We start from the raw sequence: 268,192 nt of genomic DNA, 5'->3' as shown, positions 1-268,192 counted from the left end.
ACTTTTCATATCCTTTTTTTTTTTCAAGTGAGAGGAAGGGAAATAGAGACACAAACTGCTGCTTGCACCCTGATGGGGATCCACCGGGCAACCCCAGTCTTGAGCCGATGCTCCTATCAACTGAGCTATTTTTAGCACCTGAAGCTGATGCCCTCTGACCCACTGAGCTATGGTGCCTGGAACCAATGCCCAAATCAAACGAATCACTGGCTGCCGGAGAAAAAGAGGGAGGGGGAGAGAAGCAGATGGTCACTTCTGCGTGCCCTAACTGGGAATGGAGCCCAGGAGGTCCATATGCCTGGTTGACGCTCTATCCACTGAGCCAACTGGCCAGGGCCCTTTTCATATTCTGTTGCCTGGTAATCTCCTGTTCCTTCTTCAAGCTCAGTTGATGTGTCACCTCCTCCAGAAAGCCATCCCTCACTGCCCTAGGCCAGGTTAAGTACCCATTCTGTGCTTCCTAGGCCCTGTCCTTACCACTAGCTATCAAAGCACTCAAGAATCTGACACGAGAGCTGGGCAATCTGGGTTTGAATCTTGGATGGTAAGCCCTCTTACCATCAGGAAGCCTTGGTGGTGATTTGCTTAACTTCTCTGTGCCTCTATTTTTCCTTCTGTAAAATGGGTATAACAACAGTACCTGTCTCACAGGTTGTTATGAGAATGAAATGAACAGTTAAATTCTTAGAGGAAATTCTTGCCACGTAGTAAGTTCTCAATGAATGATAATTAGTGCTGTAATGCTTATTACACTATTGTCACTTATTTTGTGGTGACAGAGACAGAGAGACAGAGAGAGGGACAGAAAGAGGGACAGATAGGGACAGACAGACAGGAAGGGAGAGAGATGAGAAGCATCAATTCTTCGTTGCGGCACCTTCGTTGTTCACTGATTGCTTTCTCATATGTGCCCTGACTGGGGGGCTACAGGAGACTGAGTGACCTTGGGCTCAAACCAGATGAGCCCACGCTCAAGCCTCCACAGTGGTTGGCAAACTCCTTAGTCAACCAAATATCAACAGTACAATGATTGAAATTTTTTTTGAGAGCCACATTTTTAAAACATAAACTATAGCCTGACCAGGCGGTGGCGCAGTGGATTGAGCGTTGGACTGGGATGCAGAGGACCCAGGTTCGAGACCCCGAAGTCACCAGCATGAGCATGGGCTCATCTGGTTTGCGCAAAAGGCTACCAGCTTGAACCCAAGGTCACTGTGTCCAACAAGGGGTTACTCGGTCTGCTGAAGGCCCGCGGTCAAGGCACACATGAGAAAGCAATCAATGAACAACTAAGGTGTTGCAACATGCAATGAAAAACTAATGATTGATGCTTCTCATCTCTCTCTGTTCCTGTCTGTCTGTCCCTGTCTATCCCTCGCTCTGACTCACTCTCTGTCTCTGTAATAAAATAAATAAATAAATTAATTAAAAATAAAGACTTAAAACATAAACTATAGAGGTAGGTACATTTCTTATCGAGGTAGCGCCCGCACGTGGTATTTTGTGGAAAAGCCACACTCAAGGGGCCAAAGAGCCGCCTGTGGCTCACGAGCCGCAGTTTGCCGACCAGGGAGAGGGGTTTCGAACCTGGGTCCTCCGCATCCCAATCTGACGCTCTAGCTGCTGTGCCACCGCCTGGTCAGGCTGTTGTCACTTCATTTTTATGTTATTCCGATTTCTCTGAAACCTCTGCAGGGACAAGAAGGTTGGAGTGACACAAATTTAGAAGTCACAGAAAACCTGTGGCACTTCGGAAGGGAACTTTGAGGGGCGGGAAGGAGCCAGGCTGGGGGGGAACAAGAGGAAAGGCTCTCCGGGAAGCGTCTGACAGACGTACGGCTGGAGAGAGGAGAAAGCAAACGGCCGGTGTGGATGATAGTGGGCAGAAGAGAGGAAAGGCAACGGGTTGGTAATCCTAAGAAATAATCAGTGCATTCTCATCAATGATCAGATAAAAGACAACTTAAACAACAACGGAAAAATACTTTTCATTCATCAGGTTGGTAAAGTCTTTCAGTGTGAGAGATAGTACAGGGGTCCTAGGGTTATGACCAGAGTCGGATTAAGGTTGGTTGAGGCCCCGGACGCAGAAGAAAATATTGGGCCCCTTACATTAGAAAAAAGTGGCCTGACCAGGCGGTGGCGCAGTGGATAGAGCGTCAGACTGGGGTGCGGAAGACCCAGGTTCGAGACCCCGAGGTCGCCAGCTTGAGCGTGGGCTCATCTGGTTTGAGCAAAAGCTCACCGGCTTGGACCCAAGGTCACTGGCTCAAGCAAGGGGTTCCTCGGTCTGCTGAAGGCCCACGGTCAAAGCACATATGAGAAAGCAATCAATGAACAACTAAGGCAATGGTCCTCAACCTTTCTAATGCCGTGACCCCGCAATACAGTTCCTCATGTTGCGGTGACCCCAAACCAAAAAATAACTTTGGTGGCTACTTCATAACTGTAATTTTGCTACAGTTATGATTCGGAATGTAGATACCTGATATGCATTATGTATTTTCCAATGGCTTTAGGCGACCCCGCTGGGGTCGCGACCCACAGGTTGAGAACCACTGAACTAAGGTGTCGCAATGCGCAACGAAAAACTAATGATTGATGCTACTCATCTCTCTGTTCCTGCCTGTCTGTCCCTGTCTATTGTCTATCCCTCACTCTGACTCTCTCTCTGTCTCTGTAAAAAGAAAAAAGTGTAAAGTTGGGGTTTTGCGGGAACCTTCAGAAATCAGGGCTCAGGGCCCGCGCGCCGGTGCATCCGCCGTTAAATCCGCCTCTGGTTACGACAGTCTCGACAGAACAACTTTTCGAGTTTACGATGCTCACTCCCATAAAAACTTAAGAAAGTCGAGACGTGAGTGTCCTGGCTGATGCCGGTAGTGTCATACTCACAGACCACGTGGGCGAACTAGTTTGGTGGCGCGTGGGCGGGCGTTCAGGCGGAAGAATACGCAGGAACGCGCGCAGGAGCGAGGGCGTCGCCGCCCCACTGCGCTACGTGCGCCATTTTGGACTGTTAAAAGCGCAAGTGTGCCTTTGGTGTGGCTTCGTTTGGAGACTCTTTGGGCCTTATCATGGCTCCTACACAAAAGTCGGTGTCTTCAGACGGTCATGCTTCGAAGAAGAGGAAGGCCATCGCGATGGATGTCACAGAGCTACAGGCGTCACACGGAGAGGAGCTGTCTGCTGAGGACCTCGTCCAGTCAGAGAAGCAGCTGACTGAAGAGGCAGAGATGGAAACCCCAGAACCCAAGAGATTGACTACCAAGGGTTTGGCAGACGGTTTTCCTAAAATAGAGGATGGGTTGGCAACTCATCAGGCTGAGGACCCCAGCGATGACAGACTCAGTAAGGTCCACAGAGCTGTGATGGATTCCTCGCGACGCTATCGGCAGATTTTGGAAGAGAAGTCCTCAACCTTCCAGACTAGCCTGGAACAATTCTTTAAGAAGGCAGAGAGGCCTGCAGCAGATCCTGTGCCCTCTACATCAGCTGCTCCTCGAAATGAAACACCTGTCGTGCAGGTAGAATCATCCCCAGCCTCTCCTGCATGCTCCTCAGGCAACCTTGATTCTCCCGACCCGGCAATTCCAGCACCTTCTGCAGCTTCTCCTGCCTCTCCAGCTTCCTGCTCCCAGTGGGTCCCTCTCTCCCACCTTCCAGGGTGCAAGCCGACCACAGGAACGAAGGTAAGGAATTTATTTTACACTCATTTCTTTCTGTTACTACAGTGCAGCGTACAGGACGGTACATTTACGTCCTTTTCCTTCTTCCGGGGCTTAGTTGTGTTGCAGGGGTCGGCAAGCTCGTTAGTCAACAGAGCCAGATATCAACAGCACAGCGACTAAAATTTCTTTTGGGAGCCAAATATTTTAAACTTAAACTCTATAGTACAGTGGTCCCCAACCCCCCGGGCCACGGACCAGTACTGGTCCGTGGGCCATTTGGTACCGGTCCGCAGAGAAAGAATAAATAACATGAAACGTTGTCAGAATAACAAATTTAAATACAGCCTGAATAATGAGGACCTGCTCGTTCCTCGTTTAACTTAGCCCAGTACATATCGTAAGTTCGACAATTATATTCAAAAATACCAGTTTTTACGCCGGTCACATAATTTTATTTTGTGCATTTATCCGTCCCACCCTAAAGGCCGATCCGTGAAAATATTTTCTGACATTAAACTGGTCCGTGGCCCAAAAAAGGTTGGGGACCACTGCTCTGGTACATTCCTTATGGAGGCGGCGCCCGCACGTGGTACTTTGTGGCAGCGCCGCGCTCAAGGGGCCGGAGAGCCGCGTGTGGCTCGCGAGCCGCCGTTTGCCGACCGCTGTACCTGGAGTATGATGTTACAACTGTGTTAGGATAGGGCAGGAACTTAGGCTAGGGGGTGTTTTGACTTACACCAAAATTCAAGCTACATCGCTGTTGCAGGAAAGGGACTATGTCGTAACCTGAGGACCCCTGTATTGAGCACGGGGTGTGGTCCAGGGGAATGTGACCTCACACCCGCTAGAGAGAGTGAGTTGGTACCACTGCTTCGGAAGGCAGTCTGCCAGGGTCAGTTAAAATGTAGAACGTATCCCTCCCCTACGCCCCAGAAGTGATCCTCCACATGCCGTGGGTGCACAAGAATGTCCACTGAAGCCCAGTTGTTAATGGCGTCCACCTGAACAAGGTCAACGCCCTGGCTGAGTGAGCCAGGTGCATAGAACATAACCAGGAATCCTGTCCAACAGTTAAAAAGAATGAAATAGAGCTGTAGGATTGTCAAAATTGGAAAGAGTGTCAAGACAGAGCCTTGAGTTGGGGGGAGGATTAGTTTATAGCATGATGCTGACAGTGAGATGCCTAGAGGCGGATTCAGTTCGGTTGAGGCCCTGGGCACAGAAGAAAATATTGGGCCTCTTAAAAAAAAAGAGAGAGAAAAAGTAAAAATGTATGTTAACCATATTTTAAAATAAATAAAGTGTTATGTACTATTAGTGTTAAAATTGCATAGAGGAAACCAAACTTGGTGTCATTAGGAAAAAGGGTAAAGTTGGGGGTTTTGCGGGGCCCTTCAGAAGTCGGGGCCCACGGCACTCGCCCAGTGTGCCCGCCGTTAAATCTGCCTCTGGTGATGCCTTTTAGTGAAACAGAAACGCAAAGAAACTAGGCACACAGAGAGCTGTTACGGATGCCCACCATCGCATACCTGTGTGTGTGTGTGTGTGTGTGTGTCTCAGAAGAAATCTGTGAGTTAGGCACAGTGGTAACTATGGCCTCCAACTAGGACAAAAGGGACCAGGATCGGGGATGGTGGTCAGATGGGACCCTACTCGTAATGCTTTAAATGTTTACATGGAGAAGGCAGTCGTGTATTCAATTACTTGTGTCAATGAAAAGCAACAAAAACCACGGCTGGATTGCTGGGGTGGGTTTGTGAGCCAGAAGGCTATCAGAGACCCTGTTGCCTGTTGAGATGGGGCAAGCCCCATGCCGCTGACGGGCGCTCTCACTGCCGCCCTCCTACCTTCTGGCACACGGCCAGGGCGGCCAGGGCGTTAGAGCGCTTGTCTCCATCCGCTCAGGGCGCTTGTCTCCATCCGCTCAGGCGCTTGTCTTCATCCGCTCAGGGTGCTTGTCTCCGTCCTTTTAGGGCGCTTGTCTCCATCCGCTTAGGGCGCTTGTCTCCATCCTCTTAGGGCGGTTGTCTCCATCTTCTCAGGGCGCTTGTCTCCATCCGCTCATCCTTTTCGGGCACTTGTCTCCATCCTCTCAGGGCGCTTGTCTCCATCCTCTCAGGGTGCTTGTCTCCATCCTCTTAGGGCGCTTGTCTCCAGCCTCTCAGGGCGCTTGTCTCCATCCTCTTAGGGCACTTGTCTCCATCCGCTCATCCTTTTAGAGCGCTTGTCTCCATCCTCTTAGGACGCTTGTCTCCATCTTCTCAGGGCGCTTGTCTCCATCCGCTCATCCTTTTAGGGCTCTTGTCTCCATCCGCTCAGGGCGCTTGTCTCCATCCTCTCAGGGCGCTTGTCTCCATCCTCTCAGGGCGCTTGTCTCCATCCGCTCAAGGCGCTTGTCTCCATCCTCTCAGGGCGCTTGTCTCCATCCTCTCAGGGCGCTTGTCTCCATCCGCTTAGGGCGCTTGTCTCCATCCTCTCAGGGCGCTTGTCTCCATCCGCTTAGGGCGCTTGTCTCCATCCTCTCAGGGCGCTTGTCTCCAGCCTCTCAGGGCGCTTGTCTCCATCCGCTCAAGGCGCTTGTCTCCATCCGCTCAGGGCGCTTGTCTTCATCCTCTCAGGGCGCTTGTCTCCATCCGCTTAGGGCGCTTGTCTCCATCCTCTCAGGGCGCTTGTCTCCAGCCTCTCAGGGCGCTTGTCTCCATCCGCTCAAGGCGCTTGTCTCCATCCGCTCAAGGCGCTTGTCTCCATCCGCTCATCCTTTTAGGGCGCTTGTCTCCATCTGCTCAGGGCGCTTGTCTTCATCCGCTCAGGCGCTTGTCTTCATCGCCACCCACTTAAAGCGCTTGTCTCCATCTGCTGGGCAGACAGACGGTGCCTGCCATCAGTGGACCCACGGGACTGCGTGTTGCTCAGTGAAGCCATCCGCATCCTCTCGCCCAATGAGGGAGCACTTGGGTATGTTCTTTTTCTCTTATAACACCTTCACTTAATGTACAGAATTCATATTTATATTTCTAAAATCTTCCTATTCACGTTCAGCACTCTGGCATTTTGAGCCGGCCTAGGCTAGGCGTGAAAGGAAAAACGAACAAAACCCAACCTGACTTTTGAGGTGGCTGAGAGGGAATGGTGGGCTTCCCTGAGGCCTCATCGCTGACCACCGCTTGTCAGTGCTTTTGCTTAAACGCCATTTACTTGCTTTCTACTTTCTTTAATTAAGGGTGTAATTGCATGACCAGCAGTGGATAGACCATGGGCCTGGGATGCAGAGGACCCAGGTTTGAAACCCAAAGTTGCCTGCTTGATCGCAGGCTTATCCGGCTTGTGCGTGGGATCATAGGCATGACCCCATGGTTGCTGGCTTGAGCCCAAAGGTTACTGGCTTGAAGCCCAAGGTCGCTGGCTTGAGCGATGGGTCACTTGGTCTGCTGTAGCCCCCTGGTCAAGGCACATATGAGAAAGCAATCAGTGAACAAAGGTGCCACAACAAAGAATTGATGCTTCTCATCTCCTTCCTGTCTGTCTGTCCCTGTCTGTTACTCTCATTAAAAAAAAAAGTGTAGCCTGACCTGTGGTGGCGCAGTGTATAGGGCGTCGACCTGGAAATGCTGAGGTCGCTGGTTCGAAGCCCTGAGCTTGCCTGGTCAAGGCACATATGGGAGATGATGCTTCCAGCTCCTCCTCCCCTTCTCTCTCTCTGTCTCTCCCTCTCCTCTCTAGAATGAAAAAAAAAAAAAAAGTGTAATTTACATGCAGTAAAATGTACATATTTGAAGTGGGCAGGTCAGTGAATCTTTACATATGTGCACACCCGGCAACACTTCCAAGACTTTAACACTTAAAATGTGTGCAGCCTCCAAGAAGCCTCCTTCACCATTGCAAGGAATTGTTACTGCTGTTATTGGCATGCACAGATCTCATGACCCGTGAAAAAAAGAGTCCCCTCTGGCCGGGCTCCCTGGGAACAGTTCTGGAGGTTTCTGAACCTCATTCTGAACCTTCTGAACCTCATTCTGAAACCAGTCCTTTGTGAGCTGTCTCCAGGGGACAGAGGATTCTCATTTTAAGCTGCACCAACCGTCAAGGTGACAAGAGAGTTTTGGGACCCAGAGTCAAGACACATCGTATATCTCAAGGTTCTGGCGCTGGTTCATTTACATAATATGTGTGCTTCAATGGTTACAATGAGTACACGGTAAAGACAAATTCAAACAGCGTGAAAGAGACTAGAGCAATCAGTGCATTTCTCTCCCACCTGGACACCCTAGACAGCCACCATCTGTGCAAGGGCAGCAGCCGTGGACGGAGCTTTGTGCACACGGCCTTGCGGCAACGCCCGAGCACCAACACGCACCTGTGTAATGAGATGGTAAATATTGCTGCATCCTCCCCGCACAGCACAATCGCTGGCTCATACAGATTAAACACACTGTTGACATGCTACTTTTTTCACTTGATACGTCCTATCAGTTAGTTGTTACCTTTTTAAACGAGCTCTTAAGATGCTCATTGGGAAAGAGAACAATAATAGTGAGCATTTCTGTGGTACTTACCATGTTTTGGGCGCTATTCTAAACACTTCACGTATGTCACTTAACACATATTTTTTATCTTCTTCGTGTCTCATCAAATGGCATGAATTCCTTTAAGTGATATTACTTGGTCAAAGGAAACATTGTCTCACGTTGGTCAGTGTTTTCCAGTGAGACTGTTGCACGCCACATGAGTGCACCTGTGATTCTCTGGCCCTAAGGTTCCCGCTCACTCCAGGTGCCACCATCTCTCTGAGGCAGGAAGTGTGTGACTCCCCCACGCCCTGTGTCTGCCGCCCAGGCATGGCCCCCTTGAGACTGTGCTGTCGAACTTTCCCCTGAGAGTCCCAGAAGTTAGACAAAAAGGAAGTGCATCCAAAAATGACACTTCTTAGAACTGCTCGAAAGCCCTGATTTTCATGATTGCAATCTACAGATAACGGCTCGGACGTGCCGAATTTCCGACACTGCTCATGTGGCCGCCCGTCCCCCCAACTTGTCCTGACGTCTTAGAGATGCTCAGCTGACGCCGTGACGTTAGCAAAGCCCGCTGGACAGAGTTTCCGACTGTTTGTTGGAAGAACTAGTTTCCTTTCCCATTAAACAAACATGTTTTTCCTTGAAACTTCCTGTTATGAAAACTTCAAAAGTCAGAGGTTAGAAGTAAGGTAACACAAACAGCCGCGGGCCCTCCACAAAGGGTCAGCAGCCGTCCACGTAGATCTCCGCGCCCACCTTCTGCCAAGGCGCTTGGGACTCCTCACTCCGACACGCACAGCACACGTCTCCTAAGAAGATGTGTGTTCTCTCACCTCACATCTAAGAAAATCCATAATAATTGAAAAGCCTCATCTAATGTCCAGTCTATACTTAAATTCCCCCAGTTGTCCTAAGAATTCTTTTTACATCTACGGCTTCTGAATCAGAATCCAGTTGAGGGTTGCAGGTTATATTTGATATTATTATGTCTCTTTCCTCATTTTTCCCTTTCAAACAGCCCCCTCATTTTTTGCTCTCTTCTTTTATCTTCTTTTCCCTTCTTTTGTTTGACTGGATTCTTCCTCTGTCTTATAGAATAGCCCACCTGCCTCTCTGACTGACTGTCTCTGCCACCCCACCCACCCCGGATGGTTTATAACATGTTCCTCTATCTCAGGGGTCCCCAAACTTTTTACATAGGGGGCCAATTCTCTGTCCCTCAGACCGTTGGAGGGCCGGAGTATAAAAAAAACTATGAACAAATCCCTATGCACACTGCACATATCTTATTTTTAAGTAAAAAAACAAAACGGGAACAAATACAATATTTAAAATAAAGAACAAGGAAATTTAAATCAACAAACTGACCAGTATTTCAATGGGAACTATGCTCCTCTCACTGACCACCAATGAAACAGGTGCCCCTTCCAGAAGTGCGGTGGGGGCTGGATAAATGGCCTCGGGGCCGCAGTTTGGGGACCCCTGCTCTATCCTCTGTGACTCCCCAGAAACTGAACATTAGGTCTATACACTCATCTGAATTCAGGTTGCACATTTTTTGGTTGGGAGACCTCCCAGGTGGTGGTGGGGTTTGTGTACTTTGTTAGGTCCTCTGAGAGGAATCACGCCCAAGGCCAAATGGGGGGGGACAAAGAACAAGGCTTATCGTTACATCTGGATGCAGATGGACTGAGGCTGAACTTGGCGTCAGCATTGGGTGCTGCTCAGAGAGCCACATGCTTTCACTGGGGCAAATGTGGGCAAGCCCTGGCGGCTTCCAGATGGAGATAAGGCAGATGTTCGTCAGAGGAGGCCATGTCCCTTGATTGTGGTCAGGATGAGATCTCTACCTGGAAGGGCTTATCTGGTTTCCCAGGGCACTCTGTCCTTGGTGACTTTGTCTACGTGCAGGGACTCAGCTGCTGGTCATTTTCCCATGGCTGGGGGGGTGGGAGGGGGGAGGCATGGAGAGAAAAAGCTCAGCCCTTTCATTTCAGACTCGTTCTTTGATGTTGATCAAGGAAGGCAAAGGGACAAAGGTTGCTGTTCTTGTAGTTCTTCTATGGTTACTTCCTGCTGAGCGGGGGCAAGGGAAGGATTTTGCCTGAAAGAAAAGAAAAGGGTAGCCCTGGCCGGTTGGCTCAGTGGTAGAGTGTCGGCCTGGCGTGCAGAAGTCCCGGGTTCGATTCCCGGCCAGGGCACACAGGAGAGGCGCCCATCTGCTTCTCCACCCCCCCTCCTTCCTCTCTGTCTCTCTCTTCCCCTCTCGCAGCCGAGGCTCCATTGGAGCAAAGATGGCCTGGGCGCTGGGGATGGCTCCTTGGCCTCTGCCCCAGGCGCTAGAGTGGCTCTGGTCACAACAGAGCAACGGCCCAGAGGGGCAGAGCATCGCCCCTTGGTGGACAGAGCATCGCCCCCTGGTGGGCGTGCCGGGTGGATCCCAGTCGGGCGCATGTGGGAGTCTGTCTGTCTCTCCCCATTTCCAGCTTCAGAAAAGAAAAGAAAAGAAAAGAAAAGGGCAGAAGCCATTAAACTTCCTGTGGGGAAAGGGGTTGGTAGTGGGGAAGCTGTGGGAGAAGCATCTCTCCTATAGACTTGTTGGTAACGACTTGTACTTGGTGGTGAAGGAAGGTTCGGAGGAGCCGGAGGAGGCATGGGCTGAGGAGGAGGAGAAGGAGTCGGAGCATCAAGGGAGCTACAGAGGGTCCGGGCTGCTTCCGAACTGTTGGAGAGGAGCAGCCATAGAAGGAAGCCAGCCAGGAGGTTCCCAAGGCCTCTCTGTTACAGAAGTGGGAGTCAAGTCTGAGAGAAACTGAGCAATTTGCTCCTAGTTTAGGATATGCTAGACCCGATATTGTCTCCCACAACATCTGACCTTTAAAGCCAGTAGCCGCGGCCACCATCACAGCCGCCTGGCCCATGCAGGTTCGCATTTGATTCGGGCAGATGGTAATGAAACAACAGAGCCAAGAACTGGCGGGCCATTAGCTTTAATCCTAGCTTGCACCCAGCGGGCAAGAAATACACACAGTGGGAAAACATTTCCCTTTCCATTCAGGGCTCCCAAAGCCACTGATTTGTCTGAGTTTCCTAGAATCAAAGGTTTCTAGCTCACCAGCCTTATTCACCTCTGTTCCCCATCTCCTTCTCTCTGCACAAACTGGCTTCTCCTTCAGCACTCCGCCATCTTGGCTGCTTCTCCTCTCCTCCACGTGGCCTTTCTCTGCTCTGCTCTCTAATGCTAATCTCAGGAACCGAGAGAAAGCAAGCTCCCAGTCTGCCCCATTTTATAGTGTAGAAATCCAAACCTTTAATCCAATATACAAACAAGGAAGTCTCTGATACAAAGTCACTTATCTGAGGCATAATGGGATTCCTCATGAGAGTGCACCACCCCACATTATGCAATAGTCAAGGGTGTGGGGAAAAGCTTAATCTTAAAACTAAGCCTTAGGCTATAACAACCTTGCCTGCTTACAGCCTGTCCCCCACACCCAATGGAAACTATAAGCGAGCAAACATATATCATATTTGAAAACTTATTTGACCAACAACCTCTGTTCCCCATCTTCTCTCTCTGCACAAACTCTGCACAAACTGGCTTCTCCTTCAGCACTCTACCATCTTGGCTGCTTCTCCTCTCCTCCACGTGGCTTTTCTCTGCTCTGCTCTCTAATGCTAATCTCAGGAACCAAGAGAGAGCAAGTTCCCGGTCTGCTCCATTTTATAGTGTAGAAATCCAAACCTTTAATCTAATATACAAACAAGGAAGTCTCTGATACAAAGTCACTTATCTGAGGCATAATGGGATTCCTCATGAGAGTGCACCACCCGCTATCATGCAATAGTCAAGGGTGTGGGGAAAAGCTTAGTCTTAAAACTAAGCATGCTTGACCAGGCAGTGGCGCAGTGGATAGAGCATCGGACTGGGATGCGGAGGACTCAGGTTTGAGACCCCGAGGTCGCCAGCTTGAGCGCAGGCTCATCTGGTTTGAGCAAAAAGCTCACCAGCTTGGACCCAAGGTTGCTGGCTTGAGCAAGGGGTTTCTTGGTCTGCTGGAGGCCCGTGGTCAAGGCACATATGAGAAAACAATCAATGAACAACTAATGTGTCGCAACGCACAATGAAAAACTAATGATTGATGCTTCTCATCTCTCCGTTCCTGTCTGTCTGTCTCTGACTCTCTGTCTCTGTAAAAAAACAAAACAAAAACAAAACAACTAAGCCTTAGGCTATAACAACCCTGCCTGCTCACAGCCTGTCCCCACACCCAATGCAAACTATTTATATAAGCGAGCAAACATATATATCCATTTACAAACTTATTTAACCAACTTTCCACCCCTTTTGCTCACTTCACAATCTAAAGCACAGGTATTCCTGCACAAGGAAATTAGGCACATTACACAAATTACAACAACATGACTGTAAGGCCAGGAGCCGCCATCGTGGCCATTCACATGCAGGTTCCCATTGGATTCGGGCAGACGATAAAGAAATGGCGGAGTCAGAGGATGGGGGGCCATCCTATTTATTGGTGTCTCACCAAGACAGGCAAACCACAAAAGAAGACAAGGGAAAAGCAGAAAACCAGCTCTTCCCATGAAGGGCAAGGGATCAGGGAAGCCCCTGCAATTGTGATAGCAGGAACTGTGTGTCCAAGCTCCTGGTCTGTCCCACTTTATAGTGTAGAAAACCAAAATCTCTTAATCCAATATACAAACAAGGAAGTCTCTGATACAAAGTCACTTATCCAAGGCATAATTGGATTCCTCATGAGAGTGCACCACCCAGATCATACAATCAGTCAAGGGTGTGGGGAAAAGCTTAGTCCCAAAACCAAACCTTAGGCTACAACGACCTGGCCTGCTTAAAGCCTGTCCCCCACACCCAATATAAGTCACAAGCGAGCAAACATATATATCATATTTACAAACTTATTTGACCAACAATGACAAATCATACAATTTCAACAGTTACAAGATACATTTCACCAGTCTCTGAGCACTTTGTCAAAAGTGCAAAATGCCCTCTGACTTCTTTCCAGCCATGGTAAGAGCTTCCGGGACAGAGGAAGGGCCTCTAGCAAAGCCGCCCCCACCCCCATCAGGGTATTTCACATTGTCCAAAATCCATAAGTCCACCCAACAAAGGAGCTAGTGCTCATTTCAGTCATAGTCCAGGAATCAGTCCATGTACACGGGGCCTCAGCTACCCCCCCCCTCCATCCCTGCCGTCCTGGCAGGTCTTACGCTGTCCCAAAGAGGAGCATGTGGCAATGGCAGTCAGCATTTCCATCTCTGCTCCGGAGAGCATGATGGCATGCACCCCTATGTCCCCAAATCACAGACCTACCAGGGACATAGCAGGTACTCCTTGCTGCTGGGCCTCACCTTCTGGAGACTGCGGATTGCAACTCCAGCCCGATTCTCCTCATCCTCCAAAGAGGAACTGAAAACAACAGCTCCTGCTGCCGGCCTTGCAGCCCTGGACCCGGCCTCAACCCTGGCCTCCTGCCGCTGCTGGCTCTCCACAATGTCCAGGGAAATCGGCAACTCACGAACTGGTGATTTCTTCTCCAGAGGCTGCTCCATTTCCAAGTGAATCTCGCAAACCTGGTCTGGCTCCTTCTCCGGCGCTTCCTCCAGCTCCAGGGTCGGCATCTCTTTCTCCCACGTTTGCTCCAGCTCCTTCCACTGCTCGGTTTGCAGGTCCCGGGCAGCCTCTTCCACAGAGCTCTCAGTTTCCTCATGCATGGCTGTAAAAGTCAGCCAGCCTACGGTCCCCAAAAGGACAACTATGGTGTAAAGCCAGTAGTCACGGCCACTATCATAGCAGCCTGGCCCTTGCAGGTTTGCACTGGATTCGGACAGACAATAATGAAACAACAGAGCCAAAAACTGGTGGGCCATCGGCTTTAATCCTAGCTTGCACCCAGCGGGCAAGTAAAAACACACACTGGGCTCCAAAATCCACTCATTCAGTGCTCACAAAGCTACTGATTTATCCGAGTTTTCTAGAATCAAAGGTTTCTAGCTCACTGGACTTATTCACCTCTGTTCCCCATCTTCTCTCTGCACAAACTCTGCACAAACTGGCTTCTCACTCAGCACTCCACCATCTTGGCTGCTTCTCCTTTCCTCCACGTGGCCTTTCCCTGCTCTGCTCTCTAATGCTAATCTCAGGAACTGAGAGAGAGAGCAAGCTCCCAGTCTGCCCCACTTTATAGTGTAGAAACCAAAACCTTTAATCCAATAGACCAACAAGGAAGTCTCTGATACAAAGACACTTATCTGAGGCATGATGGGATTCCTCATGAGAGTGCACCACCCCACATCAAAAAGGGTGGGAAAGGCTTAGTCCTAAAACCAAGCCCCAGGCTACAAGGATCCTGCCTGCCCACAACCTGCCCCCAACACACATTAATATAATCACGCCCATCCCAAGCAATCACCTGGGCCACGGGCTTCCATGTGGGCAGCGCCATCTTTAACAAAGTGAGCATAATATATTTTATCTGCCCAACACATGGGGGACCATAACAGCACCCAGTCCTCTACTCCAGTGGTCCCCAACCTTTTTTGGGCCACGGACTGGTTTAATGTCAGAAAATATTTTCACAGACCGGCCTTTAGGGTGGGACGGATAAATGTATCACGTGACCGAGACAAGCATCAAGAGTGAGTCTTAGACGGATGTAACAGAGGGAATCTGGTCATTTTTTAAAAATAAAATATTGTTCAGACTTAAATATAAATAAAACAGAAATAATATGTTATTTATTCTTTCTCTGCGGACCAGTACCAAATGGCCCACGGACCACTGCTCTACTCCACCGCTTAAAAGTGGTGGTGGCTCCACACCGAATTCCGAATCCTGCCACAGACTACACCAAATGTAAAGCCAGTAGCCGCTGCCACCATCACAGCCGCCTGGCCCATGCAGGTTCACATTTGATTCGGACAGACGGTAATGAAACAACAGAGCCAAGAACTGGTGGGCCATCATCTTTCTTTCTTTTTTTTTTTTTTACAGAGACAGAGAGAGAGTCAGAGAGAGGGATAGACAGGGACAGACAGACAGGAACGGAGAGAGATGAGAAGCATCAATCATCAGTTTTTCATTGCGACACCTTAGTTGTTCATTGATTGCTTTCTCATATGTGCCTTGACTGTGGGCCGTCAACAGACCGAGTAACCCCTTGCTCAAGCCAGCGACCTTGAGTCCAAGCTGGTGAGCTTTGCTCAAACCAGATGAGCCCGTGCTCAAGCTGGCGACCTTGAGGTCTCGAACCTGGGTCCTCCGCATCCCAGTTCGACGCTCTATCCACTGCACTGCCGCCTGGTCAGGCTGGGCCATCATCTTTATCCTAGCTTGCACCCGGCAGGCAAGAAATACACACAGTGGGAAAACACTTCCCTTTCCATTCAGGGCTCCCAAAGCCACTGACTTATCCGATTTTCCTAGAATCAAAGGTTTCCAGCTCACCAGACTTACTCACCTCTGTTCCCCATCTACTTCTCTCTGCACAAACTGGCTTCTCCTTCAGCACTCCACCATCTTGGCTGCTTCTCCTCTCCTCCACGTGGCCTTTCTCTGCTCTGCTCTCTAATGCTAATCTCAGGAACCGAGAGATTCCTGAGATTAGCATCTCCTGGTCTGCCCCACTTTATAGTGTAGAAATCCAAACCTTTAATCCAATATACAAACAAGGAAGGCTCTGATACAAAGTCACTTATCTGAGGCATAATGGGATTTCTCATGAGAGTGCACCACCCCCTATCATGCAACAGTCAAGGGTGTGGGGAAAAGCTTAGTCTTAAAACTAAGGATTAGGACAGGGGTAGTCAACCTTTTTATACGTACTGCCCACTTTTATATCTCTGTTAGTAGTAAAATTTTCTAACCGCCCACCAGTTCCACAGTAATGGTGATTTATAAAGTAGGGAAGTAACTTTACTTTATAAAATTTATAAAGCAGAGTTACAGCAAGTTAAAGCATATAATAATAATTACTTACCAAGTACTTTATGTCAGATTTTCACTAAGTTTGGCAGAATAAATCTTTATAAAACAACTTACTATAGTTAAATCTATCTTTTTATTTATACTTTGGTTGCTCTGCTACCGCCCACCACAAAAGCTGGAACGCCCACTAGTGGGTGGTAGGGACCAGGTTGACTACCACTGCCTTAGGCTATAACGACCCTGCCTGCTTACAGCCTGTCCCCCACACACAATGCAAACTATAAGCGAGCAAACATATACATGTGTCCGTAAAGTCATGGTGCACTTTTGACCAGTCACAGGAAAGCAACAAAAGACGATAGAAATGTGAAATCTGCACCAAGTAAAAGGAAAACCCTCCCAGTTTCTGTAGGATGATGTGGCAGCATGTGCGCATGCGCAGGTGATGATGTAACACCGTGTATACAGCGGAGCAGCCCACGGCCATGCCAGTCGAGATGTGGACGGTACAGAGGAAAGTTCAGTGTGTTCTGTGGCTCGCTAAATTCGAATTCGTGACCAAAGTGCAACGTGAATATCAGCATGTTTATAACGAAGCGCCACCACATAGGAATAACATTACTCGGTGGGATAAGCAGTTGAAGGAAACCGGCAGTTTGGTGGAGAAACCCCGTTCTGGTAGGCCATCAGTCAGTGACGAGTCTGTAGAGGCTCTACGGGATAGCTACCTAAGGAGCCCTAAAAAATCTATGCGTGAGCCCACATCAAACTGCACTGAATAGGTATGAAACTGGGAGAGTTTTCCTTTTATTTGGTGCAGATTTCACATTTCTATCGTCTTTTGTTGCTTTCCTGTGACTGGTCAAAAGTGCACCATGACTTTACGGACACATTATATATCATATTTACAAACTTATTTGACAAACACGATCCCAGAGCCAACCTCTTCTTAATGGCTGCTGGAACTGCTAGGAGACTGCTTTCTCATATGTGCCTTGAGCAAAGGGGGCTCCCGCTAAGTCAGTGACCCCTTGCTCAAGCCAGCGACCTTGGGCTTCAAGCCAATGACCTTTGGGCTCAAGCCAGCAACCATGTGGTCCTGTCTGTGATCCCATGCTCAAGCTGGATGAGCTCGTGCTCAAACCGGTGACCTCAGGGTTTCCAACCTCGGTCCTCAGTGTCCCAGCCACCATTCTATGTACTGTGCCACTGCCTGGTCAGGCAATAACACATTTCTTTTATCGTGTTGAATAATATTTCATTGTCTGGATGTACATTTTATCCATTCACCTACTGAAGGACATCTTGTTTACTCCCAAGTTTTGGCAGTCACGAACAAAGCAGCTGTACACGTTCATATGCAGATATTTGTGTAGCTAGGGACCTCTGACTCATCGGGGTGAATACCAAGGGGCACGATTGCTGGATCGTGTGGTAAGAGTATGTTTGGCTTTACGATTCCCTCTTCTAGAGTCCCAGTCCTCACCAACACTTCCATCTGGTCTTCTAATTCATTGAACATTTACAGGAAGGAAGGGAGTAAGGGAGGAAGGGGAAGGGGAAGGGGAAGGGGAAGGGGAAGGGGAAGGGGAGGAGGAAAGGAGAGGAGAGGAGAGGAGAGGTTAGGTTAGTGAGGAATACCATACAGTCATTTTTATTCCAGTGAAATCAGGTTACACTGAGCATCAAAGAACAACCCACATGGTGCAAAAAGAAAGATTACAAAAGGCCAACCTAAGTGGGGTGAGAAAGAGAGGGAAGCTCTGCTCTCTCGCCCCGATGAAGACTTTGAGACCCCAGGTATGTATCTGAGTCACATGTCCAGGTGAGGGAAGGAAGGTGGGTTGGGAGTGGCAGAGAAGGGGCTCTTCTTTCAAGGGCTCTAGACAATACCAGGAGACCCAGGACCTTTGCAGTGGCTAGGGGGAGGGGAAGTGTGTGACTTCAGACCAGGCATTCAGCCACCTGGGTCTCAGTTTCTTCTTCGTCAAAATCAGGGAGAGTGGATGTTGTCATCCAACAAGCCGTCCCAAACCTGTGCTCTGAGCATCTACAGACCCAGCGTGAGTGGTGCTTAACTGCCGGGAACCCTGACCTTCCAGGGTGGTTTTCACTGAGGCTGTAACTGCCGCACCTGGGCCAGTCGCGGCCCAGACCCAGGGCAAGGTCACCTGGTGGGCCCCTTCCCACCACTCTTTCCCCTGGGGAGGGACTAGGGTTTCACACAGAGCAGCCAAGACTTATAAATAGCAGCTGGCAACTCACAGGCCAGCCCTCCCAGGCTCCGAAAAGGAAGTGAGAAAAAGGTGGGCACTCTTGTTCTTTCTGCAGAAAAGAACCGTTTCTGCAATTACCTCACCAGGGTCTCCCCTGGGCCCAGCACCAACCTGGCCCACCACTCACCGCTCAGGCCACTAGCTCCTCTCTGTGCGGAGGGCCGGGCGGGCAGAGGGAGACCCAGGCATGCAGAGAGTGTGCCAGGAGTGTGCCAAGGCCGGACCTGGCTCCTCTCTCTCACGCTGCTCTCTGAACGACTCTTTGTTCGATAGGGGTCTCTCCGACAAAGCTGTAGGGACATCGCGGTGCCCAGGGGGCCCGAGAGGGGGGCGTCCTCCCAGGTGACACTCCAGCAGGGGCTGACTCAGGGTGAAGCCTTTGGTGTGAGGTGCATTCACCTGTGAATCAAGAGAGGCACCCGACCTTCTGAGGCCAAGCTCTGCTGGGGGCTCAGTGCAGCATCCGAGAATAACCTGACCCAGCCAGGCCCCCCGCGGGCCGATGACCCAGCCAGGCCCCCCGCGGGCCGATGACCCAGCCAGGCCCCCCGCGGGCCGAGCTTGCGCACGGTGGCCGCCACGCCTGTTTGAAGCAGCGTCCAATGGGAAAGATACATGTGTTGTTTTTTCCCTGACCCTGCTCATACCTTCCTAAAGAGTTTATTTTGCTCCTTTTGTGAGTGAGGGGAGAGTGGGAGGAGGTGAGGGCACAGCATCTGTGCGCAGAGGACCTGTTGGTCACTGTGAGAAAGCCAGGTGTTCCTGAGTGAGATGGAAGCCATGGGGCACCTTGAGGACCTTGACCGCTCCGTCTCTGAAGACCCTGGCCATGGAGATCTCAAGGATCCATTTCCTCCAGGACACATTTGTTCCTTTTCAGGGCTGAGTAATATTCCACCATCCGAGATTTCAGTTCGTCTGTGGAAGGACATCTCTGTTGTTTCCAATGTGGGGCAGTCACCACTAAGGTTGCTCTAAACCTCAGTGTGCTCGTTTGTGGGGACGTCGTCTTTCATTTCTCTTGTGTAGACGTGTGGGCGTGGGATTGCCGACCGGTAGTGTAGGGGGGTTGGTTTAAAATTTCGGGAACCTGTCACAGAATTTTTCAAAATGGTCGTCGTGCCGTCTCTGTTCCAACCAGCAGGAGATGAGCGGTCCAGGGGCGCCACACCCTCAACACCGCGTGGAAGGGTCGGTCTTTTCAATGGTCGCCTTTCTGACAGGTGTGCAGCGGCCTCTCACTGTGGTTTTAATTTTCATTTCCCCGATGACTGATAACGTTGAGCTCCCTCTCAGGTGCAAGTTAGTCACGCATTCTTCTCCCTGGATGAGGTGCAAATTCAAGTCTTGGGCCCGTTTTGGAAAATTAGTTTGTTGTCTTCTTATTGGGTCTTGAGAGTTCTTTACATATTCTGATCACAAGTGTTTTTATCAGATATATAATTTGAAAATATTTTCTCCCAATCTGTGGTTTGTCTTTTCATTCTCTCTTTCTCTCTTTTTTTTTAAAGATTTTATTTATTGATTTTACAGGGTGAGGAGCGAGAGGGAAGGATGGGGAGTGAGAAGTCTCAGCTCATAGTTAATTCACTTTAGTTGTTCATCGGTTGTTTGTCATAAGTGCCCTGACTGGGTAAGCCCAGGGTTTGGAACCGGCGACCTCAGCGTTCCAGGTCGACGCTTTATCCACTTACTTCGCCCCCACAAGGCGTCTTTTCATTCTCTTAACCGTGTTGACTAAAGAGCAGAATGAAGTCAGTTTACCAATTTTTTTACTTTAATGGTTTCGGTTTTTGCTGTTGTATCTAAGAAATCTTTACCCCACCGAGGTTTTCTCAAATATTTTTTCCTGGAAGTATTATATGTTTAGGTTTTACTTGAACTCCATAAGCCCTTTTGGGTTAAGTTTTGTTTTTTTTTGGGGGGGGGTAAGGTTTTGTTTTTTTTTTGTATCTTTTTTTCTGAAGCTGGAAACGGGGAGAGACAGTCAGATAGACTCCCGCATGCGCCAGACCGGGATCCACCCGGCACGCCCACCAGGGGCGATGCTCTGCCCCTCCAGGGCGTCGCTCTGCCGCGACCAGAGCCACTCTAGTGCCTGGGGCAGAGGCCAAGGAGCCATCCCCAGCGCCCGGGCCATCCTTGCTCCAATGGAGCCTTGGCTGCGGGAGGGGAAGAGAGAGACAGAGAGGAAGGAGGGGGTGGGGGTGGAGAAGCAAATGGGCATCTCTCCTATGTGCCCTGGCCGGGGATCGAACCCGGGTCCCCCGCACGCCAGGCCAACGCTCTACCGCTGAGCCAACCAGCCAGGGCGGGGGGGGGGTAAGTTTTATATGTAGCATATTAACTCTATTTTGTATTAATTTCTGTAGATGGACCCAAGTTCACTTTTTTTTTGGCATATGGATTTCAAATTGTTCTAGTACTTGTTGAAAGGCTACCCTTTCTTTACGAAATTGCCTTTGCACCTTCCTTGAAGGGCACGTGTCCAGATATTCTATTTCTAGATTCTCTATTCTGTTCCGTTTAGCTGTCTGTCTCTACACACTGTTGATCACGGTAGCTTTAGCTTTAAACCAACCCGGTTAGCTCTCTACCTTTGTTCTGTGTCGGAGCTGTTTGGGGCATTCTAGGTTCTCTGGAGAATTTTTGACTCAGACACTCAGTGCTTAAACAGTGCCTGACACATCACAGGCAAGAGATATTTGTTTAATAAATTGGTAACCCTATTTGTTTACTCATCACCGCCTTCCTGGCACCTGGCACTGGAATAGTACCTGTGTGAGGTGTAATGCAGGAAGTATTTGGTCACGAATCTTTCACAGAATGTAATCTTCCCGTGGGAAGGCCTAGAAACCCGCAGGAAATTCTGTCAAACAACAGGCTCACTTTTCGGCTCCAGAGCCTGCACTTCCGTCCCCCAGACGAGTAGTGGCTTCAGAGGTCGTACACGTACGTCTCTCTCCTCCTCTCAGCCAGGTTTTGTGTCTGCCAGGGGTGTTCTAGCCCACGGCCGTCCAGCTCCCCAGTGGACGTGAGGCGAGGTGTGGGGACCCCTTGGTGGCACCGTGTGGTGGTCGGGCGTAGTGGGTGGTAGTTCCTGGCGTCCAGTGGCTTGTGGCCAAAGATGCTGACAAACGCGTCCACAAGGTACAGGACAGCCCACGACAGAGGGTTCTCCGGCCCCGAATGCCAATCGTGCTGATGTTGAGAAGTCCTGCTCAGCAGTGGTCGCTGACCTAGACAGATGCTGCTCCATGTCCGGCTGTCCTCACCTACGGCCCTGCACAGGTTGGCCTTCCAAACAGCGCAAACGCTCCAGGGGACGGCTGTGAACCTTCGTAGCACAGCTGCCGCAAAGCACACTGGACTCACAAGGAGCACACTGGAGCCACCGCCATTCTGAGAACTTTGCATACAGAAGCATCTCGGTTTTGAAAACTGAAATTACAGAAGAACCCAAAGAGGAAAGAGAGAGAACTTCACTGTTTGGGCTCAAATTAGCAACCGAAGTATTCTTGGCTCCTGGTCGGAAAGGTGGGTGCTAATCTGAGAGGAGCCCATCTGCCGTGGGGGTGGGGTTTGTTTCGACCTTTGCCCCTTCCCGCTGCTGTCACAAGGGGGGCAGAGGTTTGGGAGGCCAGGTGACTAACTGCGAAGGCAGAGAACAAGATTCACATGCAGACAAAATAGTTTTGTTTTGTTTTTTTTTGTATTTTTCTGAAGCTGGAAATGGGGAGAGACAGACAGACTCCTGCATGCGCCCGACCGGGATCCACCCGGCAAGCCCACCAGGGGGCGACGCTCTGCCCCTCCGGGGCGTCGCTCTGCCACGACCAGAGCCACTCTAGCGCCTGGGGCAGAGGCCAAGGAGCCATCCTCAGCGCCCGGGCCATCTTTGCTCCAATGGAGCCTCGGCTGCGGGAGGGGAAGAGAGAGACAGAGAGGAAGGAGAGGGGGAGGGGTGGAGAAGCAGATGGGCGCTTCTCCTGTGTGCCCTGGCCGGGAATCGAACCCGGGACTTCCACACGCCAGGCCGACGCTCTACCACTGAGCCAACCGGCCAGGGCCCAGACAAAATAGTGTTTAATAGAATGAAAAGATCTGCCGGTCGCTAACTCAGAATAAGACGGGTGATGAGCTGACTCTGACAGGGGTCCAGTGTGACCCAGACCAAAGCGCTGGTCAGAGCGTGGGGAGGAGAGGCGCGAGGCCAGGCCCCATGTGCGGAGCCCCTGTCTGGCTCCACGTGGCCCCGGCTCTGGAAGGGGAGCCCCCTGGTGGAACAGGTGTAGGTGTGGGGCACCTGAGCGACTAGACTTGCACCTTCCCCTGTGGTGGCTACTCGTCTGTTAACTTTAAATGAAGTGAACTGGATAATCCAGTGTCTGAGTCCCAGGAGGCACATTTTGAGTGCTCAGTAGCCATGGCGACTAATGGCTGCCACACTGGACAGCGCAGGCAAGGACCACGTTCTGTCACCACGGGGAGTTCTGTTGGAAGGCTTCGATCTGCGTCTCATCTCGAGCGCGCTAGCCTGCCGTGGACCAGAGGGGCCCCAGGGGTGCAGGGAGGCAGCGCTCTCTTCACCCCTCCTGGTGGATCAGCCTCTCTGTCCAGTCGACGGCTCCTCTCATCGCCCGCCCGGGGCCAGAGCTCCCCTTCCTTCTGCAAAACCCCATAACCCCTCACACAAACTCCTTCCTGACTTACTGTTTTGAAAGGCATGAGTATTACTCAGAATAGAAGCACACGGTGCTCTGCTGGCGCCGTGCCCCCACGCCCTCTGCCCCCTCGGCCTCTTCGAGCACGTGGCCACCTCTCCGCCCCGCTCGAGGCTGCTTGAGCACGTGGGCCACCTCTCGGCCCCGCCCAAGGCTGCTTGAGCACGTGGCCACCTCTCGGCCCCGCTCGAGGCTGCTTGAGCACGTGGCCACCTCTCGGCCCCGCCCCAGGCTGCTTGAGCACGTGGGCCACCTCTCCGCCCCGCTCGAGGCTGCTTGAGCACGTGGGCCACCTCTCGGCCCCGCCCAGGCTGCTTGAGCACGTGGCCACCTCTCGGCCCCGCCCAGGCTGCTTGAGCACGTGGTCACCTCTCGGCCCCGCCCAGGCTGCTTGAGCACGTGGCCACCTCTCGGCCCCGCCCAGGCTGCTTGAGCTCTTCGGCCACCTCTCGGCCCCGCCCAGGCTGCTTGAGCACGTGGGCCACCTCTCGGCCCCGCCCAGGCTGCTTGAGCACGTGGCCACCTCTCGGCCCCGCCCAGGCTGCTTGAGCACGTGGCCACCTCTCCGCCCCGCCCCAGGCTGCTTGAGCACGTGGCCACCTCTCGGCCCTGCCCGAGGCTACTTGAGCACGTGGGCCACCTCTCGGCCCCGCCCAGGCTGCTTGAGCACGTGGGCCACCTCTCGGCCCCGCCCAGGCTGCTTGAGCACGTGGGCCACCTCTCGGCCCCGCCCAGGCTGCTTGAGCTCTTCGGCCACCTCTCGGCCCCGCCCAGGCTGCTTGAGCACGTGGCCACCTCTCCGCCCCGCCCCAGGCTGCTTGAGCACGTGGCCACCTCTCGGCCCCGCCCAGGCTGCTTGAGCTCTTCGGCCACCTCTCGGCCCCGCCCCAGGCTGCTTGCGTTCCTGGAATGCGTCAGGCAGGTCTTGCTTCATGGCCTTTCCAGGTGCTCAGAATGCTCTTGTTTCCTTTCTCCGGGTCCTGCTCAGATTCCCTGTTATCAGGAAGACCCTCCCTGACGTCCTGTCCAGTGTAGCGCGCGTACGCGCACGCGCGCGCGTTCTCTCTCTCTCTCTCTCTCTCTCTCTCTCTCACACACACACACACACACACACACACACACACACACACGGCCTCCTACAGCTTAGTACCAAGTTCTGAGCCGTGGTGCCCCTCTGTGGCTGGCTCCCTGTGGTGCACAGAGGGTGGATTTTCAGCAAGTCCTCCTGGCACACCCGTCACCGTGCAGCTAGACATGCCTTCTTCAATTAGCTCTGGGCTGGTGGGCGATGCTCTCCCTTGGGTGCTCACCCTGAGTGTGGCAGCTGCCCCTACTCTGCTGTTCCAACATTCTTTTCTTTAAATGTTTTTTTATTTTATGTTTTCATAACATTTTTTTATTATTATTAAGTGAGAGGCGGGGAGGCAGAGAGACAGACTCCAGCATGCACCCTGACCGGGATCCACCCAGCAAGTCCCCTACAAGGCGTTGCTCTGCCCCATATGGGGTCACTGAGACGAGGCCATGGAGCCATCCTCAGGGCCCAGGGCCAACTTTCTTTTTTTTTTTAAAAGATTTTATTTATTCATTATAGAGAGGGGAGAGAGAGAGAGAGAGAGAGAGAGAGAAGGGGGGAGGAGCAGAAAGCATCAACTCCCATATGTGCCTTGACCAGGCAAGCCCAGGGTTTCAAACCGGCGACCTCAGCATTTCTAGGTCGACGCTTTATCCACTGCGCCACCACAGGTCCAACTTTCTTAAACCATTTGAACCATGGCTGCAGAAAGGAAAGAGAGAGATAGAAAGGGGAGGGGGAAGGATGGAGAAGCACATGGTCACTTCTCCTATGTGCACTGACCGAGAATCGAACCTGAGACTTCCACATGCTGGGCCAATGCTCTACCACTGAGCCAACCAGCCAGGGCCTATTTTAATTTAATTTAATTTAATTTATTTATTTTTTTTACCGAAATAGAGAGTGAGTCAGAGAGGGATAGACAGGGACAGACAGACAAGAGCGGAGAGATGAGAAGCATCAATCATTAGTTTTTCATTGCACGTTGCAACATCTTAGTTGTTCATTGATTGCTTTCTCATATATACCTTGACCACGGGCCTTCAGCAGACCGAGTAACCCCTTGCTGGAGCCGTGACCTTGGGTTCAAGCTGGTGGGATTTTGCTCAAACCAGATGAGCCCGCACTCAAGCTAGCGACCTCGGGGGTCTCGAACCTGGGTCCTCTGCATCCCAGTCCGATGCTCTATCCACTGCGCCACCGCCTGGTCAGGCCAGGGCCTATTTTAAATGTTGTTAAGACAGCTTTATTGAATCATAGTTCATATATCACGATTCACCCATTAAAGTGTACATTCACTGTTTTTTAGCATATGACAGATATGCATGCCTCCATCCCGATAGTCAGCTTTAGAACATGTTCATCTTCTTTTTTTCTTTTTCTAATCACAGTTGACATTCAATATTATACTAGTTTCAGGTGTACAGAGTCGTGGTTCAACATTTGTATCCCTTATAATGTGATCTCCCACCAAGCCTAGTACCCGTCTGACACCACACAATTATCACAGCGTCCTTGACTACATGCTGTGCTTCACATCCTGTGACTCTCTTTATCACGGGCAATGTGTACTCTTCATTCCTTTCCCCTTTTTCACCCATCCCCCCAACATCCCTCCTGTTTGGCAACCATCAGTTTGTTCTCTGTATCTATGCGTTTGCTTCTGCTCTGTTTGGTCATTCACTTTGTTTTTTAGATTACATGAAGTAAAACCACGCGGTATCTGTCTCTCTGTCTGAATACTTTGTTTTTTAGATTGCACATGAAGTGAAACCACGCGGTATCTGTCTCTGTCTGACTTACTTCACTGAGCACAACACCCTCTAGGTCTGTCTGTGTTGTCACAATTGGCAAGATTTCATTTTTCTTTTTTTTTCCTTTTCTTTATCACACTGGCTGGAATTCCTAGTACAGTCGTTTTGTTTGTTTGCTTGTTTGTTTTGTGGCAGAGACAGGGAGAGTCAGAGAGAGGGACAGTTAGGGACAGACAGGAAGGGAAAGAGATGAGAAACATCAATTCTTCGTTGTGGTTCCTTAGTTGTTCATTGATTGATTTCTCATATGTGCCTTGACTGGGGGGGCTACAGCAGACCGAGTGACCCCTTGCTCAAGCCAGTGACCTTGGGTCCAAGCTGGTGAACTTTGCTCAAACCAGATGAGCCTGCGCTCAAGCTGGCGACCTCGGGGTCTCGAACATGGGTCCTCCATATCCCAGTCCGATGCTCTATCCACTGCGCCACCGCCTGGTTGGGCAAGATTTTATTTTTCTTTACGGCTGAGTAGTATTCCATTATACCTATGTATGTACCAGCAACCAGCACTCTTTACGCATTCATCTATCAGTGGACACTTCCACATACTGGCTATTGTAAATTTTCCTGCAATGAACATAGGGCAGCCTATGCCTTTTCAAATCAGTGTTTCGAGTATCTTCCCTCCGAATGCCGTCCATCTGTCCCCTGTGACTCTGCCCCTGTTTCTATTTCGTGCCTCAGCTTCTTGTGTTCATCAGATTCCACCAAGCGAGATCATACGGCACTTGTCTTTCTCTGCCTGGCTTATTTCACGTAGCAGAACACTCTCCGGGTCCATGCAAAACGGTACGATTCCGATGACATCAGAGTAATGGCGGCTTGAGAGATACCCTAGATCTCTCCCCTTGACATTTCAACAAACCGAGCAGCTATAATGCAGCGAAAGCAGCCCCCGCTGGGCCTGCGGGCTTATCTGAAAAGATCCGTGCGTGGAAGCGAGTAAAGGCGGGAAGGGTTGAGGAGAGGGAGCAGAAGATAAGACACACCGATGGTTGAGTCACAGGGAAGAGAGAAACCCAGACCGTCTGGCTTTTCATCTGCCAGAGCTCCGGGGAGGGAGAAACCCACCGTGCCTGGTCTCCTGCCGGGAGAGGGGAGAGATTGAGGGGCAGGAGGGGAGACACCAGACCAGGGCGGTGGCAGAACAAGGGCCACAGCCAGTGTCCCCACGGTCGGCCAGCAGCCTGCACTGGCACAGAGACAGAGAAACAAAGTGTGCCCCCCAGCCTCCCTGATCCTGCCTCCTTCCCCTCATGGGGTACAGAGTGGCAGAGAAATGCCCCACACCGAGTTCTACAGGGCCCCTCTTTCCCCCGAAGGACAGAGACCCTCTGTGTCTGGGCCCCTGGCCTGCTGCGATGTAAGGAGGTCACGGAGGCCTGAGATCACCATTGCTAGAGCTGTCACGCCCTCACAGCACACCTGCCCATCACGGCACCTGCAGCCCTGTGACAGCCACATCTCAGAGGAGGTCAGGCCAGGAATTCCACAGAGCAAAGCTTGTAACCAGCGCCACCTACTGGGGAAAATGCAGAAAAGCCACTCTGAACTGGAATTTTTTTCTTTTTCTCTCTCTTTTTTTGTTCCCTGCCCAAAACATCCCCCTTCTTTACAAGCACGGCTGCTGTTGGAGTTTATACGTCCTGTTTCAGGCTGAGCCCTGACTTGGGGACATGCCCTCTTCTGCCACCTCAGGTGGGGCACAGGCTGGGCCTCCCGCGGGAGGTGATGCCTCAGTTGGGCGCCAAGAGTCAGGTGCAGGGGAGAAAAAGCTACACAACCAGTGTGCCCAGTGCATCATCAATGTGATGGCGGCCCTATCCCATATCCTGCTGGGGTTCAGAGGACAGGAGGTGGGCCCAGGGGCACCAGGGAAAGCTGCCTGGAGGAGGCAGCGTTTGAGCTGGGCCTCTGTGCTGGGCTTGATAATGAGTTTCCAAAATTCATGTCCTCCCAGATCTGTGAATGTGGCCTCACTTGGAAATGGGGGGTCTCTGTAGATGTGGTCAAGTTAACGTGAGGTCATTCTGGATTCGGGCAGGTCCCGATTCAAGGACTGATGTCCTTACAGAAAAAGGCGACTTTGGGCGCATCTACACAAGGGAGGCAGGCCACGTGAAGACAGAGGCAGACCGGCCCTGGCCGGTTGGCTCAGTGGTAGAGCGTCGGCCTGGCATGCAGAGGTCCCGGGTTCGATTCCCGGCCAGGGCACACAGGAGAAGCGCCCATCTGCTTCTCCACCCCTCCCCCTCTCCTTCCTCTCTGTCTCTCTCTTCCCCTCCCGCAGCCAAGGCTCCACTGGAGCAAAGATGGCCCGGGCGCTGGGGATGGCTCCTTGGCCTCTGCCCCAGGCGCTAGAGTGGCTCTGGTCGCAATAGAGCGACGCCCCGGAGGGGCAGAGCATCGCCCCCTGGTGGGCAGAGCGTCGCCCCCTGGTGGGCGTTCCGGGTGGATCCCGGTCGGGCGCATGCGGGGGAGTCTGTCTGACTGTCTCTCCCCGTTTCCAGCTTCAGAAAAATACAAAAAAAAAAAAGGCAGAGGCAGACCAGAGTGGTGGTGTCCGTGCTGAAGAGCAGCGAGGAATTCTGTCCACCAGCAGAAGTGGGGCCGAGGCAGGAAAGGGTCCTTCCTTCCAGCTCTTTGATTTCAGAGTCCGGCCTCCAAAGCTGTGAGACAATAAAATTCTTGTTGTTGAAGTCCCCAGGTTGTGCTGCTTTGTCACAGTGGCTCTGCGCCCCGAGGGAAACCTTGTCACGGAAACATCTCCACCCCATCTCCAGGGTCGGTGGGCCGCTTTCTTGGGGGGATGCCCTCACTGCCCAGCGAGGGTCCCACTTCCAACAGAGCGCCGGCTCTCCCCACTGTGACCAGCAGAGGGCGCCCAAGGCCTACGTTTCACCCATCTCTCCACCCTAGTGCTTGGGGTCTGAGGATGGGCGACCCGTGGCTTCCAGGGAAGGGGGCGGGAGGGAGCCCAGGAGGCGTCGCTGAGAGGTCTGCCCCTGTAAGCCAGACATCTCTGCCTCCCCAGGGAGGCTGTGTTGCCCTCCCCTTTGCAATGGGGTGAAAGAGTTCATGTTATAGGATGGAGGTCACTGGGAGGACATTTCCCAAGGATGCAGGGCTCTGGCCGGGGAAAGGGGTCGTTGCTTCCTGATCCAGGCACAGGAGGACAATGGACCCCCCAACTTACAAATCCCCGCTGTGCAGTCAGGACTACCCGGCGGCCAGAGTTCCTTGCTGGCTCAGCTGAGGGGCGTCCCTCGCCTAAAGGGATGATGCTCACCAGCCCCTCGTGTTGATCGTCTTGGAAGGTGGGAGGGGCTTTCAAAAATAATCGTTTCCGGCCCCAGACAGCAACAGTACAGATGGTATTGGTCGGTTCCTGGGTACTAGGCACCCTAGGGAGGCTGCAGGGGTCACATGCTCTAAACAGCAGGGGTCTGGAGGGTTGTGTTTAAGAACAGGCGCCCTGCAGCCCGGCTCTCTGGATCCAGCTCCTGACTTGGGGAGGAGGGACGGTCTCAGAGTCAGACTCTGGGACAAGGATTCAAGGGCAAGTGCTTGATTTGGGAGGTTCTGTCAGGCGAGCAGACAAGTGGGGCGGGAAAGGGAAGGAACTGGAAAGGGTGTGTTACCTTACGACTGGGCCCCCGTAGGCCAAGTCCTGCTACAAAGCCTGGGAGAGAGCGCGCAGCCTGTCCCAGAACGCCCCCCCCCCCCGAGTCAGGTGGCACTGGGGTGCTCCTGCCATCCCCACGCCCACGTGGGCCGAGCACTTCCACAGCAGCAACTCCCAGACCTGTGGCGGTTTGAGGTCACCTGCTCTTACAACTGAAGAAAGCCCCAAGGTCAGTCACAGGCGTCCCTGGGCTTTGGCATGAAGCAGTAGATTCCGGGGGGTGTCCCAGGGGGACAGGGCAGCGGCAGTGTCCACCTAGTAGCTGTCCGACCTCAGGCAGTGACCCCTCCTCTCTGTGCTGCGTCCTCACCTGCTAAGGAGCCTCCCTGATGCAGTGAAGGCGGAGGGCTCAGTCCAGCGTGCAGGAATCCAAGGCGGCCAGGGGGCAGTCCTGTTAAGTCTCATTCTGCAGAGGAAGAAGGCGAGGTCCCGCGCAAGCCTCAGGTGCTGGTACCACCACGCAGCAGGAAGGACAGAGACGGGGTCGCACCTGCAGTCCCACTCACAGGACTCCCGGTCCGGTGCTCCCCTGGGGGTGGAGCAAGGCGGGCCCTGGCCTCCCAGAGCACCTCCCTCTCTCCCTCTTGTACCGAGCAGGCGTCTTCCCAGCAGGGACTATAGCACTGACCCCCTCCTTGGCAGGGCCTCCTGGGTCCCCCTGGAAGCCCTTTGATCACCACCTCCTAGAGCCGCAGGCCTGGCAGTGTTTTGCAGGAAGAGGCCTCCAGGGTCCCCCCCGGCCAAGCCTAGTGAACACCCCTCCCACCCCATCCACCCACCCAAGCCGCATCTGAGAGTCCGGGGTGCAGACCCCTCGGGCCCTGTCCCCACCTGTGCCAGGGCCAGGCCTGGTTGCTCACTGCCCTCTGTCTGGTGGGTGCTCCCAGAACACACGGAAGCAGGTCAGCGCACAGCCTGGCCTGGCCCCCTGCAGGGCAGGACGCTCGCTCCTCTGTCTGGTGGGTGCTCCCCGAACACACGGAAGCGGATCAGCGCACAGCCTGGCCCCCTGCAGGGCAGGACGCTCGCTCCTCTGTCTGGTGGGTGCTCCCAGAACACACGGAAGCGGATCAGCGCACAGCCTGGCCTGGCCCCCTGCAGGGCAGGACGCTCGCTCCTCTGTCTGGTGGGTGCTCCCCGAACACACGGAAGTGGATCAGCGCACAGCCTGGCCTGGCCCCCTGCAGGGCAGGACGCTCGCTCCTCTGTCTGGTGGGTGCTCCCAGAACACACGGAAGCGGGTCAGCGCACAGCCTGGCCTGGCCCCCTGCAGGGCAGGACGCTCGCTCACACAGTTGCTCACTCGTTCATTTCTTTGCTCAGCCGTCTTCCTCTGCCCGAGCCTGGAGCTAGGCGCCGGGGTCTGGCCTCTGGCTGTGCCCTTTTCCACGCCTGCTGCCCGCGTGCAGCGCAGGTGCATTGGCCACACAGCCAGCAGGGTCAGGGGACAGCAGAGCATCTTGTTTGGGGTGGGATGATGTGAGAAAACTCCCGTCATTAGCGCTCAAGAAATGCCACCTAACAGTGCTGTCCTCTGTGTGCATGCCGGGAGGCCAGAGCCCTCTGCCACGGGTTTGTCAGCCCGGAGGGCCGTGTGGCCCTGGGAGGCAGGGGGAGCTAAACTCTGAGGGAACCAGACTGAGGGTGAGGAGGCTGTGATGGAGGCAGCTGTGAGCCTGACCCCAGGCCAGGCAGGAAGGGCCTTCCGGACGGTCCTGTCAGCCACCCGGACAGTCGTTATCAACCCCGTGGAGTGTTTACTAGGTGCCAGAGACTACTTCTGTCTTTTTTTTTTAATTTATTTTTAATTTATATTTATTTATTTATTTATTTATTTTTGTATTTTTCTGAAGCTGGAAACGGGGAGAGACAGTCAGACAGACTCCCGCATGCGCCCGACCAGGATCCACCCGGCACGATGCTCTGCCCCTCCGGGGGGTCGCTCTGCCGAGACCAGAGCCACTCTAGTGCCTGAGGCAGAGGCCAAGGAGCCATCCCCAGCGCCCGGGCCATCTTTGCTCCAATGGAACCTTGGCTGCGGGAGGGGAAGAGAGAGACAGAGAGGAAGGAAGGGGGAGGGGTGGAGAAGCGGATGGGCGCTTCTCCTGTGTGCCCTGGCCGGGAATCGAACCCGGGTCCCCCGCACACCAGGCCGACGCTCTACCGCTGAGCCAACCGGCCAGGGCCTTTAATTTATTTTTTACAGAGACAGAGAGTGAGTCAGAGACAGGGATCGACAGAGACAGACAGACAGGAACAGAGAGAGATAAGAAGCATCAATCATTAGTTTTTCATTGCGTGTGGCGACACCTTAGTTGCATTGATTGCTTTCTCATATGTGCCTTGACCGCGGGCCTTCAGCAGACCGAATGACCCCTTGCTCGAGCCAGTGACCTTGGGTCCAAGCTGGTGAGCTTTTTCTTCAAACCAAATGAGCCCGCGCTCAAGCTGGCGACCTCGGGGTCTCGAACCTGGGTCTACCGCATCCCAGTCTGACGCTCTATCCACTGCGCCACCGGCTGGTCTGGTGTCTTTCTTTTTTTTAAATCAACTCACTTTTATTTTATTTTTAAAATTTTTATTGATTGATTTTAGACAGAGAAAAAGGGAGGGAGGGAGAGAGAGAGAAAGAGAGAGAGAGAACATCGATCTGCTCTTGTATGTGACCTGACCAGGGATCACACCAGCAACCTCTGTGCTTCGGGACGATGCCCTATTTATAGGGCCCAGGTGCCATGTGAGCGACTCCCTGAATCCTCCCAAGCCCTCTATGAGACCTCTTCTCATTTCAAAGGTAAGGAAATGGATGCCCGGAGAGGTTCATTAACTTGCCAAGGTCACACAGCCAGGAAGTGGTCACATCTGGGTGTGTGCGAGCTCTGAGCTCTGTGTGCCCGTGCACCAGCCCTGGAACCCTCCGCTCCGCGGCAACGGGACCCATCAGCTCTCCACGTCCTCTCCCACTGGCACCTTCTCAAGTTGCAGCCTTTGTCAGCCGGTGCCTCATCTCCAAGGAGAAGCTGGTCCCAGTCGCTCCGTGCTGGAGCCAAACCGCAGACCTCTCCCGCCCATCTTCCCCTGGACACTGCCCTCCCCTGCGGTCCTCATCCCCAGCCTTCCTGTGAGCTCGCTCTTCAAGAGACTCCGTGTTTACAGGCCGAGCCACTTCGATGACATCTGAGATTGCCTGTTTTCTGTCAACCGGACAGAGGACACTGAGCCTGGGGCTCAGCCTGGGAGATGGTGACGCCCAGGAGCAGCCGGGGCTCAGCCTGGGAGATGGTGACGCCCAGGAGCAGCCTGGGGCTCAGCCTGGGAGATGGTGACGCCCAGGAGCAGCCGGGGCAGGCGGCCTCCCACCTACAGGGCCAGAGTTCGGACTCTGTACAGGGGACGTTCAGCAGATGCCCATCAGTGTGTGGAATAAGCAGGAGTGAGCTGTGACAGAAAGCTGGGGTGTCGGGTGCCTTCGGGTCTGGGTTGGAATCCCGGCTCTGACACTTTCCCCACCTGACCTTTCAGGGTCTTGTGGGAGGAAGCTGGGTACAGAACGCAGTGGATGCCGTTGCTGCTCAGCCCGCCCCTGCCCGCGTCCCTTTACGCCTGCGGCCAGTGGTGTCACTCCTGCGCCCTCCCCCAGACAAGGCTCGGGCGCGTGGAGCAGAGTGGAGCCCCGAGTACCTGCAGGTGACCTCTCCCCACCTCCGCCCGCCCCATAACCCCCCACTCACGACTGACAAGCAGTCTGCAAGGCCAGCTTCCCGCCCAGCTTTCCTGGGGGTGGCATGAACCTCCCTGAGCTCCCTGCCACGTCAGGCGGAGGCTGGGCTTCTCTGGGATCAACCACCTGCCCCTAAGCACTGGTCTCCGGGCCAAACATCCAGACTCAGCCTCAGATCCTGCATAAAGTCTCCCCCCTCCCCGCTCCCAAGGAGCCCTCCGGACATTGCCATGCGATACAACCTGTTCTTATCTCCGAGAGCGCCTGCGGGCAACAGGTTCTAATGTTCAGCTGCTGTTCTTAAGGAAGGGACTGTGCTTCCTTCCCAAGGGTACGCCACAGGCTGCGCGTCTAATGCAGGAGGAGACCCAGGAACAGCAGCAGAGCCCCCGTTTCAAGCCTTTCGTTTCAGAAATCAAGCTTGCTTTTGGCAACTGCTGGCATTAGGGAGTTCCTTGTTCCTCAATATCCCAAGTAAGGTCGAAGGGAACTGGGATTGGATTTGCCCGACAGCCTGCTCATTGCTTGTCCAATACCCACTCTCCCCTTCTTCCGAGGTAACCGGGGGGAGCAATTAGAAGTGTACGTCGCCCACTTCCCTCACAGATAAGGGTGGCTAATGAGATCTGAGCAGAAGGTATTGGGCAGGACTTCCAGAAAAACTCCAAAAAAAAACCCCCAAAAAAGTGGCCATGTTGTGACCTTGAGGACAGAGGCAAACTAAATACAGCAGACCAGAAAGAGGCGTTGTGGGTTCCTGGTGGTGCTCTAGGGCCACCATGCCTGTTCCGAGCCCCTGAGACTTTGGCTTGCAAGACCAAACCTCTCCTGTAGCTAAGCCACTGTTTTCTGGGTCCCTGCTGCTTGCAGCTGGATATAATTCCTAACCAATATAGATGTCGCCACAGGTCTACCGTTTTGGTCCTAAGAGACACAACAGGATTTCGTCTTCTGGTTCCTCCCTCAACAGGGCTACCTGGTCCCGCTCCCCAAGACGTGACTACAGAAGCAGGTGACCCTTTTACACCACTGAGAAAGCCACACCCGCTCTGGGAACCAAGCCCGCTTAAGACCGTCGGAAAGTTCCACCCTCTGGAATTGGGCCACGGTGGTGACAGGGAACACCGGATACCCACAGAATAAGGAGAAACGAGAGTGGGACACTGTGCCCATTCTCTCCCTCTGTGGATCCTACAATTACCATCTAATTACAATGACAATGAATCAAAGAGCCAAAGCAGCTCTGTTCAGAGTAACAGGAGGGCCTGCAAACAGCCGAATGTGTGCCATGGGAGCAAAGTGGGTGCAGAAACGGGTGTGTTCACCCCAGCGGAATGCTCTGCAGCCACGTGCATGAACCACGCGCTGCTCCCATAGACGCACAGACGACTCTTGCGGGCATAATGTCCAACGGAAGCCAGGCACGGAGGATGTTCTACAGTTGGACTTCATTTTAAACAAAGTTCAAAACCAGGCAAAACTGGGTGGGAGTCAGGATGACGTGGTGCCCTTGGTAGAGCCAGCAGGGGGCCCGTCTGCTGTGGGCTTCTGGGAACACTCTGTTCTTCCCTGGACTGCAGTGACACAAATGTATTCACTTCTTCTGGGAACGCTCTGTTCTTCCCTGGACTGCAGTGACACAAATGTATTCACTTCTGGGAACGCTCTGTTCTTCCCTGGACTGCAGTGACACAAATGTATTCACTTCTTCTGGGAATGCTCTGTTCTTCCCTGGACTGCAGTGACACAAATGTATTCACTTCTTCTGGGAATGCTCTGTTCTTCCCTGGACTGCAGTGACACAAATGTATTCACTTCTTCTGGGAATGCTCTGTTCTTCCCTGGACTGCAGTGACACAACTGTATTCACTTCTGGGAATGCTCTGTTCTTCCCGGGACTGCAGCGACACAAATGTATTCACTTCTTCTGGGAATGCTCTGTTCTTCCCTGGACTGCAGTGACACAAATGTATTCACTTTTCGAGACCTGTCAAGCTGTCTGGTTAGGGTCTGTGCACCTTTCTGTGTGAGTTGGGCTGAAGGAAAATCAGGGGTGGTGACAGAGCACAAAGTCCTCAGCAGGGCTCAGCACGCTCTCTTTCTCTCACGTACACACACACTCTAAGGATTATATTTCAGTCCATCTGACTCCAAAGCTGTCACTCAAAAAGTATTTGGGGTATGGGTGAGAGGGGGGACACAAGTGCTTCACAACCATTTTTCTTTTTTTATTATTTTTTTATTTTTCTGAAGTTAGAAACGGGGAGGCAGTCAGACAGACTCCTGCATGCACCCGACCGGTATCCACCCGGCATGCCCACCAGGGAGTGATGCTCTGCCCATCTGGGGTGTCGCTCTGTTGCGACCAGAGCCACTCTAGCGCCTGAGGCAGAGGCCACAGAGCCATCCTCAGCGCCCGGGCCAACTTTGCTCCAGTGGAGCCTTGGCTGCAGGAGGGGAAGAGAGAGACAGAGAGGAAGGAGAGGGGGGAGGGGTGGAGAAGCAGATGGGTGCTTCTCCTATGTGCCTTGGCTGGGAATCGAACCCAGGACTCCTGCACGCCAGGCTGAAGCTCTACCACTGAGCCAACCGGCCAGGGCCAAACATTTTCTTGTAGAAAAATATTTCAAACGTTTCCGAGACTCCCTCTAACATCCCCAAGTCTTGATCCTCTCCCCAAGACAGACAGACAGACAGACAGCTGTCCATACAGTAAGTACCTTCGGAGGAATTAGAAAAGGGCTCCTTCTCTGAGCAGGCTCAGCCCCTGGCACCTGTCAGGGAGAACGCAGCACAGGCTGGACAGACATCACCTTCTCCCTCAGTCGGGAAGCTTTGTGCAGGACACAATCTGATCTGCTTGTGCAGGTCCTGCCTCTGCACCCGGCACCAGCAGTAACAACCTTTGTCATTTGGGCATGTACCCTTGTATACCTTTTCCTAAATAGTTTCCTACCACTCTATTAACCCTTGTACGCTGATCTTGGATGCTGGGCTGAGGGTGTGCCGGGGTCAGTGTACAAAGGCCTCATTTCTGCCAGAAGGGATCATCCCGTCATCCAGTTGATTCTGGAATAATCTAGAATGATCTGTGGCTTGCCTCCATGTCTGCTCCTTCCTCTGTCACCTTTCTCAGACCAAAGTCTCCTATGTCTTTTCTTGTGGCCCAAGCCACATATTGCTCCTTGCTGGCCTATCATGGCCCCTTACTGAGTCTCATTCAACACCTCCCCTGCCGACCAAGCTTGTCACCTGCCAACTCAGTCCTCACAGATCAGAAGTTCCGAGGAGTACACCATACAAGCTCCTACAACAGACTCACAAACAGGCCATTGGGAAGCCGTTCCTGCCTTCTGACCAGCAGCAGGGCAGATAAGGGGCATGCACAGTCTTGAAACTGTCTCTGCAGATGGAGTTGCTGTAGGAAAAAAAGGTCACTGTCAACAGACTCCATCACCCCAGCTGGCTTCCTGGCGAGGGAGCTGAGAGGGCTCGCTTGGCCCTGGGCCCAGGTTCCGGGACCCAGCCATGGAAGCACCCTGGTTCTTCCTGGCTCCCAGGACCAAGACTCTCAGGGAGCCCACGGGGGAGGCAGGCAGCAGGGCGGCCGGGGGCTCAGCTAGTCCACGGGGCTCTCCGGAGCAAAACCTGCACTAGCGGAGGCTGTCAGCTGACTGTGCCTGTCGTGGCAGCCCCTCTCTGGAGGGTGATCCGGGCAGCGCCCCTCCATGGCCCTGATGGCAAGATGGAACACAGCTGACATCCTGCGGGGAGTACGGGGCAGAGGACACACCGCACAGCAGTGGCCTTCCCCATTCTCCGTCTCATATGGAGATCCAGTGACAACATCTTTTTTTTTTTTTTTTAAATTTATTTACTTTTTTAGATTTTATTCATTTTTATTAGAGAGAGGGGGGAGAGAGAGAGAGAGAGATAGAGAGAACAGGGAGAGGAGCAGGAAGCATCAACTCCCATATGTGCCTTGACCAGGCAAGCCCAGGGGTTTTTTTTTGAACCCGCGACCTCAGCATTCCAGGTCGACGCTTTATCCACTGCGCCACCACAGGTCAGGCAGTGACAACGTCTTAAAGGAAGAAAGCACACCTCTTCTTCCCTCTTTCCCGCCCCCGGCTGCTGAGGATACAGACACGGTGGGGGTGGGAAGTGAGCCACGTGGGGTGGGGCGAGAGAAACACCCAGGACGGCCAGAGAGGAGCCTGGGTCCCTGCCTGCGTCTGCACGGAGTGGAGCGGAGTCACCACTCCCTGCCGGGCCCGCCTCTAGACTGGAGTCGCCACGCCCTCCCTGCCGGGCCCGCCTCCAGACTGGAGTGGCCACGCCCTCCCTGCCCGGCCACGCCCTCCCTGCCCGGCCTGCCCTCAGACTGGAGTCACCACGCCCTCCCCGCCGGGCCCGCCTCCAGCCTGGAGTCGCCACGCCCTCCCTGCCCGGCCACGCCCTCCCTGCCGGGCCCGCCTCCAGACTGGAGTCGCCACGCCCTCCCTGCCCGGCCCGCCTCCAGACTGGAGTCACCACGCCCTCCCTGCCCGGCCCGCCTCCAGACTCGAGTCGCCACGCCCTCCCTGCCGGGCCGCCTCCAGACTGGAGGCAGGAGAAATGGGTTTCCAACTGCTTAAGCCACCGTTGTTAAACCGGCTAACCCCGTACCTTAAATACAGGCATCTCATTCCTTTTCCATAACAGGACTCTATCCAACAAATAGTGGCTGGAATATGACCAGCCCACAGCACGGAAGCTTGGCATGGGTCTGGGGGTGGGGACCAAGAGAGGAACTCTTTTTGGGCACATAATAACTAGTAAAATAGATATAACTTAAAATTTACCACTTTAATCATTTTAAGTGCACAGTCTAGTGACACTGAGTGCATCCACATTGCTGTGCTTGCTGTCACCGCCACCATCTCCAGAACTTTTTTTTTAATCTTCCCAAGTTGCAATTCTACCCGTTCAACACGAATTCCCCATTTCCCATCCCCTCCAACTCCTGTCAACCACAATTCTATTTTTTCTGTATGACTCGGACTACTCTGGGTACCTCCTACAAGTGGGATCATACAGTATTTGTCCTGCTCTGTTTTGCTGATGTCATTTGGCATAACATCTTTAAGGTTTAACCATGTTGTATTGTGTGTCAGAATCTCCTTCCTTTTTAAGAATAAGTGATGTTCCATTGTATGTATGTGCTACATTTTGTCTACCCATTCATCCATCTGTAACACTGGCATTGTTTCTATCTTCTGGTGATTGTGAGTAATGCTGTTAGGAATACAGGAGTACAAATACCCATTCGAGTCCCTGCTTTCAATCCATATATATATATATACGGAATAATTGAAATGTGTTAACTCTACGCATGACTCTTTAACTAGTTTTTACCTTAGTGTCTTGGCATGAGAGTGATGAGACCTCAGCTAAAAGGGACAACAGTGGCAAAGAAGCACCGTGGCCATTCGGCCTGTGAGGAGGTGGTCAGGGAAGTCCATCCTCGCATCCACCGATGGGGGCAGGCTTTCCCCACCGCTGCTCCACCGCACATCCACATCTGCTCTCCATGTGAGCCCCAGCTGCCCTCTGCCTCAGCCTAGCTCCCCCAGGTGACAGGACAGGGCTGGGTCCTCTTCCCCCGGTGTGTCATCCAGCCTGACCTCTCAGTGCACCCAGCTGACCTCATCTGGTGCCCACCAGTGAAGTGACACCTGCCATTGCTGAGCGTGATCCCTTCTACTCCTGTCTTTATATTTTTCTGAAGTGAGAAGTGGGGAGGCAGAGAGACAGACTCCTGCATGCGCCCGACCAGGATCCATCCGGCATGCCCACCAGGGGACAATGCTCTGCCCATCTGGGGCGTCGCTCTGTTGCAACTGGAGCCATTCTAGCACCTGAGGTGAAGGCCATGGAGCCATCCTCAGCGCCCAGGCCAACTTTGCTCCAATGGAGCCTTGGCTGCAGGAGGGGAAGAGAGAGACAGAGAGGAAAGAGGGGGGAGGGGTGGAGAAGCAGATGGGTGCTTCTCCTGTGTGCCCTGGCTGGGAATCAAACCCGGGACATCCACACGCTGGGCCAATGCTCTACCACTGAGCCATCCGGCCAGGGTGATCCCCTCTACTTTTTATGAGACATCTGTGGGTTGTCACAGGTAAATGACCACAAATGACTTACTTCACCTACTGACTTTAGAATATAAACACACTGGGGGGGGGGGCAGATTTTTTCTAGACGAGTCATAACCTTCCTTCTATTTTCAAAAGGACTCCCCCATCCGACAGAGCCCCCACCTCGTGCTTCCCCCTCATGGCTGTTCCCCTGGTTTCCGTCCACAGAACCCCCCACTTGTGCTTATTCAGCATTTTCAGATAGTATTTATCCTTCAAAGATGTGTGCCCCTGAACTTGCCTGGATCCTTCTCAGGTCGGGGGGACCCCCTGGCCTGGCTATAGCACGAACCCAGCATTTCTGAGAGCACCCGTCTTGCACCAGAAGCTCATGCTTGCCTGTGGAAATGCAGATTCCTGGGCCGCCCCAGACCTCCTGCCTCAGAGACTCTGGAGGCGGGGCCAGCAATCTGCATTCCTGGTGGAAATAGTTCAGGCCCAGCGCTGAACATTCTGGGGGGCCGGAATGAGCTGGCACTCGGGGGTCAGCAGCAGTGGGCTCTAACAGGCCCAGATCTTCCTTTCTCTCCGTTTTAAAATTGAGGCATAATTTACAGCAGAGTGCACGCTTACACCTGCAGCTCTCTGCCTGTGTGCTGCTGTGGCTACTGCACCCCAGATGAGACGACAGACCATTTCCATCACCCCGAGAGGCTCCCTGGAGTCTCCCCACCCCAGTTCCCCACCCCCTGGGACACTACCCTGATTCCAACACCATTGGTGAGTTTTGTCTGTTTTTGGACTTCATGTAAATGGAATCGTTCAGTTTGTATTCTTTTTCTGTCTGGATTCCCTTGTCCCACTCTGTAAGAGTCATCTAAGTTGTTGCACGTGGCAGGACGTGGTCCTTTCGTCTGCTGTGTACTGTCCCATGTGTATGAGCATGTCACCCTCTGTCAAGTCTGTTGTTGGAGAACATTTGCTTCTGGTTTTTGTAGAATGAGATAACACTCTTTGGGGGGGGGACGTAAGCAGTTGTTTCTCTGGGGGTACCTACCCTTTCCGGTGCTTTCTGACCCATCTGCGCTCAGAAGCCTACTAAGGATGAGGCATTCTCTCTGTCCAGCTCCGGGCCCTGTCACCAATCCTTCCTGTCACCAACGGGGCTGGTGCCTCCCAGCTGAGGGGGCTGTTCTTCTGTCTCAGCCAGGAGTCGGTCAGTCCTGCCTGCTGGGGTCAAGCCAGGCCAGTGCTCTGTGTCCTGGTCTGAGGCATGTGGTTTGACTGGGCTGGGTACCGAGGCTGATGGCACGCTGTAGGCGTCATCTCTGAGGAGCTGTGGGACTCAGCGTGGGGACCCTGCTCTGTATGTAGCAGCAATGATGTCAGAAATGCCGTTTCCCCAGACGGTGTGGGGGTGCAGCATCCTCCCAGCATGGTTTTCAAACACAGGTAAAGGTTTCTAAAACGTCAGGTCGCTGGCTGATTTTCAAGAGGGAGTGGCAGCTGTTTGTGTGGAGCAGTGGGTAGAGTTGCCTACGTGTGGGCGGACAGAGAGGTTACCGTGAAAGTCAGGTGACAGGGGACAGAGGTTGGGCTGGAGAGGCACCTGCACGTTCCAGGCTGCTCTCTGGAGGATGTGAACGACTCTAGCCAGGAGGTCGGGGTGGGAGTGACCGCCTCAAGTTGCCCAGACCCCTCATAGACCAGAGCGATCTCCAGAAATCCAGGAGTGAGGAGCTGGTTGAGGAAATGGGCTGGGCAGCACCAGGCCCCTCCCCTCTGGAGTCACAGGAAGGGAATGGGAACAGGACAGGGGTTGAGCCTGAGAGGACCCAGGTTTGCTCTCTCCCTGGGGGTAAAGTCCCTGCCGCCTGCACAGAAGGAGAGAGGAGAAACTCTGGGAGAGGAGGAAGGAATTGGGTGAGCCCTTACGTAGCCTGGGACGCTGGGAGTCATCTCTTACAGGAAGTTGTGAAATCTTCCTTGGGGCTAATTTGGGTTTTGATTTGAAGCCAACCAGGCCTCTCTTTCATGGCTCTGAGAGTGTTTCTAAGTGGTAGACATTCCTTCCAAGACTTCGCTCAGGGAACGCTGAACTCTGGCTCTTCCCCCAACTCCTGTGGCGGAGGCTGCTCCGTTAGCCAAACGCCAAGCTTTCAGATCTGGGGAGGAAACAGTTGGCAGCAAATAGGACAGAGTGGTGATTTCCTTCGTGTACAAATAAGGGCACCATCTTTCCCCCCAGTTTATAGTGCATGGTTCTGAGCACTGGGTTAGCTCTGTAACCCTCAACCACACTTCCACAGGACGGGGAGGCACCCTGGGGGCGAGGGGCCCAGCCAGGTGGCACAGCCAGCGAGCAGGAGCAGCAGAACCAGAATGTGACCCAGGCGGGTGGCAGGGAGCCCAGACCGGCTCAGCTGAGTGGTTTTCCTGAGCTGCCGCTGTTCCTCACGGGAATACTATGTGTCCGTCTTCACAGCCACTACAAATTGATAAGAAAAACGCAGCAACAGACCAGGCAAAATGGACAGAGGGATGCGGTGCTCAAAGGACCAGGTCAACCAAACATGGTTCTGGCCGTCATCAGAGAAAACAACTGGGTCCAGGGCAGGATGTCTTTGGAGTGGCAAGTGTTTTAATGATTTGTAAAAATGCCAAGCTTGCCAGGAGCTGGGGGGCGTGCCCACTGGTCCAACCTTTTTGGAATGCTGGAATGCTGCTCAGCAGGACCTATGAAATGCCTTTAAAAGCCAGCAGTCCTCCCTGCAGGTCTCCCTTCTCAGACCTTCTTCCTTAAGGGACTGGTCAGAGGAGCAGCAGAGAGGGACACAGAGAGCTGTTTATCACAGTGGGGGAAAAGCAGAAAAATAGACGCATTCCAAAAAACGGGATCAACTAGAGAAATTATGGCCATAGTACTAGGGGGTCATGAAAAGTGATACTTTTTGAGGGAATTTTTGTAACACAGAATAATGTTTGTGTTACAATGTTACACAGGAAAAGGGCAGGATACAAAATGAGCTGGGTAGGGAGGCTGACTCGCAGAGAACTAAGTGACCAGGTCCTAGGCAGGAGGAGAGCCCTGCTTCCCCACACGTGAACTCGCCGTGTGGGCAAGTATGACTTTAAAATGTTCTATTCTGAAACGATTTCAAACCTACGGAAAATGTATATGAATTTAAAAAAGGAACTTCTGTATAGACTTTACTGAGAGTCACTCATTGGTAACATTTTATCACACTTACTTTTTTCTTTCACCCTTTGTGATAATACATTACATAGTACGCATTACATTATATAGTACACATAATTTGTTCTATGTAATAATGTTATATGTCATGATATATATGTACATAAAGTTTCTCTGAGTCATTTGTGAGTAGACTGCAGACCTCAGGCCCTTCATTCAGTGTGACTTACTATGATCCTAAGATCAAGAGCATCCTTTTAACCACAATATGATGCTGAAATTCAGGAATTTATTATAAATCTGTCTAGTACACAGTTCCTATTCAAATTTTGCTACATGTCCCAATAGCATTCTTTTCTTTTTTTTTAAGGTGAGAGGAGGGGAGATAGAGAGGCAGACTCTCACATGTGTCTGACAGGGATTCACCCAGCAACCCCATCTAGGGCCGATGCTTGAGTACTGAGCTATTAGTGCCTGAGGCTGATGCGCTCCAACAGAGCTATCCTCAGTGCCTGGGGCCACACTTGAACCAACTGAGCCACCACTGGCTGCAGGAGGGAGAGAGGGCGTGAAGGGTGGGGGGAGAAGCAGGCAGTCACTTCTCCTGTGTGTCCTGACCAGGGATCGAACCTGGGACATCCATATACCGGGCTGATGCTCTATCCACTGGGCCACTGACCAGGACCCCAATGTCATCCTTTATAGCACTTTCCCCCCAACCTACCATCCACACCAGGCTCATACTTTATCTTTGGTTATCACATGCCTTACATTTTCTTTAATCCTAGAGGCGTTTCTCAGCTTTTGTTTTTCGTGGTCTTGATTTTTCACAAGTATAGACAGTTGCTCTGTGTTATAAGGCCCCTACTTTGTGTTTGTCTGATGTTTTCTTGTGATTAGATTCACACTGTGCATCTTGGGGGTACCGCAGAAGTGATGTGGAGATCCCGCCCTGTGCGTCACACCAGGAGTCACGCAAGGTCGGCCTGTCTCATCGTTGCTGACTTTAAGTTGGGTCACTTGGTAAGGTGGTGTTCACCAGTTTATCTAGTGTAAAGACAGGTGTTCCCTTTGTAAATAGTAAAGAGTTTCTGAGCGATATTTCTGTGTGAATATTCTGCTCCCCACCAAGTTCCTATTTGTAATTTAACATCCATCAAATCCCTGAATCAGCTATTCATTCATACGATGGTTGCAAGTACGTATTACTTTTACAATTTATTTATTTATTTATTTTTACAGAGCCAGAGTGAGAGACAGAGAGAGGGATAGACAGACAGGTATGAAGAGAGATGAGAAGCATCAATCATCAGTTTTTCGTTGCAGCACTTTTTTTTAGTTGCTCATTGATTGCTTTCTCACATGTGCCTTGACGGTGGGGCTACAGCAGACCAAGTCACCCCTTGCTCAAGCCAGCGACCTTAGGTCCAAGCTGGTGAGCTTTGCTCAAGCCAGATGAGCCCACGCTCAAGCTGGTGACCTCAGGGTCCTGAACCTGGGTCCTCCGCATCCCAGTCCTACGCTCTATCCACTGAGCCACCGCCTGGTCAGACTACTTTTACAATTTAAAATGAAACTTACTTTTACAAAATTAGTGATTTAAAAATTTTTTTTAGAAAGGGAGGGGATAGATGCAACAAGATTGAAAAGAATGTTGACAGCCGCCGAGCGTGGGTGATGGAGCGTTCTGATGTAATTATCCTCTTCTCTCCACTTTCGTGCGTTTGAACTTTTCCATAACAAAAATTTATAGTTTCATGATAATAATATTCGTGCTGAAGCGTTCTAAGAGAGCATTCTGTTATTTTCAATTTAAATTGAAATGCATCAAAAATAAGATGAATGGAAGGTTACATCGGGCCTGGGGAGTGGGTGGCGCCGCGGGAGAGGCGCGGAAACATTCCTCAGAACCTCCCGGGCGCATGCGCAGACCTTCTTCACGCGCGTCTTCCAACAGCCCTGAACGTTTGCAGTTTGTCATCATCAAACGTTGGAGGGAAAGTGGCTATTTCTAAGTGGGCAACTTTATCTCTCTATTGTACCCTTCTGTGCTTTCATACTTCTATTCGATGCTCAGGAGTCTGGTGGTTCTAACAGGCAGCTTGCCCGGCTCGGTCCTGCAGCGAGACGTGGACAGGCTGTCTTGTTCAGGGGGCAGCACGGGGTTGGCGCGTTCAGGACTTGCCTCCACTGGTAGACACACCGAGGGGGCCTCAGGAGCCAAGCACAGGCTCCCCTTTGAAGAGCAAGGTGTCCTTCCTTGTTTTGTTTTTTTTTTTAAATTTTTTAAATTATTATTTATTCATTTTACAGAGCCGAGAGAGAGAGAGGGAGAGAGGGAGGAGGAGGAGGAGCAGGAAGCATCAACACCCACATGTGCCTTGACCAGGCAAGCCCAGGGTTTCGAACCAGCAACCTTGGCGTTCCAGGTCAGCACTTGATCCACTGCGCCACCACAGGCCAGGCACGAGGTGTCCTTCCTTGCCCCTCAGTTCCTTCGCTGACACTCAACCTGCAGGGAAGCGCTCTCCACAGAGCAGAGGTCTGGGGTACTGTCTGCACCCTGGTGCCTCCAACATGCCTTCCTGAGAACAGGTGTGCCTCTTCTGTTCTCAGTAAGAGCGGGACCGGTGGGAGGAGAGGGGCCACAGGCTCCGTGGATGTGGCAGAGGGAGGGAGGTGTGCTGCCTCCCCACTCGAGCCCGCCCATCCTGTCCAGACCCTGAAGCCAGACTCAGGTCGCTCCCTCTTCCTGTCTTATCAAGGAAGGCTTGAGTCTGACAGACAGGTTCAAGTCCCAGCCTCACCACTTCCTGTGACCCTGAACAAGCATATTCTCCTCTCTGAGCCTTATTTTTTGTCCGGAAAATGGGGCCGTCCTGAGAACACAAGACGGAAATCCACACCAATGGCGTGCCCGCACCTTCTGCAAAGGGTTCGGCAAATGGTCACTGTCCTTCGTCCCTCAGGAGCCTCATATGTGCCGGTCACTCTTCTGGACAGAGAGACAGCGGAACAACATGTAGTCCTTGCTCATTTGCAGCTGAGCATCTAGCTGACAAAATTATTGTCAATGTGGTCCAGAGCCCCTTAGGTCCGGGATCAAACACAGGACCGGGGACGGAGGAGAGCAGTGAACGAAGTGGGAAGAACGAGCGGCATCTATTTAGATCTTATGTGGGTTCTGGAGCCGTCTGGTTGTAAGTGGCAGCACAGGTGAGCTCAGCTGCCTTGTCACAAGGATGCCCAGGACAGGAGGAGCCCAGACTCCTCCTGGGAACCACAGGGCAGGTCCTCCCAGAGACAGGAGGGTCAAGTTCAGGGCAATCCCATCTACTTGTCCCCTTGGGAGCTGACATCCCTTTAGGGCTCCTGCCAAAACACACCTACATTTTTCTTGATTTTTTTTTTTCTAGCATTTTCCTTGGCCCTTGGCTTCCTCTAAGTTAGCCTGTTTCTCCTGCCCCTCAGTGTTGAGACTGAAACTCAAGCTGCTTCGGCCCCTGGAGAAAGGGCCGGCAAGAAATCACTCATCCAATGTGGAGGGTCCTCTTGAGCTGAGCTCCCAGGTCGAGGCACCCCCAAGGATGCTGGTGCCTCTGGCCGGTCTGTTGGGGAGCCCCACCCCTGGCCCAGGTCAAGGCACCCCCAAGGATGCTGGTGCCTCTGGCCGGTCTGTTGGGGAGCCCCACCCCTGGCCCAGGTCAAGGCACCCCCAAGGATGCTGGTGCCTCTGGCCGGTCTGTTGGGGAGCCCCACCCCTGGCCTGGGTGTGTGCTGTGTACACCACTTTGCACAAGGACGATATTTGCCAGAGTGTATCAGGGTCACCATCTCTCTGCAGTCTGTCTTTTCTCTGACGTTCACCTGGCAGGAGTGGGGTTGGAAGGGCCTGGGCGTCTGAGGCTGCCCTCGGGGAGTGAGCTGGGGCAGGGTTTTCTGGGGCCGAGGAGGCTTTGCTCACATTCCCAGCACTTCCTTGTGTAGCTCAGTTTTTTTCCAGGCCTCTCAGTGTGGGATTGGCTTCCAGGAGCCCGCCTCCCTCTGTGGGCTGACTCAGCCACCTGGCAGTCTGGACCCTGGGGTTCAGGGCCAGGGGAGGAGCCCTGCGGTTCAGGGCGGCACATGGGGTTGCGGAGGAGAAGCAGGATTGGAATGCAGGGAGTCTGGCTAGTGAACTATGCAAATGTTCCTCTCTAGTAAATTATGCAAATGTTCCTCTAACCTTGTCTCAAGATCCCCGGGGAAGGCAGCGGACCACAGCTTCCTTGCCCTGGTGGCAAAGCCCTTCCCACCCCTGCCAGCATGGTGCATCCCAAGGTTCTGCCTCCCTTGAGGGTCCATTTCTTACCTTAGGGTTTGCCCCGAGAGGGGGAGAGTGGGGTGTGTTCATGAGGGGAAGACGGCCGAGTAGGGAGTCTTTGGAAAAGTAAATCTTCCCCTGTTTTGCCTGCTTTGAAAATGTAGAGCATCCTGGCCCGCATCTTGCTACTTCCAGTGTAACAGCGGACGCGAACTTGTCAGTGGAGCCGGATGTCAAAACAAAATCTTCAAAACCATTTGCTACTTCCCAGCTGGGACCAGGGACAAGGGGTTGGGCTCTGGGAGCCTCCGTTCCCCAGCGTGTAAAATGGGAATCATCAAAATCCCGACCTCCTCAGCGCTGCTGTCGTGGGGATTCGATGGGGTAACGCTCGCTCGTAGGGTGCTTCACCTGGGGTCTGAGCACAGGCGCTGCTCCACACACAGTACCTGTTTCTGTTAATATTATGTTTTCTAGTATTTTTGTTACTGTTGTTCACAGCGCTGCCCTGAGGAGACGTCTAGGACGTCAGGAGCGCTCGTGCGTGTGGGAAGGCCGGGGAGAGAGGAGGGGTTTGGGTCACGCTTCTCAGAAGCAGCCCGACTGATGTGGCAGTGATGTTTAAGGAAGTGGTGAAGAGAATGACGGAAGCTGGCAGAGAAGAGAAGGCAGGCAAGGCTTGGAGCCCAGCAGCGACCTACCCTACCACGGGGAGGTCCCCCAAACCCTTCCCCTGTGATGGGTTGAGCCACATTCCCAAGTTTCCCAGCAGGAGCTAAAATGCCGGACTTTCAAGCTCCTCCACTTGTCAGTCACGTGTTACTTGTCACCAACCCAAGGGGAGGTGACAACTTCAGCTCTCTGCAAGGAGGGACAATAGCTGCAGTCATTTGAGGACAGCCCCTCCAGAAGGATCTCGGGGCAGGACAGCTGGAAGCCGACGCAGAGCAGGCCAGGCCAGGGCTGCGTGGAAGCCCGGTCAGAGCAGGGGTCGGGCTGTCAGGAGTGCTGGTGCACACAGAACTCTCCGGACCTGAACCTTGCCCTTTTCTCCTAATCATTTATCTGGGTGATCGTTCCACACTGGAACGTGAAAAGCTGCCTCATTCTTTTTCAGCGGCTTCCGTCGTGTTCGAGTGGATATATTTATTATTATGGAACTTATCATCTTCTATTGATGGGTATTAAAGTTGTTTCCAATCTTTAGGTATTAAAAGAATACTTTGTAGCAAGTTATCCCGTACTGGTGTCATTTGTACAGATGTGAATGTCCTTGCAGCACAGGTTCCTAAGAATCAGGGTTTAAGTTGGAAAGGCATGTGAGTTTTAAACATGTTTTAAAAATTTATTTATTCATTTTAGAGATGAGGGAGGGAGAGAGAGAGAGAGAGAGAGAGAGGAGGGAGGATCAGGAAGCATCAACTCCCATATATGCCTTGACCAGACAAGTGCAGGGTTTTGAACCGGCGACCTCAGTGTTCCCAGGTCAACACTTTATCCACTGCACCACCAGAGGTCAGGCCTTTTAAACATTTTTTTTTTTTTTCAGAGAAAGAGGGATAGACAGGGACAGACAGACAGGAACGGAGAGAGATGAGAAGCATCAATTATTAGTTTTTTATTGCGCGTTGCAACACCTTAGTTGTTCATTGATTGCTTTTTCATATGTGCCTTGACTGCGGGCCTTCAGCAGACCGAGTAACCCCTTGCTGGAGCCAGCAACCTTGGGTTCAAGCTGGTGGGCTTTTTGCTCAAACCAGATGAGCCTGCGCTCAATCTGGCAACCTTGGGATCTCGAACCTGGGTCCTCTGCATCCCAGTCCAATGCTCTATCCACTGCGCCACTGCCTGGTCAGGCTTAAACATTTTTGATAGCAGCTGCCCCACAACACTATCGTGTTATTGAAGCTTTAGGATCATTGCCAATCTGGTAGACAGAAAATGGTATTGGACTATATAGTTTCAATTTGCATTTCTATTTTGAGTATAAGACTAAACATCTTTTCGTAAGTTTAAAAGTCATTTGACCCTGGCTGGTTGGCACAGTGGTAGAGCGTTGGCCCAGTGTATGGATATTCTGGGTTCAATTCCCGGTCAGGGCACACAGGAAAAGCGACCATCTGTTTCTCCCCTGTCCCTTCTCTCTCTCTCTCTCTCTCTTATCCACAGCCATGGCTCAATTGATTTGAGCATGTCTTCCCTGGGTGCTGAGGATGGCTCTGTGAGCATCTGCCTCAGGTGCTAAAAATAGCTCCATTGCTAGCATCAGTCCCAGATGGAATTTGCTGAGTGGATCCCAGTCCGGGCACATGCAGGTGTCTGTCTCTCTATCTCCCCTCCTCTCACTTAAAAAAAAAAAAGTCATTTATATTTCCTTTCTGAGACTATCTGTTGGTATCCTTGCTCATTTTCCTATTACAATTTTCTTTCTCTTACTGACTTATAGGGCTTTACATATTAAGAAAATTTGAGTCTGGAGCAAAAGGTCTCAAGGATGAAAGCAGAGGAAGTACAGTCCTTCATCCCAAAGGCTGCCTTTGGGTTTGTTCACCTAAATCTCATGACCTGACCAGTCCTTTCCAACACCCGGTTCTTCACTTACCGTTCAGCTTCCGCGAGCTGATCTGTGTCCTCCCAAGGCAATCCCGGCTTGTTGCGTTTTGACTTAACACCCCAGAGTGGGTTACAGTGGTGTCGGGAAGCTTGATGGGCAGGCCTTCCTTCTCCAGGTCAGGGTTCCAAGGGAAAGAGTCCGAACTGGGGTCTTCTCCCTTTTCCAGCAGGGGCTCTGCTTTCTTCACAGGATCTCCCCCTTCTGGGTCCAAGATGACTTGTGGCTCTGCCGAGCACGTGCAGCCTTCTCTGCCCTGTCCTCGCCTGTGACCCAGGGCTCCCACACTTCATGTGGAAGGTGAGGGCACTGCCTGGCCCGAGGGCTTTGTGCTTCTAGCTCCGGGAATGTAGATAGTGCTTCTCCCTTGGTATCATGTCCTTGAACCTCAGAGGTCAGAGCCAGTAGAGCCCTCGGGGAACGTGGGGAAGAAGTCACCACCGTGACAGAGGAGAAACGGGGCAGAGGAGGTGCTCGCTGGGTTGTGCACCTCGTTAGGGACTTCTGTGAATGATTGCTGTTGAATGTTCACTCATTCAGCAGATATTCCTGAGTGGCTGGGTCCCGTGGTTGGGTGGCAGACAGAGGCCACCCAACCAGTGAACAGTAAGACACAACCGAAACCCAGACACGACAAACTGCTGTTCAGGGACAAGGAGGCCGCAGGGAGAGGGTCCCAGGGTAAAGGAGTGTCAGCCAGGGGTCAGCTCTGGGTCTTTCTGGGTGACATCCACGTAAGCTACCTGCACTCAGGTCCTTGTTCCCGACCAAGACCAGGTACGAAGAAAAACGACGGGGCCAAGCGTACACTAGGGAACAAAACCAGAAAGGCCTCGACGCTGGAACGGGTTACTGGGGCTCAGGGGGCTGTCGGAAGCCGGGCGGGCCGGAACGGGGCACAGGGTGAAGTCAGGCAGGATGAGGCTAAACGCTGGGGGGGACCCAAGACACACAGGCTCAGGCCATTGCAGCCCACGTTGACGAGAGACACAGGCTTTTAGTATGAGCATCCTTGGGAATAACGGGTGTCCCTCAAAAGTTTTACACGTTCCTGTGGAGGTGGTGGGGGGAGCGAGAAGAGGTGTGACGTCCTGTGAAAACCACTGTTCTTGAGACGGCCTCAGAGAGGCCCTTAACGGTTGCAGCAGAAGTTAGCGTCAAACTACCATAGGCTCAAGGCTCCATTGGAGCAAAGATGGCCCAGGCGCTGGGGTTGGCTCCTTGGCCTCTGCCTCAGGCGCTAGAGTGGCTCTGGTCGCGGCAGAGCGACGCCCCGGAGGGGCAGAGCATCACCCCCTGGTGGGCAGAGCATCGCCCCTGGTGGGCGTGCCGGGTGGATCCTGGTCGGGCGCATGCGGGAGTCTGTCTGACTGTCTCTCCCCGTTTCCAGCTTCGGAAAAGGAAAAAAAAAAACAAACTACCATAGGCTCCCACCCTGGAAGGGGCTTTCCAGCGACACTCTGAGCCCCAGGGGAACCGCAGAATTAACCCCATCAACCCCACACTTGGAGCAGCCCACAGCCAATGCCTGATGGGAGGGGGCGGGGTCAGCCGGCTGGTGATGGGACTGGGCTGACTCTTGGGGGGCGTTTTGCCCAGGACGGAGCTCCAGGTGCCCCTAATTAGCAGGTCATCTTGTTCCTTCACTTTCATCTCGCTCTGCCCGCACTCTGGGTCTTTCTGGGTGACATCCACGTAAGCCACCTGCACTCAGGTCCTTGTCTCAGTCTGGCGGACTCTCATGGGGGCGGAGCTCTTCCAAAGACCCATGTGCTCCCCCACTTCCACCCGCAGCCACACAAAGCTGGGACCCCATTCTTCCCTCTCAGCTCACTGCTGCACCCCCCCCCCCCCCAACCCAGGTGGTGGCTGCCTGTGGGAGGCACCTGGAGGGTGTTGCTGGGATGTGGTTCCCACAGAAAACGGCCAGGACACCTGAGGGGGCGTCTCTGAGATCAGAGGGAGGCTCAGCCAGACCTCCTGGGCCCAGAACTCTCAGGCTCGTCGCCAGGTCACCTGGCCTCAGGTGTCAGGATGAGCTGCTCTGCAGGGTTGAGTGCTGTCCACAGCAATCCTGAAAAACCAGCCAGGGGAACTTGTCTGGTGGGGTGCAAGGCCCCTGGGACCCCACCCACCGACTCGGTCAGGCGGCAGCATCCTACTCCCAGATACACCCCCCCCACACACAGGGCCCTCTCCAGGTCTTCCCTGGTGCCACACCCTGGGACAGCTTTACTAAAAAGCGGGGGTGGCCTGACCTGTGGTGGCGCAGTAGATAAAGCGTTGACCTGGAAATGCTGAGGTCGCTGGTTCGAAACCCTGGGCTTGCCTGGTCAAGGCACATATGGGAGTTGATGCTTCCAGCTCCTCCCCTCTTCTTTCTCTCTGTCTCTCCTCTCCCTCCCTCCCTCTCTCCCTCTCTCTCTCTCTCTCTCTCTCTCTAAAATGAATAAATTAAAAAAAAAAAAAAAAAAAAGCGGGGGTACGCTTCAGAATTTGTTCGTCAACACTGTAACGCTTCCGGGGTGCTGGACGCCAGGCTAGGGCCAGGGATCCATCAGTGGGCAGTGGGAGCTGCCAGAACCCCCAGCCTAGGAGGGGAGCCAGTCAGGCAGCAGGTGCTCAAGTCATCGGACGAGCGGGAGGCTCTGAGGGCCAAGGACGGAGGCGCCTGTTGAGGGAGCAGGCAGGGAAAGGGGCTCGGAGAGGCTGGCCTGCAAAGGTTCGTTTGGTCAGGGAGACACCAGGGGACAGAGGTGAGGCAGGAGAGGGAGTCAGGACCAGGCCACGGGCCGGGAAGCCTTGCGGGCCAACCCTTACGTAGTGCCAGGTGCGCTGAGAAGCCACCGTGGGAGGTTGAGCAGGAATATGACCAGAACTGAATCCGTTTTTTAATCGACTCCTGAGCTGTGGGTACTCGGGAGCCAGGGTGTCTGCGACCCTTCTCACCCGTGCGACTCGGCGAGGGACACGGGCATGTGTGGGGCCTTCACGCAGCTCTCCACGGGTGACCTTGCTTACTGCCCGCCTCTGCCCTCTGCCCGCTGTGCGCGAGGAAACTGAGACTCAGAGGAGGAAAGGGAGTCGTCTCGTTTCCCCCAGTGGCACCTGGTCTACGGCCCTACTGCCCTGAACGCGCCCGATCTCGTCTGATCTCGGAAGCTAAGCAGGGTCGGGCCTGGTTAGTACTTGGGTGGGAGACCCCAGTGGCACCTGGACGCGTCCAGCTGGTGCCACAGCCGCTCTGCTCCTGCCGGCCACACACCTCGGGGCGTCTGGGGCGTCCACACACCTCGGGGCGGCCGGGGCACCTGTCATCTCAGGGACGGCACTCTGGTCTGTCGGGAGGAAATACTGGGAGAGAAGAAGAGGGGAGGCGGGGGAGGGGGAGCTTTCACCTGCACCTGCACGGAGGTCCTGTGTTTCTGCCACACGTGAGGGTGTAACTGGTGCGGCGGATACACGGGGCCCACGGCCCTGCCTCCCCCCTGGACTCGCAGCTCTGGGTCCGTTGGGCAGTCATTACCCCGGCAAGGAAACAAGAACACGTATGAATGGCAAACCAGCAACCGGGCCGAGAAATGAGGTCCAGGGTGCCGGCCTCTGCTTAGCATCTCTTTGCGGCCTGGCTCCACCCGTGCGGCCAGCATGATCTGACCTCAGATCTGACAGTGACGCGCTGGCCTTGCCTCCTCCTGCTCCTCGCATATCTCATTCCACGTGTCACTCCTCTGGCCTCCAGTCTCCTAACCTGGGACAAGATGCTCCTTCCAGGCCCTCCTGGGAAGTCTGGGCAAGCAGGGGCTACAGCCCAGCCTGCTGGCTCCTCACCCAGCACTCTGCCAACTGCATCTGGTGCCCCTACGAAGCCCCGTCACCACCAGTCTCTGCTGCTGAGACAGCCTTCCCAGGGCTGGGACCCTGAGGGGACCCTGAGTGGTCTGGTGCACGCTCTTTCCTCGGGAGAGGTTGAGGACAAGGGTCAGTTACACTAACAAAACAGTCATTGGCCCTGGCCGGTTGGCTCAGTGGTAGAGCGTCGGCCTGGTGTGCAGAAGTCCCGGGTTAGATTTCCGGCCAGGGCACACAGGAGAAGCACCCATCTGCTTCTCCACCCCTCCCCCTCTCGTTCCTCTCTGTCTCTCTCTTCCCCTCCCGCAGCAAGGCTCCATTGGAGCAAAGATGGCCCGGGCACTGGGGATGGCTCCTTGGCCTCTGCCCCAGGCGCTAGAGTGGCTCTGGTCGCAACAGAGCGACGCCCCGGAGGGGCAGAGCGTCGCCCCCTGGTGGGCAGAGCGTCGCCCCTGGTGGGCGTGCCGGGTGGATCCCGGTCTGGTGCATGTGGGAGTCTGTCTGACTGTCTCTCCCCATTTCCAGCTTCAGAAAAATACAAAAAAAAAAAAAAAAGAAAGAAAGAAAAGAAAAGAACAGTCATGTGCTCAGGCAAGTGCTTGTCCCCTCTGGGCCTCAGTTTCCCCTTTAGTGAGGAGGTAGAGAAAGATCCCTTCTGGCTCCGAGATCTGGTGCTTTCTGGGGGCAAAGACAATTCCCAGAATCCCCAGGAGTCCTGATGTTGCCGACGCCCTTTACCCAGCAGTCCTGAGAAGGCCAAGCTGACAAGACTGTGGGTGGCCAGATGACAGCATTCTTGGGACGCCAGTGGAATGGGGAGGGCCCATCAGCTCAGTGGCATGTGGCTCAGGGCAACAGGGGTGAGAACGTTTGGGCCACGGGCAGCCAAGGGCCTGGCATCTCAGCGACGCCGTGAGCGTCAAAGCATCGCAAGAACGCCACACAGTCTTATCTCGCAAGGTTTCAGGGGAAGGATGCCAGTCCCTTGGGAGGGAGACTGGGTGTGCCCTCCCTCCCAACCCCATCCTAACCTCCTCTGAAGCTCCTTCCGCAGAAACACCACCGCACCTTCTCTCTGAAGGACGTGACCTACTGACATCCTCTCTGGGCGGACTTCTTTGCATGTTTCTTTTTCTAATCACGTTTTTATACCATACCAGTGTTCTTCCACCGTATTTGCTTTCATTCAGTGCTCGTCTCATGGAAGGGCCCGTGTCGTAAAAGAAGTCAAAAGTCATTTTGAAGAATTAGAACCCGCCCTGGCTGGTTGGCTCAGCGGTAGAGCGTCGGCCTAGCGTGCGGAGGACCCGGGTTCGATTCCGGCCAGGGCACACAGGAGAAGCGCCCATTTGCTTCTCCACCCCTCCGCCGCGCTTTCCTCTCTGTCTCTCTCTTCCCCTCCCGCAGCCAAGGCTCCATTGGAGCAAGGATGGCCCGGGCGCTGGGGATGGCTCTGTGGCCTCTGCCTCAGGCGCTAGAGTGGCTCTGGTCGCAACATGGCGACGCCCAGGATGGGCAGAGCATCGCCCCCTGGTGGGCAGAGCATCGCCCCTGGTGGGCGTGCCGGGTGGATCCCGGTCGGGCGCATGCGGGAGTCTGTCTGACTGTCTCTCCCTGTTTCCAGCTTCAGAAAAATGAAAAAAAAAAAAAAAAAAAAGAATTAGAACCCTTCGGCCAGGTTGTCTAAAGTCAAGTTGTTTTCCGGCTCCGCCTTTTTTTTTCTTTTGGTATTTTTCTGGAGTGAGAAGCAGGGAGGCAGTCAGACAGACTCCTGCATGCACCCAACCAGGATCCACCCAGCATGCCCACCAGAGGTGATGCTCTGCCCATCTGGGGCGTTGCTGTGTTGCAACTGGAGCCATTCTAGCGCCTGAGGTGGAGGCCATGGAGCCGTCCTCAGTGCCGGGCCAACTTCGCTCCAGTGGAGCCTTGGCTGTGGGAGGGGAAGAGAGAGACAGAGAGAAAGGAGAGGAGGAAGGGTGGAGAAGCAGATGGGCGCTTCTCCTGTGTGCCCTGGCCGGGAATTGAACCCAGGACTTCCACATGCTGGGCCGACGCTCTACCGCTGAGCCAACTGGCCAGGGCCTGGCTCTGCCTCTTCGTCTGCATCTTTCTCATCGCCTGGCACTGCTTCAGGGCACCCACCTCCAGCGAATCGTCCGTGAATTCCTCTGGTGTGGTGTCTCTTAGCTCTTGAATTTTCTCCAAGATCCATTATCTTGAAGCCTTCCAACCCGTTCCCTCGTGCCTCACCCGACCATCGCCCTCATGATTTCCTCCGTTGGTTCAGCTGCGAATCCTATGACATCATACACAACATGTGGGCACAGCATTCTCCAGTGGGAGTCTATGGTTCAGGCCCTGATGGCTTGTACAGCCTTTTCTGTGACAACAACAGCATCTTCAGTGATGTGATCCTTCTAGACTTTCATGATGGTCTCTCTCCTGGGGTTCCCTTTCAATCCTAATCCTATCCATAGAGTCCCATGGGGGATGAGCCTTAACGGTCTCACCTTATGACCCCCTGATCTAGAGGCTGAATTAGAGACACTGTGTGTTTTGGGGCTAGAAGACCACCTTGACCTGTGGTGTTGAAATCATGGGGTTCTGGGTGGCCAGGGGCATTGCCCAATGTCAAAAGAACTTCGAAAGGCAGTCTCTTACTGGCAAGGAAGTCCCTCACTCCGGGGACAGAGCACTGATGAAAGCAATCCAGAAAAAGGGTCCTCGTGGTCCAGGCCTCCTTGTTTCTTCCTTCGAGGCTCAGGGGTTGACAGCTTTATAGATACGGGCAGTCGTGATCATAAGCCCAACCGCTAAACAGGAGGTTTAGCTTATCCCTTCCTGCCTTAAGTCCAGGTGCGTGCTTCTCTGCCTTACTAATAAATGTCCAATGTGGCTTCCCCCTACCCCCCCCCCCCCAAAGAGGGCACTTTCATTAAACATCTGTTCAGGCAGATACTGTTCCTCCTTAATGATTTTCTTAATGGCGTCTGGGAACTCGTCTGCTGACTCTTGGTCAGCAAAGGTTGTTTCTCTGACTAGCCTGACGTTTTTAAAGCCAAGCCCACCTCTTTCTAGAATGATCAAACCACTCTTTGCTGGCATCAAATTCTCCAGCTCTAGACTCCTTTCCTTCCTTTTGCTTTGAGTTGTCATATAATGACTTCACTTCTTCTCAAATCATATTAATCTATAGGTATGCCTTTATATATATATACACACACACACACACACACACACACACACACACACACATCAATCCTGTAGGCAGATTTAAAAGCTACATTTTCTTCATTTTTATTTATTTATTCACTTCAGAGAAGAGAGAGAGAAAGAGACAGAAAGAGAGAAGAGGGGGAGGAGCAGGAAGCATCAACTCCTGTATGTGCTTTGACCAGGCAAGCCCAGGGTTTCGAACCGGAAACCCCAGCGTTGGAGGTCGACGCTTTATCCACTGCGCCACCCCAGGTCAGGCAAAAGCTGCATTTTCCTTTTTTTCTTTTCTTTTTTTTTTTTTTTGTATTTTTCTGAAGCTGGAAACGGGGAGAGACAGTCAGACAGACTCCCGCATGCGCCCGACCGGGATCCACCCCGCACGCCCACCAGGGGCGATGCTCTGCCCCTCCTGGGCGTCGCTCTGCCGCGACCAGAGCCACTCCAGCGCCTGGGGCAGAGGCCAAGGAGCCATCCCCAGCGCCTGGGCCATCTTTGCTCCAATGGAGCCTTGGCTGCGGGAGGGGAAGAGAGAGACAGAGAGGAAGGGGGGGGGGGGTGGAGAAGCAGATGGGCGCTTCTCCTATGTGCCCTGGCCGGGAATCGAACCCGGGTCCCCCGCACGCCAGGCCGACGCTCTACCGCTGAGCCAACCGGCCAGGACCAAAAGCTGCATTTTCAAAACGAAATTAAAAGGTACTTTGCAAAAAGTGCAAATTCTTAAAAAATTTTTTATGCCAGCTCTTTGGAGCTGCTGCAACGGCTTCATGAATTTTCTTTTCTTTCTCTTTTCTTCATTTTTTGTTGTTGTTGTTGTTGTTGCAATGGTCCTTCGGCGGTAGTCACTCGCCTTGAAGTGGTGGGCAGGCAGCCAGTGCTGCAGACCTCAACCTGTGGGACCGATCGAGCCGTTGGACTCTCTCTTCAGGGTTAGGACTTTTCCTCCGCTTCTCGGAAGCACTTCCGGCATCACGGGCGGCACTTCCGGCGGGTCCCTCCGCGTCACGCAGGTTCCTGGTATGGCGGAAAATACAAAAGAATCGGGAGAGATGGCTTTTCCCTGTGATGCACAATTCACTGGAGGGGTGACCTGCTCCCGTGGAGATGACCAGGGTGACGTGGTGCGTTAAGCAGATTATCTCAACACAAGCTCCTGGCAACAGCAACAGGAGGAAACTATTAGAGTAGAATAAACAGCGTGTGCTACGGTTGATCTTATGCGGTTATGACTTAATGCTGCATCTTGACGTTTGTTGACATGTCTTGCCCGTGGATGGTTCCGGGTACCGTCTGTGTGTCTGTCTGTGTCAATTTTGATAAATTTTAACTTTTTTTTTAAAGAGTAGATTTGTGATTGTTTTATGGCGGTAAATAATAAAATAGACAAGTATCTAGATACATTTTATATCTTCATGACACACCTAATTTCTTTTCTTAAAATGTTCTAGTATTTCTGGGCTACACAGTTCATCAGAGTTTTTTGTTTGTTTTTTCAAATGATTGCAAATCTCCAGAAAATTTCCCCCCAATATATTTATTGGAAGAATCCGCATCTAAGTAGACCCATGCAGTTCAGACCTGTGTGGCTAAGCGGTCACTGTACCTCTCAGTAAAGACGTGCGTCCGTTTCAGTCGGGCTGCCGTGACAAAGCGCCACAGACTGGGAACTCGCACGATCTTGGAGATTGGAGGTCCAGGATCAAGGTGTCAGCAGGGCCGGTTCCTTCCCCGGGCTGTGAAGGAAGGGTCTGCTCCAGGCCTCTCTCCTTGTCTCTTCACAGCATCTTCCCTCTGTGCATATCTTTCTCCGTGTCCAAATTTCCCCCTTTTACAAGGACACCAGTCGTGTTGCGATAGGCCCACCCTCCTGACCTCAGGAGGACTTGATCACCTCTGTCAAGACCCACCACCCAGTAAGGAGACAGTATTGTCTTTCTGGTTGCTGTAGTTCGCAATGTCGAGTTTGGGCAGCATGCATGGCTGCTGGACTCCAGAAGGGCAGCATCTCTCTGCCCTGTGATGGGGCTCTGCCACCTGCACCCCAGATGCCTGATCCAACCCTGCCCTGGGTCCTGTGGTCCCAGCACCCAACTCCAGAGCAGCCTACCCCCACCCTGCAAAGGCCATAAAACCCCAGAGCCCATGGGAACAAGGTGCAGGCAGGCAGTGTGAGGAGGAGGAGGAAAATCAAAACCCAGCCACAGGGAGGCCTTTCACCCTTGGTGCTTGTTAGCTGTCCAGAAGCAGGGTCCAGAGTCCCGTGTGGTCAGAGCTGGGTGTGTGGGTTGCTCAGGGCAAGGAGGGGCAGCAGGACATCCGAAGGGTATTCTGGATGACCCCTGCCCTGGGGTTTACCTGACTCCATCTACTAGGCTGATGGAGTGATTGGGTCTCTTCTCCCTCGGGCTAGGAGCAGCGTATGGTCTTACTGAAAGCTAGACTTCCTTCCCTAGGAACGGTGGCAATCTGAGGGACTCAGGACCGGAGAAGGCAGCCAGATCCATCCTGGCTGAGGCCACAGCAAGGCTCCCTGATCTCTGAGAACCTTCCCGAAAGAGCGCAGACTTCATGGCTAGCTGTCCTGGAGCCGTGATTCTCAACCGGAGCGCTGCAGTGCCTGACTGTTTAGTCAGGGGCACTGACCTCTTTTCCCTTAGACTGTCAAATAAAACAAATGGCCACAGCCAACACAACAACAGTCATCTGGTGTGAATGGACCAAAGTTATAATACCTTTTTTTTTTTTTTTGGAAGGTAGGCAAAAAATAGATGATAATGTTTTGGTGTGCCGCAGAATTTTAGGAATTAGTTTATGTGTGCCATGAGATAAGAAAGGTGGAAATTCGCTGTCCTGGAGGGCAGACAGAACCACGCCCCTCGTCCTCGCACCCTGGGGCTCCCCAGCACGCGGCCGACGGCCAGCTCTCTCAGGCGGTGTTGGGAAAACAGCTGTGTCAGGCTTGCTCGCTTGCACTTAGCACGATGAGTGTGTGAGCACATGGCAGGGCCACGCGTGCGTACCCTCTGGGAGGCTACGGGTGGTTCGACTCAGGGCCATGGCAGAGGGCCTGCCCGCCACCACGGGGCCGTTTCGCTGTTCCTTCGCCTGCTGCCGTGAGAAGCGGTCTTCCTCCGCCTCTGTGAGATTCTCTGAAATAGGAACGGCCCACGGCTTTCCGGCACTGACGGTAGACATGTGCCGGAACAGGAGACATGTAGCAGTTCCTCTACCGTCTGCCCAAATCCAAAGTGTACCCGCCTGGCCTTGGCCACTGGCATTGCAGGTGGGTTTCCTTAAAAGCAGACTCTGAGACAAGGATTTGGAGAGAAGTCGTTTTGCGGGAGATAGTCCCAGGAAACATGAGTAGGACAGTGAGATAGTAGATTGGGAGGGAGGGAAGGAGGCCAATGTCTTGAGCATTAGTGAGGCTGGGAAACAGGGTGCCAGCTCAGCCCTCCCAGGGGCCCCGAAGAGATGGCACGCATGCCTCAGCTCCACTGAGGCAAGGACTCCCCAACTCAGGTCCCTCATCGGAACGCACGCCCAGCACTTCCATCTGCCCCCATAGTGGTGACAGGCACCGATGGCCACTGGCTGGGCCAGGACCTCTAGAACAGCCAGAAAAGCAGGTGTGGGTTCCAGCCGAAGTATTTATCATCTGGGCGACGTGGGGCAAGTCACAGTGTGTCTACGCTGAACAAGCGAAGAAACCAGAATGTTGACTCGCGAGAGAAAGGGCTGGGTCTGCCTTGTCCCTGCTCTATCTGCAGAGCCCCGCCCAGTCCAGAGTCTGGCACATGGAGAACTCAGTCAATATTTGTGGAATGCCTCATGGCTTGTGGTGTAAAATTTTCATTATTGATAATAGCTACCAATGATTGAAGACTTCCTCTGGGCCGGGCACTGTGCTAAGTGCTTTAGATCCCATGTGGTCCCGGGAGAGCCCCTTAGTTACAGTGGTGGGAATGTCCCCTTCCTGAGAGATGATGGCCCTGCCAGGCAGCGGAGGGGCCAAGCCACGGCTGCTCAGCATGGAAGTAGCAGCAAGGTTTAAGCCAAGCTCCTGGGTTGCTTTTCTCAGACTTACTTATTCATTCACACAAACCAACAAACGAAAAACACCCCCACCCCCTCAAGAAAAGACCAACGACATATAAGATCCATACTGTGAAGTACATAAATCTGAAGGGTACAGTTGGATGAACATGAGCGAGACCCAGAACATGTCCAGCAGCCTAGCAGGCTGCCCCGGCCCCGTCCCATGCAACGCCCTCCCCCACCCGAGGCAGCCGCTCCTCTGACTTCCAGCACCCTAGATTCATTCGTCTCTTGAAATTCTTGTTCATGGACTCTCAGAGCAGGTGTCTGGCTTTCGTGTCTGGCTTCTCTCACTGGACATTATGTCTCTGAGCTTCATGCACGTGGCTGCATTGATCAGTGGTTTATTTTCCGATGTTGAGTGGAAATGCATGCAAATAGACTATGGCGTGAAGAGATCACATTCCTGTTTCCAGTTCGGGACTCCTAGGAACATTTCTGTATGTCCGTCTCGGTGGACGTAAAGGCACCCGTTTCTGTTGGGTTGATGCTCAGCGAGGAAGAGACTCAGTCGTGGGGTGCACGTCTGTTCAGTGTTAGCAGGTTCTACCGAACCGTTTTCCAAAGTGCGTGCAGGACTCAGAGCCGGCACCTTGAGCCATCATGGGCCACTGGGTCACGTGGGTCAATTGAGACTTCTGTGAGCGATTTCTGGACCAGGCCCCGTGGAAGAGTAGGTGACTTCAATGTGGTCTCTGAGGTGCAAGGAACATAGTCAAGATGAGGATGATACTCTAATAATCACCGTGCAGATTAGGCACAAAGGGCCAAAGGCAGTCTTCACTTGTACACAGTACTTTTTACAGTTTTCATTCAGGACTTTGTGTGACTCTCACAACAAACAGCTCAGTGGGACATGGTGGAGGGGGCAGTATCATGGCCCCCTCCCTTTACAGATGCAGGAGACTGAGACCTAGGAAGCAGAGGTGATTTACCCAAGGTCATGAGCAAGAATGGAACAGAGTGGGCCTTATCATGTGGTCCCAGAGAGATGTCTGGCGTCCCCCATGAGTCTGAGAGCTGTTTGATAGACATGTTTCAAGAGGAAGGAAGGTCTGAGGGAATGCTTGGTCTGAGTCCTAGCGTCCCTGCTCACTAGCTCCGTGAACTTGGGCGATTCACCCAGGCCTCAGACTCTCCGTCTGCGAAGTAGGGGCGATGATCACACTTCCTCTTTGGAGGCTGTTGTGAGGGTTGAGTTAGCGCCTAAAATTGTCATGGCATTGGGTAAGTGCTGCAGGTGTTATTTTTATAGCATGTATTATTATTATTATTATTATTATCTCTCTCATTTTAAAAGCCATGTGTCTATGTGTTTGAAAGGTGATCGTTGTGGGGATGCCGGTCCTTATTTCTGGAGTTGTTCAGATCATGGCGGGGAGGTGAAGGCCAGTTTTCCTTCAACACCTCTCCCAGTCACCCTGGGCAGACATGCTCTGGGTGGAGTTGGTCGGGAAAGAATCTTGGCAGATCACTAACAATGAGCCGCATTCTTCAGATAGGTGGCCCACGTCCACGCAGCTGATGAAAGGCCGGGGCGTGGCCATGCGTACCCAGGAGGAAAGGTCTGCTTGCCCCATGGCCAGTGGAGCCACCAACTACCCAGGATTCAGTCCATCAGTGGGGCCGGGCTGAGGCCACGACGGACATGACTTTTCCATGGCAACTTTCATTCACTGTGTGCACTGGGCTTCCGGGACCACCACGGCACACCGTGGGCGAGGGTTCTCAAGCAGCAGTCAGACCTGAGGACCCGAGGTGGGTGGACGTGTGCAGGTGGAGCCGGGCAGGAAGCAGAGGCCTCAGAGGAGTGGAGAGCTGCCGAGGAAAGGCAGGGTGCCCGCAGCCTCTGCCTGCTGCATCCCCACCAGGTCTCTCGAGTCCAGTTCCACCACTCACTGCCTCTGCAACCTGGGGCGAGTGACCTCACCTCTCCCAGCCAGGGCCCAGTATCCGAGAGGCGTCACCTTCCTCTCTGTGACACAGTGTCATTCTCACTAGGTCTCCCTCCTTTCACCCTGGCCTCCCCACCACCACGAATCCATTCTCCATATTCTCCATATATATATATATATTTTTTTAAAGTCCAGCAGATTATGGGAGCAACACCGACTGTGTGGACAGTGGGATTTTTTATTTATTTATTCATTTTTAGAGAGGAGAGAGAGAGGGAGAGAGAGACAGAGAGGGAGAAGGGGGGAGGAGCTGGAAGCATCAACCCCCATATGTGCCTTGACCAGGCAAGCCCAGGGTTTCGAACCAGCAACCTCAGCATTTCCAGGTCGACGCTTTATCCCCTGCACCACCACGGGTCAGGCCATTCTCCATTTATTTTAAAAACCTTGGCGCCTCCTGCTTAAACCCCTTCTGGGTGGTTGTCCTTAAAATAAAGCAGAAACTCTCACTGGGGCCCCAGAGGCCCCACTGACCTCCCTGACCCCATCTTGTTCTCCTTTCCCCTCACTCTTTCTCTCTGTCCCTTGAACACTCCGTGTCCATTCCTTCTCACAGACCGCACCTCTCGTTCCCGCCTGGCACGTCATCGTGTCACTGGCTCCCTTTATCAGGACAGAACAGTACAGGTGTCACCAGCCTCGGCCGTCCAACAGCCCAGTCCTTCCATTCACTCTCCAGACCAGTGCTGTCCAGTAGGACTTTCTATGATAGTTGAAATCTTTCTCCTATGTTGCTGGACAAGGACAAGGTGGCCCCCAGGAGCCAAGCCAGGGCAGGCTGGCAGTTCCAAGGTGTGTGGGCACCAGAAGTGGACTGCAGGCTCTCCAAGCCCAGACCCTGCAGCCAGCACACTCCTACCCTTCTCACCCTGTGGTCAAGGAAATCATCTTGGCAGGGGAGCTGGGACCCTCTGTTCTTCCTATGAGGACTTGCAGGAATCAGGCACAGGGAATCAAGAAGCTGGAGCTAATTGTGAGAGACTTGGACCCTGTCCTCCCAACCCCAAAGATCCAACACTCACAGCTTACACATATGTACATTCAGCCAGACACACACACAGCTACACACTGACATATACTCACACAGAAGCATGGACACAACTAAAATACTCATTTGTACCACAGGCGTGCAAGCAAACACAATCCAACAGACAGACTCATCTGTTCAACTCACACATACATTCTTAGTCCCAGGCCCATGGATAAACATGCCAGTGTGCATGCAGACACATAGCATGGTCACGCCTATACATACTCTCGAAGACAGCAGATGCATAATGGACATGCACAGACATAGACCCCCAAAGAAATGCTATATCTATAACACACAGACACACAGACACACACACAATGTCAGCCCCCTGCAGCGCTCTGGTGAACCAGAGGATCAGAACCCAGGCATCCAGGCTCTAAGCAAACCCCATCTGCCAGCCTGGAGCATGCAGCACTGCCAGCCAGAAGAGCAACACCCTCTCCCTGTCCTGGCCTGCAGACTATCCTTCAAGCCTGATAGATAGTGGAGCCAGGGTGGGTGGAGTCCAGCTGATGAACCTGATCCCTGATTGGTCTGTCCTCATGCAAATGAGGACTCCAAATCCTTGCTATTTGATTGATCCAAAAGGCATTTTTCTGATTGGTTAGAATGGAGCTGCTCTGATTGGCCAGTGAAGATATTGATGGGGGGGGGGGGGAATATAGCTGTGCAACTCCAACTCCAATTGGTTGAAATAGGATTCCAGACTTCTTTATAAGCGCTGGCTCAGACAGCAGAAACACAACGCAGTGAGGCAGTTCAGTGCAGATACAAGTAGTTCTGTGTTGGCTTCTCCTTAAAGTGTAATTTGCACGAGATGCCCTTGAGTAGAAATGGCTGCAAGCCCCACCCATTTTAAAAAATTTAAGCCCCATTAGCCACCTAGAGCCTTTCTTAGTAGGACTCTTCTTTCTCAGGGTCCACTATATATATATATATTAAATATATATATATTTAATAATACTATTTTTTTAGTGACTTTAGATTTCGAGCAAAGAGCACAAAGAGTAACAGTATACGCCTCATCCAGCTTCCATGAATGTTACCGTCTTACATAACCATGGTACTTGTGCCAAAACTAAAAAAATTAACCTTAGTGAAATACTATTAGCCAAACTACAGACTGTATTAGGATTTTGCCAGTTCTTCCTCCACAAGTGTTCTCTTGTTCCAGGACTGTATCCGGGATCCCATGTGCATTCAGTCTAACTTGTTTTCTTCAGCCCCTCTGGCCCGTGACAGTTCCTTAGTCTTGCCTTGTGTTTCATGACCTTGACAGTTTTGAAGAGCATTGTTCAGGTATTTCGTAGACTGCCTCTCAGTTTGAGTTTGTCTGATGTGTTTCTCACAATGAAATGGGGGGTTACAGTTTAGAGCGAAGGCCACAGAGGTGAGGTGCCCTTCTCACTGCATTAGATCAAGGGGTGCCTGATGTCCACGTGCTTCATCACTGCTGGTGTTATGGTCAAGGGGCACAGGCAGGGTTTCCCCACCCCCGGCCCTCCACCTTTCACTCCACAGTCTTTGGACACCAAGCATGAAGTCCACGCCACACTGAAGAAGAGGGAGACCAGGCTCCACCTCCCAGAGGGGAAGTATCTACGTGTGTCGGTACAACCCGATTTTACATGATAGAACAACATTTCATTTCATGAATCTGCCTTCATTTATTTGGCCGGTACCCTCATGTCATACATTTCTGTTGCTTTGGCTTTTCCTTTTATAAACAAAAAAACTGCAAAGAATCTCAATTTCAGATTCAAAAAATATTTTTTCATGCAACTTCTCTGTAACAGGCACTGTGCACTCTGGGGAACAGTGTCTGCGTACCTCTCACTTTGTTTTCTTAAAACAAATTCACAGGTTGGGACTGCTGGGTCAAAGATAAGCACATTTTTCAGGCTTCTGATAAGCATCACTAAACAAACATCCAGGAAAGTTGTGCCAATCTAACCTCTGGATTGACAATTTTTCTTTGTCAACTTTATTATTATTTTTCTGCAAGAGAGACAGAGAGAGAAGGAGAGAGATGAGAAGTATCAATTCATAGTTGTGTCACTTTAGTTGTTCGTTGATTGCTTCTCATATGTGCCTTGACGTGGGAGGGGGGCTACAGCTGAGCCAGTGACCTTGGGCTCAAGCCAGTGACCTTGGGCTTCAAGCCAGTAACCTTTGGGCTCAAGCCAGCAACCATGGGGTCATGTTGATGATCCCATGCTCAAGCTGGTGACCTGCACTCAAGCTGGTAAGTCTGTGCTCAAGCTGGATGAGCCTGTGCTCAAGTTGGTAACTTTTGGGGTTTGGAACCTGGGACCTCAGTGTCCCAGGTTAATGCTCTACCCACTGCACCACCACCAGTCAGGCTCAACTTCGTTTTTCTTATTACAAAAATAATTCAAGCTTTTATAAAATGATGGGAAATTACTTATTGAACATTTGATAATATTAAGGAATTATTGTCATTTATTTAGGTGGGATAATGGTATTGTCACTACTTTAAAAAAATAATCCTTATCTTTTAGAGACATGCACTCAAGTATTTATGAAAGAAATAATGTGAGTCCGAGATCTGAAATGATGGGAGTTGGGGGTATGCCTGAAACAAGACTTGTCATAAGTTGATGATTATTAAAGTTGGGTAATAGGAACACCAGCATTCATTATACAACCCTCTATATATTAGTAAATAAAACAAAGGTCTGCTAAAATTTTAAACACGCTATAAATCTATAGCTTAGGTGAGAGTCCCCATTCTTTTATCTCCCAGGTTTAATTACAACAGTTGTATGTGCCTCCAGTTCTTCTCTATTTAAAAACTACGGCCCTGGCCAGTTGGCTCAGTGGTAGAGCGTCGGCCCAATGTGTGGAAGTTTCAGGTTCGATTCCTGGCCAGGGCACACAGGAGAAGCGCCCATCTGCTTCTCCACCCTTTCCCCTCTCCTTTCTCTCTGTCTCTCTCTTCCCCTCCTGCAGCCAAGGCTCCACTGGAGCAAAGTTGGCCTGGGTGCTGAGGATGGCTCCATGGCCTCCGCCTCAGGCACTAGAGGGCTCTGGTTGCAACAGAGCAACGGCCCAAATGGGCAGAGCATCACCCCCTGGTGGGCATGCCGGGTGGATCCCGGTCAGGCACTTGCGGGAGTCTATCTGACTGCCTTCCTGCTTCTAACTTCAGAAAAATACAAAAAAAAAAAACCCACCCTATGTATAGTGTGTGTGTGTGTGTGTGTGTGTGTGTGTTTGTATACACATGCTTAAAACAGGAATGAGCTACCACTGTACACACTGTTTTCTCACTAGTTTTTAAACCTCACCACATTTTGCAGATGGTTGGCCACTTCAACACTCTCATTCTTTAATAGCTTTGTGGCACTCCTCTTTATCAAAAAACCATAACTTATTTATCTGGTCCTCTAGTGGTGGACAGCTGGCACATCTCCAATGTTTTACTCTTAAGAACAGGGATGCAGTGAACATCCTTGTACGTAATATACTTCTGTGTACCTGGGTGCACAATTCTCAGAGTGGAATCACTGGTCCAAAGGGTGTGCTCATTTAAAATTTTAATACAGTGGCTAAATTGCCCTCCTGGTTGGACCTTCCATGCCTAATGCGTGGCATTCTCTTGTGGGATAAATCTTAGGACTGTGGTCATGCGGTGCCTGCAGTAGAAAGGCATCACGGAGTCAGAGCTGGAAGCTGCCTCTGAGATCTGGATGCTGCTTTCCGTTTCCAGGACAGCCACCTTAGCCCCAGGGAGGTGCCGGGCCCAGGCTCCCCATACTCCCAGCAGGGCCGGCAGCATCCTTGGCCGGAAGTTGTGCAGAGCAGGGGTAACAAACATGCTGCTCATGTGTGAATGCAGGCTTACCATTTACTGGTTGTATACCCTTGAATAAGGCACTTGGCCTCTCTGTGCCTTAGTTTCCCTATTTGTAAACTGAGAGTCATAACTAATCCCGGATGGCAATCAGGGAGGGGGTAGGTATATTAATTAAGCATATATTAATGAAAACACAGACCATTTTAATAAAAGTATATGTTCCTTTGAGGTGACTTTGAGGAGACTGACAAAATATGGGGAGAGGGTCCTAAGGACCCCTATCAGGTACCACTTGGCACTGCCAGGGGTGACTTCAAATGGTGTTGGTTGGGTTTAGTGAGATTATATGTGTCGGATACCCACAGCCGGTACAGAGCCCAGCACACTGTCAGTGCACTAGGGCCATGGAATTCCCCAAGAGTGGACACAACGGCTGACAGGGGCTCTAGACCAGGGGTCTCAAACTCGTGGCCCGCGGGCTGCGAGTTTGAGACCCCTGGTCTAGACTATGACCGGGGGGTTTACCTTTCTGAGAGACTGGTCAGAAAAGGAAGGCCCAAGCAACAGAAAAAGAGGGCACCCAAAAGGAATGGCCAAAACTGGATCACTACCTGTTATTATAAATAAAACTTTATTAGACCAGAGCCACACTCATTCATTTATGTCCTGTCTCTGAATGTTTCCAGGTGACAGCGGCAGAGTTGAGTAGTTGCAACAGAGACCATAACGGCCTGCAAAACCGAAAATATTTACTATATGGTTCTTTACAGAAGAAATCTGCCAAGCCCAAATAGGGATTATAGGCATAATAATAAGTAGCTTTTGAGCACTTACTATGTTTCAGATACCATTATAAAAATGTCAGGTATATATTAACCTGTTTAGTCCTCATAATACCTCTATAAAGCAGACATCAAAACTGGCCCCAGTGAACCACATCTGCTGGGAGTTGCACCTGTGTAGTTTCCTCTTCCTTCCGTTGGGGACAGCCCTCTGCTGACTAAAGAGAGCGGAAATGACACGGCACTCACGCCAGGCTTAGCCCCTAAGTCAACTGGTAGCGTCTGCCTCCCCCTCCTGAAACACTCTGGGGAGCCCTGAGGTGCCACTTAAGAGTCTCAGGTAGAGACCACAAGGAAAGGAGAGGCTCTGAAACTGTAAGAAGAAGGGGTCAGTTCAGCCTGGTCACTGTCTGATTGTATTCACCTTAGAAAACCCGCAGCAAGACCAGCAGGACTGCTCAGCTGAGCCCAGTCAACTCACAGAACCATGGGAGGCTATAAACCAGCGATGAGGCACCTCCTTTTAATAGGAGTGGGGTGGTTTTGTGCAACAACAGCAACCTGGGATGTGACCTCTCCTGAGACTATCCCAGGTCTGCCTGACCTCAAAACCTGCGCTGAACTGCCTGCCTGCACTGTGTTCCTGTCAGCTGAGCCAATCCTTATAAACTCGCTCCTGGAATAGTATTTCAACCAATAGGACTGAGTTTTTCCCTGTCCAATTGGAGTTGCACTGCTATAATAGTCTCATTAGCATCTTCACCAACCAATCAGAGCGGCTCCATTCTGACCAATCAGGACAATGCTTTTCGGACCAAGCTGTGAGGATTTGGAGTCCTTATTTGCATGAAGAAAGATCAATCAGGGACCAGGGATGGGGATTTTTTGCTCTGTAAGTCAGCACCCCTCTGGCTCAGGGAGTGCAGTTGCAGTTCCTAGTTACGACTGTTTTTCTGGTCTCTCCCCCTTGTCTCACCCTGGCAGGTACACAGCCTTGTTGTCCCACTACTGGGCTGTACCACAGCTGTGCTATTCCACAGCCAAGCTGTATTACACTTGAGCTATTTGCACTAAATAAAGTCTCTCTCCCTTCACCAAATCCCAAACTGGAGACTCCTGTTGGCATTGAATTGGCAACTATGATCGGTTGATAACCAAACGACCCAGCAATCCTCCTCTTGGGTTTTCCCAACAGATATAGATACTTATGTCCACCAAAAGGTATGCAGAAGGATGGTATAAGATCTTTATTCATAATGGCCCAAACTGGAAACATACCAAATGGCCAACCGTGGGAGCATGGGTAGATGAATTGTAGTGTAGTACTTCCACACAATGGATTACCAGGCAGCACCAGTACACACAACACATGGATCTTGAGTGAGAAAAGCCAGACACAGAGAGAGCAGAGTCTTCTTCTATAAAGTTCAAGGATAGACCAGACTAATCTGTGGTGATACGGATCACCAAGTGGCTAGCTTTGTGGGTGTGTGTGCCTATGTCTGTGTGTAGGGGTGTTCCATAGCTTCATGTGAGAGTGGGTACTTGTGTGTGTGCATGTGTGTAATTCTGCTCCCTCACAGGATGGAGGACACTTCCCAGGGCAGCTGTCAGATGCACAGAGCAGAATTTACCTGCATTTGGGGCCCACTTGAGAGGCTTTTGCATATTTGCTTCTTTGTTTATCATTTCTTTGAGATGGACATGATACATTGAGAAGTATACAATAAAGTGAGCACATCTTCAGTGTACAGCGCAGCGGATGCTTACATGTTTACACTGTTTGCCCTTGTGCATAGTGCTATTCTGGCCCCTGGAAATAGAACCCGAGACTATAAAACGGGACCCCTGTTTGCGTAGGATTTATAATCTGGGGTGCTTGATATGACAATAAAAGACAGAACAGGCCCTGGCCAGTTGGCTCAGTGGTAGAGCGTCGGCCTGGCGTGCAGGAGTCCCGGGTTCGATTCCCGGCCAGGGCACACAGGAGAAGCGCCCATCTGCTTCTCCACCCCTCCCCCTCTCCTTCTTCTCTGTCTCTCTCTTCCCCTCCCGCAGCCAAGGCTCCATCGGAGCAAGGTTGGCCTGGAAGCTGAGGATGGCTCTGTGGCCTCTGCCTCAGGGGCTGGAGTGGCTCTGGTTGCAACAGAGCAACACCCTGGATGGGCAGAGGATCGCCCCCTGGTGGGCAAGCCGGGTGGATCCCGGTCAGGCGCATGTGGGAGTCTGTCTGACTGCCTCCCTGTTTCTGGCTTCGGAAAAATACAAAAAAACAAACAAACAAACAAAAAAACCAAAACCAAAAAACCCCCCAAAAAACAAAAAACCAGAACAGTAAGTTTTCACTCATTCACTTGTCATGTGCTTTTTGAAAACCTACCTTGAGCCTGGCCCTGAACTGGGCACTAGAACTGCAGCAGGAACTTGGGCCCAGTCCCACCGTCATGGAGCTCATAGTTTAGTCAAGTTTGGAAAGTAGAACAGTGAAAAGTTAACTATTTCCAAAATTCATTCTCTTCTTCTTCCACTGACCTTTTCCTTAGTTCAGGTCCCTACTTTCTCTACCATCTGGGCTATTGTTGTAGTTTCCTGGTCGATTGAGTTTCCAGTGTTCTGCTTCTGATTTATTTTCCAGACCAATAGCCCTCGTTTTTATCTGAAACATTCAGTTAATGGTTCTCCATTGCCCGGGGAACTTTGGTGTAAGCTTCTGCAGGCTTCAATACTCACTTAGAGGGTCTCTATTCTGATTAGAGTCAAGTTCTTTAAATACCCTGAGCCTCATCTGTGTTTTCTTTTTTCTTTCATTTTCTAAGTGAGAGAGAGACAGAGACAGGAAGGGAGAGAGATGAGAAGCATCAACTCATAGTTGGAGCACTTCAATTCTTCATTGATTGCTTTGCATATGTGCCTTGACTGGGGTCTCAAGCTGAGCCAGTGACTCCTTGCTAAAGCCAGCAACCTTGGGTTTAAGCCAGCAACCTTTGGGCCTCAAGCCAGCAACCTTTGGGCCTCAAGCCAGCAACCTTGGGTTTAAGCCAGCGACCATGGAGTCATGTCTAGGATCCCAAGCTCAAGCTGGTGAGTCTGTGCTCAAGCCAGATGAGCCTGTGCTCAAGCTGGTGACATCGAGGTTTCGAACCTGGGACCTCTGCGTCCCAGGTCAACACTAGCCACTGCACCACAACCGGATAGGCTCATGTGTGTTTTCTGTAAAATGGAGATATCAGTTATATAACGACAACAATACCTATCTCCCTGAAGAGGCTGAGCTCTAATCTGTCATAATAGGTATTCATCTACATATGCTAAACCTCCATTGCACCACCTATTTAATCCTCCCAGTAATTCTCATTGTTTGTGACTACCATCTCTATGCACTACCCAGTAATATTAAGGTGCTTGTATTCATGGACACACCATTGCTTTTAAGCCCCGAGCCTCTACCCTGAGCTCCTTCTGTCTGGAATGCCTTCCCTCTACCTCCTCCTGGCTGACCTGGCTGGGTCATACTCTGCTCAAGACTCTGCCCAGGCACTGCTTCCTCCAAGGAGCTGTCCCTGAAGTTGCATATGCAGCTGAGTGCCCTTATCTGTATCTCCACAACACCCCAGATTGAATTTGTCTGTCTGCCTCCTATTTCTCTACTTGCTCAAGTGTGAGCTCCTTCCAGGCAGGCTTGAAGCAATTGCTTCTGTGCTCCCCTAGCTGTGACCCCTTCTGCTCAGGGCAGGCGCTGGATGTGTCCACTGACTTGAGCAGAACATGGCAAGCATTTTCTTTTTATCTTTTTAAATTTTTATTTATTTATTTATTTTTATTTTATTTTATTTTATTTTTTTACAGGGACAGAGAGAGAGTCAGAGGGATAGATAGGGACAGACAGACAGGAACGGAGAGAGATGAGAAGCATCAATCATTAGTTTTTCGTTGCGACGCTGTAGTTGTTCATTGATTGCTTTCTCATAGGTGCCATGACCGCGGGCCTTCAGCAGACTGAGTAACCCCTCGCTCGAGCCAGTGACCTTGGGTCCAAGCTAGCGAGCTTTTTTGCTCAAGCCAGATGAGCCCATGCTCAAGCTGGCTATCCTGGAGTCTCGAACCTAGGTCCTTCCGCATCCCAGTCCGACGCTCTATCTACTGCACCACCACCAAGCATTTTCTTAAGGGAAGTGGCCATTGAGTGGGTCTTGAAGCATGGGTAAGACTTCTAAAAATTATTTTAAAACAAGTTGTACATTCACAGAATCCCAAATCCAAAGGGAACAAAAGGACTTACAGTGAAAATTAAAAGTAGGTCACCTCTCAACTACCCAGCTGCCCTCCCCAGAGGCCACCATTGGTGTCAGTTTCGGGGTATTCTATACAAGCAAGAATTGTCTGTCTTCCCTGCTACAAACACAAACACACGCACATTTTGCAAACATTTAAATAATTTGCTATATTATTACAGTAAATACCCTTTGTCCAGATTCCCCAATTAACATTTTGCCACATTGTGCTCAATATTTTACAAGCATTCTATCATAGGATGCTCACCACCCATGCCAATTTTGTAGATGAGGTCACTGAGGCAGCAGGCAGGTGAAGGGGACTTACCCAAGACCACAGAGGTAGTGAGGGGCAGAGCTGTGCTTTCTCCCTCAGGCCGCCCAGGACTTTGATCCACCTTCCTCTAGTTCCCTTTGAGGAATTTAGTTCCCATTTTCTTACTAAATTGAAATCTACCTCCCTGGGATATTCACCAGATGATCAGTGGAAAAGTACAGAACTCTGAAAGCATTTGCTACTTTTCTTAGAACCTTCCCATTCCCTAAGCAACAGCTGCTGTCCCTGCCACTAACACATGCTTCAATGTCACCTCCTCTAATGAGGGCTGAGTTAGCTCACTCCCCCTGTTTAAAGACTCCCGTGGTTGACTCCTGGCTGCCAGCAGGATGACATTTATATGCCTGAGCTTGAGATCCAAGGCCCTGGGTAATCTGGCCCTCCTGAATCCTGTTAGCCTCATCCGTGCTGCTCCTTCCTCCTTAACCTCTCACCAGCTTCTGCTTAAATTTTCCCACCTCCTCGAAGCGCCCCGATTTTCCCCAAAGAGTGCGTTTCCCCCTCTCTGGACTCCCGAATCTTCTGCCTGTGCCTCCTTTACAGTCTTCTCCAGGTGGTCTTTTGGCCAGGAGACTGTGCGTGTTAATCCGGGCGTCTGAGCCTTCATTTCCTCAAACACATAGTGGGAGTAAGAATTCCTAGTTCAGCCCTGGCCGGTTGGCTCAGCGGTAGAGCGTCGGCCTAGCGTGCGGAGGACCCGGGTTCGATTCCCGGCCAGGGCACACAGGAGAAGCGCCCATTTGCTTCTCCACCCCTCTGCCGCGCTTTCCTCTCTGTCTCTCTCTTCCCCTCCCGCAGCCAAGGCTCCATTGGAGCAAAGATGGCCCGGGCGCTGGGGATGGCTCCTTGGCCTCTGCCTCAGGCGCTAGAGTGGCTCTGGTCGCAACATGGCGACGCCCAGGATGGGCAGAGCATCGCCCCCTGGTGGGCAGAGCATCGCCCCTGGTGGGCGTGCCGGGTGGATCCCGGTCGGGCGCATGCGGGAGTCTGTCTGACTGTCTCTCCCTGTTTCCAGCTTCAGAAATGAAAAAAAAAAAAAAAAAGAATTCCTAGTTCAGTGTATGACATGGAGTAATCTCCCATAATAGTACTGACAGATCTGAAGGCTGATATCTTCTTAGTCATCCCTTGATACCCTACCTGCCATTTCTTTTCTTTTTTTTTTAAAAGATGTTTTTTTTATTGATTGATTTTAGAGAGCAGAGGGGTGGTGGGGAGGAGCGAGAAGCATAGCAACTCATAGCAGTTGCGTCTGGTATGTGCCTTGACCGGGCAAGCCCGGGGTTTTGAACCGGGACCTCCGCATTCCAGGTCCACGCTCCATCCACTGCGCCACCCCAGGGCAGGCCCGACCTTCTTGTTTCTTAACTTCTCTGCGCCTCTGTGTCCTCTTGTGTCAAATGGGGATGATACCCGAGAGGCTGTGAAACTTGGACGCGTATCAAAGGCTTGGAATGCTGACTGATTTCTACGATGGACGGGGGGGGAGTATAAGGGGGGGGCTGGCACACAGTATGTGTCCAACTAGTGCTCTCCGGGCTGCGCTCGGGCGTCCCCAGGGGCACAAGAAAGGCGACGCTGGAAGCGAGAGATGGGTGGCAAGCCCCCTCGGAGGTCGGCCCCGCCCCTTCACCGTTTTGCCCCGCCCCCTCACTGCCTGGCCCCGCCCCAGGCCCCGCAGCTGTCAGGACCCGGCGGCCTCGGCACCAGTCCACCAAGCCTGAAAGTCCCATCCCGGCTCTCACAAGTTACCTTACGCCCGGCGGCCCTTTGTCCCCGCCCCCGGCTGCCATTGGCTGAGGGGTTTCTTTGTTAGCCGGAGCTCGCCGCTGCCATTGGTCCGCAGGGCCGCCGATCACGTTGGGGCGCGGCCCCGCCCCCCGCGCGCGGCCCCTCCGGCTTCCTCCTCCCCCGCGCCGCCCACCCGCCCGCGCCGCCCGGAGTGCGCGAGGCGCTCCGCTCCCATTTGCTGCGGCCGCGGGGCGCCGGGGGGCAGCGGCGGCGGGACCCACCGGTGAGGGACCCGCAGCGACCCGGTTCCGGAGAGGCAGGCCGAGCGCGGGGCGACAGCGGGCCCAGCCAGGCCGCGTCCATGGGCCCGGGCTGTAGGCGCGGGCGGCGGGGACCGCGCGCTGTGTGAGGCCCCGGCGCCGAGTGCGCGACCCGCCGTGCGGGGAAGGGCCCGGCCCGCGTCCCGGTTCCCGCGAGGCCACGCCGACCGCCGGGGGCGCGCTCCGGCCTGTGTCCGCGTCCGCGTCCGCGGCTCGGCTGAGAGGGAGGCGGCCGGCGGCAGGGGCATGCGGCGGCGCCCGCGCTGAGCTGAGCCTCCGCGCCCCGACCTCCGCGCCCCGCGCCCCGACCTCCGCGCCTCCTGCCCGCCGTGCATGGTGCCGCCCCGCCCGCCTCTGCCTCCGCCGCCGTCCGCCGTCCGCCCGGGCCTGCGGGCCTCGCCGCCGCCGCCTCACCGCCGGGCCGACCATGTCGGCGGCCAAGGAGAACCCGTGCAGGAAATTCCAGGCCAACATCTTCAACAAGAGCAAGTGTCAGAACTGCTTCAAGCCCCGCGAGTCGCATCTGCTCAACGACGAGGACTTGACGCAGGTGAGCGGGCGGGGGGTCCGGGCCCGGGTCTGCGGGGGGACGGGGGCCGGCGCGGCGGGGCGCTGCGGGGCGCCGGCGGGGGTGGGGTGCAGCCGAACGCTCCCGGGGAAAACGGTAAAAGAGCAGAAAATAAACGTGCGTGAGTCCCGGGGGCGGGGGTAGGGTGGGGGCGGCGAGGATGGAGTTGGTGGGAGGGCGAGAAGCGTGTGGATCGACTGGGGACAAAGGGAAAATCCTCAAGTATGCCGAAAAATAACATCCTTTCCCCGTTCCCATGGCCCTGCTGTGTGATTCATGCTTTTTTGGGTGACTCAAAAATGCCTGGTTTTCTTAGCGGGAACAAAGCGCTGGAGAATGTCTTGCTGCTTCCCAGGACCCCCTCGGAGTCTGGTCTCAGGACCGGACTTGACTTGTCCACCACCCAGAGTGGCCACGGGAGTCGGACTGGCTGCGCGACTGTAGGGTGCCCTCTGGTCAGACCCAGCCTGCCCTCTCCCTCTGTCGTTGTCACTGTCACTGATTGGAGAGAGGCGAGGGGTCCTGAAGTCTGGGGAGAGGAGGGGCTTGCTTTCGGACTTAAACCGGAGGGTCTTCGGGCGATGGTAGGGCACTCTGGCCCAGCTCTCCGGTCGCTTGGCAAGGAACAAGGAGCCCCGGGGCCTGGGTAAAGTTGGTACACTTCTGTTTATCTGTCGTCACGGGAGGGCTTCGGGGTCGGCCAGTGGCTCCCAAACCTGCGTCGCGGAGTCACAGCTTTTAAAAATACAGAGTCCTAGGGCCCCATCCCTGGAGTGATCTAGGAGGTGAGGGAATTTGTATTGGTAACAGCTTCCCAAGAAGTTGGGTTGTTGTCCCCACTGGCCTTTGGGAACCTTACACTCGTTCTCTGAGCTCCCAGTGTTCTTTTGGGACATTCAGATTTCTTGGATTTCCTGACCCAGTCTTGTCTACGTCCCCTTGGGGTGTGTCTGTGGCTCCTGGGGCCCTCTCCGTCAGTCTTCAGAGCGTTCTGTCCTAGCCCTGAAGGAGACCAAGGGCGCTCCTCGCACATTCCAGCCCAGGGGGACCTAGTTTAGCTACTGGTTTTTCGGGAGAGCCCCCTCCCCCCAGAAGGAAGACATTATTTTGAAGTGCACCCAGCGAGCTGTTTCTAAGGTGACTTAAGTGCTCACAGGGTTTGAATTGTTTACGTGGCTGACCAGAGCTGAGAGTTGGGTGGCAAGGAAGGAGTTATGGCCTGGGACATCGTGCCTTTGTCTGAAGTCAGGTTCCTACCAGTGGGCAAAAGAGTCCTTTCCTCTAAAACCAGAAGCTTAAGCAAAACACTGAAGGCTGCAACGTCATAAGATTGTTAGAACAGAAGGGACAGGTCAGCTTGGGAAGGGGAGAACTGGTTCCTGGAGAGGTGTTCTGGCGCATGGGCTTGTCTTACATCTTATGGGGGAGAGTCCCTCCTTCTGACCAGATGCTTTTTTCTGGGAGACAGTTTGTGTGGTGACGAGAGCCCTGGACCAATAGTCAGGAGGCCTTGGTTCTGGTCCTGGCTGTCATTTTTAGCTGCGTGACCTTGAACAAGTCCCTGTAGCTCCTCCCTGTCGTTCATTTCTTTTTCTGTAAATTGGGAATAGCAATCTCTGGGTTATCTCACTCACCAGGCTATTCTGAAGAGCAATGACTGATCTCTTACTAGACTTTTTGTCTTACAATTTAAAACAAGCAAAACCCTCCTACAGGATAAATAGTTAACTTGGATCTGTGAAGTTCCTGAGCTTGGCAGGGGTTGTTCGGAGACAGTTTCTGGTTCTTCTAGGCGGCTGTCAAATTGGCAGTTGTAAATTGCAAATGTAAATTGAGTACTTATACCTTAGATGAACTAAAATGGAATCTGCATATTTGAGTTGAATCTCTTAAAAAAATTTAAAAATCTGTTGATTATTAATTTGATTTGAAGTAGTGGGGCCACAAGTTTAAAGTACTTTCCTCTTTCACTGTATTGACAGTGGAATTGTGGGTTTTAAAAACAGGCCTGAGTTTTCCAGGGCACAACTGGAATGGTAGTTTCTGAAAAAATAAGTGGGGTTATTTGTGCTGGGAGAGATTAGGTCAGCCTTCTACCTCCTGGGATCTTTCAGGAAGAAGCTCCTCTCGCAAAGAGGAGGGAGACTCAGGGCTGTTGGCAACGGCCTTAGCTGTCCCCTCCTCCCCCCCAGCTCCTTCCTCTCATCCTCCTGGCTCCTTTAGAAAACTTCAGCCAATTGGTTCCCATCAGTCTCCCCCAGGCCCCTGCTTCCTGCTCCCTTCTCCACCCTGAGCTTAATTTAGACCGTCAATGCTGGAAGATAGATCAGCGATCACCGAAGTCACCCCTTTGTGGTAAGGACACTGCGACCAGTGAGGCAGCGTGACTGGCTTTTGCCCTGGATGTCATTGTCCCAGGGGCAGACGTTTCTCTGAACCTTCTGATTTGAGCTTATTTCCACAGCTGTGGGTTTTGTTTGTTTTTCCCCAGAGAGGTACAGAAACCTCTTCCAGGGACTGCATTGTAGCTTCAGACATGGAAGAGACTTAAGGTCAGCTAAACTGCTTTTAACCATGAGAAGATCGAACTTCAGAGAAGGGAGCAGCTGGCCCAGTGCAGGGCCACAGTCAGGACTCTACCCAGTGTTCTTTCCCTGCTCATACTGAGTGTCTACATGGTCGTCCCATCAACACGTGGCATGGAGAATTGTGTCAAGGATGATTACGTTCCAGAAGGTGTCTGGGAGGGCAGGCTCTGGGTGTCACACCAGGGGCCTTGCGATCGCTGCCTCGGAGCAGAGGAGTCTCTCACTCTTTCCTCACCGCTGGGATCCACAGGGATCCTGGATACGTGATAAGCAACAGTCCTTTGTCATTTTTCACGGCACCCTCCAGTCCTAGCCTCTGTTCACAGGATGGCGTTGATCCTTCCGTTTTCTCTTACTCATTTCTCTGCATACATATAGACTCAAATACACAGCGCAAACATTTTTTTAACCTAATCTGTGTGTACATATTTGCAATATGTCTTCTTTTGCAAGAGACGGAAAGATAGAGGGCAAGGGAGAAAGATGAGAAGCATCAACTCGGAGTTCTGTCACCTCACATGTTCATTGATTGCTTCTCATACGTGCCTTAATTGGGGGGCTCCAGCTGAGCCAGTGACCCCTTGCTCAAGCCTGCGACCTTGGGCTTCAAACCAGCAACCTTTGGGCTTAAACCAGCTATCATAGGATCTTGTCTGTGATCCCAGCCTCAAGCTGGTGAGCTTGGGGTTTTGAACCTGAGTCCTCAGCATCCGGGTTGATGTCCTACCCACTGCGCCACCATCTGGTCAGGTAGCATATTTTTTTCTGGTTAGTAACGTCTTACAATTGTTTTCATAGTATTAAATATAAATATCCCAAAATCATTTTTTATAGTGTACCATCAGGTATATGTTACAGTTTTACTGTATTGATGGACAGCAAGGTTACTTCTGGGTTTTGTTATAAACGGTGACTGCTTCAGCAAACAGCTTTCTAAATACTTTTTAGGTGTATGTGTGCCTGCATGAAAGCAAGTATTTCTCTGGGACAAATCCTTAAAAAAGAATGACTGGGTTGACAAGTGCATGACACTTTTTTATAAATGTCACCAAACTGCCTTTTTCAGTGGCTGGTCATACCATTGTCAGGACTGGATATTATCAAATGATTTAGTTCTTTAATATTTCCCCTAATTAACCAGTGAAGTTAGGTCTTTTTTTATAGTGTTGATTGAATATGTTTTCTTTCCTTTGTGCATTGCCAGTGTGTATTGTTTATCTGTTCGTGTGTTTTAAATTGCTTTAGTTTCTTGCCATACTCGCCCCAACCCTCATTGATTTGTAGGAACTTTCTGGATATACTCTAGTAGGTCAGGTGCCACAGACTTTTTCTGTATGAGGACAGTGGTAAATATTTCAGTCTTGTAGGTCATACAATCTTTGTGCAGCTTTGTTATTCTAGTGCAAAGAATTCTAGACCACACATAAACTCATGGGAAATGACTGTTCCAGTAGGACTTTGTTTACAGAGCCAGGCGGTTGGCAGGATTTGGCCTGTGAGCCATAGTTTGTAGACCTCTGCTCTGGATATTAATCTGACACCTGTCATATATTGCAGGTATTTTCTCTCCAGCTGTCATTTAAAAAAAAAAAATTTAGGTATGGTCATTTTTTTCTTTATCATATGATAACTTTACATATGAATGCAGTTAAATTTCCATGTTTCCCTTTATAGTTTGTAGTTTTAGATTCATGCTTCTGAAGGTCCTCTTTCTGAGAGTATGAAACAAATGCTTTCTATGCATGTGCTCATAACAGCGCTGCTCACAGGAGCCAAAGCATAGCAGCAACACAAGTGTCCGTCAGTGGGCAATAGATAAAAAGTTGTGGTATATCCATACATTGGAATATTATTCAGTTATAAAAAGGAATGTACTGAGACATGCATGCTATAGCACGATTGAACCTCAAAAACATGATGTAAAGTGAAAGAATCAGGCACAGGGTCCCCTACTCTATGGTTTTGTTTATATGAAATATTCAGAATAGGTAAATCCATCGAAACAGAAAGCAGATTTGTGGTTTTCAGGGTTCTGGGGGAGGGTGGGGTGAGGAGTGCCTGCTAATGAGATCAGGGTTCTATTTTGGGGGTGATGAGGTGTTCTAGAACTAGATTGAGAGGCTGGTTGCATAATATTGTGAATGTCCTAAATGCCACTGAATTGTTCACTTTAAAATAGTTGGTTTTATGCTACGTGAATTTTACCTCAATAAATAAAATGCACAAAAATCATAAGTACATATGTGCATGTGCACACACACCACACACGCTCGCACACATGTGCACACATGCGCTCACACACACGTGCACACGCGCTCGCATACACGTGCACACACGCACAAGCACACACGTGCACACACGCGCTCGCACACACGTGCATACACGCACAAGCACACAAAACTAAACCTGCCCTCTGCTCCTTGTGTCATTTGGAGTGATTATCTGCTTGTTTCCAGAGCCTATATCAGGGATTAATAATTTCTTTTTTCTTTTTGACACAGAGAGAGACAGACAGGGACAACCAGACAGGAGGGGAGAGAGATGAGAAGCATCAATTCCTCGCTGCAGCTCCCTAATTGTTCAGTGATTGCTGTCTCATATGTGCCTTGACCAGGGGGCTCCAGCAGAGCGAGTGACCCCTTGCTCAAGCCAGCGACCATGGGGTCATGTCCATGATCCCACCAAGGCATCTTTGCTCAAGCTGGTGAGCCCATGCTCAAGCCGGCAACTTTGGTGCTCCAAAGCCGGGTCCTCGTGTCCCAGTCTGACACTGTCCACTGCGTCACTGCCTGCCTGGTCAGGCAGGATTGACCTTTTTTTTTTAAAAGGACCTGATAGTAAGTAAATACTATGTTGGGCTTTATAGGCATTGAGGAGTTGACGTAGGTGCATATATAATTCTTTAGAAATATAGAAGCCGTTCTTGGTTTCAGGCCTTTCCCTGCGTTAAGAAAGTTAGTGGCTGGATTTGACCTACCAGGCTTAGTTTGCCAATCCCTGGGTTAGACCAGCCAGATGTTACTAAAATTTTTCTAGTTGCCAATATTAAAAAACTAAAAACAAATAGGTGAAGTTAATTTTAATTATATCTTACTTAACATATCCAAAATATCATCATCTCAGCGTGTATAAAAGTTAATGTGTGATTTTACCTTTATGGCACCTCTCAGTCCAGACCAGCCACTTTGCATAGGCCCCTGGCCACAGGTGGCTGAGGCTGCAGTGTGAGAAGACAGCAGCAGCCTGGCCTCCAGCTGGGCCCTGGAGCCCCGGGAAGTGCAGCGTGGGAAGGCTGTGCTTGAGGGTCTTCTCCTCCCTGGGGATGTTCTGCAGATGCTGGTTCTCTTGTTATTCCTGTTTGTGTCCTCACCTCCTTCGTGTGTGTCTTCCTGCCTTCCTGCCAACTTTTCTGAATGTCACATTTCCTTTGGTGATTCTTTTCAGTGTAGTTGAGAGCTCTGGGCCTCTGGTCCCCACACTCCCTGTCCAGGGGCAGTAGGGAGGAGGCTGCTGGCCTGTCCTGTGGAGAGCGACAGCGGGGGGAGCAGGCTGGTGTGCCCCTCCAGGCTCGTTGCTGGACGTGGTGACTGCATTCTGACACAGCCCTTTGTCTTTGCTGAGTGTTTTGCTGCCGTATCCTAGCTGCTTTTTTCCCTGCGTTCTAGCCTGCTACTTGACCTTTGTCTCCAAATTCTTTTTCCCTTGCTACACAGAAGGACTACAATGGGAGACCTGTGTTCTATTCTTGGCACAAACTGTGCGGGGTGACCCAGGAAGGTCACTTACATTCTCTGCGCCTCGGTTTCCCGCCCATAATGCGGGTGCCCATGTTTTGTGTACAGGGATTGGTGTGCTAATGGAACGAGGAGCGGGTGCTGGCCAGGCCTGTGGAGGTCACCGAACCCCTTTGTGGTCATTAATATCCCAGGGAGAGTTCTGAGCACCACTCCCGTGGGGAAGAGCCTTCATTTGGGCTGTGTCCTGATTACTAGGACCCTGATGTTGATTAGCTGAAATAAAGAAATTTCACTTGGAATATTTATCTTTAAATTGTTCCCAAACTGCTGTTTAGCCTGAAGAGAAGAGAGAGCACTGCAGCCAGGGACAGGGACCCGGAAGTGCCTTCTCCTGTAGAGAAGAGAGAGCACTGCAGCCAGGGACAGGGATGGGGAAGTGCCTTCTCCTGTAGAGAAGAGAGAGCACTGCAGCCAGGGACAGGGACCTGGAAGTGCCTTCTCCTGTAGAGAAGAGAGAGCACTGCAGCCAGGGACAGGGACCCGGAAGTGCCTTCTCCTGTAGAGAAGAGAGAGCACTGCAGCCAGGGACAGGGACCGGGAAGTGCCTTCTCCTGTAGAGAAGAGAGAGCACTGCAGCCAGGGACAGGGACCGGGAAGTGCCTTCTCCTGTAGAGAAGAGAGAGCACTGCAGCCAGGGACAGGGACCCGGAAGTGCCTTCTCCTGTAGAGAAGAGAGAGCACTGCAGCCAGGGACAGGGACCGGGAAGTGCCTTCTCCTGTAGAGAAGAGAGAGCACTGCAGCCAGGGACAGGGACCGGGAAGTGCCTTCTCCTGTAGAGAAGAGAGAGCACTGCAGCCAGGGACAGGGACCCGGAAGTGCCTTCTCCTGTAGAGAAGAGAGAGCACTGCAGCCAGGGACAGGGACCCGGAAGTGCCTTCTCCTGTAGAGAAGAGAGAGCACTGCAGCCAGGGACAGGGACCGGGAAGTGCCTTCTCCTGTAGAGAAGAGAGAGCACTGCAGCCAGGGACAGGGATGGGGAAGTGCCTTCTCCTGTAGAGAAGAGAGAGCACTGCAGCCAGGGACAGGGACCCGGAAGTGCCTTCTCCTGTAGAGAAGAGAGAGCACTGCAGCCAGGGACAGGGATGGGGAAGTGCCTTCTCCTGTAGAGAAGAGAGCACTGCAGCCAGGGACAGGGACCCGGAAGTGCCTTCTCCTGTAGAGAAGAGAGAGCACTGCAGCCAGGGACAGGGACCGGGAAGTGCCTTCTCCTGTAGAGAAGAGAGAGCACTGCAGCCAGGGACAGGGACCCGGAAGTGCCTTCTCCTGTAGAGAAGAGAGAGCACTGCAGCCAGGGACAGGGACCGGGAAGTGCCTTCTCCTGTAGAGAAGAGAGAGCACTGCAGCCAGGGACAGGGATGGGGAAATGCCTTCTCCTGTAGAGAAGAGAGAGCACTGCAGCCAGGGACAGGGATGGGGAAGTGCCTTCTCCTGTAGAGAAGAGAGCACTGCAGCCAGGGACAGGGACCCGGAAGTGCCTTCTCCTGTATAGAAGAGAGAGCACTGCAGCCAGGGACAGGGACGGGGAAGTGCCTTCTCCTGTAGAGAAGAGAGAGCACTGCAGCCAGGGACAGGGACCCGGAAGTGCCTTCTCCTGTAGAGAAGAGAGAGCACTGCAGCCAGGGACAGGGACCGGGAAGTGCCTTCTCCTGTAGAGAAGAGAGAGCACTGCAGCCAGGGACAGGGACCGGGAAGTGCCTTCTCCTGTAGAGAAGAGAGAGCACTGCAGCCAGGGACAGGGACCCGGAAGTGCCTTCTCCTGTAGAGAAGAGAGAGCACTGCAGCCAGGGACAGGGACCCGGAAGTGCCTTCTCCTGTAGAGAAGAGAGCACTGCAGCCAGGGACAGGGACCGGGAAGTGCCTTCTCCTGTAGAGAAGAGAGCACTGCAGCCAGGGACAGGGACCCGGAAGTGCCTTCTCCTGTAGAGAAGAGAGAGCACTGCAGCCAGGGACAGGGACGGGGAAGTGCCTTCTCCTGTAGAGAAGAGAGAGCACTGCAGACAGGGACGGGGAAGTGCCTTCTCCTGTAGAGAAGAGAGAGCACTGCAGCCAGGGACAGGGACCGGGAAGTGCCTTCTCCTGTAGAGAAGAGAGAGCACTGCAGCCAGGGACAGGGACCCGGAAGTGCCTTATCCTGTAGAGAAGAGAGCACTGCAGCCAGGGACAGGGACCCGGAAGTGCCTTCTCCTGTAGAGAAGAGAGAGCACTGCAGCCAGGGACAGGGACCCGGAAGTGCCTTCTCCTGTAGAGAAGAGAGAGCACTGCAGCCAGGGACAGGGACCCGGAAGTGCCTTCTCCTGTAGAGAAGAGAGAGCACTGCAGCCAGGGACAGGGACCGGGAAGTGCCTTCTCCTATAGAGAAGAGAGAGCACTGCAGCCAGGGACAGGGACGGGGAAGTGCCTTCTCCTGTATAGAAGAGAGAGCACTGCAGCCAGGGACAGGGACCGGGAAGTGCCTTCTCCTGTAGAGAAGAGAGAGCACTGCAGCCAGGGACAGGGACCCGGAAGTGCCTTCTCCTGTAGAGAAGAGAGAGCACTGCAGCCAGGGACAGGGACCGGGAAGTGCCTTCTCCTGTAGAGAAGAGAGAGCACTGCAGCCAGGGACCAGGACCGGGACCGGGACCGGGAAGTGCCTTCTCCTGTAGAGAAGAGAGAGCACTGCAGCCAGGGACAGGGACCGGGAAGTGCCTTCTCCTGTAGAGAAGAGAGAGCACTGCAGCCAGGGACAGGGATGGGGAGGTGCCTTCTCCTGTAGAGAAGAGAGAGCACTGCAGCCAGGGACAGGGACCCGGAAGTGCCTTCTCCTGTAGAGAAGAGAGAGCACTGCAGCCAGGGACAGGGACCCGGAAGTGCCTTCTCCTGTAGAGAAGAGAGAGCACTGCAGCCAGGGACAGGGACCCGGAAGTGCCTTCTCCTGTAGAGAAGAGAGAGCACTGCAGCCAGGGACAGGGACCCGGAAGTGCCTTCTCCTGTAGAGAAGAGAGAGCACTGCAGCCAGGGACAGGGACCTGGAAGTGCCTTCTCCTGTAGAGAAGAGAGAGCACTGCAGCCAGGGACAGGGACGGGGAAGTGCCTTCTCCTGTAGAGAAGAGAGCACTGCAGCCAGGGACAGGGACCGGGAAGTGCCTTCTCCTGTAGAGAAGAGAGCACTGCAGCCAGGGACAGGGATGGGGAAGTGCCTTCTCCTGTAGAGAAGAGAGAGCACTGCAGCCAGGGACAGGGACCCGGAAGTGCCTTATCCTGTAGAGAAGAAAGCACTGCAGCCAGGGACAGGGACCCGGAAGTGCCTTCTCCTGTAGAGAAGAGAGAGCACTGCAGCCAGGGACAGGGACCCGGAAGTGCCTTCTCCTGTAGAGAAGAGAGAGCACTGCAGCCAGGGACAGGGACCCGGAAGTGCCTTCTCCTGTAGAGAAGAGAGAGCACTGCAGCCAGGGACAGGGACCGGGAAGTGCCTTCTCCTATAGAGAAGAGAGAGCACTGCAGCCAGGGACAGGGACGGGGAAGTGCCTTCTCCTGTAGAGAAGAGAGAGCACTGCAGCCAGGGACAGGGACCGGGAAGTGCCTTCTCCTGTAGAGAAGAGAGAGCACTGCAGCCAGGGACAGGGACCGGGAAGTGCCTTCTCCTGTAGAGAAGAGAGAGCACTGCAGCCAGGGACAGGGACCGGGAAGTGCCTTCTCCTGTAGAGAAGAGAGAGCACTGCAGCCAGGGACCAGGACCGGGACCGGGACCGGGAAGTGCCTTCTCCTGTAGAGAAGAGAGAGCACTGCAGCCAGGGACAGGGACCCGGAAGTGCCTTCTCCTGTAGAGAAGAGAGAGCACTGCAGCCAGGGACAGGGACCGGGAAGTGCCTTCTCCTGTAGAGAAGAGAGAGCACTGCAGCCAGGGACAGAGACCCGGAAGTGCCTTCTCCTGTAGAGAAGAGAGAGCACTGCAGCCAGGGACAGGGACCCGGAAGTGCCTTCTCCTGTAGAGAAGAGAGAGCACTGCAGCCAGGGACAGGGACCCGGAAGTGCCTTCTCCTGTAGAGAAGAGAGAGCACTGCAGCCAGGGACAGGGACCCGGAAGTGCCTTCTCCTGTAGAGAAGAGAGAGCACTGCAGCCAGGGACAGGGACCCGGAAGTGCCTTCTCCTGTAGAGAAGAGAGAGCACTGCAGCCAGGGACAGGGACCCGGAAGTGCCTTCTCCTGTAGAGAAGAGAGAGCACTGCAGCCAGGGACAGGGACCGGGAAGTGCCTTCTCCTGTAGAGAAGAGAGAGCACTGCAGCCAGGGACAGGGACCCGGAAGTGCCTTCTCCTGTAGAGAAGAGAGAGCACTGCAGCCAGGGACAGGGACCCGGAAGTGCCTTCTCCTGTAGAGAAGAGAGCACTGCAGCCAGGGACAGGGACCGGGAAGTGCCTTCTCCTGTAGAGAAGAGAGCACTGCAGCCAGGGACAGGGACCCGGAAGTGCCTTCTCCTGTAGAGAAGAGAGAGCACTGCAGCCAGGGACAGGGACCGGGAAGTGCCTTCTCCTGTAGAGAAGAGAGAGCACTGCAGCCAGGGACAGGGACCGGGAAGTGCCTTCTCCTGTAGAGAAGAGAGAGCACTGCAGCCAGGGACAGAGACCCGGAAGTGCCTTCTCCTGTAGAGAAGAGAGAGCACTGCAGCCAGGGACAGGGATGGGGAAGTGCCTTCTCCTGTAGAGAAGAGAGAGCACTGCAGCCAGGGACAGGGACCGGGAAGTGCCTTCTCCTGTAGAGAAGAGAGAGCACTGCAGCCAGGGACAGGGACCCGGAAGTGCCTTCTCCTGTAGAGAAGAGAGAGCACTGCAGCCAGGGACAGGGACCGGGAAGTGCCTTCTCCTGTAGAGAAGAGAGAGCACTGCAGCCAGGGACAGGGACCGGGAAGTGCCTTCTCCTATAGAGAAGAGAGAGCACTGCAGCCAGGGACAGGGATGGGGAAGTGCCTTCTCCTGTAGAGAAGAGAGAGCACTGCAGCCAGGGACAGGGACCCGGAAGTGCCTTCTCCTGTAGAGAAGAGAAAGCACTGCAGCCAGGGACAGGGACCCGGAAGTGCCTTCTCCTGTGACACCCCAGTGCTCTGTGGGAGGTGGTGGGCGGGCAGGGAGAGGTGTGAAGAGCCCTCGTGCTAATTTGGAAGCATTCAACCTGAGAAACAAGCTTTCATTTATTTTCGGAAACTCACTCTCTAAGCCTCATTTTCCCATCTGAAATGACATGGTTGGACCAGGTCAGTGGTTTTCAAACTTTCATTAACTCTTGGAGCCTTTTACTCAAAGGAATTGCATATGGAAATGCCATGTATGAGACAAAAAAGGGGACACAGTTCTGGGCTCCATGGGGGAGGTACCTGGAGCTTGGCTCTTTGGCCACCTCTGTGTCTCATCCTGGGGTCTCTTGTCACTTCTCTTGATTTGTGGTTCTTCAGTTTTTAGCAGTTGAGGTTTCTCTGAAGTCATCGAAGGTGGTCTCACAGCAGCCCGAGTGCTCCTGTCGTGTTAGCACTTCCTTTGGGAGTGAGGGCAGGTGGGTGGCTCGCTGGCATGCCGTCTCTGTAGACTGGACTGGAATCTTCCAGACCACTCACTGGTTCTTTTTCAGTCAGGGTCATCCTAGTTCACTTGAAAGCACAGGCTGGCTTTTGCCTGGAGCTTGTAACCCTCTGGGTCCTTTCTCCCCTCGAGCTCAGTTTGGTGTTTGCCGCTGCCCTGGATGGTGGCCTGCCCAAGTCTTTGGGGCAGCTTGCAGTGAGAATGAACCTCTGGGCCTGTCGAGTCCTCCTGAGCCTCCACTGCACTGAATCCAGTGTATGTACCATGATCTCATTCTGCCTTCCCTTCTGGGGAGGGGAGCAGGGCTGGTGGCAGCATGGCCACCAAAGAGGTTGGGTGGCCTGCTCAGGGTCACCGAGCTGCCTAGCAGTGGACTGTGTGTGGTATGTCCGTGTTTGTGTGGCCAGGAGTTTGTCGTTCCTCTCCTCGGAAAGGCCGCTTTGATCTGTAAACTTGTACCGTTTCTGTAGAAGGCTGAGATATTGCAAAATAAATTGAAGCTATTTAATGGGCCTAATTCCTAGCCTTCAGAGCTGGGACCTGCAGGTGCTGGGTGATCTTGCTCCATTAAGCAAGTGAGGGATTGCCCGCAGCCATCGAATGGAGCCGCTGAGGCTTAGAGAGATTCAGTGACCTGCCTGGGTCACAGGAAGGCCAGTGTGGGTTTTTCCAAAGTCCTGTTTGGCCTCCCTGTCTGATAACCTTTGCTGTCAAGAACAGGGCCTTCCCCTGACGTGGGTCCTGTAGTTGCCGGCTGTGTGTGGAGGGTATGGTGGGGAGTCTGGCACAGTTCAGGGCACTTTGCAGGTTCTTGTACAGGTTCTGAATCTCGGCCTCGGGACAGCCCATGTTTCCCAAACAGGCTGCTGGCCTGTGGCAGTGACCACACCTTCAGTGTAGCTCAGAATAGGAAGTACTGTTTTTCTTCCTGAAACAGGAATTCAGAATCAGGAAATAGTTGTGTCCTTGATCTCTGTAGGTCCTAAAACACAGGTTTTAACAGACCACAGTAAGGCACCTTCAGACCTGGTCTCTTACCTTCTAAGAGTCTTGGCCCATAGCTAAAGGGGTTGGGGGACAGTGGCTGCTTGGAGTCCCCTTTGATCCCGAGAAAGAGCCTTTCTCCTCCGCTGGTGAGCGCCTTGGTTGCTGGGGGCCTCCGTTCAGTGGGGTTGGGGTGTTGTCTTCTGTCTGGGCACTTACTCTGACCTAGAAATGTGACACAGTGCCACTTTTCATTTACTGTTCTCAAGTAAGGGACGGGAATTGTGTGTGTGGTTGGGGTGGGGGCTTTCAGTTCAGATTTGGGTTAACATCCTGGCTCCATTTTAATGCTGATTGAGCAAGTTCCTCAGAGTTTAGGTGTCTTTGTCTGTCCTCTGAAGACGAGGGGCTGTAAACTCGTCTTTTGGTGCCGGTGAGGATGGTGGAAGGTGCAAGAGATGGCAAATTCCGAATGGTAAATGCTTGGGTGGATAGTGGTGCTCAGTGTGAAGGGGTTTGCTCTGCAAGCACTGCCTCAGAGAGGGGCCTGCTTCTTTGGGACAGTGATTTTGTGGGACAGCTGACCCTCATTCTGTTCCTGTAGCCCCCACTCCCACAGGAGAAGAGCAGAGCTGCCTCTGCTGCTGCGTCGCCCTGGCAACTTCCTCATGTCGGCCCCCGGGGGTCGGAAGGGCCTTAGTCATTTTGCTTGTTTGGGTTTGATTTTTTCAGCCATGTTTAAGTATAAGGATGAATTGGTTTTAAGAATTTTTAGTGGGCAGGAAATGAAAAAGACAGGTACCATTGGGCTAGGATTGAACATTAGAGGGCGTGTGCTGCTCTCGGGTACAGTGGCCAGTGGCCAGCGGCCAGCACAGCGGCCACCCTTGACCCTCTGCCAAGCCCAGAGAAGCACACAGCGCGGTGCAGGTTCTGTGAATAGTGGTGGCAGATCCCAGCTTCAGAAGTCACTCTGATTGGAAGTGTCTGAGTTGCTACCAGCAAGGTGGGGGATTAAGAGAAGCCTCTTATTCCACTGGTTCCCTGGGAGCAGTTGTGTGGGGTCACAGTCCTCATGCCCTGTGGGCCTGGGTAAATGCCAAACTTGGGTAGAGCAGCCAGGTCCAGTCCCAGATCCCTGGGCAGGTGGGCAGGAAGTCTGGCCCAGGTATATCTTGGCCTTTGGTCACCAGCCTGGATTCAGTTAGCAGGTGTGTCCCTCCGTCTTCCTTCGTGGCCCTGCCAGCTTTTACAGAGGGTGGGCAGCCTCTGCCAAGGAGACCCCTCTATAGGGTCTTAAGTAGAACCGGCTCCTGAGAAAGCCTGTGAGCGAGCTCTTCTAACAGGCAGGTGCCATCTCAGCAGACTCAGTCCCCGCATCTCCTCCCTCCCCTCCCGGAAACACTGAGAGTTTGGGAGTCCTCTTCTCTGGGGAGCTGGGCCGACCAGCACGGCCACGCAGTCTTTATGTGCACAGGTCTTCCTGTGCTTAAATCAGAGCGGCAGTTGAAGTGCTCTGGGAGTCTTTACTGCAATGGTGGTGGCATTCATAGCCAACAGTAATTGCTGTGTGCCAGGCCACTGTTGACTCATTTATATTCACAGCAGCCTCATGAAGTAGAGAAGTCAGAAAACTGAGTGGGAAAAGAGGTCATTGTAACGCGCCCAAAGGCAGTACAGTCAATGGTAGAGCTGGGAGACGAACCCAGTCTGACTCCGGGCCTCCTCCTTCCACTGTTGCCCACGCTGACCTGAGTGGGGTCAGCGGGTGCTCCTGGATACCAGGTCTCTGGCTGTGTCAGGGGGCAGAGGCCGTCCTGCTGGGTTGGTGTATGTTGGGAAGGGTGTGGTTGGAGGTTGAGGCTTGTGCTGAATTTACTTAGATTTCTTGTCTCTTTATTTCCTACCTCTATTTTAATGGAAGAATTGCATTTTCAGGGACATGGTGTGACTCTTATGCAAAGCTGTTGCCCAGAAATTTGTCCCCGTGGATTCTCTAGCATCACTCCCTTTTGCTACAAATGGCTTCACGTTTCCAAAATCCCACGTCCGTGGGCTCTTTGTCAAGACCAAATGGGGAAGAGGTTTTTTAAAATGTCACTCTCCCCCTCTTTCTTTAGCTGCTGCAGTCCAGGGAGGAGGAGCCCTGATCACGGGCTGGGCTTGCAGGGCCTGTGTGGGCAGAGGCGTGAGGGGCAGCCGAGTTGGAGAGTGAGAGAGGAGAAAGAGGAGCGGACCCTCAGCCGTGTGCCTTTGCCCTCCCTGCTCCTGGAGTCTAGTGACCTCGGAGCGGACCCTCAGCCGTGTGCCTTTGCCTCCCTGCTTCTGGGGTCTAGTGACCTCGGTGTGTGTTGGGAGGGATGTTGAGGTGAAATTCATATAACATAAATTTAACTGTTTTAAAGAACATGATTTAATTGTGTTCAGCACATTCCAAATTTTGTGCAAATACCACTACTCTGTAGTTTGAAGCATTTCATCACCCCAGACACCACCAGTCGCTATTAAGCAGTGACTCTTTACTCCCCGTTCCTGGTCTTCAGCTTTCTGTCTCCATGGATTTACTTACTATGGAAATTCCATCAAAATGGAATCGTAGAGTATGTGACCTTTCATCTGGCTTTTTGCATGGCATGTTTTCAGGATTCATCCGTGTGGTAAGCATGAGTCAGTACTTTGTTGCTTTTTTATGGCTGCATAACATTCCGCTATAAGGATAGAGAGCAGGTTTTGTCTGTCTATTCATCCGTTACACATTTGGGCTGTTTCTACCTCTTGGCTGATGTCAGTAGTGGTGTAATGAATGTGTTTTTGTTTGAACCTACTGTTGATTGTTCTGGGTAGAGGCGAGGTAGACTTGCTGGGCCCAGTGGCAATCCTGTTATGCTGTGTTTTGAATCGGAGCCTCCAGCCAGATGTCAGCACTGCAGACTGTTGGGAGGGGAGCAGTGGAGAAGGTGCAGGAGGGTGGTGGGTGGGACCTGAGTCAGGCTGCCCAAGCTCAGTGCTTCTCATTCGGAGGAGTCCAGGAAGGGGAGCAGGGCCCAGGAGAGCCCTCAGGGTTGCCAGCAGGGTTTCTGGCTTGGAGGTGGTGGCAGCTGTGCCTGTGCACCGGGTGGCTGAGCCACTTCGGGCGTCTTTCCTTCCTTCTCCTTTTGTCTAACTTGAAGATCAGCTGAGCTGTCAAGAGGGAGCTAAGTTGGGGCTTTAGTATTGTTGCAAGGGGGGCTGAGGGCATGGGACTTGAAGGCCATACAGTGTTGGGAGACTCGGTGCACTCCAGACTGGTGAGGTGCATGGGAGCTGCTGGTGACAGGGCCATGGTGTCTGACATTGCGCCCCAAAGGAAATTGCAGTCAAACAGAAGGAGAAGCCCTTACCCTGCCTGCTCACCACTCTGTGACCAGCTCTCAGACAGCATTTCTTCAGCTGCAGAGCATGGAGCCCCTTGAAACAAAATGTGGAGCTCACACATGTGAAGGCAGGGAGTATGAAAGGTACCACTAGGAGACCCCTTACTGCACCTCACTGCAGCCCCCTGCCTCACTCCACACTGGAGCTCACACGTGTGAAGGCAGGGAGTATGAATGGTACCACCAGGAGATCACCTCACTGCAGCCCCCGCCTCACTCCACACTGGAGCTCACACGTGTGAAGGCAGGGAGTATGAATGGCACCACCAGGAGACCCCTCACTGCAGCCCCTGCCTCACTCCACACTGGAGCTCACACGTGTGAAGGCAGGGAGTGTGAATGGCACCACCAGGAGACCCCTCACTGCACCTCACTGCAGCCCCCTGCCTCACTCCACACTGGAGCTCACACGTGTGAAGGCAGGGTGTATGAATGGCACCACCAGGAGACCACCTCACTGCAGCCCCTGCCTCACTCCACACTGGAGCTCACACGTGTGAAGGCAGGGAGTATGAATGGCACCACCAGGAGACCCCTCACTGCAGCCTCACTCCACACTGGAGCTCACACGTGTGAAGGCAGGGTGTATGAATGGTACCACCAGGAGATCACCTCACTGCAGCCCCTGCCTCACTCCACACTGGAGCTCACACGTGTGAAGGCAGGGAGTATGGATGGCACCACCAGGAGACCCCTCACTGCAGCCTCACTCCACACTGGAGCTCACACGTGTGAAGGCAGGGAGTATGAATGGCACCACCAGGAGACCCCTCACTGCAGCCCCTGTCTCACTCCACACTGGAGCTCACACGTGTGAAGGCTGGGAGTATGAATGGCACCACCAGGAGACCCCCCACTGCAGCCCCCGCCTCACTCCACACTGGAGCTCACACGTGTGAAGGCAGGGAGTATGGATGGCACCACAAGGAGACCCCTCACTGCAGCCCCTGCCTCACTCCACACTGGAGCTCACACGTGTGAAGGCAGGGAGTATGGATGGCACCACCAGGAGACCCCCCACTGCAGCCCCCTCACTCCACACTGGAGCTCACACGTGTGAAGGCAGGGAGTATGGATGGTACCACCAGGAGATCACCTCACTGCAGCCTCACTCCACACTGGAGCTCACACGTGTGAAGGCAGGGAGTATGAATGGTACCACCAGGAGATCACCTCACTGCAGCCCCCGCCTCACTCCACACTGGAGCTCACACGTGTGAAGGCAGGGAGTATGAATGGCACCACCAGGAGACCCCTCACTGCAGCCTCACTCCACACTGGAGCTCACACGTGTGAAGGCAGGGAGTATGAATGGCACCACCGGGAGACCCCTCACTGCAGCCCCTGCCTCACTCCACACTGGAGCTCACACGTGTGAAGGCAGGGAGTATGAATGGCACCACCAGGAGACCCCTCACTGCACCTCACTGCAGCCCCTGCCTCACTCCACACTGGAGCTCACACGTGTGAAGGCAGGGAGTATGAATGGCACCACCAGGAGACCCCTCACTGCAGCCTCACTCCACACTGGAGCTCACACGTGTGAAGGCAGGGTGTATGAATGGTACCACCAGGAGATCACCTCACTGCAGCCCCTGCCTCACTCCACACTGGAGCTCACACGTGTGAAGGCAGGGAGTACGAATGGCACCACCAGGAGACCCCTCACTGCAGCCCCTGTCTCACTCCACACTGGAGCTCACACGTGTGAAGGCTGGGAGTATGAATGGCACCACCAGGAGACCCCTCACTGCAGCCCCTGCCTCACTCCATACTGGAGCTCACACGTGTGAAGGCAGGGAGTATGGATGGCACCACCAGGAGACCCCCCACTGCAGCCCCCTCACTCCACACTGGAGCTCACACGTGTGAAGGCAGGGAGTATGGATGGTACCACCAGGAGATCACCTCACTGCAGCCTCACTCCACACTGGAGCTCACACGTGTGAAGGCAGGGAGTATGGATGGCACCACCAGGAGAGTCCTCACTGCAGCCCCTGCCTCACTCCACACTGGAGCTCACACGTGTGAAGGCAGGAGACCCCTCACTGCAGCCCCCGCCTCACTCCACACTGGAGCTCACTGCAGCCCCCACCTCACTCCACACTCTGCAGTGGTCTTTGAAGCCCAGCCTCTGGCCATCTTTGCTGCTTGAAAAACGATGATTTACTGTAACCCTCGCATTATAGTTTTGAGTATAATGAAATATTTTATATATACACAAGAACATTAAGTAACATAGATGCACAACACATGTATAGTATTCCTATAACAGTGATTTTCAACCTTTTTTTTCATAGCTCACATAAACTAATTACTAAGGAAAAAGAGGGGCACTGACCTCTTCTCCCTTAGTAACTCGTTTATGTGTGCCATGAGATGGAAATAGCTGTGTTTAGTCAGGGGCACTGATCTCTCCCCCCCTAGTCATTAGTCTGTGTGTGCCATGAGAAGGAGAAAGGTTGAGAATCGCTGCTGTAGAACACCTGAGGTATCTGATGTTTGAGCCTTAGGGCTGGCATCCAGGAGAGGGACCCCACACAGGTGTGCCCTGCAGAGGGTTCAGCCCCTCTCTCGCCCTCCTCTGCAGGGCACAGGTTTGCCTGGACAGGAAGGTGTCCCTGCTCGGCTGTGTGGAGGACTCTGTTCATGTCTAGGTGGACCGCACTACAGCTGCTGGGGCACGTCTCGTGGGAGTGTGGCCTTCTCCAGCAGCGCTGTCGAGGAGAGAGGGCTCTGGTGGAGACCTGGAGACAACCTGAAGGCTCATCTGTGTGGTTTGACAGAGAGCCAGAGAGGTGCAGTCAGGTTGGGGGACACTGCTAATACATCAGCAAGAAACGGGGGTCGTGGGGGCAGGACAGGTCAGTTATGACCTGAGGAGGTGCTGCTTGGGGTTGGAGCAGTTGCCGGTCACTGGGTCTCAGACTTTTTGTTCTTGGGACCCATTGATGCTCTTGATTGAGGCCTTCAAAACGCTTTTGTTTATGTGGGTTATTGTATCCATGGTATTTACTGTATTAGAAATAAAGCTGAGAAACTAAAAAGTATTTCTTAGTTCATTTAAAAATAAACCTGCTGCATGTTCACATACATAACAGTTGTATTCTGAAACATAACTTTTCCAAAACAAAAAAATTTTGCTGAGAAGAGTCAGACTATTTTACCTCTTTTGCAAATCTCTTTTAACATCTGTCGTAATGAAAGGCAGCTGGATTCTCATATCATCTGTATTCGATCTGTTGCATTATCAAGTCCTGTAGTCTCTGGAATGAGAGTGAACAAGGCAAATGATGACTTAGTACTTTTATAAAAATAGATTTGGCTCATGGACCCCCCAAAAGTTCTCTGGGACTCGGGCCATTTGCATGAAAGGCCCGAATGCCTTGCTGGAAGCAGCAGTGAGTATGCCTTGCCTGTCACCGTCGGGTTGATGCAGGGGCAGAGTCTGGGCTGACACCCGTGGCAGTCCTCAGAGTGAGGTGCCAGACTGAGGGTAGCAAGGGGCCACCCATAGACAGTTCTTGATTTCTCTAGCAGTCCATATGGGATTGGCTTGCCTTTTCTTCCTGCAGCCAAGGGCCGTCTGAGGAGTGAAGAAATGCTTAGTCAGGTACACAGCATGTGGGGGGACTGCATGTGAAAACAAAGGGTAGCTCTTATTCTGACCGTTAGAGGAGTCTGAGACTCGGAAAAGGAAGTCACGTTGCTTTTATGTTTCACCACTGTGTTCTGTAGCCTCCAGAGGGAGGAGTCAGAGATGACGGGAGTGTTCTAGGATGGAGACGGGAGTGTTCCAGGATGGAGACGGGAGTGTTCCAGGATGGAGACGGGAGTGTTCTAGGATGGAGACGGGGGTGTTCTAGGATGGAGACGGGAGTGTTCCAGGATGGAGACGGGAGTGTTCCAGGATGGAGACGGGAGTGTTCCAGGATGGAGACGGGAGTGTTCCAGGATGGAGACGGGAGTGTTCTAGGATGGAGACGGGAGTGTTCTAGGATGGAGCTGCAGAGCCTGCTGGGTCGCCCGTGGGGGTGTGAGGGGCAGCTGAGGGTGAGCGGCTGGGTCAGGCTGTTAGCCTCCTGGCTCTGCCCGCCCGTGGGGGTGTGAGGGGCAGCTGAGGGTGAGCGGCTGGGTCAGGCTGTTAGCCTCCTGGCTCTGCCGCTGACGGACTTTGTGGCCAGAAGGCAAGATGACCCGGGTCTTTTCACCTGTTCACTGAGTGCTGCTTGGTAACTCTTAACCCTCACGCCAGTTCCTGACCTGGTATTTGGATGAATGAGTAAGAGGCATGGAGGTGGCCAGGTGGGAAGCCTCCTTCCCTGGAGATACAGGGTTGGGACCAGGGTTGGAAGTCAGGGTGGAGAGGGAATCTGGGCGTGATGGGTGAGTCCTGCTCCCTCCAGACATGTAGACAGGAAGGGGATTCAGGGAATCTTAGAGAGACATTGGGATTTTTCATTTTGGGAAGCAGCACACAACAGTATTGAAATTAGGCCAATTAATAACCCTACACTGGCCTCTAATGTTCAAATAAAAGGAAGAGTTGCACGACTCTCGCTTTAAATCAAAAGCTGGAAATGATTAGCTATTGAAGAAGGCATGTCGAAAGCCAAGATAGGCTGCAAGCTAGGCCTCTGTGCCAACAGTTAGCCAAGCTGTGAATGCAGAGGAGAAGGTTTGTTTTGTATTTTTTAAGTGAAAGGAGGGGAGACAGTGAGGCAGACTCCCACATGCACCCCAACTGGGATCCACCCAGCAGCCCTCGTCTGGGGCCGATGCTTGAATCAACCGAGCTATCCTCAGCGTCTGGGCCAATGCTCGAACCAGACTAGCCACTGGGTGTGGGACAGATAGAGGGAGAGAAGGGGGAGAGGGAGGGAAAAGAAGCAGATGGTAACTTCTCTTTTGTGCCCTGACTGGAAATTGAATGCGGGATGTCCATATGCCGGGCCAACACTATCCACTGAGCCAGCCAGCCAGCCTGCCCCAGGAAAAGCCCGTGAACTAAATGAGAAGTGCTACCCCAGTGAACACACAAATGAAAAGAGCGAAATAGCCTGATGTGGAGAAAGTTTTAGCGTCTGGAGAAGACCGAACCAGCCCCAGCATTCCCTTAAGTCAGGGGTTCCCAAACTTTTTACACAGGGGGCCAGTTCACTGTCCCTCAGACCATTGGAGGGCCGGACTATAAAAAAAACTATGAACAAATCCCAATGCACATTGCACATATCTTATTTTAAAGTAAAAAAAAAACAAAACGGGAACAAATATAACATTTAAAATAAAGAACAAGTAAATTTAAATCAACAAACTGACCAGTATTTCAATGGGAACTATGCTCCTCTCACTGACCACCAATGAAAGAGGTGCCCCTTCCGGAAGTGCAGTGGGGGTCGGATAAGTGGCCTCAGGGGGCCGCATGTGGCCCACGGGCCGTAGTTTGGGGACCCCTGCCTTAAGTCAAAGCCTACTCCAGAGAAAGGCCCTGACTCTCCTCAGCTCTCTGAAGGCCGAGCGGAGAGGAAGCCACAGGAGTCACGCTGGAAGCTGGCAGAGGTTGGTCCATGAGGTGGAAGGAAGGAAGCCGTCTCCGTAACATGAAAAGCGCAGGTGGAGCAGCAGGTGCTTGTGCAGAAGCTGCAGCAGGTCACCCCGAAGACCTAGCTGAGAGAACTAATGAGGGGGCTGCAGTAAGCAACAGATCTTCAGTGTAGACAAAGTAGCCTTATTTTGAAAGAAGATGCCACCTAGGGCTTTCATAGCCAGAGAGGAGAAGTCAGTGCCAGGCTCCAAAGAACAGGCTGTTAGGGGCTAATGCAGCCGGTGACTTTAAGTTGAAGCCAGTGCTCATTTACTATTCCCAAAATCCTAGGGCCCTTAAGAATTATGGTAAATCTACTCTGCTTGTAAATGGAACAGCAAAGCCTGGATGAAAGCACATCTTTTTACAACACGGTGTGCTGAATCTTAAGTACATTGTTGAGACCTACTGATCAGAAATAAAATTCCTGTCAATTTATTACTGCTCATTGACAGTGCGCCTGGTCAACAGGAGCTCTGATGGAGATGTACAAGCAGACTAGTGTTGTTTTCATGTCAAGGAGTAATTTTAACTTTCAAGTCTTGTAAGAAACACATTTCGTAAGGCCGTAACTGCCACAGGTAATGATTCCTCTGATGGATCTGGGTAAAGTGAATTGAAAACCTCTGGAAATAATTCACCATTCTAGATGCCATTAAGAACATTTCATGAGTCATGAGAAGAGGTCAAAATGTCAACATTAACAGGAGTTTGGAGGAGATGGGTCCCAGCCCTCATGGATGACGCGGAGGGGTTCCAGACTTGGGTGGGGGCAGTGACTGCACGTGTGGTGGGAACAGCAAGGGAACGGGTTAGTGACTGAATGTGAATGGCTGCCATCTCATGACAAAACTGTAACGGATTTATTTAAAGGAGTGTGTCTTATGGATGAGCAAAGAAAGTGGTTTACTGAGGTGGAATCTACTTGTGGTGAAGATGCTATGAAGATTGTTGAAATGATAAAGGATACAGAATATTATGTAAACTTGATAAAATAGTGGCAGGTTTGAGAGGATTGAGTTCAGTTGTGAGAGAAGTTCTGCTGTGGGTAAATGCTATCAGATAGCATCTAATGCTTTGGAGAAATTGTTCATGAAAGGAAGAGTCGTGCCTGACCAGGTGGTGGCGCAGTGGATAGAGCGTCGGACTGGGATGCGGAAGGACCCAGGTTCGAGACCCCGAGGTCACCAGCTTGAGCGTGGGCTCATCTGGCTTGAGCAAAAGGCTCACCAGCTTGGACCCAAGGTCGCTGGCTCCAGCAAGGGGTTACTCGGTCTGCTGAAGGCCCGCGGTCAAGGCACATATGAGAAAGCAATCAATGAACAACTAAGAAGTCGCAACGCGCAACGAAAAACTAATGATTGATGCTTCTCATCTCTCTCTCCGTTCCTGTCTGTCTGTCCCTGTCTATCTCTGCCTATGTAAAAAAATAAAATAAAATACTGTAATATTAAAAAAAAAAAAAAAAAAAAAAAAAGGAAGAGTCGTCAATGCAGCCGACTTCATTCTCATGGTCTTTTAAGAAATTGCCACAGCCAATGATCACTTTAAAAGAATAATACCCCCTGCTGGGAAGGTTCCAGTAAAACTGTTAGATGGGACAAGGGTCTCAAGGTCTCTGCGGTTCTTACTAAATGCTATTCATGCTAAATGCTAAAATGTAGAACAGTACTTTGCAGATGCAGCTGTTACTTGATGAACTTGACCAGAACCCAACCTGAGCAAAGGAGAAATCAACAAGCAATTGACCAAACGGTATATATAAGCAATAAATAGGTCTCCCTTCCTAGGGACAAAGCTTTGGATGGGACTGTCCTGTCTCCTTTACCTGTTTGAGTGTGGGTTTGATGGCTTGAGTGTGGGATCACCAACATGACCCCATGGTTGCTGTCTTGAGTCCAAGGTCGCTGGCTTGAGTAAGGGGTCACTGGCTCAGCTGGAGCCCCCCGGTCAAGACACATACAAGAAGCAATCAATGAACAACTAAAGGGCCACAACTATGAGTTGATGCTTCTCATCTCTCTCCTTTCCTGTCTCTGTCTAATAATAATAATTTAATAGCTTTGTAACTAAGAGATGGATAGTCTTCCAGTGATATCCAACATTGTGATGACCGTACTTAATGTTTGGACACGGGAGCGACATCAGAAGATAAGTCTGTCAGCTTTACTTTTTCATAATGAGTTGAAATCTTCCATGAATGGGTTATTGATCCAGAGGGTACCTTAATGGGGATCCTAATTTTCAGGGCAATCATGGTCAAAGTTTTGAACTAACACGCTTAAATGTTGACTTACTATATTAAATATGAATTACTGGTTGACATCTTCAGCAATCAAAAAGTCTTGGAAAAGTGGAGCCTCACCAGGAGGTGGCGCAGTGGATAGAGCGTTGGACTGGGATGCGGAAGGACCCAGGTTCGAGTCCCGGAGGTCACCAGCTTGAGCTTGGGCTCATCTGGCTTGAGCAAAAAGGTCACCAGCTTGGACCCAAGGTCACTGGCTCGAGCAAGGTGTTACTCGGTCTGCTGAAGGCCCGTGGTCAAGGCGCATATGAGAAAGCAATCAATGAACAACTAAGGTGTCGCAACGAAAAACTGATGATTGATGCTTCTCATCTCTCTCTGTTCCTGTCTGTCTGTCCCTGTCTATCCCTCTCTGACTCTCTTTGTCTCTGTAAAAAAAAAAAAAAAAACAAAGGCTGGGAAAAGTGGAAACATTTCTACATTTTCTTCCTGTATGTGACTTTCCCAAAGAACAAGTTTCTTTTTGAATGCATCTGTCTTATTTTTGAATGCATCCGTCTTATTTCTTAATGCAGAAATGTTTGTTAAACCTCTGAAGAGAAAGATTTAGTTCATTGAAGAGGCTAAATATATCCTCCATATATGCAGCTTCACCATCTATTCTTCATCCAACAAAAGCTCTACTAACGCAGAGCTTTGCTCTTGCAGAAACTGTTTCACTTCTTCTCTCAGCTCAGAAAGGCGTGAAGGAACCCATCCTCTTGGGAGCCACCTCACCTCCATGTAGAGAAGGAGATGCTGGTGTTGTGAATCCTTGCTTTCAATAGTGTCGTGAACAGTCTGGCGTTCAAATCTCAACGACGAATGTCATTAACGATCTTCACGGTGTCATTCGGCACTGTGTTCAATGCAGGGGAAAGTTTGTTTACAACCAAATGTTACCAGTGAGTCATACAGTGCGTGGACAGCATTTCTGGATGTGCAGGGCCCTTTATTTTTGCCACCATCCCTGAGTGATGTCCAGTTAAGCTTACAGCACCGTCCGTATACACTCTGATGCACTTTTTCAAGTCTGAGCCCTTCGCTTGAAAGTACTCATTAAGAGCATTAAATATCTCTGAACTAGTGGTCTGACCAGGTAGATAAGACAACAGAGTAGACCTGACCGGTGGTGGCACAGTGGATAGAGTATTGACCTGGGGTGCTGAGGTCCCAGGTTCAAAACCCCGAGGTCACCGGCTTGAGCATGGGCTCACCAGCCTGAGCGCAGGGTCACGGGATCATGTCCATGATCCCATGGTCACTGGCTTTAACCCAAAGGTCACTGGCTTCAGTCCAAAGGTTGCTGGCTGAGGAAGGGGTCACTGGCTTGGCTGGAGTCCACTGCTCAAGGCACACATGAGAAAGCAATCAGTAAACAACTATGGTGCCATAACTATGCGTTGATGCTTCTCATCTGTCTCCCTTCCTGTCTGTCTGTCCCTGTCTGACCCTCTCTCTTGCTTAAAAACAAACAAAAAAACACAGAGTAGTTCTTCCCTAAAGTCTTTATTGTCAATATACCTCATGAAGCAAAGTAGAATAGCATGGTTACTAACGTCACTTGATTGATCAAATTGAACAGCAAAACATTTTGATTTCTTTATCCCCTCTACAATTTGTTCTTCAATATTGCTGGCCATATCAACAATTCTTTTTTTTTCTTTTTCTAAAGATTTTATTTATTGTTTTACAAGGAGAGTAGGGTGGGGGACGAGAAGCAGTTGCTTCACTTGTCATATGTGCCTCAACCGAGCAAGCCCAGAATTTTGAATCAGCAACCTTGGTGTTCCAGGTTGGTGCTCTATCCACTGCGCCTCCGCAGACCAGGTCATACCAACAAATCTTCTTTGAACGCTGTTATCTGAAAATGGTATAGCCTCAAGTTTTTCTTTCTTTTTTTTTTACAGAGAGAGAGAGTCAGAGAGAGGGATAGACAGGAACGGAGAGATGAGAAGCATCAATCATTAGTTTTTTGTTGTGCATTGCAACACCTTAGTTGTTCATTGATTGCTTTCTCATATGTGCCATGACCACGGGCCTTCAGCAGATGGAGTAACCCCTTGCTCGAGCCAGTGACCTTGGGTCCAAGCTGATGGGCTTTTTGCTCAAACCAGATGAGCCCAAGCTCAAGCTGGTGACCTCGGGGTCTTGAACTTGGGTCCTCTGCATCCCAGTCCAATGCTCTATCTACTGCGCCACCGCCTGGTCAGGCTAGCCTCAAGTTTTTATGTGGTTTGAGGACCCCAAATTTCCCAAGTGACATCTAAGATGCAAGGCTTTACTAATTCATCACCAATAGGGAATGTTGTTTTTTTTTCTTTTCTTTTGGATACTCAAAGGACAGCTAAATAAGTTGTTCAAAGCAGTGATTTACTTATCATTTTCTTCATTTAAATTTTCTGACTTTTCATTTGGTTATGTAATTAAAAAAAAAAAAAGTCCAGTGGTTTCTCAGTAAGATTGCTATGCTTTGAATGCAAATGAGGACTAAGTTTGGAAGGTTTTATTGAATCATTTGACAGAATTTCAGAACATTCTACACACAAGGGCTGTGGAGATAATTCACCACCAGGTCCCACGGTGTAACCAGGTTTTAAGTGCTCCTTATTAACAGTTTCCTTTTCTTCCTTTGGTTTCTATTGCACCTTCTAAATGATCAGCACATTTCTTTTCCCCTGTTTCTTTTAAACTTGAAGCACTAGTAGGTGGATTTCTTTCTGTTACATCACTACATTTCTTTTGACTCTTGTTTTCATTTCTGAAGAAAGAAAATGTTTTGTTTTTCTTCCTCTCCATTTTGTAGGGTTTAAACTTTACAGCAAAATAATTCTGAAAACATACAGTGATTTATTTGCAAACAATATGGATGTGTTCTGAACAGGCAAGTACTTGCACAAGCGTGAAAATTATGCACTGCTGCCGTGATGAGGGGGCTGGCAATGGAAACGTGCAGCAGATAAAGTTTTATCGTATCGCACACGATGGTGCGTCGTGGTCCAGTCTGAGTGCCACATGTATGATGCATTGAATACTACATAAGTTTGTCCAAATTGTATTTGTGCGAGTGTGAAAAAAACCCCTTCAGAGAGTGGGGTGGGAGTTAGAGCCTCACACAGCCTAGCTGGTCGGAAATGGGAACACAGTGAATAGTTTTATCTCACTGCACATGACAGTGCAGCACAGCACAAGCTGCTGCTTGCGTTCTGAACTCCACATGGACGATGCACTGACTGCTACTAAGTCTGTCCCGGTGCTTCCTGTCTGCTGCACACGATTTGTAAGTGCTCTGCACAGTGCTAAAGGTTGTTCAGACGAGGCTACAAGTTCCAGAGAGATCTGAGACAACCTCAGTAGTATTTTTTTTAAAGAACAATCTTTCTTTTTTTTTTAAAAATATTTTTTTATTTTTTATTTTATTTATTCATTTTAGAGAGGAGAGAGAGAGGGAGAGAGAAAGACAGAGAGAGAAGAGAGAGAGAGAGGAGAGAGAGACAGAGAGAGAAGGTGGGGAGGAGCTGGAAGCATCAACTCCCATATGTGCCTTGACCCGGCAAGCCCAGGGTTTCTAACCGGCAACCTCAGCATTTCCAGGTCGACGCTTTATCCACTGCGCCACCACAGGTCAGACCTCAACAGTATTTTCATTGGTGATGCGGGCTGATAAATGGCAATCACCCTGAGCATAAGCAAATTTGACTAGGATCGTTTGGTCTATAATCTGCATGCAACCTCAGGGTGGTTAACTTTCTCGTGGACTGGCATGAAATTTCTGGTGGATTGGCACAGGTCTGTGGATCAGTGATTGAAAAACACTGATCTAAATGTCCCAGAAAAGACAGGTGACCTTGAAATCTCTTGTGATTTACAAGCTTACAAAGATGGCCAGATGCTGCTATACAGGCATTGTTTCTGCTTTTGCAATCGAAAATACTAAACAGCCTGCTTGCTGTGAGTGTGGAAACATTCCATAGAAACTCTTCTGGAAAAAAAGAAAGGGATGAGGAACCAACCTCAAAACACCATGAAGATGTATTAGCTGTGGTTTATACACGTTCTGCCCATAGACCTTTCAGTGAACCCTCTACCAAAGGGCCGCTTACTCCTGCTTAGTGCTAGTTGCGCCTCAGTGCTGACCCGTATCTCCCAGGGACCTGGAGGCCCCATGTGTGGAAGTCAGGGTGGTCTGGGTTCACCCAGGTCTGGGCTGAGAAGGCCTTACCAACATCACTTGGACAGCAGTTAGGGTGCAACTCAGTTCCCAGTTGTGTGGTGGTGACTGTTACTTGTGTCCATTGAGTCATTCAAGTGTTCTTCTGTTCAGTCACTGGAGCCCTGCTGGGTACTGGGCACTTCACTGGGTGAAGGTGAGAGCCGGCTGGTTGTGAGCTGAGGTGGTGTGAGAGGGGGACCCCAGGGGCTTGGGGTGGGAGGGAGAGCAGGGGGTTGCCAGCAGGGTGGGATGAGGAGCCCGCCATACAGAAAACTGCTTGTTCAGAGCTCCGAGGCCTGGAACAGAATGTTCTGTTCCCTGGGGGGTGTAGGTGTACAGGACCCTTCAGAGAAGAGGAGGCAGGAGTGTCCTGGATTGGTGGTGGCAGCAGCCACAGCAAGCTTCCAGTGAAAGTCGGCTTTGGGTCAGTTACTGTATTTGAAGAGGGCGCGGGGTTCTGAGGGGCCTTCATACGCGACAGTGAGTTCCACGTAGTAGATAGTCTGTGGAGGCGAGCTTTGGATGGTGAGGGGCACCAGGAGGTAGAGGGACTTCAGGATGATTGGATGTTATCAGGGGAATGGGGAGGGGGGGACCCTTTTGCATTGATAGTTTGGGGGAGGGTGGGACCCTTTTGCATTGATAGTTTGGGGTCTCTTCTTTTTAGTACTGGATTGTGTGATGTGTCTGATTGCCTGTCTCATCCGGTCAGAACTCCATCACTGACTTTCCCCTCCCTGCTCTTGAGCCACAGGCAGGCCACATGGAGCTAGCTGAGGGCCGAGTGTGTGGTGGTCTAGATGCCTTGGGGCTGGATGTGATTGGGTGACTGGGTCCAGAGGCCGGCATGTTTCTGGAAAGCATCAGGGTGGCAGTTTGACAATGCTGCAGAAGCAGACCAGGACACCTGCTCCCTCCTCTGCCTGCGGCCTGCCCATTTGGTCTGAGTTGAGACGGTTAGGGCTCTCCTTGATGCAACCCAGATCTGCCCGAGGAAGGCTGGCAAGGCGGCGAGGAGGCAAGAACCTCTCTGTGGTCAGGGAGGCAGGCCCGAGAGGGTATGTGCGTGTGCTTGCCTGTTGCCTCCGGAAGCTGCTGGAGAGGCCAGGGGAGGTTATCAGTGCCGCTGTGGGTTGTGGCAGGTAAGTCGTGCCTGGGGAAGACCCCGTGGACTTCGGGGTGGCTCTCAGGGTGTGGCAGGCCTCTGTTCCAGTGTTACCACTGTGAGGGTGGAGGGAGTACTTGGGAAGTAACAAGTCTGATGTTATTTTAGGATCATTGTAGCTTCCCGTGCAGTTGTAAGGAATACTACATAGAGATCCTGGGTTCTTCACTCACCTTCCCCAGGTCTTGTAACATTGCAGCAGTGTCACAGCCAGGGTGTTGCCATCCATGCAGACCAGGTACAGACACTTCCGTCACCCCGGGAGCCCCCACAGCTGTATCCCCTGCCCTCCGACCCTGGCAGCCGTGAATCTGCTCCCGTTTCTATAAATTACACATTGCAAGAATGTGATGTAATTGGAATCAAACAACATGTAACTTTTGGGGATTGGCTTTGTCACACATCATAATTTGCTGGTGATTCATCCGGGTTGCTTGTATCAATGGTTTCTTCCTTTTGTATTGCTCACTAGTATTCCATGGTGTCAGATACCACAGTTGAGCTGTTTAACGTTCACCCATAGAAGGATGTCTGCATTGCTTCCAGTTTTTGGAAATTATGGGAAAGCTGCTTTTACAATTATTTGTGTACAGTTTTTGTGTACATGTAAGCTTTGAATTTTCTGGGATAGATACCCAGGAGTGCAGTTGCTGGGTTGTATGGTAGTTGTGTGTTTAGTTTAAGGAACTGCCAAACTTTTTCTCAGACTGGCTGTACTGTTTTCCGTTTTCTCCAGCAATGTGTGAGTGATACACAGTTGACTTCCGAACAATGCAGGGTTTAGGGGAGTTGACCCCCTGCACATTTGGAATTTCACATATAACTTTGATTTCCTCAAAACATAGTTGTTCTTCAGTATCCTCAGGGGTTGAGTCTAGGGATCCCCCCACCCAGTATCAGAGTCCGAGGATGCTTCAGTCCCGATATAAAATAGCATTGGCCGATGCATCAGCGCATACAGTTGGCCCGCCATCTGCAGACTCCCAACCGCAGGGTGAAAACAGCTCAGGTCTTTATTGAGAAATCTTTGGACTTGTGCAGTTCAAACCCATGTTTAGGGGTCAACTTGACTTTCTTCACATCCTTGCCAGCATTTACTGTTCTCTCCATTTTGTTTTGTTTTTTAAATTTTAGCTATTTCGATAGTAATATCTCATGGTTTTAACTCGCGTTTTCTTAATTGGTAACAATGTTGAACATCTTTTCATGTGCTTAATTGTCACGTGTATATCTTCATACCTAATGATGTGAAATATTTTTTCAGGCTTTGCTCGGCTCTAATTGGATTGTTTGGGCTTTTCTTACTACCGAGTTTAGAAAGGCTTTTATGTATGCTATATGTGTACTAGTCCTCTGTTAGATATTTTGTTTGCAGTTTTGTTTTGTTTTTTTAGTGAGAAAGAGAGAGACACAGGAAGGGAGAGAGATGAGAAGCATCAACTTGTTGTTGAAGCACTTAAATTGTTCGTTGATTGCTTTTTCCTATGTGCCTTCACCAGGGACACATGAAAAATCTGCTTTGTCAGTTTCTCTTTTAACTGGTGTACATAGACTGTTTACATCAGCGGTTCTCAACCTGTGGGTCGCGACCCACAGGTTGAGAGCCGCTGGTTTACATATAATACAGTGTATCCGTAAAGTCATGGTGCACTTTTGACCGGTCACAGGAAAGCAACAAAAGACGATAGAAATGTGAAATCTGCACCAAATAAAAGGAAAACCCTCCCAGTTTCTGTAGGATGATGTGGCAGCATGTGCACATGCGCAGATGATGATGTAACACCGTGTATACAGCGGAGCAGCCCATGGCCATGCCAGTCGAAATGTGGACGGTACAGAGGAAAGTTCAGTGTGTTCTGTGGCTCGCTAAATTCGAATCCGTGACCAAAGTGTAACATGAACATCGGCGCATTTACAACGAAGAGCAGTTGAAGGAAACTGGCAGTTTGTTGGAGAAACCCCGTTCTGGTAGGCCATCAGTCAGTGACGAGTCTGTAGAGGCTCTATGGGTTAGCTACCTAAGGAGCCCTAAAAAATATGTGCGTGAGCCCACATCAAACTGCACTGAATAGGTATGAAACTGGGAGTTTTCCTTTTATTTGGTGCAGATTTCACATTTCTATCGTCTTTTGTTGCTTTCCTGTGACCGGTCAAAAGTGCACCGTGACTTTACGGACACACTGTAGAATCATTGCTATATTAGGCCATCAATATTTTTTGTTTCCTATTCTCTTTGATTTTTCTTTCTCTCCCTGCTTGAGCTATTTTTTAGAATTTCATTTTTTAAGATAAATCTGATGACTTACAGAGATTCTTGTTCAGTATAGATTTTTTAATGTCTGTTCTACACGTTACGTTGTGTATATACATAACTTACCACAGTCGTCTGGTGGTGTCATTTTATCTGTTCAGTTAGAGGGAGTTCCTCCCTTAATATCCCTTTACTCTTTCCTGTGCGAGTGTCTTAAGTATTTCCTCTACATAATTAGACAATATTATTTATCATTTTAGCTTCAGTCTCAAACTTAATTTAGAAAGCTGAGGCTGAAATGATAAATAGTACTGTTTAATTATGAGAGGAACCACTAAAAAAAGTCTATACTGAGAAAGAATCCCTGGAAGTCATCAGATTTATCTTAAAAAATTACATGTATTTCTGCTTGCTGTGTTCTTGCTTCCTTTATGACGATCCAAGTGTCCTCCTGGTTTTGTTTCCTTCCTGTTTAGAGAACTTTTATTCGCCATTTTTAAAGGATAGGTCTGCTGACAAATTCTCTTGGTTTTCTCTATCTGAGAATGTCTTGATTTCCCTTTTATTCCTAAAGAACATTTCCATTGGGTGTAGGATTCTGGGTTGACGTTGTTTTCTCTCAGCAGCTGGGAAGCATTGTGCCACTTTCCTCAGGCCTCCTGTTTCCTGTGAAAAATCCACTGTCCTGGGCTGTTTTCTCCTATCCACAGCTGTCTTTTTCTGGCTGCTTTTAAGATTTTTTTTCTTTGTCTTTAGTGTTCAGAAATTTAATTTTGATGTGTCCTGGTGTGGATTTCTTTGGATTTATCTTTTGGAGTCACTAAGCTTTTTAAATTTAGAGGTTGCTACTCTTGCCAAATTTGGGGAGTTTTTAGCATTCTTTCTTCGAGTGCTTTTTCTGCCCTAGCCTCCTTCCTGGACTCTGATGACACAGATGTTAGACCTTTTGTTACAGACCCACAGGTCACCAGGACTCTGTTTTCTCTTCTTTTTCCAGTCTGTCTTCTCTTTGTTGTCTGACTGGGTGGTTTCTGTTGTTTTGTCTTCCACTTTGCTGGTTTTCCCTTGGTTCTCAGTGTTCTGTTGTTGAGCCTATCTGTTGAAATTTTTTAATTTATTTATTTATTTTATTTTTCTGAAGCTGGAAACGGGGAGAGACAGTCAGACAGACTCCCGCATGCGCCCGACCGGGATCCACCCGGCACGCCCACCAGGGGCGACGCTCTGCCCCTCCGGGGCGTCGCTCTGCCACAACCAGAGCCACTCTAGCGCCTGGGGCAGAGGCCAAGGAGCCATCCCCAGCGCCCAGGCCATCTTTGCTCCAATGGAGCCTTGGCTGTGGGAGGGGAAGAGAGAGACAGGAAGGAGGGGGGGTGGAGAAGCAAATGGGCGCTTCTCCTATGTGCCCTGGCCGGGAATCGAACCCGGGTCCCCCGCACACCAGGCCGACGCTCTACTGCTGAGCCAACTGGCCAGAGCCCTGTTGAAATTTTTTACTAGTTGTGTTTTTCAGTTAAAATATTTCCTTTTGGGCCTGACCAGGCGGTGGCACAGTGGATAGAGCGTCGGACTGGGATGTGGAGGACCCAGGTTCGAGACCCCGAGGTCGCCAGCTTGAGTGTGGCTCATCTGGTTTGAGCAAAGCTCACCAGCTTGGACCCAAGGTCGCTGGCTCGAGCAAAGGATCACTCGGTCTGCTGAAGGCCTGCAGTCAAGGCATGTATGAGAAAGCAATGAACAACTAAGGTGTCGCAATGCACAATGAAAAACTGATGATTGATGCTTCTCATCTCTCTTTGTTCCTGTCTGTCTGTCCCTGTCTATCCCTCTCTCTGACTCTCTCTCTGTCCCTGTAAGAAAACAAACAAACAAAAAACTTCATTTAAAAAAAAATTTCCTTTTGGTTCTTATGTCTTCTATTTCTTTGCTGAAGCTTTCTGTGTTTTTATTTAATCAAAACATGTTCGTAATTTCTTGTTGAAGCATTTTAGCACAGCTACTTTAAGATGATCATCAGGTAATTCTGACTTGTCTGCCCTGGTGTTGGTCTCTGTCAAACGTTTGTCTTCATTCAGGTTACAACCTTCGTGGTTCTGGGTATGTTAGAGATTTTTCAGTTGAAACCTGGACATTTTTGTGTTATGTTAGGTGACTGGATCGTGTTTGGCCCTTCTCTTTCCGTTGTTTTTTTCTGACACGGCTCCAGCAGGGGAAGGGGAGCCTTTTATTTCCGGGAGGTAGAAGTGCAGCCCCCTCCTCGGCCTCATTAACACCCAGGTGGGGGGGGTTACTGTGGGGGGGTAGGGGGAGTCAGCTCCTTACCTGTTCTTTTCTGACATTGCCCAACAGGGAGAGGTGGGGCCTTGGGACTGCTAGGGGGGTAGAAGTCTAGGCCTTGCTGGCATGGGGGGGCTGCATCTTTTCTGTGGTGTCTGCTAGAGTAGGGTGGTTATTGTCTCAGAGTTTTCTGTTTTTCCAGCTGTCCCTTACAGGCTCTTTGGCTCCAGAAAGCAGGCCTTTATTGGGGCATTTTCGTCTTTGCCCACGGGCACTTCCAGGCTGCCCTCTCCTCCAGTCCCCATCTGGGACAGCGAGGCACAAGGAAAACCCGGGGCACACACCTGGTCGTTTCCTGGGCCCTGAGCTGTCCACTTTTCAGGGTCTTCTCTGGCTTGTCTTGTGTACAGTGTCTGGTGCTTCATTTGTACTTAGGAGGAACAGGGAACATTCCATCTGCCTCACCTCCTGGGAAGCAGCAGTTCCAAGGAACCGTTCTTGGCAGGGCTCTGTGTTGAGGGGCCCACCCAGACCACCAGCAGCCTCTTCCCAAAGACCAGCCAGGAGGAAGTGCAGCCTCCGCTTGACTGGGTCTGGGAGGGAAGGCTGCGGTTAGCTGGAAGGGAATCAGGTCAGGGGGTGCTTCCATGTAGTGACTTTCACCTGGGGTTTAGACCAGCGTGCTTCCTCCAGGGTGGCCTTCCTAAAACAGAACTCAGTCCCTCCTTTGGGTCCTTACAGCCCAGCGTGAATCCTCAGTATCAACAGCAGATACCTGCCTCTCTTGCATGCCCCCCTCCAAAAACTGAAAAATAACAACAAACCAGCCACTCCCAGAAGACAGCACTCGCTAGCAGAGCACTGAGACTTCCTAGCACATCCTCTGGGCCGGCTTCCTTGGGTTGTCTGCTTCAGAGTCTGTATTTCAGGTTATTGGGAGTTCTCAGCAAGAAAATGCCTCTGGCCTGTCAGAGGCCTCGCCCCAGGAAAAACGGGGAGGGTTGAGAGGAGGAATGCGGCCGTACACACCACTTGCGAGCCTCTGGTCCCCTGGGGACAGCGCCCTGCTGGTACCTCTGAACTGCGGACACAGCCAGACCTGCTGGTGGCTCTGAGAGCTGTCGGGAGAAGCTTAGTGCTTCCCGGGCCAGGTGATCGGGTCGGGATGGTGGGTTTTCCAAGAAGAGGAAGCGCTGAGAGTTTCAGGCTCGCGGGCTGGGTTACAGAGTCTGGGTATTTTCAGTGGAAGAGGCACTGACGAGTTTTAAGGTAGGAAACAGCATGAGCAGCCCTGCACTGTTCGATCGGCTCCTTTTTCACTGTCCCCACAAAGTGCAGTCATTCCTGCTGCTCTGCCTGTGTCCAGAGTCCTGGCTGCCCCCGGCCATCCTGTGTGTGGTGGGGGCTCACCGCCCTCACTCAGTTCTGCCACCCCACGTGCTCACTGAAGAGTAGTGCAAGGAGGCGGGGGCCTTGTATTGATAGGTGCACAGTGGACACCTGCTGGTGCTTATATTCAGCCGTAGGCACCACCCAGCCCTTCCGGTGCATCTTGCTCCACCCCTGGTCTGTCAGGCCTGTGCCTGCGGCCTCTTACTCTCCCTCTGGCCTCTGTGTCTTGCACATTCCACCTAGCTTCCCACAAACCAAAGGACCTGGTCATTGCCCTTTAAAACCTTTATTCCTGTCTCTTTGGATGACATTTCCCAGATCTGGCAGTGTGGGTGCAGAGTCACAGTAACACTTACAGAGGGACTCTTGGCCCCTCCTTAGGTGGGGAGAAAGTTTCATTAATTTACTTTTTTTTTTTTTCCTGAAGCTGGAAACGGGGAGAGACAGTCAGACAGACTCCCGCATGCGCCCGACCAGGATCCACCCGGCACGCCCACCAGGGGGCGATGCTCTGCCCACCAGGGGGCGATGCTCTGCCCCTCCGGGGCGTTGCTCTTTTGCGACCAGAGCCATTCCAGCGCCTGGGGCAGAGGCCACAGAGCCATCCCCAGCGCCCGGGCCATCTTTGCTCCATTGGAGCCTCGCTGCGGGAGGGGAAGAGAGAGACAGAGAGGAAGGAGAGGGGGAGGGGTGGAGAAGCAGATGGGCACTTCTCCTGTGTGCCCTGGCTGGGAATCGAACCCAGGACTTCTGCATGCCAGGCCGACGCTCTATCACTGAGCCAACCGGCCAGGGCCTACTTTTTTTTTTTTTTTAAGTGAGAAGAGAGGAGATAGTGAAACAGACTCCTGCATGTGCCCGACTGGGATCCAACTGGTAACCGTCATCCTGGGCCGATGCTCGGATCCACTGAGCTATTCTTGGCACCTGAGGCCAGTGCTCAGACCAGCTGAGCTATCCTCAGCCCCCAGGGCGACACTTGAACCAATCGAGCCACTGGCTGTGAGAGGAGAAGAGAGAGAGGGAGGGGGAGAGGGAGGGATAGAGAAGCAGATGGTCACTTCTCATGTGCGGCCTGACCAGGGATCAGTTGGGGCATCTGTATGCTGGGCCGATGCTCTCCACTGAGCCAGCTGGCCAGGACCTAATTTACATTTTTTTTGTGCTGCGAACCCATGAAGATAGGAACAGTTTCTTATTTCTCTCTGCTTTCTGATTGCCTGTCACAGGCCTTGGTAAATGACTTTGTTTAACAGATTTATTGAGATAACTTGCACATACCAAGCAGTTGACCCATTTAAAATGTACACTTTGATGACTTTCATCATATTCCCAGAGGTGTGCAGCAATCACCATAATGAGTTTTAGAATGTGTTCGTCATCCCCTAAAGAAATCCTGTCCCTCTCAGCTGTCACCCCTCAACCCTCTATCCCCGGCCCAGGCAGCGTCATCTTCTGCCACTGGGTCTCCCTCCGTGAATCTTCCTGATGGGACGCTACCCGTGTCCCAGCCTGCTCCTCCTCCCGGAGCACTGTGTTTTGCTCTGTCCGTCTCTCAGGACAGCCTGCACTCCTGGCAAGATACCCTTTGGGGTCTTCTGTAGAAGGGAGTCATGGCAACCACAGCAGGTGGTGCAGCAGTGTGCACACAGTAGGCCTGCGTAGACGTTTGTTGAGTGAATAATGGCAGTGATGGTGGGCTGCCGTGAGACCGTTGCTGGGTCCTGAGAAAACTTGTGCCAGGCCCTTAGATCTCCCACTGCCCCTTCTAGGGACAGGTCAGGTAGACCTAGCTGATAAAGTGAAGTTGCCCCAAAGCCCTGTGGCCAGAGACTAGGAGGGTGGTGTACAATCAAAGCTAGACAGGAACGGAGGGGACATGGCTGTGGTCTAACCTTTAGATTTTACAGGTTGGGGAACAGCAGGCTGAGAAGCAAAGTGGGGATTCACCTGGCCCAGGGTATCTGCCCCGACGCTGGCCTCGCCGTTCTCTGTGTGGACCTCCATGGGGTCTGCCAGGCGTGCACATCGCCGAGTGACACGGGACAGAGGCCAGGTGTGTTCACCGGCCTGGGGATGGCTGTGCACCGCTGGTGTTTGCTGAGAAACAGACCCCACTCTCTGTGTTGCTGCTTTCCCAGGCAGGGTTCATTCCACACTGAGGTCACGGCCTTCCTGAGTTGTGTCCCTTTAACCCCTGGTTTCCTGCCAGCAGCCACTCCGTGTTTCATCAAAGCCAGCCTCTCACTTCCTTCCTTCAGTCCATTCCACACCCCTTGCCCAAAGGCCCTCCTGCCTGCTCTGATCACTCTCACACTCACGGGGAAAAGCAGAGTGCTTCCCCTGGCGGCCTTGGGGACCTTGCAGAAGCGAAGGAAAGAAGTGTCTTGGCTAACCCAGATGCTGTGTGACCTCTGGCAAGTGACTTCCCTCTCAGAGTCAGATTCCACAGCTGAAAAGTGAGGTGGCCTCCCAGTTTGGGGAGTGTAAAATAAACACCATGTTAGGAGGACCCCTGAGGCCTACCCAGAGATCAGCCCTGTGTGTAAGGTAGAGAGAGGCTGGGGTTTTATTTGTGTTACTGCCCTCCAAGGGGTAGTGGCCAGACAGGCCTGCTTGTCCCTTTGCCCACCCCTCTCACAGCTGGGCGGGGCTGGAAGGGAGACAGAGCCACAGTGTCTGGGCCTTTTAGTTCACATTGAGCTCTGGCTGCCAGGGTCTCTGAGGAGGAGGATTTTTCAAATATAAAATTATAATAGCAGATAACATTTATTAAGCACTTGGAGGTCAAACACTGTACCTAGTATGCTTTTTTTATTAAAAAAAAATTTTTTTTTTTAGTTTTTATTTATCGATTTTAGTGAGAGAGGAAAGGAGAGAGAGAGAGAGAAAAAGAGGGGGGGGACATTGAGCTGTTCCTATCTGTTCAAACTGGCAACCTCTGCACTTAGGGACCATGATCGAACCACTGAGTGATCCGGTCAGGGTGGCTTTCTCATTTTTTTTTCTCAGATATAATTCACGTACCATAAAATTCACCCTTAAAATGTACAGTTCCGACCTGACCTGTGGTGGCGCAGTGGATAAAGCATGGACCTGGAAATGCTGAGGTCGCCGGTTCAAAACCCTGGGCTTGCCTGGTCAAGGCACATATGGGAGTTGATGCTTCCAGCTCCTCCCCCCTTCTCTCTCTCCTCTCTCTGTCTCTCTCTCACCCTCTTTCTCTCCTCTCTAAAGTGAATAAATAAAAAATAAAAAAAAATTTAAAAATTAAAAAAAAAAAGTACAGTTCCGTAGCTTTTAGCATATTCACAAGGTCATGCATTATCTAATTCCAGAACACTCTTATCACTCCCATCTCCTGTTCCCTCCCTGTCCTGGCAGCCTGCTCCCTGGCTCTGTGGGCTCACCTGTTTGCAGATGTGGACTCGCACACTCTGTGGTCTCCTGCGTCCGTCTCCTCTCCCTCAGCATGTTTTCGAGGCTTGTCCATGCCGTAGTGTGTCTTACTGCACGCCTTTTTACTGCTGAGTTATGTTCCGGTGTATGGATGTAATACAGTTTGCTTATCCATTCATTTGTTGATGGTCATTAAGGTTGTTTTACCTTTTGGTTATTGTTTATAGTGCTGCTGGGAACATTCATGACCAAGTTTTTATTTGAGTACTTGCTTTCAGTTTTCTTAGGAGTATATATACCTAGGAGTGGAATTCTAGGTTGCATGGAATTCGGCATTTAACCTTTTAACTGCCAGACTGTTTTCCACGGTGGCTACACCATTTTATATTTCTTTGCATTATTTCACCCGTCTTCACATTAAATACCATGAGGCATAGACATAATTGTTATCCATTTGCCACCCCCCACTGCCCCCCCTCCAATGGGAGAATTGAAACTCAGAGGGTTTCCAGCCCAGGGTCATACATACAGCCAGTAATCTGATGAGTCTTGGCCAGTGCCAGCTGAGGCCATTGAAGCCATGTCTCTTCTCCCAGCCCTCTCGTGTACTGTCAGGGGGAGGCTTTTGACTGTGTTGTTTATGTGATCTGTCTGGTGCCTGGCATACATTGGCACTCGTGGTTATTGAAGAAAATGTCCTTCTTTTCTTGATCTTGGCGGCTTGATTGAGAGCTTCTTAGGAGTTCCTCTGCGGTTTCTCAGCTTCCCACTGGATTTTGTGTTCCACTCTCCGTATCAGATGCTGCAGAGCTCCCATGATCCTCTTGCTGTCAGACCTCTTTCTTGGAGACTCAGCCTGTGGCTGGGGGATGAAGTGTGTGCCGTGTGCTAAGCAGAGGTGACTTCTGTTTCTGGCAAGTGCTTGCCATTAATTTGACTGTTGAAACCTGTTCTCTCTCTAGTCCAGGCTACTGATGATCTGCCCTTTCCTCTTCCAGGCAAAACCCATTTATGGTGGCTGGCTGCTCCTGGCTCCAGATGGGACCGACTTTGACAACCCCGTGCACCGGTCTCGGGTGAGTGAGTGAGGGCACTCCCCGGTGGGAAGGACAGAGGGGCTCAGCTGAGGATGGACGGACAGAATGGAAGAGGGGGGTCGGAGTGGACAGAGGGTCATGGGGCGGTAGGATCATCAGGGAATCCCCATTTGGCAAACGTGTAGGACCTCCAGGAAGTCTCAGTTACACATAGTTAAACCTGGTGCTCCCTTCGAAATGAGACGCTCTCACATGGTGCTGCCTGTGTCTTGGGTCAGCTGGACTCCAGACAGAGTTGAAAGGAAGAGGAAAAAGGGCAGTTGAGCAAAGTTGGCAGTTATGCCAGTGAGGCTCCCAGCTCCTCCCGTGCCGAGGCCCTGCCTCTTGTCACTCCCTCCTTCCCTCTTCATTTTCTTCCCTTCCCTTCCTCCCTCCTCCCCAGCTAGGGGCCTAGCAGACAAGTGCTGGCAAAGGGATGAGACTCTTTTTTTTTTTTTTTTTTTGGTGACAGAGTCAGAGCGAGGGACAGACAGGAAGGGAGAGAGATGAGAAGCATCAAGTCTTCATTGTGGCACCTTAGGTGTTCATTGATTGCTTTCTCATATGTGCCTTGACAGGGGGTTACAGCAGAGCGAGCGACCCCTTACTCAAGCCAGCGACCATGGTGTCATTTCTATGATCTGATGGCTCAAGCCAGCAACCCCGCACTCAAGCTGGCGAGCCCACGCTCAAGCCAGCGACCTCAGGGTTTCGAACCTGGGTCCTTCACGTCCAGTCCGATGCTCTATCCACTTGCCACCACCTGCTCAGGCAGGATGAGGCTCTTGAGAACGACCTTTGCTTTTGCTCCTCCTCTCCCGGGCATTCCAGCCCAGGGCGCGTCCTGCTCTGCGCAGGCTGCTGGCATAGTGAGATGGTCAAGCCAGCCTTGTTTCTGACCAGTGCTTTACTCATCTGCCAGGGTTCCCCTTTGGATTCGACTCTAGTTAAACCGCTGTCTTTCCTTTTCCACAGCTCTTTCCAGGTGCGGCTGCCTGTCCCCTCTCCACTCCCAGCTCTGCTCCTTGTCCCCTGCTCACCCAGAGGGCCTCTGACCTGCCTCTTGGTCTCTGCTGCCCCCCGCCTGAATGCTACACTATGGGGTGGGGGTCTTGATGCTCCACAGACCTTGCATTGCGTTTGGGTCCTTTGGGATTTCTTCTAGAATGGGTTTTATCTCTAAAGACTACAAATAGAAGCCTTGGAAATGTTTCTCGTGGGGAGTTTCCCCCTGAACACCCGTCCTGGAACCAGCCCCCTGTAGGTCCTTTGTAAGGGTGTGTGAGTGTCCTGCTTCTGCCACCCAGGCGGGAGGACGGTTTCAGTGTGTCCGTGACCAGGGAGCAGCTCCCTCTTCCTTCATATTTAGGTCATACAGAATTGCCATTACTAGCTTCTAGTGGGAAAATCATTATTATAAGTGATGTAATTCTGGCCCAAAGCAAAGAGACGTGGTATTTTAGTTAGTTCTTGTGGCCTTAATGCCAGTAAAAGTATGAGTTATGTTGGGCTTTTGAAGTGTTGAAAATGGGTCATGGGTCCTCCTGAGGAAGGCACACACCCTCATGGTTCTTCCCACCCCTCTGTTGGTGCCAGTGGCCGCTGTGGGCCCTGCCTGGCCTTTGGTTGGAGAGGAGAGAGAGGACACCCTGCTAGTGGCACACTCCCTGGGCGTCGGAGTTGTTTCCACTGGTGTCGTACCTCCTCAGTTTTGTGTTTTGTTAGCTCAGTTCTCAGTGACTCCTAGAGCCTGGTTGTCTTTTTCCCTGGTTCCCTTTCCCTATAAATCATTGGAACAACTTTTTGTAGCAGTTGCCTCTATTGTTTCAGAGTGGTAATTCAATGCTTGATATTCTCAGGTTATTCATATCATACCAGTAACTCATCAAATAAATACTGACACATATGTGACAAGCTCTGTGTTGGGGACATAAAGAGTACAGAAAGTTGACCAAGACACCTCTGCTTCCCAGGGGCTTGCAAATTAAAATAAACCAGGCATCACGTGAAGTCTCATTAACTTGTGTGGAAAGACACTGGGTGTTCTGGGCCTCTTCTTTGGCCCAGTCCTGGCTAGTAAATCACCATTCTTCCGCCTCAAGTCCCTCTTTCCTGCCATCTGCCTCAGAAATGGAACCGGCATTGCTTAGACAGACAGACTGGTCAGACACCGGGACCCAGCAGGCAGAGGTCAGGGCCAGAGCCCTCCTGAACACCCCCTCTGTTCCTCTGCAGAAATGGCAGCGGCGGTTCTTCATCCTCTACGAGCACGGACTCCTGCGCTATGCCCTGGACGAGATGGTGAGTGCCCCCTGCACCCGGTCCTGCCTCCACCCTCGCCAGGCCGCTTCTCTGTGGCAGCTCTGCATCGTCTGTGGGCACAGCATCTGTGTCTCACTTGGCCTTCTGTTTCAGAGCCTGGAATTTTTGAAGAACTTGTGGCAACTGGTGGGTTTTAAGAGATGACCCTTAAAACCCAGGCCTTTGGTTTGAGGCATCTTTAGTGATCGTGGGTGAGGGTAAGTCGTGAGGGAGGAGTCACTCCTGTCCAAGGCCCACAGGGTTGGACTTGGGCATACATAGCGCTCCTGCTTAGAAGTGGGACAGGCTGTGGACCTGTAGGGGCAGGCGGGGGCTGGCCCTGGCGGGACATGTGGAAGGTGAGCACACATGCCTCCACCTGCTGTGTCCAAGCCTGACCCTCAGTTCCATTGCTGCGGTTGGTCTTGCTCATCTAACTGATCTGCGGAGGCCTCCTGGTCATCATTGTTTTTCCGACTACTAAGCCAAGGCGTGCAGGTCCTGCCTGGCCACCCGTCAGTTTTGCTTCTTGCTTCCTGGGCTGGATGAGTGTTTGTTGCTCTTGGTCTGGAGGCAAACCCCAAAACCAACCAGGTAGAATATTCTGGCTTTTCTCTTTCCACTCGTTTTGTGTCCTGATATTTTCTCTAAAGCAGATTGGTCTCCTCACTAATCTCAGGTGTGAGTGAATTCCAAGCTTCATACAGGGCAGAAGGGGGAGGATTTGAGCACCTTTGCTGGTTTCATCTGAGTGTGTGAGTGTGTGTGCATTCATTCAGACAGCATTTTATAACTGGGTTACCCTGGAAGGTAGTCGCACCCTGTGAACCAGGGTGGCCATCCCACCGGAGTTGATTTCTTTGCTGCAGGGTTGAAAGCAGGTTCTGAAAGTGGGAGCTGGGAACTGTCCTCCCCAAGGAACTCCGAGATGATGTGGACAGTTGGATTTTAGGGTGGTTATTATGTCTCATGGGTGAAGAGGCCATGAGTGGGTCCATATCCACACATGGTTCCTAATCTTCGTGTTGCGATGCTTTATTTTGTTTCTGGGATGAGTTCATGGGTGTGACATTTAGGTATGGCACGAATAGGTGTGATGCCTAGTTCTTGATTGTCACCTCATTGGTTCCATCTTCAAAAGAATTTTTTTCCTTCTCATTGTTTCTGTGTGCGTACCTGTACAGTGTGGATGGGCCACAGAGGGTTTTGCCACGGAAACGTCTGTGACCCAGAGGAGTCTGAGGTGACTGGATTGGAGGAGAGTGCCCGTGGGTGGTGGAAACTGCTTTCACTTGGACGCCGTCTCCGCTGAGAAGGAAGTGGACGGGGAAGCAGACCCAGCCGCCTCGCCTGCAGCAGCTCTGAGCTGGGAGCGGGGCTGCTCAGAGTCTTGGGTTTGCTTTGCCCGCCCTCTGTGCCTGGCGGACCTGTCTGCAGCCTCGCAGGCTAACAGTTAGAAAAGGAGTCTCGAGGTCACTGGATTATGTTCCGGCTGGGCTGGGCAGTAAACCGTCCAGGAAAGAGTTTCTTGGATTTTTCCTTGAAGCCCAATGATTCTGGTCTGGAAATCTTTTTTAAGTCTGACTGGAGTCCAGTGTGGTTCATTATTCCCTTCAGCTTAGCTGCACAAGCAAAGGAAGGTGGTTATGGGACGCCTTGGTGTGGCACAAATGCAGAGCACACGCTGCACCCCAAGAGCCGTTGAGCCGTGGGTGCTGATACCATGCCGTGCAGTGTGGCCTCCCTGCGGTCTGGGTGCTACTGGGCGGAAGGGGAGCAGTGCTGACAATGTGAGGAAGCAACCTCAGTAAAAACCTGATTGCAGAGAGGGCGTGGGGGGTGCCCAGCGCCGAGAGCTGTGGGCCACGCGCCGCCGTCTGGCCGAGGACCTCAGAGCTCAGGAGGACCCTGTGAGGCAGCCGTGCTGGTCGGCGGAACTGTGGGCGGTCCCGATGCACTGCACCTCCAGGGAGCAAGGGGGCATTACTTCTGTGAGTGAAAAAGAAAAGAGTGGCAGTTGCTTTGAAATACCGTTAAAGCAACATTTGAGATGTGTAGGTTTCCCTTGTGTGTGGGAAGAGCTGCAGGGAAGTGTCTGGGCTGCCCCTGAGGGAGGCTGGGTGAAGGGGGCGAGAGGCCAGCTGCCCAGTGGTCAGCATCAGCAGCCGTTGCCAGGGGGCTTGCAGGCAGTCTCCTTCCTGTTCCCCAGTGATTTGCATCAGACCTTGCTCTTCATGGCTGCTCAGCAGATGAGCATAGTCCAGAGTCCTGGAGCTCCAACCCGGAGGTCAGCTGTCCTGAGATCCAGACTCCTGCCTCCCCTTGGCCAGCAGGGTCCTGGGACCTGGGGCAGGAGAACTTTTCAGGCAGGCTCGTGTGTGAACTGAATTCTAGCCATGCTGGAAGTTTTCTCTTTGAGTACCTAGAGCTGTGTTCCTCAGCTGGAGACCACTGTGCGTCCAGCGTCTGCCACTGTCTGGAGCCATCTTTGACTGTCACAAGTGTGGAGGGTATAGAGAGGTGCTGTTGGCACCTCTGAGTGGAGGCCAGGGACACTGCTAAACACGTTGTGACACACAGAGGAGCACCCACCCATGAAAGGATCATTGAATTCCAAATATCAGCAGTGTCAAGGCTTAGAAATCCTGTGAGACCTTGTCAGTGATTTAATTTTTTCTTAAAATATGAGTTGTTAGGATCCCTGTTTGTAAAAAAAGAAAGCCTCAGCCATCAGATATTCTGGGCATGAGGGAGTGATGGGGTAGGGTCAGCCTGCTGTCTAAGTGCCAGGCAGGGAACAGGGTGGGCCTGTTTCTGGTAAGGGAGGGGTTTCGGTGGGATCTAGGGACCAGCTGCAGGCCTCCCTTCCCCTGGGCCCTGGCTAGTCTGCATATGATAACTTGTAGCATTGTATGGCCGGGTTCTTCCTTAGCACTTTCAATTGCTATGCTACGTTACTTTTATAAAACATGACTATCTGTTTAAATGTTATCTCATGAGCTGGACTGTGACCTTTTTTCGTTTTTGGGCCCCCTGATAATCCTTGGTATTTTTCTGCATTGTCTGGCCTGGGGCTTATATGGTAGAGACCCAGACAATATTTGTTGAACTAACCACCTTTATTAAGTGCATTGTTGCAGAATTTCTGCATTCAGAAGCTGGGCGCTTCTGGGAGAGGGATTAGATGCATGTGGGCATGTGGCTCTTAATGGTTTCTTAGCAGAAGGGAGAATGAGCTCCAGAGAACCACCTGGTGGGGGGGAGTTGTCTGGGCCCCTTCCCTGGGAGCAGGAGGGGCACAGTGGGTGCTGACACTGTCAGGAGTCCCAGAGGAGGAGGAGAGCCTCCGTCCCTGGCTCTGTGTCTGCCTCCCAGGCTGTTTGAGAGGCCTTTCTTCTCAACTTCTGCTAGACCTGGGCCCTCCAGGCCTGACTGCTGCCTTTCTCTTCAGGTGGCTCCGAGTCGGGACTAACCTTTGGGAATCCCATTTTCTTTTTTGGGAAGTTTTTTCTTGTTGTAACTGGTGGGTGTGGAAAAGAGGTCATTTTCTGAAAAAGGAAAAGAAATGACCCGAGTGCCAGCTGAGGTGAGGCGGGCTCAGGCAGCTTTCCAGACAGGGAGCCTGAGCAGTCAGTCGGCTGGGCCCGGTCTTCAGGAGTGAGCAGAGGAAGAATCTAGAAACCCATGCTGCCTCTCTCCTCTACTTCTGTTTGGATCTGCCCGTGGTTGGGCTGAGTTCTGCCGCTTCGGTGTGAGCTTGTGGGGACTGCTGTGAGGCCCAGGTGCTGGTGTCATCAGCACAGAGGGCACCTGGCAGGCGTCCCCGGAGGAGCACCGCGTCCGGAGGGAGCCGGGCCCCGAGGTCAGCAGAGGCCAGGGCAGTGAGGGGCCGGGCTCCTGCTTTCCTGTCCTCCTCCTCTTCCCGGCTGGAAGAAAAAGAGGGTCCAAGGGTTGTTTGTTTTTAATTACAGTAAAATGTATGTAACAAAACTTACCATTTTAACCATTTCTAAGAGTACAGTTCAAAGGCTAAATACACTCACACTTTTGTGCACCCATCACCCCCACCGTCTGCAGAACTCTGTTCATCTTGCAAATCTGAAATGCTGTCCCTGTTAATCACCAGCTCCCCACCTGCTCCCCAGCCCGCAACCCTGTTCTACTTTCTGCCTCTATGATTTTGACTTCTCTAGGTTCTTCATATAAGTGGCACCATACAGTATTTGTCCTTCTGTGTCTGGCTGATTTCGCTTAGAGTAATGTCTTCAGAGTTGACCCACGTTGGAGCATGTCTCAAAATCTTCCTTTAAAAAAATGTGATGGATCTAATGCTCTTGAACTGTGTTTGCTGAAACAAACTGACCTTGGGTTTCTCCTGTGTGGAAACCGACAAGATCGTACCCACACTTCGATGGCAGGTGTGTGGTATTGAGGGCCACCTTTCACAGTGTGAGACTGCTCTCCCTTCTCTATATTGAGAGTCCTTTTTTTTTAAAAAAAGATTTTATTTATTCATCTTAGGGAGGAGAGAGAGAGAGAGAAAGAAGTGGGGGAGGAACAGGAAGCATCAATTCCCATATGTTCCTTGACCGGGAAAGCCCAGGGTTTTGAACCAGCAACCTCAACATTCCAGGTCGACACTTTATCCACTGTGCCACCACAGGTCAGGCAAGAATCCTTGAGAGTCAGGACAGACCAGAGCTGTGTGACCTTGACTTTGGAGGTGCTGTGTTGCCAAGGACTCAAGCTCAGTTCACATCTCATCATAATAAAGAAACAATTTTAAGGTCCTGGCCAGTTGGCTCAGTGGTAGAGCGTCGGCCTGGCATGCAGGAGTCCCGGGTTCGATTCTTGGCCAGGGCACACAGGAGAGGCGCCCATCTGCTTCTCCACCCCTCCCCCTCTCCTTCCTCTGTCTCTCTCTTCCTCTCCCACAGCCAAGGCTCCATTGGAGCAAAGTTGGCCCGGGCGCTGGGGATGGCTCCATGGCCTCTGCCTCAGGCGCTAGAGTGGCTCTGGTCGCGACAGAGCGACGCCCAGGATGGGCAGAGCATTGCCCCCTGGTGGGCATGCCGGGTGGATCCCGGTTGGGTGCATGTGGGAGTCTGTCTGACTGCCTCCCTGTTTCCAGCTTCGGAAAAATCCCCCCCAAAAAAGAATTTTAGCTCTTGGGTATGTGCTTTTCTTGGCGGGGGGCATCTGTGGGTCTGGCAGTTCCATAGGTTGAGCCAGAGAATTGACCCTGGGATGTCTGTGCTCATGTGTCAGGCCGCGAGCTTGGTCTGAACACTTTTCCAAGGGTATCGGTGCAGACAGGGTAGGTTTCTGGCTCCATTACAGTTTGCTTCCTGTAGGACAGAGTCCCGGAGCTTGTGTTGATCTCAAGACTTTCAACAAATTTAGCTACTTCTGGTGTTGAGTCAAAGGCTTGAGCAGGACACAGATGCCCAAGGCTGAACTTGAAGTCCCTCTCTCCCCTACTGTTAACCTGAGTTGGGGAAGAGCTTGGAGACTCAGGCTTGTTAAGACATTTGAGCATGATGTCTATTGGAAAAAGTGCTCCGTTCTGCCTCTGGTAGCTTTCTCTTGTCATTTACAACTGCAGGCTGGCCCAGGTGACGTTTTCCGCATATGGAAGCCACCAGTGGTTAATCATGGGACTGTTTGGATGAAGAACAGAGCAGACTTCTGGGGGTTGGAGTGGAGGGGTTTCTAGATATAACCCCGGTCTAGACCTTTGTTTTATGGGTGGGGAGACCCAGCACAGGGGGTCACAGACTGGCCCACGGGGGGCAGCTCTTGGCTCGAGAACCAAGAGAAGACCCAGGTCAGACGTGATAATCCTTTCTCTGTCCCTCCCTTGTCCCCAGGATGCTTGTTTCCATGTAGGCCCCCTCCACAGGACGGGGGGCACCTTGTGGCAGGGCCTGGCGTCTGCCTGCATAGACGGGACACTGAAGAGCATGTCCAGGTGTGGGGGAAGCTCGCACCTGTTGGCTGGTAGGTGGTGAGTCATTCGGTCTGCCGTCGTCCTAGACTCTGGTGCTGGAGTCTGTTGTAAATGTTTTTGAAAGGCCCTTCCCCTGAGAATCTGCTCTCTTCCTTTTTTTTCTTACCATTTTTAATTTTTGTAATTATAGTTGACATACAATATTATGTTAGTTTCAGCGTACAACCCAATAATTAGACATTATATAATTTTCTAAGTGACCATCCTGATAAATCTTGTACCCGGGTGACACCGCACACGGTTATTAGACTAGTATTGTTTTCCCCGAGCTGCACTTGACCCCCATCCCCACGACTGTTCTCAAACTGCCAATTTGTGCTTCTGATCCCTTCACCCCCCCCCCCCCCCCAGTTTGGCACCTGTCAGAATGTTCTGTCTGTTTAATCTCTTTCTGTTCTGTTTATTTTTAGATTTATTTGTTGATAGATATGTATTTATTGCCATTTTACAGTTCATATGTTTTATCTTTATTTTTTCTATTTGAGAAAGATCCTTTAACATTTCATGGAATACTGGTTCGGTGGTGATGAACTTGAGCTATTTCCTGTCTGGGAAACTCTTTATCTGCCCTTTGATTCTAAATGACAGCTTTGCTGGGTAGAGTGATCTTGGTTGTAGGTCCTTGCTTTTCATCACTTTGAATATTTCGTGCCCCTCCCCTGTGGCCTGCGAAGTTTCTGTTGGGAAATCTGCTGACAGTCTTATGGGAGCTTCCTTGTAGGTGATTAACTGCTTTTCTTGATGCTTTTAAGATTCTGTCTTTAAACTTTTGCATTTTAGTTATGCTGTGTCTTGGTGTGGGCCTCTATGGGTTCATCTTGTACTGTACTTCTTGGACTTGTACGTTTATTTCCCTCACCAGGTTAGGAAAGTTTCCTGTCATTTTTTCAAGTGATTTTGAAGTTTCTTGCTCGCTCTCTTCTTCTCCCAGTACCCCATGATGAGCGTGTTGGCTCCTGAGGTTGTCCGGGGGCTTCTTACACTGTCGTCACTATTCTGAATTATTTTTTCTCTTTGCTGTTTTGATTGGGTGTTTTTTTGCTTCCTTATATTCCAAATCACTGATTTGATTCTCAGCTTCATCTACTCTACTGTTGATTCCCTGTGAATTTTTCTTTATTTCAATTAGTGTCGCCTTCATTTCTGACTGATTCTTTTTTATGGTTTCTGTGTTATTTTTAAAGATAATTATTTCTTTTTTGATGTACTCATTAGGTTTCTTGAGCATCCCTATAACCAGTGTTTTGAACTCTGTCTTTGTTAGTTTGCACACTGTCTGGGGAATATCTTCTGTTCTTTCATTTAGGACGTGTTTCTTTGTCTCCTCCATTTGGCTGCTTCCCTGTGTTTGTTTCTGTGCATTGGGTGGAGCTGCTGCATCTCCCAGACCTGGCAGAGTGGTCCAGTGGAGGTGCTGCCCTGGAGGGCCCAGTGACAGACTTCCGGTCACCCAGCTGGGCTCCCCGGGCACTCCCCCGTGTGGGCTGTGTGTGCTGTCCTGTTGTGGTTGAGCCTTGATCACTGTTGACATCACTGGGAGTTACTGAGCCCTCAGGCCAGTTGGCCACAAGGACTGGCTGCGACTGCAGTGGAGAAGCTGGTGTGCAGGAGTGGACCCTAGGAGCAGGCCTTGCTCCAGTGGGACTTTGGAGCACCGAGTCCGCCACTGGAGTGTTGCTTGTGGAGGGTTAGGGTTGTAATCCAGTGTGGTGTGAGGCTGCTCGCCATGTGCACTGGCTCTGGGACCTCCCAGTAGGTACAAGGTCAGCCGCCGCCTGTGCCCTGTCTGGGGAAGTCAGCGCAGGCTGCAGAGTGATGTGCAGATGGCTGCTCTTGTCTGGAACTTAGAGGTGCCCAGGAGAGGCCAAGCTGTGGACCAAGACCAGCTGCTGCTAGTGTCAGGCCCGGGCCCCTCAGCAGTGGGCACGGGTACACCAAGGCTGACTGCTGCTTGATTGAGAGACTTTTAGGAAAGTCCAAAGCACGAGTCAAGACACACCCTTTGTATGGAAAAGCCGCTGAAAATGGCTTGGGTGGGCCTGCAGATTGGATGGGTGGGACCTTAGGGAGTCACCTGGTAGAGGTGAACCGTTGAGCCAGGTTGATGGAAATTCAGATGTGGTGCCTGCCTGCAGCTCTTTGTGTGGGGTTGAGAGTCTCAGAAAAGGAAGAGTGGCCTCTGGCACCACTTCTGTCCAGCAGAAAGCAGACGATTCAGTTACTCTGAAGCTGCTGCCCCAGCACTGAAGTTCAGAGGAAGCGAGTTGAAGTAAGTCCGTGCATGGGTCCTTTAAGAGGAGCTGCCTGGGACTCCCCTAGCTCTCTGTCTCTCAGCCTGTTGGTTTTTACAGCCAGAAGTTATGGAGACTTCTCTTCATGGCTCTTGAACCCTGGGCCAGGAGGCCTGCTGTGGGGCTGGGACCCCTCACTCCTAGGCGAGGGTGACCCTCTGCAGCTGAGATATCCCTTCCAATTTTAAACCACCACACATGGGTGTGGGACCACCCCTCCCAGTCTCTGGGTGGCTTCTTTAAACCCCTAATTGTAGGACTTCCATTCAGCTGGATTTCAGGTGGTTCTGAATGATGGTTATCCTATAGTTTAGTTGTAACTTTAATATGGTTGAGGGAAGATATGAGTACTGTGTTTACCAGTGCCACCATCTTGACTGGAAGTCTCAGAGAATCCACCTTCTGTGGCTTTCAGACCACATTGAGAGGACTTGGCAACGTGGGGTTGCTTGGTGAGTACCTCTTTGTCTCACTAGGACTGCCCAGTGTGTTTACCTTTCTTCTCAGTTATACAAGTGGTGTGTCAGGGGCAGCAAAAGGGTCATTACCTGCTTGCCTCTGTTCAGTATCCATGAACCATGAAGAGATACCGATGCTCTTCTCTCTGTCTTCCTCAGTGTGCCTGCAGCTGTGAGTGGGGAGACTTCTGACATCCATATTTAATCAACAGAGCAGTCTGACAATGGTTTTATGTCCTCTTGTCCACTTGGGTACTACCTGTCCAGTCCTTTGTGTATGCACAACACTTCTCGTGATGGAAAGAGGTGATGGGACGGTTGGAGCAGCAGTTCTGGGGGGCTGGGGGAAGGATTTCTGTGGCCCTTGCTCTGCACCAGGCAGCAGAGGATGGGCTTGGTTGGTGCCCTTGTTGGAGATCTTCAGAGCAGTGAGTGGCTTTCTCTGGCAGCTGTGACTGTGGCTCATAGAGGGAGTGTTTGTGATCATGGGCTGGGTGTCTTCCTCCCTGCAGAGAGAGAAATGACTTTGGGTATTAGAAAAGTAAACAGCTTTAAATAATTGGTTAGGAAACTAGTTAAGTGGCGGCAGGGAAAGAACTGTTGAAAAAGAGTCATTTTATGTAAGTTAACATCAGAAAACATTTGGGTTAGAAAACAAAGCCAAGGAACTAGTACTGCTGTGTGTACATGCATTGCTCACATACTCATGTTTTGGCCACACAAAGCCAGGGGCAAGGTCCCTGTCCCCTTAATTCTCAGGCTCCTCACACTCAAGATCTCAGTGCACCCAGTCTTCCTGCTGGGCCCTGTCTTCTACTTTGGACTCTCCTGGGAAACAGGCAATAGGAGGGCCCGATGAGCTGGTGCCCCGAAGGTGTTCATGGAGAGAAGGCAGCTTCCTGTGTTAGTGTCTCTGTCTCCTGCCCTCCCTTCACTCCACAGAACACTTTTCCAGAAGACTCTTTTCTTTGGCAGGGCAGGGAGGGGGTGTTCTCTATGATGGGAAGCTCTCTAAACCTAGGGAATGACTCCACTGTGGAGTCTCAAAGACCGTGGTAAACAAGTGAGGGTATATCAAGGAAGAGGGTGTCCTTCATGTTATACCATGTACTGACCTGTCCCTGTCCAGCCCACATGCACACGGACATGCACATTGATGAGTCATTCATTCTCAAACATCTGTTGAGTTTGTGAAGTGTGTCATAAGTGGACTTCAAAGTGGGTTCATTTGAAGGAGTGGAGTACTGATAATACACAGTGCAGTAGGTAGATACGTTTCCTGTGGCTGCCATAACAATTTGCCATGACTTTGGAGGCTTAAAGCAATGCAGATTTGTTCTTTTATGGTTCTGGAGGTCAGGACTCCAGAACCAGTCTCGCTGGGCTAGGCTGAGGTCAAGGTGCCGACCGGCTGGTCCCCTCTGGAGGCTCCAGGTGAACGTCGGTGTCCTCGCCTCTTTGGACTGTGGGGGCCGCCTGCGTCCCTGGCGTGGAGCCCGTCCTCACGTCACTGCCGCCTCTTGCTCCCGCCGTGGCCTCCCCTTCTCTGCTGTGTCCACCCTCCCTCTGCCTCTCTCCTGTAAGGACACGGGTGGTGACGTGTAGGGCCCACCAGATGAGCCGGGAGAACCTCCCCAGCTCAAGAGCTTTACCTTAATCTCATCGTCACAGTCCCTTTGCCAACAAAGGTCACGTTCCCGGGCTCTGGGGATTGGAAATGGGCATCTTTGGGGGCAGTTTTTCAGCTAACACAGGGTGTGAGCAGAGGGCGCTGCAGCAGTGTTCTGGGACTAGAGTGGGGCTAGCAGACCCTGCCGAGAGGTGGCACGGCCGAGGTGGGCTGGGCAGGTCTGAAGGACCGGCCGCCTTCCTGGGAGAAGTGTGACTTCCATGTGACCAGAGGGGGTAGCTGCCTCCTCGTCACACATTTATATATGTAGTTATATAGTTACACTCTAGTTCTTGCCTCAGTTCTCATTGTGGGCGTCTTGTAGTGCTGCTGGATGCTGCTTCCAGGCATGTGATCGATGTGGCACCGGAAGTAAGAAAGGTGGCAGTGCATGGAAGGGCGAAGGAGGAGGCTGGGCCACGAAAGCCTGTCCCTGATGGCACAGTCCCCCCTGGCGTCACATGTCCCTCCCTCTGTGTTGTCAGAGTGTGTCAGTCATGGAATGTCACTGTAGGAAAGGACCTGAAAGGACCAGCCCCGTGCTGATTCGGGTGGTGGAGGGGTGGGTTAGCCCCAGTCATGTCCCATGGAGACGGGCATCGTGGGGCCCTGGCCGCTCTGGCTCAAGTCATCTTGTGGAGACCAGCCCCTCCAAGGGAAGGGCAGCACCCTGTAAGAGGCCCACAGGGAGAGGGAGAGGGTGGAGTGTCTGTGCCCCTTGAGGAGTCTGTTTTCACGTTGGCAAAATCGGTTTTGTGTCTACTTCTGATAAGGGTGATGTTACTTCCCCGGCTTGTGGGAGGCTAAGGTACATGAATAGGACGGCGCAGGTGGAGGAGAGCAGACACTCCTTGAAAGCCACCGAGGCTTTGAAGGACCTTGTGCAGCCCCAGGTGTGGCCCAGCTCCAGCCACATGGGAGCACCCTTGGCTTGGAGCAGAGGAGAAGGGTGTTCTGAGGCATGATTCCTGGGCCGAGTTCCAGCCTGCTCTGTCTGCACCTGCTCTTTGTCCCTCCTCAGGTAGCCTTTCTCTGGGGCTTCCTGGAGGGGAGGACAGTGCACAGACTGCTCTTCAAAGTCTAATATAAATTATTTGTTTTTCTTTCTCTGAGCCTGATGAGGGGTTGCCAGTGAGGGTGTGGTGGCCTGACAGTGCTTTGAGGTCCCTGGGCTGCAGTAAGAAAGCCGTGCGTGAGGGGGCTTAGAGTGACATCAGGCTGTCTGTCCAGGGGTGTGTGGCTGCAGCTGGGTCAGAAGCCTGAGGCTCGCTTCCTCCAGGTAGCCATGCACGTAGGTTGGAATCAGCTTGCTTCAGTGATAAATGTGGTGGTACAAAGAAATGCACCAATCACAGTTTCCTCATCCGCCGCTCACTGCTGCAGTCACTGGGTTCGCACCTAGTCTTTGTGATGGCCTCGTGGGGAGAGCAGTGTCTTGCCCACGGGTCAGGTTTTATTCCCTGTGGAGCTGAGGTTCTTGCATCGAGCCGTGGGTCGAGGACCTGCAGGTTGGGGCTGCTCCAGCTCAGTTCCCATGTGGTGAGCTGGGCCCAGACACCGCTGCTGGATCAGGGACTCTGAGCTTCCAGGCTGTGTGAAGAGCTCTCACGTGACAGGATAAACTACAGCAGAGATCTGTGCATCTTTGTGGTGCAGTTGGTGCCAAATCTGTTGACTGCTGGCACTGGCTGTGCAGAAGTGCTCACAGCTCCCCAGCTGCACAGAGAGGGGACAAGGTCAGTTAAAGGGCCGGGCCTCCTCTTTTCCTTGTTCTGCCAGGGTGGGGTGAGGTCTGACTTAAATCTGGGTGTGGAGTACACGCTGCACCCTGACTTCCTGTGCATTCTTCGGAGGAGACCCCGTCAGCAGGGCCACATGCTCTGTCCCCGCCTTGGCTGCATCTGAAGGGACCAGGCGAAGGGGGTTGTAGTGTGGTGTCGGGAGGCTCCTTGAAGTTATCTTCTAGTCCAGCCCTCCCCTTTGGCAGATGAAGAAGCTGAGACCCTGAGGAGGAGGGGTCTCCGTTCCAGAGACACGGCTCCACCTGCACGCACTGGGTCTCCCCACTGCCAAGATCCAGGCCTGGAATTGGGAGTGTGTGACTAGGGCATTGTCCTTCTGCAAGGAGCTGTGAGTTTTGAGGATCAGACACACTTCCATGTTTTCTGTACAAGCAGGTCCTCGTGTCTGTAGCAGGCACTCAGTAATTGTAGGTGGATTAGAACTGTGTTGTCCAGGGTCATGAGCAGTTGTGGCAGCACCATGCTGGACGGCCTGTTCTCATCAAGGGCTCTCTTCACTGTGCCGCATGCTCACAGTCCCCCCCCCCCCCCAGCCCACCGGGCTTAGGAAGGTGGAGACTGTGGGGACCCTTGCGCTGGGAAGAGCTGAGGGTGTGAAGACAGAGGAGGAAAGCAAGAGGCTGTGGTCAGGAGACGGGTGGTATGTGTGTTGAGACTGCACCAGGTTCCTTGTCTTTTGGGGGTCTCCATTCCAAGATGAAGAAGAACACAGTTCATACTCTTTGAGAAGAGGTTAAAAAAACAGTCACCCCCGAGCCAGGTGCCCCGGGCATGGGTGCTGCATGAGCGTTGTCAGCACTGGGAGGCGCAGTGCTGTCAGCCTGTCGCTGTACGTGGCTGTCAGACAGGGGTGTTCCCTCTCCTGTCTGGCCCCCCACCTCTCTTATTTTGAATTGCCCATATTATCTCATTGCTTACCTCCAATATATTCTCTACGGCACCCTCTCTCCCTCCTCCAAGCAAAGGCAGCGTTACAGTGCGAAGTGTAGCAAAGTCACTGTTTTCAACTAAACTGACTTCATCCGTGTAGCCAGACTCAGCTTCCTCCTATCCTGAGACTTGTTACACTTAGGGCTGGGATTCAGATCATTCAACTGCTTCTCTGTCCTAATGACCCTTTTAAGTAGGAGAACAGATATACCGAAAGGTAATTTACTATTTCATGCTTTTAATATATACTTAAGTAAGAACAGTGAAAGAGGTACACAAAACTAGATCATGTTATAAGAGTTTTAAAATATTAAATAATACCTGACAGAAAACAATAAAACTGTTATTCAAGGTATTTCCAGTGACAGCTTGTCACCCCTGGTTGTTTGGCACTTATTACGTTACATGATTGTTTATTGCAGTAACAAACACAGGGAAATTAAAATGTAGTATTTCATTAAAGGTATAGTGAGTTTTATGAGATGAATAAATAAATATTACAAGCATAGTTCCATCAAATTTTTTTCACCTATGGGCAGAACGAACATTATTGCTTAGATGAACATTAAAAAAGAGTAAGGAATGTCAGTGTGTGATTTCCACATTGGGGGGCTGCCCAGGTGCCCACCCTAGAGAGAACCCTGATGACAAGTGCCATTTTAACCACTGGTTTGCCAAACTCAACAAAAAATTAGGTATCAGTTCTGCCGAACTGGTGAGAACCGGCTGAATCCCACTGTTGGTTATGTAGTTTGGAAAGCTCGTGTTAAATGATCAGAAAAGGAGTAACAGCTGTGAGCCTGGTTATTATTTATTCAACACCAACCATAGCCGTGTCCTCAAAGACTGGGTTTAGAAAGGTGCACATCTGTAATCCTTTTTCTTTTTGTTCTTACCAGGGTGGGAATGGGCCTGAGAGGCCAGACCATGGTTGGTGGGGATTCCTGAAGGTTCCTCTAATGCTCCTTTGTTTCTCTTCATTTGCTTCCTGTGGTCTACTGGACCAGGCCACTGCTGTTGCCGGAATAAACACAAGTCCCACCGTTCCAAAACAAACAAGGAGTAAACGTGTCCTCTTAGGGGCTCTCAGTATTTTTAGGTGTTTTTTCTACCTAGCCCCTATAGGGAAAGACACAAGCTCATGAGGTGATGTTGATGGACGTGGTGATTCTTCTTGGACAGGACCCCTCGTTCTATTGCTGTGGGCCCCGTGGATGCAGTGAGTCATGTTTGGGGAGGGTGGTTAGCACTGCCCAGAGGGAAGAGGACGGCCCAGTTGTCTGCAGAAGAGTGGACACGGAGACACGTGTCTGTTCTATTTGTTCATTCACCCATTCACTAACCACTTATTTGAGAGGTCACGGTGTTTGTTCTCAAAGGATGCGGTGAGGGTGGCCTCTGCAGTGATTCGAAGGGATGGAAGAGGGGAGAGGTCAGCTGTGTATAGTAGGACATACGCACATCTGATAGCCTGGTAGCAATTAGGGTCATGTTGGTTTCCTCCTTATATTATTAGTCTTTTCCTGTCTGTGAGAAAAGCATTTGCCTAATTTTAGAACACATCCAGTTATTTGGATTAAACTTTATATTAAACCCCAAAATCAACTGTTCAAACTGTAACAACCTTAGAGATGATCTTTTTATAACTCCTTTAGGCAACATGTAAACTTTCCTCCACCAAGTGCCCTGCTTGAGGTCTTTGACTGAGGGGACCAGTTCTTTGTGTCTAACAGCCTTGCCCAGTGAGGAGGAGAGGAACACACACGAACACATCCCTGAAGTAGCACCTGGAGCTGACTGCTCATGGGAGGGCTAGGGCGTCCGTCTCTCAGACCTGTGGAAGTTCCTGTGTGTTCTCATTGACGTGACAGTGGACAGTGTTTTGGGGGGTAATATATAATATATCCATTTCTCTTCCTGTAGCTCAGTATTTACCTGGGGATCTTACTGTGTTCCCTGACATACATGAAGGCTGAAAATAGGCCACATGGGAATTTTAGATGCATTATGCCCCCCCCCCCCAAGAATATACGTATGTATTTTACCGTCAAATATGTAACCAGAGTCTTGTAACACAAGCAGGCACTGCCCTGCCCCCTTCTTCACTCCTGAGCCTCTTCCCAGACGAGGCCGATTGCAGCTCACGTTGCTGGAGAATCCGCACTCACACCTGTGTGTGTGAATCACGTGTTTACACTGCACTTGGTGAACTTGTAAAGATTCTCTTGTATGCCATCATAGGAACAGTTCTTTCTTCAGCACGGCTTTGCCACAGACAGCACACATGTACATACTTTTGCATCTTCTCTCAATTTCCTCTATCTGACCAACAAAGCTGAATTAAATTAAATATTAGGGTTAAATCAGTAGTGTTTAAATTATGACAATGTAGAAAGTGTGCACATTCAAGCCACGTAGGAAACTCGGTTAATATTTATTTTTGCCTTTGATTTCTCTTCCAGTTAATAATCACCCCATTTTCATTGTTTGTCTTTTTAACCTTAATTGAACTCTTTAACTTTCTGACAAAACTACAGAACTCCTCTTGAGTGTGGGCAGATACCAGTACAATGAGTCCTTTTTTCATGGTGACATCCCTCGTAGAGCCTCTGTCCTCTGTTCCCATTGGACTGGCTCTTCTCCAGGCCTGCTCCATAGCTCTCGACTTGGAGTTTGCCTTCCATTGGCCTGGAAATTTCTCTTTCTCCTTCCCCTGGGTGTATTAGATTGATTTTTCATTTATTTATCCATTTAGTGGTGCCTCTTGACAAAGGTACATGGGAGGAAAAAGCTTTGAGACCTTGCATGTCTGAAAGTGCCTCTCCCACCCACACTCTCGATTGGTAGCTGGACTGGTTCTAGAATGTTAGATTGAAAATAATTAAACATATATTTTTAAATATCTTATTGATTTTACAGAGAGAGGAAGGAGGGGTTGGGGGATCAAGAAGTATCTACTTGCCTGACCAGGCGGTGGCGCAGTGGATGGAGCGTTGGACTGGGATGCAGAGGACCCAGGTTCGAGACCCCGAGGTCGCCAGCTTGAGTGCGGGCTCATCTGGTTTGAGCAAAAGCTCACCAGCTTGAACCCAACCAAGGTCACTGGCTTCAGCAAGGGGTTACTTGGTCTGCTGAAGGCCCACGGTCAAGGCACATATGAGAAAGCAATCAATGAACAACTAAGGTATTGCAACGTGCAATGGAAAACTAATGATTGATGCTTCTCATCTCTCTCCATTCCTGTCTGTCCCTGTCTATCCCTCTCTCTGAAGAAAAAAAAAAAAAGAAGTATCTACTTATAGTTGCCTCAGTTTAGTTGTTCATTGATTGCTTGTCATATGTGTCTTGACCAGACAAGCCCAGGGTTTCAAACCAGCAACCTCAGCATTCCAGGTTGATGCTTTATGCACTGCGCCACCACAGGCCAGGCAAATTGGAAATAATTTTTCTTGGAATTTTTGAGGCATTGTTCTTTGTCTTTAACTTCTACCATTGCTGTTGAGAAGTTCACGTACAAAAGATCTGATTCCTGATCCTTTGTAAGTGATTGGAATTTTCTCTCAAAACTTTTAGGAGCTTCTTGAATTGAACTCTTAAAACGTCATGAAGACATGCCTTGGCACAGGTCTGCTTCCTCCAGTGAGCTAGAAGCCTGTGTGTTTTCCAGTGTCTGAAAGTTCTGTCCTTCTGGCCCACACAGTTTTCTTGTATTTTTTTTCTCTGGTTATTTCCTTTGCTTCATTTTCCTAGAACTATTATTTGGCTTTCAATTCTTTTGAACAGAGTCTCTTAATTTTATTATCCTTTTGCATTGCCTTGTCATGCCTGCGATGTCGTTAACCTTGTGTTAAAACCTCTCTTTCTTATTCCACAGCCATATTTTGATATTTTTATTCTGATTCCTATGCTGGTGGTCAGTTTTATTTTCAGAGCTCATATTTTGTTCTCTGTGTGTTCCTTTCATAGCACTTACTTGTTTCATGGATACTATACTTGCTCTTTTAATTTCATTTATTTTGAAGTTTTTGTTGTCTCTGGTCTAATTCCTTTTCTACTTAATTTGGTCTTGGGCTTTCTGAAATAAGCGGTGACCCTTGGCTGAGAGCTTGTATTAGGAACGAGACTGCGTGTGTAGAGTGTATATGGGGGTATTGACTGGTTGGCGCCTTGCCTTTGGAGAGTAGTCAGGTAGGGAGACCATCCCATGTCCCCACATTCAAATCCTCTCATGTACAGGCTATGGAGTGCCAGTTTAGGGTTCTTTCTTTGGGGCTGGCTGGTTTCCCCAAGTGAGGTCCTCTCATCCCCAGTCTCAGGATGTGGGCAGCAAAAGGAGGCTTGGGGGCGGGAGGGGGCCAGCTCTCAGGATGCAGACTTTCACGGAACTTCCACCCTCCCCACAGGAGAGGCACTGCCCCTAAGCCAGAGCCTTTCCACAGAAAACCCACCTTCTTGCTGCTGTGGCCCTCGAGTCTGGTGTTCCTTTTGCGGGTGCCGGCCAGTTCTGTTGGCCGACTGGTGATCAGCGATGCCCAGTCTTCTAGTGCTCAGGGCAGGGCCAGCCGTTTCTTCCAGATTTCCTCCAGAAGCTTCCTCTGCTCTGCCGAGTCACTTTCCATGTGTGCAGCCGCTTCCTACATCCCAAAAATCCAATTAATAGTCCTAAATCTGCTGCTGCCTCCTCTCTAGTGTGTTTGTCCTTGAGAATTGATATCTTTTAAACATTCCTTTGTGGTCATTTTTATTAGGATATTAGCACAGACTTGAACATGCTGCTGTATTCATTCAGCCATGCTTCACTGGAGGTCTCCTGCATGCATTCGTGAATCACTCTGCACACTGAGGGTGTGTCTGGTTTCCAGTGTGGGCTCTCTCCTTCCTGCCTGCCCACCCCCTGCTTCTGTGCGATTGTTCCCTTCTGTTCTCTGTCCTTGTTTTGTCCTGTGTGAGTCATGTTCCTGTGGGTCTGTGTATGTGGTGCTGGTATGTGTGTATTTAAATGCATGGTGCTTGTGTTGTGTGTGTGTGTGAGAGTGTGTGAGAGAATGCATGCATGCCTGCCTGGAAATGTATGTATTTTCAGCTCCTGAGTTAAATGTATTGTCTATAATTTCTTCAGTACCTTTTATGAGAAAGAAATACTTTCATAAATAGTTAAAATTATAGATTCCTCTGGTTGGAGCACAAGGGTTAACGATGACTGCTGTTCCAAAAAGTAGAGAGAGTAGTTTATCTAATCTCCTCCGGTGAATAAGGCCCTTTACTGATGGGGCCCAGTCACCTTACACCAACAATAAGACCCTTGTTGTCATGGGCCGGGCGGGTTCTGCAACTGATATTCTGGCTGCCTTGAGAAATGCCATCAGGGAGATCTGTGGCTTGGGACTGTCCTTATTCCAGGGCCACACAGACAGGCCCACATAGTGCTGTTGTATTTTCCTTCTTCCCACACCAAGTGTTTTCCTGATGGTTCTCTCCTGGGGGCCTTAGGAAGCCATGAAAGAGGTTGAATTCATTCGTTCACTTGTTTGCTTGCTGCGTGCCTTGGACAGGCTGGGAGTTGGAAAAATGGAGATGAAAAAGGTCCTTGCCCCCCAGGACCCAATAGTTTGTTTATAGTCAGGAAAACAGAGGGGTCACAGCCATCATGGTGTACATCAGTGCTGAGAGAGAGACACACACACCCTCAGTCACAGGAGCCAGGCTGAGAACAGCCCCCTGCTGCCGGGAACACACGAGGAGCCGTGTGGAGGTGCAGAGGGAGGTGCTCCAGGTGGAGGGCGTGCAGTGCTGAGAGAGAGACACACACACCCTCAGTCACAGGAGCCAGGCTGAGAACAGTGCCCCTGCTGCCCGGGAACACGGGAACACACGAGGAGCAGTGTGGAGGTGCAGAGGGAGGTGCTCCAGGTGGAGGGCGTGCAGTGCTGAAGAGACAGAGACACACACCCCCTCAGTCACAGGAGCCAGGCTGAGAACAGCGCCCCTGCTGCCCGGGAACACACGAGGAGCAGTGTGGAGGTGCAGAGGGAGGTGCTCCAGGTGGAGGGCGTGCAGTGCTGAAGAGACAGAGACACACACCCCCTCAGTCACAGGAGCCAGGCTGAGAACAGTGCCCCTGCTGCCCGGGAACACGGGAACACACGAGGAGCAGTGTGGAGGTGCAGAGGGAGGTGCTCCAGGTGGAGGGCGTGCAGTGCTGAGAGAGAGACACACACCCTCAGTCACAGGAGCCAGGCTGAGAACAGTGCCCGTACTGCCCGGGAACACACGAGGAGCAGTGTGGAGGTGCAGAGGGAGGTGCTCCAGGTGGAGGGCGTGCAGTGCTGAGAGAGAGACACACACCCTCAGTCACAGGAGCCAGGCTGAGAACAGTGCCCGTACTGCCCGGGAACACATGAGGAGCCGTGTGGAGGTGCAGAGGGAGGTGCTCCAGGTGGAGGGCGTGCAGTGCTGAGAGAGAGAGACACACACACCCTCAGTCACAGGAGCCAGGCTGAGAACAGCCCCCTGCTGCCCGGGAACACAGGAGGAGCCGGGTGGAGGTGGAGAGGGAGGTGCTCCAGGTGGAGGGTGTGCAGTGCTGAAGGGGGATCGGTCAAAGCATGGAAGATGGATTGAAGGAAACAGTGATTTCTCACCCTGCGGCCAGAAACAAAGTATATTCATGGTGAGAACTTTGGGAAACAAAAATGAATGCAGAAAACAAAGTTGCTCGTGTATTACCCAGAGATAAAAATCTGTTCATATCATGGTTTTCATACCCTCTTAGGGCAGCGGTTCTCAACCTGTGGGTCGAACGACCAAAACACAGGGGTCACCTAAAGCCATCGGAAAATACATATTTATTATACTATACAATACATTTTAAAATAAAATATGTATTTCCGATGGCTTTAGGCAACCCCTGTGTTTTGGTCGTTCAACCCCCGCCAGGGTCGCGACCCACAGGTTGAGAACTGCTGTCTTAGGGTGTTACATACTTACATTAGGCCTGAAATTAAGAATTTAAAAATAAACCTGTTATTTTTCATAGAAATGTTCTAACAGTTCCCATGTCACCCTTTGAAGCACAGTCTTTAATAGCTACATACTCTTCCATCAAGTGGCTGCTTATCCCATACTGTTAGACATTCAAGTTTTTTCCTTTTCTTTTTTAACTAGGATGCTTCTGCAAGCATTCACAGAAGCCGTCTTGTTGGGTCCAGAGTATATAGGATTTTGAAACAGTTGATAGTTACTGCCAGCTCTTGTTCCGGAAATGCTGCGTCCGTCAGCAGTAGGAGGGTATCTGAGGTCTCCCACTTTCTCCCCCATTTTCCTTTTCTCTAGGACCTGTATTCTGATTTGTGTAGCTGCTCTGGAGTTGTAGAGAGATGCTTCTTGAGGGAGGCACCCCACAGATGTTCAAGGCTATGTTGGTAGTCTGTGAGTGTTTTTCAAGTGAGAGAAGGGGAGATAGACAGACTCCCACATGCACCTGACTGGGATCCACCTGGCAACCCCCATCTGGGGCCGATGCTCGGACCAGCCGAGCTGTGCTCAACGCCCATCTGGGGCCGATGCTCGGACCAGCCGAGCTGTGCTCAACGCCCACCTGGGGCTGATGCTCGGACCAGCCGAGCTGTGCTCAACCCCCATCTGGGCTGATGCTCGGACCAGCCGAGCTGTGCTCAACCCCCATCTGGGCTGATGCTCGGACCAGCCGAGCTGTGCTCAACGCCCATCTGGGCTGATGCTCGGACCAGCCGAGCTGTGCTCAACGCCCACCTGGGGCTGATGCTCGGACCAGCCGAGCTGTGCTCAACCCCCATCTGGGGCTGATGCTCGGACCAGCCGAGCTGTGCTCAACGCCCATCTGGGCTGATGCTCGGACCAGCCGAGCTGTGCTCAACCCCCATCTGGGCTGATGCTCGGACCAGCCGAGCTGTGCTCAACGCCCACCTGGGGCTGATGCTCGGACCAGCCGAGCTGTGCTCAACGCCCACCTGGGGCTGATGCTCGGACCAGCCGAGCTGTGCTCAACGCCCACCTGGGGCTGATGCTCGGACCAGCCGAGCTGTGCTCAACGCCCATCTGGGCTGATGCTCGGACCAGCCGAGCTGTGCTCAACGCCCATCTGGGCTGATGCTCGGACCAGCCGAGCTGTGCTCAACCCCCATCTGGGCTGATGCTCGGACCAGCCGAGCTGTGCTCAACGCCCAGGGCTGACGCCCAAACCAGGCTAGCCACTGGCTGCGGGAGGGGAAGAGGGAGAGAAGGAGAGAGAAGGGAAGAGAAGCAGATGGTTGCTTCTCGTGGGCCCTGACTGGGGATCCAACTCAGGATGTCCGCAGGCTGGGCCAGCACTCTGTCCACTGAGCCAACCAGCCAGGGCCCATATTTGTAGTCTTAAAGAACTGAGGTGGTCTGACTCATTGGAAGCCTGCAGATAATTGGGAAATTGAATTCTAGGTTGCATTTGATTCTTCCGCTGTCAATCAGAAGCAGCAGCGAAGGGAGCTGGGGTGATGGGCACCTCATCCCCACCTTCTTGTCACCTCTGCACTTCTGCTGAGAGTTGGGAGGGCTGAGAGCAGGCGCTGAGGACTGGCCCTGGGGGTGCGGGCACTACACTCCTGTCTTACTCCCACCAGTGCCACTCAGCGCTGGCCCTGGGGGTGCGGGCACTACACTCCTGTCTTACTCCCACCAGTGCCACTCAGCGCTGGCCCTGGGGGTGCGGGCACTACACTCCTGTCTTACTCCCACCAGTGCCACCCAGCGCTGCTGTGAATGGTGGCACTTACGCCCCTTCGGAATAAGTGCGGACACGGACCAGACAGTGGCAGCATAGAGCGCGGAGTGGCCTGTGGGGCTCGGGTCTCAGCTCTCCTCCCTTTCCCTAGTCTTTCTCCTCCCGCCCTGCCACACTTCAGGCCCTTCCTCTCGGAACCACCCATGTGGCTTTTCAGAACTGGAATGGAAACAGTCATTTCTAGCCTCAGAAGGTCCCTGCTCGCTTAATTCCCATGTCTCTAAAAATATCTGAACCGCTTCCTGCCCAGTCTCCTCCCTGCAGAATCCGATTCTCCCCCCAGCCCTCAGCTTGAGGGAGAAATAAGATCGCCCTCTCACTGCTCTCTCCAGGCCCAGAGTGGAATAAATAAGAAACGCTGTTTCCACAGTTCAAAGGGGAGCTGCCTTTGTTCCATCTGGAGGGCTGCCATGCGCCCGGCCCAGGTCTGCACTGGCGGGGCTGCCTCCTGCTCGGCGCAGGCGGTCCGGGAGGATGAGAGAGGGGACAGGACGGGGACCCCTTTCTTCTGTGTGTGCGGGGTGGCTGAGGGACGCCTGCTCTCCTGCACCAGGCTGATGACCTGAAGTGAGTCTTCGTGTGGGAACAGAGCCGGCTCCCAGGCCCCTGGCTGCGTGCCTGCAGCACAGACCAGCAAGGAGTCTGTGGGAAGCCTCCAACCTCTGAGCAGCAGCTGGAGGCTCCCAGAGCTTTCTCAGCATTCCTGCATTGGGACCGAGCCTTAGACCCCTGCCCCGCCCCGCCACCCCCAGTCCTTGGATGCTTGCCTAATTGAAGCTTTATTTATTTCCACATTTCCCCAGCTCTGTATAAAGACACAAGCAAGTGAGTGAAGCCTACAGATACTCTTAAGAGTATGGGAGAGAGGTGAGGGGGATCGCTGGGGGGACAGGAATGCTCAAGGGTCTGCTTCCTTCTTTCGGGAGCGCTGTGGAAGGGGGGAGCCAGGGCAGAGGAGCTGCAGGCATGGCAGCTGTGGGAAGACTCCCCACCCCCACTCAGAAACCCAAAAATAGCCAAGTCAAAGGCATAAGCCTTGCAAATGGAGAGCCAGCTGAAAACCATTTGCTTTGCAGCTCCTCCTCCTCCTCCCTCCTCGCTCTCCTCCTTTCCTCTCCCTCTTCCTCCTCCCTCTACCCTTTCCCTTCTCCCTTCTCCCCCTTCCTTCCTCCCCTCCCTCCCCCTTCCTTCCCCTTCCTTCCTCTCCTCCCTCCTCTCTCCTTTCCCTCCCCCTCCACCTCGTCCCTCCTCTTCTTCCTTCCTCCCTCCTCCTTTCTCCTCCCTTCCTCCTCCTCCCTGGGCAAAGGGTGGCATAGATGGACACAGGTATGGGGTGATGACGAGTTACCTGGAAACATTCAAACTTACAGCTCACCATCCCAAAGGAATCCTGACTTGAGGTCCAGGTTATGCAAGTAATGCCCAGGTGTAAGTGTAGCCAGGGTGCCCAGCTGTCACTGGGCGGACAGCACAGCTGCCTGGGTAATCAGCACAGGTGGCTTCAAGCTGGGCTTTCCCCATCTTTGGATCCCAAATGAAACTAAATGGAATGGTTCCTTCCTCAAGCCATCCATAGAAAGTACATGGATTGAGACATGTGTGGGCCTGAATTCCAACTGTACCATCTGCTTAGCTGACCTTGAACATTTTTTGTAACCTTGCCAAACCCAAATTTTCTCATCTTTGGAACGGGAGAGTAATAACAGCTTTTTTTGGATGATTGTGGACATGAAATGAGAACTCAGTGGAGCTGCACTTCCTGTCCTCTCTGCCACCCTTCTGCTTCCCTGGAGCAGTCACCTCAGCAGGAGGGAGAGGGCGGGAACTTCTGGCCACCACCTGCTCTGCTCATCTGGCCCTTTGAGCAGCAGAAGCATGCTTTACCCTGAAGGCAGGTCCTTCCTCTCAGGTTCAGGAGGGCCTGCCAATTGCTCAGGAAGCAGAGCTTCATATTTTGATAGTATTATATCCGGGTTTTTAAAAAAATACGTATTTTAAAATATTTTTTAAAATAAGAATTTTGACAACAGGGTAGGCGCCAGCAAGGACTCCAGTTGTGCATATACTTTCCCATACTTCTGGAACTATAGAACTTAGAAGGTCAAAGGCGGTAGATGCTTAGAGATTTTGTTGCAAGTTTGCAGATGGCTCAGGCAGCAGGAGTCAGATTTTCTCTGGGAGGGCTGTTCCAGGCCACAGCTCCCCACAGCTGTCCCCAGACAGCGTCTGGCTGTGTCTCCCCGCAGACCCCAGCAGGCTGGCGGTCTGGCCTAGACCAGGCTCTGTGTGATGCTCGTGGCCGAGGCCAGACTGGTTTCCGTTGGATTCGGGCGGACGGTAGAGGAACTGCGGAGCCGGAAAGCTGTGGGTTATTCCTGTTTGATACAGGTACATAGATTCTCGCAATGGCGGACGGGCACACAGGCAGGGGGAACCGCTGCTCAGGGCAGCAGGCGAATGAACAGCTAAACGGCCCCTCGCAGTGGCGGGCAAGTGACCCACGACCCATAATCCCCGCCAAGGCAAGCTCCCCTAGCCTCCATCGGCTGCACACACGTGGCTCTGCCACGCGCTCACACAGGAGTCGTGCACAGCGTGAGGGGCAGGCCTGACAGCTGTTTTCCCACACTTGGCTGACCTGTGATATGAGGGGCAGTCCCGGGAGCATGAGGGTGCACAGGAGGGAACTTCTGGGAGATAGTCATCCGAGAGGCATCTCTGGGTCTCCTCTCCCTGTTCAGAAAGGCTGCTGCTGTTCAGGATAGTCAGAGCCAGGCCTTAGGCAGGAAGTGATGTACATCAGTTCCAGTAAGCTCGCCAGGGCCCCCGTCTGTCCTTTGGCCTTCACGAGGACCTGCCTTGTGTTCTGTTCTGTGTCATACATACACGAGACCCCAAAGAAGTAAACCTCTGATACCGCCTGTCACCTGCCTGCCAAAACGCCGGGACCTCCAGAGGCAGCTGCCTGGCTTGGCCTCTCTTCCGTGTCTGTGGTGGGGGCCAGTGAGTGGCCCAGGGTTGAGGCCTCACACATCAGAGCTGTGGTGAGGAGTAAGGGCATGTAGGAAAGGGGTTCCAGGAGTCACTCACTCCTCATCTCTGCACTGGTGAAGGTCTCCATCACCGCAGGGTCCTGAGGAGCCAGTGGGATGGCTGGATCGAGTGCCCACTGTGCTGGGTGTGCACACCTCCATTGCTGCCGTGGCCTCTGCTGGTGCGTCCCCGTCCTGCCTGCCTTCTGCATTTCCAGCCCCGCGAGGGGGTGCCCGCGCCCAAGACGTGGCGGCACACCCAGGTCTCTGAGCAGCTTCTGCGTTTCCAGCCCCGCGAGGGGTGCCCGCGCCCGAGACGTGGTGGCACACCCAGGTCTCTGAGCAGCTTCTGCGTTTCCAGCCCCGCGAGGGGGTGCCCGCGCCCGAGACGTGGTGGCACACCCAGGTCTCTGAGCAGCTTCTGCGTTTCCAGCCCCGCGAGGGGGTGCCCGCGCCCGAGGCACACCCAGGTCTCGGAGCAGCTTCTGCATTTCCAGCCCCGCGAGGGGGTGCCCGCGCCCGAGACGTGGTGGCACACCCAGGTCTCTGAGCAGCTTCTGTGTTTCCAGCCCCGCGAGGGGGTGCCCGCGCCCGAGACGTGGTGGCACACCCAGGTCTCTGAGCAGCTTCTGTGTTTCCAGCCCCGCGAGGGGGTGCCCGCGCCCGAGACGTGGTGGCACACCCAGGTCTCTGAGCAGCTTCTGTGTTTCCAGCCCCGCGAGGGGGTGCCCGCGCCCGAGACGTGGTGGCACACCCAGGTCTCTGAGCAGCTTCTGTGTTTCCAGCCCCGCGAGGGGGTGCCCGCGCCCGAGACGTGGTGGCACACCCAGGTCTCTGAGCAGCTTCTGTGTTTCCAGCCCCGCGAGGGGGTGCCCGCGCCCGAGACGTGGTGGCACACCCAGGTCTCGGAGCAGCTGCTGCGGTGCGGGGCCTGCTGGCAGCACAGAGGCAGCTGTCTGTGCCGCTCCTTCTGCGCCTGCCTCTGGGAAGACAGTGGATGGGGTTCTCCCTGCCCGGACCCCACCAAGCCCTGTGCTCTTCATGCTGGACCTCATTTATTTTTCCCTTTCATAAAGATTTTTCTAGCATGTGCCCCTAGAGCTGATACCGTTTGTGGGCCTCACACACGTAAAGCAGCATTTGTCTGTGCTGCACGCTTGGACGTCCATGACTGAGTGTGCCCAACTCCTGGTATGGTCCGCCTCTCATGCTCAGTTCTTTCTGTGGGGCCCTTCTCTCTCCTTGTCCTACCCATGGGTGTTTAATCTGTCCCCTCCACTCCTGAGCTCTTGTCTCCTTTGAGGCAGGAGGTGTGGTAGAGCGAGAACAAGAGTCAGGCTGGGTCACTCCAGGCAGCCTCGGGGTCTCTTCTGCTTCCGGACACCCTGGTGAGAGCGTAGAGTGACAGGTGTGGCCAAGCGTAGAGTGGAGGCCTTGTTGTCTCCTCTGGTCCCATCAGCTCCCCGTTCAGAGGAGCCTGGGGCTGTGGCCCTGCCCTCCGCCTGGCCAGCTGTGGAACCCTGTGCCCTCCATCCACACGGCTGGAGGGAGGCACAGACAGTGCAGCGGCATCGTCCATGTCCAGTTGCCCTGGCTGCTTTGGAAGCAGTGGCCTCAATTTTTAGTAATCTGCCTAATTGGAGGCTTTTCTGAAGCTTATCCAGCTTACTTTATGTTTTATCCAAATGTCTGTCCTTCTCTTTATATGGAGAGTCGATATTCATGCCCCAACCAGAACAAATCTGTTTTTGCTGGAAACAGGGTTTGGCTGCCGAAACCCTGCCCCTTCATGGTCCCTGCCCTGTTTCTTTTTTATTTTTATTTTTATTATTATTATTATTTTTTTTTTCTGAAGCTGGAAACGGGAAGAGACAGTCAGACAGACTCCCGCATGCCCCGAACCAGGATCCACCCGGCACGCCCACCAGGGGGTGATGCTCTGCCTCTCCGGGGCTTCGCCATGTTGCGACCAGAGCCACTCTAACACCTGGGGCAGAGGCCAAGGAGCCATCCCCAGCGCCTGGGCCATCTTTGCTCCAATGGAGCCTCGGCTGCGGGAGGGGAAGAGAGAGACAGAGAGGAAGGAGAGGGGGAGGGGTGGAGAAGCAGATGGGCGCTTCTCCTGTGTGCCCTGGCCGGGAATCGAGCCCGGGACTTCTGCACGCCAGGCCGACGCTCTACCACTGAGCCAACCGGCCAGGGCCCCCTGCCCTGTTTCTTAGGTGACTTCCAGTGGGCTGTCAGCATTGGTGCTGGTCCTTCCTGACACGATCCTGGTGGTGGAGGAACATCTCCCTCTCTGTCTGCTGTATCAGGATATTGTGGGATGGAAAACAGTATTGAAAAAGATGGAAGCATACTTTTCTGCAACAAAACAGATAGATTTCAAATATGCTCTCCTTGCACCTGCCTCAGACAAGGCCCTTGCACACCACTTCCCTCAGGTTTGCTTCCCTTGTTTTATTTTAAGCTGGAAGAATCCAGTCTTTGAGTAAAGCTTCCTTGTTCCTTTTTAGTCACAGGACATCTCATAGGACGTGAGGCAGGGTGTTTTCTTGGGAATAATCATCATGTAGCTTTTCTCCCAAAGAAAGGACTTTCTATAACTCGGGCAGTGAGGAGAAGGTAGAATAGAGTCGCAGCCTGAGTGAAGGGCGTCGTTCGGCTACCCCAGCACCATCGGGAGCCGTGGGCCGTTGTGGAGACCATTGAGGTCGTCCGGTCGATTCCCCTGGCCTCTCGGCTCATCCCAAGCACGGAAATCCTGGGACTAAAGTTAACTGAAAGCATTTAATAGCTTCAGAGGAGAGGTGGGCAGCACAGCTGTGTGCTGCAGAGGGATCCTGGATGTAAGTGCCCGGGAGGGTCATCAGAGGCCAGGAAGAATTTTAGTGGCAGCAGGACAGCAGAGGGCTGTGTCTGGGTGCCTCCTGGCTGTTTGTTGGACAGCTGCTGCTGTTGGGCATGTGATTTTGACTAAGACTGAGGCTCCTTGCCCACTTTGCAGCCTGGTGGGCCCCCAGCTCCTCAGCAGGACTGAGTCACCCCTCTTCACCCAGACATAGGAGTTGTGTTGCTCTGTATGATTTTTGTGAGGCGTGACTTTGAAAAGCGTCCAGGCACAGCCTCCTCTCTGAGGTGTGCTGCTCCAACACAGCGGCAGGACCTGCTGCTGGGCCACATCGCTCTGGAAGCCGGGCTCCTGTGGGGCAGGGCACCTGGCACACTGACCCGTGGGGTGTGCTGCTCCATCACAGCGGCAGGACCTGCTGCTGGGCCACATTGCTCTGGAAGCCGGGCTCCTGTGGGGCAGGGCACCTGGCACACTGACCCGTGGGGTGTGCTGCTCCATCGCGGCGGCCAGGACCTGCTGCTGGGCCACATTGCTCTGGAAGCTGGGCTCCTGTGGGGCAGGGCACCTGGCACACTGACCTGATGTCTTAGCTCTCAGCCTCTTTTTTTCTTTTAAGTGAGAGAAGGGGAGAGTGACAGACTCCCACATGCACCCCGACTGCAATCCACCCAGCAACCCTGTCTGGGACCGATGCTTGAATCAGCCAAGCTATCCTCAGTGCCTGGGACTGATGCTCCAACCAGTTGAGCCACCAGCTGTACGAGGGGAAGAGAGAGAGAAGGGGGAGAGGGAGGGAAGAGAAGCAGGTGGTTGCTTCTCATGTGCGCCCTGACCAGGTATTGAATCTGGGACATCTGCATGCTGGGCCAATGCTCTACCTACTGAGCTAACCATCCAGGGCCTCAGCCTTATTTAAAATAATATTTTTATTTACTGAATTTAGAGAGAGAGGGAGGGAGAGAAAAATCGACCTGTGGCTCCACTTGTTCATACACTCACTGGTTGATTCTTGTATGTGCCCTGACTGGGGGTTGAACCCGAAACCTTGGTAAATCAGGATGATGATCTAACCAACTGAGCCACCCAGCCAGGGCCTCCCAGCCTCTAAGAGGCATCGTCTGAGAAGTGACGCTCTCTGGCCTTGTCCTACCCACAGGTGTCTAATCTGTTCCCTCCACCCCTGAGGTCTTGTCTCCGTTGAGGCAGTTGTTGTGCCTCGTTTTTTGATAACTGCCCTGACCAGCACTCTATAACAGACCCAGGAGCTGAGCCCTCAGATCCTTAACTTTTCTGTAGGAAAGCAGGTACCTGGCTGTTTGCTAGCTTGTTCTTTCATCTGGTGATCCATAAGCATCTACTTTGTTTCTGCTGTTAATCTAGGAAATAGGAGGGGCCGTCCTTCTGAGCTCAGGGAGCTCCGGACCTTGCTGGGGGAAGGCACGTGGATATTTGCAGCGGGAAGTGCTGTAGCCCACTCACAGGTGCCAGGCAGGGGCCGGGGATAGTTGCAGGCAGACTGTGGGATCTCTGAGGTGAGGTCGGAGAGGCATGCATGGGAGAGATAAAGGTCCTCAGAAGGAGAGGCAGGAGTTTTCACACCTGCAGAGTGAATAGCCTGTGTGGAGAACTTGTGTCATGCTATTTGAGGGAGGAAGAAGGCAGAGACTGCTTCCTGTCCCTGCTGTCCACACCCCACACCTTCCCGCTTTAGCCCATTGTGGGGGAGTGTGTGTCTTGCACCTTCCCTCCTTCCTGCCACCACACCCTGGATGAGAACCTGCTTAACCTTCATGGACAGTGTACTGGTCCAGGGTCTGTGTGTGGGGAGTGGTTCTGCTGAAGCTCCAGGGACAGTGATGAGGTTAGACGGATCAGTTGAGATTAGGATGGCAGGTTTGGTGGTTAATATAAAATCTCCCCTTAGCAGACAACATTTTTTGACTTTCTCTTTGGCATAGGCTGCATGAGTTCTTATAAATTCTCATACACGGAGATACTGGAGAAGTGAAGGCCGGTGTGCCCAGAACACCCAGGAATGAGGCCTGTGAGAGGCCACGGAGGGTGGCCAGGGGCTGTGGGATGAGCAGAGACTTCCCGTTCCAGACCCTGGCTCAGCCACTTTTTTGGGTAACAGTTTTATTGAGATGTAATTAATATACTATACAATTTACCCATTTAAAGTGAACAAGTCACATGTTTTTAGTATATTGACAAGAGTTATGTAACCACCATCATAGTCAATTTTGCAACATTTTCATTGCTCCAAAGAGAAAACCCACACCTATAGGAATCACCTCCGTTTCTTCCAGTGCCCCTAGCCTCCGGCAATTTTCTGCTCATGCATTTGCCTATTCTGGACATTTCATGTAAGTGAAACCTGTGTGTGACCTTGTGCACCAACCACTGTGTTTTCAGGGTTCAGCCGTGTTGTAGGTGTATTAGAATTTAATTTCTGTTTAAGGTGGAGTAGTGGTCTGTCATATGGATAAACTTTCTGTTTATCTTTCACTTGCTGGCGGACATTTGGGTGGTTTCTAGTTCTGTCTATTGGGAACAGCACTGCTGTGGACTCCATACAGGTTTTGTGAGGACCCTTGTGTTTGTGGTTCACTTGGCTGTGTATCTGCTCACACGGTATCCCCATGGTTAACGGTTTGAGGAGCTGCCACACTGTCTTCTGAAAGGCCGCACCATTTTAGGTTTCCTCCAGCAGTGGATGCAGGTTCTAAGTTCTGCACATGCTCCCCACGTCTTGTCACTGCCCCTCTTTTTCATGGTGCTCATTGTCGTGGGTGTGAAGTGGTCACTCATGATTCTGGTTTGCATCTCCAGATGGCTGGACAAAGATTTCAGCCTCTGTGTGTTTTATCACGAGTGGAGCGAGGATGGTGATGAAGAATGTGAGTCTCACTTATTTGTCGAGTATTCGAGTAGTGCTTACTGTGTCCAGATGCCGTGTAAACGCGAGTTCCTTCAGTCCTCGTGCAACCTCCATTTTATAGATGAGGAAAGCTGTGGCCTAGAGGGCTCAAGTAACTGGCCCAAGGCCACACTGTCAGACCACCTTCTTTTGAAGAATGGTCAGACACAGTGCCTGGTGTTTCCTGCGTGTTAGCACATATGAATTGTGCCAGGCATGATGCTGCCTGGGCCACGTGTTCATGGGCCTTCGGCCGTGTGAACTAGTGGACTTGAGTTTATTTTTCCTTACCTCCTGTGCCCAGGAGAGGAGATGCACCGGGAGAGTTGTTCCCTGTCTGCTTGTGGCTTTGTATCACAAATGAATAGCTAGTCCCAGGCTGCAGTTAGGTCTGGCTGAGAAGCCACTGAGATAGACCCATTTCTCCACCCCCACCCCCCACCCCCGCCGTGGCCTGCATCCCAGAGACAGAGACCTGGTTGTGTTTTTAGTGGTGTTTTCTCAGCTGAGCCTCTCCCAGGTGGTCATCCGGTGCTGGGCCAGCCAGCTTGCTTCCTCCTCTGACTGTGGGCCCTGCCAGTCTTGTCTTCCATCTTTTCCCCAAAAGGGAACTTGAGGCCCAGCAGTGAGGGCCACCAGCTCTGTTCTAAAGTCCTCATTCCGTTACTTCCCTGAGACTCTCCGAGGCCCCACTGGGGGACACTTGACAGAGGAGCTGGCTCTGTTGGGGACTGACTGGTCTGGGAGGGGTTGGCATGTGGAGCTGAGAGGGACCTTCCCTGTTGCCTTCAGGGGCTTCATGAAACAGCCCCAAATTTCCACGCTGTGTGTTTTGGTGTTTTTTCCTGTATGTCAGGTTGGGATATGTTTTCCTCACTTTTGGGTTCATAACCCTCACACACCAAAGCCTGGAGACAGACTTGAGCTGTTCATCCTGGAGCAGCGCTGATGTCCGTCTGTGTCGCCTGAGACGGGCGTCGTGCCCTCCAGTGTCCAGCAGGGAGGGTGTAACCCCCTCGTGGCAGGGGAGGACTGCCGTGGGGGCAGGATGGTGCTGCCAGGGCGTCGTGCCCTCCAGTGTCCAGCAGGGAGGGTGTAACCCCCTCGTGGCAGGGGAGGACTGCCGTGGGGCAGGATGGTGCTGCCAGGGCGTCGTGCCCTCCAGTGTCCAGCAGGGAGGGTGTAACCCCCTCGTGGCAGGGGAGGACTGCCGTGGGGGCAGGATGGTGCTGCCAGGGCGTCGTGCCCTCCAGTGTCCAGCAGGGAGGGTCTAACCCCCTCGTGGCAGGGGAGGACTGCCGTGGGGGCAGGATGGTGCTGCCAGGGCGTCGTGCCCTCCAGTGTCCAGCAGGGAGGGTGTAACCCCCTCGTGGCAGGGGAGGACTGCCGTGGGGGCAGGATGGTGCTGCCAGGGCGTCATGCCCTCCAGTGTCCAGCAGGGAGGGTGTAACCCCCTCGTGGCAGGGGAGGACTGCCGTGGGGCAGGATGGTGCTGCCAGGGCGTCTCACCCGCAGGCTCTGGGCCAGAGCCCCCATGGCCTCTTCTGCCACTTCCTGTCCAGCCGTCTCCTGAGTCCCAGGGCTGTCCACTGAGGCCTGTGGCAGATATGGGTAGGCAGGGTTGCTCTTGAGACTGCACGGAGTCCCCAGCCCTGTGCTGCTCTTGCTGGGGCAGGACTCCTGGGGCCCTCTGAGAACAGGGGCAGGAGGAGTCTGTCCAGGACAGGGGAGTCTGTACTTCCAGGGCCGGCCTGCAGACTGCCTCTGGGTCACATTAATCGAGGCAGGGGGTGGGTTGCTGACTGGGGGGGGGGGGGGTCTGTTGGAGGCCCTGACACAAGAGGCTGTTACACTTTAGTGTTTTGATTTTTAAAATCACGATTCTTACCCCATACTAGACATATCCCACCCAAAGGGAGACTTTTATTTATTTTTATTAAAAAAAATTTTTTTAAGGAAGCTTTTAAAAAAACCCTTTATTGAAGTGAACTGTGTGTAAGGAAGGTACACACAACACCTGGTATAGCTTGATGAATTTTCACACACTGAGCAGCCAGCACCTGGATCAGGAAGAACAGCATCTCCACCTGGGTTTGGGGGCTTGTCTGGGGCACGCCTGTGGGGTGCTCCGCCCTGCCTGTGCCCAGCACAGTGGGGGTGCTCAGGATAGTCCTCCTCGGCATTTATGGGGAGCTTGGTTCCAGGGCTCCTCAGATACGAAAGTCCGTAATGTCAAGTCCCTTGTATAAAGTGGTGTAATGTGTGCATATAACCCATGCTCATCCTCCTGTATGCTTCAGATCACCCCTAGTTCTTAGAGTGTCTAATACAATGTAAATGCTATGTAAACAGTTGTTACACTGTATTGTGTAGGGGATACTGATGAGAAAAAAAGTCTGTACATCTTCAGTTCAGACACAGTCAGTATAGGCCTAACTACATAAAACACATCAGCAACAATTCAATTTCTTTTTTTTCCTTCAAATATTTTCAAGGGTGATTGAATCCATGGATGTAAGAACCTGTGGAAACAGGGCGGACTGACTGTACCTGTCAGTCCACCGGATGGCTGGACGAGTGAAAGGAAACTTGATTCCCACACTCGCGCTGTCTCCCAGGGAGCCTGTGGTTCTGTCTGGGTGACGATGCGTCCTGGCCCTTTGTGGCTGGCTGGCAGAGGCACCTCTGCCCGAGGACTGGATGGTGGCCGGCAGCAACGGGGGTGCCACTGGGAGCAAAGCCTGTGGTCTCAGGAGAATTGAATGTGACCATTTCTGAGAGGGAGTACCAAGAACACTTCTGGAAACTACTTTCCCAAAGGTCCTCCCTTGGCCTCGGCCTGCTAGAAGCCCGCCTGCCCACCCCATGTGCAGCGCATGGTGCGCTGGGGCTGGGCACGGTCCTCCAAAGATGCTGATGCCAGTCCAGAGCTGGGTCTTCTGGGCACTCCATTGTCTCTGACCAGTTGAAGGCTTTGGCCAGGCCAGTGTGAGAGGTTTGGAATAGGGAGCCGTTTCACAGGGCACAGCCTCTTTATGATCTGTTTATCTCTGAGCTGAGTGTTCTGAGGAGCATCATGAAAACAAGACCCCACGAGGGCACAAAAATTGCTGCTAAGCTTTCCTAACTGACCCACCTGTGTGTTTTCTCAGCTCTGCAAGCACATTGTTGGGAGTGGCAGGTGTGTCATCAGCATCACTGTTTAAGTGACGTTTAAGGACTGTCCAGTGGTAAGGAGACCAGAGAGAACGACAAGGACTTCTTTCTCAAATGCAGCCTTTCTGTAATGCTTGCACAGAATCTCGGGCCTTAAGTCCTTTTACTGGAGTGGTGAAGTCTTTGGGAGCAGTGCAGCTCGACACCTCCTCTCTGAAGGTTTTATATCTTCCACACGTTTAGGTGATTCCTTTGCTTCTGTTCCTGCCACTTGGAAGTGTAACCAAGAGGGCATTAGGTTTTGATGTACCCTAAGCTCCCTGCCCTGAGAGAGAGGGTGTTGGTGCTTTTTCTGTGAATTGAGGAGAAACATTTGAGTCTGAGGCGAAAAAGGGTACTTCTTCCAGGATCTGGACTTATACCAGGTGGCTCCAGTTCCTCCCAGTGAGAAACCTCAGGATCTCTGGGAACGAGTCTAGGAGCCTGTGTAGGATGGGACTTTGGTGCTGCTGCCAGCTTTGGGTAGGGTGGGGAGTGCAACAGCCCACCTAGGCTGGGCCCTGTTCCAGTGCTCCTGTCTGCCTGGCACTTGGGCGCAGGGCCTGTCCTTGGAGAGATCGGGCTCTTAGTCCCTCCATGCCAGTCTCCAGCTCCAGGCGTGTAGCGAGAGCCCCCCAAGCGTGTGGCGAGAGCCCCCCACGCGTGTGGCGAGAGAGCCCTGCAGGCGTGTGGCGAGAGAGCCCCGCAGGCGTGTGGCGAGAGAGCCCCCCAGGCGTGTGGCGAGAGAGCCCCCCACGCGTGTGGCGAGAGCCCCCACGCGTGTAGCGAGGGCCCCCACGCGTGCAGCGAGAGCCCCATGGGCGTGCAGTGAGAGTCCCCCGGGCGTGCAGTGAGAGCCCCCCGGGCGTGCAGTGAGAGCCCCCACACGTGCAGTGAGAGCCCCCACGCGTGCAGTGAGAGCCCCTCACGCGTGCAGTGAGAGCCCCCCGGGCGTGCAGTGAGAGCCCCTCACGCGTGCAGTGAGAGCCCCCCACGCGTGCAGTGAGAGCCCCCACGCGTGCAGTGAGAGCCCCCGGGGCGTGTAGTGAGAGCCCCATGGGCGTGTAGTGAGAGCCCCCACGCGTGCAGTGAGAGCCCCCACGCGTGCAGTGAGAGCCTCCACGCGTGCAGTGAGAGCCCCCACGCGTGCAGTGAGAGCCCCCCGGGCGTGTAGTGAGAGCCCCATGGGCGTGTAGTGAGAGTCCCCCGGGCGTGCAGTGAGAGCCCCCCGGGCGTGCAGTGAGAGCCCCTCACGCGTGCAGTGAGAGCCCCCCGGGCGTGCAGTGAGAGCCCCTCACGCGTGTAGTGAGAGCCCCATGGGCGTGTAGTGAGAGTCCCCACGCGTGCAGTGAGAGCCCCTCACGCGTGCAGTGAGAGCCCCCACGCGTGCAGTGAGAGCCCCCACGCGTGCAGTGAGAGCCCCCACGCGTGCAGTGAGAGCCCCCACGCGTGCAGTGAGAGCCCCGCAGGCGCATCTGAGCCTGGCACTGTTGGTTCAAGTAGACGCCTGGTCCCACGGAGCAGGACTCCTCTGCCCGTTGTCCCGGGCGCCCTGGTTCCCTGCAGCCTGGCGTCTCGGGGGCGAAGGGCCACAGCCCTGGCCTGGCCTGTGTTCAGGGAGACTCGGTCACACAGGCCTCCGGCCAGGCTATCCTGAGGGCCCCCTGCCTTTTCTTGACCCCTCTGCCCCACCGAGTGTTCCAAAACCTGGACAGCTGGGGAGCTACGTGATTTCTGATACCAGCTCAAGTCTCAAGTTTCTTTCCCTCTAGCTTAGTTGGATTTTTTGAGTAAATCTGAGTTTCTCCCCTAAGGGCAATTTGAAGTCCTCTGGGCTTCCAGCTTTTGTGGGATCTGCTAAGCGGAGATCTGTGGTGGCCCCAGATTGCGAAGCTCAACATGCTGTCCTCTGGGTCTGTATGTCGTTGCCAGGCAGGGAGTGTGTGTGCTCCGTGGTCCAGCACTGCCCCGTGCTGGCAGCAGGTCCCCCGCACATGTGTGCTCCATCCAGATGCTTGCAGGGACCAGAAGCCCAAGGCGCTGCACCCAGAGCTCAGGGCAGGGGCGGGGAGGTGGGAGTCTGCTTCCCACATTTCTCGGGCTTGACCCCCTCTCCTCACACAGAAACGCGGCAGCCCTGGCCCTGCTCCCTCCCCTCTCACACGCTCCTGCAGGCGGTGCAGTTGCCTGGAGGGGCTCTACCTTCCCTCTTTCCCAAGGTTCTCACGGTGTCACTGGAGAGTAGTGCCTCCCCCCTTCTCAGACTGCCCAAGGGTTTAATTTTCTTCCCTGATTGTGACTGGCACGGCCCTTTGTTATGCTAACTCAAGCCCGGTGCTGGGGCACCTTGTGAAGTGACATTTCCAGTTATAGCCACTCTTGCTCTGCACCCCTCGCCCCCCAGACCTCCCATTAGCCCACGCTGTTTACAGATGTCTTTTGTCTCCACTCTCCCTATCTGTCATTGCTTTCATTGGATCCTCTCTGGTCCAGCCACAGGCTGTTAGTTACTTAATGCAGCTGGATGAACAGCCAGGACGGACAGACAGCTGTCAGAGGTGCCTGCTGTGGCGTCCAACAGAGATTAGGGTCTTCCTTTGAGGCAGTTGTCCCCAACCTTGGCTGGACATCAGAAGCATTAGGGGACCTTAGAGTAATTTCGATGCCCAAGTTGCACCCCAGAAAATTTAAATTAGAGTCTCTGGGAATAGAACTTTTATTTAAAAATCTCCCCAGGTGATTCCATTATTCAGCCAAACCTGAAAACTATTACTTTACGCTCTAAAACCTTCCCGCTCGCTTGCCTTCTTTCAGCCTTGCTGGTGAGGCTCTGGTCTCCCTCCAGCCTCTTCTCGCTGCTTCAGACCCCTGGCTGGAAGGGGAGCGGCAGGCGCTGCCCACGGAGCTGGGCAGATGAGGTGGCCCTCAGAGCTGCATGGCTCTGTGGCAAGCAGCAGCTTGTGTCCCCCCGCCTGGCTGGCCCTTGGGCAGGGAGGCAGTGAGTTCAGTCGTGTGGAACAGCTGCACTCTCGACCTCCTAGGAGGGGGGCGCAGCTGAAGGCCTGGTGAGCTAGAATGTGAACATCTCCATATAAGGCCGAGAACGCTTCAGCCTGCCTGCATGCCATCCGCTGCCTCCTCCAAAGCAGCTCTCCTCCCACCTGCCCTGGGCTCCAAAGACACAGTTCTGACCAGGCTAGAAGGGCAGCTTCTGCCAGAAGTGCCTTTAGTCCCCTCTCTGCCTTCTGCCCCTGCCGTCTCCAGTGTTCTCTGCCTTCCCCGTGTCTGCTCCTGCCGTCTCCAGTGCTCTCTGCCTTCCAGTGTCTGCCCCTGCCGTCTCCAGTGTTCTCTGCCTTCCAGTGTCTGCCCCTGCCGTCTCCAGTGCTCTCTGCCTTCCAATGTCTGCCCCTGCCGTCTCCAGTGTTCTCTGCCTTCCCCGTGTCTGCCCCTGCCGTCTCCAGTGTTCTCTGCCTTCCCCGTGTCTGCTCCTGCCGTCTCCAGTGCTCTCTGCCTTCCAATGTCTGCCCCTGCCGTCTCCAGTGTTCTCTGCCTTCCCCGTGTCTGCTCCTGCCGTCTCCAGTGCTCTCTGCCTTCCCCGTGTCTGCCCCTGCCGTCTCCAGTGCTCTCTGCCTTCCAGTGTCTGCTCCTGCCGCCTCCAGTGCTCTCTGCCTTCCCCGTGTCTGCTCCTGCCGTCTCCAGTGCTCTCTGCCTTCCCCGTGTCTGCCCCTGCCGTCTCCAGTGCTCTCTGCCTTCCAGTGTCTGCTCCTGCCGCCTCCAGTGCTCTCTGCCTTCCAGTGTCTGCCCCTGCCGTCTCCAGTGCTCTCTGCCTTCCAGTGTCTGCTCCTGCTGTCTCCAGTGCTCTCTGCCTTCCAGTGTCTGCTCCTGCCGTCTCCAGTGCTCTCCCCTCCTTCTCTACCCAACAACAGGCCTCACAGAGAAGCCTCAAAAACTCATGCTGAATGTGTAAAATATTTAACTAGTATCCACTCCACCCATTGCTGGGCACGTGGGTATCTGGGGAACTGTGGCAGCTGCTCTGTAGTTCACTGGAGGGATTTCAGGCAGTGGTGAGAAAGGAGGCGTGTGCCTTTGGAAATGAGTGGAATCTGCGAGAGCAAGGGCAGAAGGGCTCCGTGAGCACTGCGTTCTGGCTGAGCAGGCCCGTGCCCACAGGACGGGCTAGCAGTTCTGAAACCCCTCTGCTGTGCCCACAGGACAGGCTAGCAGTTCTGAAACCCCTCTGCCGTGCCCACAGGACGGGCTAGCAGTTCTGAAACCCCTCTGCTGTGCCCACAGGACGGGCTAGCAGTTCTGAAACCCCTCTGCTGTGCCCACAGGACGGGCTAGCAGTTCTGAAACCCCTCTGCTGTGCCCACAGGACGGGCTAGCAGGTCTGAAACCCCTCTGCTGTGCCCTGGGACTGGGCACCGAAGGGAGTGGGAGGAGACAGGCCCGCAAGGGCGGGGCTGGAGTTAGGCTGTGGTCCTGGACAGGAGCTGAGGACACCAGTGTGTTCAGCTAAGTGGACACGCGTGAAGAGACGTGAGTGAGGGAGACATGTGCACACAAGGTGGTGTGCCCCGCTCTTCCTTGTTTGGTAAGCCGGGGCTGAGGGACAGTGACCCCCTGCGCGAGCGTGTCGCTTCTGGATCTCGGTTTCTACTTTCACGGCACAATAAAAGGAAGGAGGGCTCTTTGGAGAAATGGCTGGTTTAGGACTGGGAAATGAAGGGCCCCTGCAGGGGCCCCCGAAGGGTAGGAAGGACCTTGTCCCTGGCCAGGAAGCCCAGGCTGCTGTCCAGCCACAGGACAAGGGGAACTGGGAGTGAAGCTAACAAGTGGGTAGACATGGGTCATGGTGAGACATCAGCAAAGGACTTCCCTTTATCTCCTCGAGGCCTGGGCACTCCACCGCTGGGCCCTGTTCTCTTGGACACTCCATCTTCTGCCTCTGCCCCAGGATGAGGCCTCATGACGGGCCACAGTGAGTGATCGAGCGGAGAAGTGACTGAGGCTGGAACTAGCATTCTCCTCAGGACTAGTCACACTTCAGCTACTAGACCCTCTCCCGCCCTCTGTCACCCCTCACTCTGAACTGAAGAGCCCTGGCCGCTTCCTCTGCTCCTGCAGGACTTGACTGATCCCTTTCTCCACTGCTCGTTGCTCCTGTGAGCCAAGTTCTGTTTGAGTTCTGGTGGTGTCCGGCCTGTCCAGTGCTGACTTGTGAGGCTGTCCCCCAGCCGCCCTCTCTGTGCCTGTGTGGGAAGCCCAGCTCTGCTGGAAGAAGATGGCCTCTTTGAGCTGGCTTTGGGCTTCCTGGACAGACGGGTCAGAGCAGTGGACAGGGACTGGGAAGGACACAGGGGAGGAGAGAGGCTGTCTCCAGATTGTCTGTGAGCTGCCAGGGTCTGTCCCTCCCCCTCCCCAGGGAAACAGAACTCAGGAAAAACTGGGCATCTTTGTTAGTGGCACCAGCACTAACCTTGCCGCTCCCAACTCACCATGTCCTAACTCGCTGGGTTCCAGTAAGCCACCTGGTGGCCCTGAGCCCCCTGGGTGCTGAAGTGGGTCCACTCTGCCTGTGTGCCTGTGGGCCACCTGACCCCTCCAGGCTCTGCGCCCTTCCCTGCTGGGTGCCTTCTCGTGTCTCTGGGCCTCCAGCTGTGGTGGACAGGATTCTCTGCCAGAAGGAAGCTGTTTCTGTTGAGAAGTTACATAAGATTGTCGGCACAAACATACTGATTTTATGCTCCTTTGCATCTAAAAATAAAGCCGGGTTCAAGTCCTTTCTTTATCTCCGTCCTTTCTGACTCCCTCGTTCCTCAGGCTGCCCTGTAGGACTGCTCCTGTGCTTCCTTCCCCCCAGGATTCACCTGTTTCCTTGCCTGCCGCACCCCTCCCTCAGTGAGTCTGTCCCCTCAGCCCCTGGCCATCTCCAGGAGGCCTTCTCAGCTTGCCCAGTGGGGTGGGCCTGGCTTCTCTGTCTCTTTAGCTCCTGTGACCTTGGGGACACCTCAGGGTTACTGCTGGAACTGTTTTGTGCCCCAGGGTTAGTTGCAGCAAAGGCTTGAGAGTGGCAGGGGTCTTTCTTCACATAGCCACTTCCAGATAGCCACTGGCTCTGGCTCTGTCTTCTCTGCCTCTGCTGCTGCTTTCTGTCCTGCCCAAGTCCAGTTGTGGCATTGATGCCGGTTCTGGTGACGGTGGAAATGTGGTTCCTGTGTGGTGTTGCATAAAAAGGATTTTATAAGACCCACGTTTGGAGAAGCTTAGGTTGTTGCAGTAAGATTTTTCGGGGTTGAAATAGAAGATTGCTCACAGGTTTCCAGTATCTTATTGCCGTCTGGCTCACCATGAAAAGAGTTCAGTCTTGTCTTCAGCAAGTCCAATATAAAGACTGGAGTCCAGATATTCGCACCATGATGTAGCCCGTATCAAAGCTTAGTCCAGTCCAGGTGCTGTTCAGCGCTCATACTTGGGAGGCGTCTGGCTGCCAGCCCATGCAGCCTGGGAGCAAATGAGGCCAGCTCGTGTCTCTCAGCCGAAAGGCAGAGGAAAGGGCAAAAAGGGCTGAATCTCTTTTTGGCCTCTGTTTGTATTGTTGGGCTCGGAAGGACTAGCTTTTCTTGATCCAACAAATCAGTTTCTTTATTTCTTCTACTAACCAATTAGATTCTTCTAGACTAGTCTGATAGGCCTCTGTGGTTGCCGTTCTGACTTCCACTGAGCATAGAAGCACTTTCTCCCATCAGCTCACCAGGTGGGAAGTGCCTTCGGGAGATTCCTCCCCAGTGGCTAGAAACTAAGTCCAGAGGGCTAAGGCCACAGTGGACTTTGAGGGCCCAAGGGACTCCTAGAATTGCATATGAACCTGTGAATATTTTAGCCTTCTAGCAAATTAAGCTAAATGGAATGCTGAAGCTTCTTAACTAAAGCAGGCTTTCCAAGTTTTATAAAATATAATGTCCAGCCTGACCAGGAGGTGCAGTGGATAGAACGTCGGACTGGGACGTGGAGGACCCAGGTTCAAAACCCTGAGGTCGCCGGCTTGAGCGCAGGCTCATCTGGTTTGAGCAAGGTTCACCAGCTTGAGCCCAAAGTCGCTGACTTGAGCAAGGGATAACTCAGTCTGCTGTAGCCCCGCGGTCAAGGCACATATGAGAAAGCAATCAATGAACAACTAAGGTGTCGCAAGGAAGAATTGATGCTTCTCATCTCTCTCTCTTCCTGTTTGTCTCTAACTATTCCTCTCTCTCTGTCTCTCTCTCTCTCACACACACATATAAAATGTCCAACTCTGTTACTTTCTTCCCCCATCAGTATCTAGCTACCTGCCCATGTTAACACTGTCTACCTGAAAGGATCTGTTTTCTGTGAAGGCAGAGGCATAGAAATGCCAGAGAAAGGTAGCTGGAATATAGGCCAAGCACAGAAAAGAAAGAGGAAATTTAGTTCTCTAGTTTAGCACTTGTTCTCACCCTGAGTCCCTGAGGCCTCATGCTAGGAGCCGTCCCTGGCTGCTTTTTCTGCTCACCTACGTGTCCATTTGGCTGTACCTTCACCACATCCAAATAGAACCGCTCTTCCCCTCCAGTGTTACCAGCACTCTGGTCCAACCACGTTTCCTCTGCCGGCCTCACCTTCAGGTCAGAGTGCTCTGGTGAGCTCCAAGCAGTCTGCCCCTCTCTCCCCACCGTACTGACCACCTCCTCTGGCCCAGCAGGCGGTGGTCCTGAGGTCTCCCTCGGGACTACCAGCAGGCCCGCCCACCAGCTCTTTCAGGCCAGACCCAGCTCATTCCTGCCTGGGGGCCTCAGAACCGTCCAGAGGGCCTGTGCTAGGACTTTGTGTGTGTCCACCCGCCCAGGCCCTCCTAGCTCCTGCTTGCTTTCCTTTCATTCCTGTCACTTGTCACTACCTGACATCAGTCAGTTCTTTGATTTTCTCTTATTTTCATTCACTACTATAAGAATAGAGTGAACTTTTCTTGGCGGTGGGGGGGTTTGTCCTCTTCTTACCTCTCCGCAGCACCAGCTGAGGACAGTGCCCCCCCAACAAAGTAGATGCTTGGTGAGTGGCTGTCAATTAACATGTGCCTGTTGAGGCTGGGCTGTGAAAACCTCTTTCTCTTGCCATCAGTAAGTACGATTATAAATGTAAAGTGGAGGAAGATAGGCTCATGGGTCCAGACACGAGTTGAACAGGTGACAGTGTACTTCCTCCAGGAGTCTTCGAGGTCAGCTCCCAGACTGTGACTCACCAGCAACAGAGGCTGAGACAAGGGACATTTGTGCAGGTGGAAGAGCCAGGGAGAAACCAGGACAGGCAGAACTATGAAGGCGGGATTTACTGGTTTGACTGATGGGGGAAAGATCTATTTACTTCAGGGGCTGGAGCTAAGGAAATAGCTTTCTGGTTCTGGGTTAGCAGGCCGGTGTGCTCAGCTGTACCAACACTGTGTAAAGCAGAAGGCTCATACTTATAGCAGTGGTTTGTTTGAGTGTAGTGTGTACGCGACCTCATCACACCTCACAGGAAACTAGTTCTGCTATTGTTTAGCTGTATCTGTGGTGTGGGGTTCTGATACCCATAGCAGAGGAGACGTCAGGGTTCCGATGCCCTGTAGCGGAGGAGAACGTCAGGGTTCCGATGCCCTGTAGCGGAGGAGAACGTCAGGGTTCAGGGTTCCGATGCCCTGTAGCAGAGGAGACGTCAGGGTTCTGATACCCTGTAGCGGAGGAGACGTCAGGGTTCCGATGCCCTGTAGCAGAGGAGACGTCAGGGTTCCGATGCCCTGTAGCGGAGGAGACGTCAGGGTTCCGATGCCCTGTAGCGGAGGAGAATGTCAGGGTTCCGATGCCCTGTAGCGGAGGAGAATGTCAGGGTTCCGATGCCCTGTAGCGGAGGAGACGTCAGGGTTCCGATGCCCTGTAGCGGAGGAGAACGTCAGGGTTCAGGGTTCCGATGCCCTGTAGCAGAGGAGACGTCAGGGTTCTGATACCCTGTAGCGGAGGAGACGTCAGGGTTCCGATGCCCTGTAGCGGAGGAGACGTCAGGGTTCCGATGCCCTGTAGCGGAGGAGACGTCAGGGTTCCGATGCCCTGTAGCGGAGGAGAATGTCAGGGTTCCGATGCCCTGTAGCGGAGGAGAATGTCAGGGTTCCGATGCCCTGTAGCGGAGGAGACGTCAGGGTTCCGATGCCCTGTAGCGGAGGAGAATGTCAGGGTTCCGATACCCTGTAGCGGAGGAGACGTCAGGGTTCCGATACCCTGTAGCGGAGGAGACGTCAGGGTTCCGATGCCCTGTAGCGGAGGAGACGTCAGGGTTCCGATGCCCTGTAGCGGAGGAGACGTCAGGGTTCCGATGCCCTGTAGCGGAGGAGACGTCAGGGTTCCGATGCCCTGTAGCGGAGGAGAACGTCAGGGTTCCGATGCCCTGTAGCGGAGGAGACGTCAGGGTTCCGATGCCCTGTAGCGGAGGAGACGTCAGGGTTCCGATGCCCTGTAGCGGAGGAGACGTCAGGGTTCCGATGCCCTGTAGCGGAGGAGACGTCAGGGTTCCGGTGGAGAGAGCATGCTCTGGGATACTGTGCTTTTTTGTTTGTGGCCGGATGTTGTTCCTACCTTTGATCTGAGGGTGGGAAATGGGAAGAGGTAGGAAGCGGGGGGGGGGGGGGGGGTGTCTCTACTCACTGGGGAGGACCTCACACAAGACCACCTGAGCTGGGCCAGAGTTGACCAGGCTCCATCTGTAGAATGACCACTGCCACACAGTGAGCATGTTGACTCAAATGAGGCTCTTCTTTCTTCCTGGAATCCCAGGTTGCCCTGGACACACACACATGTGTGTGTGTGTGTGTGTGGGTGTGTGTGTGTGTGTGTGTTCTCAAATATACATAGCATAAACTTTGCCGTCTTAACCATTTTCAGCGGCACTAAGTACATTCACATTGTTGTGCTGCCTCACCGTCCATCTTCAGTCTCCCCAGACTGAAATTTCATGCCAGTTAAACAATATTTGTTCTTTTGTGTCTGAGGTATTTCACTTAACACAAGGTTTTCAAGGTTCATCCGTGTTGTAGCATATGTCAGAATGTCATTTCTTTTTTACAGCTGAATAATATTCCATTGTGTGTATATATCACATTTTGTTTATCCATTCATCGGTCAGTGGACGCTGGGTTGCTTCCACCTTTTGGCTGTTGTGAAGAATGCTGCAATGAGTATGGTGTACAAATATCTATCTGAGACCCTTATCTCAGTTTCTTTGGGTGTATGTACAGAAGTACAATGCTGGATGATACAGTAATTCTGTTTAACATTTTGGGGAACTGCCACACTGTTCTGCACAGTGGCTGCACTTGTCTTCCCATCAGCAACTCACACGGTTCTAATTTTTTCATGTTCTTGTCAACGTATGTTTTCAGCATTTTTATTATAACCAACCTAGTAGGTGTGAAGTGGTTTTTTTGTTTTTGTTTTTAAGTGAGAGGAAGGAAGATAATGAGATAGACTCCTGCATGTGCCCTGACTGGGATCCACCCGGCAACCCCTGTTTGGGGCTGATGCTCAAATCAGCTGAGCTATTTTAGCACCTGAAACTGATGCTCAGACCAACTAAGCTATCCTCAGTGCCCGGGGCATACACTCAAACCAGTTGAGCCACTGTCTACAGGAGGGGGAGAGAGAAGAGGAGAGAGGGAGGGGGAGACAAGCAGATGGTTGCTTCTCTTGTGTGCCCTGAGAATTGAAGCTGGGGCATCCATATGCTGGGCTGATGCTCTATCCACTGAGCCACCAGCCAGGGCTCATTGTGGGAGAGACAGAGAGAGTCAGAGAGAGGAACAGACAGACAGGAAGGGAGAGAGATGAGAAGAATCAATTCTTTGTTGCAGTTCCTTAGTTGTTCATTGATTGATTTCTCATATGTGCCTTGACCGGGGGGGGGGGGGGGGGGGCTACAGCAGACCGAGGGACCCCTTGCTCGAGCCAGCGACCTTGGGCTCAAGCTGGTGAGCCTAACTCATACCAGATGAGCTCGCACTCAAGCTGGCAACCTTGGGGTCTTGAACCTGGGTCCTCCACATCCCAGTCCGATGCTCTATCCACTGTGCCACCGCCTGGTCAGGCTCATTGTGGTTTTAATTTGCATTTCCCTAATAGTTAATGATGCTGAGTATCTTTTCATGTGCTTATTGGCCCATTTACATATCTTCTTTGGAGAAATGTCTATCCAAGTCTTTTATTTTTCTTTTCTGTTGTAAGAGTTCTTTATATATTCTGTACATTATTTTTTTCTATTTTTAATTTTTCTTAGCAAAGGAGAGAGAAAGAGGGACAGACAGACAGGAATGGAGAGGGATGAGGAGCATCAACCCATAGTTGCAGCACCTTAGTTGTTAAATTGATTGCTTTCTCATATATGCCTTGACCAGGCAGCTTCAGCTGAGCCAGTGACCCATTGTTTAAACCAGTGACCTTGGGCTTCAAGCCAGCAGCAACCTTTGGGCTCAAGCTGGTGAGCCTGCACCCAAGCCGATGAGCCTGCGCTCAAGCCAGTGACCTTGGGGTTTTAAACCTGGGTCCTCAGCATCCTGGGTCAGTGGTCTATCTCCTGTGCTACCACCTGGTCAGGCTATTCTGTATATTCTTTATTTGCAAGTATTTTCTCCCATTCTGTGTATTGCCTTACACTCTCTTGATAGTGTCCTTAAACGCACAAAAGCTTTTCATTTTTATAAAGTCCAATTTATGCATTTGTTTCTTGTTGCTTGTGCTTTTGGTGTCATAGTCATCGTCAAATCCAGTGTTATGCATCTGTTGCCCTTGATCTCCTAAGAGTTTTATAGCTTTTGCTCTTACATGTAGTCTTTGACCCAGTCTGAGTGTTGTGCATGGAGTAGTGAGCACTTGGTTCCTGTGGAGCTCTGCTGGGCGGTGTGACGAGGCGGTGGGAGGCAGTTCTTCCCTGCGTCCCTCTGCCCCCGGTCTTAGGAGCAGGTTGGGGCTGGCTGGGTGGTGATGGTCTCCAAAGGAAAGCTCCCCTGGCAGAGGGCCCTTTGCCTCTGAGTGGGAGCCTGGGCATCTTGGTACCCGGCCAGCGGCCTGAGCCAACAGGTCTGGCACAGCAGGTACGAGAAAGAACTTCCTGGCCTTGGCAGTCAGCGAAAAGGGTCCTTGTTGTGTCCTTTTCTCCTTTAAAAAAATAAGTTTAGCCGATCCTAACAATGCCCCAGAAACGCAGAGAGCTTGGCTGGTGACAAAGCCATGAATGGGTCACTTCTGCAGCACCCCCGTGCCCCTGGGGCGCTCGAGCCTGTGCAATGTTGGACTCACTCATCCCTCTTCCCACAGCTCCAAGGTTGCAGGCACAGTGTGGGCCCTGCGTTGAACACAGCTCCTTTTGCTGTCTGGGATTAGCAAGTGCTCCCCTGTATTGTGGGGTCCTTTCTGCGGAATACGTGGAAGCCCTGAATGCCTCAGAAAGTCCACTGTGCCCCTCAGTGGGGCCAGAGCTGAATCTTGAAAGAGGGAGGTGACAGGAGTGTCATCTCCAGCGGGGGACAGCTCTCAGCAGCGCTCAGCTCTGCCTCTGTGGAGACGCATGCGAGCCTGGTAGTAGGTCAGAAGTTAGCTCCGGGGGTGGTCCTAGCCGCTGTGGTCTCCTTCTGCGGGAGCACTGATATGCCCCGGCGGGTTAGGAGCTGAACCTGGGCTCCAGTCCTCAGCTTCTCTGGGCCTCAGCTCCCATGTCTGGAGCGTGGGGAAGGGAGGGGCCCAGCACCTTCCAGCCCTGGGGTGGAGGCAGCAGTGGTGAGTCTTCTTCTGCAGGAGCCCGAGCGGGTCCACGCTTCTCTTCTCACAGGGCCTGGCCCCCTTGCTGCCTCACCCACCTTGACTATTTCTGTACCTGGGCAATGTTCTGTTTTGTTTTTAAGTATTCACAGGGTTGTAAGTCATCACCACAGTCTCATTTTAGAACATTTTTCATTCCCCCTCTGCCAGTGAAATCCTGTGCCCCTCAGGTACCACCCTCTCACTTCCCCTCGCCCCTGGCAACCACGAATCAATCTGCTTTCTGTCACTGTTGATTGACCTGTTTTGGACAGTTCACAGTAATGGAATTATGCAGTGTGACCACACCCACTCCATGCTTTCAGTGTCCTCATCTGCTGGTTGCTACAGTGCTGGCCCCGGGTGATGGCACCCTGAGCTCCTGGGCATGAGCTTCCCTCTCTGGGCCCCGAACCTCCTTCAAGCCAGCTCCTCCGTCGCGTGCGTGCCCTCAGATAGTGGAGGACTGGTAACCGTCAGGCTTTGTACTCGTGCCACCCTGCTAGTCGCTTAACAAATGTGGGGTTTGGTGTGGTGAGGTATTCCTATTTTATAAATAGAACATTTATAAATAGAATACTTATCACATATTATATAGTATGAAATATTTATTTAGAAATAAAGCCTACACCCTGGCCAGTGGCTCAGTGGATAGAGTGTCGGCCCAGGTGCTGAGGATAGCTCCATTGGAGCACATCAACCTCAGGTGCTAAAAATAGCTCGGTGCTTGAGCGTCGGCCCAAGACGGTTGCTTGGTGGATTCCAGTTGTGGCACATGCGGGAGTCTGCCTCACTATCTCCCCTCCTCTCACCTAAAATAATAACAAATAAAAAAATTATAAAGTAGAGGTAAAGCATAAATATTTACATATTATAAATGAATCTGCAGTATGTTAGAGGGTTGGTTTGTTCAACATGTCATTCAGTGATGTGCTGAAGTTAATTTCACACCAGCATAGGTGTATAGAGAGGTGTATGGAGGAAAATTTCCTCAAGGACCTCGCAGTCTACCATGGAGAACAGATGGGCAGGCTCCTGAGTGGACTAGGGCCTAAATGTAGGGTCATCTACTTCAGAGAGGACAGATGACCGCCCAGGAGGTGAGGGATATGAAGCAGGCATTTCTGTCGGGGGACTGCTGTGAAGGAGTCTAGCCTGTTTGACAGGTAACTGTGGGTCACCTAGGCCTGTAAGCAGGGGCAGGAGTTGAGGCGGGGGTGGTTGAGGCTTCAGACACAGGGAAGAGAGCTTGGGCTTGTGGCTCTAGGAGCAGTTGAAATAGAGAGTGGCCTGGTCAGATCTATACATCTGAAAGGTCTTTCTGGGGCAGTACTGATGACTGTGGGGAGATCATTCTGACCAAGGCTGGCCTAGTTCCAGCCCCGCCCCAGCCCCCCTGTCTGAACAATGCCAAGGGTCCAAGTGTCCAAGCACTGTGGCTGGAAGAATGGAGTCCACAGACCTTATGCTGTGTGCCAGCTGCTTATGCTGCACTCCCACAGAGGAAATCCCAGGTGTGGGGCTCCCGCCTCCCTGCCTTGTTCTGGTTAGTGAGGAAAGGGACAAGGAGCATGCAGCACTTAGACCTGGGCCCTGTGTGCCAGGAGCTTGTGGGGAGAGGGGCCAGGCAGTGCAGGGAGAGTGTCTGGGGCCCCACAAAGGGCAGACACTCCCTCACACCCTCCCCTCTGCTGGAGTGTGCGGGGAGCGCAGGCTCTGGTCTTCCTGAGTGCTTTTAGCTGGGCGCCGCGAGGCATGGACGATGTGTGTGAGCTGCTTGTCCTTAGACCCCTTGGTCTGGCGCGTCATTTACAAGAGCCTACTGTGAGCCATTGCAGAGCCAGCAGCTGCCCTCCAGTGTTGGCTTGGGGACCTGGCTCTCCCTCCTCTCCCAGGTGGTCAGTGATGCCTAGAGCTCCGCCCATCCAGCCAGGTGGTCAGTGATACCTAGAGCTCCCTCCCCTCCAGCCAGGTGGTCAGTGACATCTAGAGCTCCCTCCCATCCAGCCAGGTGGTCAGTGACACCTAGAGCTCCTCCCATCCAGCCAGGTGGTCAGTGACACCTAGAGCTCCTCCCATCCAGCCAGGTGATCAGTGACATCTAGAGCTCCCTCCCATCCAGCCAGCCCTGAGCCCCAGCGCAGACAGATGTGGTCCCTTCCTCACTGAGCCCCAGTGCAGACAGATGTGGTCCCTTCCTCACTGAGCCCCAGCGCAGACAGATGTAGACCCTTCCTCACTGAGCCCCAGCGCAGACAGATGTGGTCCCTTCCTCACTGAGCCGCAGTGCAGATGTAGACCCTTCCTCACTGAGCCCCAGTGCAGATGTAGACCCTTCCTCGCTGAGCCCCAGCATAGACAGATGTGGACCCTTCCTCACTGAGCCCCAGCGCAGACAGATGTGGTCCCTTCCTCGCTGAGCCCCAGTGCAGACAGATGTGGTCCCTTCCTCGCTGAGCCCCAGTGCAGACAGATGTGGACCCTTCCTCACTGAGCCCCAGCATAGGCAGATGTGGACCCTTCCTCACTGAGCCCCAGCGCAGACAGATGTGGTCCCTTCCTCGCTGAGCCCCAGTGCAGACAGATGTGGTCCCTTCCTCACTGAGCCCCAGTGCAGACAGATGTGGTCCCTTCCTCACTGAGCCCCAGCGCAGATGTAGACCCTTCCTCACTGAGCCCCAGCGCAGACAGATGTGGTCCCTTCCTCACTGAGCCCCAGCGCAGACAGATGTAGACCCTTCCTCACTGAGCCCCAGCGCAGACAGATGTGGTCCCTTCCTCGCTGAGCCCCAGTGCAGACAGATGTGGTCCCTTCCTCACTGAGTCCCAGTGCAGACAGATGTGGACCCTTCCTCACTGAGCCCCAGCGTGGACAGATGTGGATTGGACGGTAGTGCTGCCTCTCTCCCAAGGCTGCCGTCGGGGTGAGCGAGTCAGAGCCTGTTCCTGCTTGTTTAGAGCCCTGCCCAGCCAGCTAATGACCAGTGTGATCCCTGCTGCAGGGCCTTTCACTGAAAGGTGGGTTCTTGCTCTCCCTGCCGCATGCTGTGCTCCTGCTCCTGGCCGTGTCAGACGAGCTTGCTGGCCGCCATCACCAGGTTTCCCTACTCCTTAAACGGTTGTGGCGTGTATGAGGAAAAATAATACAGTATGCATACATGCAGTAAAGATTTTTTCGTAATTTTTATTTCACACACGTGTGCGTGAATCCCAGCGTGAGATGAGCCGCTGAGAAGCGTGAACTGTTGGAGGAGCTCTGACAGTGGATGAGGTGTGCTTCCCCTTGAAGAGGCTCTTTCTGGTTGCGATGTTGTGAACACTCTTTGCCAGGAGGGACGTCTTTGTTACTGTGGGAGTCGTGCTTTCCTAGCTGAAGGGGGGTAGAGAGCGGGGGCAGGATGGATGATTCCCAGTCCTTGGGGTCTTGCAGACGGGCCGCATGTAGTTCTTGCACACAGCTGCCTGAAGCGCGGCTGCCCCCACCCTTCAGTAGCTCTGAGTGGCCCCTCTCTGCATTTCTGTTACTTTCCTCTCCTTTCCCTTTGGTTCTGAGAAGCACGCCTTCCCACACTCCCAAGACCCAGCGAGAACTGAAGGGGGCCTGCTTTCCTCAAGCACACCTCCTTGTGCCAGGGGCCGGCATGCCGGCTCCAGGTGGTGAGGCTGCTGCAGCAGGGTTCCCTAAGCAGGTCTTTGCTGCAGGTGCCCGCTGCAGGTGCCCGCTGCAGTGGGCACTGGTTCCCTCCGCTCCCGTGGGCCAGTGGCGGATGATAAGCAGGAAGGCTGGGTCCTCATGGGGGGGGTGTCAGGTCCCTGGAGAGAGACTGTCCTGTGTCCTCCTGCTTGGTCACCTCATGCTGACATCGTCTCAGCCCTTGAGCAGCTCTGCCGTCGTAGCTGGTACAGGAAGGAGGGGCCAGGAGGGATCCAGAGTTCTCCAGCTTGCTGACATTGCTGGGTGAGGACTGAACCCATGAGTGGAGTTGGGTGGCTTGCAGACAGCCATCCATTTTTGGAAAGTGAAACAAGCAAAAATAGGTAATGCTCAGCCTCCCAGGAGGCCTGGATTCCTAACCCCTGGAGGTGCAGAACTAGGGCAGGAAGATTTTTGGACAGAGCTGACCTGACCTCACTGCTGACAGCACTGGGAGTGAGGGGCTTCTTCTTGTTGGATTTGGGTTACAGCCTAGATAGTTGCCCTTGATCCTCAGCACAGGTGCCAGGGGGAGCTGGGACACAGACTGTTAAGGAACAGTCCTCAGAGTTCTGAGAGCGCAGATGGGTGTGGCCTTCCCCTGCACAGAGGCAGGGAGGGCCTGACCCAGGCCTGGGGGCTGTCTGGGGACCCTTGGTGGACTCTGCCTCAGCTCTGTGAGTGGGGGAGACACATAGCTGAGTGTGGAGTAGTGAAGAGGCAAATGGGGTGACAGCCAACCTCAGAAGTTGGCGAGGCCTGTTTTTGGTGTCGTTGGTGAGAAGATGCCAGGGGCCAGGTCCTTGTGTTCAGGAAGCACAGAGGACAGCGAAGGCATCGGGAGGTGCTGCTGGTAGGTGCAGAAGGCACTCTCCATGATCTGCCAGTGTGTACCTGGACCAGCTTTCCCTTTTTTTATTTTTATTTTTTATTCACTTTTTCAGAGAGGAGAGGGAGAGAGAGAGAGAAAGGAGAGACAGAGAGAGAAGGGGGGAGGAGCTGGAAGCATCAACTCCCATATGTGCCTTGACCAGGCAAGCCCAGGGTTTCGAACCGACGACCTCAGCATTTCCAGGTCGACACTTGATCCACTGCGCCACCACAGGTCAGGCCTGCTGCTTACTCTCTGCTCCTTTTTCTGCGTGTGAAATAGTACTAGATAAGGCCTGCCTCGTGGTAAGTAACGCTTAAGGAGGCATGAAAGAGGTCATTATGTGATCCTGACACATAGGTAGTAAATAAATGTTCGTTTTCTTCAATCCTAGCTTTTTTGATTTTGCCTTTTATTGACACTTCTGGAAGGAGGTAGAGCCCTAATTTTGCACATAAAGAAACTGAGGCCCAGGGAAGTCTTGCCGTGCAGTTGATGACAGAGTCCTGTGACTATATCCAGCTTTAGAGCCGGCCAGGAATCTTGTCTAGGTGGTAGCCATGTATCCAGTGAAAATATCTACTGTGCACAAAGGAGTGGGGAGTTTGGTGGCCTCGAGCCCTGGAACAGCAGTATTTAAACAGGTGTGCATGCCTCCAGGGGGCCTGCCAGGTGGTCAGGAAAGAAGATAATACTACAATTTCTATTGATGTCTTATTGTTCCCACAGAACTCACCTATGTGTTCGCGTGTGTTAGATGTGTTAGAGTCTGTAACCCACTGCAGCGATTTTCACCAGTGTGCTGCATGAGTTTTTAAACACACGCAGTACCTATTTAGTCAGGAGCACTGACCTCTCTTCCCTTAGAATCTCAGATTGTCAAATAATGACAGCAGCCAATACAACAGCTGTGAAGTGAATCAAAACTTATGCCTGTTTTTGTCAGACTGGTGGCATAGGTGGTGTGTGCTGGTACCGTTTGTTGTCAGACCAGAGGCCATGGGTTAGGGTGGGCATCCGGGCCAAGTGAAAAGACAAGGTGCCTTGGTAAAGCCCCTCTGCCACCCCCTTGCTCCGCTCTGTGATCCTGCTCCTGGCTCGTGCTGGAAACAAGTCCACTGGATGTGCCCACATGTCACAGCTCACGGCCTCAGTCCTCACAGTGGGGCACTGCATCAGTGTCCTCTTTCCACACACGAGGACCCACCGCAGAGAGACTTGTGTGCTTGTCATTGCCAGCAATGAGTGTGCACTTCTGCATGGGAAAGGCTGAGCTCTCAGAGGGCAGAGGTCACCACCCTTCATTTGCCCACGGAGGGCATGATGCCAGAGCAGGCCTGGGCTGAGCACCTGTGCAGAGGGAAAGGCCTGAGCCAGAGCAGGGAGGCTGGGGCGGCCGGAAGGACCTGACTCAGAGCCAGGCCTGACTGCCCTGGGCTGGGGGGTGGATGCTGGCCTCTGTGAGCAGCTCTCCTCCGGGGAGATGGATGCAGGCCCAAGGCGCACGTGGGCCTCCCCAGCCGGAAGGACCGTGCTGACTGCCCTGGGCTGGGGGGTGGATGCTGGCCTCTGTGAGCAGCTCTCCTCCGGGGAGATGGATGCAGGCCCAAGGTGCACGTGGGCCTCCCCAGCCAGAAGGCAGGTGGGTGGGTCACTGGCTACCTCCCTCACCGTCGGCTCCTGAGGAGTCCCCTATGTTTGCCTATAGGATAACCCACCAAGCTCCTTTTTCCAGCTCAAGGACCCCCCCCCCCCAGGAATGCCTGGGAAAGATGCTGCAGGACTGTATCACTCATGGGGAGCACTGTGCTTTGTATGGGTGTGGCTTAGCCTGAGAAGAGGGGCTCTTGTCCCTCCTCCTGTCCCCATCTGGGGGTCATTTCTGAGGCTGGATGTTCTCTGAACACATCCTAGGGTAACAGCTCTCTCTACACCTGCAGTCAGAGGCCTCCCTGAGGGTTCACGCTTGGCCCTCTTGCCCTGCCACCTCCACCTGAGCTCGGGCAAGGCTGACGGGCTGAGCTCAGGAGCCCCATAGGGAAAGGCTCTGGACCTGTGAGCCTGACTCCTTCCACCTCCTGTGGACCAGACAGCAGGCGCCTGTGGGAGCGAGGGCTCTGGGAACCCACCACCCCAGACACTGGAGATGAGGACGGAGGTGGCAGGGGGTCAGAAGAGTTCTGAGGTCAGCCTGGAAAGTTACCAGGAAGATCACATGAGCTCAAGCTGGGGTGTCCGAGAGCTTCTACCTTCCTTTTGGACACACGGGAAAGGTTTTCCAGTAGTGGGAGTAGTCAGTTTGGGCTCCGCAACCACCGCAGACCCAGCGTCCTGTCAGACGAGGCCCCTGCCCTGGCACAGGGAGCTCACAGCTGGGGGGGGGGCTCCTCTCAGAGCTCCGGGAGGGAGGCTCCAGGGACAGGGAGCTCACAGCTGGGGGGGGGGGCTCCTCTCAGAGCTCCGGGAGGGAGGCTCCAGGGACAGGGAGCTCACAGCTGGGGGGGGGGGGGGCTCCAGGGAAGCAGCCCGCACACGGCTGCTGTGGCCTCTCCTCCCACGGCTGCCTCTCCACATGCAGCACGAGGGTTTGCTGAGCTCCCGGGCCCCTCAGTGGAGAAGCTGGTAACTGCCCCCCCCAGCTCCAACAGTGCCCTGTCCCCTTTCCAAACACATCATCATGTTGGGGTGTTGGGGGAAAGTGGAGGCCAGAAGGTCCTCTTGGCTGACCCTTAACCTCAGTAGGAATTTCTCAAAGCCGTCTTTTCTTGTCTGGTTGTCTGTCCCTAGTGTTAGTGTCTGTCATTATTGTTCTTGCACTGCCAGGCAGCCTCACAGGACTTCTCACAGGCAGTCTTGGAAGGGGGCCCCTAGCCCTGCAGCCCACCTTCCCGGGGCGGGGGCTCTGTCTGGCCCCCTGACCTCATACTAGCCAGGCTGCTTTGAAAGCCCCCCTGGAGTGCCTCCTCTGGAAGAGGGCTCTGTGAGACCAGGCTCTGCTGCCTCGGACGTCCCAGCTGTCCTCCGGGACTGGCTCCTTCCTGTCTCTCCCCTCCCTCAGCACGAGCTGGAGTATTGTTTTCCAGCAAGGAAGGAATGTCCAGCTGGGTATCCTCTGAGAAGAGCAAGCCTGTCCCCCTCCTTCCTGGGGTGGGGGCTGGGTGAGGCAGAGCACACCCTGTGCCTCTGTTGTAATGGGGGGATCCATGTGGCTGTGAGAGGTTCAGGTGTCTGCCATGAAGCCACAGGGGGCAGAGAGGGCTTTGGGATGTGGGGACGGTCCATGCTCCCTTACTGCACCCCTTAGAACTGACCCCTGAGTGTCCCTGCCTCATCTTCTTGCAGCCCACGACCCTCCCTCAGGGCACTATCAACATGAACCAGTGCACAGACGTGGTGGACGGAGAGGGCCGGACAGGCCAGAAGTTCTCCCTGTGCATTCTGACCCCTGAGAAGGAGCATTTCATCCGGGCAGAGACCAAGGAGATCATCAGCGGGTGAGTCTGCTCCAGGCATCGTGGGAACTGCAGGTTCCTGGACCGTTCCCCTTTGGCGTACTCACGCAGAATCGCACCCCGTTCTTCCCTGAGTCTGCTCCTCTGATCCCCTCTCTCCACACCACCACCGTGTGCCCAGTCCCCACCCCGGACATCGCTCCCCCACCCTGGCCTCTGCATCGTCCCCGCGGCCACGCGCTCACCACCCCATGTCCACGCACTCACCGCCCCGTGTCCACGCGCTCACCGCCCCGTGTCCACGCGCTCACCACCCCGTGTCCACGCGCTCACCGCCCCGTGTCCACGCACTCCCCCACCCTGGCCTCTGCATCGTCCCGTGTCCACGCGCTCACTACCCCGTGTCCACGCGCTCACCGCCCTTGCCTCTGCATCGTCCCGTGTCCACGCGCTCACCGCCCCGTGTCCACGCGCTCACCACCCCGTGTCCACGCGCTCACCGCCCTTGCCTCTGCATCGTCCCGTGTCCACGCGCTCACCACCTCGTGTCCACGCGCTCACCACCCCGTGTCCACGCGCTCACCGCCCTTGCCTCTGCATCGTCCCGTGTCCACGCGCTCACCGCCCCGTGTCCACGCGCTCACCACCCCGTGTCCACGCGCTCACCGCCCTTGCCTCTGCATCGTCCCGTGTCCACGCGCTCACCACCTCGTGTCCACGCGCTCACCACCCCGTGTCCACGCGCTCACCACCCCGTGTCCACGCGCTCACCGCCCTTGCCTCTGCATCGTCCCGTGTCCACGCGCTCACCACCTCGTGTCCACGCGCTCACCACCCCGTGTCCACGCGCTCACCGCCCTTGCCTCTGCATCGTCCCGTGTCCACGCGCTCACCACCCCGTGTCCACGCGCTCACCGCCCTTGCCTCTGCATCGTCCCGTGTCCATGCGCTCACCGCCCCGTGTCCACGCGCTCACCGCCCTTGCCTCTGCATCGTCCCGTGTCCACGCGCTCACCGCCCCGTGTCCACGCGCTCACCGCCCTTGCCTCTGCATCGTCCCGTGTCCATGCGCTCACCACCCCGTGTCCACGCGCTCACCGCCCCGTGTCCACGCGCTCACCGCCCTCGCCTCTGCATCGTCCCGCATCCACGCGCTCACTGTTCCGCGTCCACGCGCTCACCGTCCCGTGTCCACGCGCTCATCACGGCTGCCCCCTTGAGTCCTGCGTGCCTGAGGCCTCCCTCTACTGGCACAGCCTGGCTGCCATGTCCTCCTTAAGCCTCTTACTGGCTCCTTCTCTGTCCTCACTGCACCCTAACCTCTGTCACTCGGCCACCAGGGCTCAGTCTCCACAGCACTGTAGCCTTGCCCGCCCCCTACCTAACACCCCAGCACCGGCGGGTCAAGTCCAATATGTCGGCTGCCTTGGAGACCGCGTCCCAGTCCCCAACCCCTCTCCCACCACCCGGGGCCTGAAGGGCCACCTCTGGGCCCGCACTCTGGCCCTTCCTCAGTCTGAAATACCTCGTTCAGGTCACTCTCCTTGAGCCTCCCTGGCGAGGTGGTGGCTCCACCTGCTGGATCTCTTAGAAGATGGGGGTTGTCTGTGTGCTCGTCCGGCTTCTTCAGCCAGGAGTCGGCCCTGGTCAGTGGAGGCCATTTGCCAGTCGGAGTGCCCAGTGCCCACACACGGGTTACTGCAGTGCTGCTGCACTGGCACCTTGTCTGAGTGGACAGAGTGGAAGGTCTGTGGCCATCACACTCCCCTGAGCACACCCTGTGCGAAGCTTAGGGGAGACCCAGGAAGTGGAAGGCAAGCCCAGCTTTTCAGGTCACGGGCAGTCCCGGAGGGCTTGCCGTGTTTGCCTTCTGGGAACCCTGGCTCACGGGGCGTCTGCGGCCAGTTTTGCACGGCCCAGCTGCACATGGTTCACACAGTGGGCGGTGTGGCCAGAGCTCAGGCCCTGGGTCCTGGAGAACTCCACTCACCCTGCAGGGCAGAGCAGGAGGCAGATGAAGCTGAGAAGGGTTCTGGAGGAGTAAATCGTGGGTTTAGGGGGACTGGGCTGATTATTGTCAAGTAGAAGGATTGGACTGTGAAGCCATTTGTTTCGACAGCTGAAAGACTTCTGTGAGCAGTGGCCCGCCTGGGCGTTAGTGTCTCAGCTGCAGCTCTGGCCAAGGCTGCTGCCTGCGGAAGCAAGAACACATCTCAGTTTTTGTCAAGTTCAAATCCACACCATGGTAGGAGTGGAGCAGTGTCCACCCTCTGCTAGGGGTGCCAGCTCACCCCAAACCCTCCTCCCCCGGGGGAGAGGCAGGTCTGCACGTCTAGCACCCAGGGGCACCCAGGAGGACGCTTGGATTCTGCTGCTCCCTGATCTTAATCCTGCAGCCATGTAGTTTAAGGGTGTAAAGGGCTTTCCCAGAGTCCTCACTGCAGTGGGGAGACTGACTGAGGGCACCTTCCAGGTGTGAGGGACAGCGTGGAGCTGTCTGCACTTGCTGTCCTGGCCTTGTCTGGCAAGCACACCTGGGCCATGGTTTCACTGCCCAACTGGTCCCTTTGGAGACCAGGCCCACCCCTCAGAAGCTGGGCTCCAGAGACAGCTCTGGGTGACCGGTGGGACAGGAAGGTGTTGTCTGAGGTCCCGGGTAGGCTGTGGACTAGGTCAGTGAGGGAGTGCCTTGCATGTGGCATTAGAGTCATGATGGTGGCCTTGCATGTGGCATTAGAGTCATGATGGTGGCCTTGCATGTGGCATTAGAGTCATGACGGTGGCCTTGCATGTGGCATTAGAGTCATGACGATGGCCTTGCATGTGGCATTAGAGTCATGATGGTGGCCTTGCATGTGGCATTAGAGTCATGATGGTGGCCTTGCATGTGGCATTAGAGTCATGATGGTGGCCTTGCATGTGGCATTAGAGTCATGATGGTGGCCTTGCATGTGGCATTAGAGTCATGACGATGGCCTTGCATGTGGCATTAGAGTCATGATGGTGGCCTTGCATGTGGCATTAGAGTCATGATGGTGGCCTTGCATGTGGCATTAGAGTCATGACGATGGCCTTGCATGTGGCATTAGAGTCATGATGGTGGCCTTGCATGTGGCATTAGAGTCATGATGGTGGCCTTGCATGTGGCATTAGAGTCATGATGATGGCCTTGCATGTGGCATTAGAGTCATGACGGTGATGTCTGCCATTTGATGGTGCCTTCGGCAGTGGCCTGAGTCCTGTTGTCAGACACTTGGCATAGATCAGGGGTCCTGGGCTGTGCCTTGAGCCACCCTCCTGTGGTCACATCTGTCTGTAGGTACGGGACTTGCCATGTCCACGCAGTGTGGGTAGACAAGGTAGATTGGGTTCCCAGACCCAATGCCTACATGTAGGGTGGGGATAGTGGTTCCACACCTACAAACAATTCTGGTAGCCCAAGAATTCAAGACTGTTCAGACAGTCTACCAGGGGTAGCACTGGGTCCTGCAGGTTAAGGGTGCGTCCCACAAGGTGGCTCCTCCCACCCCACCTGCCACACTCTAACCAGCTAGCTGTAGATGGAGGTTCCCACAGCCCCTTCTTGGGTTCAGTTAAGTTGCTAGAATGCTCACAGAATTCAGGAAAACCTAGTTACTGGCCAGTTTATGTATTTGTTACAAAGGATCTTAAAGGATACGAGTTTGTCCTTTTGGAGTCCAGTATGTTTCTGGGCCCAAGCGTCCTGGTTCCCTAGTCTGGAAGCTCTCTGAACCCCGGCCTTCTGAGTTTTATGAAGACATCATTACATAGGCCTGTTCTAGCTATTGACTTGATCCCTTCTTCCTTCCGAGAGGTCAGGGGCTAAAATGGAAAGTTCCAGCGCTCAACTCACTTTGCTGGTTCTTCTGACAACCAGCTCTATCCTTAGGTGCTTCCAAAAGTCACCTCATGAGCACAACAAAGACATCTTTATAGGCCCTGGCCATGTGGTTCAGTGGATAAAGCATCGTCAGGGCACACCGAGGTTGTGAGTTTGATCCCCAATCAGGGCACATACAAGAAGTGACCAGTGAGAACACAACTAAATAGAGCAACTAAGTGGAACAATGAGTTGATGCTTCTCTTTCTCACTCTCAAATCAATGGGAAAAAAACTTATTTAAAAAGACGTTTTTATAGCTCTCCACACTTAGGAAATTCTAAGTGTTTCAGCAGCTATGAGCCAGGAATTATGGACATAAACCAAATATGTATGAAAAATTTATTTTGGTTATCTGAATGACTGAATATATATTTCTTATAAATCACAGTATTGCACATGGTCACTAGTGGGGACGAGACACCCAGTGCATATGCTTTCGGGGTCCCAAATGCAGACTGGTCTCTCCTAAGGGCAGGAGACTGGGGAAGTGGCTCAGGGGCACACCCAGGGCCTGAATAAGTCACCTGACTTTCCCCGTCTGGTCCTGGGTCTGACTCGCTCTCCTCCCTGTCCATCAGGCGGCTGCCCGGCCCTCTTCTCTGCAGCGCTTTTGATCTCGGACAGCACCCTCCTCATTTTCCCCACCCACGGGGAGGGACACAGGCTTCCTGTGGAGAGGCGGGTGGGCAGTGTGCTTGGAGAGGGACTTCCTTCTACCCTCCTCTGTCCTCCCTCCTCTGCCCCTGTCCCCTTCCTTGGGCTCCCTCCCTGGCCTGCTGGGTGTTCCTGCATGGCACGGCTTCTTGGCTGGGTGATGTCCGCTGTGGGTTCTGGGGCCCTGTGAGTGGGAAGTGTTTGGGTCCCTGAAGGGGTGCGGGCACTTTCTCCTGGATGGCGAGGGAGCAGGACAGCCCGTCCGGCCTTCTGCCCTGGGTCTGCCCTGAAAGGAGACCCCTGAGTGGCCTGAGGCAGCCAGGTCTTTCCCAGGGCTGGATGAAGAGAGGTGGCCGTTCTTTTCCCGTTTCTTCCTGCTGGGAGGGGATGTCCAGGGTGTTTGAAGCAGTTCTCACGTCTCAGAGGTGGACTTCAGGTGGGAATTCAATGTTGGGGGTGGTGTGCTCGCTCCTCGGTGCCTCCCAGCTGGCTCGGGGCTTTCTCCCACACTCAGTTGTCCTGGCTCTGCCTTCGAAGTTGGGGACCACGTCCCTGGTGCTCACGTCCAGCACCAGTCCCATGAGCACATGCACCCTCACTTCTCTTCCCTGGGTGTATTTTAGCATTTGTAATACATCTGGGTAACAGTGGGAACATCAGACGCTCCGTGCTGGGCTCCTGTGAGGAAGCTGCGTGCAGAGGACAGACCCGTCATTTGTTTCAGGGCCAGGTGTCTGTCCGTCTGCAGCCACAGCACAGGGGACGGACCCCAGCCTCCCTCACCACGTGCTCTGCCCGAGTCTTGGGCCTTGTTCAGGCAGTATAACCTCAGCCGGCAGTATAACCACAATGCCGGCCTCCCCTCCCCTCACGGCCTGTCCTGCAAGACCTGCAGGCGTGGTGGCTCGGCAGGGGTGCCAGCTGACAGCAGCTGGGTCAGTGTGCAGGGGTTCAGGACACCACAGGGGCCTGTCCTGCAAGACCTGCAGGCGTGGTGGCTCGGCAGGGGTGCCAGCTGACAGCAGCTGGGTCAGTGTGCAGGGGTTCAGGACACCACAGGGGCCTGTCCCTCCCCGCCATGGTCCCTGCATTCTAGGTGACTTTTCTGAGCAGTCTCTTTCCTCTCTTAGGGTTAGCTTTAAGGGGGGCCTTCTGCTGACATGAGTCCATGCCCAGAAGAAAGTTCAGCCCTATGTCAGGCTAGACAGCAGGTGAGCCCAAGCACGTGAACTCCTCGGATTACAGGAGTGAGGCCCTTTGAGAGTCTGCCTGTCTGCTGGCTTCGCAGATAACAATCATGGCCTCCTTTCTTGCTTTGGGGTTCACAGAGAACTGACCTGCAGGACCTGTGCCTCAAGTCTCTGGCTCAGGCAGCTGTTGCTTCTTTCAGCAAACGGAGCATCACCTGCTCTGGGCCGGGTTGGGTTGAAAAGAGCCCCTCAGCTCCGATGCTGATTCCACACACCCAGCCCCTTTCCTGGCCACCAGCGGTCAACTGCACAGCCAGCCTCCCTCCTCAGGCTGTCCCAGAGGCCACTGACTATGACTGGCCTCCCTCCACCCCACAGTAAAGGAGTACCTCTGAAGTTCTAGAGACACAGCCCTTTTCCCTGTCCCAGGCTTGGGGTGCTGGTCGTCACAGCGGCCCCCAGCCAGGTGCTCAGGGCGCTGCTGGTGCAGACTCTGCCTCACATCGCAGCCCAGCCCCCACGGCCAGCCTCTGCCACAGGCTGGCAGCCCCCACAGCAGCCCCTGCCACAGGCTGGCAGCCCCCACAGCAGCCCCCCTGCCACAGGCTGGCAGCCCCCACAGCAGCCCCCCTGCCACAGGCTGGCAGCCCAGCCCCCACAGCAGCCCCTGCCACAGGCTGGCAGCCCCCACAGCAGCCCCTGCCACAGGCTGGCAGCCCCCACAGCAGCCCCCACAGCAGCCCCTGCCACAGGCTGGCAGCACACCTGATGTGGACTCTGAGTGTTCTGGGAAGAGGCAGACCAGTGTTTCCTGAGGTACCATCCCTTCTGGAGAGAACACTGGGGCCATTCTTCACCAGCAGCCTCCTCCTGACCTCCGCTCCTCCTTTCCCCCTTCCTCCAACCCTCCCAGATGTCACAAAGCGAGTCGTGGTCACATCCCAGCCTGATCCAGGCCCTGGTTTCAGAGGGGGTGGAGCCAGGCCAGGTTGTGATTAGGGGGTATCAGATGCAGAGCCAGGTCTAAGCCCTGCTCTTCTTATGCGTGGTCCCCTGCTGTCCTTCATGGTGCTGGTCTGGAGTGGACTTCTCAGCATGTGGGCCCTGCTGTGGGCCCCTGGGCTGCTCTGCCAGGCTTCACCAAAGCCGGAGGGCCTAGCATCCTCTATCTAGGTGGGGCCCAGAGGTGAGTGGATGGGTCTGGAAGGAGGTCAGTTACTCAGCCCCTGAAGTGACCTGCTGTAGAGAACTTGTTTCCTGCTTTGAGAGCCCTAAATGACCCCCAGTTGCATCCCATCTGTGTGCTAAATCCATTCCAGAGGGCACTTACAGAGCCAAGTCTAAGCCCTGAAGATAGGGACGTGATGGAAACGATGAGGTGCCCTGCACTCTGAGGCCAGTGGTCAGGCCTGCATCTCCACCAGGGCGCATGAAGTCCATTGCATTCCTGGGCCAGCTGCAGGACCCTCCCCACCTGCACTGTGGTCCTTGCAGGGTCAGCATCCCACCTGGTCCCGGCACAGTCTGGACTTGTCCTGGGCTGGGATGCCAGCTCTTCCTGCCCTGGCAGGGGTAGGTTCTACTCAGGGCTGCTGCTTGCTCCTGTTTGGGTGCTCAGAGGCCAGGCCACTGGGTGAAGCAGGGGGCCTGGTACTTGGACCACTCAACATGGCAGGGTCCTGATCTCTGAGAGCAGGGGTCTGACCTGCTCTCTTTTCTCCCTAGATGGCTAGAAATGCTCATGGTCTATCCCAGGACCAACAAGCAGAACCAGAAGAAGAAGCGGAAAGTGGAGCCTCCCACACCCCAGGTAGGTGATGGGCTGACTAGGTGGCTTCCCCTAGTGGAGCTGAGGAAAAGTGAGGACACTCGGGCAGGTTGTAGAGGGCTCAGTATCCAGTGAAAACGTGGGGTTGCAGGAAGCCTGGTCAGGGCTGAGGCAGCCTTTATCCCAACCTCTTTCCTTCCAGTGGTTCGTGGGCTGCAGTGGGCATGCTCCTCTCTGAGCCACAGGACAGGAGCCATCACAGAGACTGGTGGCCTGCTGGTGTGCTCGGGGGCTCCCGTGGGGGGGGGGGCGTCCATCCAGAGGGCAGGTGCTGGGCAGCAGAGGCATAGCACATGTCCCTTGTGGCTGGTCTGTCTGCTGCTGGGGAGCAGACAGCAAGCTGGAGGGGCTGCTTGCTGCACACACGCTCCTCCTGCTTCATCCGAGTGCTGCTTTCCACACAGCGATGACCCTGAAGGCAGAGGCTGAGAGGGGGCTGGGCAGGGAGGTCCTAGAGCCCTGACCTCGAGCCTTATTCTAGAAACCGCCCACTTTTGCAGTGCTGCTCAACCTGGTCCCTCCCGCCCACTAGTGGGCATTCCAGCTTTCATGGTGGGCCAATCATCGTGGCGCTGTTTGGTTGCTCGCTACCGCCCACCATGAAAGCTGGACCGCCCACTAGTGGGCAGGAGGGACCAGGTTGACCAGCACTGCAAAAGTGGGCAGTTTTTAGAAAAGTTTGCCATCACGGTCCTAGAGTGTCCCGGCCAACTGAAGGGCTCTTGGGGGACCCTACTCCGGCTCTGGGCTTTGACCATAAATGGAAAAAACAGGCACTGGCCTTGATTTTTGTGCCCCTTCCCAGTTCCATGTGACCGGAGTGGGAGGTGGCTGGGTGTTCCCACCAGTTCTAGCCCTTCCCCAGTCCACTGCCCTCCTCCCTCCGTCCCATGCTGTCCACAGGGGCTCAGGGCACCAGCGACTCCCTGCCATGCTCTCCACACTCCTGGGTCCTGGTGTAGCAAATTAACCTCTCCGAGCCTCAGTGAACTGATTTCTAGAATGGGCCTTTTGACACCTGCTCAGACGGTTACTGTGAGCATGAAAGGGTGTGCTGGGTCCGTCACGGCTGCTCAGTGAGTGCTTCTTTTCCTCTGTGCCCCAACCTGATTGTTACCAAGTGCTCTGGTCTTGCCCGAGGGAGCCCCACAGTGACCCTGAGAGTGGGCAGGATGGAGATTGGGGTCCGTATCTTGCAAGGCCCAGAGCCTGCCCATGGCAGAACCAGGCCACCCCTGAGGTCCCAGTCCTCGCTGGCTGGGCTCTGCTTCACCGAGCGACAGAGGTCGACCTGGGCAGGACCGGGTGTTGTGTGCTGGCCCCGGGCCCTCTCTCTTCCTTCCCTCCCATGCCCTGTGAGTTTCCCTGGCCTCCTGCTGACGGAGTGCATCCTGGGCCTGCCTGCCCTCCATCTGCCCTCCCCAAGGAGTGCCAGGGCAGCATCCCCTGGAAGGTAGTGTCACTGGCAGGAAATCGGCAAGATGCAGTCTGTCATTCCTGAAGACAGAGTGGAGCTTCCTGCTAGGGAATAGCAGAGACACATGCAAACCCTCTAGAGCTGCCTGGTTGAGAGAGAGTCCCAGGCAGAGGAAGCGTTGAGGGTTGCGTGGCATTTCCAGAGGAATGCTTTGGGAAGAGTGCGGGAGCAGAGCTCCTGTCTCCAGAGAAGGCAGTGATGTGCACAGAAGACACACTGAGCACAGCCCAGGGGAGTTGGTTGTGTCCCTGCTCCCTGGCTGTCCCTCTGCTGTGACATCTCCCCCCTAAGCTGCCACGGTGCAGCTTTCCAGTTGGGAGCAGGAGCCACATGATGAGAGACTGGAAGTCACCACTTCCTTGAGGATCCCTTAGAGCCTGGGGCTCCTGAGGTCCCAGCCTCCTCCACTCGGCCCCTTGTGAGCCCTGGCAGAGGTCAGCCTAGATGGGTTTCTTCTTCTGACTCTTGTTTCCCAGAGCATCATGTTTGAGGCCACTGGTTCCTGGAAGCTGAGACCTTTCATTGAGGCCCTGTGCCTGCATGGCTTCCCCATGGGGTGACATGGGGCCTCTCTGGGCAGATTTCCCCTTCACAGCCTGGTGCTGATGGTGTCCTCGTGTCCCGTATAGCACTGGGGAAGCCCCTAGAAACAAGAGCCCTGACCACTTACCTGGCCTCTCTCTCCATGGCCCAGGATAGTTCAGATCCGGCCACTGGGAGCTGGAGGCAGTGCTCTGCGGCACCTGCACTCTGGCAGCTCAGGGCAGCCCAGGGCTCCCGTTCAAGAAGAGTGCCTCAGGCAGTGGGAGCTGGGGCCGTGGAGAGGACAGGCACCGAGTGGGAGCTGGGGCCGTGGAGAGGACGGGCACCGAGTGGCACTGGGGCCGTGGAGAGGAGAGGCACCGAGTGGGAGCTGGGGCCGTGGAGAGGACAGGCACCGAGTGGGAGCTGGGGCCGTGGAGAGGACAGGCACCGAGTGGCCTGAAAACCTCAGAGAGAGAGGGGGGAGCCCAAGCCAGGCCCTGAGGAAGGATGAAGATCAGCTGCAGGGCCTGGGGTCTCAGCAGAGCCCAGGGTAGGAGGGGCAACAGGCTAGCCCTGACCTGAGCCTTTGAAGCCTGGGGCCCGAGAGGCCTGGTCTTCCAGGTACTGCTTCTTACTCAGGTCCTGTTCACTCCGAGAACAAAGCCATTTCCTACTTTTTCCTGGTGCCGAGATACCTAGAGAAAGAATGATAGTCTACTCTGGGCCTGACCGCAGCAAGAAGGATGGAGACCTCCCTGCACAGCCCGGAGCTGGGAGGGGGGCACGACACAGGTCCCCCCAGCCAGGTGCTCAGGCCGGAGAGCGTGCTTTTTCAATGAGCTCTGGGAGCCCGGCTCCTTCCATCTCCCCTCCCTCCAGGCTCCTGGTCCTTGCTCCTGTCAGACCGTAAAGCAGCAGGCCTCCACGAGGAACGTCCTTCCTGGTCCAGCACTCAGCCCGTCCTGGGCCACCGTGTTACGAGTTGGCACCTGTGCTGAGGCACCTTGTTTACTTGGGAGCCTGCTACCACACCCGTGTCCCATTCAGAGCCCTTGGGTCCCTCGCGTTGGGTCCCTGCTCGGTTTCCATGCCCAGGAAGTAGAAAGGAAGGCTTCTATGAAATCCCCACCAAAGAGGGAGTGTGCTTAGCACATGGAGGGTACGGAGACCCCTCCCCTGGAGCATGCCTTCTTACTCCTTTGTCTTTCCTCCCTGCTGTGACACCCACCCTGAGCAGCAGGTGGTTACAGTGTTGACAGTCCCAGGCGTGCAGCCTTCCCCGCCACACTAGGACGAGCACACAGCACACCTGCCTCCACACCCCTTCCTCTGTATAGGCCCCCGGGGTCCGGGGCGTCCCGGGCCCCAGCACCCCCTTTGCTCAGCAGTGACGTGGGGAGTCAGGGGTGGTGTCGTGTCCGGGTCGTCCCGGGCCCCAGCACCCCCTTTGCTCAGCAGTGACGTGGGGAGTCAGGGTTGGTGTCGTGTCCGGGTCGTCCCGGGCCCCAGCACCCCCTTTGCTCAGCAGTGACGTGGGGAGTCAGGGGTGGTGTCGTGTCCGGGGCGTCCCGAGCCCCAGCACCCCCTTTGCTCAGCAGTGACGTGGGGAGTCAGGGGTGGTGTCGTGTCCGGGGCGTCCCGAGCCCCAGCACCCCCTTTGCTCAGCAGTGATGTGGGGAGTCAGGGGTGGTGTCGTGTCCGGGGCGTCTGGAGCCCCAGCACCCCCTTTGCTCAGCAGTGACGTGGGGAGTCAGGGGTGGTGTCGTGCAGCCGTCCTGGCTTGTGCACGGTCTTGCTCTCCACACGTCTTCTGGAGAAGTCACTCACCCAGAGCCAGGCTCTTCCACATTGCCCACTCTCCTGGAAGCCAGCCTAGCCTTGTTCCTGTGGCCAGACTGTTCTGTTCTTGCTGACTCAGCATGGGAGGGGCACACAGGGCCTCCGAAGGAGAGAAACAGAGCTCCCTGTGGACCTTGTCTGCTGCTGGGGCCCTGGGAGAGTTCTCCAGAAGTGGGGAGCATGGGCAGGGAGCTGTGGTTGCCACCAGCCCTGCACAAGTTAGGAGGCCCAGGGCTGGGAGGTGGGTCTAGCTGCTTGGTGCTGAGAATGACATGTGTTTCCTAAGTTCTCTGTCATGGACCCTTGGATCTGAGGCCTGGAATTTTCTGTCTCTTGGGGATCCCTGTCACCCCCCTTTCCTCAGGGCTAGGGTCACATTAGGCATCAAAGACAGGTGTGCACGTGCCATGAGCACTTCAGAGGGTGGGGCCGAGCGCCCTGGCAGCCAGGGCCACTTCCCTCGTGGGCACAGCCACCTGTCCTTACTCTTTGGCCTTTTCTGGCAACCTCTGCCTACCCTGGTCTAGCATTCTCTCCACAGAGGGATTGGTTCACCAAGGACGGTCTGCACATCACCCCTGCCCAGCTCTGCAGGAGGGTCAGCCCCACCCTGAGCCCAGTACAGCTGGCCCAGCCTCTGGCCTTTGAGCCAAAGGCCCTGGGTTGCTCTGGGTTGGGTGGGGGCTCTGGGTTGGGTGGGGCACGGCAGGGGCGTAGGCTGGGGCAGTGGGCCTAGGGCAGTGCACTGGCTGAGGAACAGGTGGCCCTTGGGTGGGATCTCCTTAGATTAGTGGTTCTGTTGGAGGAGCCCTCAGGAAACCTAGAAACCATCACTGTTTTTTTCTGAGAAGGCCAGTTCTTCTGAGGGGTCAAAGCTCTCGGGAGTCTCCAGCCAGGGAATTGGGTGTGCCAGTGGTATTGTGAGGCAGGGGAAGGTCATGTGTGTTCTGGGTCTGTGGGAACAGCCATCCTGGCTTTGTCCTTCCTGTGTGAGGCCTGGAGTCCCTGCAAAGCTGAGGAAAGCTTTGACTCAGCAAAATGCTCGTCTTCTCCTGTCGGGACACATCGTGCCTGGGCTTCTCGGTGAGGCCTTTGGGGTGCTCATCCCAGGTACCCCCGCCCTGGGCCTCCTCCTGCCCTGTGGGCGCGAGGGCTGGGAAATTCCTGGAGCCTCACTTTCCCCCTTACTGGTTGTGCAGGCCTCTCCCTGCAGAGTGGGTTGGTGTGGGAAGGATGTGGCGGGACCACACACAGCCTGGCACACGGCTGACACCACCAACTGCTCATAACCTCCCGGTGGTCATCCAGGTCTGCACGTGCACACACACAGCCTGGCACACGGCTGACACTACCAACTGCTCATAACCTCCCGGTGGTCATCCAGGTCTGCACGTGCGCACACACAGCCTGGCACACGGCTGACACCGCCAACTGCTCCTAACCTCCCGGTGGTCATCCAGGTCTGCACGTGCGCACACACAGCCGTGCCGGTCCTCTGTGCTCCCCACATCTGAGTGCACCCTGCATGAGTGCATCTCCTGCGAGGCGGCCCTGCTTCCGACCCGGAAGAGATGGGATGAGACTCCCACTTGGGCTCTAGATTCCCACGGAACTTTTGCAGGTGGTCGGGCCGGAGGGCATGAGTGCAGATTTGAATGGTGTATTTGGTTGGCTTTCCTTTACACCGTGTTCCAGGTGTTTTATTTTAGCGTCCTAGGACCAAAAATAAGAGGGTAGGTGAGGCCAGGGGCTGGCCCCAGCATGGACGTTGTGCAGATGTGCTTGTCATTCGTCCCATTGGGCCAGGGTCAATGGCGCATCCTTTCCTCACCCCTCTCAGCTCCTCTCACTGATGGCATAAGCACCTGGAAATCTGGGGATGACAGGCTCTGAACCAGCCACTTGTGGTCTTGCCGCTAAGGCCTGGGCTGCTGCTCTGGGCTCTGTCTGGTTTTGTGGGAAGGGAGAACTTGCATGTGTTGGGTGTGGAGGCTATGAGCAGAAACCCTGAGCCTTTGATCCATGCATTCGCCCAGCCGGGCCTGAGACCCGTGGGACCACCCCGTGGGCTGCTTGCTGGAGCTGCAGAGGAGAAGAGGCACACTGCATCCAGAAGGAGCTTCTCCCCTGATCAGAACATCTCTGTGCTCTGAGCCTGTCCTTCTGGGGACCCTGGGCCCTGACACTGTGCACTGATCGTGGTCTCCCCACAGCCAGACTCTCAGGCGGCTCAGCCCTGCGCTCCTGCTCGGGCCGTGCACCCCTGTTCCTGCACAGACACCGTCTCTCTTCCAGGAGCCGGGGCCAGCCAAGGTGGCTGTCACCACCAGCAGCAGCAGCATCCCCAGTGCCGAGAAAGTCCCCACCACCAAGTCTACACTCTGGCAAGAAGAAATGAGGGCCAAGGACCAGCCAGATGGGAGCAGCCTGAGTCCAGCTCAGAGTCCCAGCCAGAGCCAGCCGCCTGGTGCCAGCACCCTGCGGGAGCCTGGGCTGGAAGGCAGAGATGGTAAGTGGTGGCCAGGTGGGCTCAAGGGCCCACCTATCCGTGTGCCCCTCCTTGCAGTGCTGGAACAGGCCCCCGTCCCTACAGAGCTGGCACCGGGGGCTCCCGCGGGGCCTGCACAGCCCAGTCGTGGGCCCCACACCTCAGGCGCTCTCACCTGTGCCCGTCCGTCTGGGCAGCACCTGGCCTGGTAGGGGACTGGGGTTCCTGGCTCCACGTTGACTTTGCCCCTCTCGTGACTGAGTCCTATCCGTGAAGGAGGGTGGCTAGTCCCAGGCAGGTGAGAGTCAGGTGCTCTGTGACGAGGTCTGTATGTGAGGAGGCCTGTTTCCTGTCCGTTGTGGCTGCTTTGTCTCTGTGGCCACGTAAACCCTGAGAGCAGCAGCAGTTTTTCTTCTCCTCGCCACCGTTCGTCCAGGCCTCTGGGTGCCGTGGGTGAGGGTGCCCGAGAGCAAGCAGGTGGCGGCGCCATGCTTTCTGCACTCAGCACTGAGAGCTGCCTGCGCAGAAGCAGGGCAGTGGTCCCTGCCTCTGCTGTCCACGCCAGCTTCTCCTGTTTATACTTGGTCCCGATCATTAAAGAGGAGTGGACAGTTGGGACTGACCTAGCTCATTTAGGCCAAAACGCATCTGTACTAGCTCTGGAGAAGCTACCCCAGTCCTCATTGGATAGCATACACCCGTTTGTATCTAAAGTTCATGTACTCCTCTGCCCTTGCCTCCACAAAGAATGGACTAAAAGACTAAATGGCTAGTTGGGTTCTCCTTGATATTTGGTAAGAAGTAGTTGTTGGTGGAACATCTTTTTGGGGGGAGGGGCCCTGCTCTTTCAGTGAAGCCCCCAGGCTGGAAGTGTAGGGCCTCTCGGACAGTCTGGGGCAGAGGCAGCCAGGTCAGAGGAGCCGGAGGAGGCACAGTGGGAAGGAGACTGATTTCCATACCTGCCTGCCCTTAGGGAACCACATTGGCCTTTAGAGATGAAGGTAGTTAGAGGGCCCTGTTTGGATCTGTGTGGACTTTTAAAAACATCCTGAGAAACCAAAGAGGGTAACATGCTGCGTGTGTCCCTTCTTTCTTGCAGAGGAGAGCAGCATGAGCAGTGACCGCATGGACTGTGGCCGGAAAGTCCGGGTGGAGAGTGGTTACTTCTCCCTGGAGAAGACCAAGCAGGACTTGAAGGCTGAGGAACAGCCGCTGGCCCAGCCGGTCTCCCCTCCCAGCCCCAGCACCCCGAACAACAGGTACAGTGGCCCCGGACCGCCCTCCCAGGAGCCTCATCCCCTTCCTTCCCCAGGTCCTCCAGCCCCCTGTCGAATGATCTACAGCAGCTACCTCGGCTCTCTGGATGTGGCCAGCCAGCCCCCCACTGACGTGGACTCCGGCAGCACTGGGGGGCGGGGAGCAGAGAGACTGGGGTGCACCTTTGCCTTTAAAGCCAGCAGGCAGTATGCCGCCCTGGCCGACGTCCCTAAGGCCATCAGGATCAGCCACCGAGAAGCCTTCCAGGTGGAGAGAAGGCGGCTGGAGCATAGGACTCGGGCCCGGAGCCCTGGCAGGGAAGAGGTGGCCCGTCTGTTTGGCAACGAGCGGAGGTAAGGAGGGGATGAGAGAGCCGAATGCATGTGCACACGTGTGCACACACAGGCTCACTCCCTGCCCGACAGTCTCTCCTGCATGCTCCCACGTGTTCTTACGTGTATACTCACAGTCTCACACTCACACGCTGTTACATGCCCTTGCACACTTACACGTTTCCTCTCCCCTCCCCTCCTCCCTTCACACACACACACACACACACACACACACACATACACACATACACACACACACACACGTGTTTCCCCTCAGCCTTCCGTTGGGAGCACGTGTGTTCTCCCTTTCTGTTCGGAGCATATGGGGAACGTTTCCCTCCTGACCCCAGACTCCGGTTTCGGAACTCAACTCCTGTGGTCAGAGTGTAGGCCCTTTGGGTACCCAGAGGGTTAGTCCAGGGCCCAGCTGCTCCCTGCGGGTGAGTCAGCCCTGGGAGCACAAGGGCCTCTGGGTGGGTCCTCAGCTGCCTGGGCCCATGTGGCTGGATCTTTTCCTTCCTGGCCCAGGAGAGGGTGGAGGTGAGACTCCAGGGACGCAGCTGGTAGGTAGCAGAGTGTCCCAGGGCAGGGGCAGGGGCAGAGCACAGGGGGAAGTGCAGAAAGGTGGCGGTCCCTGCGGGCCGTGGGCAGCCTAGTTCTTCCTGGGAGCCCTTCACCCGCAGGAGGCCCCGGGCTTTTTCCAGGCTTGGTTGAAATAGGAGACTGAGCAGGACCACAGCTTCCTGGGAGAGATGGGGGTGGACGATGGGCCTAGGACAAGGGCCAGGGCAGAGGGGTGGAACTTGCCTGTGGTCAGTGGAGGGGAGGCCCTGCACTTTCCAGAGAACTGGGGGAAGAGCTTGGTTCCATCTCTGAGGCCTCAAAGCCCATGCCTGGAGCAGAGCAGCAAGTTTGGGAGCCTCCATCCTGAGTGTCAACGGAGGCTTTGTCTCTGACAACAGAGCTCTCATCCAGATAACCAGCAGGTTGCTGGAGGCTCCTGGCACCTTCTAAACCATTTGACAGTCTATATACATTTTTTCTAGGAGAAAAGTCCATAGTTTTTATTAGGTTTCCAAAGAAGTTTACTTTTCGAAAAAGGTTCAGTCCTAAGTTCCAGAAGTGTTTATGGAGTGTCCTCATTGCCCCATCCAGGCTGGACTGCAGCTCAGAGCTGGGGTGTGCTGTGGAGACCAGCCAGGACGGTGGTGGGTGACCGTCAAGGGCCAGCTGAGGTCAGGGTGCCTTTCTCTTGTGCTCCCTTCTTTCTTTAACAGCTACCCACTCTTCCACAGGTCCCAAGTAGGAAGGACCTGTGGGCCTCTGGGTTAACCAGCAGGATAAAGAAAAGACACCCAGCTGTTCTTAAAAAGAAAAAAATATGGAATACTCCTGATTCTGACAGGGAGAAGGGAGCTGGCCTGTTGCCTGGGAAGGTGCCCACCAAGCCGTCGGCTAGTTTCCCATCTCATTAGTGAGCCCGTGAGGCGCCTGCATTAGCATCGCCACCGTGCAGGTGCAGAGACGGGGGCTCAGAAGCAGGGGCGGTCCTCGTGGGAACAGCCCGGAGCAGCAGACCCAGGACACACATCTGCTGGGCCCTTAACTGGGGAGGCTCTGCTCCCGTGACATGACTGGGACTGGGCCAGGGCTGCTCTTTAAGTGACAAAGGACACACATAAGTAAAGGGACTTGGCCAGCGACCAGAGTTGGAGAGGCTTCACGCTGGCCTGCGGGCGGGCTGCGTATTGCGGAGGCTCCTGTGTTGGCAGCGTGCCCTGGTTCAGTGCTGGACCAGAGAGTTAACATTTCAGCACCCCTGCTTGGCTTTGAGCTCGTCCTGTCCAGTGGCCTGGGGCTGGCAGCACCTCTGGGGCTTTGCTTTCGCATGCTCTTTGCCACCGTGGGTTCTCACCTGGTGTCGGCACCCTGGGGACCCAACTGGCTTGCATCCTCACACTGTCACGTCACTTTCTTACTGACCCTGATGACATCTAGCTGGCTACTGTCATTTCCCAAGCCCTGCTTGCTGGTCCCGAGAGGCTGACCTGTGCTTGACTCAATCCCTGTCTTCCTGGTTGAGTAGAGCAGGACACCACATTGGCAGGTTGTCAGCCACGGCCACCGAGAGTGGCAGCTGAGCCAGGCTTGCCCAGGGGCCAGGCTGGGGATGAGGCGTTGGCTTCCTGCAAAGCCGTGCCCTGCAGCAGCCCTGTGTGGGCCAACCCGCTCTGCTCTTCAGACTTGCTCCAGAGCCTTTAAAATGCTCTTGGATGGTGAGTTGCTGCTGAGCGAGCATGCGGAGGCTGTGCCCCTTGTTGAGCTGTGGGTGTTGGACACCAGGGCCAGCTTCTGGGCGGGGAACCTGGAGAGGTGGGCGAGCAGAGGTGCAGCACCTGCTTTCTCTGCTGTCGGCCAGCTTAGGGACGGCATGGTGGCCATGCATGCAGCACTTCAGGTGAGCCACGCTCAGGCCTCCCGCTGGGCGGCGTGAACGTGGCTGACTTCGCCACAGCCCCATCCACGTGGAGAGGCTGCAGGAAGTGCCGCCGTCCTCCCTTCTCCTCTAGCTCCTTTCTTTGTGGCCCGGGCAGTTACACAGCGTGCAGTTTGCATGTGGCGGCCCGGGCAGTTACACAGCGTGCAGTTTGCATGTGGCGGCCAGGCGCTGTTTCTCACAGCCTTCCTGGGACTCCCGAGGCCCTGACCTCAGTTGGCGGGGCTCTCACAGCAAGTGGTGGCACCAGGGCCTGGGAGTGGGCCTGGAATCTTGTCCGACCTCCCCGGAACGGTGGCGTGGAAGATGCATCACCCGCCTGACCAGGCTGAGCACTTGCAAGAGCTTCCTGTGGTTCCAGGAACCCCCGCCTTGCTTAGCTTTCTGTGCTCAGATGCATGCCCTCTCCTGCTGCCTCCTTCAGCCCCTGCACGGCTGGCCCTGCAGGCCGGTCTGGGAACGAGTCCTGTCCCCGGAGAAGAGTCCTCAGGAACTTCATGCTCTAGTGGAAGCCAGGGAGGGGCAGAGGACAGGTGCCCCTGGACGGCTGGCCCTGCAGGCTGGTCTGGGAACGAGTCCCGTCCCTGGAGAAGAGTCCGCAGGAGCTTCGTGCTCTAGTGGACGCGCATGGAGGAGCAGAGGACAGGTGCCCCTGCACGGCTGGCCCTGCAGGCCGGTCTGGGAACGAGTCCTGTCCCCGGAGAAGAGTCCGCAGGAGCTTCGTGCTCTAGTGGAAGGGCAGGGAGGGGCAGAGGACAGGTGCCCCTGCACGGCTGGCCCTGGAGGCCGGTCTGGGAACGAGTCCTGTCCCCGGAGAAGAGTCCGCAGGAGCTTCGTGCTCTAGTGGAAGGGCAGGGAGGGGCAGAGGACAGGTGCCCCTGCACGGCTGGCCCTGGAGGCCGGTCTGGGAATGAGTCCTGTCCCCGGAGAAGAGTCCGCAGGAGCTTCGTGCTCTAGTGGAAGCGCAGGGAGGGGCAGAGGACAGGTGCCCCTGGACGGCTGGCCCTGCAGGCTGGTCTGGGAACGAGCCCGTCCCCGGAGAAGAGTCCGCAGGAGCTTCGTGCTCTAGTGGAAGCGCAGGGAGGGGCAGAGGACAGGTGCCCCTGGACGGCTGGCCCTGCAGGCTGGTCTGGGAACGAGCCCGTCCCCGGAGAAGAGTCCGCAGGAGCTTCGTGCTCTAGTGGACGCGCAGGGAGGAGCAGAGGACAGGTGCCCCGGTAGTGAGCCTTCTTTGATAGAGAAACCTAAGTGGTCCGTTTTCATTGGCCGCCCTCCCTGGGGAAGACGCTGGCCCAGGGTGGGACGGGAGGTGTTGTGTTGTGAGGCGGCTTCCTCTCTTCCTTACGGAGTGGAGTTGAGTCTTCTGGGTTCAGAAACCTTCCACACTCTTCCCTTCCGCTCCCCACCACTTGTCCAGAATGCAGAGTCCTTCCTCCCCAGGAGGCAGCTGCGGGGCACCTGCCTGGGCGTTGCTGTAGGAGGCCAGGCTTCTGGCCGTGTGAGCTGTGGACGAGCAACACCCAGGCCTGTCTGCCCCGCCCAGCCTCCTGGCCCATGCCCACCGGGGACCCCTGGTGACTCGGGACAAGGGGGCCTCTCCTCCTCAGCGATCACCTCTCACTTCGGGTTTTGTTTCCTTAATTCTTTGGATAATTTCGATTTGCCATTATTTGATTTTACAACGCAGTCCTTTCCTGTTTACTTATTCTCCAGCCTTCTTTTCTTCCAGGTCTTGCCCCTCTCCACCTCTCCTGCTGTGTCGCTGTGTGACGTTACTCGCCCCTCCTCCGCCTGCTTCGCCCCCATCTCAGCTCCGTCTCCGCCAGAGATGGCCTGACGATGCCGCCGGCACTTTCACACGAAATCAACTTGCTTTGTTTTGTTTTAATTTGGTTTTTGATCCTTTTTACTGTTGGCAGAGACTGTGTTAATTCATGGGCCTTTTTCTTGCTGAATTTTGGACACCCTGGGGTGGGGGCTGCATTCTGGTCTGCTGGGAATTTGATGAGGACAGGCTGTCCCCTCCAAGGTGGTGGTTGCCTCTGATCGCGTCTGTGGCTTAGGAGAGGGGCTGCTGCGGAGCTGTGTGGCTGCTGAGTGACCCTGCACGGCAGACCCTCAGGGCCTCCAGCACGGGCCAGGCTGCTGAGTGACCCCGCACGGCAGACCCTCAGGGCCTCCAGCACGGGCCAGGCTGCTGAGTGACCCCGCACGGCAGACCCTCAGGGCCTCCAGCACGGGCCAGGCTGCTGAGTGACCCCGCACGGCAGACCCTCAGGGCCTCCAGCACGGGCCAGGCTGCTGAGTGACCCCGCACGGCAGACCCTCAGGGCCTCCAGCACGGGCCAGGCTGCTGAGTGACCCCGCACGGCAGACCCTCAGGGCCTCCAGCACGGGCCAGGCTGCTGAGTGACCCCGCACGGCAGACCCTCAGGGCCTCCAGCGTGGGCCAGGGCCAGGCTGCTGAGTGACCCCGCACGGCAGACCCTCAGGGCCTCCAGCACGGGCCAGGCTGCTGAGTGACCCCGCACGGCAGACCCTCAGGGCCTCCAGCACGGGCCAGGCTGCTGAGTGACCCTGCACGGCCGACCCTCAGGGCCTCCAGCACGGGCCAGGCTGCTGAGTGACCCTGCACGGCCGACCCTCAGGGCCTCCAGCACGGGCCAGGCTGCTGAGTGACCCTGCACGGCAGACCCTCAGGGCCTCCAGCGTGGGCCAGGGCCAGGCTGCTGAGTGACCCTGCACGGCAGACCCTCAGGGCCTCCAGCGTGGGCCAGGGCCAGGCTGCCGAGTGACCCCGCACGGCAGACCCTCAGGGCCTCCAGCACGGGCCAGGCTGCCGAGTGACCCCGCACGGCAGACCCTCAGGGCCTCCAGCACGGGCCAGGCTGCCGAGTGACCCCGCACGGCCGACCCTCAGGGCCTCCAGCACGGGCCAGGCTGCCGAGTGACCCTGCACGGCAGACCCTCAGGGCCTCCAGCTCGGGCCAGGCTGCCGAGTGACCCCGCACGGCAGACCCTCAGGGCCTCCAGCTCGGGCCAGGCTGCCGAGTGACCCCGCACGGCAGACCCTCAGGGCCTCCAGCACGGGCCAGGCTGCCGAGTGACCCTGCACGGCAGACCCTCAGGGCCTCCAGCGTGGGCCAGGCTGCTGAGTGACCCTGCACGGCAGACCCTCAGGGCCTCCAGCACGGGCCAGGCTGCTGAGTGACCCTGCACGGCCGACCCTCAGGGCCTCCAGCACGGGCCAGGCAGGGGGCAGCCTGTGCAGTGGGGAGGGGGTCTCAGGGAGGGCTGTCGGCATTGAGCTGGCCCAGTGTGCACAGCCTACACGCTCTGCGGGGGGGGGGGGGGGGGAGCTGGGATGGCCAGCTGTGGGGTGCTGACCAGAGGAGCCCCTCTGCGACGTGACCAGGCCCCCCTTGGTCTGCGGGTGACCCTGTCTCCCCCCAGCAGCCACCTGTCCTCTTTTGCAGGAGGTCCCAGGTAATTGAGAAATTTGAAGCTTTGGACATTGAGAAGGCAGAGCACATGGAGACCAACTTGTCAGCGGGGCCCCCACCCTCCAGTGACACTCGCCAGGGCCGCAGTGAGAAGAGGGCGTTCCCCAGGAAGCGGGTGAGCGCTGCGCCCCGCCTGAGCGGGGCTGCGTGGGGCTGGGTGGGGCACCGGCCCCGCCCTCCAAGGCCCAGCGCACCGGTCACTCTGCTGGGCTGCCACTCTCCTCTCACAGCCGTACGCTTGGGTCTCTCATCTTCTCCAGCAGGGAGTTTCTGAGAAGCCTGTCTTCTGTCTTCCTGTCAGAACTTTGTCCATCTCTGCTAAAGGCTGTTCTGGCGATCTTTGCATCCTGGTGGTATTAGAGCTTCTCTTCCTTTCCGAGGCGCCTGGTCACAAGGCTGACGCTGCTCTTCCTCTCTCTTTCCCGTGCCAGCCATGACCCTCACTTTTCTGCCCTACTGGTTAGACTCGCTTCCAGTCCTCCCCCCAAGCAGCCTGCCCGCCTCTTGTGGCCTTGTGTCTGATGCCACCATCCTCCCCGATCTCTCTGGACTCCGAGGTGCCTGCTGCTCTGCTTGCAGCCACAGAGCTCAGGCTCTTCCTTCTGCAACCCCAAGAAGCAAGTGACCAGGCGGGCGGGGCCCGGGAGTGGTGTGACTGGTGAGAGGCCGCTCCTGCAGCCTCCAGACCCTGCCTGGAGCAGCGTGGATGGCGCTGGGGGGCAGGCGGAAGCGCTCCTGTCCTCAGCCGCAGCAGAAACGCACTCACTGGGGAGCAAGGTCCCTACAGTCCTGCCTCCCACCGCTGTGGCTGCCGGACTCCCTGCCGAGTCGGTGCTGAATACTGACTGGCGGCTACTCTCTGCCACAGGACCTCCCCACTGACGCCCCCACAGCTCCTCTCCCGGACGCCTCAGCCTCCCCCCTGTCTCCACACCGAAGAGCCAAGTCACTGGACAGGAGGTCCATGGAGTCCTCCCTGACGGTGAGCCCAGGCGCCCGGCTCCACGGCCTGGAGGCGCCGCTCCTGCTGCTCTGTCACTTGAGGTCGCTGTCTGCTTCTGTCCGTGCATCTGTGCTGGCCGCCCCCCTGTGCGCGGCCTCGTGTCTGTGGAGACCAGAGGCTCCGTTTCTTTCCCTTCCTGAGCTTGAGGGCCCCGTGGAGGCCACCTGGCCGAGGCAGCAGAACCCTGACTCCAGGGGATCAGGGCCAACGCAGAGAACCCCTGTTCTTCTCATCTGGGATGTTTGTTTCTGTGACATTTTGGAGGCAGGAGCCCCTCTTGCTGGGAGTACTTGTCCTTTGCATGGGCTTCACCCTAGAGGGAAACAGGCTCTTGTCCCAGGTCGTTTGTGCTCAGCCGTGAGGGCATAGGCGGGGAGTGGGGAGGAGGCGTCCAGGTAACACCATCGCTGCACCAGCACCGACACGCCAGAGAGAATGGAACAGCTGCTTGTGTGGTGACCTGGGGCCTGCTCTGTGTTGTCCTTTAGCTCCGGAGGAGCCCCAGGGCTGGGGCCACCTCTCCCCCACTGGGGCGTGCAGCCACCAGCCAGATTGACGTGAATCTGGAGCAAGGACAGGAGCTTTCTTACCTGAAGGAAGTTTGGTTTTTCCTTGAGTTCTAAGTTTTGCTCACGGGCCTGGTGCAGAGACCCCCAGAACGGGTGTTGCCGTCATTGTTCAACAACACGTCTGTTCTCTCTCATCCTTCCCAGTCCTGGGGACAAGGACAGTCACAGCTCCTTCTGGTCAGGATGGCTGTAGGGAAGCTGTGAGCACGTGCGGTGAGAGGGTGGGGACCCCTGTCTCCCGGAGCCACCGGCCTTACGGGCCCCAGACGCAGAATCCAAGCAGGGCCCAGGTGGCCACAGGTGACCCTGACGTGTGTGTGACCAGCATAGGTGCAGGAGGGGCCAGCAGGGACAGCGCCTTGTTCAGGCCCTGCTTTCTTGTCTGCTGTCCTGGTTCTGCTCCTTGTAGGGAAATGGAGACTGAAATTCATCCTGAGACGCATAGGTGGCCTAAGAGTCTTGGCCAGGGTTGCTGCTGTGTCTTGCTGAAGACCAGACATGGTCTCTGGCTCCTTGGTCTCTGGCTCTCTGTCTTTCTCTCTCAGTCTTCTGTGGCTTCTGCAAGAACTTCTGAATTCTCCTTTTGGCTGCCACTGCAGACCTTTCCCTCCACGTAATGCGCTCAGCAGCTCTTCGTCTGGGCCACTCTTCTCTGCCTCCCAGAGGGAGCGAGGACCTGTCTCAGAGCACCGGCAGCCCAGCTGCTCCCGGGGCAGTGAGCCTGAGCCCTCTCCTTCACACTGGTCTGCCCGTCCCGGCCTCTCCTTCCTCAGAGACCCCCTCCTGGTGCCTGTGGAGGGCAGTAGGCAGCACCCTCTAGGGCACGGGGGGCCGTGCAGGTTTGTCTGGTAGGTGGTGGAACCCCTTTTCCTGGTGCCCACCTCATCTGGACAGATGCCTGCTTTGTCAGTCGCCCTGGGCCCATGGCTGGGATACCACAGCATTTCCCTCTGAACTGTTCTTTTTTCTTTTCTCAGCCCGACCTGCTGAATTTCAAGAAAGGCTGGCTGACCAAGCAGTATGAGGATGGCCAGGTCAGTGTGCACAGCTCTGTAGTTTCTCGGGGGCTGGAGCAGTTGCGAGGCCCACCTGGCCTTATCCCTGGCTGGTCAGTGAGCACGGGTCCATCTGCCCCCTCTGGCACAGCACCTGGTCTCATGGACAAGACCCCATCTCCTCAGAAAAGTGGACGTTCACAGCCCCACTTCTGCAGTGAGAGGCACCAGCCAGGCCTGCCTGCTGCCGGGTGGTAGCTTCTCCCCAGTGCCCGGCAGTGCTCTTGGCCTCGGCCGCGGGGACCTCCCCCAGCACCAGCTCCCCACCCGCTGACGTTTCCTGTAAAAGTTCCCCCGAGAGACCGGGCTTCCCGGGGAGAGGAGGCCTCTCTGCTTGTTGGCTTGTGTATAAAGCAGCCAAGCAGACAGCAGCTGAGTGCGGCCAGACTCCGTCGGATGCCAGCCAGGCCGGCCCTGGGGAGCTGTGGGACACGTTCTTGCCGTCAGACTCGAGCAGGAAGAGCCGTGTGCCTCTGGACCTGCCTGCCCCACCTTGACCCCGTTTGGGGCTAGAAGGCCAGACCTCCAAGGAGGCGTGAAGCGAAGCCTGCTAGGTTGTACTGAGAGGCCTCACCTTGTCCACACCTGCTTTCTGAGTGGCTGTGCCGAAGCATCCTCTTCTGCTCTCTCCTCTGTGTTAATCCTTTTGGTCTCTCCTGAAGACTCAAGTCTCCCTCCTTGCTCCTCACCATGAAGACGGGACTCTGGATGGTTCCTTTGCACCTGCTGGCTGCAGGTCACACCTCTCTGGTTCGCCAGCCTGTGGGTGGCTTTGACTCACATGTGGCTCCTTAGAATGAAGGTGCTGTTGCCACAGCCACCTTTCAGCTCTGAGGGCCCCGCCCCTGTCCGCAGCCTCTGGAGCTGAGACTGAGGACTGCAGAGCACTGCTCGCCAGCCACACCCCTGTGGTTACGGGGAGCCCATAGCCTGTGGCCCGCCCCAGCTCTCCCTCCTGCCCTGTTACTGGGGAGCCTCGGCTGAGCATAGGCCCTGCGGCCCCGCGATCACGTGGGCATGGCTGCCTGCGGCCTGAACCGTTCCCTGTGTGTCTGCCAGCGGCAGGAGGGCCGCTGCCCTCTGCTTTACAAGTGCCCAGAAGGGCGCCCCAGCCTCTGGCGCAGAGCACCGAGGGGCAGCAGATGTGCTGCGTGATAGTTGAGCCTGTGTCTTCCCTTCTGTTTTAGTGGAAGAAACACTGGTTTGTCCTTGCTGATCAAAGCCTGAGGTACTACAGGGACTCTGTGGCCGAGGAGGTGAGTATCGGCTTCTTCCCTTGGGGAGAGAGCTGAAGGGGCTCACACAGCACCGGGGGCTCAGGGCTCCCGAGCACCACTGCTTCTCCTCGCTAGAGTCCTGTCTGTCTGCTGCTGAGTGTCTGCACTGCCGCCTGGGTTTCCTGGCCCAGGGCTGGTGGAGGTCTGAATGCAGTGCCCCCGCTCCAGACCTTCCACCATCGGCTCCTGCCGGGCATGTTGGGGTCTTTCGAGGCCCTGCTTTAGGGACTTGGGTATAGTGTGGTTGAGCAACTTTTTTCTCTGTTCTTTGAAAAATACTGAAAGATGTCCTATTTTAAAACTCAGAATGAGCAGTTTTATTTTTTCTACAGAGAAATTTTTTGGTGAATTGAGTCTTTTGAAGAACTGAACTAAACTCTTGTCCCTTGTCTTTCAACAAGGGTAGAATGTGGCAGATGAACGTGTTGTTGGCTCAGTTGACAGTCCTGATTTTACAAAGAACCAACCAGAAGGAATTCTTTTCCTTCACCTACAAAATATGCGCATATATGTATATATTATACATGTGTATGTGTATTTTAGCAATTTAGCAAGTATGTTTCTAACCTTTCCCTTGTAGTTCCACTCCAGGATCCTGCAGGTGTATTCCCACCTGCAGAAAGGACTATGTCCAAGATTTGTCGTTCTGTACTTTTGTAATTGCAGGCGATTGGAGAGACCCTGAACATCTCTCATTAGGGGCTAGCTGTATGTATTTACATGCCCTGAATCTAGAAATACTGTTTGTAATGTAGCGCTGTGGAAAGCCATTGGTGATGCGAGGTTGGTGCAGACTAGCGTGGGTGGCAGGCCTCTGGTGCACAGTCAGGGAATACGGAAGCACCTGTAAGTGTACGGCCAAGCACGAGTGTGTCCGCCACACGTATAAACCGGCGCTTCTTGGCGTGTGGGCTAATGGCCCCTGGAGACGCTCTAAGGGGTTGGGGATTCGGGGCTGTTGTTTATGAAACCAAGATGCCGTTTGCCTTTTTCATTGTGTTCACATTTGCACTAATGACAAAAGCAGTGGGGGCACAACTGCTGATGCCCCGCCCGCCGCAGGCTCAGCCCCGAGGTGACCTCGTGTCTCTCCACTACCACTCTCTCAGTGTCCGAGAAAGTGACTCATTTCATTGTCTCAATCCTTTGAAGACCTGTATTTTTAATATTCTGCTTCGAAACTGGAAGTAAGCATAAGTCGTGTTTGCTTCACACCAAAGCAAGTGGCCATCCGGTGGGGCAGTGCCGTGCCTGTGTCCACACTGCCGCTGACCGGTAGCTCCTCCTTGTGTGGCACCTCTGCACTGGAAAGAGCAGCTGAGACAGACTGCTCGTTCACTGTGGGTGTTCAGCAGATGTTTTCTTGAAAAGGGGTCAGGCGAGCCTATTCCTTTTAGGAAGACAACTGACAGTATTGGTTACCGGTGCTCTAAGATGAGCGTTCATGCAAAAATAGAAACTTTAGGAAACTCGTATTCACCATTGTGAATGAATTTGTCAGCTTTCCTTTACTTACAGACTCTCCTGACCAAATAGGTGGGGAGACTGACAAACGCAGTGTTTGCTCGTTCAAAATGAGGTGTGTGACAGTAGGAAGCGTGTAACTCACTGTCTTCCGAAGGACCAAGACATAACATAACACGGTCATGCGTGAGTCGAAGTGCTATTCATAGGGCAAGGTGAAAGTGTGGGTTTTAATGCAACCTAGTACAAAATGTCCCATGATATAATTTCAGATTCCACTTTGTAGTTAACCTTCAAGAAACTACCACTTACCAAAAAATAGCCACCATCATCTGAAGACTATTAAAATGCATCTCCCCTTTTCAGATCCATTTTTGTGTAAGGCCGGACCATCTTCATGTACCTCAGCCAAAACAATATGTGTGTCAGACTGAGTGAGAAGCGGATGAGAAGCCAAAGAGATTTATAAAAATTGGAAACAATACCGTTCTTATCACTGATTTCTCTTTTCAGTTTTTAATGATTGATTTTAGTGCAAGAGGAAGGGAGGGAGAGAGAGAGGAACATTGATCTGCTCCTGTGTGTGCCCTGACTGGGGATCAAACTGGCAGCTCTGTGCTCCCAGCCGACGCTCTAACCGACTGAGCTATCTGGCCAGGACATTACTCTGGTTTTTTAAATACTATTTTTATTTTAAAATGAAATGGGCTTATTTGTATACTTAAGTGAATAGATATGTTTACATTTCTTTCAGTTTAATTTTTTTTTTTATAAATAAATTTTTATTTTAATGGGGTGACATCAATAAATCAGGGTACATACATTCAAAGAAAACATTTCCAGGTTATCTTGTCATTTAGTTCTGTTGTATACCCATCACCCGAAGAGAGATCGTCCTCCGCCACCCTCCATCCAGTTCTCTCTGTACCCCTCCCCCTCTCTCTCCTTCCCTCCCCCCACCCCCGTAACCACCACACTCCTGTCCATGCCTCTTAGTCTCGCTTTTATGTCCCACCAATGTATGGAATCCTGCAGTTTCTGTTTTTTTCTGATTCACTTATTTCACCCCGCACAATGCTACCAAGACTCCACCATTGCGCTGTAAGTGATCCGATGTCATCATTTCTCCTAGCTGAATAGTATACCATGGTGTATATGTGCCCCATCTTCTTCATCCAGTCCTCTATTTTTTTTTTTACAGTGATTAAAAGCCTTTAAGCAAACTCTTGGCCAATACAGCAAGAATCCATAAAAGAGTAGTGTCCTTAACATGTTCACCAAGTCCAAGTTGGCCCCATCACCATGCCAAATCCCTGAAAAATGCAACCCAACCACAGTTCAGTCTGTTAGGAGCTGTCACAGGGAGCAGGAGTCCAGGAAAGTTCCACACAGGAAAAGTCCGCATGGCACTGGAATTGTTGTCACCATTCTATACTTTGCAGCTCATGTCCAAGTCCCAATGACCACTGCTTCTAGCTGGTAATGATTCAGGTAGACTGGAAAAAGCCATTTGCAGCATGCGTGGATATGGAGTTTCTGTTCTCCTCTGCCTGGAGAGTTGAGACCAGGTTGCTTTTCCCTGGAGCTCTGTGACTGTGGCGTGGTAAAGAGAACCTTGGGATACACTAAGCTGGGTGGCAAAGGTAAATTCATAATACAAGTTGGCAAAAGGAGGAAGGAGAGCTCTAAATTAGGGGTAGGTCCCAGCCTGAAATATGAGTGGGACATTGAGGTAGGAGGGATAAAGGAAACACTATATATTAAGCAAAGCAGCAGAAAATAGGACTATCAACACCCACAACAGAGATCTTTGAGGGAAGAATAAAAAACCTGACTATTCAGGCAAAACATAGTTAAGTGGCCCTTGTGCAAATGAGATCAGTTTACCTGCTTCTTGGAAGAAATACCCTAGGCTCGTCCACAGTGTCGTGGATGGGGCCGATAGCCCTGGGCACCTTCAGCCTTCAGTGGCAAACCCCAGCTTTCTGGGCAAGGTTAGGTCATAGGTGGCTGGAGCAGGGCTGGAAGAGACTGAACCCTCCCTTAGAGGCAGTTTAATTTTTAATATCGTAAATATCAATAGGTCAAGTTCGTATAACTGAGGTCCTGAGTTTTTAAGAACATGAAGAAGTGATGCCAGCACATTTGAGCACATCAGGGATGTCTCTGGCAGGAGACACATGGGGAGCGATGGCGCTGCTGCTTCCGGAAGCGTGGGACAGGGAGGGCCTCGCCGAGAGGGTGCATGCTCACTAAGGAGAAGGCCAGACACAAAGTCGTGCGTGACCATCTGTTTTTCTCATCTTGTCTTTCATTTCTAATCTCTTACGGCCTTCTATTTTTCTCTGCAGGCGGCTGACTTGGATGGGGAAATTGACTTGTCTACATGTTACGATGTCACGGAGTATCCTGTCCAGAGAAATTATGGCTTTCAGATACATGTGAGTACAAGGTGGAGTTTGGAGACAGGCTTGGAGGTTGGGGACACAGGTTTGACTGACTGGATGTTTTCTCGAGAACCTGATGTCCCAGTCCAGGGGCCCTTGTGGGCAGGCCTGACAGCACGTGCTTGGTCAGCAGGCCTTTTCCATCAGGCACCTTGTCCTGTCTCTGCCTCAGTCCTGTGGCACCTGACCCCCACCCCCAACTTGTGATCTGAGCAAAACTTAGACATTAGTATCTTTCAGGACTCTTCAGAAGCTTTTTGTTACTGAAGGTTAATTTTGTTTTGTTTTTAATCCTGGAGTTTGGGACAATGGAAGGATGTGTGGGATATGGGGAATAAGAAGGAAAGGGTTACTTATTTAAAGCTCAGAGTACGGGTTTTTATTCACTTATTCTTTAGTTCATTCTTCATGAACTTGAAAATTCATGAAGTCTTTTTCCCCCACAACCTTGTTAGGGACTCAGATGAGCAAATCATTGCCCTTGCCTTCGGGAAAATAATCTGGTTAGATACCTAGGACAGTTCTCATTGGCCATTTGATCATTAAAGTTGGTGGTTCAAGGGCTACCCAGAGTTAGCCAGGCTCAAGGTTAGTACACCATCAGTCCCCTGATGGCCACATCTGCTCCCACTCTAATGCTAGCTACAAGTTTGGGGGTGCCCGAACCTTCCTCAAGTTCAAGAATTGGCCAGAAGTACTCAGAGAGCATGACACTTACAACTGTGGTCTTATTTTAGCAGAAGGGTACCTGCCAAAGGACGAGACACCTGGAGGATCAAGTGGGAGGGTCCTAAACATGACCTTTTGTGTCCTCAGGGACACACGTTACCCTCTGGTGTTGCTGTGTGATTATACACAGAGCTTCTGACCCAGGGAGCTTCCCCAGGCCTGGTGTCCTGAGTTTTTATTGAGGTTTCATAATTGTCACGACTACTGAGTCATGTCCATGTGGTGGAATGCAGGCTCCTCCTGCACACCTCAGAGGTCAGCTGATTTCACCACCCGAAGCCCCAGCCCGCTCGTGGCACGGGGTCTGGATTGCGTAGCCAGCCCCCGCCCTGAGCAGCAGGGGTGCACATGTTCCTTGTGAGGAGCCGGGGCGGGACCAGACCTCTCTCCGCAGAGCTCATTCTGTCCTCGAGAGCCCAGGAGTCCGTGGTTGGTCAAGAGCAGCCTGACGGGCAGAGTTGCCTCCCTGGGGGGCCCGCAGCTGTTCCTCGCAGGAGGCTGGGATGCCAGCGGGCCACCTCTGGTCTTGCCTTCAGATCTTCGGACGCAGAAACTCGGTTGTATCACTGGACTCAGAGTAGGTCAGGCCCACTGAGCCTGACTTGTGTTAACCAGACTCAGAGGGACTGAGGGTCCGAACTGAAGGCCAGGATGCCCCTTTATAAGGAGAAATCCTGCTGCCGGCCCAGTGGGCCACTGGCCATGGCTTTCCCTCCCTTTGGGGTGCCAAGTCATAGTTGGGGTTGCACAGCTGGCCCGGCGTGAGGGCCAGGGCATGACTCAGTGGATCTTAGGGCCTTAGCCGCCCTGCAGGGCGTGGCTCGGTGGATCTTAGGGCCTTAGCCGCCCTGCAGGGCGTGGCTCGGTGGATCTTAGGGCTTTAGCCGCCCTGCAGGGAGTGGCTCGGTGGATCTTAGGGCCTTAGCCGCCCTGCAGGGCGTGGCTCGGTGGATCTTAGGGCTTTAGCCGCCCTGCAGGGCGTGGCTCGGTGGATCTTAGGGCCTTAGCCGCCCTGCAGGGCGTGGCTCGGTGGATCTTAGGGCCTTAGCCGCCCTGCAGGGCGTGGCTCGGTGGATCTTAGGGCCTTAGCCGCCCTGCTGTAATGCTCTTCTGCCCTGGTCCTCGCAGGAGGAGTCAACGTGCTCCGTGAGCTCGGCCTCAGCCTCCTCAGCACTGGGGACAGTGGCGAGTTCTGGCTTTCTGGGCCCCACTCGGAGTCCCCTCCCTCAGCCTTACTCCCCCCGCCTTGAAGAGCAGGCTTCTCTGGGCAGGGCATTCTGCGGTGAGGGTGGTCACTTCAGTCAGCACCCATCACGGAGCAAGTTACAGCCTGGTTACTCCAGGGTCTGAACCATGTGGCTTGCTCTCCCCCAGCAGTCTCTTCACTTTACATTGAGGCGGGAGCTTATCCCAAGTTCTGGTGCTTTTCCGTGTGCCCCATGGACACAGGAGTCTAGTTCCGGAGAGGTTGCTCTCTGTGTGGGAGGGCGGGCCCTGGAGGGGCCTCAGCCTGGGTTACCAGGGAACTTGAGTGTCTTGAGAGACAAGGATGGAGGGATGAGTGTGTAGTGTCCCTAGCCTAGCCACCAGACCTCGTGGCACCCACGAGGGAGCCCTGAGTGCCAGGTCACACACCAGTCTCATCCTGAGCTTGTGGCATGCGCTGCGTGCACTGGAACATGTGGGAAGACTCGGGGGCTGTGTGTCAGTGAACGCACCCGGCAGGAGGGACGTGCGGGTGGTTGAACAGGTGAAGGTGGAGGCAGGAGTGGTGGAAGCAGAAAGGAAGGGCGTGGCTGTGAGGCACTGTGGCGTGAGGGAGGGAGGAGGCAGCTGTGAGGGCTTGTGCCCCAGAGTATGGCCAGCTTTGGGCAGAAATTGGGAGCAGAGGTAACTACGCAAAAGGAGTGGAGCCCCCGGAATTCTGGCCGTCTCTGAGAACATTAGGCAGCCACAAGTGTGGACCTGCAGCTGGGAAAAGGGCCTGCTGGAGGTGGGGGTGAGGTCATGGGAGAGAGCGAGGAGGTGCTGAGCTCAGGCTGCAGAGATGCCCACACGTGGGTGTGGGAGGAGGTGGAGGACTCCAGGCTGAGTGTGAGTGGGTCTCGGGCTCAGGGAGGGCCAGCACTCAGAGAACTTAGAGGCTGTGCTCACCCTCGGAGCCCAGCAAGGAAAACAGGAGAGAGGAGCCGTGGGCTGTCGGCTGGGGTGGGGGGGGTGCAGGGTGAGTGAGGTCAGGTCCAGGCTGTGCCTTGCAGCTCTCCAGACCACATGTGGTCTCCTGTGTCTGGTCTGCGGCCACACGAGTCTGTCTGCCCGACCAGAACTGTCTTAGCCGTTTCACCTTCCCGTCAGCTGACTTTCTAACCTGTCTCGTGGCTTCGTTTCTGAGTAGCCTGAGCAGCTTAAAGAACAGAACTGACACCCCCACTTCTGTGAGACAGGAGCCTGTAGGTGCAGAAGCAGGGAAATGCACTCCGTAGAGACGGCCGGCCGCGGTGTTTCCCACCCGCTCTCGGCGGTGTAGGACAGGCCCCTGGGGTGTAGGACAGGCCCCTGGGGTGTAGGACAGGGACCGCCCAGGGACCGCGCCCCAGAGCCATGCTCACCCCCCTCGCTGGCCCTGCTGCCTCCTCTCTGCCCTCGTCGGCTCCCGCCCTCTTGTCTCCACGTGGCCTCCCCTGCAGGCCTGTGCCTCTGTCTTGACTGATGTCCCACCAGCTTGTCCAAGTGAGGGGATGGAGGGGTTGCTCCCCTTCTCTGTCACCACTGCCACCACCCGCGTTCTAGCTTCCTGGACGACCGCCCTGACTAACCACCCAGCTGGCCTCCCTCTGCCCCAGCCCTCCCATCCTCTTCCTGGTCACCCTGTGTGCCTGTGAGCATGGCTGTGTGGCGCTGGGCCTGGGTTCTTACGGGTTCCCCTGCCTGGGACACGCGCCCCTCCCCCCTCCTGCCACCCCTCGTCACCCACAGGGCCCAGCGCAGTCTCACTGTGCTGCGGGCCTTTGTCCCCCTCTGCTCCCCCACCTGCTCACTCCTTCTCTCCAGTCTGTGAGCTGCCTCAGTGCCCAGACCTCGTCGATGCTCAGGACCTGCCTGCTGCGTCCAGCATGCGTCCAGCATGCGTCCAGCAGAGAGGGCGGGGCCTGAGTTAGCCATTACCAGGAAGGCAGGTTCCGTTCACAGCTTTGCTGTGTCCTGTGCTCTCCAGATCTCGTTTATCCCAAGTGAGCTGCTCCTAAGACGGCCACCCAGCCACCACCCTCCCTGCAGGACTTCCTTTGGGGGCGGGCAGGGGGCTGGGGGCTCCCTGACGGTGCCTTGTCTTCTGTGCAGACGAAGGAGGGGGAGTTCACCCTCTCTGCCATGACGTCCGGAATCCGGCGGAATTGGATCCAGACCATCATGAAGCACGTCCACCCGACCTCGGCCCCGGATGTGACCAGGTGAGGTGCCCGGGGAGCACCTTCCCCAGGGGCCACGGCCTCAGCTGTTTCTGGACTGGTTCTTCTGCGACCCGAGCTCTACGCCGGGCCAGCACGCCTTCTCCCTTCCCTCTGAGCTCTACATTGGGCCAGCACAGCCTTCTCCCTTCCCTCTGAGCTCTACACCAGCCAGCACAGCCTCTTCCTTCCCTCTGAGCTCTACGCCGGGCCAGCACAGCCTTCTCCCTTCCCTCTGAGCTCTACGCCGGGCCAGCACAGCCCTCTCCCTTCCCTCTGAGCTCTACACCAGCCAGCACAGCCTTCTCCCTTCCCTCTGAGCTCTACACCAGCCAGCACAGCCCTCTCCCTTCCCTCTGAGCTCTACACCAGCCAGCACAGCCTTCTCCCTTCCCTCTGAGCTCTACGCCGGGCCAGCACAGCCCTCTCCCTTCCCTCTGAGCTCTACACCATCCAGCACAGCCCTCTCCCTTCCCTCTGAGCTCTACACCATCTAGCACAGCCCTCTCCCTTCCCTCTGAGCTCTACACCATCCAGCACAGCCCTCTCCCTTCCCTCTGAGCTCTACACCAGCCAGCACAGCTCTCTCCCTTCCCTCTGAGCTCTACACCAGCCAGCACAGCCCTCTCCCTTCCCTCTGAGCTCTACACCATCTAGCACAGCCCTCTCCCTTCCCTCTGAGCTCTACACCATCCAGCACAGCCCTCTCCCTTCCCTCTGAGCTCTACACCAGCCAGCACAGCCCTCTCCCTTCCCTCTGAGCTCTACACCATCTAGCACAGCCCTCTCCCTTCCCTCTGAGCTCTACACCAGCCAGCACAGCCCTCTCCCTTCCCTCTGAGCTCTACATCGGGCCAGCACAGCCTCTTCCTTCCCTCTGAGCTCTACACCAGCCAGCACAGCCCTCTCCCTTCCCTCTGAGCTCTACACCAGCCAGCACAGCCCTCTCCCTTCCCTCTGAGCTCTACACCAGCCAGCACAGCCCTCTCCCTTCCCTCTGAGCTCTACACCAGCCAGCACAGCCCTCTCCCTTCCCTCTGAGCTCTACACCAGCCAGCACAGCCCTCTCCCTTCCCTCTGAGCTCTACATCGGGCCAGCACAGCCTCTTCCTTCCCTCTGAGCTCTACACCAGCCAGCACAGCCCTCTCCCTTCCCTCTGAGCTCTGCACCAGCCAGCACAGCCCTCTCCCTTCCCTCTGAGCTCTACACCAGCCAGCACAGCCTTCTCCCTTCCCTCTGAGCTCTACACCAGCCAGCACAGCCTCTTCCTTCTCTCTGAGCTCTACACCAGCCAGCACAGCCTCTTCCTTCCCTCTGAGCTCTACGCCGGGCCAGCACAGCTCTCTCCCTTCCCTCTGAGCTCTACACCAGCCAGCACAGCCCTCTCCCTTCCCTCTGAGCTCTACGCCGGGCCAGCACAGCCTCTTCCTTCCCCCCTGGGTCCCAGCGCTGGCTGGCCCCTGCTCTCTCGGCTTCCTGGTTCTTCTGCATCAGGTCACCTTTTCCTCCTTTAAGCCTGGTTGGTTTTGCCACACAAGGAGCACCTGCCCCTGTCGGGACTGATGTGGGTGTGGGCCCTGGTCGTCCAGGTGGCTGTGCTCCACTGGGTGAGGCAGCCCTGAGGCCGCACGGCCAGGCCAGGCCACCCCAGCGTCTTCCAGGGTTCTGTCCCCTCACCCCTACATCTGTTGGGTTTCCGTGCAGCCTGGAAAACTCTCTGAATCTGCTGGTGCCAAAGCTAAGTGGGAACACTTTTCCCAGCACTCTCCCGTCCCTACGCTCGCGACTCACTGACTCACTGCGTGCCTTCCTCCGCCGGCCCTGAGAGTTAGAGACCTGCAGCCTCACTTTAACAGAGAGGACCTGCTGCAGCCTGTGGGGCTGGTTCTGTGAGGCCCAGACTCTCAAGGCTTCGGAGCCGTCACTGTCCTGGGGCCTCTCGGGCACACTTCGCAGGCGTGCTGTTTAAAGGAAACGACTGCCCAAGTGTGTTTCCTGCACTGCAGGTCGTACCGGGTGACCGGTGTCTGCCGTGTGCCCTGCTGGCCTGGGCAGCTCTGGCCATGCCACGCCTTCCTTGCGTCCTTGCCTTCCTGGTGACACTGCACCTCTTTTAATAAGAAAGGAAAGAAAAGGAACCCAGAATAACTTTTTCTTTGGTTTTTTCCTGTGTTTATTGGCATTCTTTATTAAACGAACAGAACGGTTGATTGTTCCTGAGTTGGTGAGACCAGAAGGTGGTGACCGAGACAGGCTCTCAGTGTCTTGTTAGCGGAGCACACCTGTGTGCAGAGATGCAGGCAGCACTCCCTCCTCTGGGGCTGCGTCCCGTGGCGGCCTCCCTGGCGACCCTCAGCGCCCACCTCTGGGGCTGCGTCCCGTGGCGGCCTCCCTGGCGACCCTCAGCGCCCACCTCTGGGGCTGCGTCCCGTGGCGGCCTCCCTGGCGACCCTCAGCGCCCTCCTCTGGGGCTGCGTCCTGTGGCGACCCTCAGTGCCCTCCTCTGGGGCTGCGTCCCGTGGCGACCCTCAGCGCCCACCTCTGGGGCTGCGTCCCGTGGCGACCCTCAGCGCCCACCTCTGGGGCTGCGTCCCGTGGCGACCCTCAGCGCCCACCTCTGGGGCTGCGTCCCGTGGCGGCCTCCGTGGCGACCCTCAGCTCCCACCTCTGGGGCTGCGTCCCGTGGCGACCCTCAGCTCCCACCTCTGGGGCTGCGTCCCGTGGCGACCCTCAGCTCCCTCCTCTGGGGCTGCGTCCCGTGGCGACCCTCAGCTCCCTCCTCTGGGGCTGCGTCCCGTGGCGACCCTCAGCGCCCACCTCTGGGGCTGCGTCCCGTGGCGGCCTCCCTGGCGACCCTCAGCGCCCACCTCTGGGGCTGCGTCCCGTGGCGGCCTCCCTGGCGACCCTCAGCGCCCGCCTTCAGGAGCAGGGCCAGCGCCTGCAGGCCAGTGCGCTCCGTGAGCACGTGAGGATGCCCCACAGAGCGCAGGAAGGGCCGCTCGGGCCTCTCCGCCGAGGCTCCTGTGTGGCCGCCCGGAGGCGGCTGGGCTCAGGTCAGGGCCTGTCCTAGCTGCGGGCACTCACCTGCTCACCCGTCCCTGCCCAGCTGGGGCCTCAGGAGCTGGCGGGGTCATGTGGCTTTGACCTCAGACTAGGCGTGAAGGACACACTCGAGCACACTCTGTGTGCACACGTAGCTTAAGAGCGGCATCTTCCAGGCTGGTGCGTCCCTTCCAGGCTGGGGCGTCGGTGCCACAGGGGACTCTGGGTACCCAGGGGCCAGTCATTTGTTTCTGTAAGAAGGTTGACATGACAGTTGTCTTTCTGACTAGGATTTACTTCAGAATTAGGGGAGTCATTTGTTTCTCCAATTTGTTTTCAGCCTTTGTGCTTATTTTGGCTTTTATAGTTTGAGGAAAATAGGGATTTTTTTAGTGTGCAAGGCAAAGTCCCGAAAACAAACTGGAAACATGAACATCAGAGGCGTCCGATGAAGCCAGGAGCCCCAGCCGCTGTGTCTGGTGGGAGTTGTGGGGCTTCCTGCCTGGGGCTCCAGGGGCCCGGCGGGGCTTCCTCTGTGGAGAGACTGCTGTGTCCAGTTTGCCATGCCACCCAGTGTCCTGTACTGTCAGCTGCCCAGCTCTCAGTTCAGGGGCATCGAAAGGTCCATCCTGGAGAGTCTTTATCCTGATGCTTATGTGGTCCTAACTTGGAAGCTTACAGGTCCTGGCACTCGGAAGCACTTTGTGTCTAACTAGTTAGCTGCCGGGACAGGGGGCCCAGCAGGTGATGGCCACTCCGGTCACTTACTCTTGGACGCCTCTGTCACTGGCTGCTCTCTCCTCGCTGTCCCCATTGAAACCGTGCTCCCTGCAGCCCCACGTGGCTTCCTCACCTGCTCTTCCTTCCTCCCCCGTTCAGGTTATGGGTCCTGGGGGCTTGTCCAGAGGGCCTGGAGCTCCCTGCCTCAAGCACCGTGACGACGGCCTCTGGCCTCACTCTGCCCGGGTTGGTTCCTCTTCAGGAATCTGCTTTGGGGCAAACTGGGAAAGGCGTGTGCTCGCTGTTGGGCAGGCAGAGTGCCCGTGAGGATCCAGCTCTCCCTCTGTCCAATGAGCTGCTGCGTGGGGCGGGTGTGTTGTGCCACCTGCCCTCTGTCCAATGAGCTGCTGCGTGGGGCGGGTGTGTTGTGCCTCCTGGGCCTTCCGTCTGGTCTCCAGGCCAGCTGGGGCCTGTCACTCGGATTCGTCTTATCATACCAGACTCCAGGGTTGTTTTTCTAAAACAGATCTGACCATGTTAATTCCCTGCTTATTAACGTGGCTGGTCTCATTCATCCTGTCACAACTGCCCAGTACATGCCTGCCACAGGTGGGTCTGCCTCGTGAAGGGTTTGGGCGGTACCTGTCCCTGGAACAGCCAGACGGCCTCTTGACCTCGGCTCTACATGGAACAGGGGTGCCCTGTGCTCCATCCCAGTGACAGGGCCACTGTGACGCTTCCCTACAGCTTCTCCTCAATTCGGGGCCCTCACAGTACCTTCCCACGGGGCACCTCTCAGTGGCTCTGGCTCTCCTGTTCCCGCTCAGTTCAGGTTGGGTTCCCTCCAAGGAAACGAGGACAGAGTGTCCTTCCTCCCTGCCCTGAGGAGGCTGCACCAGAGGCAGAGAAGGAATGTGGGGAGCAGTGGTGTGGGGCCCTGTGCTGGGGTGAGGACCAGGAGCCACGCCTGACGGCTGCTGTCCCGCCCCAGCTCCTTGCCCTGTGCTGGGGTGAGGACCGTGGGGTGAGGATGCTGGGGTGAGGACCGTGGGGTGAGGACCGTGGGGTGAGGATGCTGGGGTGAGGACCGTGGGGTGAGGATGCTGGGGTGAGGACCGTGGGGTGAGGACCGTGGGGTGAGGATGCTGGGGTGAGGACCGTGGGGTGAGGATGCTGGGGTGAGGACCGTGGGGTGAGGACCGTGGGGTGAGGATGCTGGGGTGAGGACCGTGGGGTGAGGACCGTGGGGTGAGGACCGTGGGGTGAGGATGCTGGGGTGAGGACCGTGGGGTGAGGATGCTGGGGTGAGGACCGTGGGGTGAGGACCGTGGGGTGAGGACCGTGGGGTGAGGATGCTGGGGTGAGGACCGTGGGGTGAGGATGCTGGGGTGAGGACCGTGGGGTGAGGACCGTGGGGTGAGGATGCTGGGGTGAGGACCGTGGGGTGAGGACCGTGGGGTGAGGATGCTGGGGTGAGGACCGTGGGGTGAGGACCGTGGGGTGAGGATGCTGGGGTGAGGACCGTGGGGTGAGGATGCTGGGGTGAGGACCGTGGGGTGAGGATGCTGGGGTGAGGACCGTGGGGTGAGGACCGTGGGGTGAGGATGCTGGGGTGAGGACCGTGGGGTGAGGACCGTGGGGTGAGGATGCTGGGGTGAGGACCGTGGGGTGAGGACCGTGGGGTGAGGATGCTGGGGTGAGGACCGTGGGGTGAGGATGCTGGGGTGAGGACCGTGGGGTGAGGACCGTGGGGTGAGGATGCTGGGGTGAGGACCGTGGGGTGAGGACCGTGGGGTGAGGATGCTGGGGTGAGGACCGTGGGGTGAGGATGCTGGGGTGAGGACCGTGGGGTGAGGACCGTGGGGTGAGGATGCTGGGGTGAGGACCGTGGGGTGAGGACCGTGGGGTGAGGACCGGGACCTGACGGCTGCTGTCCCGCTCCCCAGCTCCTTGCCCGAGGAGAGGAACCGGAGCGGCGCCCCCTTCGAGACCTGTGCGAGGCTGAGCGAGAAGCCGGAGACAGAGCCCAGGGAGTCGGACCCCGAGCAGAAGAGGAGCCGGGCCCGGGAGCGCAGGCGGGAGGGGCGCTCCAAGACCTTCGACTGGGCCGAGTTCCGCCCCCTGCAGCAGGCCCTGGCTCAGGAGAGGGCCGGGGCCTCGGGGCCCCCCACCCTGCCCGAAGCAGAGCCGGGGGAGCTGGAGCGCGAGCGTGCACGCCGGCGGGAAGAGCGCCGCAAGCGCTTCGGGGCGCTGGAGGCTGTGGACGGGCCCGCAGACGACCCGGCCTCCCGCATGGAGGTGGATCGGAGCCCGGGCCCGCCCATGACCCCCGACCTCAAGACCCAGAATGTGCATGTGGAGATCGAGCAGCGGTGGCATCAGGTGGAGACTACCCCTCTCCGGGAAGAAAAGCAGGTGCCCATTGCCCCTCTGCACCTGTCCTCTGAGGACAGAAGTGACCGGCTCTCCACTCATGAGCTGACCTCTCTGCTGGAGAAGGAGGTAACCACCAAGGGTGGCCCCAGGTGGACAGCTGGGTGGGTTCCATGCAGCAGCCTTCCTGAGCACGCCCTGTGGCTGGCGGCGGCCTGACTGGTCCGCTGCGTGGCACTGAGAGACGGGTCCCCTCCCCTGAGGGGCTTGCAGAGCAGTCAGGAAGGCAGACACACGATGGACAAGTTCTTCGAGTCTGGTGTAGTCGCTGAGAGGGACAGGGAGTTCCAGCTCATGCAGGGTGGCAGGGAGGTGCCACCCTTTCCAGAAGGACAGAGTCGCTTGCCGTGTGGCGGGGGCACTGCCACTGAAGCCGGTGGCCAGAGGAGAGGTTAGCGGGGCTGCAGGGCCCAGGTGGCCTGTCCTGTTTCCGGCAGGAACTGGAGAGTTCAGGTGGGAGAGGACTGTGAGCAGACTTGGGTTTGAGCTGCACTGGGCAGCTGTGGGCTGAGCAGGCGAAAGCTGGGAGCAGAGAGGAGTGTGGGTGCTTCCCCAGCAGCCTGGTGACCGCGGGGGTGACCTGAATACTGGAGATACAGAACAGAGGTCTTGGTGGGCGAGCAGCTGAAGCACGCCCGGTCACTCGTCACTCAGCAGGGGCTGTGTGTGCCGCAGAGGCTTCTGTGAGCAGCCCTCTCCGCAGAGATGGGTAACCAGCCCCTGCACACACTTGTAGCATAATATGTTCCTTCATGAAAATGTACCCAGAAGTCAAATCTGGAGACTTCACCAGTGGACCTGTAAGTCTGAACAGGGAGTTCCGGGCCACGGAGGTACAACATTATGGTTTTATGTTTCAGATGTGTTCTTTTACATAAGTAGCTAATTCACATTAAAGATTTGTCACTTTAGTCTGCCTTTGCTGCTCTTCTCTTTCCTAGTTTACTAAATTCATGAGGCTGAAATGTATTACTAGCACGAACACATTGATTTTATTTCTACATTCTACGCCTATTAATAAGATAATAAAGGCAAGATGCAATAAATAACAGTTCAAACTAACGTTGCTATAAGGTACCAAAATGGGCCTGCTGGCCAGCGGGCACACTAACTGCACATTTGATTTAAACAGCTGTGTCTGGAAGTCGGCCTCCGTGCCTCTCACAGCACTCTGGCAGCACCTGCCCACCTGCCCTGCGTCTCCCTGCTGACCACGGCCTCAGGGCGGGGCAGGCAGGGCCCAGCACCCCGTAGGCACCTAGGGAATATTCAGGGAAGAGCTGAGTTGATGAGTGACAGAATTCAAAGCCGTGGAAACCAAGAAGAGTGTGAAGTAGCTTGCTTTCCACATCTCGTGGAAACCTTCAGGAACCCTCTTTGCAAACAGAATTTTATGTGGAATCCATTGCATAAAAATGGAATTGTTGCAGTACAAGCCAAGGCAGGGCCTGGGGTGAGGCGTGCCCAGGGCCGCAGCGGGCTGTCCGACCATGCTGAGGAGGCTGAAGGGTCTAGTGGGAGGATCTTCCTTCTGAGGTGGGCACAGGGCCGCATTTCCTGGTGGGATCTGCGTGTCAGAACCGTAGGCAGGTGTGGAAGCTACGTGAGCGCTTGGGCAGCAGGTCCGCCGTGTTACGTGTGTGTGTGTTTGCAGCTGGAGCTGCAGCCTTCTGTTCCAGGTGCTGCGGTGCAGGCAGGTCAGCCTCTTCCTGACCTGTGGTCAGGGGGAGCCAGGAAGCAGTCCCATGTACCCCGCCTCGCTGGAGTCTGGGCTGCCACGGGCGTGTGCTGTGTGGTGACTCCTGTCTGTTACCATCTTTTTGCCTTAAAAACGTGTGTCTTTCTGCCAACAGTTGGAGCAGAGCCAGAAGGAGGCTTCAGACCTTCTGGAGCAGAACCGGCTCCTGCAGGACCAGCTGAGGGTGGCCCTGGGCCGGGAGCAGAGCGCCCGGGAGGGCTATGTGCTGCAGGTAGGGCTGAGGGCCTGCCTGGGCGGGGCAGCCGCGGGGCCCTGTCCGGGAGACCATGGCTCAGTGCCACGGCCCTGCGTACTCCTCCTCCTGGTGCTACTTTTTGGGGAACCTGCCTGAAATTTGTTGCCTAAGGGTTTTTTATTTGTTTTTCAATAAAATAATTTTGGTGGTTTTTCTTTTGGCTCTCATAAGTAACCCAGTACATGTTTATTATAAATACCATATATTTGCATGTTATTTTTAATAGTTTTTACAAGAGCCGTTTTAGCCTGTCTTACAGAGAGAGGAAACTGGCTTGAGGTAGCTAGCCAAGTGCCCCTTGCCCCCAGTTCAGCTGCAGACCTAGCGCTGGATCCCCGTCCCTGAGTGTCATACCTACCGGCAGACCTAGCCTAGTGGCCCCAGTGCTACCTAGACTGAAGTTTCGGGGGGGAAATGTGGCCACCCAGCCCTGAGCCGCCCACCCACCAGGCAGCCTGGAAGAGGAGATGAGGAGGGTCACGGCTTGGGTCCAAACGCAGTGTCCCTCACCAGAGATCTCTGTGCCACAGTCCTGGTCAGCAGGCAGATTCACAGAGAGCGGTGGGCATGCTCAGGGCGTCTCGCCGGACAGTAGGTCAGCTGGACGAGGTAGAGCATTGTGGGCTGACTACCCTGCAGCCTTCTAGGCCTGTTTTAGTTCTGGGTTAAGACAGCTCACTCCTGCTCCATGGGGTGACATGTTGGTGGGGACACAACTGAGGAAGGGTTACTAGGGAAAGCAAAATGGGGTGATGCAACAGGGTTCTCTGCCAAGGCTGAGGACCTGGCTTTTCAAGTCACAGTCCTTGGGTCAAGTGCAGGCCCTGCCACTGACCAGCAGGAACTGGTATCCCCTCCTCCAAGCATTAGCCTTTCCTTGCCGGGTAGACAGAGACCTGGTCCCCGAGGGTCCTTCCATCTCTCAGTGACCCTGAATCTCTGCACGGTTGCTGTGTCACCATTTCCAGATTGCCTCAGGCTGAGTCATCGGGGCGGCACCTGAGCCCTCTGGGCAGTCCGCCTCCTGCCTCTGTCCAGCCCATTTTTGTTACATGTTCCCTCTGCCTTCTTTCTGTCTTCCATTTCTCTTTTCCCTCCGCTTTGACCATGGCCATGGGCACCCCATGTGCCCCTACCCTCCTCTCTCGCCCTCTGGCTGTAGTTATTGCCCTGCCCAGTTCAGACTTGTAGGCACCAGAGCTGGTGGTGGTGGGCATTTCTCTTTTCTACACAGCTCACTCTGGGCTTTCTGGGTCATTCATGCAGGACCTGCAGATTTGAGGAGCATCTTTTTAAACTTCGGGTGGGCCCCCATACTATACAAAACTCACTCCACATCAGGTGGTAAAAAGATACTTGCAGCAGATTTTGTGCATTGCTAACCAAGAACCTCTGTGTTTAACTTGAATGGTTGCATGAGCCTGCACTCAAGCCCCCACGAGTCAGCGTTCAGCACATGAGCCTGCACTCAAGCCCCCACGAGTCAGCGTTCAGCAGAGCTGGCTTCTGAACACCTTCCTGTTAGGGCCAATAGCAGGTTGCCTTTAACTTCCCCTTGCGCGTTGGGAATACTTGTAAGAGTGAACATGGCCTTTGGGATTGAGGGTCAGAAGGAGTTGGCCGGGGGACAGGCCCCGCACTCACTGCTGGGAGGAGGAGCTTGCATGGTTTGGAGTGTAACTTAATAATGCAACTGAGTGTCACATCTGTGGATCCCCGGCAGACTGAGGGGCCACAAGCAGACCAAATTCTTAGGCTGGGCTGTTCTCACTTCTGTACATGTTCTTGTTTATTTCTACATTGTTAGTGTTGTCTGGTCCGCATGCCTTTCATTTGGGGAGTTTTCGTTTGTGTTTTGTTTTGTTTTCTGCATGCTTCACTTTCTTGTTTTGAATTCCACGAAGGTTTGTTTGTTCTGTTGATGATCATATTTTACTCCATGGTTTTTGTTCCCCCTCGTTTTGTCTTCTTACAGGTAGAGACTAGTTCTTCCTGTTACTGTAGAGGACAAGCTCCACTTCCGAAAGGAAAATGCTCGGATGTCACCTCGCTGACATTCCCGAGCAGTTGCCTCCCTTCCTTCTCGCCCTGTCCCAGAAGGAAGTGACATCACACCGCCCCCTGCGTCCTGTGCTTTTCCAGGCTGTGTGTCCAGAGCTCGTGCCTCTTGTTTTGCAAACCAAACAAGTAGAGGCCCGTGCTCTGCCCCTTTCTCCTGCGGCTCTTGTCTGTCGGTCTTTGTTTTGCTTACCCGTGTGCTCATTATTCAGCTTTGTTTGGTTCACTTCTCCTAGAAGCTATTTGATTAGAGTTGTTTTGATGTTATTTTCCATGTTTTCTGTTTACCTGGAAGCAGCACTTACCAAAATAATTAAGATGATTTGTTGGATATTTTCTTTAATGAAAAAAAATTGTGCAAAGGATAAAAGGCAAACCCACCAAGGAGCTTTTCTGTGGTTGACCCTGGCCAGAGGTGTGACACTCAGAACTGGGAAGCCCGAGTGTTACTAACCAGTGTCTAATCGGTTTTTTTAAGACTGAAGTGGCCGCCTCCCCATCTGGTGCCTGGCAGAGGCTCCACAGAGTCAGCCAAGATCTGCAGAGGGAGCTGGAGGTCCAGTGCCGGCACCAGGGGCTGACCGCACAGCAGACCCAGGCCCCGAGGCGTAGCTGCGGGGAGGCCACGGACGAGGCCGAGATCCACAGCCTCCAGGCGAGGCTCTGCAGTGCGGCCGCCGAGCTCACCGCCAAGGAAGAGGCGCTGGCCAAGCTGCAGGGCGACCTGAAGCTGGAGAAGGAGAGGGTCCGCGAGCACCTGGAGGAGTGGCGGCACAGCAAGGCCGCGCTGAGCGGCCAGCTGCAGGCCAGCGAGCAGAAGCTCCGGAGCGTGGAGGCCCTGCTGCTGGAGAAGACGCAGGAGCTGCGGGAGCTGGAGGCGCAGCAGGCGCTGCAGAGGGACCGGCAGCAGGAGGTGCAGCGGCTGCAGGAGCGCATCGCGGACCTCGGCCAGCAGCTGGGCGCCAGCGAGCAGGCCCAGCGGCTGATGGAGGAGAAGCTGCAGAGGAACTACGAGCTGCTGCTGGACAGCTGCGAGAGGGAGAAGCAGGCGCTGCTGCAGAACCTGAGGGAGGTGGAGGACAGGGCCAGCGCCTACGAGGACCAGCTGCAGGGCCACGCGCAGCAGATGGAGGCCCTGCAGAGGGAGAAGCTGAGCGCCAGGTCCGAGGGCAGCAAGGTGGTGCGCCAGCTGGAGGAGCAGCTGGAGATGAAGGAGGCCAGCATCCAGAAGCTGGCCGAGCACGTGCAGAGCCTGCGGGAGGAGCGGGACCTGCTCAAGCAGCGGTTCCAGGAGCTGATGGGGCGCACCGCCCTGTGCGACGGGGACGCGGCCGCGCTCCGGGAGAAGCTGCGGGGGAGGGAGGCCGACTACCAGAGCCTGGAGCGCTCCTACCGCAGGGCGGCCGGCCAGCTGCAGGGCTTGCACGCGCTGCTGAGGGACAAGGAGCAGGAGCTGAGGCACATCAAGGAGGCGCACGAGAAGGTCCTGGAGAAGAAAGATCAGGACCTCAACGAGGCTCTGGTTAAAATGGTCGCCCTGGGGAGCAGCTTAGAGGAGACAGAGATGAAGCTCCAGACAAAGGAGGAGATCCTGAGGAAGTTCACGAAGGCCTCTTGCGAGGAGGCGGAGGAGCCGCAGAGCTCCCTGGAGGAAGCAGAGGACGGCAGCGCCCCCTCGGGCCCACCGCTCCACGCCTCGGGCGCATCTCCGGGCTGCCCCCCCGGGAGGCTTGAGGGTGAGGACCCGGGGGCCCCCCCGAGGGAGAAGCACGAGCACAGCAGCCCCCGGAGAGAGGCGGGCGTGACGCCCCCAAAGTCAGAAGGGCCTGACCAGGAGGGGCTCCCGAAGAACGCAGGGAAATCTGAGCAGGGGGCGCCGAGTGTCAAGAGGCAGAGAATCAGGTTCTCCACGATCCAGTGCCAGAAGTACACCCAGCCCGAGGGGTCTGAGAAGACCTGGACAAGTAGCACCTCTTCTGACACCAGCCAGGACCGGTCACCCTCCGAGGAAAGCCTGTCGTCCGAGGCCACCCTCAGCTCGCTCCCCGCTAACAGCGACTCGGACACCTACCTCTCCATCATACACTCCCTGGAGACCAAGCTGTACGTCACGGAGGAGAAGCTCAAAGACGTGACGGGGAAGCTGGAGAGCCAGCAGGGCCAGAGCCGGGAGGCCCTGCTCTCGCTGCACCAGCAGTGGGCCGGCACCGAGGCGCGGCTGCGTGAGCAGCTCCGCACCAGCCTGCTCCAGGTCGGCGCGCTGGCCTCCCAGCTGGAGCAGGAGAAGCAGGCCAGGGTGACGGCGGTCGAAGCTCACATCGGGGAGCTGGGCAGCTTCCAGGTCAGAAACACGCAGGCCCTGGCTTGCTTAGAAAAGTGCCGCGAGCAGCTACGGTCTCTGCAAGGGCTTGGCCAGGAGGAGGCCCAGCAGGCAGGAGCGAGCCCCCTGGCCAGCGTGGAGGGCGTGCTGGTCAGTGCCATCCAGGCCCTGCGGCACTGGCCGGCTCCCGCCGACGGTGGGGCCCAGGCTCAGCTTGAGGAAGGGAGCTTCTTGGAGAAAGCCAAGGAGACTTTGCAGCAGCCGCCTCATCAGCCCGAACTGACCGAGCAGGAGCAGCTGCAGCTCCTTGCTGACCAGGTGGCCCTGGAAGCCTCCCTGATACACCAGATAGCAGACTCGCTAAGAAACACGACGTCGGACATCTCGCACCTCCTCCACGAGGTGTCTCCGTCAGGGGAGCTGCCCCGGGAGCCCGGTGCTGCCGTCTGGCTCGGGACCGCGGCAGACGCCTGGGCTAAGAAAGTGCTGGTGGACGGTGAGTTCTGGAGTCAGGTCGAGTCCCTGAGTCAGCACCTGGGGACACTGGGAGGCGAGGCAGCTGGCACGTCGGGAGAAGGGCAGCAGAGCCTCCCGCAGGCCCTGGTCCCCGCCCTGGCAGATGCGACGTGGGTCAGGGCGGAGCTCAGCTTCGCTGTGCAGTCAGTGAGGGAGTCGTTCCACCGGCGGCTGCAGAGCATCCAGGAGACGCTCCAGGGGACCCAGGTGGCCCTGCAGCAGCACAAGCTCCTGCTGGGGAAGATCCTGGGAGCCTACCAGACCCCGGACTTTGAGAGGGTGATGCAGCAGGTCTTGGAAGCCCTCAGGCTTCCAGCAGGCATTGCAGGTGGTGCACAGGCGTCCTGGGACAGGAGCCCACTAGGAGAAGATCTCGGTTGTCGGGACCTAGCCGGCCCCCAGGAGCCCGCTCAGCTGTCTGACCAGAGCTCTGGGGCCCTCGTCGCTATTCAAGAAGAACTCGCCCAACAGCTTAAAGACAAGGCCAGCCTCTTAGGAGAGATATCTGTCTCTCTAGCTTCGCTTCCCCCTGTGGAGTCCGTGAGAGATTGTCAGAAGCTTCTTCAGGCGTCCTGGAGTCTCTCGTACAACACGTCCTTGGGAGGCCTCGGTCAGTATTCTTCATTACTAGTCAAAGATGCAATCGTTCAGGCTCAGGTGTGCTATGCGGCCTGCAGAATCCGGCTGGAGTATGAGAAGGAGCTCCAGCACTACAGGGGCTCCTGGCGGAGCAGGGCGGCCTCCTGCCAGGAGCACGAGCAGGCGGTGGGAGCCCTGCGGGCGGAGTACGAGGACCTGCTCCGGAAGCAGAAGAGCGAGTACCTGGAAGTGATCGCCCTCGTGCAGAGGGAGAACGCCGAGCTGAAGGCCCAGGCGGCCCAGCTGGCCCATCAGCAGCGGTACCTGGAGGAGGTGGAGAGCAAGCACAGCGCGAGCATGTGCGCCCTGCGAGGGAGGTACGAGGAGGAGATCAGGTGTGTGGTGGAGCAGCTGAACAGAGCGGAGAACACGCTGCAGGCCGAGCACAGCCGGGTCCTGCGCCAGCTGGACGCCTCGGTCAGGGACAGGCAGGACCTGGAGAGGCAGCACGTGCAGCAGGTGCAGACCCTGGAGGACAAGTTCCAGCTCAAGGTCAAGGAGCTGCAGACCATCCACGAGGAGGAGCTGAGGACCCTGCAGGAGCACTACTCCCAGAACCTGCAGTGCTTGCAGGAGACCCTCTGCCAGGGCCAGGGCCAGCCCCCAGAGGCCCTCCCGGCCAGCAGCCCCCGCCCGCCCCCGTCCTCCACCTGGCCAGCCGAGCAGGTCGCCTCCAGGGAGGCCGACTCCACGGCGGGGCTGAGAGAGCGCGTCCAGGAGCTGGAGGCACAGACGGACCTCCTGCGGGAGGAGCTGGAGCACAGGGGCCCGCGGGGCAGCGCGGCCGCCCTGCAGGAGAAGTACCAGCGGGACTTCGAGAACCTCAAGGTTTCGGAGCATCGTTTCATTTGCAACGCAGTTGAGGGGCAGGCCTCTTCCTGCTTGTTGGGGGGCAGGGCTGGTGCATCGGACTGGGGTGGGGCTGGGAGACAGTTCTCGGCTCTGACTTTCCGATGAGCAGAGTCTGTTCCACCTTCTGTTCCTTCCTCAACTACTCACTCCCCGTGGTGTGGCCTCAGCAGGCCCAGGATAGGGTCTAGCGTCCCGTTCAGCATCCTCCTCTGGGAAAGGGGCTGTCAGAACAGGACCAGTGGTGAGCGAGGGAGTGTGGTCTCCCTGCCGCCTTTCCACCTGCTTCTGGAAGCCTCTCTGTGTTCCCCCAGCAGGAGAAGCCCCTGCTCTGCCCCTCACAGCCCCTCACAGCCCCACCCTACTTCCTGCCCTAACAGCCTGCCTCTAGGTTGGCACAAACACACACTTAAAGGAAGAGAACCCAGGATAGACAGGCCACAGGCACCCGTGGAGGGCTGTCTCTCAACTGTCCTGAGAGCAGAGTTTGGGGTTCCCAAAAGAAGGTTATTTGCAGGACAGTATCGACAGTCACTCCTTTTTCCCAACTCTGCGGAACTGGCGTTGAGCGGGCATTCTGTGTAAGGCATAGAAGCACAGCTCTCAGCTGTGTGCCAGGGTCTCCTGGCATTCCTTCTCAGGAGCTTTGAGAAAAGACCTTTTCTTGTTACTCTCCCACACTTGGCCCTGTTGTTTACATTCTGCCTCATTGGGCAGAACACCCAGGCCCTGGCAGTCCCAGGTGACATCCCAGGTGACGTCCCAGGCCCACGGACCTTGGGCTGCAGGAAGCAGTCCGGCTGCTCGTCCCCCTCCATGACCAGAGACGCCTGTGTGCACAGACATACTGCCCAGACCCCTAAGCTTCTTGGAGCCACCCTTTGGAGCTGTGCCCAGTAACTGCCCAGGTTGCTTGCAAGCCCTCAGTCCCCAGCCAGGCCTCTGGTGCGATGCTCCCCTGCCCGCACCCTGTGCACACAGAGCTGGCTCCCAGCTGCGGACAGCCGCCTCGCTGCTGTTGCAGATGTGCTGATGCTGCGTTGAGCAAGACACTCCTGTGCTCCCTAGCACCTCAGCCCTCCAGCTGCGAGAGAAGCAGGGATGTGTGCTGGTCAGCAGCATGGTGTTCACCTCCGTGACGACACAGCCCCCGACCAGAGACAAGCCCCACAGCCAGGTGGCCAAGAGGCCGTCTTCACTGTTCTTGTCCTGAGTCAGTCAGAACCTTTTGAAAAGGATTATGAAGTGAGAAAGCTTCAAGGGCTATTTCCTGATGGTGTTCAGATGATGCCCCTGGGACAGTCAGTGCTGTGAGCGCAGCATTCCAAGGGGCTCTGACAGTCATTTGCATAGACACAGTGTCCTAGTGCCTTCCCTGCAACTTTCACAGCACCCAGCAGTCTGCGTGGGCGGGTGCCTGGCACATGCACATCTCAAGTCCCCCCGCCAGAGCCTCCTGCACAGGAGGGTCAGCTCCCATGGCAGCCAGCTGGGCAACGGCGAGGCTTTGGCCAAAGTGGTGACATCATATCACCACTTAATAAGACTTCAGAAAGGAAAAAACAGCCTTATGTTGACAAACTGGCCACAGATGGTGCTGGGACCCAGTGTCCCCCAGCAGTGACGTAGGTCCACAGTGTTCTCTTCGACACCCTGGAGACACAGATAGTAGTCTCCCACCCAGGTCAGGGAGACTGGCGTCTGGGTCTGATAGCCCGTCTGCCACTGCACCTTCTCTCATGATTCTGCATGGTAGTCCTTGAGGGACCTCTGTGGATCTCAGGGGTTATTGGCTTAAAAATTAAATCTGTTTACAGGTTACTTTTTAACACATATTCTCTCTAAGGAAGCAGCTGGTCTTAAAAGATACCTCAGGGCTTCTGTGGGAAGAATTTTGACGCTTAATTAAATATTCTAAAGCACTCAAACGAATACTTACAGTGCCTGCTAACTGTGTGTTAACCAAAAAGCCATTTGTGAAGCAAAGCACACAGGAGGGACGGTGGTGGGCGAGGGGCCAGGCCACAGCTGTCCTGTGGTGTGACGGTGGTGAAAGGAGGCCACCAGCTTCCAGGTGGAGCCTCTGGGAGAAGTAATGTCCACTTAAGGGTGAACTGCAGTTAAGACCGCACGCCCACTGAGGCAAGTCTGTTGCAGTGAAGTCCAGACTACGACCATGAGTTTGGAAAGATGAGTTGAAAACCTCAGAAAGGCCTCACCACTACTGTGGGGGCTCAGAGACTCCTAAGCATGTTGATTTGATTTCTTGGTATTTTTCTTTTTGAACCCATGTGCAAGAAAATCAAATAGTATAGGATTGGGAGGGGGAGCCCCCACTGTACTTGGCATTCATAATGTAACATAGCCGCATTGTTCCAGTTTTTTAAAAATCACTGGAAGTCCTGATCCCTATTCAGAAACAGATCTTGCAAGGGATTTAGACAGAGTGTGACTCTGCTCGAAACAGCGGCACACACCACCTCCCTGCGTCTGTGGGGCACGCTCACCTGCACTGTTGATAAGACCAGCTCTGGCTTCCCAGTGTGGCTGTGTGGGACAGTGGGACTCCTCCGTAGGGACACTGTGTCCTTCCCTGCACTCAATCCAGGTGGCAAACCAGATGGTAACAAAGCGTAGACTAGTTTAGAGAGCAGTTCTGTTATGTGTCCCAGTATAGTGAGTGGAGTCACTAATCAGTGCCCCCTCTTCGTACCCCTTCAAAAGAAAACGGAGAAGGAAGACACAGGCTGGAGGGGGAAAAGATACATACATAAATCCCACTTGGACAGCAGAGATGTTAAATGACCAAGTGAGTGTGGCTAGCTAGGTAGTAGCTGAGCCGGGCCCTCCAGCTCACAAAGAGTCATGACTATGACTTATTTGTGAAATGCCTGGTTTGTGACTGGCCCGCAGAGCTGCTTGCTGTGCAGACAAACCACACGGCTGCCTCTGCACACTGACTCTTCTCCCTCCCTCTTGTCAGCCCTGTCGGGCAGTGTTCTGTCAGGATCTAGGGTTGGCTGTCTCAGATTCCACTGCAAACTCTTCCCACCCGCAGTACCCACTCTTTCCAAGGGTTCAGAGCAGTCACAGAAATAAGAAACTTACAGATGTAAACCCACCTTTTTCTAAGCATGTTGATGTGATTTCCTGATAGCTGCTCTGATATCATGAAGTGCCCACTAGTGCCCGTGAGAGTCGGCAGGCAGCAGTCAGGTGACCCTGCTGGGTCAGTGCGCACCTGCAGAGGGCGCCCTCTCTAACCCTGGGAGCCTGGAGCAGGTCAGGCCACTGGCTCACCCACCAGGACACCCAGCCGAGAGGCACACAAGCTGATGAGGTCCCTCTTGCATCTTGCAGGCCACCTGCGAACGGGGGTTTGCAGCCATGGAAGAGACGCACCAGAAGAAGATCGAGGACCTCCAGAGGCAGCACCAGCGGGAACTGGAGAAGCTGCGGGAGGAGAAGGACCGCCTCCTGGCTGAGGAGACCGCGGCCACCATCTCCGGTGGGCGCTGGGGGCGGGGCATGTTAACCCAAAGGGCGGGACAGGTGGAAGACTGAGTGCCTGAGCTCAGAGTCAGGGCTGGTCTTTGTGCTTTTGGTTGAGTAAGCTTCATTATCCAAGAAAATTGTCTTTTTTTATTTTAATTTTCAATTATCGTTGACATTCGGTATTAGTTTATACTATGTTCCGGTGTACAGCAAACTGGTTAGTCGCATACTTTCCAGAGTGTTCCACCAGTATTTCCAATGCCCTCCTGGCACCAGACATACTTATTACAATATTATTGGCTATATTTCTTACGCTATACTTTACATCCCCATTACTATTTTATGACTACAACTAGTACTTCTTAATCCCTTCACCTTTTCCACCCATTCCCCTAAAACCTCTCCCCTCTGCAACCCTCAGTTTGTTCTCTGGATCTGTGAGTCGGTTTCAGGTTTTTAAACTTGAGTACTTTGCTGTTTACGTTCCACAGGTAAGTGAGGTCCTGGTGTTTGCCTTTCTCTGGCTTATTTGACTTGAGCATAGTGCCCTCCAGGTTCATCCACACGGTCACAGCCGTAAGGTCTCTCTCTTTTCTGTGGCCGAGTGGCAGTGCACTGTGTAACTGCAGCACGGCTCTTTTATCTGCTCCTCTCTCGGTGGGCACTCGGCTGCTTCCAAATCTGGGCTATTGTAAGTAACATGGCTGTGAGCATAGGGGATATATAATATGTTCTTGTGAATTACTGCTTTGGGTTTCTTCAGATATATACCTAAAAGTGGAATCACTGGGTTATAAGCAAGTTCTATTTTTAATTTTTTGAGGATCCTTTTCCATAGTGTATGCACTAACTGCATTCCCACCAGCTGTGCGTGGGGATCCCCTTTTCTCCACATCCTCACCAGCACTTGTCATTTGTGGATTTATTGATGAGCGCCATTCTGACAGGTGTGAGGTGAGATATCTCGTTGTGGTTTTAATTTGCATTTCTCTGATGATTAGTGATGTTAAGCATCTTTTCATATGTCTTGGCCATTTATTTGGTCCTCTTTGGAGAAGTGTCTATTCAGGTTCTCTGTCCATTTTAAAATTGTATTGTTTCTTTTAGGATATTGAGTTGTATGAGTTCCTTATATACAGTATTTTGGATACTAATCCATTGTATGATGTGTATTTGTCAGATACCTTCTTCCATCCAGTAGGCTGTCTTAGTTTGTTGATGGTTACCTTTGCTGTGCTAAAACTTTTTAGTTTGATGTAGTTCCATTTGTTTATTTTTTTCTTTTGTTTTTCTTGTCTGAGGATATAAATTAGAAAAAAATATTGCTAAGAGAAATGTCTGAGATTTTACAAAATTTATAAATTTGAGATATTAGCCCCTCATCATATGAGTCGTTGGTGAATGTCTTCATTCAGTAGGTTGTCTTTTCTTTTAAAAAATTTTTTAACTTGTAAGTTATAGTGGGCATACAATATTATGTTAGTTTTAGGCATACAACCCCATGACTACACCTTTATATAACTTGGGAAGAAATCACCCCAGTAAATGTAGTACTCATCTAACACCATATGTATTTGTTACAGTGTTACTGACTGTTCCCTGTGCTGTGCTTGATGCCCCGTGACTGTTCTGTAACCACCAGTTTGTATTTCTGAATCCCCTCACCTTTCTCATCCACCCCAGCCCTCTCCGTTCTGGCAGCTGTCACGTGTTCTCTGCATCTGTGAGTCTGTTTCTGTTCTGTTTGTTCATTTATTTTGGTATTTAGATTCCACATAAGTGAAATAATATGGCATTTGTCTTTCTCTGACTTATTTCACTCAGCATAATACTCTCTAGGTCCATCGGTGTTGCTGCAGGTGGTGAGATTTTATCCTTTTTTTATGGTTGAGTCATATTTCATTGTCTGTTGTACCACTTTCTATCCACTCATCTGCTGATGGACACTTAGGTTCCTTTCATATCTTGGCTATTGTAAATAATGCTGCAGTGAACATGTGGACACATGTCTTTCAATTGAGTGTTTTGTGTTTCTTTTCATAAATACCCAGAAGTGGAATTGCTGGCCCTTCTTTGTTTCTTGTGTAGCCTTTGTTTTAAATCTATTTTGTCTGGTATAAATATTGCTACTACAGTTTTTCGTTTGTTTGTTTTTCTTTTCATGAAATATCTTTTCCATCAGTCTGTTTGTGTCTTTTGATCTGAAGTGGGTCTGTTGTAGACAACATGTGTAAGGATCTTGTTTTGTTATCCATTCAGCCACCATATGTCTTTTGAGTGGAGCATTTTAAGTAATTATTTTTTCCAGAGGCAAGTTTTATTAACCATCATAGTGTGTGTGTGTGTGGGGGGGGGATGAGAAACATCAACTTGTAGTTGCCTAACTTTAATTGTCCATTTATTGCTTCTCATACGTGCCTTGACCAGGGGCCTTCAGCCAATCCAGTGACCTGGGGTCGTGTTGATGGTCTGGTGCTCAACCCTGCAACCCTGCACTCAAGCTGTGACCTGGGGGTCTCGAACCCGGGACCTCACTGTCCCAGGTCAATGCTTTGTCTACAGTGCCACTGCCTGGTCAGGCTTGAAGTAATTATTAATAGATAGATATTTATTGCCATTTTAGTGTTCATATTTTTTTCTTTTTCATTTTTCTGAAGCTGGAAACAGGGAGAGACAGTCAGACAGACTCCCGCATGCGCCCGACCGGGATCCACCCGGCACGCCCACCAGGGGCGATGCTCTGCCCATCCTGGGCGTCGCCATGTTGCGACCAGAGCCACTCTAGCGCCTGGGGCAGAGGCCAAGGAGCCATCCCCAGCGCCCGGGCCATCTTTGCTCCAATGGAGCCTTGGCTGCGGGAGGGGAAGAGAGAGACAGAGAGGGAAAGCGTGGCGGAGGGGTGGAGAAGCAAATGGGCGCTTCTCCTGTGTGCCCTGGCCGGGAATCGAACCCGGGTCATCCGCACGCTAGGCCGACGCTCTACCGCTGAGCCAACCGGCCAGGGCCCATATTTTTTTTATTCTTAAAGAAAGCCCTTTAATACTTCTTGTCATACTGGCTTGGTGGTGATGTACACCTTTACCTTTCTCTTGTTCGGGAAGCACTTTATATGTGTCCTTCGATTCCAAATGTTAACTTGGGTGGGTAGTCTTGATTTCCATCACTGTGAGTAATTTCATGCCAGTCCATTTTGGCCTGCGAAGTTTCTAACGAGAAGTCAACTGACAGTCTTACGGGAGCTTCCTTGTAGGTAACTCTTTCTTTTTCTGCTTTTAAGATTCTCTCTTTGTCTTTAACCTTTACATTTTAATTTTGATGTGTCTTGGTGTGGGTTTTTGGGGGTTCATCTTGTTTGGGACTTCCTGTGCTTCCTGGACTTGTGTGTCTTTTTCTTCACCAGTAGGAAGTTCTCAATCATTATTTCTTCAAACAGGTTCTCAATTTTTCACCGTCTTCTTTTGGTACTCTATGATCCTGATGATGTTATGCTTGATGTCCCAGAGATCCCTTAAACTGTCCTCTTTGGAGTTCTTTTGCAGTCTGATTGAATGTTCTATGCCCCCTTGTCTCCCAGATCACTGACTCAGTCCCGTGCTTTATTTAACTTGCTGCTGCCGCCTCCTGGTATAGTCTTCATTTCTGCCTGGCTTATTTTTATCGTTTCTTTATCCTTTCTTATGTTTATTATCTCTTTAAATTCTCACTTAGTTCATCTATTTTACCCCTAAATTCTCTGAGCAAAATATAACCGTTGTTTTGAACTCTTTATCTGGTAGATTGCTTGTCTCCATTTCATTCAGTTCTCTTCACCTTACTGGGCAGTTTATTTGTCCCCATTGGCTGCTTTTCTGTTTCTGTCTCTGTGTGTTCGGTGCACCCGCTCTGCCTTGCCGTTGGCTGGCTCCCTTCGGAGGAGGTGTCTGGTGGGGGTTTTCTGTCTCTGTGTGTTCCGTCCACCCGCTCTGCCTCGCCGTTGGCTGGCTCCCTTCGGAGGAGATGTCTGGTGGGGGTTTTCTGTCTCTGTGTGTTCCGTCCACCCGCTCTGCCTCGCCGTTGGCTGGCTCCCTTCGGAGGAGATGTCTGGTGGGGGTTTTCTGTCTCTGTGTGTTCGGTGCACCCGCTCTGCCTCGCCGTTGGCTGGCTCCCTTCGGAGGAGGTGTCTGGTGGGGGTTTTCTGTCTCTGTGTGTTCGGTGCACCCGCTCTGCCTCGCCGTTGGCTGGCTCCCTTCGGAGGAGGTGTCTGGTGGGGATTTTCTGTCTCTGTGTGTTCGGTGCACCCGCTCTGCCTCGCCGTTGGCTGGCTCCCTTCGGAGGAGATGTCTGGTGGGGGTTTTCTGTCTCTGTGTGTTCCGTCCACCCGCTCTGCCTCGCCGTTGGCTGGCTCCCTTCGGAGGAGGTGTCTGGTGGGGGTTTTCTGTCTCTGTGTGTTCGGTGCACCCGCTCTGCCTCGCCGTTGGCTGGCTCCCTTCGGAGGAGGTGTCTGGTGGGGGTTTTCTGTCTCTGTGTGTTCGGTGCACCCGCTCTGCCTCGCCGTTGGCTGGCTCCCTTCGGAGGAGATGTCTGGTGGGGGTTTTCTGTCTCTGTGTGTTCGGTGCACCCGCTCTGCCTCGCCGTTGGCTGGCTCCCTTCGGAGGAGGTGTCTGGTGGGGATTTTCTGTCTCTGTGTGTTCGGTGCACCCGCTCTGCCTCGCCGTTGGCTGGCTCCCTTCGGAGGAGGTGTCTGGTGGGGATTTTCTATCTCTGTGTGTTCGGTGCACCCGCTCTGCCTCGCCGTTGGCTGGCTCCCTTCGGAGGAGGTGTCTGGTGGGGGTTTTCTGTCTCTGTGTGTTCCGTCCACCCGCTCTGCCTCGCCGTTGGCTGGCTCCCTTCGGAGGAGGTGTCTGGTGGGGGTTTTCTGTCTCTGTGTGTTCCGTCCACCCGCTCTGCCTCGCCGTTGGCTGGCTCCCTTCGGAGGAGGTGTCTGGTGGGAGTTTTCTGTCTCTGTGTGTTCGGTGCACCTGCTCTGCCTCGCCGTTGGCTGGCTCCCTTCGGAGGAGATGTCTGGTGGGGGTTTTCTGTCTCTGTGTGTTCCGTCCACCCGCTCTGCCTCGCCGTTGGCTGGCTCCCTTCGGAGGAGGTGTCTGGTGGGGGTTTTCTGTCTCTGTGTGTTCGGTGCACCCGCTCTGCCTCGCCGTTGGCTGGCTCCCTTCGGAGGAGGTGTCTGGTGGGGGTTCAATGGTGCAGTCCCCTTGGTCACCTGAGCTGGGTGCTCTAGGAAGGTCCTTTTTATGGGTTATGTGTTCCCTCCCGTTGTAGTTGAGTCTTGATTGCTGTTAGCCCATCTGTGTTTGGGGGTGGCCCTCAGGCTGCTGACTGAGGACCTGCCTTCGCAGTTGAGGAGCTGCTGAATGGGGAACTGACTCCATAGCAGCATTCACCCAGCAGGTTCTTCTGTCTCCAAGAGCTCCCTTTGGGCGTGCTGCTTATGGAGCTAACGGTTCCTCCTCTGGTGTGGTCTGAATCCTGCCACTGGGTGTGCTGGTTCTGGGGATGCTAGAGGCTGTGACCAGCCCTGGGCTACCTGTTTGCACTGACAAATCAATCCAGTTTGTGAGGGCCTCTGCTGGGCCTGGGTGTGTGGGGGAGGGGACAAGCCACGGACTGAGGCTGGCTTCCCCAGCACGGAGCTGGGACAGGTCAACAAGACTCAAGGCACCTGAGATCGCTCTGCTTGCTAGCTGTCTGTGAGGCCCAGTCACGGAAAGAGCCTCTGGCAGCTCACATGTTGCTTGAGGTCGGTTCTGTGTGAGTGACCAGGTAGGCGAGTGGTGTTCAACAGACTGATACAGGTTTAAAGTTGGTGCCATCGCTGGATCTGAGGCCATTCAGTAAATGTCTCCACACCAAGGCCTGCTGCCGCCTGCCAGGTGCCCATGACCTTTGTGGTGGAGTCTCAGGGACCCTCAGTGAGGCCAGCAGAGCTCGGCAGGCCCAGACAGAGCAGGGTGTCCGTGTGTGAAGGGAGGGCCTGCCTAGGACTGGTCGCGCTGGTCAGGCTTGAGAGGGAAGAGTGGCCTTCACCCTAGAGCCACACAAGTTAGTGCCGCCCTGATTCTGTCCAGAACTCCTGTGGAGTCTTCTACACGGAAGGCCAGGCTGGCACAGTCGGCATTTTTTTGCAGGGCGTGAGTTCGGCAACGTGGGACTTGTGAGGGTAAGGCTAGTTAATCATGGGGGTGGAGGGTGGTCTCTGCCGCAGAGGCACTCAGCTTAATCTCTGACACCCACCTGGGTTCACTGTTGAGAGCCCTTCTGCACCATCTACACCAGTGGTAGTCAACGTGGTCCCTACCGCCCACTAGGGGGCGCTCCAGCTCTCATGGTGGGCAGTAGCGGAGCAACCAAAGTATAAATAAAAAGATAGATTTAACTATAGTAAGTTGTTTTATAAAGATTTATTCTGCCAAACTTAGCGAAAATCTGACATAAAGGACTTGGTAAGTAATTATTATTATATGCTTTAACTTGCTGTCACTCTGCTTTATAAATTTTATCAAGTAAAGTGACTTCCCTTCTTTATAAATCACCATGACTTTGGAACCGGTGGGCGGTTAGAAAATGTTACTACTAACAGATACAGAAGTGGGCGGGAGGTATAGAAAGGTTGACTGCCCCTTGTCTACACCGTTGGCCGAGGCAGCTGACTCCTGCAGGTGTGAGCTCTGCAGGGCAGGGCGATGGGGAGTTTGAGGGGGGCTGTGCGTTCCCCAGCTGATGTGGCGTGGAGGGAGACAGCCTCTGTGAGCGTGGGGGGGGGGGGGGGGACTCAGTGCGGGAATCCTGGAAACGACCTTCAGCGCTCTTCCCGGAGCCGCACAGCAGTCTGTCCTGGCCCAGCCAGCTCCCCCTCTGCCCAGGACCAGGCACAGAGGCTGGAGATCTGGGCACTGGCCCTGCAGGGAGGGCACCTGGGTGTGGAGCGACCCCTCCCTCCCAGCAGACAGAACTCCCACGGACTCTCACCGCAGCTGTTCTGTGGGCCCTGCTGGGCCTTACTTCACGGTGCACAGACCTCATCGTTGTCTCTTTTTCTTTAAGTGAGAGGAGAGGAGATAGACAAACTCCCCATGTGTCCCCAGCAACCCCCACCTGGGGCCAGTGCTCGAATCAACCAGGCTATCCTCGGCATATGCCCGAACCAGTCGACCCACTGGCTGCAGGAGGGGAAGAGAGAGAAAAGGGGGAGAGAAGCAGATAGTTGCTTTTCTTGTGTGCCCTGACTGGGAATAGAACCTGGGACGTCCACACGCTGGGCAGATGCTCTATCCACTGAACCAGCCGACCGGGGCCTCCCTCCGGGCTCTCAGCGGCCACACCTGGGTGCAGAGTCCACTTTTTCATGTCTCTGGTCTTCTCACCAGTTTCAGTGGGCCTTCTTCTGCAAAGCCTTGGTTGTAAGGCCTCTGTTCAGCTAGTCTTTATTCAGGTTGATTTTTCTCTAATTTAATTGTAATTCCAGTTTGTACTGGGGAGGATGTGAGTGTAATTTTTACGTATTCCACTGCCATCTTGGATCCCCCAAGAAAGTTCTTCTCTGACAGTTGTTTCTGAAAAGAGGCTGGTTTAGGAGCCCTGGTCAGAGCTGAAGCCTGGAGCCAGCACTGCAGCTCTCTGTGGCCACCAGCACACCCGGTGACGTGTGAGAGGCTCTCTGCCTCATCAGGGTAGACAGACACCTCTGCCTGGAGTGGCTGTCGCACCAGGACGCAGACTCTGGCTTCTGCCGGGCAGAGGAGCTTTGTCTCCAAGCCTGTGTGCTCTGTGTGCCCTCCGCTGGAGCCGCGGTGCCACTGTCTCAGCATCGTGTCGCCCTGGACGTACCAGAGCCCACAGCGGTTCACCGTGACGCCCAGGGAGACGGACACTGACCTGAAAGTGGGGTTGTTTTATAAACTCACTTGGATTTTTTTATAAATATTTTATTTATTGATTTTTTAGAGAGAGAGGAGAGAGAGAGAGAGAGAGAGAGAGAGGGGGGAGGAGCAGGAAGCATCAACTCCCATATGTGCCTTGACCAGGCAAGCCCAAGGTTTCGAACCGGCAACCTCAGTGTTCCAGGTCGATGCTTTATCCACTGCGCCACCACAGGTCAGGCCTAAACTCACTTGGATTTAACATTGACATTTACTTAATCAGTTTGGCATTCATTTAACATGAGGAAACATGCACCTGCATTCGCACCCCCACCCCAGAGACAGGGTTTGTGAGAGGCCAGCCTGACTGCCCACGATCAATCATTAACCGGTCCTGTCTGTCTGGGGCTCTTTGTGCTCACGGTCCTGTCCTGGTCCGCAGCCATTGAAGCCATGAAGAACGCCCACCGGGAGGAGATGGAGCGGGAGCTGGAGAAGAGCCAGCGGTCCCAGATCAGCAGCATCAACTCGGACATCGAGGCCCTGCGGAGGCAGTATCTGTGAGTCGGCGTCCTGCCCTCGGGAGGAGGCCGGCCCTGCGGGAGGGGAGGGGTGCCTTTCCTGTGCAGGTCCTGAGGCTGGAGGCCCGTGGTGCAGAGGGGAGCTCAGAGCCCTGTTTCCGGGGGGCTGACTGCCGAGGAGGGTCAGCAAGCCGTCGGCTCTCCTCGTGGCCCAAGTGGGCTTCCTGGAACCAAACTAAACAGAAACTCATTATTAAATCTAAAGAATAGGGTGCAGCAAAGAAAACTTGATAACTACTAGCTGTGTTTCAGGACGCTCTTAGGTCGTCACTGGGATTGATTCTCTCCATCAGCCGCTGCTGCTGCCTCAGGCGCTTGCGAGGAAGGGCTCAGGGCTGGGCCAGGTGCCTGATGCTTCCCGGCTATGAGAGGCAGCAGTGTAGCTACGAGGAGGTTGTCCCTTTGTGGCACCAACAGCACCTGGAGCCCTTGCGCTGGCGAGAGTCCTGCAGAGCTCGCCTTGCCTGGGGTCTCTGCACTGAGAGTGTCAGGGTCCCTGCGCTTCCAGGGCCCTCGTCCAGGGTGGTCAGGGCCGAGTGGTTGGCATCCTGTAGACGGCAGCAGCACTCATCTCGCTGGAGGGGTGACAGGACGCAAGGCCTGGGCCTTGCCCTGAGGCCATCCCGGGCTGCACCAGGGAGACACAGCCCTCTCAGCATGTCCAGAGCAACAGAGAGGAACGTGGAAGGCTTTGAGTGTGTCGTGGTGAACAGAGCCTGGGACCTGGTAACAGCCACAGGCTGCCTCAGGAGTTAGTGCTGGAAACAGATCGCAAATCTGACTTCTCTCAGAAATAGGACCTTTTTTTGCCACAAGTGAATAGTTTCTCTCCTAACTTCACAAGAGGAGTTTGGTCTGTCGGGACTGTTAAGCTATTTGAAAGGGGACCAGGGAAGGACACGGACTGTATTTCTGAAAACCTAAAGTGCTCTTTAAGTTTTCTCTTGTTTAGCTGGGTAAGAACTTTCTGAGATAACAGAATGCATAGGGCCTGTGCTCTCTGTTGCTCAACAATTCTTTCTGGTGTGTCATCGTCCCTCACCTTCGCAGTGGGGATACGGAACCTGGAGAGCTGGGCCCTGGGCGGGGGCCTGAGCAGTGTCCTCTCCCCAGGGAGGAGCTGCAGTCGGTGCAGCGGGAGCTGGAGGTGCTCTCGGAGCAGTACTCACAGAAGTGCCTGGAGAGCTGGGCCCTGGGCTGGGGCCTGAGCAGTGTCCTCTCCCCAGGGAGGAGCTGCAGTCGGTGCAGCGGGAGCTGGAGGTGCTCTCGGAGCAGTACTCACAGAAGTGCCTGGAGAGCTGGGCCCGGGGCGGGGGCCGGGGACTGAGCAGTGCCCTCTCCCCAGGGAGGAGCTGCAGTCAGTGCAGCGGGAGCTGGAGGTGCTCTCGGAGCAGTACTCGCAGAAGTGCCTGGAGAATGCCCACCTGGCCCAGGCGCTGGAGGCGGAGCGCCAGGCCCTGCGGCAGTGCCAGCGCGAGAACCAGGAGCTCAACGCCCATAACCAGGTGAGCCCCCGCCAGGTGAGCCAGTGCTCAGGCTGGAGCCAGGCCTCAGCTTGAGGGAGGCTCTGACCCTCTGCAGACCCCTCCCGAGTGTCTGACGTCTGGCAGTGTGCTGACAGAAGCTCACTGCAGGTGGTGGAGTCGCGGCCACCGTGCTGCACGAGCCACCTGTCTGCCCTTGGACTCTGAGCCGTCTCAGTTCCTCCTCTGGTCGTTGCGGGCCGGGCTGGGGGATCATCGCTCCCTGTTCACTCTAGAATATTCCCACAGTTTGCCTGCTCCTAAGAAAATTGGGGTGCATTTAAAATCCTAGCTAACGGACAGATTCAAGGTAAATTTAGTTTGATAAAAGCTCTGTGGTACCAGATTGGACCACTGTCCTCATCTCCCCAGGCACTGAGCAGACAGACATGTGGGCCTGGTCCAGGGTCAGGGACTCCACAGGCCCGTGGCTGCCTGTCAGGGGTGCTCCACAGGGCTGGTTCTGCTCAGTCGCTGCAGTGGCCTGAGGTGACTACCAGTGGACAAGTGTCCATTGGAAAGAAGATGCAGACAGTGAGCTGGGGGGTGGCTGGAGGGCCTGGTCCTGTAGAAACTCAAACGGAACCACCATGAAACAGATGGATATGAGGTGTTAGTGATGACACGGTGTTCAGGGTAATGGACTCCTGCAGCCACTGCCAGGAGACACTTGCAGAGCACACACAGGTGGCTTACAGGGATGTGAGCTGCAGGCTCTTCCACCTGCGTGTGCCAGGTCTGAAAAGCACAAGCTCTGCTGGTGCAGTGAGCACACGCCCAGTGTTGGGAGAACACAGCCTTCCCTGGCGGGGCCGGTGGCTGCATCCCCCACACCCCTGTCTCGTTGCCGCCCCAGGAGCTGAACAACCGCCTGGCCGCAGAGATCGCCCGGTTACGGACACTGCTGACCGGAGATGCCGGTGGGGAGGCCGCTGGCTCACCACTCGCCCAGGGCAAGGATGCCTATGAGTTAGAGGTACTTCTCAGAGCCAGGCCCCTCCTCACCCGCTCGCACTGCAGCAGCCCCATGTGGGGACCAGGGGGCAGCCTGGAGGCAGCAGGAGGGAAAGGACTGGGAAGGTCCACACCACCCAGGACACGGGACCATGGGGGAGGGGCGTCCTTGGGAGACCACGGGACCTGAACCCCGTCCTCCCTCACCTGCCCTCCTTCCCGCCTTTCTGCCACACTGGAGACTAACCCCAACACGAAACACTTGATACCATATGCACACTGTAGCTGCTTGAGATTCTAGAACACTCTATTATCAGGATCAGGTAGAATCATCTTAAGGTAAAATGACTGATTATGTAAGACATCCTTTTAGAAAAGCACATAGATTTTTTCTTGTTCAATTAAAATTTCATCATGAAAAGATCTCCTACTGAATGATGGTGGAAGAGGCAGACTGCACTCAACAAGAGTTTCACAGGAGCCCCTCCTGGGCCCCTGGGGACTCCGTCTGGGGAAGTCCTGGGCCCAGGGCGGAGGAGGAGCTGCAGCAGTCCCTTCTTTCTGTTACCATAGTAACGTTTAAGCTGTTGGCAGGATTTAAATTTTATTTGCTGGCATTTTCAGTTCATATCAGTGAGGAAAAGAAAAGCGTCTGCTGCTCAGTGTGCGGAGGAGAGTCCTCTGCTCAGCTCTCTGTCTTTGCTCTCAAGACTCTGGAAGCCCTGTTGCTCTCTGACATCAACACCTAACTGCTCTCTCCCTCTAGGTCCTGCTGCGAGTCAAAGAATCGGAGATACAGTACCTGAAACAGGAGATCAGCTCCCTCAAGGACGAGCTGCAGACAGCACTGCGGGTACGGGCACCTCGCCACGGGCACCTCGCCATGGGCCGGCTCTGCAGGGCGGGCTCAGACGGGCAGGGACCGTGTCTCCATGACTCACTGAGGTCCCTGTGCTCAAGTGTCTTCGCCTATCCTAGAGTAGATTTCATAGTATTTTCATGAGGAGTGTGGTTTCAAAATCAAATTCTCTTAATAACCAGCCTTCTTGGAGATACAGTGAAAGTGGGGAGTCCCTGTCTCACTGAGTCCTGGTTCTCATGTCTCCTCATGCTTTGGCAGATGGTGAGAGACATGTCCTGGGAAGGGAGAGTTCGGTCAGCAGCCAGGCTCCGCCAGGACATTCTTGGAACCAGAGGGAAGATGCCAGGATCCCTTAGGGTACCTAGGACAGAGAGGGGGCTTTCCAGGCTGAGGTCACAGGGAGGTCGTGGGCAGCTCGGGCTGTGCCAGCTGTAGCAGGTCTGCACTTACAGGCCCCGGGGACCCTGTCATGTGGTCAGGAGGAGACTCGCAGCTCTGCCTGCTTTAGTTTCCTGTGTCCAGTTTCTGCCTTTGGACGACCAGCCAGGGTCTACCTGCCTCCTATGCAGCCAATGACATTCCCCGGCCAGTCCCCAGGAGCACTCCAGCCCCAGGGAGACAGACCACCGAGCCACTGGTGACCGTCGCTTGCTCTGTGCTTTTATCCTCAGGACAAGAAGTATGCTAGTGACAAGTACAAAGACATCTACACGGAGCTCAGCATTGTGAGGGCCAAGGCCGACTGTGACATCAGCAGGTTGAAAGAGCAGCTGAAAACAGCCACAGAAGCACTGGGCGAAAAGTCCCCCGAGAACCCCCCTGTGTCAGGATACGGTGAGCTCCTCGGGCCCCCGAGAACCCCCCTGTGTCGGGATACGGTGAGCTCCTCGGGCCCCCGAGAACCCCCCTGTGTCAGGATACAGTGAGCTCCTCGGGCTCTGGCTGGGCCTGGGTCGCGCGTGAGGGTTTGTTCGTCGAGTTACTGGGGCTGGAGTCGACGCAGAGAACTGACGTCTGTGATTCCGATTTTGGACTTACATGTCCTCACGGAAAGGGCACTGGTCCGTGGGGTGGGCGGGTGCCCTGGGGGGGACTCCTTCCTGTAGGTGCACTGATGGTGGACGTCTGCTGTTGGCTCTAGGGGAAGTCGCACACCAGTGTGTGTTTTCATAGTAATAACAATCTGCGTTTTTCCATTTTCCTAAAGAACTCGACAATTTGGTGGAAGAGGGTCTCGCTAGTTGCTCAATTCTGGGGTTTTACCATAAAATCTGCAGCGGGCCAGGGAGGAGGGGCTAAGAGAGGAGGCTTCCCACCGAAAAGATGTCCTGGTTCACTAACATCCAAAAAATCAACGTGCTTCTCTCAGGCTAGCTAAGGGTTAACGGCTGGGCTGCTGGAGGGTAAGGGAACAGTCTTTCCAGAGGCAGTGAGGCCCTCGGTGCTGAAATTTAAAATCAAACTATAGCCAATGGGGTGGTTAGGACAGCAGTGGCTGCTGAAGGAGCCCCAGGGAACAGAGACGATGAGGGGACAGCTCAGAATCGGGGTGAATGTGGATGTCCTGGGACCTGGCGTAACTTCTGAGAAGAAACAAGGGTATAGAGAGATCAAAAGATATATACATCAGCGGTAGAGCGTCGGCCTAGCGTGCGGAGGACCCGGGTTCGATTCCCGGCCAGGGCACACAAGAGAAGCGCCCATTTGCTTCTCCACCCCTCCGCCGCGCTTTCCTCTCTGTCTCTCTCTTCCCCTCCCGCAGCCAAGGCTCCATTGGAGCAAAGATGGCCCGGGCGCCGGGGATGGCTCCTCGGCCTCTGCCCCAGGCGCTAGAGTGGCTCTGGTCGCAATATGGCGACGCCCAGGATGGGCAGAGCATCGCCCCCTGGTGGGCAGAGTGCCGCCCCATGGTGGGCGTGCCGGGTGGATCCCGGTCGGGCGCATGCGGGAGTCTGTCTGACTGTCTCTCCCTGTTTCCAGCTTCAGAAAAATGAAAAAAAAAAAAAAAAAAAAGATATATACAGACTAATGAAAATGACAATACGACATATCAGAATCTATGGGATGCAGCAAAAGCAGTGATAAGAGGGAAGTTCATATCACTTCAGGCATATATGAACAAACAAGAGAGAGCCCAAGTGAACCACTTAACTTCACACCTTAAGGAACTAGAAAAAGAAGAACAAAGACAACCCAAAACCAGCTGAAGAAAGGAGATAATAAAAATCAGAACAGAAATAAATGAAATAGAGAACAGAAAAACTATAGAAAAAATTAATAGAACAAGGAGCTGGTTCTTTGAAAAGATCAACAAAATTGACAAACACTTGGCAAGACTTACCAAGGAAAAAAGAGAAAGAATTCATATAAACAAAATCCAAAATGAAAGAGGAGAAATCACCACAGACACCGTAGATATACAAAGAATTATTGTAGAATACTATGAAAAACTTTATGCCACTAAATTCAACCTAGAAGAAATGGATAAATTCCTAGAACAATACAACCTTCCTAGACTGAGTCAAGAAGAAGCAGAAAGCCTAAACAGGCCTATTAGTAGAGAAGAAATAGAAAAAACCATTAAAAGCCTCCCCCAAAATAAAAGTCCAGGCCCTGATGGCTATACCAGCGAATTTTATCAAACATTCAAAGAAGACTTGGTTCCTATTCTACTGAAAGTCTTCCAAAAAATTGAAGAAGAAGCAATACTTCCAAACACATTTTATGAGGCCAACATAACCCTCATACCAAAACCAGGCAAGGACTGCACAAAAAAAAGAAAACTACAGACCAATATCTCTAATGAATACAGATGCTAAAATACTAAACAAAATACTAGCAAATCGAATACAACAACATAGTAAAAAGATAATACATCATGATCAAGTGGGATTCATCCCAGAATCTCAAGGATGGTTCAACATACGTAAAACAGTTAATGTAATACACCATATCAACAAAACAAAGAACAAAAACCACATGATCTTATCAATAGACGCAGAAAAGGCTTTCGATAAAATACAACACAATTTTATGTTTAAAACTCTCAACAAAATGGGTATAGAAGGAAAATATCTCAACATGATAAAGGCCATATATGATAAACCATCAGCTAACATCATATTAAATGGCACTAAACTGAAGGCTTTCCCCCTTAAATCAGGAACAAGACAGGGTTTTCCACTCTCTCCACTCTTATTCAATGTGGTACTAGAGGTTCTAGCCAGAGCAATCAGATAAGACAAAGAACTAAAAGGCATTCATATCGGAAAAGAAGAAGTAAAGGTATCACTTTTTGCAGATGATATGATCCTATGCATCGAAAATCCCAAAGAATCCACAAAAAGACTACTAGAAACAATAAGCCAATACAGTAAGGTCGCAGGATACAAAATTAACATACAGAAGTCAATAGCCTTTCTATATGCCAACAATGAAACATTTGAGAATGAACTCAAAAGAACAATCCCCTTCACGATTGCAACAAAAAAAATAAAATACTTAGGAATAAACATAACAAAGAATGTAAAGGACTTATATAATGAAAACTATAAACCATTGTTAAGGGAAATCGAAAAAGATATAATGAGATGGAAGAATATACCTTGTTCTTGGTTAGGAAGAATAAATACAATCAAGATGGCCATATCACCCAAAGCAATATACAAATTTAATGCAATTCCCATCAAAATTCCAATGACATTTTTTAAAGAAATGGAGCAAAAAATCATCAGATTTATATGGAACTATAAAAAACCCCGAATAGCCAAAGCAATCCTAAAGAAAAAGAATGAAGCTGGGGGCATTATGATACCTGACTTCAAACTATATTATAGGGCCACGACAATCAAAACAGCATGGTATTGGCAGAAAAATAGACACTCAGACCAATGGAACAGAATAGAAAGTCCAGAAATAAAACCACATATATATAGTCAAATAATTTTTGATAAAGGGGCCAACAACACACAATGGAGAAAAGAAAGCCTCTTCAACAAATGGTGCTGGGAAAACTGGAAAGCCACATGCAAAAGAATGAAACTGGACTACAATCTGTCCCCCTGTACTAAAATTAACTCAAAATGGATCAAAGATCTAAACATAAGACCTGAAACAATTAAGTGCATAGAAGAAGACATAGGCACTAAATTCATGGGCCTGGTTTTAAAGAGCATTTTATGAATTTGACTCCAATGGCAAGAGAAGTGAAGGCAAAAATTAATGAATGGAACTACATCAGACTAAGAAGTTTTTGCTCAGCAAGAGAAACTGATAACAAAATAAACAGACAGCCAACTAAATGGGAAATGATATTTTCAAACAACAGCTCAGATAAGGGCCTAATATCCAAAATATACAAAGAACTCATAAAACTCAACAACAAACAAACAATCCAAATAAAAAAATGGGAAGAGGACATGAACAGACACTTCTCCCAGGAAGAAAAACAAATGGCCAACAGATATATGAAAAGATGCTCATCTTCGTTAGTTATTAGAGAAATGCAAATCAAAACTGCAATGAGATACCACCTCACACCTGTTCGATTAGCTATTATTAACAAGACAGGTAATAACAAATGTTGGAGAGGCTGTGGAGAAAAAGGAACCCTCATCCACTGTTGGTGGGAATGTAAAGTAGTACAACCATTATGGAAGAAAGTATGGTGGTTCCTCAAAAAACTGAAAATATAATTACTTTATGACCCAGCAATCCCTCTACTGGGTATATACCCCCAAAACTCAGAAACATTGATACGTAAAGACACATGCAGCCCCATGTTCATTGCAGCATTGTTCACAGTGGCCAGGACATGGAAACAACCAAAAAACCCGTCAATAGATGACTGGATAAAGAAGATGTGGCACATATACACTATGGAATACTACTCAGCCATAAGAAATGATGACATCGGATCATTTACAGCAAAATGGTGGGATCTCGATAACATTATACGAAGTGAAATAAGTAAATCAGAAAAAGCAGGAACTGCATTATTCCATACATAGGTGGGACATAAAAGTGAAACTAAGAGACATTAATAAGAGTGTGGTGGTTACGGGGGGAGGGGGGAGAGGGAAAGGGGGAGGGGGGGACACAAAAAAAAACTAGATAGAAGGTGACAGAGGACAATCTGACTCTGGGTGATGGGTATGCAACATAAGTGAACGACAAGATAACCTGGAGTTGTTATCTTTGAATATATGTATCCTGATTTATTGATGTCGCCCCATTAAAAATAAAATTATTGGCCCTGGCTGGTTGGCTCAGCAGCAGAGCGTCGGCCTGGCGTGCGGGGGACCCAGGTTCGATTCCCGGCCAGGGCACATAGGAGAAGCGCCCATTTGCTTCTTCACTCCCTCCCCCTCCTTCCTCTCTGTCTCTCTCTTCCCCTCCCGCAGCCAAGGCTCCATTGGAGCAAAGATGGCCCGGGCGCTGGGGATGGCTCCTTGGCCTCTGCCCCAGGCGCTAGAGTGGCTCTGGTCGCCGCAGAGCGACGTCCCAGAGGGGCAGAGCATCGCCCCTGGTGGGCGTGCTGGGTGGATCCCGGTCGGGCGCATGCGGGAGTCTGTCTGACTGTCTCTCCCCGTTTCCAGCTTCAGAAAAGTACAAAAAGAAAAAATAAAAAAATAATAAAAAAATAAAATAAAATTATTGAAAATAAATAAATAAAAAGAAAAAAGAAACAAGTGCATAGAAACATGCGGACAGGAATGTTTAGCTTTACATACGGGAACAAAAAACTGATTCTGCCTAAACAGTCCTCTGATTTCACCAAACAGGATTGTTTATGACGTCAGTACACAATGAAATACTGTGCAGTTCTTGAAAGAGATCACCAGATCACCACTGGTTGTGGTCCCGGTGGAGGTGATTACGGGGAGCCTTGGTCTCACTTGTTTTACAGGCTCCCTGGGCTCGGGAGAGGTGGGATGAGTGAGCAAAGGGGACAGCCGGGCAGCCCGAGGGAGGTGCCCCGGCCCCCCCAGAGCCTGGCCAGGTGCCCCACACAGCTGTCCTCATGTTGCTCCGTACTTTCAGTTGTTTCGAAAATGATCCAGTTTATTTCGTGGTTATTGGCTTTGAATTCCCTTAAAGCTGTTGAAGGAAATGTCATAAGTTTGTGGTCTTAACAGTCAGGTTGGGAAATTTTTAAAGATTCATTCTGGTTCCAGAGGCCTTTAGAAAACAATAACGGGTCTGTTTTCCTTCAGATATAATGAAATCTAAAAGCAACCCTGACTTCTTGAAAAAAGACAGATCCTGTGTCAGTCGGCAACTCAGAAACATCAGGTCCAAGGTGAGTCTGGGGTCCAGCCCCCCGGTGTGTGGGGCTTGCAGATGTTGAGGGGAGCAGCATGGGACAGAGCCCACTACAGCAGCAGCAGAGGGTCCCCAGGGCCCCAGAACTTGCCTGGCCACACACTTACCCTGCTGGGCTGGTTCTGGTGGCTTTGAGCCTCGTGTAGCAATGGAACCAGCAGTTACAGTGCCATCTGCAGGGCCGGGTCTGTGGGAAGCAGGGCTTGGAGTGAATTCTACCGTGGATCTCCAAGGCTAGTCAGCCACCTCAGCGCCCTCCTGGCTCAGTCCCATGGTCGGTGTTGTTCCTGCACACCCTAGTGTAATGCTGATGCTGGCTGCCTCTGAGAGGGGGGCTGCCCGCCCCCTCCCCAGCCTCCTAGCAAGTCCCCGGCCTCCGCCCCCCGCCCCCTGCGCCTCTCCAGGGGAAGGTGGGTGGAGGATGGGGAGTGAGGAGCATGTTGCATTTAGGATTGAATGTCTGTGTCTTACTTTTTGCTCTTTCCTCTGACAGTCCGTAATTGAGCAGGTCTCATGGGATAACTGAAACGAGCCCGCTTCCCGGTCCCTTGTCATGTAGGTAAACCACTTCTCACCACCCACCCACCCACCTGCTGCCCTCCAGAGGGTGCTGCCTGCATGCACTGCTCACACCTCCTCAGCAAGCTCCTCCTCTCATGTGACTTGAACTCATGCTGCTCCAACAAACACATCATAACCCAAGTGAACTGGGGAGCTGACCCCTGGCCCAGCCGGGCGAGCTGGCCCCCAGAGCCAGCAGCCCTGTGCATGTGGACTGCTCTGCGCGCTCGCGTTCTCTGGGAAGACCCCTCCTGCTCTTGGTCAGGAGGCGGACTTGACCCGCAGAAACCACTGACCAGCAGTCTCCCCTCACTGCAGAGCCCCCACCCAGTTTACAGGCTGGTGCGGGGCTGAGCCGGGTGTTCGGTGACCTGATCCCTCCTGGGTGTGGCTTGGGGCAGCCGCTCAGTAGAGCAAGGTGGTCACACGTGATTGAAGTGATTGGGGCGTTTTACCAGAACTTTTTTTTTAAGAGTTTATTTATTGATTTTACAGAGAGAAGAGAGGGTAGGGCGAGTGAGAAGTATCAACTTATAGTTGCTTCACTTCAGTTGTTCATTGGTTCTCTGGTGTATGTGCCTTGACCGGGCAAACCCAAGGTTTCAGACCAGCGACCTCAGCATTCCAGGTCGAGGATCTGTGCACTGCGCCCCCACAGGCCAGGCACTGTTTTCTTTTTTTAAACAAAGCAAAAGCTTTTCACTGGCTGTCATTAAAGGCAGTGCTGTAAAAGCCCTGGCTGGTTTGCTCAGTGGATAGAGCATCAGCCTGGTGTGTGGACAGGGCATACATGAGAAGTGACCCTCTGCTCCTCTCCTTTCTCTCCCTCCTCCTCTCTCACAGGGTCTGAGTCTACCTGTGGCGTGGCCACGTTCCCAGAGTAGAAGGAAGCCCTCAGTGTGCAGGGCCCGGTTCTGCTGGGCCACGTAGAATGGTGGGGACCTGGCACGTGCCCTTACGGTGCCTCTGTGATGCCAGGCGGGCCCCGTAGAGCACTGTGGGCAGGCACTCCCAGGAGCTGTCCTGCCCGTCTCCCTGACCCTGTTTGGAACGCCCCACCCCCACGGGAGAATGGGAATGCAGTCATCTAGAAACAGTGTGTCACTGGTGCTTTCTGGTGTGGGGTCTGACACACGCGGCCCATGTGTCTCACTTGGGCTTTGTTTTGCGCCCCGTCACGCAGAAGTACAGAAAGTCTCAGCACTGTCAAGTCAAAGCAAGCTTGTTGCTTAAGAACAGCACAGCTTTTCTGGAATTGGCCACCAGAAAAAACGTTTCCCCCGAGTCCTCACGGAGGCCCCGGTCTGGTCGTGTGAGTGTGGGTTCATAGAGGTGTTCCCCAGGGAGGCTGGCGCTGCGGGGTGAGTGAGCCCCAGGGCAGCTGGCTGCTCCGAGGGCCTTTCTCGCGGTGTGCAGGGTTGGGGCTGTGTTGAACAGCTGGGTGCGGCCGTGCCGGCACTGAGCCTGCAGCCTTGGCCTGTCCTAGCCAGCCCCTCCTCACCTGCTTCCTGGCTTCCTGTCCCTGCCCCCAGCAGGGCCTGTCACTCAGGGGTGTCTGATAGTGCAGAGCTTTGCATCCAAAGGCAGGATGCTCACTGTCCCTTAGGTCTTAGGACTGGTGGTTCCCTGCTGCCTCCAGGGGAAGTCCCCAGCCAGACAGAGCAGTGTGGCACGGGACGGGGCTGCCTGTGAGCAGGCACTCAGGTCCGGGGCCTTCTGCACTGGCCACAGCTGTGCCGGCACCTGGGTGAGGCTGACGCTGTGCGGACAGCAGCCCAGACCTGAGCCCAGACCTGAGCCCTTGGGAGAGGAGACGCGAGAGCGTCCCAGGCTGTTGTGCTCAGTCAGGGAAGCTCGGGTTTACCGTGGGGTGTGGATTTGTCCCCATTCTCTGACCTGCTCAGTGGCAAGCTTCAAAGGTAACCTTGACCACTGCTTACGTGGCGGCCCGTCTGGACCAGGGAGTTTTAAAAAGGTTAGCAGCTGGCCAGTGCAGTTAAGAACAAATCAGCCTTAACTATAAGTATCTGCACTGTCTCTAAGGCCTGTGTTTCATGTGCTTTCTAATAAAGACTAGCAGAAGTCTTAGACTGTAAAAGTTATTTTTATTAAAAAAAAAAAAAAGCAGTAGAACCCTTTATTTAAAAAAAAAAAAGGAAGTTCACGTACAGTGTGAAAAGCAAGCAGAGTTGCCCTGGATGATGCTGGGGAACACCAGGGCCACCCCACTTCCCTCAAACGTAGGAGGAGACGGGGTCCCCAGGGGTCTCTCCCAGACGCCCCCTCAGGCATCAGGCTGGGCTCCCCGGCCGGCTGGCACTGGTGTGATCATCTCCTCTGCCCTGGGACCCACCTTGAGTGTTGTGGGCCTTAGTGGAGCCCGTGCCCGTCAGCTCCAGCGGTGGACGCGGGTGGACGCGGGGAAGCTGGTCGCTCTGCGTCTGGCGCTGAGACTGCCGTGCAGGTTAGATGGCGGCTGAGGACCCAGGCCCTGCGAGCCCGTGCCGAAACGCCCTTCACCTGGTGACGCTCTCAAGTGACGCTGCCTGTCTCCTTTAGAGATTAAACCTGTGGGAAAAGCCTCCAAGAGTCAGGTGTCCCTCCTGTGAGGACACAGTTAAACTTTCCTCGAGTCCCACAAGAACCGATTGGCTTTACATTTTGAAAATTTCAATAGATATGTTGACATGTTCCCAAATCTCCATAATAGTCCCAACAGGGTTTCTCATCAGGGCGGACTGAGCAGTGGTCTGAGGGAGCAGGCGCTGCGCTCGGCCAGGGCTCTCTGGCCCTCCTCGCACAGGCCGCAGGGGGACGGTCAGGGGAACCAGACGTGGACAGGCCCACCGGGAGGAGGACACAGACGGGCATCCCTCTCTGGCCCTCCTCGCACAGGCCGCAGGGGGACGGTCAGGGGGACGGTCAGGGGAACCAGGCGTGGACAGGCCCACCGGGAGGAGGACACAGACGGGCATCCCTCTCTGGCCCTTGGCAGCTCTTCTCTTCCTGGCTGTGTACAGAGCCCTAAGCTCAGCGTTCAGCTTCTCACGCTCATGGTCTTGTTTCTGTTCTGTTTCAGTTTCTCTTTCTCAGTCAGATAACACCATTTCACAGGAGACGGCTGTCCCCTTAGCATGCCCACTAATCTCTGAGGAGCCCTCCTCCCGCCCCCGACTGCAGCCTGCCCCGCCCCGCCTGGTGGCTAACTGCTCTCCCCTGCTCTCCACCCAGAGTCTGAAGGAAGGCCTGACGGTGCAGGAACGCTTGAAGCTCTTCGAATCCAGGGACCTGAAGAAAGACTAACTGGGTCCCCTTCGGTTTGAACACACACCCTTCCCGGCTTGTGGCAGCACAAACGCTACTTTTCGTCTGTACCTTTATTTTTATTATTATTGTCGTTGTTACTGTCATTATTAACTGTGGGTATGGATGCATGAGAGACAGGCTTCTGGGTTGTTCACACCACTCTGCTGTGTTGATTCCGACTTCCTGTTGTCTACCCAAGCTCTGTTCCCCGTCGTATTCTAAAGTAAGCCCAGCAGTGGGGGCTGGGGGCGTCCCGTCCCCCTGTCGTCCACCTCACAGCAAGCCCTCAGTGAGCGGTCACTGGCAGTATTGAGGCCCAGCAGCCTGACGATAAGCTCGCTGTTGTGCCGAGCGCAGTGTTGGCCGGCCGGTGGCGAGGGCTGTGCTGCACGCTGGGCCCCTGGAGAGAGGACAGCTGTTGGGGTGTGGTCTTCGTGGCCCCAACACCGAGGCCCAGCCTGCGGGAGGAGCGAGGGAGCAGGGCGAGGGCGCGGTGTCGCCACGACTCATCACCTGGGAGCTTGGGAGAGGTCAGCATTTTGTATTTGTTCCACTAACGCGGCTTAGAACCACACCTCAGATAATTGTGGTAGACTTCTCACAACCTTGGAAATGTCGAAACAGCCTTTCCTATTTTTGTTTGTTTTTTATTAAATCTTGCACAAAACCCCACCCCTCTCATTCCTTCCTCCGCTCGCTCCTCTCCCCGCCCCCAGGAACCCCGGCTTCCCATGACCACTGGGCCTGTTGACCTGTGGCCGGGAGTCAGACTGGAGTTGCAGATGGGAATTCCCTCAGGCAGTCGTTCAAGGGAACAGCTGGCTGTTTTTGTCATCTCTGAAAAGAACCTGATGTTGCTTTCAGAAGGTCAAGAGAAGACTCCTGTGTTAAGTCAAGAAGAAAGTGCAGAGGGTGTCAAAATCAGATGAAAACTGCCCGTTAGTTTGCGATCTTAACTCTGATTAACCTGAGATCTGCTGAGTTCTTTTTTAGTGTTAACGTATGCTAATAACTGCTTTTTTTAACAGGCTGGGTCAGACCTTTTTAACTGCTAGAACACACTGTACAACGTGTCCTGAGAAGATCTTGAATGGGGGTTTCTATGAGAACTGTTTTTTTTTTTTTCATTTTTCTGAAGCTGGAAACAGGGAGAGACAGTCAGACAGACTCCCGCATGCACCCGACCGGGATCCACCCGGCACGCCCACCAGGGGCGGTGCTCTGCCCCCCAGGGGGTGATGCTCTGCCCATCCTGGGCGTCGCCATATTGCGACCAGAGCCACTCTAGCGCCTGAGGCAGAGGCCACAGAGCCATGCCCAGTGCCCGGGCCATCTCTGCTCCAATGGAGCCTTGGCTGCGGGAGGGGAAGAGAGAGACAGAGAGGAAAGCGCGGCGGAGGGGTGGAGAAGCAAATGGGCGCTTCTCCCATGTGCCCTGGCCAGGAATCGAACCCGGGTCCTCCGCACGCTAGGCCGACGCTCTACCGCTGAGCCAACCGGCCAGGGCCTATGAGAACTGTTAATGCTAAGTTAAGGATAAAAGCGGGTGGGAGCCAGCTTGGCACCCCCAGGAGCATGCTGGCGGTGGCAACGCGGACGTCTGGGCACTGACCCCGCCCAGCGGCGTCTGCCCGTCCACTGGGTCATGCCAAGGGCGTGCGTCCACTCAGCTTTAGTTCTTGAGCTGGTTTGAGAGTTTCTGGGTACAGAGATGCGTTTGGGGGTAAACATGTAGAGATCATTTTGCTCACTTTCTAGACTAAATCAGTGGACAGGGTCACGTGGGAAAGCTGGACAGGCGTGTGTGGCGTCTTCTCGCTGGAATGGACCCAGAGCCCTGCTGCCGTGAGGCTTCCCTGTTCACAAGCTGAAGTCCTAACTCACGCCTGTCACTCTCTAGCTACTGTTCATGTTTTTAAAAGGAAGAGAATTTTAGCTGTTTTTTTTTTTTTCATTCTACTTATCAGATACCCCCAACAGGTCAGTTGACCTTTCTGCATCACTCAGACGGGAGTACCCAGAGGCATATCTGGGACCTGTGGTCCATGCTGTCTCCAGAGCGCGGCTTCAGCCGTGTGTCCTCCAGGGCAGAGTGATGCTGTTCAGCAGGACTTGATGGACAGGCCTCGCTGCCTACCCTCTGCAGCCCTCTGGCCACTGGGACGTGTGCCATTCCTTTGGAGCACTGGCCACATCTGGCACGGGTCCCTTTGTGACTGCCCGGCTGCCTCCAGCCCCCTAGAGGTTTCTGGGAGGTCCTGCAAGCAGCCGAGCCCTCTGCCTGAGGACTGGGAATGTGTGGCGCAGGAACAGGTTGAGGAAACATTCGTTTTATTCACTGTCCCTTGAGGTCAGAGCTCAGGAACCCTGGGAAAGGAAGGGTTGAGTACAGCACTTGGGGTCAAAGGCAGAGGCCAGGGAGGACCTCTTGGCACTGCAGCCTCTGTATAGGACTCGCTCTCCTGGGGCTGGTTCAGTCTGGGGTTGCCAGGAAACAGACTGCGAATGCTAACTGGGCAAGAAGCGGGCACTCTGGCCCGTCCAGCAGAAGGGTGGGCCCGCTGCAGCCTCCACAGAGTGTGCCGAGCCTGCCCGGCTTGCTGAGGGTCGTTTAGAGTGACCGCTGCTGTCAGGCTGCAGACCTGGTCTGAGCTTCCTGCTGCTCAGTCCTGTTGTCCAGTTAGTGAGCAGCAGGACAGAAGAGGGTCTTCCCTTAGGGTCCCCATGCACAGTGCCCTCCACGTGTTCCCTGTGTGGCTCCTGGGGAAGAAAGTAGCCACCTGACCGCTGAGAAGAGGAAGAGCAATGATGCGGTTGAGCTGGTTTCCGTGGAGGGGGCTGCGAGCCCAGGGGCTCCGTGCTTGCTCCTGGCACAAAGCAGGCGGCAGGAGAAGGGGCCAGCTCTTCCAGCTGTAATTATTTTCCTGCAGATGTTCATTCATTCATTTGTAATCTGCTAGCACCTGCAAGCAAGCTGTGGCAAGCATATTAATGGGAAGACGAAACAGGTTGACAGTTTTTGTGAACACACACACTCTTCGTGGTGTGCACAGGCACAGCGACGGGCATGTCCCAGATCTTCCTCATTCCTCGTGGTGACGCCCGCGCCTGAGCAGAGCTGACCGCTGCTCAGAGGACTGTGGCTCTCCGCAGCCCCTGGCGGAGGTGTGACCGCGGACGGGGGACTAGAAATGGAAGCTTGTGCAATAAGGTGTCGACCTGAGTCTGAATTTGTGGGAGGAGGTGATGGCTGTTGTGGGTCAGGGGGAGGCCACACAGGACTGTGCGGGCTCATCAAGAGCCAGAGGCCGGCCCCTCCCTGCGAGTCCTGCAGGGCAGGGCAGGGCCCTGAGCTCTGGCCCCACAGTGAGGCCTTGGGGCTTGCACAGGCCATGCTCTGGAAGGCAGGGAGGGAACTGCAGTGTTTAAGACAGCATTTGTGACTCTCAGAGTCTGCCCGAAAGGAACTCTGACAAGTAAGGCCAGGAAACAGAATGGATGTATCCATAATACCACTGACTTCACTACAGAGCTGGGCGGGACACTTGCGTGGGGCCTGAGCCTTTCTGTCACTGCTGCCTGGCGGTCCCTGTAGCCGGTCTGATTTTAAAATCATGCTGGGTGCAGGGGCACAGTGCCTGCCCCAGCCCTGCATGGCCTGGAGGCGGAGCGTCCGCCCTGGGACCCTGGGGGTGTGCTGGTGCCCTGCCAGCTTGACCTGGTGGAATACTGAGGGCACCCAGGTGTATTCGTGCAGCAGTACACTCAGCCGGCTGTGCGCTCCTCCTCAGAGAAGGTTTCTCCCTCCCACCCTTGCTCGTGACACCCGCTGCGCTGGGTGAGCAGCCTGGTCCCTCTGGCCTGGGGCCTGTCTCCAGGGCGAGGTGGGGGGGAGGGGGCCCCTCCCTGGTGCCTACCTGATGCTTCCCAGTGGACCACACCTCACCACTCTCACACGCAAGACGTCCTCCAGGGAGTGGAAGCTATTTTCACTCTGAAAATGCAGCATCAACATTTACATTCCCTGAAGGTAAAGCTTTGCTCATCACTGCCCTAAGGAAGCTTGGAATTGGACATTTTCCTTGAATCTTTATACATACAATTTCAAAAACCAGTATTTAGCGATCCCCTTAATCCCAGAAAATGAGGTGTGAACATAAGCATTTTTCAGAGTTTTGCAAAGGACAGAAGAATACAGTATTATACCTAAAAGAAACTAAATGCTAAAAGAAAAAAATTGGCACATTAATTCAAAACGTCACTTCTCTGGAAACATCAGTCATTTGGAATATCTCACCCTGAAAATCCTGGACAACTGAGTTACTGCAGTGTTTTATGTTAAACAGGCATTTGCTTTATAAATAAACTTCAGCTGTTGCCCTAATAGTGTCTCTGCTGGGTCAGGGTGAGTGAAGGCTCCTGGTGCAGCGGCCTCCACGGGGCCCTTAGGAAAGGCTGGGGAGGGTGTTGACCCGGCCCCAGACTTCCTGCCTTTTAGTGTAGGCTCTCTGCCTTCGGTCACTCTGGAGAAAGTTACTGGACTGTCCACACCACTTTCTCAGTCGGATGCGAAACACACAGACTGCTCCCCTCTGGCCTCTCTACACCTCCAAATCCCTAAAGGGTCTGAGCTCAGTCAGACACTAGACTTCTCATCCTAGGAAAGGTCTTATTCACCTGAGACAGGTCTAAAGGTCAAGTGTTTCACCGTTCTCAACACCAAGTAGCCGGACACACGACACTTCCTCAGCCAGCCGCAGGCAGGCAGTCCTGAGCCTGCGCTGAGGGGCCTGCGGTCCGCTGTCCCTGTGTTCAGCTCTGTGTGCTGACGGGACGGGCCGGGCCGGGCCGTGCTCTCCACAGTGGAGCGCTTAAAGAAGAGTCAGGCTGAAGTGAGGTCCTCGTAAACCCCGCGCTGGGTTCTTTCCTAGGAAGACGACAATACACCCAATACAGAAACACGTTTGCTTGAAAAGACCCAGCCCTTCTGGCCTTTTGAGAACAATCAGTTTCAGGTATTCTTCTTCCTCTATAAAAGGCAGAGGCTGGCCTTCTCTGAAGTCTTTCGACAGAAGCCTCTCAGAGCAGGAGTGACAGCTCAACCCAGACCACCCCTCTGTGTGGCACAAGGGACTAGCTGCTTCAGCACACCTCAGGTCCCTTCCTCTAGGCGTTCATGCAGGACTGTGTGACAGCGTAAGCTACAGCACACTCAGTCTGGTTTCCAGTGTCTCTGTGTTTAAAAGCAGCTGGTTTTCCCACCCTTTAATAGAACCATTTATTATTTAGAGCACGCAGTGTAAATATTATTCAGACATCACGATCAGCATTTTTGGGACAAAGTGGTTTTTTTGTTTGTTTTTGAATTGTATGCAGACATCCCTATTTAAGACAGAAAAACAGCTTTGGGTACAACCTTGAACCCCAAACCAACATTATAAGGAAATGTGTTTAATGACCTAAGAGCTTTGGTCATTCAGTCATTCAACAGGCAGTTTTCAAGACTACAGTGTCTCCAATAATAATAACCCCAGCCCAGTGCTTTCCACTGAGAAAACTCTAATACTTGTTCTCGGTAGAGCTATTTAAAATCCTGGAGGAGAATGAAGAGAACAAAGAACAGGACAGTCGCATCCTGACCAGACCCTTTTGTGGAGTCATTTAGACTTGTAAGGAGACAGCTGGTGTCGGGCCTGCACCCTGGGGGGGCTGCGTGCAGACTCCAGGGGGGGCTGGACTGTCCCAGCTCTTGGCTGGTATTGTGTACTAGCACGAAGGTGCAAAACTCAGTGCTGTCACTGTCCAGTTCACACCTCTCAGAGAGGGAAGGAAACATTTAGTCACAAAGTAATTAGAGCTGGGTGGTACAATACAGAAACAGCTGAGGTCTCAGGCTGCAGCGTTGAGGTTGACGGGAGCAGGGCTCCCCAGGATGGAGTCTGAGCACAAGAGGAAGGAATTGTCAGAGGGTCTGCCCACCTGCTGCCCTCACGTTTCCCATGCACTTTGCCCTCTCCCCCTTACAACTAGTTATAGCACCTGTTTCAGTTGTACTTTTTTAGAAAGCTAGGAATAGAATAAGAACAGCACTGAATTACTGTGTTACGTTTATATCAGAAAACTTCAATTAAAATGGATTTTAGGCTTTACCTTTAGTATTTATGACACATCTGATTTACTGTTAGGATTCAAACCAGTTAAAAGTGATAAGAATTGGCCTGACCTGTGGTGGTGCAGTGGATAAAGCGTCAATCTGGAAATGCTGAGGTTGCCGGTTCAAAACCCTGGGCTTGCCTGGTCAAGGCACATATGGGGAGTTGATGCTTCCTGCTCCTCCCCCTTCTCTCTCTCTCTCTCTCTCTCTCTCTCTCTCTAATGAACAAATAAATAAATAAAAATCTTAAAAAAAAAAAAGTGATAAGAATTAATTCCTATGCTTTTTCTAAGTGATATTTATAAAATGTAGTTTCTGAGTGACTCCACAACAGTTATAATTAGTGATTTTTCTATCAGGGTGAATGTCTCAATGCAGCTGCTAAAGAAAAAAACTGCCCAGCTGCTGGGGGAGCTGGTCCACAAGCACAGTGGACAGTGTGGGCAGTTCTGCCACTGTGAGGACTCGGGGAATAAGTCACAGCCACCACCAGGCACTTCAGCAGTCAGGTGATCGTGTTCAAAGAACAAACCGGTGTCATTTCAACTGGTATTCAGTTTCTGTACGTTGCTAAGTGATGATGTTCGCCAGACTCAAAGTCACTGCAGAAGGAAGCAGAGGCCTCTGGGCTGCGGCCGCCCCCAGAAGCAGGGGCCACCTGTGGGTCACCCGTCAGGCTGCAGGGTCCTCCTGGTCAGTGAAGCTGCTCTGTGTTGTTGACAATTCAAGAGTTTTAAGGTTTAGTTTGAGACTTAAAAACAACAAAGCTTCTGAGCAACTGTTCCCTACAACTGAAGTATAACTCAAAATATTGATTTCCTTGTGCGACATGCTAGATTCCCATGGGTATAGCTGAACATTTCTATTTTGTAAATACTACCTAACTTTACATAAACTATATCATAATAAACTATTTTTGTATCACCCTTTGCATGCTGTGAATGAGGTTTTGTTTAATGAAGACACATGAAAAATAGGCAGGTCAAAAGTCAGAAACTGGTCAGTAGTCTAGAGATTTGTAATGAGTTTTTGTTTTATTACTTTTTTTTTTTACAGTGTTTTTAAAGTTGTGGGTTGTCAGCATTTTAAGAATCAAATTTCACATAGAAATCCAGTGTCACGTGTTCACATGCAATGCACAGAAAGAAAAATTTTATATCCAATGTCTAAGGTATGTTGGCTTAGTTACAGAAACCTTCAAGGGGCCAAAATAACAGTAAATACTGATGAGAGAAAGGAACTATAACTATCCCATTCCTGCCCCTTTAGTATTAACTTTATTACAGTAAAGTTGTACTTTCTGTGTTTTTATTATTTTATTTATTCATTTTAGAGAGAGGAGAGAGAGAGACAGAAGGGGGAGGAGCAGGAAGCATCAACTCCCATATGTGCCTTGACCAGGCAAGCCCAGGGTTTCAAACCAGTGATCTCAGTATTCCAGGTTTACGCTTTATCCACTGCACCACCACAGGTCAGGCTGTACTTTTTGTTTTAAAAAAAATGTATCTTACAACCCTGGCCACTTGGCTCAGTGGTAGAGCGTCAGCCTGGCGTACAGGAGTCCCGGGTTCAATTCCCGGCCAGGGTACACAGGAGAAGCGTCCATCTGCTTCTCCACCCCTCCCCCTCTCCTTCCTCTCTCTCTCTCTCTTCCCCTCCCGCAGCCGAGGCTCCATTGGAGCAAAGTTGGCCCGGGCGCTGAGGATGGTTCCGTGGCCTCTGCCTCAGGTGCTAGAATGGCTCTGGTCGCAACAGAGTGACGCCCCGGATGGCCAGAGCATCGCCCCCTGGTGGGCATGCCGGGTGGATCCTGGTCGGGCGCATGCGGGAGTCTGTCTGACTGCCTCCCCATTTCCAACTTCAGAAAATACAAAAAAAAAGTATCTTACATCATGACCTAACACACAACTGCAACCTAAAACATCACAAAATAATGCACCCTTACTAGTACACACTCTGTAGTACAGACTCCTGTAGAATGTCCCCATTCTATTTTTTTTTTTTTTTTCATTTTTCCGAAGCTGGAAATGGGGAGGCAGTCAGACTCCCGCATGCGCCCGACCGGGATCCACCTGGCATGCCCACCAGGGGGCAATGCTCTGCCCATCCGGGGCGTCGCTCTGTTGCGACCAGAGCCATTCTAGCGCCTGAGGCAGAGGCCACAGAGCCATCCTCAGTGCCCGGGCCAACTTTGCTCCAATGGAGCCTCAGCTGCGGGAGGGGAAGAGAGAGACAGAGAGGAAGGAGAGGGGGAGGGGTGGAGAAGCAGATGGGCGCTTCTCCTGTGTGCCCTGGCCGGGAATCAAACCTGGGACTTCCGCACGCCAGGCCGACGCTCTACCACTGAGCCAACCGGCCAGGGCCTTCATTTTTATTTTATTACTTTTTTTTTTTAATGAGAGGAGGGGAGATAGACTCCCACATGCAATCCAACCGGGTGGGCATTTGGAAAATCCACCCTTTCATGATTAAAAAAAAAAAAAAAAAAAAAACGGAAGAGAATGCCTTCACTATGATAAAGGCCAGCTATGAAAAACCTACAGCTGACATCAAACTCAATGATTAAAAAATGAAAAGTTTTCCCCAAGACAAGCCTGTCCTCACCATGTCTGTATAACACTTGACTGAAGATTCCCACCAGAACAATTAGGCGAGAAAAGCACCCATATGGAAAAGGAGTAAGTAAAATTATCTCTCCTTGCAGATGACATGATCTTGTGTATGGGAAATCCTAAGGAATCACACACAAAAGAAATCAAATGAGTTCAGCAAGTGTGCAGGCTACAAGATTTATACACAAAAATCAATATTTCTATAAACTAGTAATGAACAAATTTAAAAAACAAGTCCACTTGTGTTATCAAAATTTTAAAAGTGTAAGACTTGTACACTGAAAGAAATCAAAGGTGTAAGTAAATGGAAAGACATCTGATGTTCATGGATTTTGGAAGACAAAGTTATTGTTAAAGTGGAGCTACTCCCTACCTCAGTTGAGCTACAGATTCAACACAATCCCTATCAAAATCCTACCTGCTTTTGCAGAAGTTGATCAACTGGTCCTAAGATTCATATGGAAATGTAAGGGGACCCAGAATACCAAATCAATGTTGGAAAAGAACAGAGGACTCAACACTACTGGGTTACAAACTTACTTTACGATCAATTGCTTTTCAACAAGAGTGCTAAGACCATTCAGGGAAAGAATAGCTTTTTCAACAAATAGTACTGAGACAACCAGCTATCCATATGCAAAAAATAAATAAATAAATCTTGGACCCTCTACCTCACTCACGTTATACACAAAACTAACTCAAAATTGATCTAAATATGAGAGCAAAGAGTAACTCTTAGGGAAAAGAATAGGAGCAAATCTTTGAGAGCTTGACTTGGGCAGTGGTTTCTTAAACATGACACCAAAGGACAAGGAGCAAAAATAAAATGAATGATATCATTAATAACATGCAAACAGTACCATCAAAAAACTGAAAAAGCTGCCCAAATAATGGGAAAAAATATTTGCAAATCATATTTCTGATAAGGGACTTGTATCCAGAATATACAAAGAACTCTTGTAAGTCAACAATAAAAAGGCAACCCAATGGAAAAAAGAAATGGGCAAAGGGAATGAATTGGCATTTTTCCAAAGAATATACAAACAACTAATACGTACATGAAAAGATACTCAGTATCAGTCATCAGGAAAATGCAAGTCAAAACCACAATGAACCACCTCATAGGCCAGCTATAATTCAAAAGGCGAGGTAACTATTGGTGGGCATGTGGATAAAAAGGAACCCTCACACAATGCAGATGGGAATGCAAAACGTGCTGTCGCTTTAGAAAAGTCGGGCAGTTTCTCAAGTGGTCGAATGGAGTCACGTGACCCAACAATTCCATTCCTAGGCATTTCCTCAAGAGAAACACATGTCCACACAAATGTGGATGTTCATATAACATTATTGTAAGAGCCAAAAGGTGGAAAGAGACCATATGTGTAACTGATGAATGAGTCAACAAAATGTAGTATGGCCACAACTGAATACTATTCAGCTATTAAGAAAAGTGAACTATTGAGACATGCACATGCCACAGCGTGAATGGCCCTTGGAAACATGAGAAGTGGTAGAAGGCGGTACAAAATCCCACGTAATGTTGGGTTCCATTTGTACGAAATCTCCACAGCAGGTAAATCCATAGCCTGAAGCAGGTTAGTGGTTGCTAGGGGCAGAGTTTCTTTCTGGGGTGCGGAAAATACTCTGGAATCAGACCTGAGGATGCTTGCACAACTCTGTTAACATACTAAAAGCCACTGAATCGCATTCTTTAAAAGGGTGAATTTTATGTTATATAAATCTCAATGGTGTTATTTTAAGAATAACCAGTTGTTTTGAAAACCAGTTTAAGAGAACTAAAATGGTACTTTACAATGCAGTGTAACTGTTGGTTCATTCAGAAGCTCTTGCTGTGACAGTTGGAAGACAGTTAAAGCCGTATACTTCTTCTACCCGCGACAATTTACTTTTTAATCACCAGCAGTTGCAAGAGCTTAAAATATTTTAAACTTGTGTCGATGCGTGATTCACTGTGCACAATGTCAGGTTTGTTGTTAAGCGTTATCACTGCCCCATAGTTCCAATGACAACCTTGAAACCATGAGGCGGTAGGGTTTGGGGGAGTGTGCTCGACTCTTCTTACAAGTAACTGCCCCACCTCCTGGGGGAAATGACTGCTTCCTTTCAAGTTTCGCTAGAGGTGGCCATGACAGACATTTGCAGGCAGAGAGCAGCTTCAGAGGACACACTACACGAGCCCCCTCCCAGCCTGTCTTCCATGCTCAGGCCATGCCTGAGGGTTGGCAGAGGGCATGCCGCAGTTCCAGGGGTCTTCAGTGCTGGACTAGGCCCCCAATAACTGCTGCTTGGTGCAAAGCCACTTACTCAGTCCAAAGTTGTGATTCACTTCTGAATTAACTAAAGAGTTCATTTGCTTTTATGGACCCTGACACCCGATGTGAACCCTGCAGGCTCCCCTGGAATACCACACATGCCTGAGTCAGCTCCATGGCCCTGGTCCTGCCTGACCACCCCTTGTCACACCTCTCCTGTCACAGGAGGGTGTGGCCAGTGGAAAGGTCAGGGTCTCTAGCACTTGTGTGCCAACGCCTCACCTAACTGGACAGAGCAGCCTCCAGTTTGGAGGTAGATCCTGGCACTGGCCCTCTCAGCCCCCGTGCCATCGGAGGCAGGTGTCTTGCATTGCAAGTTCTCAGAAAGGTTAACCATTATCTAAAACTTCGGAAAACAAGAGGAACTATAAATAGTTACATTAAAAATTGTAATATCGTTTCACCATTCTGAAAACAACAGTCTAGGTAGCTTGACTAGATTCCCCTTTGTGCACGGTTGTTGATGCGTTGGAGCTGTGAATGCCAGCCTGCTTCTGGAAGAAAGGGGTACGATCGTCGCTGAGACCTAGGCCCTGCACGGGGAGTGGGCTGCACATGAGCCCACCTTCCCCAAGCAGGCAGATAGGCTGCAAATCACACCAGGGTGTAAGTGTGTCTTGGAAACACTCTGGGACATCCCCAGGGAACACCGTCAGGTTTACTCTGAGAGACCCCTATGTTCGCCAGCAGTTTGTCACTGTGTGTTGCCTCCCCCCCACACACAGTTTTACTTAATATAGAGCAGCCACACTTGAACGCCAGAGTAAAAGGCAAAGAGACACACAGTACAAATATTCCAGAATAAGAACATATTTATTTAACTGGGAAGTCCAGGACAACATACTTCACTCAGGAGAAGTCTGCAACTTCTCCCTTTTTCAGATCGTGGCTCTGCTGACAGACAGACTCAAAGAAACAAAAACACAATGTAAAACCATTCCTTGTAATTTCTGATCCATGTATTCTTTATAGCTTCAATTAAATAAGAAAAATTAACTTTGCATTTGCTTGCCTAACACCATACGTCAAAAGTAACTTTCAAAGGGGAAAACCAGGAGTCGTTTCCCCAGTGGCCCCTGTGAGCGTGACAGGCCAGGAGGAACCAGGGACAGACCCAACCTCAGGGCAGGCTGCACAGCCTGCTGCCTGCAGAAACAACAAAGATGGTAAAACATTCATTCAGCTGTTATTTGTAAAGATACATGTTCTGCAAAAAAAAGATTTGGAGTATTTCATGAAGTATGTAAGATACTTCCTAATGACCTACGAATGTGAGACCGTGAGCTGAGAATAACAGCCCTGAAACTGGTCTCTCTCTTTGGGTGACTCGTGGTTGAGTACACTGACCCAAAATGCCACTCAGCAAATTCCCTGGTTATTCAAGTAAAGGCTACTTCTAAACACCCAACAAAACTACCTTGGATGTGAGTGTTGAAAATGAAACACAACATGTTAACGAGGGTCTGGCTGCTCCGTCCTTCCTGACAGACCTCACACTTGACCACACAAAGCAGAAAGGTGCCCAGAAGAACATTCTTACGTGCACTCATTTTAAAGCGTAACTGCAAGGAAACCCAGGGAAGAGAAGGGCATGCGCGCGGCACGGGCACCTCGCTCACGGGGACCTGGGGGCAGCTCCCTCTCCCACCACGCCCAGACTCCTCTCTGGTCTCCCCCACTCTGCTTCCCTCTGCTGGCTCAGACCTGCCAAGAAGCCACCAAGAAGCTGCGACAGGAGGGATGGGAAGACTGTCGCCCTGTCAATCCCAGGGTTCAGCCCTGCCGGGTGGGGGCCAGGCTAGTTCCAAGGGAGAAGAGGGTGCGTTTCAGGAGATGCCAAAAAGGGCTGAACGGATTGATGGGAGTCGTCAGAGCAGAAGATTCTCCAGAACCAGGAAATCAGCTCTGCACCCTGAAAGAGGCAGCACCCGTGTGCAGCGGAAGGACAGACGCTTCCATCCCGAACCAGGGCGTCAGGCGAGCCTCCTGAGAGCACACGTACAGGCAGCTCCCGCTGCACCGGCTTGGCGGAAGGGAACACCCAAAGCTCAGTCCAGAACAGGTGGTGTTGCAAGAATTTTTTCCCCCTTTTTTAACACTATACACTCTAGTTCACTTTAGTATTTTAATGAATGAGAATTTAGTTTGAATGATTTTTCCCCCTATTGTTGAGGTTTCTCAAGCAGAACGCAGAGTCTGACATTATAACGCAGCAGCTCTGGGCAGAACACTGACCGATCTTGGGCCCAAGATCTAGGTTTGGTCTGGTTTCAACTGCAGTTACCAACGTTCTGTGGCATTAAACGCCTCTGTCCCCTCCAACTCTGAGGATAGCGGTGAGAGCACAGCTTCAGTGACTTGACTTCTTTTGTGGGAAAAATGTATACTTTGTAGGATTAAACTCTTCCCAGATATGCTCAAACTCTTCCAGAAAAATCCTCACAAAGTCTTCATCCTCCAAAATCAAAATGTTTTCTCTGTTATTCTGAATGGCTTGTGTGGTCCAGTTGAGGGAGCCTGTGATCAGCACCTTCTTGTCCACTATTGCAAACTTGTGGTGCATGTAGCCCAGGTCCTGGTCGTGTCGAACCTGGATACCTGCAAAAGGGACACATCAGCCTTGCTCCCGTCTCTCAGCACCTCCTCACACAGGGACCATCTGCTAGCAGCTACCAACTTGACTATTTGTGTCCAAACTGGTGGGAAAGGGGCGAAGCTTGTCACCAGGGTATGTAGTAGTGGCTGAGCCAGACAGTGACCAGCCACAACCAGCTCACAGAAGGAAACACTGAGGGGCATTTGCACAAGACGGGACACAGATGGGCCCATGGGCAGTAGGACCGTGACAAACATGCAGATACTGCTCTCACATCTCTGTAGTCCATACCAACTGGCACGGCCTTCAGAGCTACTAGTAGTGACCAGAACAAATGTCATGTGTTGGGTGGGGTTTCCTTGCCTTTGATCCCTCACTTTCACTGGGAATGGACAACCCAGGCTGGGAGCTGCACCCCAGTCTGAGTAAAAGGCCTGAGCCTGAAGAGGAAGGAGATCAGGAAGAACCGGGCCGTGATGAGGCCAGCAGGCTCCATCCAGCCCAGGGCAGCCCCACTCTGCCCTGCCCTTTCTGAGTGCCAGCGCAGAAACAATTTCTTCTTCTCCACGTCGCGTTTCCTGCACAAAAGAGCCTGTAATCATCACCTTTTTTTTTTTTTTGTATTTTTCTGAAGCTAGAAATGGGGAGAGCCAGTCAGACTCCCGCATGCGCCCCACCGGGATCCACCCGGCACGCCCACCAGGGGCGATGCTCTGCCTCTCCGGGCGTCGCTCTGCCGCAACCAGAGCCACTCTAGCGCCTGGGGCAGAGACCAAGGAGCCATCCCCAGCGCCCGGGCCATCTTTGCTCCAATGGAGCCTCGGCTGCAGGAGGGGAAGAGAGAGACAGAGAGGAAGGAGAGGGGGAGGGGTGGAGAAGCAGATGGGCGCTTCTCCTGTGTGCCCTGGCTGGGAATCGAACCCGGGACTTCTGCACGCCAGGCCTACGCTCTACCGCTGGGCCAACCGGCCAGGGCTACTTCCAGATTTGGACACGGGGCATCTTGCTGTGAAGCCAGCATTTGCACTTCCTGCTCCTCCAGCCAAGATTGCTCCCTCCCTCAGACAGCCCCCCACGTGGCCGAGCTCTGCCCATATGTCACAGTCACTACTTCAGTCACGCTCCCCACTGGGTCTTGGTCTCGTTCAGCACCGCGTGCCTGGCACCAATCCAGGCAAATAGTGGTACGCGGATGTATTTGTTGAACAGATGGATGAGGAACGATGGCCGGCACACCATCAGAGAGGAGCTGGCCTTAGATGGAGTCTGGCTGCAAGGCCCTTAAAGGTTCTTGCCAATTCTCTAAAAGCTAACTAAATAAAATGGCCCGTGCCTAAACTTCCCCCATTAGACCGACCACAGACTCAGGACCCCTCACGACTGCCAGGAGCGGCAGTGAAGAATCTCATCATCTAAACTAGGTTTCCAACTCTGTCCAAGTGGATGCAGCAAGCACCAGAGAACTGAGGGGCTTAGCCACCTGGAGAGCCCCACGCGGAGACCAGGCGTGAGCCTGGCTCAAGAGGCTTCCTGCCTCCCGGGTCGGCAAGAGGCTGTGCTCGCACTGCCTAAGGCTGGGCACCACCGACCGCGGGCAGCCAGTATTCGTGCAGGAATGACTTCCATGAGCGCCTGAGGGGTGGAGAGGCACAGAGTTCAGACTCCGTGCAGCCAACATACAAGACGCAAGGAGCGGAGCCTGCCTGCATCACACCGAGGTAGAAGAGTCGAGGAACTCACAGGCAACTCCCGCATCTGCTCTTAGAACAAAAGGACTCATGCTTCCCATTCCTCTGTCCCGCACCCCACCCAGTGAGAGGCCAGCTGGCCCGAGATAGGTCTTCCCAGGTGTTCTTCAGCTACAGAAACGAATTAACTGCTCGCCAACTAAATATTTTAGCTCCACTTTTAGAATATTATTTTTACTTATTTCAGAAGCCCCAGCACAAAATTCACTATCGTGTTTAAGGTGAAATGCCCCTTTCTCCTTTAGCTCTTCAATCCTGAAGCCCCCACCTCGCCACCTTTGTGCACCTACTCCTAGGAGCACAGTCACAGACAGCCCGCTGGTGGGCGAGCGCGTGGATTGGTTCTTGGCTTTCCCCGCATTTCCCAAGTGCGGTCCGTCGGGCTCTACTATCCTCACTTCAGGCCGCAGCAACAGTCACCAAGGCAGCTGGCCGGGCCACGCCCCCAGCTCTACCCAGACACAGACTTTCCCCAGCGGGTCCCAAGGCCAACGGCGGGTCCTAGGCATGCCAGGAGTCCCAGTGGCTCCGTCCGCTCCCCGGTGTCCGTGACAGCCGCGGGCTCGGGAACCCCCCACTTCCCCCAGGCTTTCCTCCGCCAGCCGGGAGCGCACGGCCGGCCCAGACTCAGCGGTAACGGCGCCCGCCGCGCGAGGACAGCGGCCCTTGATGAACGAAGGGCCCCGGAGTCCCCCGGGGTGAAACCGTCCTGACCTCACGAAGCCATCACGGGAAACACGCGGGGTCTCCCCTGCGCTCAGACCCCCGCCGGCTTCTGACACCCCCTGTTTCTGCCTGCGGTTCCGAGGGGGCCGCGCTCCGGCCCGGGAGCCCAGCCTACCTGCCTTGCGGAGCAGGCCGATCTGCGAGCCCTTGAGCGCCATGTAGTCGCAGTCGGTGACCACGCGCACGCGCACCCCGCGCCGGTGCAGCAGCTGCACGGCCCGGCCCAGCTGCGGGCTGGAGAAGGCGAAGAGGCAGAGCTCGAGGCTGGCGCGGGCGGCCAGCAGGACGCTCAGCAGGCGGTTCAGCGCACTCTCGCCGTGCGGCAGGCTGCAGCCGCACACCAGGGGACCCGCCGCGCGGTCCGCGTCAGCCTCCTTCAGCAGCGCCTCCGTGCAGGTCACCTGCGACGGGAAGAAGAGCACCTCGTGCCGCGGCCGCCGCCGCCGCCCGGCCCGCAGCCGCCGCAGCGCCCAGGACAGCGCCTCCAAGGCCACGGCCAGGCCCAGCGCCGCCCCCGCCACGGCCGCCCAGCGCCACCGCCCCATCCCACCGCCGGCCAGCCCGGCCCACACACCCGACGCACCGGCCGCGCCGCGGCCCACCACCCCTGCGCCTGCGCGCCCCGCCCCTCCGACTGCGCCCCCTCAGCCTCCGGCTCCGCCCCCGCGCGCCCGCCCGCCCCTCCGGCTCCGCCCCCTCACCCTCCGGCTCCGCCCCCGCGCGCCCGCCCGCCCCTCCGGCTCCGCCCCTTCACCCTCCGGCTCCGCCCCCGCGCGTCCGCCCGCCCCTCCGGCTCCGCCCCTTCACCCTCCGGCTCCGCCCCCGCGCGCCCGCCCGCCCCTCCGGCTGCGCCCCCTCACTCTCCGGCTCCGCCCCCGCCCGCCCTCAGGCTCCGCCCCTTCACTCTCCGGCTCCGCCCCGCGCGCTCGCCCGCGTGCACCGCCCACCAACGGCCCCCAGAGGCCGCCCTCCGCGCCAGCGCTCCATGGCCTGCCCTAGGCCCGCACGCCCAGGCTCAGTCCTACCTTCCCTTCGCCCTGCGGGGGGGCGCCGGGCCGCGCTGGAGAAGGTTCTGGAAACAGAGTGGCAAACAGCTGTACGATGTCCAGGTGCTGGAGGCGGTGACTCCAGGCCCCGTGGGTCCCCCGACCCTCCCAGTGTGTCCTCTGCCACTTGCAGGTGCCTCTTCTGCTCTCAGCGCAGACAGAGCAGAGTGAGTCCACGGCCCCAGCGTGGCAAGCACTGCGCCCACTGGGTCGCTTGGGAGGGGCTGTCCCTTTCACAGGAAAGAGTGAAAAGAAAGGTGTAATGCCGGTGGTCGAGGCCAGGCAGGTCCACACCGGATTCCGGCAGATGGTAGAGGAACTGCGGAGCTGGAAAGCGTGAGGCCATTACCATTCAGTAGATTGTCCCAACAGTGGAGGACCAAACAGGCAGCAGAATACCAAAAAACCCGCTTCTTACCGCAACAGGGGAAGGAACAGCAAAACTGCCACTGCCACCGGCGGGCAGGCCCTCCGCCATAACTGCAATCAGCCCCGAGTCAGAACACCTGCAGCCTTCCATAGGCACACACACACACACACACACACACACACACACACGGCTCTGCCACGTGCTCACACACTAATCATGCAAAGCCTAACACAGCTGATTTCCCTACAAAAGGGTAAGACTGTTTCCTATTTCTTTCCTGAATTCCGGTCAGAATTTCCATGGCTAAAATGGAAGTCTCTCTGCAGTCTTCAAAGAAAATGGTATATCCTCTCTAGTCTCCTTGTGACCAGCTGACATTCTCGATGACTTTCATCTTTTTTAAAAAAAAAAGTGCTAGGCCCTGGCCGCTTGGCTCAGCGGTAGAGCGTCGGCCTGGCGTGCGGGGGACCCGGGTTCGATTCCCGGCCAGGGCACACAGGAGAAGCGCCCATCTGCTTCTCCACCCTCCCCCTCCTTCCTCTCTGTCTCTCTCTTCCCCTCCCGCAGCCAAGGCTCCATTGGAGCAAAGATGGCCCGGGCGCTGGGGATGGCTCCTTGGCCTCTGCCCCAGGCGCTAGAGTGGCTCTGGTCTCCGCAGAGCGACGCCCCGGAGGGGCAGAGCATCGCCCCCTGGTGGGCAGAGCGTCGCCCCTGGTGGGCATGCCGGGTGGATCCCGGTCGGGCGCATGCGGGAGTCTGTCTGTCTCTCCCTGTTTCCAGCTTCAGAATTAAAAAAAAAAAAAAAAAAAAAGGCTGAGTGGACGGAGCTGACCTAAGTACCTTTGGAAAACTTGTTTTGACTGGAAACTATAAGGCTAAACACATGTACACATAAACACTGTGCTCCCCAAGGGGAATGGGTAACACTTCTAGAACCTGCGACCACATGCATGCTTTGGGTTGACAGGACTGGGGAATGGCTGGCACACAGCCAGAGCAGGGCTCTGTGGGTGGGGGAAGTTATATATATATTTCTTGTATTTTTCTGAAATTGGAAACGGGGAGGCAGACAGACTCCCGCATGCGCCCGACCAGGATCCACCCAGCATGCCCACCAGGGGGCGATGCTCTGCCCATCTGGGGCGTTGCTCCGTTGCAACCAGAGCCATTCTAGGGCCTGAGGCAGAGGCCACAGAGCCATCCTCAGCATCTGGGCCAACTTTGCTCCAATGGAGCCTCGACTGCAGGAAGGGAAGAGAGACAGAGAGAAAGGAGGGGGAAGGGTGGAGAAACAGATGGGCACTTCTCCTGTGTGCCCTGGCCAGGAATCGAACCCGGGACTCCTGCACACCAGGCCAACGCTCTACCACTGAGCCAACTGGCCAGGGTCGTGGCAGAGTAATATTTTATTGTGTATATGTCACACATGTTTATATAGTTATTTACTGATGAACAGTTAGGTTGCTTCCATATCTTGGTTATTGTAAATAATGCTTCAGGTCAGTTTCTGTATCCTTTGGAAACGCTGCTATCCTTCTGCTCTTTTGAGCACTTACTTTCTGGAAGTACAAGATGTGTCATGTCTCCCCTGTCCAGTCCGAGAGTCGGTCATTTTTCCAAGGACTTTGGTTCCTTTTATTGGAGAGTGGTATTTAGAAACCAAGATCTGAGACCTAGGTGTGTGCACGGTTTCTGGGAGTCATTATCTATGTTAATATACCCATTAAGGTCAACACAAGTTCATACTGGTATTGCTGATATATATATATTACTCTGCCGTTTAAAAAGTAATATATATATATATATTACTCTGCCATTTAAAAAGAATGAAATCTTACCATTTGAAACAACGTGAGTAGACTTACAGGGTTTTATGCTACATGAAATAAGTCAGACAGAGAAGGACAAATACCAAATGATTCCACTTATATGTGGAATCTAAAGAATAAAACAAAACAGAAACAGACTCAGAGGTACAGATGACAAACGGATGACTGTCAGATGGGGGGGCACTGGGTGGAAAAGGTGAAGGGGTTAAGAAGTATAAATTAGCATACATGCCTTGACTAGGGAACTCCAGCACAGCCAGTGACCCCTTGCTCAAGCCAGTGACCATGGGAGTCATGCCTATGATCCCATACTAAGTTGGTGAACCCACGCTCAAGCTGGCAACCACGGGGTTTCGAACCTGGGTACTCAGTGTCCCAGGTCAACACTATTCACTGTGCCACCACCTGGTCAGGCTTTCTTTTTTTGTAATGTAAATATTTATACATAAAATTTCCCCTTAGCACTGCTTTCATTGTGTCCCAGAGTTTTGGTTTACTGTGTTTTCATTTATCTCTAAGTATTTTATAATTTCCTTATGATTTCTTCTTTGATCCATAAAAGTGTGTTGTATAATTTCCACAGTTTTGTAAATTTTCCAGTTTTATATTTATCTCATATGGTTAGAGAAGATACCTTGTATATATATCCTTTTAAAGCTATTTTTTTTTTACTTTTTTAAGAGACCAGGACAGTTATAGTAGGTACCTCCTTTTTTTCCAAATTTTTATTGATTTTTTAGAGAGAGAGAAACATCAGTTTGTTGCTCCACTTATGCATTGGTTGGTTGATTCTAACCAACTGAGCTACTGAGCCAAGGCCTCAAAGCTATTGAGATTTGATTTGTGGCCTAATATATGGTCCATCCTGGAAGATGTCCCATGTGTACTTCAGAAGAATGTGTACGCTGTTGTCGTCGGGTAGTGCGTTCTGTATGTCTGTTAGATCTGTCATTTACTGTGGTAAGCCCCCTCTGTCTGCTTGTTCTAGGTATTGTTGTGAAAGTATTGAAGTCTTCGATGATTACTGTAGAACTGTTTCTCCTTCAATTATGTCAGCTTTTGCTTCATATATTTTGATGGACTGTCATTAGATGCATGCTTGTAATTGTTCTATCTTCTTGCTATATTGGGTCCTTCCTTGTCTTCTTAACCCTTTTTGATATAAAGCATATTTTATCTGATATTAGTATAGCCACTCCTGCTCTCTTTTGATGACTAGACGTAGGGAATACCTTTTCCCACCCTTCACATTCAGCCTGTTTGTGCCCTTGGATATTAAGCAAGTCTCTTGTAGGTGGCGTTTCGTTGGGTTCTGTGTTTCTACCCAGGATGCCAGTCTCTGCCTTTTGATTGAAGAGTCTGCTGTTTACATTTAAAGTAATGACTGACAAGGAGGGACTAACTTCTGTCACTGTGCTTTTGCATTCCACATGCCACATAGCTTTGTCACTCATTTTCTATATTCCTGCCTTTTGTGTTTTCGTAGTAAAATGTTTTCTTTCTTTTCTGTATATTCTGTAGCTATTTTCTTTGTACTGACCCTAAAAATTCCATTTAACCTTCTAAGGCAGTGGTCCCCAACCCCCGGGCTGTGGACTGGTACCGGTCCGCAGAGAAAGAATAAATCACTTACATTATTTCCGTTTTATTTATATTTAAGTCTGAACGATGTTTTATTTTTTAAAAATGACCAGATTCCCTCTGTTACATCCGTCTAAGACTCACTCTTGACGCTTGTCTCGGTCATGTGATACATTTATCCGTCCCACCCTAAAGGCCGGTCCGTGAAAATATTTTCTGACATTAAACCGATCCACTGCCCAAAAAAGGTTGGGGACCACTGCCCTAAGGCAATAGTGTCGAATTTGAATTTAGAGCAGCTTAAACTTCAATAACAAAAACTTCACAGCTCCGACTCTACCGCCTTTGGTTATTGATGTCCCACAATGACATCTTTTTACAGTTTGCCCACAAATTCTCTAAATGCATTAGTCTCCTAAACTACGTAGAAAACAAGATTTGCAGTTACAAATCAAAGAGGTACAGTAATACTGGCATTTACATTAATTCCTTCGTTACATCAATTTGTTGTTCCACCCATTTATGCATTTATTATTCCTTCCTGTTATGTTTGTCAAATTGTAGAAAACAAAAGGTATAGTAACAAACTACTGTTACAATACTGGCTTATATAATCGCCTGTGCATTTACCCTTACTGAGAACTTTCTGTCTATATGGCTTTGTGACACTGTCTGGTGTCCATTCATTTCACCTCGTGGGACCTCCTTGAGCATGTCTTGCAGGGCAGGTCTAGGGGTCATGAACTACCTCAGCTTTCATCTGGAAATGACTGGACTTCTCTTCCTTTGTAAAAAAAAATTGCTTTGAGAGAGAGAGAGAAACATTGATTTATTGTTCCATTTATTTAAGCATTCATCGGTTAATTCTTGCATGTGCCCTCACCAGGGATCAAACCCTCAACCTTGGTGTATCAGGA

The 268,192-nt window shown here is 53.5% G+C and overlaps 2 protein-coding genes, 2 long non-coding RNA genes and 1 other non-coding gene across 13 annotated transcripts; 3 read left to right on the top strand and 2 right to left on the bottom strand.

The window, feature by feature from the left end:
- Window positions 1–41,363: 41,363 nt before the first annotated feature.
- LOC136393813 (uncharacterized) lies at window positions 41,364–48,173 on the top strand. The gene is made up of 3 exons (XR_010749139.1): window positions 41,364–41,476; window positions 43,650–43,772; window positions 47,554–48,173. It is a non-coding gene; the product is annotated as an uncharacterized lncRNA (long non-coding RNA).
- An 18,465-nt stretch (window positions 48,174–66,638) lies between these two features.
- Window positions 66,639–66,714, top strand: TRNAI-AAU (transfer RNA isoleucine (anticodon AAU)). Its single transcript has one exon. It is a non-coding gene; the product is annotated as a tRNA-Ile (tRNA).
- Window positions 66,715–74,938: 8,224 nt separating this feature from the next.
- On the top strand, window positions 74,939–246,952 carry MPRIP (myosin phosphatase Rho interacting protein). 9 transcript variants are annotated; one of them, XM_066365084.1, is made up of 26 exons: window positions 74,939–75,628; window positions 115,541–115,618; window positions 117,854–117,919; window positions 172,618–172,769; window positions 180,200–180,284; window positions 186,439–186,652; window positions 187,731–187,890; window positions 188,089–188,241; window positions 194,194–194,335; window positions 195,089–195,202; window positions 196,770–196,826; window positions 198,035–198,103; window positions 201,940–202,029; window positions 206,104–206,213; window positions 211,920–212,475; window positions 214,260–214,376; window positions 216,937–220,761; window positions 224,143–224,290; window positions 232,612–232,729; window positions 233,977–234,010; window positions 234,130–234,255; window positions 235,130–235,249; window positions 235,994–236,080; window positions 236,761–236,923; window positions 242,305–242,390; window positions 246,206–246,952. In XM_066365084.1, exons 1-26 carry the CDS (start codon window positions 75,506–75,508, stop codon window positions 246,275–246,277), a joined length of 7,065 nt encoding a protein of 2,354 aa, XP_066221181.1. In that variant the 5' UTR covers window positions 74,939–75,505; the 3' UTR covers window positions 246,278–246,952. The 9 variants fall into 9 exon arrangements, with proteins under 9 accessions (XP_066221181.1, XP_066221179.1, XP_066221178.1 ...); XM_066365082.1 differs by having other exon boundaries at window positions 187,975–188,241; XM_066365081.1 differs by adding an exon at window positions 242,907–242,968 and having other exon boundaries at window positions 187,731–188,241.
- Window positions 246,355–252,485, bottom strand: LOC136392669 (uncharacterized). Its single transcript, XR_010748960.1, has 2 exons — window positions 247,788–252,485; window positions 246,355–247,380 (listed from the first exon to the last, which is right to left on the bottom strand). It is a non-coding gene; the product is annotated as an uncharacterized lncRNA (long non-coding RNA).
- A 5,694-nt stretch (window positions 252,486–258,179) lies between these two features.
- On the bottom strand, window positions 258,180–263,119 carry PLD6 (phospholipase D family member 6). The gene is made up of 2 exons (XM_066365078.1): window positions 262,565–263,119; window positions 258,180–259,977 (listed from the first exon to the last, which is right to left on the bottom strand). The coding sequence occupies exons 1-2, from the start codon at window positions 262,992–262,994 to the stop codon at window positions 259,730–259,732; spliced, it is 678 nt and encodes a 225-aa protein (XP_066221175.1). The 5' UTR covers window positions 262,995–263,119; the 3' UTR covers window positions 258,180–259,729.
- Between the last annotated feature and the right edge of the window lie 5,073 nt (window positions 263,120–268,192).

Source organism: Saccopteryx leptura, chromosome 2 (genome assembly GCF_036850995.1).
Source record: "Saccopteryx leptura isolate mSacLep1 chromosome 2, mSacLep1_pri_phased_curated, whole genome shotgun sequence".
Taxonomy (NCBI): Eukaryota; Metazoa; Chordata; class Mammalia; order Chiroptera; family Emballonuridae; genus Saccopteryx; species Saccopteryx leptura.
Note: the sequence above shows the minus strand (reverse complement) of the source record. Positions and strands in the feature narration are given on the sequence as shown.

What these genes read in the sequence shown, in the direction of transcription:
- MPRIP (XM_066365080.1), top strand. Translation starts at nt 75,506, where the DNA reads ATGTCGGCGGCCAAGGAGAACCCGTGCAGGAAATTCCAGGCCAACATC. An exon ending in TGGGCTGGAAGGCAGAGATG is followed by an intron (nt 186,653 to 187,730) that starts GTAAGTGGTGGC and finishes TCTTTCTTGCAG; the next exon opens with AGGAGAGCAGCATGAGCAGT. An exon ending in CCATGGAGTCCTCCCTGACG is followed by an intron (nt 195,203 to 196,769) that starts GTGAGCCCAGGC and finishes TTCTTTTCTCAG; the next exon opens with CCCGACCTGCTGAATTTCAA.
- PLD6 (XM_066365078.1), bottom strand. Translation starts at nt 262,994, where the DNA reads ATGGGGCGGTGGCGCTGGGCGGCCGTGGCGGGGGCGGCGCTGGGCCTG. An exon ending in CGGCCTGCTCCGCAAGGCAG is followed by an intron (nt 259,978 to 262,564) that starts GTAGGCTGGGCT and finishes TCCCTTTTGCAG; the next exon opens with GTATCCAGGTTCGACACGAC.